General features: G+C 38.0%; 4 protein-coding genes across 5 annotated transcripts; 2 read left to right on the plus strand and 2 right to left on the minus strand.

The window, feature by feature from the left end:
* The first annotated feature begins 289 nt into the window (after window positions 1-289).
* On the plus strand, window positions 290-38,977 carry KRAS (KRAS proto-oncogene, GTPase). Its single transcript, XM_060166718.1, has 5 exons — window positions 290-418; window positions 4,257-4,378; window positions 21,590-21,768; window positions 22,724-22,883; window positions 34,498-38,977. The coding sequence occupies exons 2-5, from the start codon at window positions 4,268-4,270 to the stop codon at window positions 34,612-34,614; spliced, it is 567 nt and encodes a 188-aa protein (XP_060022701.1). The 5' UTR covers window positions 290-418; window positions 4,257-4,267; the 3' UTR covers window positions 34,615-38,977.
* A 418-nt stretch (window positions 38,978-39,395) lies between these two features.
* On the minus strand, window positions 39,396-44,675 carry ETFRF1 (electron transfer flavoprotein regulatory factor 1). Of its 2 annotated transcripts, none has more exons than XM_060165293.1 (3): window positions 44,612-44,675; window positions 40,350-40,437; window positions 39,396-40,271 (listed from the first exon to the last, which is right to left on the minus strand). In XM_060165293.1, exons 2-3 carry the CDS (start codon window positions 40,392-40,394, stop codon window positions 40,050-40,052), a joined length of 267 nt encoding a protein of 88 aa, XP_060021276.1. In that variant the 5' UTR covers window positions 40,395-40,437; window positions 44,612-44,675; the 3' UTR covers window positions 39,396-40,049. The 2 variants fall into 2 exon arrangements, with proteins under 2 accessions (XP_060021276.1, XP_060021275.1); XM_060165292.1 differs by lacking the exon at window positions 44,612-44,675 and adding an exon at window positions 44,310-44,463.
* Window positions 44,676-44,832: 157 nt separating this feature from the next.
* On the plus strand, window positions 44,833-117,962 carry DNAI7 (dynein axonemal intermediate chain 7). Its single transcript, XM_060166721.1, has 16 exons — window positions 44,833-44,894; window positions 47,830-47,850; window positions 61,191-61,275; window positions 63,755-63,846; window positions 65,196-65,297; window positions 66,143-66,280; window positions 71,078-71,224; window positions 74,402-74,505; window positions 76,185-76,494; window positions 104,022-104,097; window positions 106,692-106,852; window positions 109,344-109,500; window positions 112,300-112,514; window positions 113,929-114,096; window positions 116,061-116,174; window positions 117,202-117,962. Exons 1-16 carry the CDS (start codon window positions 44,892-44,894, stop codon window positions 117,478-117,480), a joined length of 2,172 nt encoding a protein of 723 aa, XP_060022704.1. The 5' UTR covers window positions 44,833-44,891; the 3' UTR covers window positions 117,481-117,962.
* Window positions 117,748-209,051, minus strand: IRAG2 (inositol 1,4,5-triphosphate receptor associated 2). Its single transcript, XM_060166719.1, has 39 exons — window positions 208,478-209,051; window positions 207,448-207,561; window positions 200,059-200,239; window positions 196,968-197,047; window positions 196,799-196,877; window positions 195,170-195,328; window positions 191,701-191,818; window positions 189,629-189,679; window positions 187,417-187,494; window positions 185,169-185,225; window positions 183,830-183,889; window positions 183,660-183,724; window positions 182,376-182,475; window positions 180,299-180,433; window positions 179,436-179,546; window positions 178,257-178,420; window positions 166,602-166,716; window positions 166,016-166,178; window positions 158,740-158,801; window positions 157,572-157,652; window positions 156,909-157,005; window positions 154,234-154,381; window positions 153,384-153,465; window positions 143,587-143,633; window positions 143,418-143,482; window positions 143,154-143,261; window positions 140,909-140,979; window positions 137,653-137,710; window positions 136,444-136,498; window positions 136,331-136,358; window positions 135,926-136,066; window positions 131,166-131,300; window positions 124,600-124,747; window positions 123,648-123,691; window positions 121,896-121,958; window positions 121,729-121,778; window positions 121,331-121,432; window positions 119,096-119,203; window positions 117,748-118,216 (listed from the first exon to the last, which is right to left on the minus strand). The coding sequence occupies exons 1-39, from the start codon at window positions 209,049-209,051 to the stop codon at window positions 117,973-117,975; spliced, it is 4,341 nt and encodes a 1,446-aa protein (XP_060022702.1). The 3' UTR covers window positions 117,748-117,972.
* Between the last annotated feature and the right edge of the window lie 55,760 nt (window positions 209,052-264,811).

Consider the following 264,811-nt stretch of genomic DNA (forward strand, 5'->3'; position numbering starts at 1 on the left):
CCCTCCTCCGCCGACCTGGTCCGCCCCCTCCACGGCCGGGCCCGGCCCCCTCCCTCTCCCCGGCAGCGCTCGCAGGCTCGCTCTTCCCTCTTCCCACACCGCCCTCAGCCGCTCCCTCCCCGCACTCTCGTCTGGAGAGGAATCGAGCACCGAGCGCATCGATAGCACTGCCCTCTGCGGCCGCCCGGCCCCGAACTCATCGGTGCTCTCGGAGCTCGATTTCCCTAGGCGGCGGCCGCGGCGGCGGAGGCACAGCGGCGGCGGTGGTGGCGGCGGCGGCGGCGGCGGCAGCGGTGGCGGCGGCGGCTCGGCCAGTACTCCCGGCCCCCGCCATTTCGGACGGGGAGAGAGCGCGGCGCAGGCACTGAAGGCGGCGGCGGGGGCCAGAGGCTCGGCGGCTCCCAGGTGCAGGAGAGAGGTACGGAGCGGACCACCCCTCCTGGCCCCTACCGGGGTCCCGACCCTCCTCTCCGGCGCCGGGTGGGGCCGGCGACGAGTGAATGAATTGGGGGTCCCCGGAGGAGCGGGGAGGGGGCGCGGGCGCGGGGCCCGGGCGGGCGGACGGGGTGGGGGGGGTCTGCCGGGGTAGACGCGGGGACGCGGCGACGCGGGGAATGAGGAATGGGCGGTGCGGGGCTGAGGAGGGTGAGGCTGGAGGCGGCCGCCGCTGGTGCTGCTTCCTGGACGGGGAACCCCTTCCTTCCTCCTCGCCGAGAGCCGCGGCTGGAGGCGGCCGGGGTGAAACTCGCGGGCCGGGCGGGCCGCCCCTCGGGGCGGTCGGGTGCGGTGGAGGTTACTCCCGCTGCGCTCCAGCCTCCCCTCCCCCTCGCCGTCCTTCCCTCTCCCTCTCGCTCCCTTCGCTCCCGCACCTCTTCCTCCCTTCCCAGCACCCGGCTGCCTCGGTTACTGCCTTCTGTGCTGCGTCTCGCATCTCTAGGACGAGGGTATAAACTTCTCCCTCGAGCGCGGACTGGACGGCTTGTGGTCCTTTTTTCAGTGTGTAGGGGGATATATGAGTAATAGGGGAGGTCGCGTTTTGGAAGCGCAGAGGAAAGTGCTTAGAGACCACTGTTTGAGGTTATTGTGTTTGGAAAAAAATGCATCTGCAGCCGAGTTCCTGACTGCTCCCCTCCCCCATGTATGGGCTGTGACATTGCTGTGGCCACAAAGGAGGAGGTGGAGGTAGAGATGGTGGTGGAAGAACAGGTGGCCAACACCCTACAACATAAAGCCTGTACTTAGTGAAAAAGAAAAAGTTAATCCCAGAAGGTCTGTTTTGCTTTGTCAAGTTAAAACACACGCAGCAAACCCGCAGAGCAGAAGCAGGGCTTTTTCCTTTCTAGTTGAGTGTAGACAGCAATAGCTAGAATTGTATTTGAAGTTTAATTTGCCTGTTGTTGTCCTTTCAACCATCTCTTCTGTATTACCCTTATGCGTACATATTTGACCCCCATCCCAGGAGTTATTACCGTACTCCTAAACGGCTGTCACACAATTTTTTTTTTTAACTGACCTACCAGAGGAGTTAATTGTAGCAATCTGCCAGCCAACTGCCTGAAATACTCTTAGGCATGTGCATGTTGTAGTTGAAGTCCTCAAGTAGCCTTCTTAAATCTTGATATCCACCAAAATAAGGGGTTAAGAACAGAAAGGTATTTTCTAATTTTTTACACAATATACATGTTACATTTGTAATGGAAAAAATCATTCAAAAAGAAATCACAAAGGGAAAAAAGTCTGTTCATAATCATCTCAGAATCAACCTTGTGAGTGATGTCATTCTTAGGTGACTAAGGTCCAAAATGCTGACTCGGGCGTGTAATAGACTAGAGATGACAAATATGGTTGATAACAATACTGTTTACTTTAGACTGTATCCATCCACAGGCATTCTTGGTTTTAAGAGATAGTAGATGAAATGATAATTCATTTTGTTTTATGACAAAGTGAAAATTCTTTTCCTGAACAGACTGTCCTGTTCCCAGTTACACCGCTTGCTAGCTTTTGTAGCTTTGGGTGAGGGGGCTCCTTCTGGCCTATTGATCTTCTTTGGGAACCCAGTTCTCTCTAGTGGGTTTAAATGTTACTTGATTTTTGAAATCCAAGTCAAAGATTTTTTTCAGAAATAACCATTGTAAAGAAGTAGACCAGAAGGTGTGTGTCTTTCAGAATTCACACATGTATGTACAACTAAGCTCTAATCCAGTATTTGTCCACAGTCTCTCTTAGACTAGCAAACTTACTGGTCATAAGGATCTGGACCCCTTTACACTCTTAAAAGTTATTGAAGATCCCAATTTGGAGTGTGTCAATATTTAGCACAATAGAAATTAAAATTGAGAATTAAAAAAATATTAATTCATTGAAAAAAGAAATAATAAGCCTATTACTTGGTAACGGAAGTAGAATTTTTAATGAAAAGTAACTTTTCCAAAACAAACACAAAAATTGTGAGAAGAGTGGCATTGTTTTGCACTTTTGCAAATCTCTAATTATATGGTTTAGTAGACAGCTGGATCCTCACATCTGCTTCTGTATTCAATCTATTATCACACATCTGGAAAATTCTGTACACTTGTGAGCGAATAAGAGTGGAAAGGGTAAATCACATCATAGCATTATCGTGAAACCAGTTTTTGACCTCTTGGGCCCTCTCCCAAAGTCTTAGGAACCCTAATGGGTTCCTGGAACACATTTTGAGAGCTACTGTTCTGGGCTATCCAAATTTTATTGGAGGGGTGGGCTGGGCAGGGAACTAGAGGATACATTTTGGTGAGATTATCCTCACCTATCCCATTTGCTGTGGTCAATATTAGGAATGAAAAGGGGGAGCAAACAGGATGTGATACATGTTTGTGGTGGCCCTAGACAAGGCTAGGTGCCGCAGAGCAGGCCAGGGAGGAACTGTGATACGACAGTTGTCTGGCCTGTCTGCTCTCTGTGAGTAGGTTCAGGAATAGCGTGAAGAGGTAGTTAGTATGTTATCACTTGGAAAAACATATTACTTTTTGGGGGGTAGGGTGGTGAGGTGCCTATTGGGATAATTCTTGGTCTTCGGTAAATAGGATGCTGCATGTATATAGTGTTTATATACAATATCTGTACATTCATTAATTTTGAGCTACTTACCCTGTAATAAATTATTGTTCATTCACTGCCATTCTTTCTTCAGTTCACTACTTATTTGTAGTAATATCATGTAGTTATTGAGGGAAAGGAGATTAAAGTAAATAAATTCATTTTCCTTTCAGAAAGTTTGAAACAGCTGACTAAAAAATTATTTTCTGTCTTGGCTTCGTTAACCTTACAAGTTGTCGATATTTATTGCTACTGTTGGGAGATGATGTATGAGAAGCAGAGAATAAAAGTCATGTGGATTACTGAGAAATACATCTTTTAAAAATTCTCTCATTAAAAGTGTGCTTGTCTTTAAATATTATATAATTATATTTTTCTTGTGCAAAGTGCTATTTTTCAGCACTGATATAGCATTATAGATTGTGATTGATGATCACATCATCTGTACTGAATAGTTAGTTAAAAATTCTCGAAGTTCTCTTAGGTTTTTACACCGTTATTTTCCCCAGCAGATAATGTACAGATTAAAATGTTACCAGGTATCGTCCTTATCTGCTTTGGCATCTCAGTTTTTATTTTCCCAATGTACTGTCCAGCTTTATTTGACAGTCCTCCCCCCACCCCCATCTGATTCTTGCTAACTGTCCAGGAGAACTACTATGATGATGCTTTTTAAAAGTTTTCTGTAGCTGTTGGCCCCAACAGAGGCACTCTGGCATATCCACTGTAACTCTTAGGGGCCCGAGTCGATGAGGAATACTGTGGCGATAGCTGTCAGCAAGTTTTGTGGGGGTGTGTCCTCAGGGTATAGAGCAGTGTGCTTGACACTTGTACTGAATGAAGTCATGGCCTGCTCCTTCGAGAGCCATTACCTGCTGCCGAAGAGCAGACGGGCTCTTGAGATGGAGCCACCTGAATCCAAGGTAAAAGAACTATGTACTCCGAATGAGTTTTTCTCAAATGCTCATGGAGGAGTTTGTCAACGAAGTACAATTCATTACCAATACACATCTGTAGTCATCCGGAGTTTTGTCATTGAATTTTGTGAGGTATTTTGAAATAATGTTCCATGTAAAGGTGAACTTGTGTTAAGAGGTATTGATAAGAGTGTTTGGGTTATATTAACCTCACGTGTGGCACACGTTCTAATTGAGTCACATTTCCATTTTTGTCATAAGGCCTGCTGAAAATGACTGAATATAAACTTGTGGTAGTTGGAGCTGGTGGCGTAGGCAAGAGTGCCTTGACGATACAGCTAATTCAGAATCACTTTGTGGATGAATATGATCCTACGATAGAGGTAAATCTTGTTTTCATATGCATATTGATTTGTGCAGGCCCATCCTTTGGGTACAAAAAAAGGTTTTTCTGATCATTTTCTGTGACTACTCATCACAAGGTAGTTATACTGATAATACTTTTATTAAGTTATCTAAAATGTACTTGGATTTCAAGGCATTACTCTGATATATGAGACACCAGCCTGTTTTCTCTCAGGACAATAATACTATCTGTGACGTTCACTCCGTGTTAGTGTATGTGCATTTGGATTGGAAGTGTTTTTCAGAGTTTTCTCACAGGGTGAAAATGTGAATTTACATCTTATCTGTAAGATGAGACATATCTAACAGTCTTTTTTTTTTTTTTAATGTGCCTATTTTTATGGGGTTTTGGTATTTTTTTTTGGTATTTTGATGTCACATATAGAGTTGATTTATACTGGTGAAGTGTAATCATTTGATGATTGAATTAAAAACACTGAATTAGTAGTATTTTCATGTTTTCTCTTCACATTGAAGTAGTGGAGAACCTACAACTACCTGATGCATTTTAGAAAGCTCATTCTTTGCGTTTATGTATATGTATATCAGGTGATATGTAAGAGTACCATCACCAGTCTTTACCTTTGCTTTACAGCCCTTTTTCAATTTATTCAAGACAATGTTAGAATTGTTTTTTATTACAAATTGATTAATGAATAATTTTCAGACTTTTTCAGTTTCATAAAAATATACCAAAGGAATGGCCAACAGCAAAATGATAGAATAAAGGCCTAGCAGAGACCTTGAGAGGTCACGTAGTATGTTTCCCACTGCCTTCTGGCAGCACTATACTCAGTTGATCTCAAGCAGATAAGGATTTATTTAATCCCAAAGACCTGCAGGAGGGAATGGCACACAACTGTCCTTGTTAACTAATTTCCAGAATGTAATTATTAGCATATTTCATGCATAATCTGAATCTTCCTGTGAAGTTTAACATAATATCAGCTCATCTTTGAAATAGATTTATGTTATTAGATTATTTCTTAGACTTCTTTACCCCAGGGTAAGCGATCCTCCTAATCCCTTAGCTTTTTTCTAGATCTGATATACCAGTTTTTTTAATCAGCTCTGAAAAATTTCCCATAACTTTCTCTGAGTCCCAAGCTGTAGGGTCTAGAATAGGTCAAAAATGCCCTGTTAAGGTATTGTGCTGTGTAATGTCTTAAAAAAACACCTTGACTGCACTTAGGTAGGTTCTGAGAGCATTGTTGGCCTTGGGAAGATGTTTATGTAGTGTAGAACTTTGAGGATTGACAAGGAAATGTTCATAAGGAAATGTCAGATATTTCTGGTACTGGAGGGAAAAAAATGAAGAAATAACCCTTATTTACAAAGATCTGATTTAAACATAGAAGCAGCTTTCATTTGGCTTCCAAGTTTAATAATTTGCATTAGTAAAAGGGAAGAATCTAACTGAAGTGGACCACCTATGTAATAGTCTCTCTGTATTTCCTCTTGGCAAGTCAATTCAATGCTAATGGTTTTGTTTATTTTTTACTTTGAGGAGGATTAAATAGTTCACCTATTTCTGAAGCCAAGGTTACTCGTCATACTCCACCATTTAAATTGGAAGTAAAAGGACATTTTAACAGAATTTAAGTTAAGCATGGCAGTTTTCCTGGGATTCTGGAATATGATTTTGATTTTAGCAGAAGTGCCCTCCATCTTTTCTGAAAATCTGAAGAATTCCATTACACACTGTTTCCTATCAGAGGTCAAGAATGATGTATAAGAATGTGATTAAAAAAAAAAGGTTAGGAAATCTTTTGGTCAAAATTGTTAAAGTGCAATATAAATTTTAAAGAAATAAAACTAAAAGTCAATCCTTTATTTTGGGGGAAGGTTAAAAAAAAGTTTATAAACTCAGACCCATTAACTCTGATTATGATTTCTGCCAAACCAGAAACTTGACCCAGGGAAGCATTGATTACCTGTGAACTTTGAAACTGACATTCCGTCACTAGTGTAGCCACCTGGGAAATGGTTATCAGAGATTGTCTCTTATCTCCCAAGTTACAGTGAGTCTCTGAGGGAACTGACACATTGAATTCTTGGTGTAGTTCAACTAGAAGAAAAGCAAGAGAATTTAGTAGTTTATTTTCATAAGTGGTTAAACAAAAATACTGACATGGCATTTTTGTAAAAAGTTGAAGGGTAGTGGGTATCACTACTGCTGTTAAGTTTCTGGTAGGTGAACAGTGTAGGTCAGAGAAAATAAGAGAGGTCATAGACTTTGCACATTTGGAGTTCTCATCAGTTTTTCTGCATTAAACAAATGGACAGAAGTTTAGGAAAAAATTTTAATTAACTAATACCATATTTTCTAGTGGTTTAGAATTTTCAGAGATTTATATTGGGTCGACCAAAAAGTTCGTTCGATTTTTTCATGTTATGGAAAAACCCGAGTGAACTTTTTGGCCAACCCAAAACTGTGAGCCAGGTAAGGAAGGTGGTCATTGTTTCTTTCATTTTATCAATAAAAATGGTCTCTGAGAGGTTGTAACTTGCATAAGGATACTTAAGCTAGCAAGTGGTGGAATTTTAAGTTTTCTGAGACCAAGTTAAGTGGAATTTCCACTGCACCCTTGTATAGCTTTATAAAAATGAAAAATTAGCCTTCAAGCTAAAAATATTTAGTGTTGGAGGCTGATTCAGATTATTAATATATCAAAATTTGAACTTAGCCTACTATCTAATGGCATCTTAATAGCAGAGATATGATATAGAATTAGGTATGACACGTAGATGGAGCATGTTTATATTTGCACATGATGATCACCTTTACTTCTGTTCTGAAAAGATTTTACCTTTATCTTTTTTGAAGCCCACTGAAGAGTTCCAAGAGAGAACGAAATACCTTGTTAGTGGTGCAGGATTATTAAAAACTCAGTCCCCAAACACAGTACCAGGCTAGAAATAGTATATGTTTTTATAGTTTGGAGATCATGTTATTATAAAAACATGTTCTCTGAAATGTGTTTTCTAAGGTAAAATTTGGTGGAAGCAGAAAAATGGAAGTAGAGATCAGAACTGTCAGTTGGTCAGTTAGCAAATATCTAACAAGTATCTACTGGATACAATATAAAAATAGACATAGAAAGAAGTATTTTTTCCCAGTCTCCAATTCATTGACATCTGTATGCTTCTGTTAATGTGACATTTCTAATTCAGTCCAAGTATTATGCCTTTCTTTGATGAAACAGTTTTCTAGTCAGTAAGAAAGAATGGAGTCATAATTGGATTGATTTGTTCCATCTTTAGTGCTCTGAGCCGCGGAGTGTTTATTCACCAAGATGTATCAGTTTCTCTTTTAAAAATTTTTTCCTTGTTAATTATGGAATTGCTGATTAAGGTATTTAAATTATAGAGAGAAAATTTGTAATACGAAACCAGTATTGAAGAGTGGTGTAAGAAAAGCTCTGTTTAATATTGTAAGCTGTTATTTTTCTGTTTCTTTGGTTTTGTTTTTTAACATATGTATCAGTAGTTATTAACAAGGAATAGGTGGTGACTTTGCCCCTCGGGACATTTGGCTAAATCTGGAGATGTTTTTGGATGTCACAGCTTGAAGAGGGGGCTGCTACTGGCCTCTGTAGTGGGCAGAGGCTGGGGTATGTTACTCCTCCTGCAGTGCACAGGAGGGCCCCCCAGAAAATAATCACGTGGTCCAGAATGTCAGCAGTGCTGAGGTTGAGACCCCAATACTATGCGTTACATATAGCTTTAAACGTCCTATAAATTGTGAGGCTCAAGTCCCTGAATATCGTTTATGTTAGATTTTTAAACATAATATAGATCTAAACCTTACATTTTCTAAACTAACAATGTGTTATATTAGCTTACACTAGTGTTCTGTTAAAACATTCTGTTTTTAAAACAAGGTACAACACAGCAATTTTGTACATCCATTTCTCTTCAAGACTGTGGCCACTCTTCTCCCCCCTTTCAAGTGAGTGCCCTCTACTGGTCAGCTTATTCGCTTTTATAATAAAAAATGAAATCCTAAGTTTGGATATTTTTTCTTTTTAAACTGTGGGTATAATCAATTTATAACTGTATAAATTTTATTTAAAAGACTTATTTTATATAACTAATGTTTTAACAATCTAAAGTGTCAAAAAAAAATCTAACAGTTTTACTTTGCCAATGTTATTAAGATTACTGTGTGGACCAGTTAGACCTAACTAATTAAATATATGGGTGAATATTTTTGACTAAGAAAGGAAATGTGGCCATGTAGGAGAAAATAGGGTGGTGCCCTTGTTAGCACTGCTTGAGGTCACTTTGTCTGAGGGAATGAGAAGGGGCACTGTGGCTCTGTGAATTTCTTTTCAGGTACGCAGGAGGTACCTTACAGAGTTCAGAACTTAGTGATGTTTTACATGGGGTGTTAGGAAGGGCCTATTCGAAAGTGGCAAATTGTGAAAGTTCACATTTTGTAAATTTTTATAGGACTGTAGAATAGTTGAGAACGCCTGATTTTTAGAATAAACTAACACAAAATTCAGGCACTGTATTTAGATCAATTTAAGAATAAGTACTTAATAATAACTATTTATTGAGCCCTGAATGTTGAAAATTATTGGACACATTTTATTCTAACTTGGGTTTTTATAAATACAAAGCTTTAAAAACATGCAAATGAAAGTTGGCAATGGAAATAAATTAAAGGAAAAGAAAACTTTATCCTTTATCGTTTGGCGTCTCTTAAGAGTCTGGTTTAAGCAATGCAACTAATTTCTTAGTTCCATAAATGTTATTAGTGCCTACTCTGTACCATGCAGCCTTCCTACGGTCTAGAGATACACTGAGGAGCAAAAGGAACTGCATCACTGCCTTCATGGAGGTTATTAGTCTTAGATGTATATGGAGAGCAGTGTTTCTAGACAGTGATCCTAATTATATATAACTTAATTTAGAGGCTTTATGCTTTAGGAGGGCGATAGATTTCTTATATCTCTTAACTATATTGTCTCATAGTGCCTAGGTTTTTGGAACAGTTATATTATTGTGATCTTAATGTAATAAAATTAGAAATGGGTAGTAAAAACAAAATATTTGAGAGGATTAAGTAGGGCTATATTGCTTACCTTAGGTAATTTTTGAACTTTCTATTTTGAAAATTTCAAGCCTATGGAAAAGTAGTGAAAAATAGTACAGTGAATACCTCTTAACCTTTAAACTAGACATAGTTACTTTATGTGTGTGTGCCTGTGTATGTACACACACATACTTGAATACATATTATTTATTTTTGCTGCACTTTTTTAGAATAAGTTGCGCATGTTAGGACCCTTTACCTCTAAACACAGGGGTCTGGCCAAATACAGCCTGTGTCTGTTTCTGTTAAGTTTTATTGGGGCACAGCTGTGCTTGAGTGTTTACATGTTGTCTATGGCTGCTTTTGCACTACAGTGGCAGAGCTGAGTGGCTGCAACAGAGACCAAGTACTGTCTGTTTTTTACGGAACAAGTTTGCTGACCCTCTTCTAACAATAAGAATAATTCATTGTATAACTACAACGCAGTAACAAAATTTAGGAAATTCAACATTGATACAATGTTTTATCTAACATATAGTCCATGTTCAAATTTTATCAGTTCCCAGAATGTGCTCTCAGCAATTCTTTTTTTTTTTTTTTTCCTGATCCCAGGATCAAAAATCATGTGTCATGTCTCAAAATCTAGAACAGTTTCTCAGCTTTTCTTAGTCATTCGTGACAGTGGCACTTTTTGAAGAATTCAGGCCAGTTGTTTTGTAGAATGTCCTCTCCTTTAGTTTTGTCTGATTGTTTCCTCCTGGTCAGATTTGGATTAAACATTTTTGGTAGAAATACTATGTAAGTGATGTTATACCCTCCTTGGTGTATCACATCAGGAGGCACAAGATGCTGGCTTGTCCCATTATTGATGATGTTATGTTAACATTGGTTATTTGGTTAAGGTCATATCTATCAATTGTCTCTCTGTAAAGGTATCTTTAGTTCTTTTGTAATTAATGTGTACTCTGTGGGGAGATACTTTGAGACTATAAATATCCTGTTCTCCAACATATTTGCACCCAGTGGGATGTAGTAGCCACTGATAATTCTAACCAGAGCAAACTACCACCATAGTGACTGCAAAGTGGTAGGTAATCTAACTCTGTCATTATTTCTACATTTATTATTTGACATCTACCATAAGTAAGGTTTCTCTCTTTTCTCTTCCCTCTCCTTATTTATTTGGTTTGTCTTATTTGTATCCGTACAGACTCATGGATTCTTTTTTCATCTGATGTGTTAAAGTCTATTCTTGTCATTATTGATTTTGGTGCTCAAATATATTTTTGATTTGGCCAGTGGAATCCCTTTCAAGCTGGCCTCTGTATCTTTTGACACATCCCCATCAGTTTTTGAGCTCTTTCTTACTTTCTGGCACAGTGTATTCCAGGTTCCCTTTGTTCTTTCCCTGTCCCTACCCTGGATTCAGCCATTTGTCCAGAGAGCCCTAATTCCTTTTACTAGGGAATGATATTTAGAAATTAAGTCCTGGATGTTAGGTGGTGTCACTACTGGAGTGTCACTGCTTCTAGACCCTTTTCAACAGACAGAGCTAAGCAGTAGATTTTATTTAAAAATCATGAGTTCATTCTTCCTCCATGTCTTCTTTCTCCCATGATGAGTACACTGGTTCTACCTTGTGTAAGTTTTAATGTTAAACATTAGACAGCTATTGAAATAAAAATGATAATGTCAATCAACACAGATTGAATAATTTAACATTAGGTTAGCTTTTTTATTTGTGGAATTGGGATTAAATATTTTTCTCCATTGAGAGAAAAGTAGGAATCCTTTTCATTTTCAAAGTATTCTCTTTTTTTTTGCGGTACGCGGGCCTCTCACTGTTGTCGCCTCTCCCGTTGCGGAGCACAGGCTCTGGGACGCGCAGGCTCAGCGGCTGTGGCTCACGGGCCCAGCTGCTCCGCGGCATGTGGGATCTTCCCAGACCGGGGCACGAACCCGTGTACCCTGCATTGGCAGGCGGACTCTCAACCACTGCGCCACCAGGGAAGCCCTCAAAGTATTCTTAAACCATTTGGGAAAAGATTGAGCTGTTTAGCTACATAAAGACGAAAACACCTTTAACAAAAATCCAAGACAAATGGAAACCTGGGAAAACTACTTGCATCATCTGTCAATCAAGAAGCTCTCCTGTATTTGAATTAGAAAAAAGCAAACATCCAAATAGGAAAAAAAAGGCATATAAATAGCCAACCTATCCACACTCATACAAAAAGTGCTGTCGAAACATACTAAAAGATACTTCATTAATGTAGAAATGCAAGTTCAAACAATAAATAACATCTTTTATTTTCACGTTGACTAAGATTAAAATGATAACAGGCTTGGAAAGGCATGGAAAATGTGTACTCTTTATGCTGTAGTGAGAGTATACCTTCTTATAAACTTTCTGGAGGCCATCAGTTTGGCAGTATTTATCAAAATGGAAACTACATGTTCTTTGACCAATTGATTCCACTTACAGAAATTTATCTGAAAGATTCAGTTGGATAAGTGTTTAAGATGTATACCCAGGAGTGTTATTGCAGTGTTGTTTATAATTTTTAAAAGTGGAAATAATCTACACATCTACCAGTAGGGAATAGGTGAGGTAAGTTATGGTATCTTTGTACAAATTATATTATACAGTTTTCAGAAAGGATTAGGTAGATCTATATGTACTGACATTGAAAAACTGTCCATTATGTAAGAGAAGCTGTATCGTAGCACTTTGTGTAGAGTATGAGTCTTTTTATTTAAAAACAATGTGAATATGTACTAAAATATGGTAGGACGTATGCCAAACTCTGTAGTGTTTTTTTGTTTGTTTGTTTTTCGGTACACGGGCCTCTCACTGTTGTGGCCTCTCCCGTTGCGGAGCACAGGCTCTGGACGCGCAGGCTCAGCGGCCATGACTCACGGGCCCAGCCGCTCTGCGGCATGTGGGATCTTCCCGGACTGGGGCACGAACCCGCGTCCCCTGCATCGGCAGGCGGACTCTCAACCACTGCACCACCAGAGAAGCCCTGTAGTGTTTTTGTTTTTTAAAAAATGAGCATATACTGTTTGAGAGGGAAAAATAAATCCTAATTTTTGAGGGAGAGAAGTCACTAGAGTATTAGATACCATCAGATTACTTCATATTTACTTTCTTCCCCCCTTTTTAAAACCTCAACAAATTGGATAATACAGATGTATAACAGATAAAGAGGTACAGTTAAAGGAATTGGTATTAGGCCAATTAAATAACAGCTGAGAGATACAATAATTCAAAATATGAAAATTATATTGACATCTGTAATTATTAAGATTGGATCCATGATTGATCCAGCCTCACATTCTGACCTTGGCATCAAGTGATAATTTATGGGAGAATGCCACATGACTTCAACAGGTTACAGATGTAGGCTTATAATATCCTTATTTTCAAAATCTGTTATGCAAATTTTCTTTGAGTTTATTCAGATTTTATCTCTTGGACATAGTACACATTTTATTCTCTCCAGTCCTAAGCTAAGATTCAACATTCTTATAATTTCAAATGTCCATTATTTAGTAAAGAAGTCTTTGTTTTCTTTATCCTTACTTCTAATGAATGTCTTAACCAAAAATTCCGTCATGAGACAGAAGGTGTCAAGCTCTTTTAACACCCTTACTCCCTAATCAGTACAGAAATCCTTCATAAACCTCAGAGTTTTACTCTTTTTCCCTGGAGCTTGTCCAGCTCCATTATATTTATTTTGAAATACAGTGAGTGGTTTTGGAAAAAGTAGTCCAAATGTAGATGTCCAGTGATTCTTATAAGGGCAAGATACTGCTGTTGCTATACAGTTCCTAGTAGCCAGTGGCCTGCCCCCTACCCTTTGGGCCTGTAATAGCATGTACAATGTAAAATATGAAATAACACAGTTAACTTTTTAGAGCACTTTTTCCTGGTCTTTAATCCTAACCTGTATACAGAGTCCTCTTCATTATTATTTACCCACTTTTACAGCAAAAGAAACAATAGCTTAGAGTAGACTAGAGGTTAAGTAGTTTGCCCATTCTCACACCGCAAGTAAGTGGGGTTCTGCAGGTGACATAGATTGAAGATTCAGGAGTGTATCTTTAGCCTAGATTTCAGCCCTGAGCATCAGCCCTATATATCAAAGCTGCCTGCAGGTCATAGCACCAGAGCAACCCGCGAACATATGGAATTCAACATGCCCCAAATTGAACTCATTTTCCTGTCCCCTTCCCATTATGTTCCCATCTCTAAACAATAAGCTCTGCCATTTTAAAAAAATTGAGATATAATTCACATAACATAAAATTCATCCTCTAAAGTGTACAGTTAGGTGGGTTTTAGTATATTCACAAAGTTATGCAACCATCACCCCATCTAATTCTGTCACATTTTTATCACCCCATACCAATTAGCAGTCACTCCCCAATCCCTTCTGCCAGCCCCTGGCAACCATTAATCTACTTTCTGTCTCTGTGGATTTGCCTGTTCTGAATATTTCATGTAATTGAAATCATACAATATGTGGCCTTTTGTGTCTGGCTTCTTTCATGTAGGATAATATTTTCAAGGTTCATCTATGTTGTCACATGTTTAAATACTTCATTCCTTTTTATGGCTGAATAATACTCTCTTGTATGGATATTTGTTTATGTATTCATCAGTTGATGGGCATTTGGATTGTTTCCTCTTTTTGGCCATTTTGAATGATGCTGCTGTAAACATTGCTGTAAGTGATGTATGAGGGTTGTTCTGTCAGTTTTACCCGTTAAGTATTTCTCAAAACTGTTTAATCTTCTCCATCTTACTGCTTTTGCTGCCTTAGTTCAGGTTCTGTCATTTCTTTTATTTTTTTTATTTTTGGCTGCGTGGGATCTTCCTTGCTGCGCATGGGCTTTCTCTACTTTCGGCGAGCGGGCGCTGCTCTTTGTTGCAGTGCGCGGACTTCTCATTGTGGTGGCTTCTCTTGTTGCGGAGCACGGGCTCTAGGTGCGTGGGCTTCAGTAGTTGTGGCTCGTGGGCTTTAGAGCGCAGGCTCAGTAGTTGTGGCGCACAGGCTTAGTGGCTCCGAGGCATGTGGGATCTTCCCGGACCAGGGCTCGAACCCATGTCCCCTGCATTGGCAGGCAGGTTCTTAACCACTGTTGCCACCAGGGCCAGGTTCTGTAATTTCTTGTAAAAGTTTCCTAAACTCATCTCCCAGCCTCCAGTCTGGTCTCATTTGTCATAATAATGCTAACAGTGGACATTGTTGATCTGATCGTCCCTCCTACTTAAAAATCTTTTAGTGATTTAGTATAAGATGAAGTTCAGAACTTCTTAAGATGGCATATTAGACCCTCCATAAGCTGGCCTCTGCTTGATGGTGCAGTTTCAGTTCTACTTACCTATAATCCCTCTAAGCTAAAATTGTGTTGAACTTCTTGGTTCCATGTATTCAACATGCTGTTTCCTGGTTTTGTGCATTCTCTTTGCTCCTTCCTGCCTGGAGTGGCCCTCCTGTCTTTCTTAATTCATACAAGCAAAGTTGATGTCTTCTCCTGTTTGTCACCATTGTACTTTGTTCTCCATAAGGTGTTGCATTTATTTCATTGTGTTTAAATTACTTGTTTACATTCATATCTCTTCCACCAGACCTAGCTCTTTGAGGTTAGAAACTATAATGCCTGGCACAGTATATGACATCCAGAAGATTTTTACTAAGTGTTCCTGTGATGCAAGGGAGAATAGAGTAGGTAGGTGGGAATGAACTAACAAATAAGCCGGTGCTTATATATCCCCAATTCCTTGTTTCTTCCCTATTATAATTCTAACATACTGGGCTATTGTACATGTTTTTAGCTGTCTTTGAGAACTAGCTGTGTACAACAACTTTTGATGGTTTGTAACCAATAGTGTAACACATCATTCTGTGATAGATTCAAATAATCTTTTAGAAGAGTAACAAAATATTTGAGCATTAAGAGGGTAAAAGTAAGTTTTTTCCTATAGGTGTTATTTAGCAGTACATGAAAAATACTTACAATAACACATTAAGAAAATCTTACAAACATTTCAAAAGTAAATCCTCAAATAATACTTCAGCTGACATTTCCAGCAGTCCTGTTCATATTTACAAGAGCATCTGATGGAATCAGCAGCATGAAGATGGATATTAAATGGGATAAGGCTTGTAATATGCTTATCACAATATAAATTGGCATATAAATAAGGGCTCAGTAAATGTTGGCTGTCATAATTACTATTAATAGTAATATGGTTACTTTTAGTAAAAGGTCCTAATTTCTTTAGTTTTTTGTTTGTTTGTTTGTTTTACTATACTATGTCTTCCCATGACAGGATTAACTTTAACTGCCTGAGTTGGAAAACTAAATTGAATATGTTGACATATGAACATACTGAGTAACTTGGTTACTGTTAATTATAATAGAAAAATGACAAAATGATGTCCTGGTCAGTGAGTGTATCTCATTCTCGAAAGATATAGTCTTAACTTTCGAAGTCCTCCATTGGGTCTGCAGATGAGTTTCTGTACATAAAACAACACTTGAAGGCATGTTAATAAATTGGAAAACACTTAAAAAATTAAGCCAGTACAAAAAAGACAAAAATTCCAAATGGGCAAAGGACACAGGTAATGGGAATAAATATGAAAAAGAAAAACTATGTAACATTACTAGTCCTCAAAGAAATAGATATTAAAACAATAGGATTTTTGGTCTAACAAGCTGACAAAAATAAAAATATGAAACCTATTGTTGAGTGAGTGGTGATGGAATGGGTACACCCTTAATGCCGTATGGAAAAGTAATACCATAAGCGTCATGTGCGCCCCAAACCAGGTTTTCCCTATCTTAACATTCTGCCACATTTGCTTTAGATCCTTTTTTCTTTTTCAAGATATAAAACTTAATACAGTTAAAGGCCTCCGTGTTTTCTGTAAGCTTATTCTCTTCCTTCCCCAAAATGTTTAAAAATCTCTATATATTTTGTTTATATTTTGACATTAATAGTAATTAAAATTTTTAATATTATATAAAACTTGCTTGGATACATTTATTAAAATACTTTTAATGTATAATTTAAAATTTACAGCTTCATTGTTTTAATATAATTTATAATATCTTATACTTGTGTTTATTTTTACAGTGTCTGCATATATTTACATTGAATGGGTTTATTCATTTCTTCAACAGACAGTACTGATTACCTGCTGTGTTTAAGACTGACACACAGGGTGCATAGTGGTGAGCAAAACAGATGTGAGCCCTACCATCATGGAGTTTAAAGCCAAGTAGGGGGTATAGACTTGAACAATTACACATAAATACATAGTTACAAATTATAATAGGATCACCAGCTGCTATGTGGAGAAGAGACTAGGAAGCAGTTGCAGGAGATTGCATGAGACAGTCACATTGGACTAGGGTGATGGTGGTGAGTGCTTGGATTTGGAGTATGTTTTGAAAATAGATAAACGGCATAAGATTGTGGGTATTAAGCGCCTATGTAATTTTTTTTTATGGTATGATGATTTAGGATGCCATGTTAAGTATATCTCCATTTTAGCTGTCGTTTTAAAAAAATAAACCATAGTTTCTTAGCATCTCTTACCAGAAGTGGCATCACTGTGTCAAAGGCTATGAACATTGGTATGGCTCTTGATAAGTAATGTACTTGCTTTCCAAAAGGATTGTACCTGTTACTGTATCACCAGAAATGCTTGACTTCTATGTTTAACTTTTGCCAGCATAGTGTACTTCATTTAGAAAAGTTTTTTTTTTGCGGTACGCAGGCCTCTCACTGCTGTGGCCTCTCCCGTTGCGGAGCACAGGCTCCGGACGCGCAGGCTCAGCGGCCGTGGCTCCGCGGCATGTGGGATCTTCCCGGACAGGGGCACGAACCCGTGTTCCCTGCATCGGCAGGCGGACTCTCAACCACTGCGCCACCAGGGAAGCCCTAGAAAAGTTTTGGGTTTTTTTTTTCCTACTACTTCAGTAAATTAAAATAGTACTTTAGTTGGGAGTAAGGGGAAATCTATGGAATAACTTTCCTTCATTTAATATTTTATTATGTTGAGTTAGTTTTTAAGTGGCTTTCTTTTATCCTAGTGTCCAAAGGATGTTAGTAACCTATGTATCTGATCTAAAAGTGTATTCTGTTTGAAAGGCTGGAAATAATACTAATTAAAAATGTAAAGTCTTGGTTCTTTTCTTGCTGTCTTTAACTAGTTTCATTGTGGAATTTATGTGGTTTTAAACTGGTTAGGCTTTGATAACCTGTACTTTCTCAGTGATGATTTTTTTTAAAATATAAAAGGAATAATATATGTTGAGAGTACTTTAGATTTGTGGTAAGGTATTAGCTTAGAGCAGGGGTTGGCAAAATGTAAAGGGTCAATTGGGTCTTTGTCACATAATCTTTGTTGTTGTTGTTTTTTAAACAACCATTTAAAAACTGTTCTTGGCTCATAGACCATACAAAAACAGGTGGGCAGGATTTGGCCTGTGGGCCACAGTTTGCTGTACCCTTATTTAGGCTCTCGTGTTGGGAAAGATTCTGCATTGATGCATACATTTTTTTCTACTTCCATATACTTTTTTTCTTCTGGCTAAACAAAATCTTTAGTACTTACATATCATTTTTGTTGTGCTTGCTGTCTGCTTTGTCTTAAAACCTGTCATTTCTTTTCAGATCAGATCTCACCATTTAACACTTTTGTTCTTAAGTTTTTATCAAGTTGCACTGCCTTTTTATATAGCTCAGTGACTAATTATGCTTCTAAGGATGACTGTAGTTAAAATTGGGGGCTTCCCTGGTGGCGCAATGGCTAAGAAGCTGCCTGCCAATGCGGGGGACATGGGTTCGAGCCCTGGTCCGGGAAGATCCCACATGCCATGGAGCAACTAAGCCCGTGCGCCACAACTACTGAGCCTGCGCTCTAGAGCCCGTGAGCCACAGCTACTGAAGCCCGTGCGCCTAGAGCCCGTGCTCCACAACAAGAGAAGCCACTGCAATGAGAAGTGCGTGGACCACAACGAAGAGCAGCCCCTGCTCGCCATAACTAGAGAAAGCCTGTGCACAGCAACAGAGACCCAGTACAGCCAAAAATAAATAAATAAAATAAGTAAATTTATTAAAAAAAAAAAAGAAATGCAAATAAATAAATAAATAAAATTAACTTGGGAAATACTGAATTTTTAACCTAAACTTGTTATTTGTAATCAGCATATTCTTCCTCATTGTTTATAGGCACGTTGTAGATTACGTTTTTTCAATAACAGAATGTGACTCAGAATTTTGCTTTCAATATCTTTGGGGTTTAGAAGGGAAAAGTTAATAGGAGTGAATAGGGACTTCTTTCCCAGTTTTCAGTCCCTTTGATGGAGTGTTCATCATGGGAACATGCTATGAAATGCATGCAGAAACTACTAATATTTCACAGTGTATACTTTTGAAACCCAAAGTGTTTGAAAATTTTTTAAATGGGAGTTCACTGAGGTATACATCTTAGAGGCGATACCTGTGGGCACATGTGCGTAATCCTCCAGCCACACCTTAGGTATAGATTTGTGTGGCTCCAGAAGCTAGTCTTTAATTTCATTGTTGATAGAAAATTTTAAAGATTAAAGAAACCATTAACCATAAGGTTAACTTCAGCTAGTACTGGTAAGTGAAGAATGCGAGGTGACAGCAGTAGGTGAGGAAAAGTCTTCCGTCTGTTTCACATGTGCCGTAGCCACACCTGGGTAATGAATGGACTGACTCCAAGAAACTGTGCTTTGCTCTCAATTCCTGCTCTTTCATTCTACTCCAAAAACAATGGTTTTCAATTTATAATATACAGGAGTTCTTTCAAGGATCAATAGTTAATTAAAGGAATAGGCTAAAATAAAATGTCAACCAAATGTTCAAATCTTTAGTCAAGAGCTTCTTGTTTAGAAAATTAAATATCTATCCTTTTTTTTCTGACTGTTGAGATAATTGGTTTTTATTATAGAAAATTTGGAAAATACAGTTTACTTTAAACGATAAGCATGAGATCATTCTAATATGGTAATCTTTCACACTTTTTAAAATTAAAAAGCAAAGAAAGAAATACATTTAAAATAATATCTATTACCACAAAAAACGGTAAGCAAGAGCTCAATTATTTCTTAGATTAATTATCTCCATCAGAGACATACCCTTCGTTAACATTTTGATGTACATACCACCACAAGTTTTCTAATATATGTACATACAAGATACATTTATACAGATGTGCAGAGATATTTTATTGGGATCATGCTACATGTGTATCTTTGTATTCTCCTTATGCTGTGAACAGTTTTCAAACACTTTTCCAAAAACATGATTTTCCATGACCATTTTTTTAATGATAGATTGGTCTGTGAAGTAATTCATGAACTAAGGGTGGAACAATAAGAAACAGTGTCCTTGGGCTTATACTTTATACCCATTATTAGCCCTGCCTCTGACTCCATGACTTCACCTTGCACCAGCCCTTTTCCTTATTTTTTGAAGCCTATTTTGGCAGACAGTATGTGAAATCTTTTAGGCGTGAGTATTAATCAAAAGTCAGAGGAAAATAAGATTTTCATTTCAAGATTCAGTTATGTCACCTACCTTCTTTCCTTTACACCATCTTGGAGTTGCATGGTCTCTAAGATATCCATCTCTTTCTCTCTCCTTCAACCACTCCCTCTCTTTTTACTAGAGGTCTCACAGAATTTGCAGACAGAACAATCATTCTCTTTAGCATTATCATAGTATCTATCTGGCTGTTAAATATTGTTCCTAGGACTGCAGAAATGGATTAAATAAGGGCACTAAAATTCTCCGTATTGACCATTCTCTTATGTATTCCTTTGACTATAAATAAAATAGATGCATGACACTTTTGTAAGTTGCTTGATTTTTCTTGCCACCTAAATCATCCAGAATAATAGGAGTTGGTAGAGCTATCCCATTTTGTAAAAATTATTTTCCTTTACAGAGAATTTGGGTCTTTTTGTTATTAATCTATGCACTTGCATTGTTGAATCTCTGTGTAACACCTTTTTAAAAAAAAAAAAACCTTTTTTTAAACTGTGGTAAGATACACATAAAATTTATCATTGCCTTTTTTTTTTTTTGCGGTACGCGGGCCTCTCACTGTTGTGGCCTCTCCCGTTGCGGAGCACAGGCTCTGGACGCGCAGGCTCAGTGGCCATGGCTCACGGGCCCAGCCGCTCCGCGGCATGTGGGATCTTCCCGGACTGGGGCACGAACCTGTGTCCCCTGCATCGGCAGGCGGACTCCCAACCACTGCGCCACCAGGGAAGCCCTATCATTGCCATTTTTAAGTGTACAGTTTAGTGGCATTAAGTAAGTTCACGATATTGGACAACCATTAGCTCTGTCTGTTTCCAGAACTTTTTCATCATCCCAAACTGAAACTCTGTGTCCATTAAACAACAATTCTCCAACTCCCCTCTCCTCAGCCCCAGGTAACCGCTATTTTATTTTTTGTCTCGGTGACTTTACCTATTCTAGGTATCTCAGTATAAGTGGAATCACAGAATGTTTGTCTTGTTGTGTCAGACTTATTTCACTTAGCATAATGTTTTCAAGGTTCATCCATGTTGTGGACTGTATCATTTCATTCCTTTTTATGGCTGAACAATATTCTACTGCGTGTGTGCGTGCCCCCCCATTTTGTTTATCCATTCATCTGTTTAATGAACACTTGGGTTGCTTCTGCGTTTTAGCTATTATAAATAATGGTTCTCTGACCATTGGCATACAAGTGTCTGAGTTTCTGCTTTCGGTTTATATACCTAGGAATGGAATTGCTGGATCCAGTTTCCTCTGCACCCTCACTGGCACTCGTTATTTTCCTTTTTTTAAAAACAATAGTCAACCTAATGGGTGTGAAGTTGTAGCTCATTGTGGTTTTGATTTGCAATTCCTGAATGATGTTGAGCATCTTTTCATGTGCTTATTGGCCATTTGTGTATTTTCTTTGGAGACCTGTCTATTCTTGTACTTTGTCCAATTTTGAATTGGGTTGTTTTTTGGTTCTTAAGTCGTGTCTAACACCTTTTTAGAAGTAAAAGGTGCACCGTAATAACCCAGACTGTGTTTCTCCCTTCTCAGGATTCCTACAGAAAACAAGTAGTAATTGATGGAGAAACCTGTCTCTTGGATATTCTCGACACAGCAGGTCAAGAGGAGTACAGTGCAATGAGGGACCAGTACATGAGGACTGGGGAGGGCTTTCTTTGTGTATTTGCCATAAATAATACTAAATCATTTGAAGATATTCACCATTATAGGTGGGTTTAAGTTGAATAAAATAAGTTGACATTGAGGAGTAATTGTATCTTCCATTTATTGAGTCTGCTAACTGCCATGCACAAATTTGCACAAATTAAATTTTAAAATAATTTTTGTTAGGTAGGTAATATCCCTGATTTACAAGTGAAATTCTTAAGGATTAGAGCAGTTGAGCAACTTGTTCCAGATCACCTAGTAGTAGTGCTAGAATTGGAAGGTAGGCCTGGTTGAGAAGGCTTTAAGCTAGATCCATCATGAAAATGAAAACCATGAACAAAAATGTGAAAAGGCAATTGAGATGGCACCACGCAAATAGCCTTAAAAATAACTCTGTGTAGTGTAGAATTTCTTGGAATCAGATAAATGTTGGCCTTAGATAATTAAGGAAAAAACACAACTCTGAAGTTACAAGATTGAAGTATTAGAGCAATACAGTTTTTAAAGAATCTCGACAAATTTGCATAAAAGCGACTATTATTAAAATGTTCCTATAGAAATCAAAATCTTTCCACTTGGTGCTCTCTTTTTTAAGAATGAAGGTAAAGCATTATGTTAATGTTGTAACTCATATTTTTATAAAAACATTATATGTGTACATTTAACAACGTATATAGTATATGTTTCTAAGATTATAATTTTAAAAATTAGTCCTCGCACTTTTTTGGCCTAGAATTTTTCAATATTTCTGTTTTATTGTAACCTACGTGCATATGAACCTACTAGATTGTAGTTTTACTATATTTCTAGGTATTTGATCTTTTAAGAGACATAGAAGTTCTCTGTTTAGGATAGAGAAAAATAACTAGGAGGAGGAGAAAGGAAAATTTGGTGTAATGGGAACTAGGAATTACATTAAAAGTCTTTTAACCATATTTTATGAGACAAAGTTATAAATAGTTTTTGAAAGATTTTTGTTACTAATTCCTCTGATGTAACTTTTTTTTTCCTCCCCAGAGAACAAATAAAAAGAGTTAAAGACTCTGAAGATGTACCTATGGTTCTAGTAGGAAATAAATGTGATTTGCCTTCTAGAACAGTAGACACAAAACAGGCTCAGGACTTAGCAAGAAGTTATGGAATTCCTTTTATTGAAACATCTGCAAAGACAAGACAGGTAAGTAAAATTGTAATAAATACAAATCTATTCTCTCAAACTATATCAAGTGATTTTAATCATTAATCACTATTTACTAATATATATTCTAATAATGTCATTTTGGGAGCAGGAGGGCATGAATATTAATAAATGTACATACCTGATAGCATAACTTTTATATCAGTTGATGTAATTTATCAGTTTTCTTCCATTATAGTAAAATAGGAAATATAACAATATTTACTTGGTAAATGTTCTCTTAAGGATATGAGAGGGCAACACTTCTTATTCCAGTGTCCTGTTATCTTTGGCTTTGGCTTTTTTCTACGTTGAACAGTTCAGCACATGTTATAGTCAGGATTCGAGAAACGTGGGAATTTTATTTTTTACTGTTTTATTTATAAAGTCAAAGAACAGGGAAACAAATTTTGAGTTTCCTATTTTTGAAGTGCTTTTAAGAGTATTATGTCATATGTTTCTAGATTAAATTTTGTTGTATTTGAAGAATTTTACTTAGAATTTTTTTTTAAAGGATATATTTTTCAGGAAAGCTTTTATTAAAGCAAGAGAATATTTAAAAAGTAAATAGAAATTCTCAGTTATTCATTTACTGTGTTCTGAGAAAAAAATAACACCAGATTGATCCTGAATTTCGTTTCAGAAACTATTTTAAAAGTAACTTTTTCTCTAGGTAAAATAAAATAATTGATATTATTTAGCCTTATTTCTATGAAATAAGAGTTTAACATATAGAAAAAATGAATTCCTAGAAAGGAAAATATAAGGTTATGATGGAATATTAATATGTTCCATACAAGATGAACATTTGTTTGGGGCCTTGTCTGGTTATTTGTACCTATGAGCCCAGAAAACCAATTTCATGGAATTTAACTTTATAATGCTAGAAGTTAAGAAGAGTGATGAACAACTTATTACATGGTTAAACCTGTAAAAACACCTTCTAGACCTTTCACTGAATTTTGTAAAGGGGTAAAAATTTAAAAGTAAACCATCATTCAGCTAGTATATATGTCTATTTCCCTAGTGGAAGATCATACTTACCACTTTCTGGTTGTACAAATTTGGTACACAGTGAAAAAAACAATGAATTCTGTTTTAAGTCTTTGTTTTGGGATTAAAAGCTGAATTAGAATAGTTTTTGACCATAATACAGATGATCTTATTCTAAAACCTGATTTATAAGTTAAAGAAATACTTGGTGTATACATTACTTCACTTTACTTTGGAGGAATTAAGATTTCATTCATATCATTCCCAGGTCCCAAAGACTGGGAAGAGGTTTGGTTTTTGTCGTCTTTGTTGGTCTTCTCTGACCGTACTCCTTGATTTCCCTTGGGAGGTACTCAGAAAACATGATTATAATATTATAACTTTTTTTTCCCATTTTTGTATGAAACATTTTCAGATATAAAATTGAAGGAATTTTATGGAAAACATTTGCAAACCTACTACCTAGATTATACTGTTAACAGTTTATTAACTTGTATTAGTTGTAACTTTTAAAGTATACATTTTAGACTAGTGGACACATTAGTTTACACTGTACAAAGAAAAGAAAAACTCTAAGACTTTGCCTGATGTTGTAAAGGGTTGCAAATAAAGCAGTGCTTCTCATACTTTAATATGCACAAGAATCAACTGGGCTTCTTACTCAAATCCAGATTCTAATTCTGAATTAGAATTAGGGTCTAGGTTGGAACCTGTGATTCTGCATTTTTACAAGCTCTCGGGTGATGCTGACTTTGGTACATGGACCACATTTGGAGTAGAAAGGTAATAAAGGACAGTAAGAGGAAGTCTTGTTATTTCTGCAGTGTTGCCCTCCACTCTCATTTGATAAGAGCCTAAAATAATAGCTCTGTCTTCTTTCCTTGTTGTATGGTTACTATCTCAGAAGTACTGTTGATTCTTAAGTGTTTGACATTAATGCTTTAATATACCACAGCATTCATAACTAATCTAGAAAACTACCTAGTTTCCTTTTAAATAGATTTTTAGGTTTTATACTGGTTTGGGGGGGCGGTTGGGGGGTGTTGGATAGGGAAGGGGATGTAGTGTGTGTGATACCAAATGGATTAACCTAAATTTGCTTTGTAGACATTTTTATGGATCATCCAGAAAAAATATACAGTGATATAATATAAAGGAATACTTGTACTTTATTTCTTAACCTTCTAGCACTCAGCTTTTCTTATATTTATGTCCTGTTTTATTGATATCGTTATGTAATTTATGTTGCTAAACTATAACTTAGACATTTAGTTTCCTAGATACTTGATTTCTCTTTATTACATGGACTTGTTGATTTGCCTTTCAAAAGTTTATTCATCTTTCTCTGTTGAAATTAATTTGACATTTGCATGCTTTTAGAAGACTTTAAAGAATTATTCCAAGTAACTGAGAAAATGAAATATGTAAATTTTCATAACTTTTAATTTACCTCCAGTTATTGTGAAAATTTGAAGCCCTATTTTCTGCAGAGGGTTTTGTTACTCATCTGCTATTACTTATTTATTATTTGAACAAAATGAATATGCATATCCTTGTTGTATTTTATCAGCAGCTACTCGCTTCATGCCCTAAGTTTTGGTCTTGAGCACGAACCTAAAACACAAACAACAAAAATTATATTCAGACATTCATTTAGAACTTTCATAGATATAAGTCAGGGGCTGGCAAACTTTTTCTGCAAAGGGCCAGATGATAAATATTTTAGGCTTTGTGGGCCACAGGTGGTATCAGTTGCATTTTTTTTTTCTTACAACCCTTTAAAAAAGGGAAAATCACTCAGCTTGTGGGCAGTACAAAAATATAGGCTGTGGCTGCATTGGGTTTGTGGGTTGTAGTGTGCTGACCAACTTGTAGTGTGCTGACCATTGATTCTCTGGGGAAACTGTATTCTTTGGCTAGACATAAGAAGTTAGGTCAGACTTTCAACTTAAATTTTACAAGCTAACATTAGGAATTTTAAAGTAAAATTTATTCTGTGAAAGAGAAAGAGGAATTTTACTCTAGTCTTTTTACAGGTAAGGGTTGTAGGCTATATATTTTACCAACTTAATTACTTTCTTATTTTAAAAAGCCCATTTTATGGCTAGAATACAGTGAATTTTATATATATATATATATATATATATATTTTTTTTTTTTTTTTTTTTTTTTTGCGGTATGCGGGCCTCTTACTGTCGTGGCCTCTCCCGTTGCGGACGTGCAGGCTCAGCGGCCATGGCTCACGGGCCCAGCCGCTCCGCGGCATGTGGGATCTTCCTGGACCGGGGCACGAACCCACGTCCCCTGCATCGGCAGGCGGACTCCCAACCACTACGCCACCTGGGAAGCCCTGAATTATATTTTTAACTATCATTTTAGTCCACATCTGAAAGGCCAAAGTAGTTTTTATTTTCTGCAAGTATGCTGTATGTGGTCCCTGTGTTCCTAGTGTATAAAGGCTGCTACCTAGGTCACATCTATCTGGGCAGTTAGTAATTGACATATTTTTCTGGCCTCTTTGGGCAGTATATGGCTGTGTTTGCAAAGGCTGTTGAAACCAAAACATTGACACCGTGGTAATCAGCTGTGTGTTTTCCAGTCTGCTAAAATCAAAAGTGGGGATCATTCAGTAAAACAGATGACAAAAGCAGAATTCTCTGAGTATCTGCTACTCCTGATTCAGCTTTTTTGCTTTCTGGAGGTCTCAATTTGAGCATAATGTGAAAATTTGTTTTATGAACTTAAAAATGTTGAGTATTTAATTTTCCGGGTTTTGTTGTTAATTTCTAGATACTTAAATTTAGTTGTTAGAAGACCTCCATTAAAGAAAGCTTATCATCAACTTATTTTAACAAAGCAAACCAAACAAAAAAACTTTGTGCCTTATTTCTCTGTTTAATAATAGTTGGGTTTCTGTACATAAGATCAGTAATTTGAACTTTGCTTTTTATGAGTTAAAACTAGACAAAGCAAGTACTGAGCACCTGCTGTGCACCAATGCATAGTATAGCCTCCCAAGTAGTAGTATTGATGCATTTCAGTAGTTCCTGAGGTGGGCTGTTGTTTGGCAAGGTTTCTTTCCAATTCAGTGATGCAAAGTTGCTTTTTAGAATACATCTTGTTCGTCCCGTTCCTCTCCCCCAAGAAGGGCTAGTATTTAGTATTCTTGCATCTGCCTATAGTTAGGGTATTTGAGGTGTTATTTATTTCATTGAAAGAGCTTTTGCACATAATAAACTATTCAACTAGAAGAAGTACTTGTTTAAAATTAAATCGCGTAGTGAAAGCATTATAGGCACCGGGATACAGAATGATGCTGTTAACAGTTCTTTCTCCTGTATTGAAGTGCTCTATTTCCATAGTCTCACAGTACATTTTCAGATAATGGCTGAGCTCCTGATTTAAAAAAAGTTACAAATGTATCTTTACAAACTTACTTTAAAATTTACATATATAAACACATGCACTGTTGTTTTTACATGTACTTTTGTTTCAGTTGTTCTTAAAGTTTAATAAGTGACATCTGAAAATGAGTATATGTGGCAACAAGCTGTATGCCCAAGAATAAATCATTGCATGCCAGTTAAGACCTTAGCAGCTAGCCACAGTAGGTATTAAACATCTGTTTCGGCTGTACTTAATCTTTTAAAATTACCTACAAATTTTGGAATATGAAACCAGTGTTCTGTGCCAGTGGTTTAAGGTATATACAAGGATCAATAATGTTCTCTTCATGTCCGTATGACTTTAAAGCATATTATCAAGAAATAAGTAATTAAGTCTGAGAAAATATGGTAAATAACTGATTCTTTAAAATCTAATTTAAATTTCCTATTAGTAAAAATGAGAAATGAAAAAAGTCACTCTGGAATAACTATCTTTCAGTGTTGTTAATTATCTTAGCCTCCGAGGTCCTGATACTGAATTCTTGGTGGTGGGTAGTAATCTCTTCTTTTTAATTACTGGCTTCCAATTCTCTCTCTGCATTGCTGGAAACAAAAATCACATATTCTGATATTGGTGATGGGGATGTGCACACTTAAAAAGTAGACACGTTCAAACTAATTTTAGAAATAAGTTACAATCAAAATTTGCTTCTGCTAAATTAGTAGAGGACAAAACCCTGTTTTTTCCTCCATCATAGTATATTTCAGTACTTCTACATTGACCTTACAACCTTTTTTTAAACAGGAATAAAGTTTTTATTCTTAAAAAATATGAGCTTTACCTGGTTTGTTTTATTTATATATACATGTTTTAAATTTCTTGCATTGATTTTCAAATTGAAAGAGAATCATTTGTGAAAATACCTTAAATGCCAGCTCATACTTTATATTTTACATGCTTTACTAGAGTTATTTTAGTGCCTTAAATTATTTATCTAATTTAATAATAATTTCTAATATGTAATTTTTAAGGACTTATGAGTAAAAGCAAACCATCTCCTCTTAAGAATTACTGATAAATATAAAATATTAAAAATTTTATATATGGGTACAAAGTGGCTATCTCATTTAAAGTACCAACATTTAATGATTTTAAAAAATAGTTGGAATTTTTATTTTGTAGTTGGTTTAGCTAGCTAGTCGATTAAATTGATTTCATTAAAAATATAAGATATTCAGATTTTCTTGGGCTATAATGACTTTTGTATTAGTTGAGTAGAAATACATCACAAGTTGGTATAAGTAACTTGAGATGTACATTTTAATATATAATCAACATATTATTTAAATCCCTACTGCTTAACTGAAACTTAATTTTTTATGAATTTTAAATTAAAGTTTTACTTTAAAGGTAAATTACTGAGTTCAACTGAAGCAGTTCTTAACATATTCTTGAGATTTATAAAAATTAATATACCCTCAAGAATTGAAGTGCCTTTTTTTTCTTAACTATTATAAGCAATGGATGTGTACATGCTAAAATTAAGCCTTAGCTGTTGGTTTACTTAATACTTAAATGGCTGATTCTCTGTGCCTGATTAAATTTAAAACTACATATCATACTTTTGATACCTATTAACTTTGTAGGAACTGAGTCCATTTTGTCACATTTGGTTCATAGAAAGACTGATGTTAACAGTCTTTTTTTTTTTTTTTTTTTGCGGTACGCGGACCTCTCACTGTTGTGGCCTCTCCCGTTGCGGAGCACAGGCTCCGGACGCGCAGGCTCAGCGGCCATGGCTCACGGGCCCAGCCGCTCCGCGGCATGTGGGATCCTCCCGGACCGGGGCACGAACCCGTGTTCCCTGCATCGGCAGGCGGACTCTCAACCACTGCGCCACCAGGGAAGCCCAACAGTCTTTTTTTTAAACAAAGTTTAAACGTCCATTTTGTACCATTTTTCTCCTCGCTTCCCACTCAGAGCTGGAGTACAGAAATCACTTGTTTTCCCTAAGTCAAAGAAATAATTTCAGTCTAACTTCAGTTTAGGCTTTGATTAATTCCATGACTAGCAAACTAAAATGACTGCATTATTAATACTAATAATACATGTACTTAGGTTTTTCATAATCTCTAACTCCTAATTTAAATTAAAAAAAATTCTAATCCCATTACAAAACAAAACTGACTTCAAAGAACAAACCAGGATTTAAGCCCATATTTTAAAATTGAATCCTCCATTTTATTCAAACAATCTGATGTCTGTTTAAAACAAAACATTCTCAAGTAAAGCTCATAATTCCAAATTTCTTGCACATGGCTGTCCCAATAAATTACTATTACCAATGAAACAGACTTTAAAGAAGTTGTGTTTTACAATGCAGAGAGTGGAGGATGCTTTTTATACATTGGTGAGAGAGATCCGACAATACAGATTGAAAAAAATCAGCAAAGAAGAAAAGACTCCTGGCTGTGTGAAAATTAAAAAATGCATTGTAATGTAATCTGGTAAGTTCAGCATATTAATTTCTGCAGAAAGCAGATGTCTTTCACAGGTAACAAAGTAGCAACCGCTTTAGAACTACCTAGGTGTGGGATTCTAATTTGAAGTATTAAAAAATAAGAAACTTGTAGTTTGTTTCCACAATTAATACATTTATTTATTTATATTTCTCATTTTATTTTTTTAATTACATTTATTTTTCATCTAAAGGGTATTCATTATAATTGAGATGGTTTTGATGCCTATAGACTACTCTGCATTTGTCCTAGAGTCTAGAGAGAAAAAATATGAGGAACTATATAAAGGAGGAGTAAATTGAATGGCCCAGAAGGTGGGAAAGGGTCACTCTTACAGTGCGTGTTTTCTTTTGGACATTCCACAAGCAAATACTTGTTCTGTCTGTGCTCTCTTAACTTAGCGGCATCAACATCACTTTTTTACCCAGCTGAGAAACCTGGAGTGTTGGGATGACTCCTAAATCCCTCTTTTTCACACCCATTTGGAGGCAACCACAAATTCCTATTATGGTACATTCTAACTTTTATCACATCATTAGTTCAGGCCCCTATCATTTCTTGCTGGGACTATTGTAACCTCTTACGTGGTTTACCTGTTGCTGCCTTCATTCACAGCGTAAAGAGAGAGAGATTTAAAAGAAATGTCATTTTCTTAGCTTTAAATCTAGTTACTGACTTCCTGTTACCTACAGAATAAAATCTCAAGTTTCGTAGCATATATAAGGCTCTTAACACCTTCCTTCCCCCCTAGCCTTTGGCTTTATCTCTTAAAAACTTCTCGTCTGAAATTTTTTTGTCCGTATGTAAATCAACACCATGTTATTTCTTACCTTCCCTTGTGTCTTGGCTGTTGCTCTTGTTGGGAATGCCAGTGTTCTTATCCCCTAGTCTTACTAGTTAACACACTTTCATGACTGTCTCATCTCTTGTTCTCTAAGAATCTTTCTTTAAAAACTATTAGACTGGGCATAATGCACTTCTTGTGTATTCCCAGTTTACTGCTCTTAACTGTTACACACTTAACCATGTTAAATTGAAATAACCGCTTCTTTGTTTGTCCTGTATGGTGAGAATCTTAGAGAGCCAGAATCGTGTATTTTTAATCTTTGCATGTCCATGACCTAACGAGGTTCCTGGCACACAGTAGCTGCCCAGTTGGATTTACTGAGTGGAATTTCTCAACTTCCTTTCTAAACCAACCAATATTAAATTTGGTCTTGTTTAGAAAATATTTCACTCAATAGGTACCAGAAAGTTCATGCCAGAGCTTAAGATTTTGATGCATATTATTTGTAACATATAATGTTCTGTGAGAACATGAAATAAAATTGTAGGATATCATTTTTGGGGCTGATTAAACTAAAGGGTTGATATTGTTTACTATATGAGTTGAAGGTATGAAATAATGTATCTCCCCAAAATATAAAATATACTTCTGAATAGTAGACTAAGTTCCAAAAGATATTATGTGGTATACTAATGAACTAAACTCAGAAGAAGAAACAAAGCAAAATTAATGATTGGCATTAATTTTTATTGAGATTTATAAACTCCTTTTTTTTTTTTTTTTTTTTTTGCGGTACACGGGCCTCTCACTGTTGTGGCCTCTCCCGTTGCGGAGCACAGGCTCCGGACGCGCAGGCTCAGTGGCCATGGCTCACGGGCCCAGCCGCTCCGCGGCATGTGGGATCCTCCTAGACCAGGGCACAAACCCATGTCCCCTGCATCGGCAGGCGGACTCTCAACCACTGCGCCACCGGGGAAGCCCAAGATTTATAAACTCTTAATATTTTTTGAGTATCATTGTATAAAGCAGTATTTAATTTAGAAGTTGTGATAAAACTTAACATTGCAATGCAATTTTAAAAGTAAAACTTCTAAAATAACAGTAGCCATGACCAGAGTTAAGTGATAGTTTTCTTTTCTCCCATTGTCTTACTATTAGATGATTTTTACAGTAGAACTATTTAGAATAAAATAAGTTTTATGCTTTAATTTTTATTTAAAACAAAGGTGAAAGCATATACTTTCTAAAATTTCATATTGTGCAAACTATATTTCAGTGCCTGTGTAGTCTGAATGTGAAATTGTTGGGCATGATGAATTAAATCCTTATTTTTTCAGTGATCATGAATAGCATTTATATAAGAAAAAAGTGTACTTGGTAATATTTAAAATTTTAAATATTTTTACAAAATTAATTTGACAATGATAAATATATGCAAATTAATTTTTCTTAGTCCTAAAATGATGGGTTTAAACAAAATAATTACTGGTACCCTATTTTGTCTTTTAAATGTGTATATAAGAATGTAAAAGGTGTTCACTGCCCTGTTTTGATCAGTTTTAACATTTTACTAATCATTGAAATTATTAATAAGATTATATATAAAGGAGAGTTCAGTGCAGTATGAACTAAAAGTATTTGTCAGAATCTTAGAAGAAGGTAATCTTATCAGATTCTGCCTTCATTGTCTCCTAAATACTTATATATTGTTTTCACCTTAGGATGTGTCTTCTCTATATCCATCTCATGTATTTTCATTTTATCTGCTTCAGCATTTTTGTATCATTGACATTTTTCTTCATTATAAAAACAGTGGAAATGGAGTAGACTACATAAGGATGTGTGATCAAAGGGAATTTGTGAAGGGTAGGGGAGTTGGAGTATATCCTCCCTTAAGATTCCATCCCATTCTAAGAGTTTATGGTTAGAAATTAGTCAAGGTTGGTATTATTTATAATAATAAAATAATTATTCTTTATTGTATCATCGGAAGTGTTTTGCTCTTTATGTGTTTAGAAGGTTAGCATGAAGGCTTATATATATTAAGCCTTGATTGTATTGCTGATAAACTGTCTTATCACTTTTTCTCTATCCTCTGTGTGAAACAGAAGTGTATGTCATCATACACATATAATCAGTAATGATATCAGAAAGTGGGGAACATCAGTGAGTGCAGTTTGGGGGCTTTACTGGGGTCTTTTCTTCACTAGTATTCAAATCAGTAATGCTGGTTTTTATCCCACTACTGTTGTTTAAATGTGAGCAAGCCTCTCATTCCCACTCTGTGTTTAATTCTTTAAAAATATTGGTAATACTTTTCTAAACTTTAGCTCTGTTGCGAAAGTTAGTTAAATGTAACTAGACTGAAAATGCCCGAATTAATTTAGTTATTATTTTGAAATAGTAATTGTAGAAGATCTTAGTAATGCATAAAGGAGAAATCATATCGCTGTTAAATTTTCAATTATTTTTAAGATAATATAACTTAATGAATGTGTTTATATTAATATTCAGCAGAGGTGGTTAAATTGAGTAAAAAGCCAGTTTTCATTGTTAAAGTGGCTTGATTTATACTTTATTTGTTGTGTATTTGTTCCTAAGACTCCCTCTAGTGTCTAGGTTTGAAAACATCAGGCTTTTGTTGACAGTTACTAATCAGTTAAACAGATATTAAAATACATAGAGGATCATATTTTTTCTTTAATTCTCTATTTTGCTTTTATATTTAATTTGCTTTTTAATAGGGGTAGGACAAGAATTGACTTATGTATAGATCTTGTATAATTCAGGATTGCAGGGTTAAAATCTACTGTCCTGCCACCAGTTTCAAAGTGCCATTTTTCATGTTCTGTATGAATGATTAGGTTGAAAATTATTCTGACTTGAAATCACTTTCAACCATTACCGATTTGGATACCTTGCTTTTGATCACAGCTAGATGTAGGCCAAAATGATCAAATGGAAATTTCTCTGAAGATACACAGCATTTGACTTTATATGTCAAATATTAATCTGACTTTATATTAAGTATTTTGAATACTTAATATACTAAACATAAACTAAAAAAATAATGATTTTAAAAAAATCTCCAAATCATCAGACTCTACCACCATTTAAATGATTTAGCTCATTTCTCCACAAATAGAGGCATTACATTTTTCAAAGTATTGTGTCTTGTGTTGTGGTCACATTCTTTACTTGTTTTTAAAATTTTTTTTTTGGCCGCTCCGCGCGGCATGTGGAATCTTAGTTCCCCTACCAGGGATTGAACCCGCGTCCCCTGCAGTGGAAGCACAGTCTTAACCACTGGACCACCAGGGAAGTCCCCTGTTGTGGTCACTTTAAATTTCCTTCTCATATCATAAATATACGAACTGAAACTAATGCCTTTAGAAAACTGAAAGTATAATCTAATACTGTATACTTCATGGTAGTTCCTTAAATCTAATGGATTTAAATAAGTATTGAACCAGAGGTCAAATGCAGCGAATATTTATGAAATTAGTATTTACTTGCATGGCTTGTATCAAATATCTAGAAACTCAGGGATAATTAAGTATAAATACTTATTCACATATATACACAAATACATTTGGATTTCAGTGACTGAGGTGTGCCAATATGGAAAAATTAGTAGCAAATTAAGTTCTGGGGGAAAGTAATGTGTTAACTAAGCATACGTAAGTTTCTGTGCCATTGATTTTCATTGCCTTTTGTGAAAATCAGTGTTCCTATAATGTTAACAAAATATCGTTGAAGACATTTAAGAATCCTAGAAGTCTGATATATATTCAGTTGTCTAAAGAGAAATGTTACGTATCCTTATTCCTTCTCAATATTAATGTTTCCATTAGTAATATATCTTTTCTGTTATCTGTATACCTCAAACCATCATACATATTCACGTTTTAATACTTATGTGTTTCAGGGCGTTGACGATGCCTTCTATACATTAGTTCGAGAAATTCGAAAACATAAAGAAAAGATGAGCAAAGAAGGTAAAAAGAAGAAAAAGAAGTCAAAGACAAAGTGTATAATTATGTAAATACAATTTGTACTTTTTTCTTAAGGCGTACTTAAGTAAAAGTGGTAATTTTTGTACATTACACTAAATTATTAGCATTTGTTTTAGCATTACCTAATTGTCTTTCTGCTCCATCCATACTGTTAGCTTTTATCTTGAATGCTTATTTTAAAATGACAGTGGAAACTTTTTTCCTCTAAGTGCCAGTATTCCCTGAGTTTTGGTTTTTGAACTAGCAATGCCTGTGAAAAAGAAACTGAACACCTGAGATTTCTGTCCTGGGGTTTTTGTTGCATGCAGTTGATTACTTCCTATTTTTCTTACCAATTGTGAACTTGAGTGTGAAACAAATTAATGAGCCTTTCAAATCATCCCTATTCTGTGTTTTATCAATCATATACATGGATTAATTACTAATTATAACTTCAGTTGAGATTTCACGATTGGTTTTACTGAAGCATTGAGGGAACACAAATTTATGAGCTTCCTGTAGATTCATCTTGTAGGTTTCATGTCCTGTAGTTTCAGTTACCCTTAATGAATGTAAAGGTACACTGTTCACAAAAGTTTTCTCCTTCTTTCCACTGCTATTTGTCAACGGTCACGTTCCCCCAAATATTATATTTTTTCTATAAAAAGGGAAAAAATTGAAAAAAATACAAGGCAATGGAATATTAAAAGGCCATTTACTTTCTACATTAGGTGAATTCCTATAATACTCTGAATAGCTTTTCCTGTTAAGGCAAACCCAGAATGTAATGAGGATTGTAACAACCATTTTGGGGCTATATTTACATGCTACTAAACTTTTGTAATAATTGAAAAAAATTTAACATGTATTGAATTACAAAAATTCTCATAGGAATTAAATATAGTCTCCCCGTGTCAGACTGCTCTTTCTTAGCATAAATCTTTTCTTGAACTTCAGTCTTTGAAAGTAGTTTTAATTCTACTGGTAATGATGTTAAAAATTATTTGGTCCAGTTAGCTTAGTAGGTGTTACGGAGACCAAGGTGGAAAGGCCAGGCCTTGTGTGAGCTTTGAGCTTCACTGAGAGTTTCACAGTATGGACTGCATCCCTATGGTCTTCCAATGTTGTCATGCCTGGGCTGGTCAAAAATGGGGACTGGGAGAGAGTTTGGATAGCTCAGCAGGGTACATTCTCACTATGTGGTAGTCCTACTCAGGAACGTCACTTTTGTTAAAACGAAACGAAACTTTAAAAAAACATTATTTTTAAATGAGGTTTTAGGGTGGGGTGGCAAGATTTTAATTTTTTTAAAACAAAATGAAAAAGTTTCAAAATCTTGAGTATTGGCTAGTTCTCTTAACACTGGCTAAAGTAACACTTTACAAGTCTGGTCCATAATTAAGAATATCTAATGCTTATAAAATAGATAAATTAACGTTAAAATGATTCGTTCAATGCATTTAAAACGTTAACTTATTTTAAAATATTTGAACTGAGATGGTGTGTTGAGGTGAAAATATCACTGGACAAGGAGGAAGGTGACTTAGTTTCTAGTTATGTGTCTTTCATAACTCCAATTTTAGGCAAATCACTTACTATCCATTTCTTCATGTTAAAAGAAGTCATCTCAAAGGCTGTATCTAGCATTATAACTATGTGATTTACATTCAGTTTACATAAGGATATACCTATTTGTCAGTCTCAGCACAATCTGTAACTTTTTACCTGTGTTATCATCTTCAGTGCCAGTCTTAGGCAAAATTGTGCAAGAGGTGAAGTTTATTTCTGAATATCCATTCTCCGCTTTCAGGACTTCTCCCATATTAGTGTCATCTTGCCTGCCTACCCTTCTACATGCCCCCTGACTTGATGTTTTTTCTTTTAATACTTCTCATTCCCCTAACCTCAAAAATTTATTGCTGCTTTGGATATCTCCATGAAGGCTTCCCATCAAGTCACATCAAAATGCCCTACATCTTACTTCCTCAGGCTCAGCATAATCCGACAGACGCTATAATGGAATTTGACCTAAGGGTTAATTTTCAGGTGGTGGCTGTAGCAATTTAATCTTGATCCTTTGAACATCATCTCTTTCCTGCCTGGTCCATCAGGGACAAAGTAGGAATTTTCATACCTGCTATGAGGAGTCAGATCCCTATCCAGTGGAATGAGAATTTAACAAAGGTAGTGCTGAAAGAATTCCTTATGTAATCTACAACGAGGACTAGCCCTGCTAATGATACATTCCATTGTTTTAAAAGCTAAAATTTTGCAATGAAAGATACTTTAAAATTTATTCATAAATCTTACTCTTCAGCAGAATTCATTTATTCAACAAATATCTGAGTGCCTTCTAGATGCCAGGCACTACACAAGGCACTGGGGATATTAGAGTATCCTCAGACAAGGGACATAATCCCTGTCCTTAGGTAGTGCTTATATTCTAGAGCAGTCCATATTTTAGTGAGGCATCTGGCACATGACCCAGATATAATGCATATTGTAGTTTTGCAAAGAAGTGATTTGGTCTCTAAGCTTAGTTTCTTCCAGTTCTGAAATAATTGTTTTGCTCTGATTCCAATGTAACTGTTTAATCAAGCTACTTTTTAAAATTAAATTAGTTTACTTCATTGTTTTAAAGGAGTAAAATTTGAATATTATTTTTTATTTGACATAGTGATGTGATTCTGTTGGGACAATTATAGTACCGATTAAATTGTATGTCAGATAATGTTAAAATTCCCTTGTGTGTAGTATGGTCTCTTTGTATAAGTAATTAAAATAGACTTTAAAAATTAAACATTGAATTCTAAAATAGTTGTTTATCTGGGTAAAAATAAACAGATGCCAGACCTAATTCACAGAAAAGGAGACTTCTATGTAAAAATCAATATGATTTCTGAGATGCTATACTAAACTACAGGTTTATGGAACATTATCTAGTTAGGGTGTTTACACTTATATAGTACCTCCTCTTGTTTCCACACAAGAGAAAGAAATGGCCATACTTCAGGAATTGCAGTGTATAACTGAGGGGATTTTTAGGACTCTTGAATTTTTGATGTAGCTGGGCAATTTTTTTATGGCAGTGGTAATTATCCTTTATTATGTGAATTTTGAATGGTTTAATAAAATGTTTGTTTTTGTAGAGATTTTAAAAGGGGAGAGATAATCCTAGAAATAACAAATGTTATCTAATTATTATAGCCTTAAAGATAAAAATCCTTGTTGAAGTTGAAAAAAATTGCTAAATTACATAGGTTTAGACATTAACATGTTTATGGAAGAATGTAGCAGAAGCATGTAGTAAAATTCGAGTGAATATCTCCAATTAGGAATTCTAGGTTCCATTTTAACTGAGTCACACTGCATAGGAATTAGAACCTAACTTTTATAGGTTATCAGAATCTTAGCCACCATTGCACAATTTTGTCCTAAAATATGTAGAAACTTTGTGAGGCATGTTAAGTTGCAGTTTGCACAAGTTCATCTCATTTGTATTCCAGTGATTTTTTTTTCTTCTATCCATTTTTTCTAAACAATATATACACATTTAGGTTTTTTTGTAGGCAGTAAGAATTATCTGCCATTTCCATTTGCCAAAAAGTAATAATTTCTTGATGATTATGTATTAATGATTTTTAACAACCCATTAGTTATTTTAAAGCTGAACTTATATTTAATAACTTTGGTGTTGATATTGGGTAGCATGAAATCTGCATTGAGAAATTGAACAGCATAAACTGAACAGCTGTAAATTCCTTCAGAAAATGAAATTTCTTTCTTTCTAAAGATATATTCACATCAGTTCTTTAAAAAGAGTTGTAACTAGTAACACTTGTTTTAGTTTAATAGTTTTAAGTGCCTGTTTGGGATGATAATAGGCAATTTTTAGATGAATTTAGGAAAAACAAAGTTATTACCTACAGAAGTGTCAATTACAGAAGGTCCCCTTCCCTATAGAGAGCTAAATGGGTTATGTAATGTTTTATCCAAAAATTTCCAATTCCACTGTCTTGTGTTTTCCTGTTGAAAATACTTTTGCATTTTTCCTTTGAGTGCCAATTTCTTACTAGTACTATTTCTTAATGTAACATGTTTACCTGGAATGTATTTTAACTATTTTTGTATAGTGTAAACTGAAACATGCACATTTTGTACATTGTGCTTTTTTTTTTGTGGGACATATGCAGTGTGATCCAGTTGTTTTCCATCGTTTGGTTGCGCTGACCTAGGAATGTTGGTCATATCAAACATTAAATTTAAAAATGACCACTCTTTTAATTAAAATTAACTTTTAAATGTTTATAGGAGTATGTGCTGTGAAGTGATCTGAAATTTGTAATATTTTTGTCATGAACTGTACTGCTCCTAATTATTGTAATGTAATAAAAATAGTTATGGTGACTATCATAGTTTGTACTCTTTTTAAAATTTTTTAATTATTTATTTATTTATTTTTTGGCCGTGCCGTACAGCTTTTGGATCTTAGTTCCCCGACCAGGGATCAAACCTGGGCCCACAGCAGTGAAAGTGCCAAGTCCTAACCACTGGACCACCAGGGAATTCCCAGTAGTGTGTACTTCTTGATGGAAATTTGAAACATTAGCCCCATAATTGATATGGGGTAGTTTATAAGCCACAGACGCTATAGTATATTAGTAAATCTTTTTTTGCAGCTTGTAAGTTGGATATATTCTTTATGAAAGGTGCTGTGAACATTATGTAAAGGTTTAAGTGTTTGCTTGAAACCACGTTAGGTTTAGGTCCTGTGCCACGTTAACTCGTTTAGAAGTGGATGCGAAACAAATCTGCCTTTATGACAAAAGAATAGAATAACATTACTTATTACTTTTTATTGAAGAAGGTAATTGATACACAACGGGTGATTTAAGGCCCAAAGGCAGCCAGTGGCAAAAATTAATAATGGAAATAATTAGGTATATATATGTGATGCCAGTTGCTGGTAGGCTGTTTCTAGTTCAGAAGTAATCTTACTCTATACTTATTACTTCTACTAACTGCACTTAAATCATTCTTTTGCAGTGAACCTTGACTCTGTGCTGTTAATGTACCAAATGGGGTCAAAAATAAGGAACTCCTTCAAAAGTTAAGGGCAATAAACTTGCAAGAAATTATTTTGCTTACTTAAATGTGCATTAAACGGCATTCTTTTTTCAGTAAAATGCAGAGATGGGCTAAGAATTGGCAAAAATTAAGTACATTATATTTTCATTCAAAATTGGGTGCTCATCAATTTTTAATTGGTAGTTGGCAGCATCATATAGTTAAATTGCTATTTTAGTATAAAAATTGAGCATAAAGGTTGCTGATAAAGCTCTCAGTTTGAACAGAAGTGGAAACCTATTTTAGTTCAGTAAAGTATTTTTAACAAAATGTATTACCTTGACATTTTAGAATTATTTTTGTAATAGCTGGTATACATAAACAGCTGGCACTGATTTTCAAATTATAGTAATAGTGATCAGTTAGTTTTGTTGGTATCTGAGTAATAGCGTTGTTTCATAGCTCTATATTTCTTAAGGAAGTATAATGCTTCTAGTTCTTTCATTACAAATTGGCCTTGTTCAATAAGTTCTTTGATCTTCTCTGGGTCCTTCACATCTTTGTTTTTAAGGAAAACACTCTTCAGACGCCTTTTAAAATAGTCTGCTCCTTTTGGATAGTCTCGTCCAAGATACAGCAGCTTAAAAAAGAAAGATTATATATTTCTAAACAATCTATGTCATATAACATTTATAAAATTGGCAACATAATTACTTACATTTTTATAAAGATTCAGTACTTCTCCTCTTAAAGAACTGGCCATTTGCACGTATCATGGAAAGTATTCACTTTTACATTTAATGTACCTAAAGAAAAAGAAAAATTTTTACAAATAACTGCATTGTAGTCTTAAAAAAGAATCAAAGAAAAAGGATTTTACACATTGGTAAAATGGTACCCTTTCTTTTCATTCAATAAATATTTATTAAGCACTTTTATGTTCCATGCACTGAGATGTAGCTATGAATGCGTCAGATGAGATACCTGTTCTCACAGAACTAACATCTCCAGAGGGGTATACTACAAACAATATTATGAATTGTGATAAGTTCTATGAAGGAAACAGGACAACTACAGAAAATGGATTGGCAAAGCTGGATATGTAGGTGTATACAAGGTGTATACCTCCTTGTATACCAGAGTGGAATGAATTAGATAGAACTAGATTTGAATCCCAGCTGCATAGTGTTGTACAGGTTACTTAACCTTTCTGAGCCTCAGTTTTCTTGTCAGGAGGAGAATTGCCTTTACCCTGCTTTCAAGGCAAGGCTAAAACAGGACACTGGGAAGAGGCCTGATCAAATCAAGAGTGCCCTCCTAAGAAAGGCTAAAGAGGCAAAACTGGGTGTGAGGGTCAAGCAGGTTCACAACTAACAGGAGACGGGCAGTAAGATCGGTGGTGAAGAGGCCAAGTGAACAACCCATAAGGGGCTACACGAGGAGCCGGCGACATCCAGTGGGACAGATAAGCTTCTTTATGTGTACTTGGTTCGTGCTGCTAGGGAGAGGCAGCTCTGTAAAGGCACCATGACAGCCTCACCAGAAAATAATTCCCAATACTTGGGACGGCCAATCAGTGGTCAGGATAGGTGATTCAACTGTAACCAGGACAACAGTTGCAAAAACCAGGGTATACCTCTCTGAGGAGGGAGCCCTGGGGGTGAGCATTTTTTAAATTGTTTTACAAACATACTTGAAAGGGTCCTGCTGCCAGTACAGCAACTAAGTGAAGACCTTTTCTTGCTGAAGTTTATAAATCTGCTTCTCTGGCTCCTCTTTCTTAGGGAAAAAAAAATCACATAGGAGCCAACATTATTTCCATGTTAATACCTGTATACTTCTGTTTACTAACAATTTATGAGTTAGCTCACATTACAAGCATACAACGTAGCAGAGCAATTTTTCTGAGTTCATTAATATTAGCTTTCTTGTTTTCCTCCAAATTGCTATTTTTCTGCTTTTGTCTGTTATCACTTCTGAGCTTTCCTCCAGAAAAGGTAGTCCTTTTCAATCTGCTCCTACAAATGAAAGGACAAAAAAAACTTCAGAAGATCTGCATACATGGTTGCAGCTTAGGGACTTTGGGCTTTACTTAGGGTGATCTGAGTGGGCCCTTTATCAGGGAACCTCTGATGTTAGTATCTTAGATGGTTCTCCTCGGCTGGTCAGATTCCCCAGAGAAAAGTCTTCCAATCTTCTGAGCATTTGCTAATGTAACATTAAGAAGCAGAAGAGGAACCAGGGCCTTGCGTTCAGCATCATGTATACCCAAACACACCTAATCTGCTTCCAGTGTGGTTTTGGTGTACTTAGTATGCCTGAGGACACCCCACTCCAGAGACTAGTATTATTTTGTCCAGAAATAAAACCTCCAGTCTTCTGTGGGAGTGAGGGGTGCAGACACTTAGGGGTGGTTTTCAAAAAGCTTTCACTTCATCCTCTCTGATTTACTTCGTTCTTCATTTCCAATTACAGTGGCCCTGTTCCAGTGCCTTTTGAGCAATATGCAGTATAAACTGGGCTTTTCTAGTGTGCTAGGTCACATTCATCTGTTTTGCAGCTTCTAAAGTTTTACTGTTGTCATCTCCTCTTCTATTTTTCTTTTATTTTTAAATTGGTTTACTGAGGATTTAATGGTTTTGGAAGGGAGTGAAATTAGATGAGTGTATTTAACCGGGTACATCAACACTGAATTTCATTTTTAAAACTTTTTTTCTTCTTTTGCTGAGAGCCATTTTTCATGTGTTTTAATCTTACTGAAGAATGATGACTCTTAAGAACCTTGTGCTTTTAAAATAATTGTAAATTAAATCTATATTAGATGTAATTTAAAATTGCAAATTATAAGCTGTTTAATTCCTGGCAAAGAGCATAGCTCTATTTAATTCACAATTTGTAATTTGTAAAACTGTTTAGAAATGTGGCTTAAATCATCCTCTTTAGCTGTTGCCCTCTTTACAAATTATATATAATAAAGGACCTGCCCAGCAAAAAAGTAGCTGCTCTGACTAAGGTAAGCTTGTCCCATTCTTTGATATGTTACTTTATGAGCTAAGGAAGTTTGTTATTGCATGCTGACCTTCAGGCATTTCAGTTTATTTTAGCCTTTGGGAGAAATAGGTTTCCTTGGGTTCAGTATTGGTGAACAATTTAAATGCAGCAGGGACCTGGGGCTGTTCCTTAACCCTGCATGAAGTCATGGAGGTTACTGTTCTTTGTAGAGAGCCAAACGAGTTAGCGACTGAGAGAAGTCCCCCATCATCCTGAGAATCTGGATGGGGATAGCTCTCTCCCAATGACTTCGGGGCCAAGGAGGTAAGACGTAACTAACTCCAGTTCTGGGTTAAGTCATTTAACTAGGGGTTATGGTGTCTAGAGCTGTTGTTAGTCACTGTTCTCCATGAAGTTCTGACTTGACTCAAACAGATGAAGCACATTTCCCCAAAGTAGTTAAGCCTAAAAAGCTTCACACAAAAATGTATCCCAATACACTTGCAGCACCAAAGGATACATAATCCAAGAGGTAGGTGGCAAGAGAGCTTGCCCCCAAAAGCTTGTATACTGCTTGGTCTAGGCCTACCTAGAAGCCAGATTATAAAAGTGAGTTGAAAGGAGATGGCTGTGTATGTTCATACGGGGGAGGTACTACACCTGTCTGAAGGTAACAGAGAACGGGAACTGGGCCTTCTTCCGCAGCTTGTAAGAGAAGTAGCAGAGAAGAACTAAACAAGCTCACTGGTATAATCTCACAGCACAGTGGCTCCCCTAGAACACAGTCCAGCCTGTTTTAACACATCCACAGCAAATCCTTCTCCCTAGGAGGGAAGCTGGTGGAATGAGAACTTGAGCAAGTCTCTCCTCTAGAAGCCCACCATTTTACAGTTGTTTGTGATTTCCATCGCACCTCCTTACCCGCATCAGAGTCGACTGAGCTTTTGTATCATAAATATTAGTACCTTGGTTGAAAAACTAAAACAAAAGCTTAGTTCCACACCACACAGCTTCAGAACTCTATATGAAGTCGACGTTAAGACGTTTTAATCTTGCTACCAGGGATGTGGAGGCGAGGTGTCATAGCTATGACACAGTCTGGATTTCTGTGGGGAGAATAACACTTTAACCCACAAAGACCCGCTCAGTCAGTAATACTGATTTACTAATAATACCTTTAGTCAATGAAAGTGCAAGGGACAGCGCATTATAAAATGAGAATTCAGAGATGAGAAATGGTGGCAATAATTTGAAAGCATTTCATGTCTTGTCAGGCTAAAACAGGGTTTAGATGTAAAATCAGAGAATTCAGACAGGCTTTGGAAGGACCTTAATTTCTCAATCTCTTAATTTCTTCTAGTTTTCCTGTTGGTCTAAATTGCCAGAGTTGCATGCGGGGAGACTGACATTCGACGGGTTGTGCTACCGGTTGGTACAGTTAATCTGTGACCTTGACCCTGGGCACATAATATAGCGAGTCTTGCTGGGACTCAGAGACCGCCACCTGTAAGGAATACTTTACCCAGGAACTACTTCAAATCATTTCCAGTTCTTGTTTAGAGCGCCTCTAAGGAAAAACGGCATATACCTTGCGTGCCCAGGAAGTAAACAGAACCAGGTGCAGGGAGAAGAATCCGAAGGTTATTAATTTCGAAATAAACAACCCTCCGGGAGCCAATTTATTTACCTCTTTTTCTAAACTGCCAATCGAGCCCCGCCCCACGCTGGTCTAAGCGGTGGCGGCCCAGGCAGCCGAGCCGGTGTCAGTCACTCGACCCAGTCGCGTAGCCGGCGGCCCCCTTCCTTCTCGAAACCGCACAGAAAGATTCGTCCCAGCTACTCTAGGGAAATAGGGAGAGGGACTGTCAACGTCGGAAGACGCGCAGAAACCCTTTCCCACACCCGCTGGTCCTCGCCCAGGGCATACTTCACCGCCTCCAAACCTCAGGATTCGGAAAACAGAATAAAACGCTCGGGCCCGGCACTCACGCACTTTCCGGCACGCGGCAGCCGTAAAAGCCTCCTCACGCTCCCACTGCTGCGGCAGTCGACCGAGGCGGGGCGGCGGAGGTGGGTGGGGCAACCTGTCAGGGAAGGGGGCGGGGCGCCGTCCGGAAGAACCTCAGTGCGACTGCGCGGGAGAGCTCGGATCTCCGCTCCCGCCTTGGCGCCAGTGGGAGGGGCTTGTCGTCCTGACAACCCGCGAGCGTTTGTCCTCACAACCCTGAGCTCCGACTTGGCCGACTACGGAGGTAGTGTCTGTCTCAGCATGGTGAGCAGGGAAAGTGGGGGAGCTGGGTGAAGGGGCGAGCATTGATTCTCCTGCACCGTGTTAAATGATGTAACAAGAGCCTGTCATATTTTATCAGAGGGGAGCGAGTCGGTTTAGGAAAGAGCCCATATCCTTGGGGTGGGGGTGGGGGGGGAATGACCTTCCCCAGATCTGTGGCCTTCTGTCCAGGCTCCGGCGGACAGGTGGGAGTAAAAACCAGTTTCTGCAAACGGGGAATGATCAGTGCGGTCAGATGATGTCTTAAAATCTCGACCTCTTGCTAAATTTAAATATCGGTCTCAATTTAGTAACTTCCAATAGTGATAGACATTCCCATGAAATTGCTATTTTATTGCAGCTTGGCGGAAGTGTTTTTTTGCCTCCTTATCAATTAATGAAAAGCTTTATCAATTTACTCTGCTTTCACAAGTTATTTTGTGTGGTCTTTTGTGGAAATTTGGATTGTTTCGTAATTCAGGGTATGCAACCTGTCCTGTGTTTATTAAGTATGATAAAGCTTCTTGTTTTGTTTTTCTGCACTCCTCAGCTGTCATGCCTTCTCCAAGAACACAGGCCAACATGTAGCTGTAAGATGTTCTCATTTCCCATTTTCTTAAATGTGATTTCCGTCTTCTTCTATGATTAAAACCAGAGGAAGTGGAAAATGTAATTAATTATTTAATTCGTTGATTAAGGGAAAATATGGAGCATGTTCTTTGTGCTTGGCACTAGGCTGAAGCCAAGGACACAAAGGTGAAAATTACCATCTCTCCCTGGTATGGAAGACAGACTTAGCAAATTAATTACAATACAGTTTTATAACTGTAATAATTGAAGTGACTACAATGGAGTAACGCAAAGTTGGAAATGTTGAAATTGGGGCAGGAGAGGGGACGGGAACAGGAAGGGAAGAGCAGTGCTTTTCAAGCTGTGTTTTAAAGTATGATTATGAATTTACCAGAAGTGATGAGAAGAAATAGGGCATGGAGAGCATTCATGTCAGGGAGAATAGAAAGTAAATGGATTTTAAGTGGACTGAAAACTGCTGATAACTTAAGGGAACAATAAGCACCTATTTATTATCTTCCAATCGGTACATAAGTTTCTTGTTCTTAGATCCCTCTAGGAATCTTTCTCAAAATGTGGTTTCTGGAAAATGTGCCTCTAATAAACCTGGAATACCAGTTAAAATGCAAATTCCAGGAACAGACTGGACTCCAGATCTACATTATTAGTTTCCTAAGGCTGCCAAATAACAACATACCACAAGCTAACTGGCTTAAACAATAGACTTAACGTTTCACAGTTCTAGAGGCTGGAAGTCCAAGTTCAAGGTGTTGTCAGGGTTATGCTCCCCCTGCAGGTGCCAGCTTCTGGTACTTCCTGGCTTGGGGCAGCATTACCTCATTCTTCACTGGCGTTCTCCCTGTGTGTGTGTCTGTGTCCAAATTTCCCCTTTTTTAACAAGGATGCCAGTCATGTTGGATCAGAGATCCACCCTATTCCAGTATGACCTCATCTTAATTTAACTACATCAGCAAGGACCCTCTTTCCAAATAAGGTAAAATTCAGAGATACTGGGAGATAGGACTTTAATGTATGAATTTTGAGGGGGCACAATTCAACCAATAACATGAACTGAATTACAATGGGGAGAGAGAAGTGAGTGTGTACACTTTTAGCCCAGGAATATGCATTTTAACAAGCATCCTAGGTGATTCTTATGCCCTCGTAACTTTGAGAACTTCTCTACTACATGATGCTCCTATGATTTGCAGGATGGGTGAGGATATGTACGTAAACTCAACCTGCATCACATTAAAAGCACTGGTGAGAGATGACAATTCCCCCACCTTTAAAATGTGGCTACTTGGGAACAGGGCCAATGCTGTTTAGCTGTTCTGCTGTACAGTAGTTATTTCAAGATGGAAGCATGTTAACTATTAATTGATAACAAATATGATAAAAAATAAAACACATTTATAAAAGTTATGAGAGCCAGGTCTCCATTATTATTCATATCATCTCCAGCATCTCAGAGTGCTTTGAGTGTAAATCATTAATAAATACCTGCTGAGCAAATTAGTGAAATATATGCACTTTTCAAGAAGATATAAGCTACTGCTTTGTGTCAGTTTTAACATTTATATTTTATACAGTGATAACCTTATGGCTTGAACCACTAACTTCTCCTGTACAAGTCGTCAAATGTGGAAAGTGTGTGATCTTATAGTCACGTGGTCCCCTACAAATTCCTTACCAGAAATCTAATGAACACGTGGGCCAAATCAGGAGATTACAAGTACTGTTACTAAAAAGTACTTGTAAATATTGATTGAAATACTGTACTTTCCAAAATCCAAAAAAGCATAGATCTGCTTTAGGACACATTGCTGAATAGAATCATTTTGTCATAGTTTTGCCTGTTTTAAATGACGGGTTCTCTTTCTATAAAATCAGCAATCTAACTTTACAGAAAGATTGTTTCTTTATAACATGAGATCATTCCCACACTTTCAAGCTTGACATTAGTACCAACACTAATGTCAGTGATTTCTTCTTCTTTAGAATCCTTTAAACTAGTGCCTTCTCGACTGGTGCTCTGTTTTGTGATCGGGCATTTCATTAAACATGGATCATTGATCGTCGTAAGAATGAGTGTAAAATCTACTTACAAAAGATGCTTCAGTGGGTGAACTATCTTAGTCTTTCCTAGACTTGCTTGTAGTTTTGTCTGAATTCTTTTCTAAAAAAACTTTTTCATTTTGAGATGATTTTAGATTTACAGAAAAGTTGCATAGAGGGTACAGAGAGTTCCCTTATACTCTTTACCCAGCTTCTCCTAATTTTAATATGCTAGGTAATCAGGATAGTTTTGTTTAAATGTCTGAATTATTTTTAAATTTATCAATTCTTTTGTTTTTCCAACTTTTAGGGTCCCAAAGCAAAAAAAAAGGTAGGTGGAAATTATTTCTCAAAATAGTTTTAAAGCACTGACATTGTACAAACAATTTTTAAACGTTTTCCAGTAGTTTTTATAGTTTATAGAGTTTACTAAGTTTAGTCTTTAGACATTAATGCTATTTAAATCATGGAATAATCCCTTACAATAACAGGACGTATTTCAAATTTGACATAAAAAGATAGTTCTAATTTCACAAAGAGTTTTTAAAATACCTTTTAATTTTTACTTGTGTCTAGATTTGAGGTGTTTTTATTACTTGCACTCTAGAAAATTTTTGATTAGGAACACTTTTCTTCATTTCAGATAAACACATAAAAATTTCGTTCTAAAACCTTCTGTGACTTAAAAGCGAACCCTAGGATAATATGTCTTTAAATGGGTTTCATGGTAACACGTACTGAATTTTTCTGTGCTTTGTAAAAATTTGAGTTCATTAAGGGGTGTCTCAAATAACTTTTTCTCTCTTCTTAGTAGATTTATACCTGAAAGCAGAGATTATTATCTCTTGACTGGCAAACATAGACATAGTTCATTTGCTCTAAAAGGTCTTTTTTAATCAGTTGCCAAAGTAGTTTCATGCAAAAATGTGATTTCCACCTATTCTTGAAAAATTGGAAACCTGATAACATTGGACCTACAGTCCTATAAGGGAACAGTTGGCTAGACTAAGTAGCAGCTACCCCTTTGAGAAATGCATAAATTCTTCGGTTTGCTGTCGTCCAGACTATGACCAAATCCCTTACATTATTTACCTACCTGGTCCAATAGGGATTTAGGTTTGGAATGCCAGCATTAAGGCATATCTGATAAGTCACTACTCCGTTAATTTCCCCGCCATTTTCTGTTATGGAATCAATTATACTCTCTGTGTTCTCATAGCACATGAATTTGTCCATACTGCAATTATAATGCCTATCATTTATTGTAATGATTTATCATTATGTGCTGTTCACGGTCAAGAGCATGTCATATTAATTTTTGTGTCCATTAGCATTTAGTCTGGCACGTAGTAGAAATTCAATCAATATTTGTTGAATGAATATATGAAACCCCATTTACCCTACCACTACTTTAAAAGACTTGGGCCCTTGATTATTTAAGAAGAAATGCTTGGACTTCCCTGGTGGCGCAGTGGTTGAGAGTCCGCCTGCCGATGCAAGGGTCGCAGGTTCGTGCCCCAGTCCGGGAAGATCCCACATGCCGCAGAGCGGCTGGGCCCGTGAGCCATGGCCGCTGAGCCTGCGCGTCCGGAAAAAAAAAGAAGAAATGCTTATATAAATGTTCATTCAATATTTATACAATTCAACATTTCTTCAAAAATGCTATTGAGTGCCATCTATGTTTGCTTTTCTCAGTCACTTGAACCCACTACCAACCTGATACTGTTTTAGGGACTGTGGATATAAATAACTGAACAAAATTTATGAAGACTCTGGGCACATTCTTATGGGGGAAGTATTCTGGAGGACTACAATCATATATATGTTTGTCTACAATAGTTTATTAGTTTGTGTGGGCATTCATTTTCAGCTTTAGATTGTGAAATCTTAGAGGCATTGTTTTAAATCTGAAAACTCATTGTTCTAATGACTTTGGTACTTAACCATGGATGTATGGGTGCTAAATAAATACATTTGGATTATTTTCTTCATATTGTTGTTTCCCTTAAAGAATGGTGAGATTCATCCTGTGAAATTTGAAACCAAACATAAGGAAAAAATTACTCACTTTTTAGTTATTTCCATTCTTAAAGATTATGGTTTGGGGATGAGGTGAGCCTGTAAAGGGAATTACAGTATGGTTAAAAAATCATGGAAAGGTGTATTTTATTTCTGATTTCTTAAAGTTTTATTTTAAGGGAAAAAAGTAATAAACACATATGGTACAAAATTAAAGTAGCATGAAAATGTAAAAGTTCCTCCTAGCCAAGACTAAAAGAACCACTGCAAATCTTTCCTTTCATTTTGTAATCATTAAAAAGTACACACACACACACACACACACGCACACATTTTCTCCCCACATAATGGGAGCATTCTGCACCTTCTAGTTTTCACTTGATGATGTTGCATTTTATTAATTCTAGTATACTCATATTTTAACATGACTGAAATTGAGATATGTTTTATGGTTGATAATAACTTACAATCATTGTAGTCCTGAATTGACATCTATTTCCTCCAGAGATGTTTGCTTCTGTCGGTCACTTGGGCTTACTACCAACCTAATACTACTTTAAATTCTCTTCCTGAGAGTTTTTGGACCACACTAATAGTATGAGTCAGACTGCAAATCCACATTAACTGACTTGTGGTTTAAATTTTCAGGGATTTTTTTTTCTTCGTTCTATTCATTTTTCAGGATTGAGCTATGCAAGTTTCCTTGTTGTATCTTTCTGTATTGTAGGTTCATTTGTGTTTACCTATTATTCAGCTATATACAGGCATTTCCTTTTACATTCACATCTTGGGCAGTTCCTTTTTTGGTACAATATCAGTAATTTAAATGTGAATCTTACATCTGATGGCATTATAGATTCTATGGAGTAAATATGTCTTGGGGACCTTTTTTTGTTTCAGCACATTGAGATTATATCACTTCTTTTCATATCTGTATCACATTCCATTGAAAGTATATCTATGATTTTTATATTGTCCCTATTTTTCACTACTACAAACAAGGTAGAAATGAAGATCCTTGTATATAAGGCCTTGCAAACATATGGAAAAATAGTTGTTTCATTGATGTAGCAGTATTCTAGGCAATAAGAGTCCAGCAGCAAGACAGAGTCCCTGTCCTCATGAAACTTACATTCTTTTTGTCCCAGCTTTATTAAGATATAATTGACGTATAACATTGTATTATAAGTTTCAAAGTATACAATGTGATGATTTGACATATGTATGTTTTATGAAATGATTACCAAAATAAGGTTGGTTAATATATCCATCACCTCACGTAATTACCATTTTGTGTGTGTACCCGTGTGTGTTGAGGACATTTAAGATCAACTGTCTTAGCTACTTTCAAATATACAATACAGTATTGTTAACTGTAGTCACCATGCTGTACGTTAGATCCTCAGAACTTATTTATTTTAATAACTGGAAGTTTGTACCTTTTGACCAACACCTCTCCATTTCCCCCATTCCCAGCCCCTGGCAATTACCAATTTACTCTCTGTTTCTATGAGTTTGGCTTTTTTAGACTCCATGTATAAGTGAGATCATGCAGTATTTTTCATTCTCTGACTTATTTAACTTAGCATAACGCCCTCCAGGTTCATCTGTGTTGTTGCAAATAAGATCCTCTTCTTTTTTTTGTGACTGAATAATATTCTATTATATATATAATATAATATAATATAATATAATATTTATAATATTGTATTAATATGTAATATATTCAATATATTATAATATATTATAATATATATTATTCCAATTTGTCCAATAATATTATATATATATATATATCACATTTTCTTTATTCATTCATCTGTGGATAGACACCACTTAGGTTGTTTTCATGTGTTGGCTATTGTGAATAATGTTGCAGTGCACACGAGGGTGCAGATATCTCTTCAAAAGAGTGATTTCATTTCATGAAGCTTACATTCTTTCTGGGGAGGGGAGGTGAAGAAAAAATATAATTTCAGATTGCTTTGAATGTACAGAAAACCAAGAAAGGGGTCAGTGGGAAATGTGGGGTAGGGTATAATGTTATAATGGTGATTAAAGAGCTAAAGTTTGAGAAGAGAAAGGATGAAATGAGCATTCTAGGCAGAAGAAACAGTTATTGCAAAGACCCATAGTTGGGAATGACCTTGGTGGTTAGAATAGAGTGAGCAAAGTTGAAATGAAAGATAAAATGTGAGGTGGAGGGATGGTGAGGGTTGAGGGGTGGGCAGAAGGGTTGGGGGAGATAAGTAGGAGCCAATTCTTAGCCAACTGGGCCACGGTGAAACGTCTGGGTTTTATTCTGAGTGTGGGAGAGTTGTAAGCAGAGGAGTGACATGATCTGATTTATATCTTTAAACGGTCAGTGGAGAATTCGCTGTAGGGAAGCAAGAATAGAAGTAGGAGGACCAGTTAGGAAACTGTTGCATCAGTGTAGGTCACCAAGGTGAACCTACTTCTAAAAGTAAAACATACTCTTTCCTGGAAAAAATTTACTGTCTTGAAGCCCCGCACTTTTGCTATTACATCTTCCCCTTTTGCAAGTACGCTTCTGCTTTACAAAACAAAGGTCTATCCATTCTAAATCTTACTGTACTTCATTGCCCTAGAACCTGGGCTATGAAACTAAAGGACCTTTCAAAACACTCATGTTGGCAAGGCTTTCTTTAATCAAGGCACTAATGACTTCTTGTTTTTGTCTGTCTTACAAGTAAGTGGTGAAATGTGGCATTTGAAATATTGAGATATTCTGAATTCCTATATTTTGTAGTGTGGAGTGGTGGGACTGGTAATAATCTTTATTTAGTGACACTGCTTGTAAGATTGTCAAATGATGATGCAAAAAAAATGCTCTCACAGTGTAATTTATTGATAAAACATTCAGACTTCAAAAATAATAACATTAATTTTTTTAATGAAGAAAGATTAAGGGTATCAGTAAAAATGTAAATGAGCTTAATATTTTTGCATAGACCTTAAAGTTGCCTTTGAAACTTCATTTAATTTAAATTAGTATTATTCATTGCAAAAACTAGGAAATTGTACAAGACTATAGAAAAGGTTATAACACCTGGTACCCTATTAAAACACCCATCGCTGCATTTACATCAGTATGTTTTCTTCAGGAAACCACTGTACTTCGTAGAATGCATGAAATAGCAGAAGACATTGATTAGATTGTAGGGAAAAATGCCTTACAGACTGATTAATGCATAGATGAACTTGGAATACTTTGAACTGATTTTATTTGAATAGATTGAGACTGGTGCCCAAGTACCTCCAGGCATGGAACTGTAAAGAATGGGCAAAAAGGGGGCCCTATAGCTCATATCTATACTTATATCCTATTTTAATTTAGGAATACCATATTCACAAAGAAGCTTTGGTTGCCTAAAATTTGAGTCCTGGTTTCTATGGAACATTCAGTGTTTACCCTAAAATATAAATGGTGTTAAGTTCAGGACATTAAATAATTGCATCTTTTAAAACAATGTGTGAGGAAATGGAACCAGCTTATACCTGGCTTATAATAAAAAAAGAGATAGCTTATCATGAGGATGCATATTAACACATTTATTAGTATAGAAACATGAAGTCAAACTGTTTGTGATAGGAAATAAGTATGATATGTCCAGTTGGTTTAACTTTGAAGGCTGGGCTTTGCTAATTAGGTAAATTGACTTTTTTTTAATACTTCAAATGAGCAAAATCTATAGCTTTAAAGTTTTGATCAATTTAAAATCAAAGCAAGTGGTAAAATAAAATAATTTTTTCAAAATATTATTTTGATTTTCCCATTTCCAGTAATATTGGGCGTAAGATTTTTTGGATCAAACTTTCTGCTGAGGGCTTCCCTGGTGGCACAGCGGTTGAGAGTCTGCCTGCCGATGCAGGGGACACGGGTTCGTGCCCCGGTCTGGGAGGATCCCACATGCCGCGGAGCGGCTGGGCCCGTGAGCCATGGCCGCTGAGCCTGCGCGTCCGGAGCCTGTGCTCTGCAACGGGAGAGGCCACAACAGTGAGAGGCCCGCGTACCGTAAAAAAGGAAAAAAAAAAAACTTTCTGCTGAAAACAATAAATAATGCTGACTAAAATATATATGTAAAGATCAAAACTTCCATCTTAAAGGAACTTAAGAGCTGATAAGGTAATAAGAAATTATCAGGAGAAAACCTAAATTAAGGAAGGAACCAAAGAAGTAATGGACGCACTAAAACTCTTTTTCATGAGGGCATTTGCAGTACAGGGCAAAACTTGAACTTGTGGTTTTAACAGCAACAGTGGGAGCCAAAAACAGTGGAGTGATGTCTTCAGTGTGCTGAGAGTAAATAACTGCCAACTTAGAATTCTGTATCAGCTCAAATAGTTTTCAAAAATAAAGGTGAAAGAAAAATATTTTCTCAGGTAAAAACTGTGTTTTTCATCTGCTGCAAAACAGATTATATGCATAAGGTATAAAACAGTAATCCACATAATAACATGTGGATTTAAAAAATAGATACATGAAAACAACACATAATATTCATCAGTTGATAAGTAGATAACAAGATGTGGTATATCCATACAATGAAATATTTTTCAGCCATAAAATGGAAGTATTGATACATGCTATAGCATGGAAGAACCTTGAAAACATTGTTCTGAATGAATAAAGCGAATCACAAAAGATCACACATTGTATGATTCCAGTTATATGAAATGTCCAGAATAGGCAAATCTATAGATAAAGTAGATTAGTGGTTTCACAGAGCTGGGAGGTTGTGAGGAAATGGAAGGGGGTGCTGCTAATGGGTATGGGATATCTTTTGGGGGGTGATGGAAATGTTCTGAAATTGATTATGGTGGTAGTTACACAACTCTGAATACACTAAAAGCCATTGAATTCTACACTGTAAATGGGTGAACTATATAGTATATAAGTTTTATCTCAGTAAAACTGTTTTAAAAAGATATATGACAGCAATAATGTATAATTTGGGTAGGGCAAGGATTAATTGAGTTAAGATGTTCTAAAGTCCCTGTACTGTTTGGTAGTATGGTAAATGTATTTATATATTAGGTACATAGGTTGACTTTCTAGGATAGCCACTAAAATGATATAAATAGAGTATATAACTTCCAAACCAGTAGAGGGAAAATAGTGCACTAACAAAAAAATAATCAATTGATGATACCAAGAAATATGAAAAGAAGGCAAGACAAACCCAAAATCAAAAGAGAAAGATTGTCAGATTGGATAAAAAATAAAATCTAACAATAATCTTTTTACAAATACCATCTAAAGAATAAAAATACAGAAGAGTTAAAGTAAGATGATGGAAAAAGGCATGCTATGCAAATAATAGAAAGATGAAAGTTGGTATAATTAATATTAGACATGGTAGACTTTAAGACAAAAAGCACTTCTAGAAACAAAGAGGGTCATTTTGTGATGATAAAGTTTTGATTAACCAAGAAAATATAATTTTAAATCTGTATATACCTAATTATAATGCCTTGAAATATACATTGCACAGATTCAGAGAACTGTCAGGAGAAATAGACAAGTTCACAATCATACTGGAAGATTTCTTCTTTCAGTACCTGATAGAAAAGCATTAAAAAAAATAAAACAGTAAGGACGTAAAGATTGGAACAACATGAACAAATCATTAGATTTGTTAGAATAAGAATTAGACATATTTAGAACATTGCACTCAACAACTAGAGAATTTTAAGCACATATATTTTTTATTCCAAAACTGACAATGTACTGAGACATAAAACTATTCTCAAAGTTCAAAGAATTGAAACAATTCAGAGCATGTATTATAACCTCAATGAAATTAAGCTTAAAATTCAAAGAAATAAATTATGAACAGGAAGATACAATATGCTGGGAATTAAAAAAAAAATTCTCAAGTGGGTCAAGATGGAAGTAAAAAGATAATTTTAACTCAGTAATAAGAAAAATACTTCAAAATTTGTGAGTGTGTCTAAAGAAGTACTTAGAGGGAAATATGTAGCCCTAAATACTTTAGAAGATGAAAAATTAATGAAACTAAGCATCATTTTCAAGAAGTAAGAAAAAGAAACTCAAAGTAAGGAGGAGGAAGGAAATAATAAAGACAAATATAAAAATTAATAAAATAGAAAACATACAATAGAGAGGATTTATAACCTCATATCTTTCAAGTCTTCACTCAAATGTTACCTTCTCCATGAGGCCCACCCTAAACACTGTATTTAAAATTGTAATTCATCCCTTCCCCAATGACCCCTGCAGTCTGGAGTCCCTTTGATTTCTCCCATAGCACTTTTCATCTTCTAAAATATTTTATAAATTATTTTACAATTTTGTTTATTGTACCACAGAGATATATTGTACAGCACAGGGAATATAGCCAGTATTTTATAATAACTATAAATGGAGTATAATCATTAAAAATTGTGAATCACTATGTTGTATACCTGAAGCATAATACTGTAAATCAACTAGTCCTCAATTTTAAACATTATTTTTAAATTGTTTGTTTATTGTTTTTGTCTTTCTCTTCCCATTTGAATATAAGTTCATTAAGACAAGGATTTCTGTTTACTGATATATCTCAAATACCTATCATATATTAGACTCTCAGTATTTCTTAAAATAGTTGAATGAACAAATAGGCCACAATTTATTTCTCTGAAAATACTGATAAAATTGACAATTTTCTGGTAAATTTTATCAAAAAGAACAAATAGCATAAATAATCAATACAGGCATTCCTTATTTTATTGTGCCTTGCTTTATTGCACTTCACAGATATGGCATTGTTTACAAATTAAAGGTTTGTGTTGAGCAAGTCTATCTGTGCCATTTTTCCAATAGCATTTGCTCACTTTGTGTCTCTGTGTCACATTTTGGTAATTCTTGCAATATTTCAAACCCTATGACTTGCTAAAGGCTCAGATGATATTTAGCAATTTTTAGCAATAAAGTATTTTTAAATTAAGGTGTGTATATTTTTTTAGACACAGTGCTATTGTACACTTAATAGACTACAGTATAGTGTAAACATAACTTTTATATGCACTGGGAAACCAAAAAATTTATGACTTGCAATATTCCACCACTTTACTGTGGTGGTCTGGAATCAAACCCACAGTATCTCCAAGGTATGCCTGTATTAGGCATGAAAAGAGAGACATGACTTTAACAATAAATGACATAATTTGTACAGCTTTATATGCCAATAAATTAGAAAATTTAGATGAATTAGACAAATAGAAAAAAAAACCTTCTCACACTGTTTCTTGAAGAAGTAGAAAACCTGAATAGTCCTATAATCATTTAAGAAATTATATCAGTGGTTAAAATTTTTCCCAGAAAGAAAATTCTAGGTCTGTAAGTCTTTGTTAGCTAGTTCTTCATTCAAAGATAAATTATTTCACTTTTATACAAATCCTTCTAGAGCATGAAAAAAGAGGAAACATTTCTAATTAATTTTGAGTTACCTGGGTAGCCTGAGAATAGCATGAGAAAGGAAAATTGAAGCCCATTCATGAACATAAATACAAAATGTCTAAACAAAATGTTAGCAAGCTCACTTGGAAGTATATAGAATAATAATAAATTATGACCCAATTCAGCTTATTCCAGGGAGGCAGAATTGGTTTAATGTAAGAAATTAAATGAATACAATTAGATGGAGTTAAAAATTCAGTTACTATGTCTTACCATTTAATAGCTTAAAGGGCACCTCTTTAGCGTGATAGAAGTATCTATATTTTAAATAAACAAAAAACTGCCAGAGAAGGAAACTACTGAAATTAACAAATATTGACTAGGATAATGATTATGAGAGTGTAAATTGGAATAATTACTTTAGAAAACTCAGCTTCAACAACATTGAAAATGCACATACCCACCAGTTTTACTTCTAGGTATACATTGTAGAGAAATTCTTGTATGGACACCAGGATACATACACTCAAAGGTTTATAGCAGCATTATTCATGATAGTAAACTAGAAACCATCCAATGTCAATCAGTAGAAGAATGGATAAATAAATTAATGAGTTACTATTTAGCAGTGAAAATATACAGGTACTGCTATATCCCCCCCTTGGGTGAATCTTACAAACCATAATTTGTATCTAAAGAAGTAAATCACACAAAAGGACAAGTAGGATTGTATTATCCTACTTATAGGAAATATCTAGAGTAGTCAAACTCATAAAGACAAAAAGTAGGATGGTGATTGATAGGGGCTGGGTTGGGGGCAGAAGGGGAATTAATGTGTAATGTGTAATGGATACAGAGTTTCGGTTTGGGATGATGAAAAAGTTCTGGAGATGGGTGGAGGTTATGGTTGTACAACAATGTGAATGTACTTAATGCCACTGACCTGCACACTAAAAAACGCTTAAAATGGTAAATTTTCTGTTATGTATATTTTATGACAATAAGTAAATAAGTAAATTACAATTGTATCCATAAAGTATAATTGGATTTATGAAGAAATTCAAAGGTAAGAAAACTATTGTTTAAGAATATATACATATGTAATAAAACTTTAAAGAAAAACAAGAAGGACATTACAAATATCAGTGATTATCTCTAGGAGTAATTTTTTTGGTAAGTCAATATAATTTTTGGCATATGTTGTGGAAAGAATTCAAATAACTACACGATACAGCTGTAACAAACCTATTCCCATCGGCTTTGTAATATAAACCAAATTTTTCATTTCTTATAGCTATAAAAATTAAAATAGAATCTGTCTGAATCCTTGTTTCATTCAGCAATAGCTAACATTTATCCTTGGATTATGAACTGACCAGGAAAACGAAAAAACCCAACAATCTCATCAAAAGGCGCATATCTAGTAAAATTTTACTTTTTATGTTTTAATATTTACCTATCAAAATTTGTAATATAAAATGTTGCTTTGTTCAATTGTCTACTGAAAATAATTATAAAATTAACTCAATCCAGAGCAAAATTTGTACTGCTTAGAAACTTAGAGTCAAGGAAATTAAAAATTTCATACATATTTTTATAACATAAATATGATAGGAAGATCAACAAAAGTTGTTCAAGTGTATTACACTAGGATAAGATTCTGTGGGGGAAGTGGAATGGAAATATGAATTCAAAGAGAAAAGGATTAAAATTTTTATTAAAGAAAAGCTTGTTCATATTTTTTATTTGATATTGGCCGTCAAATCACTATAGTATGTATCGATAGATCCATTGGATATATTTTAAATAGTGATGGATATATTTAAAGGAGTGATGTAAAAGTTTACTTTTATATGTGATATACTAGAAAGTACAACATTTGAAGTTATTTAAACTTGTGGTAAAAAGTTTTCAATGTCAACGTAAAAATGTGTGAAGGGGGTACATAGCTTTTCAAAATCCTTTTAGGGACTATATGAACAAATAGTTTTTAAAGTTACTAATCAACTACGTCTGAGGAGGAGAAACCAGAAAAGAAGTCTAAGAAGGAGGGAAGAAGCAAAATCAGATAGTACCAACCTGAAGGCCTAATGAAGAAAATATTTCAAGATGGAAGAAGAAAACTTTGTCAAATGATGATAACAGATGAGTAAAATGAGGGCTGAAAATTGGCCATTGTCATCGGAAACATGGCCATCTTAAGGTTCCATGACACGAGAGGTTTCAATGGAACAATAAAAATGAAAGCCTGATTAGAATGGGGCATGCAGAAAATGGGGACGTGAAAGCAGTGGGCAACTCCTTTTAGGCAGTCTAATATAAAGGGTAACAGCATTGGAGCAAAAGAGGAAGAGGGATGTGAAATCCAGGGAGGGAGAGAGCTATGAATAACAAGAGGTGTTAATTACAGGACCCAAGTCTTATATAGGCAATAAGGGATAGGATCTAGTGTAAAAGTGGTGGATTCAGACTTAAATAGCAGAAGGTACATCCAGTTCATCCAGTGTAACAGGAAGGGAGACAAAGGTAGAGGTAAATTAAAAGATCTGGTGTGTAAAGTAGCGTATTCTTAAAAGTTTCTAGTGATGTAAAGTCAACAGCTGAGAGTAAGAAAGAGGAGAGGATTTTGGAAGAGTGAAGAGAATGAAATAGCAATAGGAATGCTGTATGGTGCTTAGAGCCTGTTTAAAATGTGTGCTCACAACTTTGAGCTCATGTAGTTTTCTCTGGCAAGGTCCAGCTGCTCCTATTGCTAGCTCAGAATAAGTGGAGAGTTGGGTTTAACTAGAACTAGGAATTTGCCCGCTGAGCTTCTCAGAGGGAGAGGAAAATAGAGGAGGCAGAGATATATAAGTTATTGATTATGTGATGAACTGTGAAATCTAACCAGGGTAAGGAAGAAGTGACAGTATGTGGGGGTTGATGAACGGTGAAAAAGTGATAGGGCTAATGTATTGGAGACTCCAGTGGAGCATCCTGCAGTAGGTGAGCCAAAAAGAGCAGGTGGTCATCCAAGAGTCTATGTATCCCTAGGATTAACCACTCAATTGATTCCTAAAGTTAGATGGTGCACTTCTCTTTCCATACTCTCCCTTAGGGAAAATGGAAGGGAGGCGGTCATCACCAAGATAGTTCTCAAATCTGTATTCTGTGGCCCTGATCTCTTGGCTACATCTCAGTTCTTCAGTTTCAAAGCCTGCAAGCATTGCCTGGATTCTCCACCAGCACTTCATACTAATTAAATTTCTCTAAACAGTTTCTCTTTCAAGTTTGCATCTTCTGGACTAATATTCTTCTTTTTTGATTCTTCTCTGACTGCTTCCTCTCCATGACTCCAATTTTAATCATTATCAAATAAGTTAACTTATAAAATATTTATTGGATCCATCCCCCATCTGCATTTCCATTGTCATGACTTTATTAATTATTGTTAATAGTAGCCAAAATGTATAATCTTTACAATCATTTTTCCCCCTAACACCAGGTTTGTTTTCCAGATAATAGCCACAGACCTGGAAAACTTTTAGGGGGTTTCCAATTCTTTTAGCACAATGTCCAATCTCTACAGCATAGGCTCCAACCTTCTTTTCCATTCTCACGTCCATCATTACCTCTTCTTGGGGTTTTCCTAGGGCCTATCCAGTGCTCTCCCAACTCCATATCTTATGCCTGCCTTTCCCCCTTGGAGTATCTTCCTCTCATATCTGAATGTTAAAATCTTTTGGGCACAAACTTTAATACTCGATACCCTATAAAAATTTTACTTGATCCCAGCTGTTGAAAACAATTTGGCCTTACTCCAAACTTGCAAAATAACTCTATATCTGTTAGTCATAAAAAATCTTTAATTTTTATAGACATGTAGCAGTGTTAAAGATATTTTTACATGTTTTATTTTAATCCTTACAAAAATGAAATGAGGTTTTATTTAGCACCACTTTAAAGATGTGAAAACTGAAAATGAGAGAATTAACTTGTATATACTTGTCACTGTCACTCTTGCCTTTGAATAATTTATATGTTAATTTTCCTACTTGTTTCCATACTTTGTCCTCAAGGCACTGAGTCAAGGCTTTTCACTTAATAGGCAGTCTTATTTGAATGAGTAGAAGACTGGATTCATGAAAGTAAAAGTGTTTTTCATAATTGCTGGTTGAGGGATATGTGTTTTTAAGTAATTTGAGTACATGTGAATAACCTTTTTAAAAATTGTGGCCTTTATTAAGTCTGGCAGTAAGAAAAAGAGAATCACCAAAGCCGACCAGTTGAAGCAGCTACAAGAGGAGGAGGAGAGACGACAAAAGGAGGAAGGTATAAAACACACAGTGGTAACTATTGTCACATGCAGGTAATACTAACAGTAGGTTTGTATTTCTGTCATCCAGTCAGTACTTTTTAAAAACAATTTTCAAAATTTTTAATTTTTTGAATTTAATGTTTTATAATAGCTATTTACTATTTAAAGGGTACCCAGAAATTTCTGTTAGTACACACCAATCATTTTCAGATATATCTTGAAGGAGAGTTGCCAGTTAAAATACAGGATGCCCAGTTAAATTTGAATTTCAGACAAACAGTGGATAATTTGGGATAATTTGCCTCATGCAATGTTTAGAATATACTTGAACCAAAAAAAAGAGTCCATTGTTTATCTGAAATTCAAATTCATCTGAGCATCCTATATTTTTATTTACTAAATATGGCAACCCTATCTTAATTAAATTAAGTATAAGATGTTTATACTTATTGATTAAATTGGCATTGGTACTGATTGTGCAGTAAGAATTCTGAAACTCAAATTAAATAGCAAAAAATTAATGAAAATTTGGTCATTTAAAATAATAAAAAGTCACTTTAAAAATCTGAATAGTTTATAAAAATAGAACTACCATATGACCCAGCAATCCCACTACTGGGCATATACCCTGAGAAAACCATAATTCAAAAAGAGTCATGTACCACAATGTTCATTGCAGCAGTATTTACAGTAGCCAGGACATGGAAGCAACCTAAGTGTTCATCGATAGATGAACGGATAAAGATGTGGCACATATATACAATGGAATGTTACTCAGCCATAAAAAGAAACGAAATTGAGCTGTTTGTTGTAAGGTGGATGGACCTAGAGTCTGTCATACAGAGTGAAGTAAGTCAGAAGGAGAAAACAAATACCATATGCTAACACATGTATATGGAATCTAAAAAAAAAAAATGGTTCTGATGAACCAAGGGGCAGGACAGGAATAAAGACACAGACGTAGAGAATGGACTTGAGGACATGGGGAGGGGGAATGGTAAGCTGGGACGAAGTGAGAGAGTAATATTGACATATATACACTACCAAATGTAAAATAGATAGCTAGTGGGAAGCAGCTGCATAGCAGAGAGATCAGCTCAGTGCTTTGTCATGACCTAGAGGCGTGGAATAGGGAGGGTGGGAGGGAGATGCAGGAGGGAGGGGATATGGGGATATATGTGTATGTATAAGTGATTCACTTTGTTATAAAGCAGAAACTAACAACACTGTAAAGCAATTATATTCCAATAAAGATGTTAAAAAAAAATCTGAATATTTCAGATGGTTGTAGCTTTTAGCATGAAGAACATCTGTTGATTCAGATTCAGGTTTTAAATGTCTGTTCTTAGTTTCCATGTTGATTTTTTAATGTATAATCATATAAATCTTTTTTAGGTGACTCATGATAATAATACAGTATCAGGATCTACATCTTGGGGAATGTTTTATTATATTGGGTTAAACTCATATTCTTCAACATGTATTTCATATTTTGTTTTTTAATAGTGAAAGCAAGGGAAGATTAAGATAGTTATTTCTGGGCTTCCCTGGTGGCGCAGTGGTTGAGAGTCCGCCTGCCGATGCAGGGGACACGGGTTCGTGCCCTGGTCCAGGAAGATCCCACATGCCGCGAAGTGGCTGGGCCCGTGAGCCATGGCCGTTGAGCCTGCGCGTCCGGAGCTTCTGCTCCACAACGGGAGAGGCCACAACAGTGAGAGGCCCACATACCGCAAAAAAAAATAAAAATAAAAATAAAGATAGTTACTTCCGATAATGTAGATGTCACAGATTATGGAAATCTTCTGAAGATTTTACCTCTTAATTACCCATGATAGATTTGTCATTTTTCATTGATTAAAATCATTATTGGATTGCTATAAACTTTTTGGAGAAGAGAAATATCATCGTGAGCCAGAAATTTTGAGTCATGTTACTTTTTTTTTTAAATTTATTTTTATTTATTTATTTTTGGCTGAGTTAGGTCTTCGTTGCTGTGCACAGGCTTTCTCTAGTTGCGGAGAGCGGGGCCTGCTCTTTGTGGCAGTGCGCAGGCTTTTCATTGCAGTGGCTTCTCTTGTTGCGGAGCACAGGCTTCAGTAGTTGTGGCATGCGGGCTCAGCAGTTGTGGCATGCAGGCTCAGTAGTTGTGCCTTGCGGGCTCTAGAGCGCAGGCTCAGTAGTTGTGGTGCATGGGCTTAGTTACTCCGGGGCATGTGGAATCTTCCTGGACCAGGGCTTGAACCCGTGTCACCTGTATTGGCAGGCGGATTCTTAACCACTGCGCCACCAGGGAAGTCCGAGAGTCATGTTACTTTTTTGAAAGAAATCTAGCAGTTTTATTTCTACCACACAGTAAAGGTTGTGACTTCTATCAAATATTCCACCATTACTACATCTTAAATATTTGAAATAATTTTAAGTGCTTAAAAACAGACTAAAAAAAAAAACAAAGAATAAAACAGACTAAAAATTTCTTTTGTTGTTGTTCTTTAGAGGAAGCCCGTGTGAAATACGAAAAAGAAGAAATGGAAAGACTTGAAATACAACGAGCTGAGAAAGAAAAATTGCGAAAACTTGAAGCAAAAGTAAATAAACATTAATGCTGTTATTACTGAAGACAAACTATGTGGCTATCAGATCTGTTTGGCCATTTAACGTCATTCTGGTACCTACTGGTACCCATAGGTACCAGTAATATTTAGGCCTATCTGAACTGGTTTAATTCATTTTATCCTACCATAAAGTTATGGTGGGTAAATTATTACCCACATTTCACAGATCAGGAAATTGGTGAATAGAGAGATTAAGCAGCTAATAAATTTCAGAGCCAGGACTTAGACAGAAGTAGTCTTGCTTCAGAGCCCATGCTTGTAACCATTAAGTTATTATTCTCAATCTGTTGTATAGATAATTAAATAGGGACCAAAAAATGTTCAAATTCTACCTCTCCTTTTAAAATTTCACTTCTCTTTTTCACCAGAATTTTTCGTTATTGAATCAGTAGTTCTGTGATATTTTAATCTCAGGACAAAACCTCATTACTATTAAAAAGTGAAGATCCTCAAGGAGTTTTTGTTTATGTTTATCAATATTTACTATATTAGAAATTAAAACAGAAACTTAAAAACATCTATTATATTAATAGTGATTAAACATTGTTAAACATAAACATGAATAAAAAATACATTAACATATTTTAAAAACAATTACAGTATATATATATATTTATTGAAGTATAATTGACATTTAAAATTATATTGGTTTTAGGTGTACAAAATAATGATTCGATAGTTATATATATTGTGAAATGATCCCACAATAAATCTAGTTAACATCCATCACCACACTTATATATATATATTTTTTAATTAGGGAAATAAGTGGCGTTGTTTATATTTTTTAAATCTCTTTAATCTCTGACTTAACAGAAGACAACTGGATCTCATACCTACTTCATCATTCCATCTGTTACAATGTGTTGTTTTGACTGACGTATGTGAAGAAACACTATTAACACTATTAAGAATTCTCAGTAGAGACATTTTTGTTTTCCCTTCATTAAGCTAAACGTGAGCCAATCAAGCTCTTATCATCTCCCTTTGCAAAGCAGGTTTTCCCCTATTTATCCACATTACCTTTTTGAGGCTCCCAGCCATAAAAGCGTCCCTGATCCAACTTGCTACCTTCCTTGTACCCTAAGCTTTGCCTCCTGATTTCCCTTTAAACCAGTGCTAAGCCACCAGGGGTTAACAAACAGACACTCTCTGGGAGGCCACTGACTTTGAGACTTGCCCACTTTTCTGAATTGTTTTATGGCCTCCAAGATTCTCCTTTGCCTTCTTTTGAGCTAGGCAATGGATTTCTTATGAAATCCATTATGAAACACAAAGCTGAAATTAAAGAAGATATCAATGTATCTATCCCTATGAAACAGGATCTAGAAAGAAGAAATGGAGAGCTTGAAGAACTTTATTTATTAGAGGCATGTTTTCCTGAAGCGGAGAAATTGAAACGAGACAGTAGATTGCTTTCTCAGGTAAGACTGATTTTATTTATTTAGCTAATACTTTTGTACCACAAGAGGGAGTTATAATCCAATATCTGTTTAAATAACAAGAAACTTTAAATTTGTCTATAAAAAAATCTCTAATCTGACAAATCTCTCTCATATTGCTTGTAGCAAAGTAAATTCATATAGCTCTGTAGAAATCTATTTGTCAGTAATAAGATCCTTGAAATTTTTATATCCTTTTACTCTGATTTAATTTGGGGGAATATATACTGAGGAAATTATCCTAAATTAAAATATTAAAAGTTTGAGCCTAAGGCAATCTAGTGTTGCTCAAAACAGTGTAACTTTGGAAACAATGTAGATGATTATCAGGATAAAAAGGAAAAACTGTAGTAATATGGCAAAAGATTATAGTATAATTTAAAGCAAAAATATTGTAAGTACAATATGATTACAAATGTAGAATTTGCATAGACTACAAAATGAATGGAAGGACTAATACTAAAATGACAGTGGCAGTTAAGAATTAGTAGTCATTTGAGAAGTAGAAATTAGCTCAAGTGTTGGTTTTTGTACCTACAGGAGCTATATGATTAGAGAGGAAAGCAAAACTAAATCAACTCATAAATACTTTTTTAAAAATAAAAATATGACAATAAATAGAATTTCTATTTATTTGAAATATTGAGGCTTTCAAATTATTTTGATGAAGAGGAATTTGGTTATTTTAGAGATATCTCAAGTAACTAAAGTCATAATATGGTTTTTGCCTAATATGGAAAACAAGGTTATAAGCTTCAGAAAAGAAGTAATTTAATCTTTGGTTGAATTTTCATCAGTGTGAACCTTCAAACATTTTTATTCCACAGTGGAAACACTACATTCAATGTGATGGGAGTCCTGATCCTTCAATATCCCAAGAAATTAATACTTTTATTAGCTTGTGGAAAGAGGAAACCAATGAGACTTTTGAGGCAGTGACTGCGAAGAGTAAACTAGTGCTAAATGTAAGTATTTAAGTATTATTCTGTAATTTTAAATTATGTAAATTACAATTGTCTGATATTGACTAAAACTAGAAATAAATTAAATAAAGTATTTTTCAGTTAATAACACTACTAATTCCTTGGCTGTGGAGAAACATATTTGCTCATCTTTTTGTTTTCTTTTTTATTTTTGCCACTCCTAAAAACCTCTTGCCACCTTAGGTAAGATCAGCCTAACATAAATTTGAAATAGTAACTGTATGTATATCTAATACAAGAAAATATCAAGTTGCATCCATTTATGTAGATAACTCAAGTGCAAAAATGTATGATTTTATCCTCAGCCAGAATTGTGCACTATTCAGTGATTCACTACACGTATTTTTTTTAATGTTAACTATGAGCCAGGCATCTCTTTTAAGCACTGGAAGTACAAAGATGAATAAGAATATCCTACCTTCTGTTTCTGCAAATAGAATGGATAGGCTAACCTGAGGAGCTACCACATTACAAATGCACTTAAAAATGCTAGGGAAAAGAATTTAACGACATTTAAATCCATTGCCTAGCTCAAAAGAAGGCAAAGGAGAATCTTGGAGGCCATAAAACAATTCAGAAAAGTGGGCAAGTCTCAAAGTCAGTGGCCTCCCAGAGAGTGTCTGTTTGTTAACCCCTGGTGGCTTAGCACTGGTTTAAAGGGAAATCAGGAGGCAAAGCCTAGGGTACAAGGAAGGTAGCAAGTTGGATCAGAGACGCTTTTATGGCTGGGAGCCTCAAAAAGGTAATGTGGATAAATAGGGGAAAACCTGCTTTGCAAAGGGAGATGATAAGAGCTTGATTGGCTCACGTTTAGCTTAATGAAGGGAAAACAAAAATGTCTCTACTGAGAATTCTTAATAGTGAGTGAGTCAGGAGTTAGATTGAAGAATTTATCAGAATACAGCACAGAGAGATAAAGAGATGAAAAATATCAAAGAGTAGTTAACAGACATGTATGATGGAGCAAAAAGGACTAAATGTATATTGACAAGGAGTACCAGAAGGAGACAGAGAGATATAGAAGACGGAGGGAGAGACAATATTCAAAGAGATAGTGGCTGACGATTTTCCAGAATCCTCAGAAACCCAACAAATCCCAAGTTAGGATACAAAGAAAGGAATCCACACTTAGACACACCTACATAATATTAGAAACTAGAAGGAATTCACTCCTCTTGGTCCTTTTATCCTCTAATGCTTTTTGTTTCCATTTCTGCCATGTTGTGCTTCTTGTCACTGTGGTTTACTTCTTCTCCATGTTGCTATAAAATGGAATAACTCCAGACTGTTAAGGTCATAACTTGCTCGTCTAATTTAATCTGGAAAACAAGCTTATGAGATTCATTTTACATATGAAGAAACGGGTTGTGACTTGCTTACGGTCCCCTATGAGACCTTAGATGGGTATTACTCTGACTTTCCAAAGACTCCAAAGAGCCTCCCATGAAGTATTTGGATGCTAATGGATTCATCATACAGTATTCTTGCCATTGCATATTCTCTCTCCCAGGGAGGCTGCCATAGCGTGATGCTGGTCCAGGAATCTGCTGCACTTTGAATAGCAGGAAGGCAGCAGGAAGTAGTACTAAAGTTCACCAGTGGTGAGCTGGATGTGACACCTTCCTGTTATGAATGTGGGATACAGAAGCAGAAGTAATGAATAGTAGGGAAGATGAGAAAAGGATAAGTGAAACAAAACAGGAGATAGATGAGTAGAGTAATCAATAATAATAGGAAACTAAAGCAGGAGGCCACAAGACGAACAGAAAGAATTGGATAGCAGTGATTGCATGGTAAACACCAAGTTCCAAATTATCAAATTTATTTATTTGACAAACTCTTATATAATATTTACTATGCCAGGCTTTCTCAGCCTGGTTCAGTTTATTCATGTTGTTGCTGAATTCCCCCAATAACCCTGTGAGGTATGCACCGTTATCCCCATTTTACAACCAAAGAAGGCGAGGCACCAGAGATGTTAAATAACTTGCCCCAAATCACACCACTGGTAAGAGGTGGCAAGGATGGAAGCCCAGCTTTCTGGCTTGAGCCCATACTACTCAGCTATCTCTCTTAATTTAGAAATTTTCTGTATGTTATCTATGTCAGTGTTCAAAATTAAATTTTGCTATTAGTTGTTCCTTGATCATGCTGTACATTAATTTCTCCCAACACTGTAAATATCTCTCCACTTTCTTCCTGTTTGTGTGATTTCTGAGAAGTTGGATATAATTCTTAACTTTGTTCCTCTAAAGGTAAGGTGTTTTTTTCCCTTTAGCTGCTGTCAGTTTTTCTTTATCTTTGATTTTCTGTATTTTGAAAATGGTATGCTTAAATAGGGTTTTTTTTGGCATTTATCTTGCTTGGTGTTCTCTGAGCTTCCTGGATCTGTGGTTTGGTGTCTGACATTAGTTTGGGGGGAATTCTCAGTCATTATTATTTCAAATATTTCTTCTGTTCCTTTCTCTTTCTTTTCCTTCTGGTATTTCCATTATGTGTGTGCTTCCTTTTTTTTGTAGTTGTCCCAAGGTCCTTGGATATTCTGTTCTGTTTTTTTAAGTCCTTGTTCTCTTTGCTTTTTGGTCTTTTGAGGATTCTATTGATAAATCCTCTTGCTCAGAGATTCCTTTCTCAGCTGTGTCCAGTTAAGGAGTAAGTCTTTCAAAGGCATTCTTCATTTCTGTTGCAGTGTTTACAATCTCTAGCATTTCTTTTTGGTTCTTTCTTAGGATTTCCATCTCTCTGCTTTACATCACCCATCTATTCTTGCATGCTGAATACTTTATCCATTAGAGCCCTTAGCATATTAAAAACAGGTGTTTTAAATTCCTGGTTTGATCATTATAATATCCTGCCATGTCTGGTTCTGATGTTTACTCTGTCTCTTCAAATTGTGGTTTTTACCTTTTGGTATGCCTTGTAATTTTTTCTTGATAGCCAGACATGATGTACTGGGTAAAAAGAACTGCTGTAAATAAGCCTTTAGTAATGTGGTGGTGAGGCAGGTTGGGAGAGGGGAAGAGTTCTGTAGTCCTGTGATTAGGTCTGTCTTTAAGTAAGCCTATGCCTCTGGATGGTGAACTTCACAAGCATTTTTAATTTTTCTTATCCCGTCTTAGGTGAGAGGGAATGGCTAGAGCCAGCTGGAGTTGGGTATTTCCTTTCCCCCGGGTGAGTTAGGCTCTGATAAAATTCCAGCAGGTTAGGCTCTAGTTAATTAATTTCCCCTGAGATCAAGCGTTGTGAAGAACAGAGTGCTCTGTCCTATTTCAAAATGCTTCCTTTCCCCCTCCTCCTGCCAGAAGCGGGAGGGAATTTCTTTCCCCCATATTTATTGTGGGGACCTGGTTGAGCTCCTGCAGGTAAGTCTCATAATACTATGGGCTCTCACCCTCCCATGACTTCATCCTCCGGGAGGATTTTTTTTTTAACTTATTTTTATTTATTTTTGGCTGTGTTGGGTCTTTGTTGCTGTGCATAGGCTTTCTCTAGTTGCACCAAGCGGGGCCTACTCTTCGTTGTGGTGCGCGGGCTTCTCATAGCGGTGGCTTCTCTTGTTGCAGAGCTCTAGGCACACGGGCTTCAGCAGTTGTGGCATGCAGGCTCAGTAGTTGTGGCACACAGGCTCAGTAGTTGTGGCACATGGACTTAGTTGCTCTGTGGCATGTGGGATCTTCCCGGACCAGGGCTTGAACCCGTGTCCTGTGCATTGGCAGGCGGATTCTTAACCACTGCACCACCAGGGAAGCCCCCCACCCTGGGAGTTTTTAACTCTCAGAATTGTCCACCCTGAGTTCCCAGCAATTCATTGTTTACAGTTTGGGTTTACAGACCTAGCACTGGTTCCTGCAGTGGTTTCTGCTCCTGACACTCAGCTCTGATAAACTGACTCCCTGTGTTCACCTGTAGGGATCTCCAATCTTGGGGACAGGGATTTGCTCTGTGTCCTCCCCTCTTTTATGGATCAAAGAATAGTGGTTGGTTTTTCAGTCTGTTCAGCTTTTCACTTGTTAGGATTGAGTGGCGTCTTCCAAGCTCCTTACTGGTGGAACCAGGTTGCCTTAGTTTCCTCGTCTATAATATAGGCACAATAAACAGTACCTACCTTATAGAGTTATGATGAGGATGAAATGGATTAAAACATTTAAAGCATTTAGAACAGTTCCTGGCAAATAGTAAGCATTCAGTAAATGTTAGTAATTCTCCTCCTCTTCCTCTTTCTCCTCACTCTCCTCCTCCTCATCATATTGTCATTGTTTCTATTGTTCCACAGTCTTAAGTAGTGACAAGCTGTGCCTCCTCTATCAGCTTGCTAATGACAGCTCTGTTACACATAGTAGAGAATTCTTTTTGTTTTTTTTTTTTTTTGCGGTACGCGGGCCTCTCACTGTTGTGGCCTCTCCCGTTGCGGAGCACAGGCTCCAGACGCAGAGGCTCAGCGGCCATGGCTCACAGGCCCAGCCGCTCCGTGGCATGTGGGATCTTCCCGGACCAGGGCACGAACCCATGTCCGCTGCATCGGCAGGGGGACTCTCAACCACTGCGCCACCAGGGAAGCCCTAGAATTCTTATAGTGGAGTTTTGGGAGGAAATATTTTATTTTTCCAGGATCTTAAATAATAGAATAAATACAGGAAAGTATTTTTATATGTTTTACTGGTGATGTGTTCCTCAATTCAAAAGTGATAAAACGTCCCCCATTTCACTTTTTCTTTGTGTGTCAGATTACTTTCATCGTAAATTTTTACTTTATATTTTTACTTATACTTTTACTTATAGTTAATTGAGAAATTGAAGTTAATTTTATTGGAAACTCCATCATATGATTTGCAAGAGAAAAATATAATACAGTACCAAGGATCAATTCTAGAACTGCAAGAGGTCCTTCATCGTAAGTTTAACATAGCCACAGAAATACTTCTCAGAGTAAGTGTGATATTTTGCTTTATATGTTATTATTGACCTTTGGAAGAGTTAAGATTTTATATTATATAATTTTTAAAGTCCAGTGTCCTTTATTTTTTTGAAGATTTAAAAGGTTATGGAAAAGTCAGTAGAACAATTTAAGGCACATGTATTTATCCAGATTTAACAACTGTGAATATTTTATTTTTAAAGAAATGAAACATTATCAGTGTAGCTAAAGTCTAGATTTTTTTCTTATACTTGCGAAAGTTTACCAGGACCATTATGAAAATAAATTCACAAAACCTTGTATGTTAGCTGTACACTCTAGATAAATCAGTTGACACAAGATTACAATTACTGGTAGTCACTCTATTTTTCCCAAATATCTTAGCACTAATGATAATATTCAAATAATCATAGAGCCATTGTTATACCTAAGAAAATTAATAATAATTCCATAATGTATTCCAATATCCAGTCCACATTTAAATTTTCCCTAATATTCCATGAATATCTTCTATAGCTGTTTCTGTTTTGTTTTGTTTTTTAAATCAGAAAACAGTGTAAGGTCACACCTTGCTTTTGGCTATTTTCTCTCTTGGTTTCTTTTGGTCTAGAACACAATCACCTTTATAGGCTTGGCAGAATATGTTCTAATTATAAAAAGAACTGTAAAGAAGGCTTATTGTTAAGTTTATTCTTGGCAGTAATAGTCATATTATAATTTTGCAGCTATTTTATCTATATTGTAAGAAAAAGCCAGTAAGGAAATGTATTATAATTATTAGTAATCAAGATTTTTATTCTAAGAGAAAAAAGATATATAGAAGAAAAGAAGATTAGAAAAAAATACCGTAATGTTAAATTTGTAATGGAAGTATCAGTATGAAACAGATTTCTTTTTATTCCATAAAAAGGAACCAGGTCTAATTGTGGTAAATGTCTGATTCGAGTTTGGGCAGGGAAAGTGAAAGATAAGGTTGTTATTGAAAGATGAGTTTGAGTTATCTTGTGCTAGAAAACAAGTAAATACTCAAAGACTAATGGAGTAGTAGCCAAAGAGACAGAACTAGCTTAAAGAAGCTCCCAGTGATCAACTTGGGGATAATTTGAATATCAGAAATAATAATGACTATAATTGATTATAGCAGGCATCCCCAACCCCTGGGTCGAGGACTGGTACTGGTCCGTGGCCTGTTAGGAACAGGGCCACACAGCAGGAGGTAAGTGGTGCGTGAGCGAGCGAAGCTTCATCTGCCGCTCCCCATCGCTTCCCATCACTCACATTACCGCCTGAACCATTCCCCCTCACCACCCCAGTCCATGGAGAAATTGTCTTCCACGAAACCGGTCCCTGGTGCCAACAAGGTTGGGGACCTCTGGATTATAGAACCTTGAATAAAATAAAAATTCATGAGTCTATAGTGATATTCCAAAATGGAAAGGGGAAAGTGGAGTGGCGGGTAGAGAGAACAGTTCTTTACAGAAGAATACCACCTGATGAATGTGGAAGGAATGATCAGTAAGATAATAACCATTTTTCAATCCCCAATGTAATAATTGATAAGGATCATCAGTGGCTACCTCAATAAGTAGGCGAAAAGTTTAGGAACACATTATTCTCATAGTGCCAAAGTATTAGACCACAGATTACTTACTGACTAGGATAAATGTACTTTGCAAGGGGAGGTGGGGGTAGTCACCACATTAACTAAGTGATCAAGTCCACATTGCTAACAGTATACATCATATGCCTCCTGATAGCATGCAATGTGAGGCACACAACATTACCTGTTGTGCCTTCTTGCCGAAAATTGTTCATCTAATCTGATTAAACCTACCTAGACCTAACTTCCGGTGTACAAAAAATAAAGGGAATAGAGGAGCAAGTTAAACCATGAGGAAACAGCTAGATAAATTCACAGTGCGGAACAGTTCTTCAAGGCAATTATCCTGGGCACTTCAAAAAGTTAATGTCACAGAAAAAAAAAAGTGTGGGCGAACAATCACTTTTATTTCTTTTTTTTCTTTTCTTTTTTTTCTTTGTTGGCCACACTGGCACAGCTTGCAGGATCTTAGTTCCCCAACCAGGGATCAGACCTGTGCCTCGTGAAATGGAAGTAGAGTCCTAACCCCTGGACCACCAGGGAATTCCCAGAACAATCACTTAAAAAAAAAAAAAGCAATAAATTCAACTCCCAGTACATTTAAATTTTTACATTATAGGAACCAAATACATATTGATTTATTTAAGCCCTTTGATAGAGCTAATATCTTAAGCAGTAGGCATCAAGCTATGTTAGTCTTTATAAAAGAATTCTTAAGAACATCCTTAAATTGTGTGTTTAATGTTGATTATCGAGTATTGGACTAGTAAAACACAAAACTCATCTGGATATTTTGTTTTCTAAACTTGGTATGTTCAGAAATAGGCTAACTTTTGCAGTAGCATAATCTACATTTTAATAAGGTAAGGATAAAGAAGCATGTATATAGTTAAAATGAAAAGTCACAAATAATGTTAAAATTGAAAAGGGTAACCTAAGAGTAATCCACAAGTGCTACCTGGGAATACAGGAGCAACTTCAATCCTTAGACACCGTAAGAGAAACTGAGTAGTAAATGGGGAGCACATTTAATTGAGTAAATATGTTTTTGTTGTTTAGAGAATTTTTAAAAACAATTCTTTGTTATTTTGATTGAACCTTATTTTTACCCAAATTTCTCTTTTCTTTTTATTTTTTTCAAGGTTTCTTTTTAAATTATTATTTACTTTTTGGCTGCGTTGGGTCTTTGTTGCTGTGCGTGGACTTTCTCTAGTTGCGGCGAGTGGGGGCTACTCTTTGTTGCAGTGCGCCAGGCTTCTCATTGCGGTGGCTTCTCTTGTTGAGGAGCACCGGCTCTAGGCGCGCGGGCTTCAGTAGGTGTGGCTCGCGAGCTGTAGAATGCAGGCTCAGCAGTTGTGGCGCACAGACTTAGTTGCTCTTCGGCATGTGGGATCTTCCCAGAACAGGGATCAAACCTGTGTCCCCTGCATTGGCAGGCGGATTCTTAACCACTGCACCACCAGGGAAGTCCCCAAATTACTCTTTTAATATTGAAGGGAATCCAACACCTAAGTGATGAAGGAACTTATCTAAATTGCGTAATTTATGAGGCCTCTAATCTTAATAATGTTTTCTTTTTTTCTTACAGCAAGCTAGTACTTTAGCAGATCTGGACAGTGGAAACATGGAAAAAGTCATTCGAGATGAAAATGTTACTGTATATGTATGGGCAAACCTCAAGAAGAATCCAAGGTATTCCCATGGGTGATACTATAGGTCTGAAGACATTATATAGTCACATGACCAAGCAGATGCCTGTTGCATTACAGCATGGCATACTTATAAAAACCCATGTTAGAAAGTCAGCCACCTGGGGTTTGACTCAGAGACCTGCCATTTATCTTAGGCAAGTTACTTAGCCTTGTTATGCCTCAGTATATCAACAGTAAAATGATTATATCACTTAACTTAATAGGATTGGGCTGAGGATTAAATGTTAACACATGTAAAGGTCATACATAGTGTGGTGTCTAGCACAAATATACACTGACTAAATATCAGGGTCTTCCTCTTCTTTTCACCCACTTAACCTCCCTCCCCACCAAAAAGTAGAAGTGGTAGGTGCTCTCTACATGGCAATCTGAAACTTTTAAAAGATTTATCTTTTGTGAACTGTTAATGCTTTCAAAAAAGAATACTTTTCATATTTATTATTTTTTAGATAATTTAAGTGATGTTTCCCTGATTGTTTTCAACAAAGTAATATCATTCTGAGGAATGATAGAGATAATGATAAATTCACGATCACTTGGTTGCTGCTTTATCTCAAACATTTCAAAATAATTGAGTTAGTATGGCAGCAAGTTTTAGGAAAAATGATCTGAATAAAAGTTAGGAGGCCTAGGTTCTGGTCCCAACTCTGAAAAGACTAGTCCTATGACAGTGGAAAGTATTGGATTTTATTTCTGATATTTAGTAAAAGTAAGGAAAAAAGTATTTTCCAAGTTACATTTGCTACAAAATACTCTGTGGTTTAAATCAGAGTCAATATATTAATATAACCATTTTCAGTATAAAATATGTTATATCCAGAAGGATGAAGGAAATTATATAATTTTAAAAGAAGAAAAGTAAAATGAATATCCCTGTATTAACTACCCAGGCTTAAGAAGAGAATTAGATGGTATCTTTTACTAAGATAAGGAATAGTGGAAGCAGAACAAGTTTTGTTTTACTTTGATGGTGATGTTGAGAGAGCAGGGGGTGGTCAGTATGATGAGCTCAGTGTCGGACTTGTTGAGTTTGAAGTACCTATGACACATCGAAGTGCAACTGTCTGAAAGCATTGAGAGAAATCTGAGTTGGAGACATATTTTGCAGAGTCATACAGATTGATAGTTCTTAACTTTTGGGGAGTCATAGACTCTTATGAACTTTATTACATATGCTCACACATATGTAAGGGCATTTTTGGACCTTTTAAAGTTCATTCAGGGATGCTTCTTCCCCTAGGAAACATAGAACTCATGTTAAACACTCCTGATAATATAAATAATAATTGAAGTCATAGAAATAATAATATCCAGAGAGAGTATGTAGAGGGAGAAGAAAGAAGGGCTCGGGATGGAGAGTCAAGTAACATCAACGTTTAAGGGATGCTTAGGAAGGAGACCATACAGAGGAAACAGAGAAGGAGCTGTCAGAGATGGAAGAAAAGAGTATAGGAGGAGAAGAGTATAGAGTCATGGATCCCAAGAGAGAGTTTTGAGAAGGTAACATGAGCAACTGGATCCAAATGCTTCAAAGAAAGCAAGTATGGGTCAGGACTCAAAACTGTGGTGAAATTAAAGTGGAGAGAAATACTGCTTAGGTATAAGCTTACAACAGACATAGAATTTTCTAAAGCCTCATCCTTTTTGTTAAATTAACAGGTACAGAAGTATCAGATTCTCTGAGACACAAACTGGATTTGAAATTCCAAGGATATTAGCAACATCTGACATTGCTCTGCGACTCTTACATACTCGCTATGATCATGTCACGCCATTAGGCCCTGTTCCAACAGCATCACAAGAACACACTTCCACGGTAACTTACTTTGGCAAAGACGAAGTTAAGAGTGTAGAAGCAGCAGTCAGCAAAGATCTCAAAGAAGAGTATAAAGAACAAGAAAATGAGTCTAACTCAGTTCATGAGGAAGAAACAAAAGTTGACGAACAAGGTGGTATTGAAGGACAAACGGTAGGACACTTATTTTTTTTAAATAAGAATTTAATTGCATTTTTTTAATTTTAATTTTTTTGGCTGTGCCGTGCAGCATGTGGGATCTTAGTTCCCCAACCAGAGATCGAACCTGTGCCCCCTGCAGTGGAAGCGTGGAGTCCCAACCGCCAGGGAATTCCCTAAGACACTTTAAATGTACATTTTTTCTTCATGTAACAGGTGTTATAGATTCCCTTCATGCATTCTCAAGATTTTTTCCTAAACAACTAGAAACTGAAAGCTACTTTCTTGCCAATGGCTCAGTTTTGTGTGTGTGTGTGTTTTTCTTGCCTTCTATTCATAGTCACTATTCATAGTTGAGCCTGTTGCTTCCACATCCTAAAGTTGAGGACAGGAATTGCTAATTTTTATTTTAGGTTCACTCCCGAAAAGCTTTGAAGCAATTTAATTTTTGCGTATTTATTATATTTCAAACTCACTTAGGGAACTTGTGATAAATACTTTCACAAACTGAAGGATTATCTTACATTACTCTTACTTCCTCAGCTTTTGGTTTTGTAAGAAAGAATTATATGAAGTAAAAACTGATATTTTTTAAACTGTTATACTCTCTTAAAATTTGACATCTTTTAAAAAAAATTGGACATCTTTAGATATAATATGTTAGTTAAGCAATTTAATAATCATATTCTATTAGTTGGTTTCTGTTCTTTTTTTCTTTCTATTTCAAGGATTTTCAAGCTACTTACTTATTAAGGTAGAATAAATTGTCCCTTTAGAATTTAGTAATACTTTCTCAGAACTGAGCAGCTTTTTGTTTGGCCATGGACAATCTGCATTTTAGGAAGGACCAGGTTTTCCTGCAAGTACTTAAGATATGAAGTGTACTGGTTTATTGGTTTGTTTTCTTTAAACACAGGTGAGGGTTAAGAATTAAATTGAATACAAATTTGAAATCAGAATAAGGATTATTAGATATTCTTAGAACATATTTAATTGAAAAATTTCATTTGATTCCACCAGAATCAAAACTTACAATGATTCTACAGCAATATAAAAAATGGATAAGACATGATGGTCAGTACAAAGAACAGTATTTAGAGTATGATTACAATGATGAAAAAATTAAAAAGGCATAAGGAGAGGGGAACCCAGAAACCTGTATATAGCTGATATTTCACAGAGGTGGGAAATAAGTGATTGGTTCTTCTTTAAAAATTTGTCACTTTTAAAGGAATGTTTTTTGAGCAATCTGGTAGCTTTTATAATGAAAAAATTCATTTTCCCTCTCAGGTAACATGGTAGCATTACTAGAGTTCAACAATATTTCCAGTTTTCTTCCCTTTCCTGGACAGGAAGGGAAGAATTACACTGCTCGCTCCCTTGAAATTAGGGGTGACCATGTGACTTGCTTTAGCTAGTAAGATGTGAGTGGAAGTGACACACTGATTTCTAAGAGGGGGGAAACAAAGAATGAGTAAATGGGTGCTGGATGTTACATTATTTAAATGTTCAGTAGAAAATAAAATGAAGACTCATAAACTTACAATAAAATTTGGCGGGATTTGTGACTGAAAACTCATGAAAACAAAGAACAAATTAAAAACTATCAAAATTGTCGTATGAAAAGAGTATCTAAAAATGTTTGGTCTTGATCTGATAAAAATATTGAATAACTTCTGCTCCTCAAGTTCCTTGATCATATTTTATGAAAAATCCATCAACAGTTTACCTAAGAATTTGACATTACTAACTTAAAAGTTATGAAACAATAATTAGAAAACATATAATTTGAAATATTACTTGAATTTAGATGCCTAAAGCAATTCTTCCTTATACATTTATGTCTCAGTTAAAGCAGCCTTATGCAGTAATGACTCATTATAGTTCTGTGTATAAAACTACCAAAAATAGTTTTATATTAAATATATCATCATATGAATTCACTATAATACCAAACAGTGCAGTTATATATTTTTCTCCAGGTCTGTCATCTATTAGAGTAAGAAGTCATTTCCTTTACTCTCAGCTGGTGAGCTCAAAGTTACCAAGCTAAGCTTTCCTCAGTTAAATGACCCTTTCCAACGTGTTTAACTATATCTATTTTTTTTCTATTATTCTTTAATGTTTTATTGAACCATTTCAATTTATAATGATGACTACAGGTATACCAATGCTAATGTTGATAATGCCACAAAAGTACGTCAAGGAAAAGCATTCTACTGGATGGTAATGCATATTTTATGGAATACTGAAGCTTTTCTCAAATAAGTAGCCTAAAGATCAGACAATTAGTAATATAGCAGAAATAGTTTTACCCTATGAAACTTCACCACAGCCTGGGAAGCTTGACTGAGAATTGTGTGAATGGTACATGGAGGAACCTGGCTGGCAGAAGTTTGTTATCAGGGGATTGAAAAAGAGAAAATTGCCTAGCAGATGAGACTAAACTTAATTTAGTTAGCACCCCTGTTTCCAGGAGCCAGTCCTCTCATCACACCAAACAGGTATGTGTGTAGTTGCTTATGCTTATGGATGTGTGCTCTCCCATCCTTCCAAAACCTCCACGGCATTCTGAAAAGTTAACATGAGTAATGCTGAAGTAAGGATGATTTCCACAGAAGCAGAAGAATCCCATAGTAGTGCCTAAGTGTACCGAGGCAGGTGGGAAAAGCCATCCCCTGTGCTGAAAGAGGATTGTTGGGGCAGGGGGGAGACAGTGGCAGTAAACGGCAGAGAGTGAAGAATCAATCTCCCACCTCAGAACCACTTGCCCTGCTAAGCTGGGGAGGAAAGGAAAGAGAGCTGATAGAAACAATTGTCAGCTGGGCCTCCACTTGTCACTAATTTTGAACAGAGCACATTTGTAGAGCACATTTTGTAAATGTGAGTAGGCTTCAGGGAGCAAAAATCAGTGGAGGGACTTCCCTGGCATCCCAGTGGTTAGGGCTCTGCACTCCTACTGCAGGGGCCACGGGTTCCATCCCTGGTCAGAGAACTAAGATCCCACAAGTGGAGTAGCAAAAAAAAAAAAAAAAAAATCATTGGATTTATAAAGAGAGTCAGCAGCTCAAAAGAAGGGGATAAAGATAATTTGGTGGAATTTATGGGGGAAAAAAGTAAAACAGATGGGGAAAGAAGTAGGAGATCAGTATCTATGTAAAAGAAGTTCCAGAACACAAAGGAAAGGATAAGTTTAATATAATGATTGGCACTGTGACCGCTAGCTAAGATAGGAAATAAATTTCCATTCATACTTCCCTCTACAGACTAAAAAAAAGTAACAGATTTTATTTTTTTTAATATAAAAAAAAACTAATCAAAGACTCATAAAATAATAAAAGTATTTGAAGAGAATGTAGGGAAGTTATTTTATCATATGTACTAAGAAGGTCCTTCTTACTTATTAGTGCATCAAAACCATACAAGAAAAGGAGGTTATGAATTCAAACATTTGTATAGCAAAATAAACCTCACTGTAAACAAACTTGAAAGACAATGGACTGGGAAAAATATTTAAACATATAAAACAAATGGTTAGTATCCTAATATAAAGAACTCATAGCTGTGGAATTGTCTCCGGGTGCAGCTGACGGAAGCCCCGTCTCCTCAGGACCCGCTGGGGCTTTGGCTTCTGGAACACGTGGGACTGAGTCCATGCTGATGGCTGGGCTTCAGGACAACTTGGGGTCGAGTCCACACTAACGGAAGCCAGGTCTCCTCAGGACCCGCTGGTGCTTCAGCTTTGGGACATCATGGGGTCCATTTCTCTCTAACAGGAGCCTGGTCTCCTCAGGACCTGCCGGGACATGATGTCACTAAGGGAAAAGGCTGCACCGCACAGCATGGGGGACCCTAGTTCCCTGACCAGGGATTGAACCCACACACCCTGCAGTGGAAGCGTGAATTCCAAACCACTGGACTGCCAGGGAGGTCCCGGTCCTTTATTATAAAAAGGTTGCCCTCGAGAAGCAAGAAGAACTACAGTCCTTCAGCCTGTGGAACAAAAACCACATTCACAGAAAGATAGACAAGATGAAAAGGCAGAGGGCTATGTACCAGATGAAGGAACAAGGTAAAACCCCAGAAAAACAACTAAATGAAGTGGAGATAGGCAACCTTCCAGAAAAAGAATTCAGAATGATGATAGTGAAGATGATCCAGGACCTCGGAAAAAGCATGGAGGCAAAGATCAAGAAGATGCAAGAAATGTTTAACAAAGACCTAGAAGAATTAAAGAACAAACAAACAGATGAACAATACAATAACTGAAATGAAAACTACACTAGAAGGAATCAATAGCAGAATAACTGAGGCAGAAAAACAGATAAGTAACCTGGAAGACAGAATGATGGAATTCACTGCTGCGGAACAGAATAAAGAAAAAAGAATGAAAAGAAATGAAGACAGCATAAGAGACCTCTGGGACAACATTAAACGCAACAACATTCGCATTATAGGGGTCCCAGAAGGAGAAGAGAGAGAGAAAGGACCTGAGAAAATATTTGAAGAGATTATAGTCGAAAACTTCCCTAACATGGGAAAGGAAATAGCCACCCAAGTCCAGGAAGTGCAGAGAGTCCCATACAGGATAAACCCAAGGAGAAACACACTGAGACACATAGTAATCAGATTGGCAAAAATTAAAGACAAAGAAAAATTATTGAAAGCAGCAAGGGAAAAACGACAAATAACATACAAGGGAACTCACATAAGGTTAACAGCTGATTTCTCAGCAGAAACTCTACAAGCCAGAAGGGAGTGGCACAGTATACTTAAAGTGATGAAAGGGAAGGACCTACAACCAAGATTACTCTACCCAGCAAGGATCTCATTCAGATTTGATGGAGAAATCAAAAGCTTTACAGACAAGCAAAAGCTAAGAGAATTCAGGACCACCAAACCAGCTCTACAACAAATGTTAAAGGAACTTCTCTAAGTGGGAAACACAAGAGAAGAAAAGGACCTACAAAAACAAACCCAAAACAATTAAGAAGATGGTCATAGGGACATACATATTGATAATTACCTTAAACGTGAATGGATTAAATGCTCCAACCAAAAGACACAGGCTCGCTGAATGGATACAAAAATAAGACCCATATATATGTGGTCTACAAGAGACCCACTTCAGACCTAGGGACACATACAGGCTGAAAGTGAGGGGATGGAAAAAGATATTCCATGAAAATGGAAATCAAAAGAAAGCTGGAGTAGCAATACTCACATCAGATAAAATAGACTTCAAAATAAAGAATGCTACAAGAGACAAGGAAGGACACTACATAATGATCAAGGGATCAATCCAAGAAGAAGATATAACAATTATAAATATATATGCACCCAACATAGGAACACCTCAGTACATAAGGCAACTGCTAACAGCTCTAAAAGGGGAAATCAACAGTAACACAATAATAGTGGGGGACTTTAACACCTCACTTACACCAATGGAAAGATCATCCAAAATGAAAATAAATAAGGAAACAGAGGCTTTAAATGACACAATAGACCAGATAGATTTAATTGATATTTATAGGACATTCCATCCAAAAACAGCAGATTACACTTTCTTCTCAAGTGCGCACGGAATGTTCTCCAGGATAGATCACATCTTGGGTCACAAATCAAGCCTAGTAAATTTAAGAAAATTGAAATCATATCAGGCATCTTTTCTGACCACAACACTATGAGATTAGAAATGAATTACAGGGAAAAAAACGTAAATAATACAAACACATGAAGGCTAAACAATACGTTACTAAATAACCAAGAGATCACTGAAGAAATCAAAGAGGAAATCAGAAAATACGTAGATATCAATGACAATGAAAACACGACAATCCAAAACCTATGCTTTGCAGCAAAAGCAGTTCTAAGAGGGAAGTTTATAGCTATACAATCCTACCTCAAGAAACAAAAAAAATATCTCTAATAAACAATCTAACCTTATACCTAAAGGAACTAGAGAAAGAAGAACAAACAAAACCCAAAGTTAGCAGAAGGAAAGAAATCATAAAGATCAGAGCAGAAATAAATGAAATAGAAACAAAGAAAACAATAGCAAAGATCAATAGAATTAAAAGCTGGTTCTTTGAGAAGATAAACAAAATTCATAAACCATTAGCCAGACTCATCAAGAAGAAGAGGGAGAGGACTCAAATCAATAAAATTAGAAATGAAAAAGGAGAAGTTACAACAGACACTGCAGAAATACAAAGCATCCAAGAAATGACTACAAGCAACTTTATGCCAATAAAATGGACAACCTGGAAGAAATAGACAAATTCTTAGAAAGGTATAACCTTCCGAGACTGAACCAGGAAGAAATAGAAAATATGAACAGACCAATCACAAGTAATGAAATTGAAACTGTGATTAAAAATCTTCCAACAAACAAAAGTCCAGGACCAGATGGCTTCACAGGTGAATTCTATCTAAAAACATTTAGAGAAGAGCTAACACCCATCCTTCTCAAACTCTTCCAAAAAATTGCAGAGGAAGGAACACTCCCAAACTCATTCTATGAGGCCACCATCACCCTGATACCAAAACCAGACAAAGATACTACAAAAAAAGAAAATTACAGACCAATATCACTGATGAATATAGATGCAAAACTCCTCAACAAAATACTATCAAACAGAATCCAACAACGCATTAAAAGGATCATACACCATAATCAAGTGGGATTTATCCCAGGAATGCAAGGATTCTTCAATATATGCAAATCAATCAATGTGACACACCATATTGACAAATTGAAGAAAAACCATATGATCATCTCAATAGATGCAGAAAAAGCTTTTGACAAAATTCAACACCGATTTATGATAAAAAACCTCCAGAAAGTGGGCATAGAGGGAACCTACCTCAACATAATAAAGGCCATATACGGCAAACCGACAGTAAACATCATTCTCAATGGTGAAAAACTGAAAGCATTTCCTCTAAGATTAGGAACAAGACAAGAATGTCCACTCTCACCACTATTATTCAACATAGTTTTGGAAGTCCTAGCCATGGCAGTCAGAGGAGGAAAAGAAAAAAAAAGGAATACAAATTGGAAAAGAAGAAGTAAAACATGTCATCACAGCAGATGACATGATACTATACATAGAGAATCCTAAAGATGCCACCAGAAAACTACGAGAGCTAATTGATGAATTTGGTAAAGTTGCAGGATACAAAATTAATGCCCAGAAATCTCTTGCATTCCTATACACGAATGATGAAAAATCTGAAAGAGAAATTAAGGAAACACTCCCATTTACCACTGCAACAAAAAGAAAATACCTAGGAATCAACCTACCTAGGGAGACAAAAGACCTGTATGCAGAAAACTATAAGATACTGATGAAAGAAATTAAAGATGATACCAACAGATGGAGAGATATACCATGTTCTTGGATTGGAAGAATCAATATTGTGAAAATGACTATACTACCCCAAAGCAATCTACGGATTCAATGCAATCCTTATCAAATTACCAATGGCATTTTTTACAGAACTAGAACAAAAAATCTTAAAATTTGTATGGAGACACAAAAGACCCCAAATAGCCAAAGCAGTCTTGAGGGAAAAAAACAGAGCTGGAGGAATCAGGCTCCCTGACTTCGGACTATACTACAAAGCTGCAGTAATCAAGACAATATGGTACTGGCTCAAAAACAGAACTATAGATCAATGGAACAGGATAGAAAGCCCAGAGATAAAGAAGATGTGTTACGTATATACAATGGAATATTACTCAGCCATAAATAGGAACGAAATTGGGTCATTTGTTGAGACATGGATGGATCTAAAGACTGTCATACAGAGTGAAGTAAGTCAGAAAGAAAAACAAATATTGTATATTAACACATATATGTGGAACCTAGAAAAATGGTACAGATGAACTGGTTTGCAGGGCAGAAATTGAGACACAGATGTAGAGAGCAAACGTATGGACACCAAGGGGGGAAAACGGGTGTGATGGTGGTGGTGTGATGAATTGGGCGATTGGGATTGACATGTGTACACATCAGTGTATGTGTATACACTGATGTGTATAAAATTGATGACTAATAAGAACCTGCTGTATAAAAAAAAAAAAAGAACTCATACAAATTGGTAAGACAATTTCCTAATATAAAATTAGGCAAAGGACTTTAGTAGACAGATGAGAAGAGAAATGCAACTAGTCAATAAAAATATGAAAAAATAACCAAATAAATAATCAAATTCGAACCGACATTGTATCACTTCTTATCAGATTGAGCATGAGAGGTTGAAGGCATTTTCACATACTGTTGTTAAAAAATTTGTAGTCTTAAGGGAAATTTGGTACTATGTAAATGTACCTATTAGTGATTTTAATTTTAGTGATTTATTATTACGAAATAATAGAACAAGTAAATAAAAATGAATGCTACAATGTTCATTGAAGTTTTTTTGTATTAGCGAATATAGTCCACAGATTAATTATAAAATATCCAGTCAAGTAGTAGCCTTTCAAAATGATGATATAGACTTTATATCCTTTTTTTAATTAAAAAAACTTTTATTGGGATATACTTGACATACGGCATTATATTAGTTTCAGGTGTACAACACAATGATTTGATATTTCTATATACTGTGAAATAATCTCCGTAATAAGTTGAGTTAACATTCATCATCACATATAGCTGCAATTCTTTTTTTGTGATGAGAACTTTTAAGATCTCTCTTACCAACTTTCAAATATAAAATACAGTATTATTGACTATAGTCACCATGTTGTACATTTCAACCCAAGAATTTATTTATTTATAACCGGAGGTTTGTACCTTCTGGCCACCTTCACCCATTTTGTCCACCTCCACCCCTGAGACTGGCAGCCACCAATCTGTTCCCTGTATCTGAGTTCACTTGTTTTTTTTTTAGATTCCACAAAAAAGTGAGATCATACGGTATTTGTCTTTCTCTGTCTGACATTTCACGTAGCATAATGCCCTCAGGGTCCACCATGTTGTCTCAAATGGCAAGATTTCCGTATTTTTTATGGCTGAATATTATTCCATTATCTCTATATATCACATTTTCTTTATCCATTCATCCATTGATGAACTCTTACATTGCTTCCATGTCTTGGCTATTGTGAATAGCGCTGCAGTGAACATGGAGGTACATACATCTTTTCGAGTTAGTATTTTTGTTTCCTTCAGATAAATACCCAAAAGTGGAATTGCTGGATCATATGGTAGTTTTATTTTTAATTTTTTTGAAGAAACTCCATAATGTTTTCCATAGTTGCTGCACCATTTTACATTCCCACCAACAGTGCACAAGGATTCCCTTTTCTCCACATTCTCACCAGCACTTATTTCTTGTCTTTTTGATAATAGCTATTCTAACAGGTGATATTTCATTGTGGTTTTGATTTGCATTTCCCTGATGACTAGTGATGTTGAGCACCTTTTCATGTGCCTTTTGGCCATCTGTATGTCTTCCTTTGAAAAATGTCTATTCATATCCTCTGCCCATTTTTTATTTGGAATGTTGGGCATTTTGCTTTTTGTTTGTTTGTTTGTCTGGCTGCATTGGGTCTTCATTGCTGTGCGCGGGCTTTCTCTAGTTGCAGCGAGTGGGGGCCACTCCTCATTGTGGTGCACGGGATTCTCAGTGTGGTGGCTTCTCTTGTTGCAGAGCACAGGCCCCAGGCATACGGGCTGAGTAGTTGTGGCTTACAGGCTTCAGAGCTCAGGCTCACTAGTTGTGGAGCACGGGCTTATTTGCTCCATGGCATGTGGGACCCTCCTGGACCAGGGATCAAACCTGTGTCCCCTGCATTGGCAGGCAGATTCTTAACCACTGCACCACTAGGGAAGCCCCATTTTTGCTATTGAGTTGTATGAGTTCTTTATGCATTTTGAATATTAACTTATCAGATATTTGATTTGCAAATATTTTCTCACATTTAGTAGGTTGCCTTTTCATTTTGTCAGTTGTTTCTTCTGCTGTGTAGAAGCTTTCTAGTTCGATGTTGTCCCACTGGTTTATTTTTGCTTTTGTTATATTTGCTTTTGGTGTCAAATCCAAAAAATCATCGCCAAGACTGATGTCAAGGAATTTACCCCACCTATGTCTTCTTTTAGGAGTTTTGTGGTTTCAGATCTATGTTCAAATGTTTAATCCATTTTGAGGTAATTTTCGTTTATAGTATAAATAGTGGTCTCAACCACATTCATTACACCCACCACACAACTTGCAATAGATTTGGCAATAGCAATCCCTTTATGAGCAGGAACTGTAATTATGCTTCCACCATAAAACAAAAGCATCTCTAGCCCACTTTCTACCACAAGGAACACCAATTTCTCTTATCCCTGTGCTAGTAATTATTGAAACTGTTGGCTTATTTGTCCAACCAATGGCCCTAGCTGTATGACTAATGACTAATATCACAGCTGGCCATCTATTAATTTATTTAATTGAAGGGGCAACGCTGGCCCTAATAAGCATTATCCCTACCACAGCCTTCATTACATTTGTTATTCTCATTCTACTCACGATCCTTGAATTTGCAGCAGCCCTTATTCAAGCTTACATATGCACCCTGCTAGTAAGCCTCTGCTTACACAATGACACATAATGACCCACCAAACCCATGCATTCCATATAGTAAATCCCAGCCCCTGACCTCTTACAGGAGCCCTCTCAGCCCCTCACAGAGCATCTGGTCTAGTCATATGATTCCATTTAAACTCAACATTTTTATTACCCTTGGGCTTATTAACCAACATCCTAACAATGTATCAATGATGACATCATCCAAAAAAGTTTCATTACTTGTATTTATCACATTCTAACTTCCCCAACTAAACACACAGAAAAATCAAGTCCTTACAAATGTGGATTTGACACTATAGGATCAGCATGCCTACGCTTTTTCATAAAATTTTTCACAGTGTCCATTATGGTTCTCCTCTTTGACCTAGAAATGATCCTTCTGCCCCTACCTTCAGCGTCCCAAACAAACAATCTAATAACAATACTCATTATAGCGCTACTCCTAATTTCACTGCTAGCAATACGTTTAGCCTACAAGTGGACTCAAAAGGGGTTAGAGTGGACCAAATATGATAGTTTAAATTAAAGCAAAGTATTTTGGCTCATTAAATTATGATTAAATTCATAATTATCAAGTTCCTTTTGTCTACGTAAATATTATTCTAGCATTTACAGTTTCCCTTAGGGAGTATTAATATACCAATTCCACTTAATATCCTCCCTACTATTTCTGGAAGGAATAATATCATTATTCATTATGGCAACCCTAGTAATCCTAGACATCCATTTCCCTCTAGCTGGCATAAGACCCATCATCTTACCAGTTTTCACAGCCTGCAAAGCCGCACTAGGATTATCCCTGCTAGTAATAGTATCAAACAGCTATGATATTGATTATGTACAAGATCTCAACCTTCTCCAATTTTAAAAATTATTATGCCACCTATTATATTAATACCACTAATATGATTATTAAAAATATATAATTTGAATTAATACCACCACTTTCAGTTTACTAGTTTTATTAGCTTATTCCTTCTTAACCAATTTAATGACAACAGCCTTAACTTTTCATTAATCTTCTCTGATTCTCTATCAGCACTTTTACTTTGACATGACTCATCACTAATACTCATAGCCAGCCAATTCCTCCTATCTAAAGAATCACTAGCTCAAATCACTGCCCCTATATATCACTATACTATTTATGCTACAGATATTCCTAATTATAACTTTCACTGCCACAGGATTGATTTGATTCTATTCTTATTTGAAAAAACACTAGTCCCAGCATTAATTACTATCTCTCGCTGAGGAAACCAAACAGAACTACTCACTGCAGGAATTTACTTTTTATTTTACGCACTAGTATGATCTCTTCCACTTCTAGTTGCTCTAGTATATATCCAAAATATTATAGGTTCATTAAACTTTGTAATAATCCAGTACTGAGCCCAAACAATATCTAACTCTTGATTCAATATTTTCCTCTGATTAGCATGCATGATAGCTTTTATAGTAAAAAATGCCCCTCTACAGATTACACCTCTGATGGCCAAAGGGGCATGTAGAATTCCCACTTCCAGATCTGTAGTTCTTGCAGCTGTACTACTCAAACTTGGTGGCTATGGTATACTACAAATCACAATAATCCTAAACCCCTTAAACTACATAGTGGATCCATCCCTTATATTATCCTTATGAGGAATAATTATAACCAGCTTAATCTGTTTGCACCAAACAGACTTAAAATCACTCATCAGATACTCCTCCGTTAACCACGTGGCACTTGTCGTTGTAGCTATCCTCATCCAAACACCTTGAAGTTTTGTAGAGGCTACCACCCTAATAATTGCCCATGGCCTCACACCATTTTTACTGTCTGACATCTTTTCATGTGCTTGTGGACCATGTGTATGTCTCATCTGGAGAAGGGTCTATTCAAGTCCTTTGTCCATTTAAAAAATTGGCTTCTTTGTCTTTTTGTTGATGAGTTGTAAAAGTTCTTGATATATTCTGGATAACAGACTTCTACCAGATCTATTAAAATGTGCAAATATTTTCTTCCATTCTGTGGGCTTTCTTCCACTTTCTGGATAGTGTCTTTTGATGCACAAAAGTTTTTAATTTTGAGGAAATCCAATTTATCTATTTTTTTCTTTCATTGCCTGTGCCTTGGTGTCAGATCTAAGAAACCATTGCTAAATCCAAGGTCATGAAGATTTATCCCCATGTTTTCTTCTAGAGTTTATACGGTCATTCCTCGGTATCCATGAAGGAATGGTTCCAGGACTGCCCTGTGGATACCAAAATTCACAGATGGTCAAGTCCCTTATATAAAATAGCATAATATTTGCATATATCCTACACACATATTCCCATATACTTTAAATCATCTCAAGATTACTTATAATACCTAATACAATGTAAATGTTATATAAATAGTTGTAAATATGTTGTAAATGCTACGTAAATAGTTACCAGCAAGGCAAATTCAAGTTTTTCATTTTGTAACCTTCTAGAATTATTTTTTGGAATATTTTTGCTCCACACTTGGTTGAATTTGTGGATGCAGAACCCACATATATGGAGGGCTGACTAAGCCTTTTGTCTATTTTGAGTTAATTTTTGTATGTGGTATGAGGTAAGAGTCCAGTTTCATCCCTCGGTACATAGATAGCCAGTTGCCTAGCACCATCTGTTGACAAGATCATTCTTTCCCCAATTTAATGTTTTCCGCCCTTGTCAAAAGTCAATTGACTATAGATAGATGTGTTTATTTCTCAGTTTTCCATTCAATTCCACTGATCTATATGTATATGTCTATGCCAGTATCACAATGTTTTATTTACTGTTGCTGTGTACTAACATGTGAAATTGGGAAGCGTGAGCCTCCAACTTTGATTTTTGAGATTGTTTTGGCTCTTTGGGGTCCCTTGAAATTTCATATGAATGTTAGGATAAGCTTGTGTATTTCTTCCCAAAAGCCTTCAGGAATTTTCATAGGAATCACATTGAATCTGTAGACCGCATTATGTACTATTACCACCTTAACAATATTAAGTCTTTCCATCACCATGGGATGTCTTCACATTATTTAGGTTTTCTTTCATTTCTTTCAGCTATGTTTTATGATTTTCAGTGTACAGTCTTGCACCTTGATTAAATCTATTCCTAAGTATTTTATTGGTGTCGACATTATTTAAAATGTAACTGTCTTCTTAAATTCCCTTTGAGAATATTCATTGCTAGTACATACAAATAAACAGATTTTTGTGTATTGATATTTTGTCCTCTAACTTTGCTGATATTAGTTGACTAGCTCAAATAATTTTTCTGTTGATTCTTTGGAAACATATATGTAAGATGCTGTCATCTGTGTCTGTGAATAGATATGGTTTTACTTTCTCCTTTCATATGTGGATGCCTTTTATGTTTTTCCTCATTGCTCTGGGTAGAATTTCCAGTACTATATTGTAACAATGGTGAAAGCCAACAACGTGGCCTTGTTCCTGAATTCAGGGATAAACCTTTCAGTCCTCAACATTGAGCATGATATTCCTGTGTGTTTTGTCTAATGCTTTGTCTCATATCGAACGAATGTCCTTTTCCTCCTACTTTTGTGTTTATATGATGAAATTGCACTTGCATTTGTTTAAAGCTTTTTCTGCATCAAATTACATGATCATGCAATAATTGTCATGTATTACACTACATGGTTTTAATTTAATAATCTATAACATTGCTTGGTTCAGTATATTAACAACCTGGAATTTCTGGTGTAGAGACACTTGCTTTTGGTGCATAATCTTTTCAGTATGCTGTTGGTTTCATATTTCTATTATTTTGTGAAGGATTCTTACATCTATATTTAGAAGGAGTGTTGATCTGTAGTTTTCTTTTTATAATGTCTTCGTATGATTTGATTAGATTGGGGTTGGTGTTAGTGGTTCAGAGCAGAGGTCCCCAACCCGCGGGCCACGGACTGCTACTGGTCTGCTGCCTGTTAGGAACCGGCTGCACAGCAGGAGGTGAGCGGCGGGTAAGCAAGCCAGGCTTCATCTGCCTCTTGCCATTGCTCCCCAGTGCTTGCATTACCGCCTGAACCATCCCCCCCGCCCCCCTCCCCCTTCCCGTCCGTGGAAAAATTGTCTTCCACGAAACCGGTCCCTGGTGCCAGAAAGGTTGGGAACAGCTGGTTTAGCGGACTAAGGCTACGGCTGGGGCTGGTATGGGAGCTGACCTGGGGCTGGGTTAAGGTTAGAGTTTATGGTTATAGTATATGGTTTATAATTTATGGTTTATATTTTAGTTATGGTTATAGTTAATGGTTATGGTTGATGGCTTATGGATGTGGTTTCTGGTTATGTATATTGTTTCTGGTTATAAATTATGGTTTGTGGTTCTGATTTCAGTTTCTGGTTATAATTTATGGATTATGGTTCTGGTTTCAGTTTCTGGTTATGGTTAGGTTTATGGTTATGGTTTATGACTATAGCTATATGGTTATATGATTTTATGGCTTTTTGGTTAAGGTTAAGTTAGGGTTTATAGTACAGGTAAGGTTATAGGTATGAGCCAGGGGTTAGGTTTGGGGTTTGGGTTTGGGTGAAGGGCCTGGGTTACGAGTTAGGGTTAGGGTTTTTCTTTGTAAATCTACCTAAAGCTTTGTCAATTTTGTTTATCTTTGCAAAAAAAAAAAAAAGCTCTTAGCTTTATTGATCTTTTTATGGTCTTTTTAGTCTCTATTTCATTTATTTCTGCTCTGATCTTTGTTATTTCCTTCCTTCTACTAATTTTGGGCTTCCTTTGTTCTTTTCTTTTAATTTTTTTTGCGGTACGCAGGCCTCTCACTGCTGTGGCCTCTCCCGTCGCGGAGCACAGGCTCCAGACGCGCAGGTTCAGCAGCCATGGCTCACGGAACCAGCCGCTCCGCGGCATGTGGGATCCTCCCGGACCGGGGCACGGACCCGCATCACCCGCATCGGCAGGCGGACTCTCAACCACTGCGCCACCAGGGAAGCCCTCATTTGTTCTTTTTCTAGTTTCTTGAGGTGTAAAGTTAGGTAGTTTATAGATCTTTTTTGTTTCTTGATGTAGGCATTTATCGCTGTGAAATTCTGTCTTACAGCCTCTTTTGCCTTATCCCATAAGTTTTGGTATATTTTATTTCCATTTTCATTTGTCTCGAGATATTTTTTTGATTTCTTCTTTGACCTATTGGTTGTCCAGTAGCATGTTGTTTAAGCCCCACGTGTTTGTGAATTTTCTAGTGTTTTTCTTGTAACTGTATTCTAGTTTCATACCATTGTTGGTATGAATCATATCAAGCATCTGAAAAGATGCTTGATATGATTCCAGTTTAATTAAATTTATTAAGATTTGTTCTGTGGCCTAACATATGATCTAGCCTGGAGAATGTTCCATGTGCACTTGAGAAAGAAGGGTATTCTGTTGCTTTTGGATGAAATATTCTGTACATGTCTGTTAAGTCTATCTTGTCTAATGTGTTGTTTAAGGCCAATGTTTTCTTATTGGTTTCTGTCTGGATGATCTATCCATTGATGAAATTAGGGTGTTAAAGTCTCCTACTACTATTGTATTGCTTTCTGTTTCTCCCTTTATGTCTGTTTGCTATATATATTAGGTGCTCCTATGTTGGGTGTGTGAATATTTACAAATGTTATATTCTTTTATTAGATTAACTCCTTTATCATTATGTAATGACCTTCTTTGTCTTTTATTACACCCTTTTTCTTAAAGTCTATTTTTGGTGATAAAAGTATAGCTGCCCCAGCTTTCTTTTGGTTTCTATTTGCATAGAATATCCCTTTTTATCCTTTCACTTGCAGTCTGTGTGTGTCTTTATATTTAAAGTGAGTCTCTTACAGGCAGCACATTGCTGGGTCTTGTGTTTTTATCCATTCAGCCAGTCTGTGTCTTTTGATTGGAGAATTTACCCCATGTACATTTAAGGTATTTATTGATAGGTATATACCTACTGCCATTGTGGTCATTGTTTTCTGGATGTTTTGTAATTCCTCTGTTCCTTTCTTCTTTTCTTGTTCTCTTTCTTTGCAATTTGATGATTTTCTTTACTGGTATGCTTAGATTCTTTTTGTCTTTTGTGTATTTACAATAGGTTTTTGCTTTGTGGTTACCACGAGACTTACATAAAACAACTTATATTTATAAAAATCTATTTTAAATTGATAGCAATTTAAGTTTGAATGTATTCTAAAGCTCTACACTTTTACCCCCCACCACGTTTTATGTTTTTGATGTCATAATTTACATATTTTTATCTTGTGTTATTCTCAACAAAATATTGTAGTTATATTTATTTTTACTACTTTGTCTTTTAACATTCATACTAGCTTTATAAGTGATTAACCCACCATTTTTACAACATTATTCTGAATTTTACATATATTTTTCTTTATACTTTCATATGTTTTCCTGTTACTAATTAGCACCCTTTCATTTCAGTTTAAAGAAGTCCCTTTAACATTTCTTGTAAGGCTGGTCTAGTGATGATGAGCTCCTTTAGCTTTTGCTTGTCTGGAAAACTCTTTTTCTGTTCTTCAATTCTGTATGAAAACACTGACGGGTAGAGTATTCTTGCTTCGGTTTTTGTGTTTGTTTTTTTTTCTTTTAGCTCATTGAATACATTATGCCACTCCCTTCTGGCCTGCAAATTTTCTGCTGAAAAATATACTGGTAATCTTATGGGGGTTCCCTTATATGTAACAAGTTGCTTTTCTCCTGGTGTTTTTTAAGATTCTTCCTTGTCTTTAACTTTTGACACTTTAATTATAAAATGTCTTCGTGTGGGCTTCTTTGAATTTATCTTTTTTGGTACTCTCTGAGCTTCCTGGATCTGAATGTCTGTTTCCTTCCCCAGGTTGGGAAGTTTTCATCCATTATTTCTTCAAATAAGTTTTCTGCCCCCTTGTCTCTCTCCTCTCCTTCTGGGACCCCCATAATGCACGTGTTGGTCTGCTTGATGTTGTTCCATAAGTCTCTTAAGCTATCTTTCATTTTTCTTTTTGCTAGGGTGAGTTCTACTGCCTTGTCTGTGAGTTCTCAGATCGTTTTGTCTAGCTTTATCTAATCTGCTATTGAATTTCTCTATTGTATTTTCAGTTCAGTTATTGTATTCTTTGGCTCTGTGACTTCTATTTGGTACTTTCTTATATTTTATCTTTGTTGAAATTCTCAGTATGTTCCTTTATTCTTCTCCTAGGCTCAGTTAGCATCTCTACGACCATTGTTCTGAGATCTTGATCAGGTAAATCACTCATCTGTTTCACTAAGGTCTTTTTCTGAGGTTTTATCTTGTTCTTTTGTTTGGAATATATTCGTCTGTTTCTTCTCTTTTCTTGACTCTCTGTATTGGTTAGATAAAACAGCCACCTCTCCCAGTATTGAAGGAGTAGTCTAGTGTAGGAGATGAAATATATCCTTCAACACTACCTTGGTTGTCTCTCAATTCTTTGTGATTGTCCAAGCACCTACTTTATTTTTAGTGGCTCCCAATAGTTGAGGCTGTGCCAAGACCTGTCAGTGTCCCAAAAGGACGGAGCTCAGTCAACACCTAGGTCCAGGCTGATTGGAAGCCAGACCTTCAAGCAACAAATTTTAAAGTGTACAAGTATGCATCTTTCAGGGGAGGACTGGGAGATAGTCTTCTGGGATCTTCTGCTCCCTCTGAGCTGAGCCTTGAGGTGATAGCCAGTTAAGAACTGTTTCTTTCTTTGCTACCATCCTGTTGAACTCATGAATACAAGCTCTGCTGGCCACCAGAACCAGGCAATCAAGGGCCAGGCCCTGGGCAGCCGCCAGCAAAACCAGGGTACCAAATGTAGAAACCAGGGCACCAGACACATGTAGAAGCTTCCCCTGGGAAACACTGGTGCTCAAGAGAGATAGTGCCTTCCTTCTGAGGTCTCTAGGGAGGATTACAGTGGGCCCTTAGATGTGTGTTCAGTTAGAAGCCTACCCCTCAAGCCACAGCTATGAAGATAAACTAATAGGCCTCTTTCACAGAAAGACTGAGCTCCTGGGTGTGTCGCCTCTCTGCTGTGCCCTGGGGGTGGTAGCCAGTTAAGAGGTCTTTCTTCATTTGTTTCAGTCCCTGGGACCTGTGAATGTGAGCCCCACCGGCCACCAGAGACAGGTGAGTAAGAGGTGTCCGCTGGGTGATACAAGCTCCTTTTTGGGAGATCCTGGTGATCTGGACCAAAATAGAAGGAGAGCACAAAGATATGGTACCTGCTGGCCTCTTGTTTTTGGAGAGTAATTCAGTAGGCCCCCTAGCTGTGTGTTCAATAGTAGATGCCTACCCCTCAGGCCTACGCTTTAAGATAATCAAATAAGCCTCTTTCACAGAAAGTCGGGTTGCTTTTCAGTTGGCCACCTGGGCCCTGGGGCAGGTGAGTCTGCACACAGGGGCCTTTTAAAAACTTCTTCTCAGTTTGCATAGCCTTCTGGGTCTGGTGGAAGCAAGCCCTCTTGACTTTCAGAGCTAGATGTTTTGGGGGCTAGTTTCTCAGGTGCAAGTCTTAGAAGTTGAGGCCTGACGTGCAGTTCAGACTCTTTGTTCCTTGGGGAGAAGCTCATGTTTGTAAGTTCCCTCCTGATTGTGATTTGCTGTACAGGGGTGGGTTTATGGCGAGATTGTGTCCCAGCCTCTCCTACCTGCTTCTGTGTGGGCTTTTTCCCATTCACCCGATGTGTAGGAGTCACTCAGCTAGTTTCCGGGGTTTTTTCAGAGAAAATTGTTCCGTATGCAGCTGTAGATTGAGTGTGTTTGTGGAGGAGGTGGCTTCGGGATACTCCTACATCGCCATCTTGGACTAGAACGTATATACTTTTATATGGGAAAATACCTAAGATGCATTGTTAAGATATTTTTTTCAAGATACAAAACTATATTTGCAATAGGGTTCTGTTTTTGTAAGGGAAAAAAAATACTTATTTGTGAAATCGTAGAAAACAATCTGGCAGCCTGCTTATCCAAACAGTGGCTATCTTGGAGCGGCGGGGAGGGAGTGTGAGAAGGATGGGATGATGATATACTATCAGTGATATTTTATTCTCTTTACAGTTCTATATTGTTTGAATTTTCAATAAATATTCTGTCCTTGTGAAATTCCCTTCCTCCCGTCATCCTCATCCACTTTACCTAACATCTACTTGTCTTTTAAGACTTAACCTTTGTTGACAAAAATTAAGTTAACAATCAAGTTAAGAAGAAAAAATAGAATCTTATTTGAGCCAAACTGAGAATTATAACCTGGGAGACAGACTCTCAGAAGGTCTGAGAACTGTTCCACTTGTTAGAAGTCGAAGGCACAGTCATATACATTTTCAAGACAAAGGATTGTACATCAAAATCACACACTGACATTTTACATAAAGTTCACCAAAGATACATAATCCAGGTAAGCATGTACAAAGTGAGCAGTAAATCACCGTGACCCCTTACAGAGTTGTGAAAGAATGCTAATCTAAGAAGTTACTTTGCTGACATCAGAAGAAAGGATAAAAACATTGATCTTTGTGGCAGGCGTTCCCACCTTTGAGGATGTCTGGCTAATGTATAACTCAGATGCACATTGTACATTAGGGAGGGCCCAATACAGGCAGGGAATATGTTATGCTTAAATTTTCTTGTCCTGCTTTAAAATATAAATTTTATTTTATCACTTTCAATTTTACCTCCACAAAGTTCTCCCCTTATTTTCAGGCTAAATTAGATGTATCTTTACTATGCTTTTATCATTCTGTTTAATTATTAAAATTCTTAATTTAAACACTGAATTATGATCTCGAGGACGAGGATAAGGATATTCATATTTAGGATATGAATCATATTTAGGAGGATAAGGATAGATTTCATATTTACAGTAAGCACAGGGCCTGGTACGCGATAGAGTTTCGATAAATGTTTATTGAATGAATGAAGGAATAAGCGAATGAATGGACGGTTAAGTGATTAAAAGTAGGCCCTAACTTGAGTCTGATTTGTTGTGAACAACCTGTGTAAGAACAATCACTCGTATCAAAGAATTCAACCAGTCCCCACATTAAAATTATCCTGTGTTTTTGAGACACTTAAGACTCTCAGTTCCAGTTGAGTGTGCTGGGAACCATTTCTGTCACTTTAGGGAATCTACAAGCTTGTCACTAGGGATTCTTGGGACCCTCTCCTCAGCAGTTGTGCCCTGGGGTGATCTGGCCTAGTACGGATGGTGATAGGAAGGCTTCACTTCCAACCCCACAGCGGCCTCAGGAGAAGTGTGCTTCTTGCAGTCCGGTTGGAACTCAGAATGTGAAGCAATATTTATGGGCAGTGGTGAGATTTGTATTCCTTTATAATCACGGCAAAATAGAAACTATCATAACCTTAAATGTCACTCATAACACTGTTTTCTTGGTATGGTAAAATATGGTATACATTTTTTAAACTGGCATATAAATTGATGAAATTTAACTTGTATGTGTATGTGTACATGTGTTTGTGTGAGTGTATGTAAATTAGGGACTACCTGTAGGATCAGTAGGCAAATTTACTGTGTTTTGGCTTTAGAGGAAGAGATTTCTCTATTTTAAAAATTTTTTCTTTAGGATAAGCTGCTTATTTTTATAATTTTAGGTTGGCATATTGTAATATAATATTACATTTCTTGTATCTTTTTAATACATTTGGAGGCTGATTGCAAGGCAAATATTAGTATAATAATGCAGGAGTCTATGGCCCAAAATACTTTAATTATGCTTGATATGTGATGTGATTACAAATACCAAGTATTTAGTACTTTGTTAGTTTAAAAATTAAATCTCTTAGGTTTAGAAGATGGTCCAAATTGTCTTTCTTTTTCATGGATCTATTAAGAATTTTGCCACTAGAGGGCTCTTAATACCATATTTTAGTTCATTTAAATGTGTAATAATAATATTTACAATAATGTTAGTATTGGCTAATACTGTCTTTCCAATTAATATATCTTAGAAAATTTTTCGAAAAGTCTAATTTCAGTGTAGCAAAATATGAGAAATGTTGCTTTTTAAAAATAATAATTATCTTCAGAAATAGTTTGGGGATCTAAGGGGCATGCATGATATAATGGACCTTTGAACTTTTTAAAGTTCAAGTTAAAACTAGTCTTTGTCGGGCTTCCCTGGTGGCGCAGTGGTTAAGAATCCACCTGCCAATGCAGGGGACGTGGGTTCAAGGCCTGGTCCGGGAAGATCCTACATGCTGCGGAGTAACTAAGCCCATGCGCCACAACTACTGAGCCTGCACTCTAGAGCCCATGCACTCTAGAGCTACAACTACTGAGCCCGCGTGCCTAGAGCCCGTGCTCCGCAACAAGAGAAGCCATTGCAACGAGGAGCCTGCGCACCACAAGGAAAGTAGCCCCAACTCGCTGCAACTAGAGAAAGCCCCGCACAGCAACACAGACCCAGTGCGGCCAAAAATAAATAAGCAGATACCAGATTTAACATAAATATGAGTGTATATGTATTATATATTTAATATAAATATGAGTATATATAATATATAAAACACATATGAAATATAAAATTTACTAAGTGCCTTTTATGAGGAATTTGACATGATTGTGGATAAGTGTAACAGTTACCGTACGTTTTGATGTGTGCAATGAGAGATATTAGGCATGGGAGTTAAGAGATCAAAATGAATTTTAAAAAAAAAAAAAAAAACAGAATGAACAGACCGGAAGTCTTCTCTGATGAGGTAACCTTTGAGCTAAATCTTTTGATAGGCATGGAGGAGTTGAGATGGGAAGGAAAGGAAATTGTTCTGCTCAGAGGGAAAAGTGTGGAGGCATGAAATAAATAGCCTTAGAGATTCAGGGACTTCTTGGCATCATCATGGATAAATTAAAAATCTATGAGGATAACCGACATGCAAAACCTAGCGTTAGCATTCATCACCCTTTAACTTCCTACAGACTTACTTCAGCCTGTTTCCCCGGTCATAGCCTGGACCTTGTTCTTATTTCTTTACTCATTCAGCAAATATTTATTGAATGCCTACCTCTATATGCCAGGCACTGTTCTGGCCCTCAGAGGGCAGTGGTAAAGGACAAATGAGATTCCTGCTCTCGCAATTTACTTGCAAGTCAGGAGAAACCAACAATAAATAAGAGAAAACTGGAAAATAGCAGATACTAATAAATGGCGTGCACAGAATTAATCAGGGTGGTAACTAGATTGGGTGTTTAGGGAGGGCTTGTATGATGAGTTATTATTTAAGCTGAAACCCAAATGACCAGAAGGAATCAGCTATGTAATTATTAGGGTAGAAATATTCTGATCTGAGGGTAAAATTACTGCAAAGGTCATAAGACAGGAGTGAAGCCCAGGAAGAAGGCCAGTGGACTGATGTACAGTGGGCAAAGAGGAGAGTGACATGTGATGACGTCAGAGAGAAAAGCAGAAGTGAGGTGAAGCAGGGCTTTGTTGGCCAGAAGAAGTTAAGATTTTATTGTAAATGCAGTAGGAAGGCATTAGAGGGCTCTAAGTATGAGAATGGCATGATTTATCACCTTGAAAGGTTATTCTGGCCATTACGTAGATAAAAAAATTGTGAGGGGCCAGAGTAGTAGCATGGTATTGAGTTCAGTAGTACTAGAAAGGCATGAGAAGTCATGGTGGCTTGGACAAAGGTGGTAGTAAGAGACATGGAAAGCTGGATATGTTTGGGAGGTAAAATAAACAAATCCTGCTGAGTTTTGATTTGGGGAATTAAGAAGATGGTAGCGCAATTTACTGAGATGGACAAGTATGGGCTGAATTGGTTGAGAGTGACAGAAACCAGAGGATTGGTGGGGACATGGTAAGTGTGGAACACACAAATGGAAATGTCAAGTAGGCAAACGTGAATCCGGAGTTCTGAGGAAAATCAGATCCAGCCACCGTGTGTGTGTGGACTGTGTCTTTCCAGGGCTGAGCAGCACAGTGTATGTGGTCTGAAGATCATCACTAGCATGGATTTGGGAACCACCGGCCTATAGATGGTATCAAAGCCACAGGAATGAATGAGGCTTCGACCCATTCAGGGTAATCATTCTTATCTTTTGTACAAAATGAAGCATACAACGCTGAATTTTCAAAAGTCATCTTCAATTCCTTATCAAGAGCCAATCCCAACACTTTATTCTGAAGCTGTAGCTAAATTATCTTTTGATGATGAAAACATTGGATTTCAGATCAATGAACTTCCTTTGTGTAGATATTCTCTTGACGGACAGTAAAATTCAAGACATTCTATCAAATGTGTACAGTATTCAGTACTGACATTTTGCAGATGTCCAATATCAAGATCACCTATTTCATTGATAATTTTTAAAATTTATTTATTTATGGCTGTGTTGGGTCTTCGTTTCTGCGCGAGGGCTTTCTCTACTTGTGGCAAGCGGGGGCCACTCTTCATCGCAGTGCATGGGCCTCTCACTATCGCGGCCTCTCCCGTTGCGGAGCACAGGCTCCAGACGCGCAGGCTCAGTAATTGTGGCTCACGGGCCCAGTTGCTCCGCGGCTTGTGGGATCTTCCCAGACCAGGGCGCGAACCCGTGTCCCCTGCATTGGCAGGCAGACTCCCAACCACTGCGCCACCAGGGAAGCCCCATTGATAATTATTGATATCAAGTCTCCCATGTTCTCTTCTAATATTTTCATGATTTTTGTGGCTTTTGATTGGTTTAGTTATGCCTTCACATTTAAATCTTTTATCCATCTGGAATTTATTTTAGTGTAAAATGGGGAGAATCTAAATTTATTTTATTTCAAATCTTAGCCAGCTGTCTCAAAACACTTACCATATAAACCTAGGCTTTTTCTATTGATCTGAAATGCCATATGCTAAATTCCCAAGTGGATCCTGAGATCTGTTTCTGGAATTTCTAGTCTGTTTCCATGATCTTATTCATGACCCAGGTTATGTTTTTATATCAAATTCAAATTACACATATATTAAAAGAATTTCCACACTACAATAACTGCACATTAATCAAGTTACAATGAAAAATTGCTTGTGTTCTGTGAAGTTCTTCCCTGTTATAAGCCAATTCCTATACCTGTTGAACCAAGGTGTCATTGAAAAGTTATACTTTAACTACCTTCTCTGCTTCATACTCTGTCAACATTTCCAGGCAAACAGTTTTAAGAAATGTTATTTTTTAGATAGATTTATTATAAATCTATAAATTTAGTGCAATTCAAATACAAATTCCAGTTGGTAACTGTTGAGACTTGAGAAAACACTATTAAAGTTTAGCTAGAAGAAAAAAATACATGGAAAAATTTCTAAAACAATTATGATGAAGGAGGACTTTTCATTAGCAGATATAAACATGATATCAATATGAAGAAAGAAGTATTTTTTTTCGGTTACATTGCCAACAAACACAAGGAGTTTTAGAATGTATAAAACTATGAAGGCTTATAGTATCAGTAAATGTGGTTTGGAGTTTAATTATTGTGCAGGAGTATGTTCTAGCTGCAATGACAGGAAAACATTCTAGAATAGTTATTAAGATTAAGGAACTTGCATCAGAATGTAAATTGACCCATTGCTTCCTTCCTCCAGAAGTCTAACTTCAAAAAGAGTCAATTGAACTAAAGAGTAACATAGAATTATAAAAATTATGAATTATATAAAGGCAATGTGTTGACTTAAATACAAGATTATTCTCTTATGTGGTAATACGGACACTGATAAATTCTTGTTGTTGCATACTGAAGTACTGTGGTTATTAAGGGGAACGTTCTGTTGAGAAAGTCTAAATTCTTGGACTCCCTGCAAGGTAGAAAACCAGTTTGATCTACATGCTGAAGAATTCTCAACTCTTTGAAGATGTGAATTGGAAAGGCTGACTCACTTGTTGGTTTGATATCTTTGATATTATTGTTGGAGAAAATCCTTCCTGTAAGAAAGAAATGCAACTGGCTTTTTAATGGTAGATAATATCAAAGGCTGCCTAGATGTTCCATGGGCACCTCAAATGGAACATATCCACAATCAAATTCACTACTTTTTTTCCCCAAACCTATTCTTCCTTTTCTTTTCTTGGTAATTGTTACCACCATCCATCTTATTACCTACGCCAAGCATCTGTAAATCAGTCTTTGCCTGTCCGTTGCCTTACTTCTATATCCGGTTGCCATCCAAGTTATGTTGATTTACTTCCTTATCGTCTCTCACACATGCTCCTTCTAATGGTCCGATTGCTTCTATCTTGAGTTAGGCCCTGATCCTCTTACCTTGGACTTCCTACTCTTTACAAAGCAATACATTCATCAGGTGGGCACCAGAATACTCTTTCCAAATGCAGATTTCTTCCTGTTACTTTCCTAGTAAAAATCTTTTCGGGGCCCTCTTTTACCCACAGAGGAAGTTCTGGTCTTTAGAGTGGCATCCAAAGCTCTCCACAGGCTGGCCTGCCTCTCTCCAGCTTCAAATCTTTACACCCTCCCAGCCTGTCTCATTCCAACCATGCCTGACTACTCAGGGGTGCTTGTAACCCTGTTTTGCTTCATACCTTTCTGCCTTCACTCATACTTAAAATTCCCTCCCACCATTTTGGGGAAGACCTAATTATCTTTCAAGATTTAGTTCAAACTTTACCACCTTTGGGTAGCGTTTCCTTTTCTCACCACCCACAGACTATTTTTCCCACAGAATTAACTCTTCTTCCTTTCTGTTCTATTGTGGACCCCTTACTGCACTACAGCACCCACAAATGGTATTACGCCTGTTTGTTTACCTGCTTTCCTAATAGACTGGCAGCTCCTTAAGTCAGGGACCTTGTCTTTTCTTTCCTTTTGCTTCTAGCATCTACGGATGCCTGTACAATTTAGGCACTCAATAAAAATTCTTTGAATGAATGAGTTAATAAGTGAGAAGTGTCAGAGGCCTGATGGAAAGAGCTGGCAGAGAATGCATAGTGTTAAAACTGGTCAAGAGGAAGATACAGGGCAATATCGTGATGAGAGTAGGGAAAAGATAATTTACTAAGGGGGACTTGGCTTTGTATGGTGGATGAGGGTGAGAGGCATGGCGGGATGAACTGGCATTAAGCTTCTGACTAGAATTCCGATATAAGGTTCTTTTATTGCTGTAGAAAAGTACAGGTGGTATTTGAGATCAAATGGAGTTTGCTGGATGTGATCCAGTTTGCAAATATTAGCACATACATACCAAATTTTCATAATACTGCATTTATCTAGTACTTTACAGCGTACAAAATTCTTTACTTTTATTATTTTGTTTGACCCTTAGACCAGTCATCTCCCTAAGCTTCAGTTCCCTTCTTTGTAAAATGAAAATAATAGCTATCTCTTAGGATTGTTTGCAAGAGGTATAATATGTCTGGCACACAGTTACATACCAAATGGGTTGTTAGATCAGGCATTTGAGGTCCATATTGGTTAAATGACTTGCTCAAGGTCACAAAGGTAAGTTAGTGGCAGATTTAAATATAAATTCCTATGTCCTCTTTTTGTAGTATTCTTTTTACTACACCAGGATGTAATGATATCTTCTACATTACTTGGTACATAGCATCTTTAATTCCCCTCAGAGGCTTACCCAAAAGCAGGCTTTGGAATTAGTCTATCAGAGAGTTTATTGCCAAAATCAAGCAAAATCTAAAACTTGGCTAAAACCAAAATGCAAATACAAAATTTTTATAGCTTGCATTGCTTCCTAGTCTCTCTATTTTACACTTAGGGGTTTTCAGCAAAGAATCTGAGCAGGCTAGCTCCTGCCCTTGTGAGGTTCTGTGGAGATGGGCTCTCATTTAAATTAATTTTTTAAATATTGTTTTTGAATCCAGTTTTAGGCCAGAGCAAGTGTCCATCTGAGGCCCTGGAATTAAGGTAGCAGAAATCTAGTGGGAACTGGAACAGGAAGAGAGTGAATCTGGGCTGCAGCAGACACTGACGATCACACGCATCTGTCCTTGTGTTCTCTGTAGAGTTCTGTCCAGGAAGAATCTGAAGCCACAAAATATGAACTGGAGATGAAATTATTAAGTGAAACAGTTTCAGCAGGTATTCCTCTAAATTACATTTTTAGAATTTAATTTTATTGGGATTTTTCTGCTTACAAAAGAAATGCAGGGACATTGTAAAAAAAAAAAAAACTAGGATGTTGCAGAAGTATAAAGTGAAAATTCTTCCTCATCCCTCTTCTGATATAACCAATGTTAACAACTTTTTAAAATTTGTGCAATCTCTCTCTCTGTCTCTGTTTCTCTCTCTTTTGGTTTTAAATAAAACCATGGGATCATATCATACAGATGTTTTTGTTGAAAATTACTTTTTTTCACCTAACAGTATTTGTCATTGTACATACATACATAGAACACAATATATATTCTGCTTAAATGAATAATATTCAACAAGATTCTAAGTCAGAGCACATTGGTAACCTTACTTTTTAAAGTATCTGTATAATGTCATCCAATAATGGGACATTATTTAAATCCTTATTAGTAGACAATAAGGTTATTTCTAATTTTTTTTATTATTGCAAGCAGTGTTGCATTGAACATTCTCAAGCACAGGTACATGATCAGAAATTTTTCAACACTTCTGTATTCAGTCTTATCCTGGCAAGTAGAAACTGGATATAGTTTTAATATGTCAAAATGATAGTGATGTCTAATTTGAAAATCTTTTGGTTTGAGATTTATATACGTGTTTTCCACTAACTTTATCATTATGCTTCTTTCCCAATAACTTCTAAGGAATATACTTTTTATATATTTCTTAGCATTTTTTTTTATAGCAGGCTTCTTGTCTACTTCACTTTTTCCAATACACTTTTGTGTCAGCAGTCAACTAGGTTTATATCTTTATAATTTTTCTATAATCCTTATGAGATAATTTTCCTGTTAGAAATATGATAATATATTCAATTCATGAAACTGTGTCAATAATACCAAGGTTTCTACATGGTGATCCCCAAATAATATATATCATAAATAGTCTAAATTGGGACACAGTATTCTTTCTGACTTTCTTTTCAGGTAAATGGACTATTAGCTAGAAACATTTGAAAATTACTTAAGGTATACATTTTATTGAATGTATACAAGGAAAAGGGGGCAATTGCTTAACTGGAATTTTCTCTGGATATTTCCACTTATTTTCGGTGCCTAACGTCTGTGGGTTAAATTCAGTGCCATCTCAGTGTGCTTCCTTTAATGGGAGAGGAAAATTGTAATGATAAATAATAAGACTAACAGTTCCTGAATTTTTACTATGGGCTTGGCACCAGTTCTAAACTCCTTTCTTGTATTAAATCACAGCTCCCCCAAACTGTAGAAGATAGATACTACTATTATATGCATTTGTTGAGGAAGGAACTGAGACTAGAGATGTTAATTAGCATATCTTGTATAAGGTCACACAGCTAGTCAAGGATGGAACCTGTAAGGGTCTGATTTCCTCTTCTTATCTATTACACTCTATTGAAAGAATTTTGGTGAAAGGTGGGAATGATGGTATGTGACATCAGATATCCCCTGATTGTGCACTGAGATTTATGGGATCATAGAATTTCCCTGTAAAATGTCTGAACACAAAGATTATCCAGTCCAGTTTCTTCACTTTCAAACCTCCATCCCTGTTTTTCTATAAGCTGGGCCTATTTTTGTTGAAAAAAAAAATTAGCTTTCATTTCATATATGGGCCAAAATTTATTTTTTTAACATTTTACTTCTTTCAGATTTTTAGCTCCATAATGTCCAATTTAAAAAAATTAATTTGTCAGTTATTAAATTTTGTGTTAAACCACTTTTGATCTTTTATAATGAAGGTTAGCAGGATATGCCACCCCAAAATCTGTCACTTTGGCATAAGAATTATTTTGAGCTGAAAACAATTAAAAAGATGCAAGAAAAGGTCCTTACCCTCCTCCTATTTGCCTAAAAGCAGGGCATAAACTTTCAAAAGTGTTTTTCCTCCCCTCTCTACTAGGAGGGACAAAGGTTAAAGGTTAATTCCCAGAGACAAGTTTAGACCCTATCAGCCTGGAGAGGGTGCCAGAGGAATTTACATAACAGGCCTTATCTCTGCCCTTGGAAGCCTAAAACTGCTTTCCTTTGTCCTGTTATTTCTCCACAAATTTATTATTCTTTGTAGAAGATGCTGTATAAGCCAGAGTTCTAAACCACCTCTTTGAGTTACTAATTTTTCTCAGGGTATCTCCCATGTATATATGAGGTGTACATGTTAATAAACTCCTGCTCATTTTTCTCTTGTTAATCTGTCTTTTATTATAGGAGTCTCGGCCAAGAACTCAGAAGGGTAGTGGGAAAATTATTTTTCCTCCCATACAATAAACCATACTTTTAAAATTTTTATGTTAATAGTAACACATCCTTATTGTATACAAATTCCTAAAACGTTAGTATGTTAAATATAAATGGGGCCCTCCCCTGCACCCTAACATTATGCATGCCTATTCCCACTTTCAAGCTTAGCTTTGTGAATAGTTTTGAATCAACCACATTTTGAAAATGTTTAGCAGCTAAAGAAAAACTTCATTTACCAGTATTAGAACATTTTCATTTTCCCGCTAAGAAAATACAGAAATGTTATGATCTGTTTAGAAACTGAACTAATCTGATGAATTTCAGCGCAGTTGTTGCTGTTAGAGAATGCCTCTGAAAAGCCATATTTCTTTGAAGAAAATGAGGTTGATTTATGCCAATTCACAGCTCTGGGTGGAGTGCACCACTTGGATATTTTGGAGCTTCCTCCACAGTGTAAACCGAGGAAGGGCTGGATGATTGTGGAAGTAGGTTAATTCTTGAATCAAAATTTATGAATAAAATAATTTCTCATGCTTTTACTTCATCTCAAACGATCTAAACATCTAATGAATTTAACCCTATTAAGCAAGCACAAAGGAAACAATGTAATTTTAAACTGTCTTGAATGTATACATTTGAATCAGATACTAAAGGAAAGGAATCTGAAATAATATGGATTTTAAAACTAGAATTCATACATGTTAACTTAATTGTAAACCTATAGCACTATGATTATAGTGTGCCAATTTGGCCTTAATAATGACAGTCTATTTCAGAGGCTGGCAAGCTTTTTCTGTAAAGGACCAGGTGGTAAATATTTTCAGCTTTGTGGGCCATACCAGCTCTGTCACAACTCCTCAACTCTGCCACTGTAACATTAAAACAGTCACATGTAAATGAACGGGCATCGCTGTGTCCCAGTTAAACTTTATTTACAAAAACTGGTGGTGGGCTGGATTTCTCGGGGACCACAGTTGGTGGACTCTGGTCTAAATCAGTGGTTCCCAGCATGTGGTCCCTTGACCAGAAGCAGCAGAATCACTTGGCATCATCTGGGAATTTGCTAGAACTGCAAATTCATGGGCCCCACCTCAGTCCTACTGAATCAAAAACTCTGGAGGCGAGACTCAGCAGTCTGTGTTTTAGCAAAACACATCCCAAACTTTGAGAACCACTCGTCCGGATCTTTGATATACAAAGTGTGGTCTGTGAACCTGAAGCATCAGCATCACCTGGGAACTTGTTAGAAATGCATAATTTGGTGTTTCACCTCAGATCTACTTCATCTGCATTTTAACAGGACCCTAAGGTGATTCATATGCACATTAAAGTTTGAGAAGCACTGATCCAGGCAATGCCAATGCTGCTGATGTACAGATAGCCCACAGGAGTAGTAAGGATACTGATGGTAGCAGTTGTTCATCATTTTTCAAGGAGTTTCTCACTTCTGTTTCAATAAGCAGTAACACTTGCACTAGCACTGGCTTGGTTTAACTTTTGGTGGCCTACATCCCAGATACACCCAGTTATGTTGTCATGGCCCCTTCCTCCTTCTTTTCTTTCTCTCCTGCCCTTCTTTTCTTTCTCCCTGCTCCCTCCCAACCCCCTCCCATCCCCATCTCTCTGCTCTAACACATCATGTCCATAGATGGTCAGGCACTTCTCACCCACAATCCTATCCATTAAGGATCTTCATGCATTCTTGAATTAGGGACGTATTTCTCAATTTTTATTTTTTTTCCATTATCACCCCTCTAAGGAGTCTATGTAGACATTTTTTTCCCAACTGCCCCCCAGCCCAAAATATTAATACCACAGATATACTGTGTATCTGCTTATATGCTATATGTGTATCTGTATTTTATACCTAAAAGAGTACAATTGTTTCATGACCCCCCTAAGCTCATTTTTACCCTCTTAGGGATGATATTGCTGTTCCTTTCCCCTTCTCCCCACAAACGAGAATGCAGTTATTAGGGTGAACGTGGGGAGATAATCTGGTCTGTAGCCACTTTGAAGAATCTACTTGAATCAACTTTCCCTACCTCAGGGATAATTGAAGGACAGGGAGGAGGCCAAGAAAGACACCCTTTGGTGGAGGTAGGCCTTCAAAACTCTTTATCCATAGGAAGGTCCCACCCTGAACTGGGAATTTCAAGGATTCATCCAAAGAATTGTTGTTCTTGAATTTTGGCAGGATATCCTGATACCACCACTCCAGGCTCCCAGTTTGAGCCCAAAGTATCCTCCTTCACACCTGTTTTTCTCTCCTGCAACAAAGAGACCTTCCTCCTTTTTTCCAAGTCCCTTTTTAATAATCTCACACGTGCCCTAGAAATTTTCCCCATCCAATTTTTTCCTCTATTTTGTAACTTTTTTTTTTTTTTTTTTTTTTGCGGTATGCGGGCCTCTCACTGTTGTGGCCTCTCCCGTTGCGGAGCACAGGCTCTGGACGCGCAGGCTCAGCAGCCATGGCTCACGGGCCCAGCCGCTCCGCGGCATGTGGGATCTTCCCAGACCGGGGCACGAACCCGTGTCCCCTGCATCGGCAGGCGGAGTCTCAACCACTGCGCCACCAGGGAAGCCCTGTAGATCTATTTTTGACTTCGGGCATTTCTTGAAGTCATTTTGTAATCTTTGGCACATTAATTGATTTCTGTAAGTGCCAGTTATCCTCTCTGTTAAATATATGCCTTGTACAGTTACTTGGAGGGATAAAATGAATAGTTAAGTCCCAGCCAGCATAGAACCTGGCCCATAGGAGGGTTCTGAATTACATTCAAGTGTCGTGATTTTTTTTTCCTCAAATCATTATCTTTAATTTTATTGTGACATTTTGTTAGTCAATCTATAGTTAAATGTGACCAAACTGCAGTGCTTATTTAAAATAACTGTATAGCTTATTCAGCAATATTTACATCTTTAACTGTTACCAGTCAGCTTCTAACTTGGTATTATTTTGGTCATTTTTAAAAGATACTCAAAGAAGGATTACAGAAATATACATATCCTCCAGAAACGGCAGAAGACTTTGAAACAGAAAACACTTTCCCACCCATAGAGGTCATGCTTGAGGTTCATGAGAACGTAATCTTTTTTGAGAATCCCATGGTTGCAAGGTGGGATGCTGAAGGTACAGCAATGTCTTAACCAGCTTTGATAATTATGTAATGAAAAGAGATACAATAATATAAATTCTTATATCAAATTAGGAAATGCAGCGTGTAAACTGAGTTTCTAATCTTACATATTTCTCTGCCAATTCTAGGGTCTTTGTTTTGTTTGCTCTTGATGGAAAAGAATAGGGATTGGAGTTTTTTATAACTATTAGTTGCTGAAGTGTTTATATCTGCCATATTCTCTGAGAAATGTCTTTATGTTTATACAATTACGTTTTAAAAAAGAAGGAAATGAACAAAAATATCAAGATAGCATAGCAAATCAAAAACAAACAAATGAAAAGCCTACTCTCTCTTGAGATGGCCAAATAATTCACACTGGAGTGATTAAAATTTGATTATTTTAATGCTAATGATTTATAAGTTGCAAAGCTTATTACAGCCAGGTACTGAGGATGTGGAGTGGGCAAATGGGAAACCTGAGAAAGAGGAAAACTAGCCACTGTATGCCTCTTTATAACTTCTGACGAATCATGGGAAGTTATTGCTTATTCAAAATGTTAAATAAATATCAGTGAAATCAGAAGTACTAACAGAAATACAAGCTAATAATTCACCAGTCATTAGCAGATACCTTATTTGGGGTTGGCAGGCTAAACTTTGAAAGGCCTCGGTCTTGTGAATTAATGTATGCACATTCTGGGGCTCTTAGATGAAAGCCGAATAGCTTTGTTTTTAGTGTAGGTGAATTATTCTACATCCATCTATTTACTTGTGAAAGGGTTTACATACTAGATGATAGGTTTAGAACAGATAAGATCACTAAAGCACAGAGCTATTAACTTTATTTAGTTAATGGGGGCAGAGAATTTAGAGAATATTTTGTACTTTAAACTTTTTCATGGTTGCTACACTACTCCATATTTTTGCTTGTATAGACACAGCCACAAGACATTATTTATTCTAGAAATAATTTATATATTAAAAACAGTATATTTTTATCAATACATTAAACCATAAAGTATATCAAAATGAACATTAGGTAATTTTTTCCTTTTATGTTGCTTTTAGAGGTTTCACTTTTCCTTTCCTTTAATGGTAATGTTCCTAAGTATTTATCACATTAAAATTTATTCATACTCAATTAGTATTAGACAAGGTAAATTATCCCACATGATTCAGGGAAATACAATATGTAAAAATTGACTCTAACTACAGTAATTATACGACAGTAATCTACAACTCCAGTAATTTTTAAACCATGGGGAAACTTTTTTTGCCAGGGCATACTAGAAAGTTGAAGAATTTATTTATAGGCAATACTTAATTTTTACGTTTAAAAATTAAAATAATTTTGTTAATGTAAAAACAAAAAGAGGAATTATAAAGAACTTAGTTTTCCAATATAATCGTATTTATTATATTGAATTTGAGACTCAAAAATAGTCAGTGAAACCCTCCATGTGAGAAGAGGAGAAAGCCAAGTGGGAATGAAGAGGGTGTTCTAGAAAGATAATGATTCATTCATTTGTTCCATAAATATGCTGAACAATAAGAAAGATAGAGATAAATGAGACATAGTTCCTTCTTCCAGGAGTTTTCAAAGTTGTAGGAGAGGCAGAGAGGGAAGATAATCATAATACAATGTAGTAAGGTGCTATATAATAAGAAGTGCTAAGGAGCAGAACAGTGGCTGGGTCCCATCTGGAGAGTTACGGAAGGCTTCTCCTAGGGTGGAATATTGAACAGGTCCTTAAGAGACTAAGAGAACTTTCACATGTAAGTCTCATGTGGACATATGTCTTCATTCCTCTTGGGTATATCCCTAGAAGTGGAATTGCTGGGTTGAATGGTAAATTGATGCTTACCTATTTAAGAAACTCGCCAAATTGTTTTTCAAAGTAGCTGTACCAGCAAGATACGAGGTTTCCCATTTCTCCACATCCTTGCCAACATTTGTTATTATCTGTTTTTTTGATTATAGCCACTCTAGTGGGTGTGAAATGGTAGTTTGTGGTTTTAATTTGTATTTCCCCAATGACCGGTAATGTTGAGCATCTTTTTTAATGTATTTACTATACTTTTGTATGTCTTCTTTGATGAAATGTTTATGCAAATCTTTTGCCCATTTTTAAGTTGGGTTGTGTTTTATTATTGAGTTGTAAGAGACACAGAATACCACCTATTATATGATTGTATTTAATGAAAAGTCCAGAAAAGGCAAATCTTTAGAGACAGGAAGTATATTAGTAGTTGCTTGGGGCTGGTGATGGGGATGGGAATTAACTATAAACGGACATAAGAGATCTTATTTGGAGGATAATAATGTTCTAAAACTGAATAAAACTGGGTGGTGATGATGGTCGTACAGCTCGATAAATTTACTAAAAATAATCGCATACTCAAGACAGGTGAATTTTAAAGTTGTTTAAAAAGAAAGATGAAGAGAGTTTGTCTAAGATAAAGGAAGAGTCCTCTAGGAAGAAAGAACGGCATGTGCAGAGGCTCAGAGGTATATGATGTTGTTGCAGAAGAAGAAAAGGTGTGGCTGGAAAGAGGTCTGAGAAGTGGCAAAGGAGGAAGCCGGAAATCAGAATTAGAGCTTCATTCTAAAGGTCTCACAGCTGTGCTGAGGAGTTTGGACTTGATCCTGTAGACAGGAAGAAACTCCCAGCAAAGCTGGCTTTTTGTGGAGATTCTATTCTAAATGTGAAAAATCAATTTATACATATTGCAGTTATGGGAGTGGTTTCATTCTTATTTTTGCAGAGGAAAAAAATGGAACTCATGTCACATTCTTCCTAATTATAAAGGTAAACACTGGAAAACTGATGGCATCAGCAATGTATCTTACAAATCGGAAGACAGACTTATAACATTCAGCCTGGACACTTTTGGCCCTGTTACCTTGATTCAAGATGCTCATGTTAATATGCCATACCAGTCATGGGAGCTAAGACCACTTGATGTGAATAAAGTACTTCTGACTGTGACTACAGTATTTACTGAGATTCAAATACAAATTAAGGTAAACTGCTGTTATAGCAAGTCATGTCAAAGAGCTAAATCTGTTTCATGACTGTAAGTGTGTCAAAGCAATCAGTCACTGCTGATTTACATATTGAAATGTGTCTTTTATAAATCTATTTACGATATACCTTGAACTGTAATTTCTAAATGAAATATAAATTAAATAGATAGGAAATAGCATGTAATAAGTAAAGTACAAATTTGTACCCTAAAGTTACTAGGAATAGAACAATTGGTGAAGATATAAGCCTGGTTGCAGTATGACTTTCAGAGTTTTTGATCCACTCTGAAGAGGCTTCCTGATCTTATCACCTAGCCATTTGAAATCCCTTTTGAGTGCCTCCATTGCTCGTCACTCAGAAATTACACAGTCTGAAATTTAGAGACAAAAAAAGTAGATTTAGTGGTTGCCTGAGGCTGAGGGTGGGAATGAGGATTAACTGTAAATGGACATAAGGGATTTTATTGGAGGGATGAAAATGCTGTAAAACTGATGTATGGTGAGAGTTGCACCACTCAGTAAAGTTACCCAAAAAAAATCACTGGACTGTGCACTTGGGTGAATTTTATGATATGTAAGATACACCTCATGAAAGTTGTTTTAAAAAGAGAGAGAGAGAAAAAAAGAGAGATAACCTGAAATTCCTTATGACTGTGGCAGGAAGGCTAGAATATCATCAAATTTGGCTTTTAAAGTCAGATGAGAGATGTGAACTCTGTACACCTTCAAATTGCCACTTTGCAGACATTTTTTAAAATAAATAAATTTATTTATTTATTTACTGTGGCCATGCTGGGTCTTCATTGAGGCAGTTTCAGTAGTTTGGTGCACAGGCTCTCTAGTTGCAGCACGTGGGCTCTAGAGCATGAGGGCTCAGTAGTTGCAGCATGTGGGATCTTAGTTCCCTGACCAGGGATTGAACCCGGGACCCCTGCACTGGGAGCATGAAGTCTTAACCACTGGACCACCAGGGAAGTCCCACCACTTTGCAAACTTTAAAACTGGGTAATAATTTTCCATTATTATGTTAAAATTTTATTATATATGTATAAAAAATTATGATCCTTAAAAGTTGCAACATGATTGCTGTCAAATAGCTATTATATATCAATATGAACACATGTAGTATTCTTAGATCATAATTTATAAAGTAGGAGACCTGGGAGATCCTTCAGTTCAGTCCCTGGATTGCTCAGATGAGCCCAAGAAGAGTTGATAAACTGCTCAAGGTAACGTGGAGACTTTGCAGTGGAGCTTTTGGGTCAGACCTAAAACATATCTGTCCTGCATTCTTTTTAATATAGGATTTTGTTTTAATAGTGTAAAGAACCTAACAGCTGGACCTAGAATGATAATGAGGTAATAGTTTCTTTAACTTGTATAAGCGCTTCTTTTTTCTTATTGAAACTAGGAAAACCTCTGCATGTTAGCGTCAATCAAACTAAATAACAAAAAGCATTCCTCTGTTTTGGAAGAAAAGTGGATGACTCCTGTTTCTTTCATTATTGCTTTGAAAGAAGCTGGACTGAATATCTTCCCTACTGGACACTCTCACTTTTATGTTGTTATAAACTATAAGGTAAGAATGTATCTTTCCAAATTTAATGTGCTGGACATTTAGAATGTTAGCAAGTATTAAATTTTATATAAATCTTAAGGTACACCAATGGTTTTCTATATTCACTTATATAAGATTATAGTTAGAAAGGAAGGAATAAATAGCATGACCAGAAATCCAGGGTTCTCTCAAATTTAATAATCTATTGTATGATGATCTTCTTAATGACACATGGAGCGTAACCACAGCTGGTCAGTTTAGTGCAAAGGTAGAGTCTGAGCAACTTCGCATTTCCTATGCTTTCTTTCTCCTTCCAGACTGGATACATGTAAGATTTCTTAAAAGAGTAAATGACTCAGCAGTTTCCCAAATATGATAAGTCAGGCAAAATTAGACATACAAGGACCACCAAACCCACTTCCTTCTATTTCTCGACAGAGCCTCCCTGTCTACGTACAGCTTCATATGACGCATAAGTTTAGTTAAATGAGATCCTTCCATGTTAAACTGCGAGCTCCTTGAGGAGGGTGGCCGTTTCTTAATCAGCTTTGATTCTTCTAGCACCAAGCCTATTCCTAGAATACAATAGATGTTTAGCAAATATTTATGATGCATGAATGAAGACAGAGTGGCTTCTAATCATGAAAGGTGTTTTGGGCAGAAGAGTTCTATACTCAAGAACAAGTTTATAATATACCAGAAAATGGCAATATAGGTAGACAGAACACTTGAAAATAATCCTGTCAATAAGAGTGCATACATATATGCGTAGGAAAAAAAACCAACCTTAGTTTTAGTAACTCAAATTGCCAGTTACTCTACAAATGCTGAATGTCATATACTAGTCATCTTTTCAGAATATTATACTCAAGACTTTTTTTTTTCTGAACACCTATATTCTAGACATTGTTTTAGATGCTTAGGAAACAGTGAATAAAACACAGGTCCCTGCCCTTGTGGAGCTTACATTCTAGTTGAGGGAGGCAAAAATAAACAACAGACATAATAAACAAAATTATCTTATATGTCAAAAGGTGCTAAGTGGTATGGAAAAGGAAAGTTACAATACCAAATAGGGTGTAGGGGGAGAGGGGTTCAATAAGGAGACAAGATTTGAGCAACGCTTCAAGGTGGGGAATTTAGCCAAGTTGATATCTCTGGAAGGATATCAGCTTCCAGGTGGAGAGAAGACCTGGGGAAAGAGCCCAGAGGGTGTGGCCTGATGTGTTTGAGGATGGGAGGGACAGCAAGGAGGCCGGGGTGCCGAGAGAGCAAAGGGAGAAGAACAGGGGATAAGGTCAGAGAGATAGTGGGGTGTATGGGGGATGTCAGACCACAGAGGCCCTTGTAGAGCATTGTTAGGACTTTGGATTCTACTCTGAAAAGGGAAGCCATTGCCCCGTTTTGAGAAAGAAGTCATGTAATCTTACATTTTATTTTATTTTTTTAATATTTGAATTTTAATTTATTTTTTAATAGTTTTTAAAAAATTTTATTGGATTATAGTTGATTTACAATGTTGTGTTTCTGCTCTACAGCAAAGTGAGTCAGTTATACATATATACATATATTCACTCTTTTTTAGATTCTTTTTCCATATAGGCCATTACAGAGTATTGAGTAGAGTTCCCTGTGCTATACAGTAGGTCCTTATTAGTTATCTATTTTATATATAGTAGTATGTATATGTCAATCCCAATCTCCCAGTTTATCCCCCCCCCACTTTTCCTCCCTTGTTAACCATAATTTTGTTTTCTACATCTGTGATTCTATTTCTGTTTGGTAAGTAAGTTCATTTGTACCATTTTTTTAGATTCCACTTATAAGTGATATCATATGATATTTGTCTTCTCTGTCTGATTAACTTCAGCTGACTTACATTTAGATGGATCTGTGTTGAGACCAGACCAGACTGTAGGGGGCCAAGGATGGAAGGGAGACTAGAGAGGCTCTGCGATCAACTCTATTTGTTTGTATATTGACAGCTTCCTTTGGTAGAAGTGAAAGCTTATCGACAAATGGCCCTGTTAAGTTCTGCTTTTGCATTTGGTTGGAGCAAGTGGAATACAGTATGCAATTCTGACAAAGTTGTATTTCAGGTATAGTATGCAAAAACCCCATTAAACTATTTTGTGCTCCAAAAGAAGATACTCAAAAGCTAAATGAATGTAGACCATGGTTTCTCCTTTTAAAAAGGTGAAAAAGATGATTAACATTCAAAATGGAGTTTTACAACTTCATTTTCTTTAATTTTGTCAAAAATATAAAACCAGGGCTTCCCTGGTGGCGCAGTGGTTGAGAGTCCTCCTGCCGATGCAAGAGACAGGGGTTCGTGCTCCGCTGTGGAGCGGCTAGGCCCGTGAGCCATGGCCGCTGAGCCTGCGCGTCCGGAGCCTGTGCTCCGCAACGGGAGAGGCCACAACAGTGAGAGGCCCGTGTACCGCCCAAAAAAAATAAATAAATAAAACCAAACGATGTAAAGGTTATACTTTCGTTGTCCATTATGGTATCAAATGCTCTTGATTTCAGGCTTAGAGACCTTATCTCTCTTTACATCAACTGAAGAACAAATGTCAGCCTTTCACGTGAATATATCATCTATGAGTCACAGACTTTCTCCTCTGAGAGGGTTAGGCCTCCAGTTTAACTTTCTGGCACATTTCCTACTGCCTGATAAAGAATGTATCATCTTATCATAGTCTACACGATGACTGATGAATATTTTCGCATAAATGAGCCACCATATTTATTTATCTTGTTTATTGTGTGTTTCTCCTATTACAATATAAGCTCCTTGAAGACAAGGTTTTTATTGTTGCAGTTGTTACTTATTAATACGTTTAGTTATTTTTTCTTTGTTGTTGTTTTATCCCCAGCACCTAGAAGAGTACCTGACACTTGAAGCCATTCAATAAATATTGTTAAGGAATTAATACATTTTGATAAGTTCCATAAACACCAAGATATAAACAGTTTCATGCTTTTAAAAAAATGAGACATTAAGACTGTTTCTTTTTATCTTAGCAATTCAGGGAACTCAACTGAGCCCTTCAAATAAAATACTCTACTGTCAAAATACCCAATAAAAGAGGAACTAGTAACATATTTTTCTTTCTTTTTCTTTAGGTGAGGGAACACCTTCCTAAAGAAGAACCCATTCAGAATCCTAATTGGACCCTTTTAATGTTTAGTGGTGGCAGGGCACAAAGTCTCAAAATCAATGAATCCAGTGATGCATTCTCTGAAGCCCTTAAAGAAGAAACTGAGTTTCATTCTACTTTATATCACATGGTTAAGGATTTTGCTTCTAAAGAAGCAATGAAGAAAGTTAGGTGTTCCAGCTGCCAGTTTGTTGACTCTGTATGCCACATGCTACTCTCAACTAGATTACTCAGCTATTCTTAATCCCCACTGATAAATTTTATTCAGTATGAAGAATGAAGCAACTTGGAGAAAAATCCGGTATTTCTACAATAAAGTGTAATGAGTGGATATATGCCAAATAGGCTGTTAGAATGATCTAATCAGCATTTTACACTCAAATTTTACTTTCTAAGAATTAGGGTTTTTTTCCTTATGCATATGTGACCTACTGAGACTTCCAACATTCACTGTATGAAAATTTGAATGGTTCTTTATTTCAATAAATTTTAACAAACAATAATATCTCCTCCTCAAAAAGCTCATTAAAAAAATCATGTAGGTGGGCTTCCTCCCCACTGTATTTTAGTTAGGAAGGTAATCACAAAAAGAGGGAATATAAAATATCTTACAGTCATTCTGAGAACCTCTGGCTCCATGCTATAATTTCCCAGCTAAAAGCTACTAATTTACAAAGTTCAGATACTGAAACTTTAAAAATCAAGATTAGCATCAGCACATTAGGATGTGCCACAGTCACACTGGCGGTGGCCCATTGTGTTGGAGTCTGGTAAATGGCCACACGATATGTTCTAGAGACATCCAGGAGTCCCCGTCCTGTGTGGGAGCAGCATCCACAGACTTCTGGAAAAATCGGCCTGTGAAGAAGCTCATCAATGCCGCGAATAGTACAATGAACGCGACAGAAAGCCAGAGTGCCTTACTGGCCTCTCTGATGGAAGTCTTGAGATTTGTTGCCCAGGTAGCTATTGTGTTATAACTACAAGGAAAACACAAAGTCAGCATGTGGTAATCACAATAATCTGTTATTAGAAACACTCCTTTTGTCAACAATAATCAGGTCATGCGTCTGCCCTGCATAATTCCACCAACACCCCCTCATAATAAGCTACATAGTATGATCTAGCCTCTTGGCTTTGGCCACAATCTGCTCCCCACACCCCTTATAATTTCTAGAATTAAAGAAATGATGTGCTAAGGTAAGAATCTGAAAATTATGTGATTTAGGCATTACTTAACTCCTAACAAGTACATTTGAGTATTAAGTTCATTTTTTCAATCAGGTAAGGCAATTTATATTCCTGGGGTAGAAGAAATAATGTTATTCATTGGGTAGAGCAAGATATATGTACTTATAAACATGTCACTTATTTCTCACCATACCCTGGACTTTTGCCGTACTGAAACCCTAAAATTCCTTTTAGAAACACCCACCAAAAAAGATTACAGCATCATATAAGTCTTTGAAAATAGTTAACTATGTGTTTTACATGTGCTAATTCATTTACTCATGACAGCAAAGACATAGGTACTATTATCATCTCTATTTTACAGGTGAAGAAATCAGTGCTCAAAAATGGATGAACTTGCCCAGGTCACACAGAGTCAGAGAGCTAATTCAAGCCTGGGCCATCTGGTTCCAAGGCCAAGTTCTTAACACTGTGAACTCACCTGCCTCTTGTAGTTCATAGGTTCAGGGATAATTGTTAAACACCATATGGAGTTTGTTATTCATCTTAAATTTAACATTTTGAAAGGTCTTTTAGTAAAGTAATTTGATTAAGATTAATTCTGCTAACCCTGCCTTACCTTTCCCCATTCCACCAAAATGGTATCATTTAGCAAGTAGACAACTTACATTGAAAAGACATCCCATTTTGATGGATTATTTTTCTTTTCAGAAAGACTTGGCTTTCTTGTCCTTTCTACTGTTTCTTCTTCAGGTGGTTCTGAGTCATCTTTAGTTCTGTAAATAAATATTGTTTTTAAATATTAAACTATGGATAATGTACTATTATCATTTATAAGATACTGCTAAATTTTCCTGTATTACTAAGGAAGCTTGCAGATATTCGTTTTGCTTTAGAAAGATTTGATAAATAGTAATTCTAAAAGTCAAATCACCAACTTTATATTTTTAACCATTTATAGGAATTCAATTTTCTTTTCTTTCTTTCTTTTTTTTTTTTTTTTTTTTTTTGCGTTACGCGGGCCTCTCACTGTTGTGGCCTCTCCCGTTGCGGAGCACAGGCTGCGGACGTGCAGGCTCAGCAGCCATGGCTCATGGGCCCAGCCGCTCCGCGGCATGTGGGATCTTCCCGGACTGGGGCACAAACCCGTGTCCCCTGCATCGGCAGGCGGACTCTCAACCACTGCGCCACCAGGGAAGCCCAGGAATTTAATTTTTTAAAGTAACTTTCTGTATTTAGAAAAATAGCAAATGTTTGTTGTAGAAAATTGGGATGCTAGCCAAAGAACAAATAAAAAGGGGAGATTTACGAAGAACATGTGTAAGTTAGTCAATTCTCACCACTCATAATTAACCACTGTTGTTACTGTGATTTTCCTTCTCAGCATGTGCGTGTGTGTCTGTGTGTGTATTAGTAACTACACTTTAAAAAGCAAATGTGGATGCTATATTTCTCCGTGTATTTTTCATTCAACGTATCATAAAATTTTTCTCATTAACAATTGATTTTACTCTTTTTTCTGTAGGTTTTTTTGAGCAGTGCTAAAGTGGAATAACGTCAAAGCGTCATTTCTTCTTTCTCTAAAAAATCTTAATACTTTTAAACATGTTTATGAAGATATGTTTGGTATAAAACTACCTAAAATAAACTATTAGTGGTCAGTGAGCTGGGAAGTAGCAAATGGGTTGACTGTATTTAGATAAAATCATATTATCTAAAGAGGGGTCCTTTACCTGAACAAAACTTGTTTCATGTTCATGTTCCATGTTTCATGTTCACTGATGAGTCCCTAGTTGGATTTGAATATTGAAATCCCAAACTTACAATCCCCTCACAACTGCCAAAGGGAATTGTGTCTCAAAGTTTTTGTTTTTGTTTTTCAGTCAAACACCTATAGGGAACGCATGTGATAGATTTTAGTTTGGTTTTTAAAGGCAACAAAGCCCAAAAGCCAGAATTCTTGTAGGATTTTCAAGGTTTCAGTCTTCGTTTGCGAAAACTTTGCAGTAGAAATCATACCACACTGACAAAAATTTAAAAATAGATTATAATCTTTTCAAGGAAACTCTTGATTTTTTTTTAACCCAGATTAGAAAATATCCATTATGTTAACTCTAAATCTAAAAAGAGTTCAGTACATGCAATTAGACTCCCAGGATTATTTAAGGAAAAAGTAAAGGCTTTGAGGGTAGGAACTATGTCTTTTTCATCTTTATACCTCTTAAGCTTGAGCGTAGTGTGTCTCACATAACAGGCACGCAATGAACGTGTTATAAAATCAACATCAAATCATTTCATTAAGATCTCTACAGACGAGGAAACTGAGACCAAATAATGTTAAGCAGTTTGTCCAATGTCACCCAAGGATTTAGGGGCAGCATTTCTTCTTCTCCCTCCCACTTGCCCTCTACCTTTCATTATAGGAGTATATTTTATTTGTTTAACTTGCTAGAGATAGAGATAGCAATGTAGAGTTTTATGTTTCCCCTAGTCTTCATTTACTTAAAGGGAAGACATGTATATATAATGCGCATATATTACATATTACATTATATGTTGTAAATAATTCATCTAAGTAGATGAAAATTTTATTTCTGTGGCTCTTTTTTGACCTTTCCCCCTGATGACAAGAAACCTATACAGGAAAAAACTTCTCTTCACATATCTGGCAAATTCCAGGCTCTTTTCTAACTTAAGACCTCAAACCTTGAAGTACTGAGTGCTATGAGAGTGAATGTATTAGCAAGTAACATTTATATAGTACTTTAACAGTTCACAAAAGTCTTAAACAATGAATGATCTTTTTGATGATGCAGCATTGACCTCATCTCCACAGAATAAAACTGATCCCCACTATTTATGCCCGGCACATCAGGTTAATAAACACATCAAGCTTCACCTACTTCAGTTCACATTTTTCTTCTTCAGCATCTGCCCAGGAATAGGTGCTAATAAATCGATGTAATGAGGGACGGTGTTCACTCTGCTTTGACCCCAAAATACGCCTAAATAAAGATGATTATAGCCACTTGTCAAATCAAATACTTCTGTAGCCATTACCAATTTATTTCCCACTACCTAAATCAATACAAAAATGATACATTCTTATTTTTTCCTTGGCATATTCATATAATGCTTATTTCATAAGAAATAATTTCATGAACATATGCCAGTTTTTATAATTATTCTGCATATACTCCATGCAAATCAAATGTTACTATATCACTTATTTCAAACATTTACTTTAGCCCAGTTATAAAACAGTAAGGTTCCCAAAGAGCAACCAGAAAATTACACTTACCAACTGCTTGACCTCCTACTGAATCGGTCATTATTTTCCATCCCAGCCACCTTTAAAGTTCAGATGTTAAGGAAATAATAAAATATGAATTTAGTGTAGTAAATTTATATTTCTGTCATATGGAAATAAATTTGCTTTTGACTAAGAACACTTAGGGATTTGCTTACCATTCCTGCATTTCCAATATTTCTGGGCAAAGAGGCAATGGTCACTCTTCGAAGAGAAGATGGCTACCCAAAGGGGGAAAATGTACACTTAGAAAATTCTCAATGTTTTATCCTTGTATGAAACACTGATGGGTATTCTTGAATGTACACATCCATGTACTTGATCACTGATGAGTTAAACAGGAGACATATTTTCTAGGATTTTGTTATGGCCAAATTGCCTTCCAGAAATATTCTGCCAATTTATATTCTACCTTCTCCAACAATGGATAATTTTTGCCAATCAAGTAAGGAACATAAGGCTTTCTGTTTAGGTTTCCAGTAACACTGAACAGTGTCTTTCTATGCCAAATAACCCTGTATGTATCTGCTCTGAGAACCACCTGTTTATGATATTTGCCTATATTAATTTTGTTAATGATATTTCTTGGCAGAATTTTTTTATTGTTAATGTAGCCAAATCTTTTCATCTCTTTCTCTCTCTCTCTCTCTCTTTTTTTTTTTTTTTTGTTATCTTTGGTTTTGTTTTGTTTTGTTTTTAGCCACATCATGTGGCATGCAGGATCTTAGTTCTCTGACCAGGGATCGAACCCGTGCCGCCTGCAATGGAAGCGTGGAATCTTAAACACTGGACCGCCAGGGAAGTCCCTCATCTCTTCCCCTCTTTTGCTATCATTTCTTTTATGCTTGGAAAGGTTTTCCCCAACTCGAGATAAATATGCACCTATTTTAGGGATTTTTTTTCATGGTTTCATTTTTTCCATTTAATACATTTAAAGATGAGTATGACATTATAATGAATGGATGTGTTTATACCTCAGCCTTGAGATTTGTACAGGAGAATGTTATATTTTGTGGCTCTTCACATTTAAATAAGTAGAACTTCAGGAAATAAACTGAAGAAGTTTTATGTGAATACTTTTCTTAAGCCACCATTTCTAATTTATTTTTATAGGTTAGTTGAACATCAAAAATATCAAATTGTGGTCCAAAATCCTGGGTTCTAATCATGATTCTGTCACTACAGGATCATAACTAATCACTTAACTTCTGTGAAAGTTAATTTCCTCATCTGTGAAAAAGACTTGGATGGAATGATTTTAAAGTCCCTTGCTCAAAAATTCAGTGAAATCTTGATTTTCAAACTGACAGAAACTGCTGGTTGACTTTCAATATCCCGTTTTCCCCTTCTACTTAGTAACAAACCCCACTAATTTTTAGTTAAGCATACAGCCTCCAGAATAAAAGCTGTTTTCATCTTATTTCCAACAAAGAATGAAAAGGGAAATGTTATCTGGGACTTCTAGGAAGTGTCTTCAGAGGTAGAGAGAACACCTGTTCTCGCTTCTTCCTTTTTCTTGGAGCAGGACTCAACATAATGACCAGGACTTGGTACCCAGAAATGACAAAGCTATCTTAGACTATGAGATGGAAGCAAAGTGCTGAGGTCGATGACTCGGCGAGAGAGACGGGGACTGGGATTTTGTGAAGCTGTTGGACTGCTTATTCCCAACTTTGGTTTCACATGAGAGAGAAACTATCGTTATACTGGCTTTCCTCTTGCTGCCAGGCAAACTTAATTGATGTACAAATATTGCAAGAAGTACAAAAGCGTACATATATAAACACACATGTATATATACATAACACATATATATGAATTAAAATCACTGTTTTATGATTTAAAGCCATGTTGCTTCAAGTAATATTTTAAAACCATCTCAGCTATAACATTTGATAGACATTTGTTACCTTAGAGTTTAGAGAAGCTGAACGTTTTTTAATTTGGCAGTCACCTGAAAGGGAAAACACATTTGTGTATTTTTGGAATTACATGTGCAATTTAACGCAACGGTCTTAATTCTTTACACAGAAAAGCAATGGTTGGAAAATATTTAAGACCCTAGAGACTACTGAGCAATATAAATATCTGGTTATCATTTATTTGGTGATTCACAACGTTAGTAATCTGAACCAATGGAATACAGTCCTCTGTGTCACTGCCAATGTCCACCATGCCTGCCTAGCAGAGGGGGGCACTAAATGAATGTCTGCTGAATCAATGAGTCCAAAATTACAGATCAGAAGATCATCACATGTTCTTACTTTTCAAGAAGAGGGAACAGAATCATTAAAATGAAAATTCTGCCTATAGACATTCATACTGTCTATTTAAAATAAAACTATAAGGTTCATATAAGCCTTCTGTTAAGATATTCTCCATGGTCTCAGATGTCTCCCTATTTTCCAATCTATTGATCAGCTTACCCTGTCACAGTCCTTCCTTGTTTGAGGGATACAAAACCATTGTTGATAAGAGTGGTTCATTTATGCTACTGTGCCTTGCTTTATGTGTGGAGAAAAAGCCAATTCTAACATATCCTAAGTAAGACAACACTGGGGTCAACTCAATGAGTTGGATTAGTTATATTCGCTCATGTCATCATTTTAATGAAATCTTGGTGTCTACCATAAAATCCATCTTGTCTCCTAATTTGCTTTCTAACTGACATCTTACTCTGGGCTATATAAATAACAGGAATGAGTTATTTCTTATATTCTATATATCATATCCTTCTAATATAATCTTAACATAAGGGTCTTATACTAAAGACATTATATAATAAGAATTAGTAAGAGAGAGAATGAAAAAGAAGAAAGTTAGAACGACATAACTGATACAATTATCTTAAACTTTTATTACCTTCATCTTCAAGAGGGTTAAAAGTCCTTTCATTTTGCAAAAGAACCTGTTTTAGTTCTTCTAATTCAGCATGTTCTTTGGCATACATTCTCTTCAGATTTTCTACATGCTGAATCATCACTTCGACGGCTTTACTAACCCGGCTTTCCTAGCAGGAAAAAAAAAAAGAACAAATTTAGGGCTTCCCCGCTGGCGCAGCGGTTGAGAGTCCGCCTGCCGATGCAGGGGACACGGGTTCGTGCCCCGGTCCGGGAAGATCCCACATGCCGCGGAGCGGCTGGGCCCGTGAGCCATGGCCGCTGAGCCTGCGCGTCCGGAACCTGTGCTCCGCAACGGGAGAGGCCATGACAGTGAGAGGACCGCGTACCGAAAAAAAAAAAAAAAAAAAAGAGCAAATTTACATTGAAAATACTATTCTTGATACCCAGTTAAAAGACAGTGAATGAGACACAAGCACTTATCTTCACTCCATCCTTAAATCCTACAAAAATGACAAGGGATTTTTTTTAGCCACGAATAGACAAGGGTAAATAGAACGGAAGAGGATATAACAAATTTTTGAACACCTGCCAAGTAGAAGGGCCGGTGGTAAATGACTAAGACCTGAAAAGCTGAACCCTAAAAAAAGCAGTAAGAAAAGCCTAGAAGCCACGTGGGTTATACCACAGAAAGCTGCAAATGCTCAGGAATTAGTGGTGCCTTTGGAATTAAGCTTGGAGATAGAACAGAAGAAATGGTTGAAAATCTGTAAAAAGTGACTAGATCCACAGATCCCCTCCCTTACTCAGGTCAGCTGAGCCCCTCTACCAATTTGGTGAAAGACTACAAAAGCTGGCTGTCTAGAGAGAGTTAACCAGAGTGTCTGTGGATTGAGCAGTAACAAATAGTTGATGGTGAGTGGATCATACAGAAAAGAATAGATTTAAGCAAAAGTCTATATATATATTGAATCTAGAGATATGGAGCCTTATTCTTCCAACTATCAAACACTTGTAGCCAAGCTTATACTCTCAAGACTGGCAGTTGGAAGACTTTTCTCTGAGGAATCTAACATTGCAAGATGACAGTCTTAAAACTACCAATGTTAAGAGTATCCCAGTGACACAACCTAGCTTGTGTGAAGCTCAGAGCCAACAAGAAACGTCCCCACCCAACATATACAGAGCTCCCAGTCAGCTGTATAGTGGGTCATCACTAGTCAGAGGAAAGCCTCTAGCCTGAGAAAAGGAAATCAAAACAAAAAGAAAAAAACTAAAATTTCAATGAAACTATCAATATCTTCAGAAAAGTAAGAATAAGTATTGCATCTATGAAATAAGAACAAGATATTAAAAAGCAACATTCTGAGAATTTTAAAAGTCTGGAAATTAAAAATGATTAAAAAATATGTAACTTAAGAGTTTCAAGATAAGGTTAAGGAAATTTCTCTGAAACTAGAGCAAAATGACAAAAATGTAGAAAACAGAGAAGAAAGGACCAGTTCAGGAGAAAGGAATTCAAGAAGTATAGAAAATGTAGAAAAATTCCATCAAATGTAGAAAAGGAAACAGTTCAAGAAAATCTCTGAACTCAAGAAATAACTTCCCAGCTTAGGACCTAAAACAGTGGTTGAAAATAAACCCATGCCAAGGAAGGACAGTAGGGGTAAGAGGATATCCTAAAAGCTTCTGGAAAGTAAAAAGGGGTTATAAACAAAAGTTCAGGGGTCAGAATGGCATCAAAGTTTGATAGCAACTCCAGAAGCTAAGAAGAAGATGAAAAATTATGAAGGAAATGATTTCTAATCTAGAATCCTTCACCCAGCTACCGTAAAGACATAAAGAATAAAGCCAGTTTCAGTTATATAACATTTTAATAAGTTTACCTCCCAAGCATTCTTTCCCTCAGAAAAACGCGTGAGATGTTCCACCAAAATAAAAAAGTAAGCCAGCAAAGAAGGAGGTATGGGATTCAGGAAATGGGATTCAACTCAAGACAGAAGTGAAAGAAATCTTCATTTAAGAATTCCTAAGACTTTTGTGTTGAGCCTGAAGAACAGTCAGTTGAGACTGACAGGTCAAAAATCTCTGGAAGCAACATCTCAATGAAGAAATGGACAGAATACCTGATGAGTTTGAATGTATTGTGAGATCTAGACTCCCTGGGAGAGGCTGAGAATAAATTAGAGATAAGTAAATAGAAAACTAAGCATAACAATCATGGCAAAGGAAAATGATTAACTCCACGAAGAACATGAACATTGTGCAAAGGAGGAAAAGACATCATAACAGACTACTGTCTCTGCTATGAATAGAATTTACACGGGCGTAATAATGTTTACAGATAATATAGATCTAATATTATTCATCCACTTTTTTAATTAAAACTTTTCATTACGATAATTTCAACAGACACAAAAAGTAGACAATAAGCCCACACATATCTATTAACCAGTTTCAAGAACCACTAACATTTTGCTATATGAGTTTCATCTCAAGTTTTGAATGCTGTTTCTTTTTAAGTACAGGTGATGGACATCATGTGGTTTTACTCATAAACATTTCAGTAAGTATCTAAAAAATATATATATATAGGAGTGTATTGTCTTAAATAACCACAATGCCATGATCACGTCTAACAACATTAACAGAAACATCTTATTATCTAATCCATATTCAAATTTCCCCAATTGCCTCAAAAACATCTATTTACAGTTTTGTTTGAATTGGAACCTGGAAAAATACATTCATTGTATTTTTTCTTTTTTTTATATTGATGTGTAATTCACAATATAAAATTTACTATTTTAAAGTGAACAATTCAGTGACATTTAGTACATTCACAATGTTGTGCAACCACCACTTCTATCTAGTTCCAAAACATTTTTATCACCCCAAAGTAAACCCCCACACCCACTAAGCAATTACTCCCCACTCACCCCTCCCCACCAAAACCTAGCCAATACCAATCTTCTACCTTTCTCTAAAGATTTACCCATTCTAGATACTATATATAAATAGAATTATACAATATGTGACCTTTGTGTCTAGCACCTATAGTTTGCATAAATTCTTCCAGATTCATCTACACTGTAGCATGTATTAACACTTCATTCCTTTTAATAGTTAAATAATATATTAATAATATGATAATAATATTGTCATTTCCCCACATCCTTGTCAACACTAGTTATTTTCCTTCTTCCTGCCTTTCTTTTTCTATTATTATAGCTATCCTAGTGGGTGTGAAGAGGTATATCATTATGGTTTTGATTTTCATTTCCCTAATAATTAAGCATCTTTTCATGTGCTTATTGGCCATTTGTATATCTTCTTTAGGGAAATGCCTATTCAAGTCGTATTTGCATTTTTTTAATTGGGTTGTTTCTCTTTCTGTCAAGCTGCAAGCGTTCTTTATATATTCTGGATACTAGGCCCTTATCAGATATATGATCTTCAAATATTTTCTTCCATTCTGTAGATTATCTTTTCACTTTCTTGATAATGTCCTTTGATACACAAAAGTTTTTAATTTTGAGGAAGTCCAATTTATCTATTCTTTTGCCATTGCTTTTGGTGTCGTATACTCCCTCATTTAACAAAAACTTTTTGAGTACTTGCTATGCACATTTTAGGCATTGAGGAGACAAGCAGTGAGCCATACAGACATATATTCCTGCCTTCATGGAGCTTATATTCTAGTGGGAGGAGGTAGACAACAAATAAGACGTCAGTAAAACATAATAGTATGCTAAAATGTGATCAGCATTATGAAAAAAGACAGGGAAAGGGAGGATGAGAAGCTCTGGGGCGGAAGGGGTTGAAATTTTACAAGGGAGCTCAGGTGGTCAGCTGGGCTATTCTATGAAGGTGACAGTTGAACAAGACTTGGAGAAGGTGAGGGCTAAGACATGTGGACACCTAGAGGAAAAATATTCTAGGCATAGGGAACAGCTAGGACTGGGGGCCTGAGTTGGCAGCATGATGGACAGAAACGAGTCCCGTGTGGCTGGCGTGCAATAACCCAGGAAGACAGTCACAGAAAATAAAGCCCAAGGGGTAAGAAGGCAGGGGAATCATGTAGATCTTTCTAAGCCATCATAAGGACTTTGGCTTTTATTCTGAAAAAAATGAGGAGCCACTTGAGGGCTGTGAACCAATAAGTAACATGAAAAAAAGAAGAGTAGCATGACCTGGCTTAAGTTTTAAAAGGATTATTCTGGCTGTTTTATTGAGAAGCGACTATGGGGGTGGGGTGGGGATTGGATTTAGATGGAGACAAGAAGACCATGTAGGAAGATATTGTAGTAATCTGGGAAAAAAAATAGAATGGTGGCTTAGATTAAGGTGGTAGCTGTGGAGAGGGAAATGAGTGGTTGAATTCCAGACATGTTCTGATGGTAAAGTAAATAGGATTGACCATAGGATTAGATGTGGAGTGTGAGAGAAATGTGTTGAGAATTACCCCCAAGGTTTTCCAGCCCCAGCAACTGGAAGGACAGAGTTGCCCTTTACTGAGGTAAGGAGACTATGTGTGGAACAGTTTTTGGAGGGACTGTCAGAAGTTTATTTTTGGATGTGTTAAGCTTAAATTGTTTATCAAACTTCCAAGCTCCATCAACAGTAGCAGGTTCTAGTCTGAAACTCATGGCAGAGGTTTGGGATAAGTGTGTGAATTAGGGAGTCATTAGTTGACTATATAGGATAGTATGGGGATTGAGTGACGATGGAAATCAGACGTGCACAGGTGAAGCCCTGGGGCCCATCAAGATTAAGAGGGCTGGGAGAAAGGGTGGGACCCATAAAGGAGTCTGGAAGGGATTGCTCCATGATGTAGAGAGAAGGACCAGGGGACTGTGGTACCTGGAAACCAAGGAGGAGAGTGTTTCCAGGAGGAGGAAGAGCTCAGCCGTGTTGAATGTAGCAGACAGGTTAAGGAAAATTAGTAGGTTAAGGCTGACTAGAATATGTTTCAGAGAGACTGGGAGGAGAGAAATTGGAAACAGCACAATTCTGTTGAGGAGATTTGCTAAAAATGGGAACAGAGAAACAGGGTGGTGGAGAAAGAGTGAAAGATTGTTTTGTTTGTGTTTGTTTAGTGTTATTTTTCCTGTCTTAAAAACAACGTATTTGTGTGTTGATGGGAATGATTCAGTAGCGTGGGGAAAAACTGGAGATGGAAGAATGCAGGGAGAATTGGGGCCCAAGATTCTGAGTAATTTAGAAGGGATGAGATCTTATACACACGTGGGATGGTTAGCCATGGATAGGATGAGAGACAACTCATCTTTCGTACCAGGAAGGAAGGCAATGTCAAGGGTTTAGGTGCTTGTAGGTTCAGAGCTTTTGGCAGGTCCCTTCTGATTGCCTCAACTTTCTTACTGAGTTAAGAAGCAAAGTCATTATTTGACAGAGAGAGAGGGGAGGACATGATGGTGATTTGAGGAGAGAGGAGAAAGGAGAAAGTGTGAAAGATGGGAAGCCCCAAGGACCGCTTGAGGTTTGTGATGAATTTCAAAAGAACTCAGTCAGCACAGAGGTGTGAGGTTTTCCAGCTATGCAGGTATAATCAGGTGGAGAAATGGATTTAAAACAAGTTGTAGATTTTCCTAATGATTAAAAGAAAACAGGAGAAGGAAAAGTGTTGAGGGTTCATGCAAGGGAGCTAATGTTGTGTTTGACCATGGAATTTAAGCTTGGTTAGGAAAGAAGAGAGATCAACAATAAGGTGAAAGAGAGTGAAAAGGTGTGAGGGGGAATGATTGATAAATAAATTTTCATCTTTGTAGTAGGAAACCAATAAATATCTAAAACTGAATCACTTGGTGACAGTATAAGCATATTATTTGGAGATATGAATATTAATAAAAAACAAACCAAAAGAGTTGAAAGTTGTTGCTCTGGAACATGGGAAATGGGACAAGAAGGCTTTGAGAACTACTTGACTTTTTTTTTTTTTTTTTTTTTTTTTGCGGTACGCGGGCCTCTCTCTGTTGTGGCCTCTCCCGTTGCAGAGCACAGGCTCCGGACGCGCAGGCTCAGCGGCCATAGCTCACAGGCCCAGCCGCTTCGCGGCATGTGGGATCCTCCCGGACCGGGGCACAAACCCGCGTCCCCTGCATCGGCAGGCGGGCTCTCAACCACTGCGCCACCAGGGAAGCCCTACTTGACTTTTTTTTAAAAAGCTATGCACATATGTAACTTTAATAAAAATAAAACAAAGAATATTACTACCTGGCGAGGGGTTAAAAAGAAACTAGAATATTAGAAGTGTATAACAAATGTTCAGACTAAAACTATCATCACAGTGAAATGTCTCCTTCTTAGGAAAATATATTTTAACAAGTTTGTTTACGTAGAGATTCAAAAATTTAAAGTCTCCCCAGATTTTCCCACAAAGAAAATTTTGAAAATCTACTTCTCTATGAATAAGTGTGCAAAGATGCATAAACAAGGATATTTATTGTAGCATTTTTTAAAACAGGAAAATATCAAGAGCATTCTGAAATGATCAAATATAGTTTTTTCCTAGAAATGTAATCCACTTTTAGTAATTTCATTGTAACCGGAGAAAGGGAGACAAATTACCTGATTAATGGCTCCCAACATCTCAGCCCTACTGGCCACTCGAGCTGTGCACTGACTGAGGAATGTTACACTTTTCTCCAGCTTCTTAATGATTTCCTGGGCTTGGCTGTCATCTTCACAAAGAGGTGTTAAAGACTGCACAGAAAGTAAAGTATTAAAAAGTATCCAACCCAAGTATTCAGCAAGTGATTCTAACACTGACTATATTGTAAATGCAGATGAATCTATTATCTTTGTGGAAGGTGAAAAGCAGCAGCAAAGACCAATAATGAATGATACTGAAATATTAATACCTTTGTTGGTTATGAGGTAGACCTATGCAGGTATTCACAAAGCCTTTTATACTATTTTTGATCCCTTCCTTCTTTACTTCCCAAATTTGCTACTCCTTCATGTGTGTTTATATCTTTCTTCTACAATTAATAGGATGGGATGTAATTAATTGGCAATGGTAAAGAAATTATGCCTATAAATGAATTGAATGCACTATATGAAGAGCATAGTTTGAACTTTTAAGAAAAGTAATAAAAATATACTCGAATTAGATATGACTCTGATTACTATATTTGCTCTTCCATTGATGACAAGGTGAGATTGGGCTGGTTAGGCCGTTACGCCTTCATTGCCTTATGAATATTTATCTCAAACCTCTGCCCTTGAACCAAGATGATGGCTTTCCTGATGGAAGGCCATCTGTTTCACTGGAGTGGAGAAAGAATTAAGAGAACAGCATATTTGGAAGCCAACAAGCCATTGCTCATTCGCTGTGTGATCATGAGCAAATTTCTAATACTTGCGCATGTCTAAAATACCATAAATTTTATATAGCATCAGAAAGAAAAAGTGCTGCCAATAAAACCATAAGGCATCATTGACTGTAAATTGCATCTTAATTCTACAAATGTTATAATATCAAGCTTTCTGATTTGCTTTTTCTTCATCTGTCAGATGGAGACAACTGCATCTTCTTTCCAGGAATATTGTGACATGAGAGGTAATAGATGCCAATTGTTTGTCACACAGTAGATGCTCAATGAAATAGCAGCCACTTTTGAAACAGGCAGATATGTATGAGTTGCAACTGGAAAGTTGCTAACCAACTGGAATGACCATTGTCAGACATACAGTTTCTTACTGCAGTTTAAATAACCACCATTAGTTAGAAAGAGAACAGCATATATTAGTTGTTAGTCAAACAGAATATGGCTTACCAAAACTTAATCATGAAGAAATAGAAAATTTGAGTAGACCAATAATTAGTAAGGAGATTGAAGCAGTTATAAAAAGAAAAATCTCCCAAAGAGGAAAAGTCCAGTTCCAGATGGCTTCACTAGAGAATTCTATCAAACAGCTAAAGAAGAGTTAATACCAATCCTCCTGAAACTCTTGCAAAAAATTGAAGAGGAGGGAACACTTCCAAGTTCATTCTCTGAGGCCAGAATTACCCTGATACCAAAGCCAGACAACAACATTTCAGGAAAGCTATAGACCAATGTTCATTATGAATAGTGATGTAAAAATCCTCAACAAAATACTAGCAAATTGAATTCAATAGCACATTAAAAGGATTATACACCATGACCAAGTGAGATTTATTCCTGGAATGCAAGGATGGTTCAACATATGAAAATCAATCAGTGCAATACACCACATTAACAGAATGAAGGATAAATATCCCATGATCATCTAAACTGATAAGAAAAGCATTTGACAAGATTCAACACCTTTCATGATAAAAATATCCAAAAAAACAGAAATACAAGGAAACTACCTCAACATAATAAAGGCCATATATGAACACCCACAGCTAAAATCATACTCAATGGTGAAAGACTGAAAGCTTTTCCTCTAAGGTCAGAAACAAGGCAAGGATGCCTACTCTCACCACTTCTATGCAACTTAGTACTGCAAGTCCTATCCAGAGCAGTTAGGCAAGTAAAAAAATATATTCAAAAAATCCATATTGGAAAGAATGAAGTAAAATTATCTTTTTTCACAAATGACATGATCTTACATAAAGAGACCCCTAAAGATTCCACAAAAAGACTGTTAGAACTAATAAACAAATTCAGCAAAGTTGTAGGATACAAAATCAACACACAAAAATCAATTGCATTTCTATGCACTACCAATGAACCATCTAAGAAGGAAATTAAGAAAATAATTCCACTTACAATAGCATCCAAAAAAATAAAATAGTTGAGAATAAACCTAACCAAGGAGATGAAAGACTTGTACACTGAAAACTACAAAACATTGCTGAAAAAAATGAAAGAAGACACAAAGGGGAAGGCATCCTGTGTTCATGGACTGGAAGACTTAATTTTGTTAAGATGTCCATACTATTCAAATCAATCTACAGAGTCAATGTAATCTCTATCAAAATCCCAAAGGCATTTTTTTCAGAAATTGAAAAATTCATATAGAATCTCAAAGAACCCCAAAGAGCCAAACAATTTTGAAAAAGAAGTACAAAGCTAAAGGTATCCCATGTCTTGGCTTCAAAACACATTACAAAGATACAGTAACCAAAACAGTATGGTTCTGGCATAAAGACGGACCAGTAGAACTGAACAGCATGCCCAGAAATAAACCTATACATATATGGTCAAATGATCTTTGACAAGGGTGCCAAGACTACAAAATGGGGAAAGGATAGTCTCTTTAACAAATGATGTTGGAAAACTGCAAAAGAGTAAAGTTGGGCTCTTATTTTACACCATATACAAAAATCAACTCAAAATGGATTAAAGACCTAAATGTAGGACCCCAAACTATATAACTCTAGAAGAAAACACAGGGGAAAATCTTCATGACATTGTATTTGGCAATGATTTCTTGAATATGACACCAAAAGCATAGGTTACAAAAGCAAAAATAGAAAAACAGCACTGCATCAAACTTACAGACTTTTGTGCATCAAAGGACATAATCAACAGAATGAAAAGGCAAATTATGGAATGGGAGAAAATATTTGCAAATCATATATCCTATTTTAAAATTGGCAAAGGACTTAGACTATTTTCCAAAGATGATATACAAACGGCCAATAAGCATATGAAAAGATGCTCAACAATACTAATCATCAGAGAAATGCAAATCAAAACCACAGTGAGATACCACATTGCACCTATTAAATGGCTACTATCAGAAAACAGAAAATAGGGACTTCCCTGGTGGCGCAGTGGTTAAGAATCTGCCTGCCAATGCAGGGGACACGGGTTCGAGCCCTGGTCTGGGAAGATCCCACATGCCACGGAGCAACTAAGTCCGTGTGCCACAACGACTGAGCCTGTGCTCTACAGCCCACGAGCCAAAACTACTGAGCCCACGTGCTGCAACTACTGAAGCCTGCATGCCTAGAGCCCATGCTCCGCAACAAAGAAAAGCCACCACAATGAGAAGCTGGTGCACCGCAACAAAGAGTAGTCCCCGCTCACTGCAACTAGAGAAAGCCCGCATGCAGCAACGAATACCGAATGCAGCCAAAAATTAATTAATTAATTAAAAAAAAAAAGAAAACAGAAAATAACATGTTGGCCAGGATGTAGAGAAATTGGAACCTTGGTGCACTGTTAGTAGGATTTTAAAATGGTAACACCACTGTGCAAAACAGTACGGTGGTTCCTCAGAAACTTAAAATAGAACTCTATATGATCCGGCAATCCAACATCTGGCCATATTTCTAAAAGAACTGAAAGCAGGGTCTTGAAGAGATATTTGCACACCCATGTTCATAGCAACAATATTCAATGTTCACAATAGCCAAGAGGTGGAAGTAACTCAAATGTCCATCAATAAATGAATGGAGAAACAAAATGTGGTATATACGTACAATGGAATATTTCATTCAGCCTTAAAGGAAGGAAAGCCTGCCACATGCTACAACATGGATGAATTTGAAGACATTCTGCTAAGTGAAATAAGCCAGTTACAAAAAGACAAATACTATATGATTCCACTTACATGAGCTATCTAAAGTAGTCAAATTCATAGAAACAGAAAGCAGAATGGTGATTACCAGGGGCTGACAGAAGGGCAAAAGGGGAATAGTTTAATGGCTATAGAGTTTCAGTAAGCAAGATGAAAAAGTTCTGAAGATCTATCTCACAACAATGTGAATATACTCAACACTACTGATGTACACTTAAAATGGTTAATATGGTAAATTTTACATTATGTGCTTTTTTAACCACAGTAAAAAGCAGAATATGGTTTCTATATTTTTATTTTCTTTTTCCAAAATTAGCCCCCTTAATTTTCCAACCCATCCGTATATTTATGGTGACTGCACAAAATAGAAGAATAATAGTTGTTACACTTCTGTGTACCTTACAGAAGGTTTGCCCATTATCTGACAAGACTGAAATGCCACCGTTCTCTTTTTTCAGTTAATTAAATGGAAATCGTCTTTTGATTCTCTTCTTTGGAGCTTAACATTGATATTATCTCCTGTTGCTCAGTTTTCTGCATAATTACTCTTCTGCCTGAAATCTATTTGAAGATACAGAGAGATGGCAGAAGATTCACATAACTACTTTAAACGACATTTATTTGTTTTGTTACTTATACCATTCTATTGGTGAGCCTTTTATCTTAGCCTGACCCTGATTTCTTACCTCTTATTAATTCACATTTGAGTCAGGCAGGGCTTGGTACCTACTGTTGGTTTTAGTCATACAAGTAAACTCTTACGTAATTTTGGAAACCTTATTAATAATACAACCGAACGTGTAGCCCCCAAATGTTATGAGTCTCACCTCTAACAGTTTTAAACAGTTAGCAATTTCTTTCTTCAAATTTTCTTCTGCCAAGTCACGGGATCTTTCTTCAAGCTTCACTCTTTTCTCCAAGGTGAACCAGTCGCATTTAAATCCCAAAGATAACCTGAGAAATTCGGCCTGTTGTCAAAATAATGTGAGGGTGAGGACAGAACATTGGATGTAGTCAAATTTCCAGTTTAATACCAAATTACACTGAGGCATTTCTTTCTCCTCCCAGTGACATAATGGCACGCATAGGCTTTCCCTGCACTTTGTCATGGCCAAGCCAGACAGACACCAAACGTACGATAGCTTGTGCAAAAGCTCGCAGGGACTGCAGGCGAGTGAGTCTGAAACACGTATTTTTTTTACTAAAGGAAAAAACATTTGCTTGAAACTTACCTCCACCTCCTTCTCATTAGCAGAAGTGCTGTAAGATAAGAGAAAGAACTTACTCAAACATAGTTCAACAGAAAAGCAAAAAATGTGAGCGTGCTATATGAGGAGGAGCTTACTTGTCACTTTGTCTAAAGTTAACTGACTTCACAGGAAGAGAGGAAACAGCAGTGCCTATTAAAAGACAATAAGATAAAAAAAAAAAAGACAATAAGATAGTATTTGGTTAAACAGGCTTGACAGCTACAGGCACATTCAATCCAATGTTGTTAGGGCCTCCCTCCACTAAACAAAGGCGTTCATTGAAATATGTCCGAGAAGACTGCCAGCTAATAATGCATTTGCTTAAATATAAGATAACGTTATGTTACGCTTTGGGGATCACGATCATGTTGAAATTATGGGCTCACACTTCAGCGCGTGAATAGTCTTTGAAAACCTGAAGATGTCTCAGAGTCAAGGAACAGCCCAATTTGTTCTTTCTGCATTTGAATGTTTATTTGATTTGATTCCATGGTTAAATGCATAGCTTCATCTGGTACCCTGGTTTTCCTGCGGACCAAGGATTTAAAACCAGCAACTTTTATGACATCTTTTATCAGGCACTTTTCTAAGTGCTTTATACATAATTTCTTCAATCCTCAACAGCCAGACTTCTCTGGTGGGTACCGTTCTTATCTACAGTTTATAGGCTAGGAAACTGAATTGCAGCTTACCTAGCTCACACAGGTATTGGGGAGAACTAAATAAAACTATGCATATAGAGAATTTAGCTAGTACTTAGTACAGTCTAATTTCATAAAGGGTACTTTCTTTTTTTTTTTACTCATCATTTCCACTTTGCAGATGAAGAAATTAAGACTCAAGTTTAAATAGCTTGCCAAAGTCACAGCAAGTAAGAGAGTGACCAAGCATACAGTGAGTGACTCCAAAGGCAGAACTCTATTCACTATTCCATCCTAACAGAAGGGAGATGGGGAGAGAAGCATATTAGCACTCATTCTTCAAATACTGGCTTATTTGCTTTTAGACAGAACAATAAAAAAATCTCAGAGTAGAGCTTAGAATTTGCTACCAACATTGGCATGGTTCTTAGTTCACAATAGGGCACTAGTTATTACAAGACCTCTGGGCTTAACAGGCAATGCAACATAAATACGGCCTTTTGAAAACGCTACAAATTGAATCAAAATCAGTTCTATTTGGCTGATTTTATCTAGACATGCAGAGTTGTAGATGCCATATCTTTACTCAGAAAGATTTCATCCATAAAACATACCAGCAGGGAACAAAAGTTCACATGGGGGTTGGAAGAGAACATTCCTTACCTCCTGCCACACATTCTTTTCTGTGCTCATTTATTGTTTCTGGTTCCCCTTTGGCTTCCTAAAATCATAAAGAGATTTTATTGCTAAACACAGAGTGGAAATCCTTCATAGCTAATCATTTCTCGACTTCCTGTCCTCTCCTGCCTACCCTGTTCAAAAAACACTCTATAGTATGCAAAGAACTGTGCTAGGCATTCAGAAGGAAAGAGGACTGACTCCAAGGGGGTTTCTAATCTAGCTGAGGCATAAAAAACAGAAGTACATGAAAAGCTGCAATCATGATACAAGTTACTTCAGAGCAAACTAGGATTACTTGCCAAGTAAATGAGAGAGAGATAAATATGTGCTTTGCAAAAGGAAGAGAGCAACACCATGGGTTAAGAAGCATGGAAAGTCTCTGCAGACAAGGAACAAGCTGGAGCTTGAGGGAGAGATAGGACTGAATGGATGAAGAGGGGGCGCGGTGACCTAGGACTATCACACGCAGCTTTCCAGATGGATTGTTGGAGAAATTATGGCAAAATAGCAGCTAAGATTGTGCTATGTTTGGCTTTTACTCCATCTGAATATATTTTAAGGTCACTGACCAACTGTCCTACAAAGGTATCCATACGAGAATCACCATAATAGGAGAGTTGCTCTATACTGCCTGGGGAAATCTAAAGGAGAAGCTATAGGTATACAATTATTTTAGGATAATTATTATTCAACATTCTCAGAAATTTTCCATAAAAAATGAGGCCAAGACAAATTTCCTTGGTAGGGCCCTTGACACCATGTCATGTAAGTTCTGGACAACTGTAACAAATGAAATAATACAGGTAAAACACTGGATCATCCTTATCAATATTTACATACTCCAGTTTTTTTAATCCCCCCTCAACCCTGTGACATCTTCTAGTTCCTCATCTCCCATTTGTGATCAGTGAACTACTCTGCCCCTGCACCTAACGCTCCAAGGAAACTGCCCTCCCCAGTTATCAGTGAACTCCCGACTGCCATATCCAATGGATAATTTTCAGCCTTTATCTATTTTTTTTTTTTTTTTTTTTTTTTTGTGCGGTACGCGGGCCTCTCCCGTTGCGGAGCACAGGCTCCGGACACACAGGCTCAGCGGCCATGGCTCACGGGCTCAGCCGCTCCGCGGCACGTGGGATCCTTCTGGACCGGGGCACGAACCCGTGTCCCCTGCATCGGCAGGCGCACTCTCAACCACTGCGCCACCAGGGAAGCCCTAGCCTTTATCTTATGTGACCTCACTGTAGCATCCAAATCGATCTATAATCCCCTCCTTCTTGAAGTTTTTTCATCCCTTGGTTCCCCTTTCCTGACGTCCCCCCATCACTACAAAGCTCCTTCTTGGTCTCCTCCACCATTGCCTTCTCTTATTAGGCAATGGAATCATCAAGAGTCCATTATCCTCTGTGCTCTCTCTCTGCCTGCCCTCCTTCCTTGGGGAATCTCATCCACCTGCTTGGTTCTTTGCTGGTAATTCACAAATATGTGTCTGCTTCTGAAAGTCCCACGGGTGAGCTTATGAATATGGGTATAGAGTTATCTATAAAATCTCCTTACAGGGTATTAATGATGTCTCCTATCAACCTGAAACTTGACTTACCTCAAATTAAATTAAATTAAATTTACCCCACAAATTCTTCTCACTCCCTCCTACTCTCATGTTATTCTATTCGTTCTGTAGGTTAGGCCAGAAACCTGGGTGTTGACCTTTTCCCAGACCCCTGATTATCAGTTACCATGTACTGTGAATGCTATACCCCAAGTATCTCTCAAATGAGTCTCATTTTTTCCATCATCACTAAATTCATACTATCTTCATTTCTTGCCTGAATTACTACTATAGCATTCTAACCAATTTTCCACCTCCATTACTACATTTTCTAATCCATTATTTTTTAAAGTTTTCTTTCTTTTTTTTTTTTTGAGATGAGCTAGGAAAGACTAGAGGACTTGAATTTTCCTCTGTCCATTTTTTATAAGGGGCAACCACTTTCGGCATGTGGGCTAGCCAACACTACACTTTATATATACTTTACACTACAAAGAATTATCCCAAATCACATATCCAATTACTCCACTCCCTTCAGATAAGAATTGTATAAAATTTTTATCTACCTTATTACCTTCAATGTATACATGCCACAACCTTCTCTTAACCTGAGTTAGTTGCATGAGTCTCTGTTTCTTGTAATCAAATAGGCCTAACTAAAAGAATGTTTATACACTGAGGGGAAAACAATAATAATACACACACACAGACACACACCTCCGCACACAGAATACAGAGAGGGACTGATGTATAAATGAGACCCTTAAAGGAACGTAGAATTGCCCATAGTCTGTAAGTTACCCTTCAAATAATTATAAATTCATACCAGTGGCGATATGCCTTCCCTTTAAGGAAAGGAATTTAATTATTTTTCTATAAATATTTAAATATTCATCCTTATAATGTTTTATAGCAGTTTGCCATGTACCTGTATAACATTCGATACCACTCACTAGGAACCTCCTCCATGACACCTCTTCTGTCCTCTCACCCCAACCATTTCTCTTTCATATCGCTGACTAGTCTAATTACTGAGTAATTGTATGTTTCTTCCATTAATTATAACACATCTTTAAGATAGATATCACTGTTTTGTTTAGCCTTATTTATTAATGCCTTCATTTATTTAAGAGTACTCTACAGATAGATATTTAGCTTGTTTCCAGCAGATCTTTGATGAATAAATGAGTGAATGAATGAATGAAAGAAAAATCAGTGTGGAGTCAGGAGGTCCTACCTGAGTCTACTGAGTGACCCTGGATGGTTTGGACTCAACTTCTTCATCTATACAATATTAGTATAACTAATTCTATTAACCTCATAATATTTTGAAAGGATAAGATGCAATCGTGCTTTTAAGAGTATTTTGCAAACTTAAAGGGACAGTTCTAAATATCATTGCAACATACCATTACTTTTACTGTTAACATGCATATGTTTCCTTACCTGATTTTTTTTTTTTTTTTTTTTTTTTTTTTTTTTTTTTTTTGCGGTACGCGGGCCTCTCAGTGTTGTGGCCTCTCCCACCATGAAGCACAGGCTCCAGACGCGCAGGCTTAGCGGCCATGGCTCAAGGGCCCAGCCGCTCTGCGGCACGTGGGATCTTCCCGGACCAGGGCACGAACCCGTGTCCCCTGCATTGGCAGGCGGACTCCCAACCACTGCGCCACCAGGGAAGCCCCTCCTTACCTGATTTGACATGATTTTTTCTTCATTCACAGAGCCTTGGAGTGCAATATTTTCAGGAGCTGGACTTCCACCTATAAGAAGGAGGAAACACATCAACAGTGTTGGGGGGAAGGGGAGCAGTAACAAGTAAAAGAGGAAGGAATAGTGAGGGTGGCAATGCGGGCGGAATAGTAAGTGGCAAAGTGCTTAACATGTGAGACAAATTTTGTACTAAAAAACTTTAAATGTGTCCATTCATTCAGATTCAGGACTAGGTCAGCTAAAGTTCCCAAGGAAGCTAACCACATAAGATTTCTTAACAGAAATGAATACCTGTATAAATGGCCTTCAAACAGTAGGGTTTTTAAAATAAAAAGCAGCTACTGCTGCTTTTTAAAATCAAACACATTACTAGTATAATTGCAGAAACTGAATGAAAGGAGGAACAATCAGTAACTTAGTAGCTTTTTTTTTTTTATAGATTGACAAACAGATTTTTAACAATTATATATGCAAGGCTGAAAACGAAGTGTATCCTTCCAAAACACAGTATCTTTCTAAATAAAGTGTAATCAAACTAAGAAGAAACGATGCACTTTTGATTTATGCCACTCCTTTTTGTAATTTCCCTTTGTTTATTTGTACTGTAATGCACTTGATGATGACTTTCCTCTTCACATGATCCATTGTCCTGACTTCAGTTCAGTGCAGGCACAAAGGTCAGTGGCTATAGTCAGATTTCGTTTCTTTCTTTTTAAGAAAACAGAATGGTTAAAGGATGTATTAGATATTTTTAATTTACATGGAAATAAGAGCAAAATGGTAACCCCTTTCTTCAGGGATATAAAATTTTCTCCCTATGGAAATTTTATTTTAGTTCTTTAAAAAAAAATTAAAACAGGTAGTAGATTCACATGGCCCATAGATGAAAAAGCGTAAAATTGTTTTCCAGTGAAAATTTTCCCTCCCGTCACGCCTGCCAGAAACCTACTTTACCTCCTCATAGACAATGTTACAAATTTTTGTCTAGCCTTGCAGAGATATTTTATATATACACAAAAACTTTTTTCTATTTTTTTTCCACAAATTTTTACATGCAATACATAATGTTTTGTACTTTGGCGTTTTTCCACACAAAAAATAGTTCTTTGATATCCTTCCAAGAAAAAAGTTTCCTTATATATGTTTTACAGATGTATACTAGTATTCCATTACATGGATATGCGAAAATATGTTAATTAGTCTTCTACTGATCCTTAACTTGTTTCCAATATTTTGTTGTTACAAACAATGTTGCAGTAAATAAACTTCCATATACATCATATAGTATGTATGTACTTAGATCTACAGGATAAAGTCCCAGAAACCAAATTGTTTTATCATGGAATATGTACATTTAAATTTTGGGTAGATATTGTCAAATTCCTCTCCATACTAATTACAATAATTTACATTCCCTGCAGCAGTGTATGAGAATTCTTTTCCCCCCAACAACCTTACCAACAGTGTGCAGTCAAATTTTTTATCTTTGTCTACATGACAGGTAAAAACTAGCACCCTGGTGCAGTTTTAATTAAAATTTTTCTTATTTGGCGTTAGGTAGAATATAAAGATATTCTTCAGTCAACTGAAGGAATGGATTCCATTTCTACAATTTTACAGCTCCTTTAACTTAGCACCTGTATCTCAAATTTAATTGTCCCAATTTAAACATTAGATGAGTTTTCCTTGATCGGTGTTTTTGGTTGGCATGAGAGCCTATGTTTCCCATGAGTGTCAACCGTAGTGATGTCTCACTGGGAACGGTTCAGAATAAGCACTTTATTTTCAGACTCACATGGCAGAAAAGGATCTAACATGTTATCTAGTTAATATCTGCCTCCTGAGTGGACCATCACTAATCGGTCCATCCTTTTAACCCAGTAGATTCTAATTAGGATTCTGAGAATTCCTAAGTAGGTGATTTCACATTTGCATCACAGTTGAGACTCAGGTGTGTCCAATCAATTTTGGCCATAAGGAAATATTTAAATCCCATTAAAATATACTGTAATTTTTATTTTAAATACAGAATTGGAAAAAAGTTGCTAACATTGTCATACAGGAAGGCCATGGTCACCTCTGGACTTCTTTTCTCCAGACTTTGTCTTCAAACTTCTTTTATAAAATAGTATTACTGAGCCACTGAGGATGGTTACTCCACTAGCTTCCAAGTTTGCTTAGTGTTTTAGAATGGAAACTCGTCTTGAACCCTTCAACAGCTTACCTTTGATCTTCTTCACAGCAGAAGTTGATCTTTTATCCTCCTCTTTCTCACAGAGTGGTTTACAATCAATGACACCAGAAGCCATATGCAAAATTTCTGATCCAGAATCTATCAACAGGAGGAAACTAACAGCATGAATACTATGCAGAAGGATTATTTGCTTATGTCCTTTTCATTTGCACACACCTTAGCAGGTCACAGAACATCCAAGCTTATAGTTATAATACTAACACTCTATTTTTATATCTTTTCTAATCTACTCACCACTTGAAGTTACAGTACTCTCTGTGGATGAAGTGTGTCCAGGAGATGGTAGGGTGGAATATTCCCTGTCAAAAAAGTAGAAGTATTTTAGAGTGTCTGGTCCAAAGAATTCTCTTAGAAACTAACTGAATATGCATCAAAAGTCATACACAGAGACAAACAAGCAAACCTGGACTGTGGCAGGCTCTCGGAATATAAGCGTTCAACACCATTCTCCTTAAGATAAAAAAAAAGAGAGAGAGAAACAAGTTTAACAATTTGACATTTTCCATTCCAGAGAAGTGGTGTTAAGCAAACATTTTCATACAGTTTTAAATGAACCCATATTTGCTTTGCTCTTCTGCAGAGGATATGGGAATGGGATGGTACAGGGCAGACTGATATACATACTTCCTCAAAGCTGTACTTGCAAAAAAAAATCCAATTTTAAGTATACTTACGAGTCCAATATTTAAAGAAAATTTAAATTCTTGGGCAAAACAAATTCTAAGCTTAAAGGGCAGATAGAGTTTATATCATGAACTCAAGTTTTCTTTAAACAGAACATTCTAGGTGGGCATAAAACAACATTTCTATTTATGGAAATATTACTCAACTTAAAAATTTTGGCTTGTTGATTTAAAAATGGTTCTCAATTTTCTAGCTAGACACATAAAACATTTTAAAGTTAATCCAATTCTCAAAGATCTGAGGGATTACATCTACGTCAGCACCTCTTCCTTGGGGCTCAAAAAGAACTTGACAAAACTGTGGTCCCAGCCTTCCAGGGCAAGCATGTGAAAGTCTCATTTGAGCTTCTTAACGTTTATCAAGAGTTCCTAATTTGGGGGGAACTTCAGGAGATTAGGTTCACTTATTCTCTTTCAAAAAATACAGTGGGAACACATGTTCCTCTTTAATAAAAAGTTTTTCTATTCAATAATAAGTATATTTTCATTATCATTTGGTTTATTTAGGAAAAAGTATAAAAATTTAATAAATTAAAACTGAAATCACTTGGACATATCCAAAATATGCACAGACAATGCAAAACTGAAGACATTTAAATATTCCATAATCAAACACACAGCTTCTGGTTAACTGGCACAACCAACAACAGGTTTCAATGGAGGGACGCCGTATATCATAAACCGAATTTAGACTCTCTCCAAGATAATACTGACTATAGTCACAGAAAGATAAAGGTTTAGCAAGAGTTTGCTGAATGTATAGTTATCCAATACAAAAAACAATAGCTTACATCTGTTCAGCACATTAAAATTTACAAAAGCCCTTTTATGTATCATCTCATTTAATTCTCCCAACAACCTTACGCAGTGGGTTTTACGGAAAAAGAAAAAAAAGATTTACTTATTTCAGGTAAGGAAAGTAAAACCAATGAATAAAGTAATTTCTCAGGAGTATTCAGAATGGTGGTGTCAGCCTCTAAACAGTCTAAACAATCAGACTAAATACAGTCTGATTGTAAACAGAACTGTCTTCATTGTAAACAGAACTGTCTCTGAAATACCCTAAGGCTATTGGAGAGGCAGACTTCACAGTGATTGTCTTAGACTGGTAGATGATTTGAATATAAACTTTTAAAATGTTCCCCTCAAATGTTTAGAAAACTCCACAAACTTGCACGGCAAGAATTTACACCTAATCCTCCTACATATAAATGTTGGGCAATCTTCTCTTTTATTTCATTTTTGTCCCTGCTTTAAATGTCTTTGTGTCAGATTATATGTAACTGAAGCCTCCTGTGACATCACTTTAATTTAAGTCAACAACTTTCATCAAAGGCCCAGTTTGGGCCAGAAACAGTGAAAGGCTGTTTCTGGCACAAAACAGAAAGGTTGGAGAGACCAAAAACACAGTCCTTGTCCCAGAGGAGCTCACAGGCCAGTCAGAAAGACAAATACGTAAAACAAATACTTCGCAAATTATAAGCAGCATTCCACAGAGGAAAGTAACATGCACAGAACAGAGTAGGGTAATATTTGCATTCAATTTTGAAGAGAAATTATACCTTATACTTCACAGGTAGTTAAATGATATTGGCTCTATCCTTAAGATATTTAAATAGATTGTACTAGTCATTAGTATATGCTTATTTAACTATCTGCCAATATATATGTAAGAAATGAAGCTATAAAAATATGAAAAAATTAAACATTAAATATGAAAAAATTAAACATTCTCTATCCTTAAGATATTTAAATAGATTGTACTAGTCATTAGTATATGCTTATTTAACTATCTGCCAATATATATGTAAGAAATGAAGCTATAAAAATATGAAAAAATTAAACATTAAATATGAAAAAATTAAACATTCTCTATCCTTAAGATATTTAAATAGATTGTACTAGTCATTAGTATATGCTTATTTAACTATCTGCCAATATATAAGAAATGAAGCTATAAAAATATGAAGAAATTAAACATTCTTCAGTCACATTAAGTATCCTCCATAAAAGTCAACAAGGATTGACTCCTTAATAATAAAAAAAATCAGGCCCATTTTACTCTCCATAACATACAAATCTGTTATTATGTGTGGCTTGAAAAAACACTTATTACCGTGCTACAATTAATAATACATATTATATATAATAACTATATTGCACTAACTAAAAAGCTAATTTTGTCAGAAAAATATTTCTTCTTATACCAATCAGAGTCATGAATACCTGTATTTGAATTTAAGAGGTATGAAAGAGAATGCAGTTATTTTCTATTCAATTAAACTGATTTCCAGTATTAGGGGAAAGGGAACACATTATTTCTGTAAACTTTGTTTTTTAAAAAAAAGTTTATTATTTAAAGTCAAAATAATAATAAATGTAGCAAAAATACAGTTTGCTTTCATTATACTAGAAATAAATCTCATTTGCCATATGGTCTGTGTAAAGCCCTTCTTTTGTCCTATTTTTTATATGTGAAACCTTTTGGTAAACGTAAAATATTTATTGATTAAATAAGTAACAATTCTGTGATTTTCGAGAAATGGCATATATTTTGTAGCTGTACGTTACTACATTGTTCTGTTGCAAGGATATTGGATATTATTGGATATTACTCCCAATTCATTAATCTTTATAAATCTCACTAATCAGAAAACAACATAATATACAACATATCTCAATCTTAATTTTTCATACATTTGGTCTAACATTTTTTTCCTCCTTACAAGAAGCAGCAGATAAAAGAAGGAGATTTTTTTCCTTCCAAATTTAGGGTTATAGTTAATGAAAGTTGAAGATATAGCCCCTCAGGGTGTCTGTACCTGTGAAGGGGGGGTGAAAAATAACTCAGCAAAAACTTTCTACAATTGTGCTCTTTTCTTCCAGTTTCAAAAGGCACCCCTATTTAAACCCACAGGAGAACCTAACACACACAACAACTGTAGGATCTGGGCAGATGATAAAAAAGATAATTTACTGGATATATTTTAAAACCAAGGAAAATCAAGAAACTGACTAAAAGCAAGAAAAAGAAATTTCAGAAGAGAGACTTACCTACATGTAGAAGATTGGCTCAAGTCAATGAGTCTAACATATGCCGACAGCATAGAGCAGGAAGCATGTTCTTCCTGTTCGAGCCATTCAAATATCAACCTGCATAACATTTACATGAAAATCCGTGGTCCAGCCCATTTGCTTTTGAGAGTAAAAGTCTAACGTAGGGTGGGGTAGTTAAGGTACTCATGGAACAAAGCAAGACATTCTCCCACGGGCTAGATCAGCAAATGCAGGATGCATACACACATATTCTCTCTCTCTCTCTCTCTCTCTCACACACACACACACACACACACACACACACACACACACACAGCAGTATTATTTTAATATTTAGATAGAAAATATGAAGAACAATAAGAAATAACTTCTAAGGTATTAGTAAGGGCAATTAACAGGCCTAGATAATCTCCCAGGGTTACTCTTCTAGATGACGTGCTATTTCATCCTTAGATTTTTATGATCAGAAACCCTTCCACTAATAAACATTCATGTTACCGATGTAATTTTTACTTTTAGATCCATTTTAGACAATTGACGTTGCTCAAATAAACTAATATGATTTTCTGAGAAAAGAAGAAAAACCGAACAAAAGGAGTCTATATAGACTTATTTTATTCTAACTTAAAAAAAACAAAAATGCCCTTGACTTGAAGTTGGTTTCAATATTCTAAAAAGAAAAGAAGGTAAAATTAAACATCAAAAGATTACAACTGTTATAACCTAAATAAAACGAAATTCCTTCACGAGTTTTTTGGGGTTTTTTTGCAATTTCTAACTAAAAGGACACCACACCTTCAGGTCCGCAGGACACTCCCACCACTTTGAGGTTCATTTGTAATACAGTTATAAGCCAACTTCTACATGTCCCAGTTTTGCAACTGGCAATGTTATTTATTCTCCAAGTTTATTAAAGCTGCACCCACGCACAGCTTGAGAGAACAGGACATACAATGGCCAGAAAATCTGAGATACTTTAAAACTGATTCTGTCCTTTGCCTCATAAATCACCTTCTCCTAGTGATAGTATATCTTAGGCAAAAACATGTAATGACATGAAGGAGACCTCAAAGGGATGGCAAAGCACTTAATATTTAGTGTATGTGATTTTTTTAAACAGCCAAAGAGAAAACAGAAATTCATCTTCCTGTCCTCTGACCTGTATCCTCTGAGCTTCACACTGCTGATAATTCTGATTCTGGGTGATAGTTACAGTTGCTATTTTCTGAGTGTTTACTATGAACCAGGTACTTTATATATGTTATAAAGTGTCTTGTTGGGGTCAAATCTGAGGTTGGAGTAGGTAGAGGGGAGAATCAGTTTCATCGTCATGTAATTTTCATGAAGCTTCTTAATTCTTGGAGTGTTTGGGGACAAACACAGGTACCTAATCACAAGTCCAGTTTTGCAAAGTCCCAGAAATCCTTTGGTTGCTCTTCAGACTCAATGGTGGGAGCAGTGAATAAGGAAAGATTATAAGGAGAGACAACTAAGCCCCAGAGAGAAATTGCCAAGAGTGAGGAAGAACTGAGAAAGTTGGGCCAAATGAACAGCTGGGTCTAGCTATAGAAGGGAGCAGCAATCCCTGATTCAGTGGGAGACTGTGCTACTAGCCAGCCCTGCTGGATTATCTACTTTCCTTGAAAAGTAGAGGATAATTTTAACTGCATCACAAGGAGTCCACCCAACACCACAGTAGTACCCAGCTCTGAAGGTGCTGAAACAAGAAGTGAGAGTCATCTCCCAACCGACCAGGAAGAGGAGATCACCAAAGGTCCAGACACAGCGTTCCAAGGAGGTCGACCGTGGAGCAGGCAGGGACTATGGACAGTGTGGGCAACAAACAGAAAGGACTGCAGAGATGTGAAACCAACTACCTTCTCCAGCGATCTCTCAGGAGGTGAAGTGTCCTTCCCTGGGACCCACAAGTTGATGAGATCAGAAGGACATTGGGATATACCGGTAGGCACCAGTATAGAGGCTCTTGGAAATGCTGAGAAGGGACCCCATGAATCAAAAAGGCCTTCCTATGCATCAGCAAGTGGGGAGACAGAGCACTGAGATTTGTCTCTCCTCTAAATTTGACCTACTTGGTTTGTTTCCCTGGACTGGTTAGGCCAGAATTCAGCTGCTGCAGAGATATATAGGTATATGTATATGCATAATATACGTATATGTGTATGTGTGTATTTGAATCCTGAAAAGGACTCTGCAAAGTAATATCTCTGTTTCACAAGGGAACACACACAAACTGAAAGGGGTTAGGCCACTTGTCCGAGTTCATACAGCTAATAAGTAACAGAGTCAGCTTAAACCCACAACTGCTTAATTCCAAAGCCTACACTATGTGGCTAAAAATTCTAGGTCATGACTGGGAAATATTTCAAATAAATACAAAAGTAGACAGGATAGAATAATTACCCTTTGTGTACCCATTCTGCAGATTCAACAATTAACAACCTATGGCCCATCTCCTTTCATCTATACCGTCACCCACTAAACCTACCTTAGCATTGTTTTGAAGCATATCCCAGATACCATAGACATTTCTTTCATAAATATTTTAGTCTGAGTCTCTAAAAGATGAGGACTGGAAATAATTTATTTCCTTTCTTCCTCTTTATGCTAAAATATCCCAAATAAATAGATTTCACTGGGTCATTAAAGTAGCTCTGTTCTCCCCAGGAATGTCCCAAACTGGACCCCAAATTATTTTACTAAGACACGTTCTTTTTGAGGTATTAGTCTTGCTAGAGTCCTTTGGTCACCCAAAGATCCCCTTATGAATACTGATGTTCACTCTTATCTCCTATTGTGCTTTCTGAAAAAGATGCTAGAATATAGCTTCCTCTATGAAAATGGGAGAGGAATTAAAAAAATAAATCTAAGGTTCTCAGGAACACCAGTCAGAAAGCAAGAGGGCGAGACTGTCAATTCAACAAGTCCACTGGGTGCTCACTCAATGTTTTAAATAGAGCCTGTAGGGAGTACAAAAATAAATAAGTCAATAGGCATTCAACAAAAATTAATAGAGCAGCTACTGCATACCAAATCTATTCAGGTTGCTAGGTGCACATTGGTTAATGGCCAAAGGCACTCTACACCAAGTTTATAATCTGATACAGGAACATGTTAAGAAAACAAAGAACTACAATGTAACCAAAATATAGACGAGAGGAGCACAGAGTTACTGAGGTCTAAAAGAAAAGAGTGAACTTATTTTTTTCCTGAGTGCTACGGTTGAGAAATGAGGAAAATGAGGCCTGAATGACAAGACTTTTCCATAGTAGCAGAGAGGTCAAACCAGGGAATACCCTCACTTCTTGACTTCTAATCCATTACGATTTCCATCTCAAGAAGGACTAGAGATGCTTGATGGTAAACATTTCTCACTACCACAAAAGGTTTTATGGAACACTTGGTTTTTGGAATGGGCCTTGATAGTCAAATAGAATTTGACAAGTGGAGAAGTGGAAGTGTTCTGGGCAGAGAAAACAGCATAAACAGCTTTGTGTCACATATTCCAACGATACAGACCACCTGGTTCGGCTGACATTTAGGGACAATTATAAGGCATGGATGGGGAAAGGATGGAAAGGTAGGTTGCAACCAGATTAGAGAAGAGCTTGAATACCAGGGCAAGTTGTTTGTTTTGAAGGCCCTCAAGAGTGATGAAATTCCAAGAGTTTGAAGCCAAAGAGTTAGGAAAACACAACGATTTATGGGTCGCTGGGACAAACACGGGTTATATGCTTTGTAATTTTAATTTCATGTTTCATCCTAATTCTTATGAATGAGAATGCATAGATAAGCATTATCTAAGGAGAGAGTTCTATTTGTTTAAGAGATGGGTGGGGGGCATGAAGGGGTAGAAGGTGGGGATTTACTCAAGGGACAGGCATGAGGGAGTCAACAGGCTGCCCGGATTCCTCAGTGGAGCAGAGGAAAAGGGAAACAGTGGACATTGGTGGGAACAGCCATAGAGTACAGCTGACAGATTAGTTCCTGGGGCCTATGGACGAAATGGCACGGAGGCAGCAGGAAAACCTTCAGGGAATCTATACATTTCCGCAGGAGCATTTAACAGGAGTTTGTCTTGTGATCTCTGTTCACTCCTACTTCATGGGTGTCGAGACAAAATAATTCGGTCACATATCCTAATGAGAGTGGATTAGGAGCTCCTTTTAGATACAAAAGGGAGCAAATTTATTTCTTAGCCAAAAAACTACTTTCAAGGTAACTAGGAGTCGTTATTATGATTGAAACGTCTAAATTCAGTGTTCTCAGAGGAGTTGTAAGAAGGGATTAATCTTTGAAGCTATACAAACTTGAATTTGAATCCCAGGTTTGCTACTTACTAGTTGAGTGATCCTGGTTAAGTTATTTAACCTCTCTGAACTTCAGTTGCCTCATCTGTAGAAGCAGAGAATACTTACCATTCAAAGTTGTAAAGAGAATTAATAACATGGCACGTGGAAATGTTTTCCTACAAAGCACCTGGTACACAACTGATGTTGGTTCCTTCCCCTTTCTTGGTGAAATCAGTACCAGATAAAAGGGAAATTACTAACAACCAAACATCCTGTAAGCTTCCAAGTTCAACTTCCTTTATTAAAACTTTACAAGAACTGCTAAGGAATAGCAAAATAGATTCATTTCCTTTTTCTTTCCTTTTCTCAGCTATTCAATAGGATGGGGTACTAAGGAATGGAAAAATGTGAGATACATACACTTAAAAGAATAAGAACAACTCATATAAATCATTTTTTTTAAAAACTCATTTTTTAAAATGGACAAAAGATCTGGGTAGACATATCTCTAAAGAAGATATACACATGGCCAATGAGTGCATGAAAAATGCTCAACATCATTTGTCTTTAAGGAAATGCATATCAAAACCACAAGATACCACTTTACATCCACTAAGATGCCTATAATCAAAAAGATAGACAAAAAATAATAGATACATGTATATATATAACTGAATCACTTTGCTGTACACCTGAAACTAACACAACATTGTTAATCAACTATGCTCCAATATAAAGTAGAAATTAAAAAATCAAATTTAATTTAATTAAGAAAAAGATAGACAAGTGTTGACAAGGATGTAGAGAAAATGAAATCCTCATACATTACTGGTGGGAATGTAAAATGGTGTAGCTGCTTTGAAAATCTGTTTTGCAGTTCCTCAAAGTGGTAAACATACAGTGACCATACGATGCAATAATTCTACTCCTAAATACATACCCCAAAGAACTGAAGACATATGTTTACACAAAATGTTTTACGCTAATGTTCTTAGGGGCATTATTCATGGTAGCCAAAAAGTAGAAACAACCCAAGTGCTTATCGGTGGTGAATGGATAAACAAAAGGTGGTGTATTCATACACTGGAGTATGATCCAGTCATAAAGAGGAATGAGGCACTGATAACAGGCTACAACACGGATGAACCTTGAAAACATTACATTAAGAAAAGGAGCCAGTCACAAGAGGTCCGTATTGTCTTATTCCATTTATATGAGACATCCAGGATAGGCCGGTCTATAGAGGCAGAAGGCAGATTAGTGGCTGCCCAGGGTGGAGTGGGGTGGCGGATAGGGGTAGCCTGCTAGTAGGTGTGCAGTTTCTTTCTAAGGGGATCAAAGTGTCCTAAAGTTGATTGTGGTGACCCCTTGCGGAGCACAGGCTCTGGACGCGCAGGCTCAGCGGCCATGGCTCACGGGCCCAGCCGCTCCGCGGCATGTGGGATCCTCCCGGACCGGGGCACGAACCCGTGTCCCCTGCATCGGCAGGCGGACTCTCAACCACTGCGCCACCAGGGAAGCCCAATAAACCTTTTTTAAAAAAAGGAAGAGTGATGGATTTCCAGATTCTGGAACAGAATGGTCTGCTCCATTTGACTGAGGAGATCACGTTCCCTCAGGCTCAGACTGCTGACCAAGGAAAGTGCTCCAGGCACATCTCCACGACCTGGGGTGTTTGCCTAAGTGCCCTCAGCTACTCAGTATTCTCTTCTTGGCTAGAGGAGTACTATTAGCACCTAACTGCAGCCATGGGTACTCCTTGGGCTTTGCCTTACTCTGTACAGCAAAGTACCAGCACCTCAAAGATTATCTAGCCTTTACCTCGAGAGAGTCAATGAGACCTGAGACTCCTGATAGCCAGTAGTGAATTTAAGTCCCAAACCAGCCTGCCTTTCAAACAAAAAGTTCAGCACACTTCATCAAAATCTCCATTTGGTTATATATCCTTGAGTTCATACTATAGAAGGGGTAGAAATCCCCCCAGATGCCATCAAAGGTTGACATTTCTCATGCATCTGAATTCTGTGGTATAAGACTTGTACTTGCCATAAGAGTCTCTATAATACTTAAACAAAACAAAACAACACCATAGAAGAGGGTCAGGATATGGTAGAGCTAAAAATGAAGTTGAAATATAGTCCAATACTCACTTCCATACTTAGGTCATTATTCATCCTGATGCAACCTGAAAGATCTGTTCCTGGGTGGGGACCACCTGTAGGGCCTGGACACCTAATAATAGACAGTAAAGTTCCTTAATACAGGTGGAAAAACTGCAAATTTCAGCAGATACCAATCTACCACATAGTTCCCCTTCCCTGCCCCAATTTTACCGAATTTCTAATTAAGTTCATGTCTTAACGGAGACATGATGAAAGAGAGCTCTAAGCTCCATCAGCGAGAGAGGTTATAACCATAGAGAATCTAGTCCCAAATGAAAATGAAGTATTTGCAATTCAGAGTCTTGCTTCCTGACCCTCGATACAGAAAGGAAATTTCATTGGGGTGAACAGTGCTCACAAACTCCACTGACATTTCTGAACTTTTCCTAAGGAAGAAATGTCTGTGTACTTAGAAAGGTGAGTGAGCTCAGATGAGCTTTGGGAGAGGGTATGTGCGAGCACAGGGATAGAGTCCCAAAGACTTGTTCACCTGGAGTGTGAAGGAATAGAAAGATGATCGAAACCTAGCTGAATGAGTTAACCTAGCAGTACATAGTATATTCCTAAAAACTGGGAAACATTTTAAGTAGCTTAATTTGTCTTTTACACTTTAAGAATGGATATCATGAAATTCAAAAGAGCTATAGAGAAAACTATAAAGGTATCTTTGTTTTAAAATTGTCAATTTTCAGAAAGTTAGAGAAGTTACACAATAAAAATTCCACAATAAAGATGTCGTGATGTCAAGATATGAAACTTTTACTGATTAAAAGTTTAGGCAATAGGAATAGGCCACCCACGAAAAGTAGGCCAAGTGTATTTTGCCCTTTGAACTTACTTGTGCCTTCCAGTCACATCCAAAGCACCTTCCTCTACTTCTCCATATTTGGGCCTTTCACGTGAAGCATGGATTCGGTTGGCTACACATGAGAAAGGTGTCAATTCTAGTCTTGGAATTGCTGTAAGACTATCCAGATACAAGGCATCTGCAGTAGAACAGAAAAGAATAAATATAGAAATTAATGGTTCAAATTATATATATATACTATTTCTTTTCCTCTTGGGAGATTAGACCATTTCTGAAAAAACAGAAGTCAGTTCAATTCAATTAACATTTTTTTTTGAATTTTTGAATTTTATTTTATTTATTTTTTTTATACAGCAGGTTCTTATTAATCATCCATTTTATACACATCAGCGTATACATGTCAATCTCAATCGCCCAATTCATCACACCACCACCATCCCCCACCACTTTTCCCCCTTGCTGTCCATACGTTTGTTCTCTACATCTGTGTCTCAATTTCTGCCCTGCAAACTGGTTCATCTGTACCATTTTTCTAGGTTCCACATATATGCGTTAACATACGATATTTGTTTTTCTCTTTCTGACTTACTTCACTCTGTATGACAGTCTCTAGATCCATCCACGTCTCAACAAATGACCCAATTTCGTTCCTTTTTATGGCTGAGTAATATTCCATTGTATATATGTACCATATCTTCTTTATCTATTCAATTAACATTTTAACATTACAACCCCCCACCCCCTAAATTTTGATGCCTAGTTATGAGGGGTAGAAATGTCAGTTATTTTTTTAAGCAGGTGGTAGGGGTGAAGGAGGAGAAACAGAAACCCTTACCTAGTAAGCAACTAGAGGGGTCAATAACAATCTGCTACCAGGGGGCAAAATCCAGCCAGCCTCCTGTTTTTGTAAATAAAGTTTTATTGGAACACAGACACACCCATTCATTCAGTATCATCCAAGGTTGCTTGTGGGCTACAACAGCAGCAAAGCTGAATAGTTGCAGCAGAAACCGTACAGCCTGCAAAACCTCAAATATTTACTATCCGGCCCTTTACAGAAACAGTTTATCAACTCCTAAAGAGAAAAACAGTTCGACATTGTAATTGTAAACCACTGAAGAGTGCAGGAAATAGGGTGACAATTTTTCTTTTTTTGAGGAAACTGTCTTGTCATATTTTTCTGAGTATAGGAAGCAGCAGAATTTAATAGAAAAAACATAGGCTTTGAAATTAATCACAATTTTTAGTTCAAATCCTGACCCTGACACATAAACCAGGTGTGTGATCTCGGATAAATAACTAAACCAACTCAGCCTCAGTTTACTTACATATAAAGTGCCACATGGGGACTTCCCTGGTGGTCCAGTGGTTAAGAATCCACCTTCCAATGCAGGGGACTCGGGTTTGATCCCTACTTGGGGAACAAAGATCCCACATGCCTCGGGGCAACTAAGCCCGTGCGCTGCAACTACTGAGCCCACGCGCCACAACTAAAGGGAAGCCCACGTGCCAAAATGAAGTGCCCGTGCGCTGCAACGAAAGATCCTGCTTGCCACGACTAAGACCCAATGCAGCCAAAAATAAATAAAGAAAATTTTTTTTAAGTGCCACATGACCTTAGGCAAATTATTCAGTGTTCCTGCTAACTTATCTTTAAAATGTGAATTACATTAGCATCTACCTCACAGGGATATGGTGAGGATTAAATGAATTAACAGCTACATGAACATACAGGTCTGCAAATTACTCAGTGTTCCTGCTTCCTTATCTTTAAAATGTGAATTACATTAGCATCTACCTCACAGGGATATGGTGAGGGTTAAATGAATTAACAGGTACGTGAACATACAGTTCTGAGAGCAGAGAACTGTTCCTGGCACATAGCGGGCACTCCTTCAGTGCTGCCATAGTATTGTTACCATCACTGAGTTAGTGTGGGTAAAATCGTCTCTATAAAGCACTTATCTACTGTCTGACACAAACTGGCCACTTGTTAGTAGTGGTAGCAGTTTTCTCTCTTCTAGTTGAAATGATCCACAAGTCCTCTACTTGCTTCTTATTCCTTCTTAAATTTATTTTGATAATCATCCCATTTCTTTTGTCATTTCGGAACCAACCATTAACTTTTGCTTTCAACATCCAGGTTGTGATGAGAGATACCACCACTTTCAGCATTTCCTAAGATAAAGTTCATTCTCCTTAGACTGGCATTAATAGTCCATGAGGTGACCTACAACATGCTCCAAACTGAAATTCTACTCCATCCTGACCCAAGCCCTCTTATCTCCACAGTGACTTATCCAGCATGGACTCTTCTCCAAACACTTAAAACTTTTGCATTTTTTCCCCCCTCATGTCATTCTCCCCAGTTGGAATACTTTTTCCAAGCTTTTTGCTTTTCCAAATGCAGCCCGTCTTTCCATGCCTGGTTCAACACTCATTTCTTCTACAGAGCCTTCTCTGAACCCAGGTCTTACTTCCTTAATAGTCTGTGAGCTACCTTAGGACTCACTTTCTAGTAAACATAAAATAGTGCCTTGCACAGAGTAGGTGGTCAAATATAAGTTGACTGACTGAATTCAGGGATAAACGTCTAAGTTTTCAACATTTGCTATATAATTGTGATTAATTATTTTCCCTCTCAAGAAGAACCCCACCCCCAGCTGTGTCTGACAGGGTATAGGACAGGGTCTATCCACGCTTACCCAGCAGAGGTGTGTACCAGCATGTACGTCTGAAGGTCAGGGGTAGCTGATGTATTCTTGCTTCTTGACCACTATATCGTTTATGGCAACACTGCTTCTGAACAGAATATCAAGTACTATTAGCTTTCCAAAGGGCTGTAATATATTTCATAATCTCTCTTCATCTCCAAAATTAGAAAGAATATCACTGTTCTCCCGCAAAAGAGTTTGAGAAGAAAATAAATGACATCAAGTAACAAAGTTTTCATGCTTTGGATCAAAAGGGACGTAGCTTATCAGTAAAAATGTAATTCTTGTTAAAAATCACTCTTCAATAATTTAACAGAAAGATAACATCAATTCCCAATAATCAACACTTTCATATAAACAAAGGCTTTGAGGAAAGAAATATGAGTGAGGGGCAAGTTTAGTTATATAATTCTTCTTCATGATACCATAATCAAAAAGTTTTAAATAGTACCATTTCCTAGGGCCTATCAAAATTGTGTGTGTGCACATGATAAAGAAAAAAATAGGTATCTTGCTTTGTCTGATACCCTCTCAAGAAAATCAGTATAGCTTAGAATTCTAACTTTCTAATACACATTGGACTTAACTTTCTATTTTGGCATAATAGGAGATTCACAATTGGCAGTTAAATAGTTTCAAAAAGCTTAAACTCACCAACTGTTCCTGGAGAGGTTGATGAATTCTATCCGTGCAGGACAAGGGATCGTAGTGAGGAAATTCCTCATCTAAACAGCTCTGTCATAAGAAAAATGGTGGAGTGCATTCAAAGACAGAATGATGGGAGAGTGACAGATACAAAATACATTAGATTTAAGATGTGATGCTACCTGAGAAGGAGAAAATGGACTAGTTCTTTATCTTGTATTTTGCATTAAGGGAACAAGTTTGTAATGGTAAACCTCTCACTGCATTTTCCCCATTACTTGTTCTAGGAATGAAATCCAAAGATCAGGAACAGGAAACTGAATGGCTTTGTCACTGAAATCTTCAAGCAGAGACCAAAGAAGCTTGTTGGAGACATAACTCAGAGAGTGGAAATGCTGTCTGTGAAATTTCTACAGCAATAAAATTGCGACTTTTGTCCAAGGGGTAGATACGTCTATCAGTTACATTGTAATAGAAAATTGGTGTTCTTGAGATGATTATGGAGATTTTTCCAGTTCAACTTATTGTAAGGGGATTTTTAGGCACTCTGCCTAGCTTAATCTCCTACATGAATTTTTTTTTTCTCCTTAAACAGATGTGCCTGTATTATGCCCTAGAAACAGATACATGCAAATATCACCCTTCTCTCTTTCCTCCTCCAGCCCCTTCCCTCCAGTGCCAACCTTGCTGTTCCTTATGTTCTTTATTTATGAACAGAAAGGAGAAATTCACCAAGTGTCAGAAGAGAAAGAAATACATTTAACTGTACCATGGATATCTTGAGATATCCAGACAGAGAGGAGTTGAAAGTTTAATTCAACTAGGAGAGAAAATAGACAGCAACCATCAAAGCCCACTCAAGAGTCTCAGAGAGGAGGTGCCTAAGACTAGCAAACTGGCCCTTTGCTAACAGATACAGTTCTGAAATGCTTCCTCTCTGAAAGATGTTATTAGGAGCCACGCACTCATGTGCATTCTCCCCTCCTGTTTTGCTAAATGCTTTCAGTGCATAAGAAAACAAAGTCTACCAGAGCATCTTTTCTAACTTGATTATTTAATTTTATGGCTAAAATTATTATATATTATAACTTAGCTTCAAAATCTTAACACCAACTGGACAACTTGCCCACAGTAAACACATATCATAGAGGTTTGGGTGTTTTTGTTTGCTTTTTACCTGAAACAGCAAGCCGTGGAGTTGTCCTTTAATTAACTTCTTTCTTAGTGACTCAATTGTTGCTATAAAGAGAATTTATAACCAGATTAATATGACAATTCGTAACCCCCTTTTCCCTTAGTTCATTTTGTAAACTTTTTTTCCTAAAGATTTTTTGATGTGGAAAGATTTTTTGATGTGGACCATTTTTAAAGTCTTTATTGAATTTGTTACAATATTGCTTCTGTTTTGGTTTTTTGGCCCCGAGGCATGTGGGATCTTAGCTCCCCGACCAGGGATCGAACCCGAACCCCCTGCACTGGCAGATGAAGTCTTAACCACTGGACCGCCAGGGAAGTCCCATTTCATAAACTTTTAACAGCTTTCAATTTGAGGCCTGAGGAAAGGAAAGAGAAAACAACGGCTTCTGAGAATGACGTTCTCAACTCATGACTCGTGAAACTGGGAAAGCAGAAATAAAACAGGTAGGAGCAACTAAACCATTATTGCCCTTGAGTATTTAAAATTAACCTTGATAGATGCAAGTGAATTATCTTCTAGAAGTGAGTCACAGAATTATTCATGCTAAAAAGGGAATACACCTCAGAGGTCACTCGGTCCAACCTCCTACCCATGGGGAAATTGTCTCTTCAATAAGCCTCTGCTTGAGCTACAAGCAATGGAAGCCCTGGAAATGGAGCCATAGAATCTCAGATTCCTACAAGTAGGTCTGGGATCATGAAGACACTGATATCCTGAAGATTTAAGTGGCTAAATGGTTATTCGTGGAGCCGAGATCAGGCTCATAGGACAACGCTCCGTTCACTATACTCTTTTGTGAAATTAAAAATATGTGTCTCTCTACTTAACTGAAATCTGCTTCCCAGTAACTTCCAAATTGTCCTCTCTGGAATAATGAAAGTGATAAAAATACCTATTTAACTTCTTAAGTTAAATAGCAACATATTACTTATTTGACAATCTATACCCTTTGAAAGATAGCCAAGAACCAGAAAATAGGCTGAAATCTTGGGAACAACCAAAATAGATGTTGATATCCATGCCCTTTATCCATGTGGCAGATCCTCACAGTTCACTCAGACAGTGGGCTCTGAATTTATACATAATTCTCACAAGCTTGACTGTTTTCTCAGCCCACAGATGATTAAAAACAAAAATTAAATGAGGGTACGAAGCTCTGTTAGATGGAGGTGTATTAATAGCTGCCACTTAAAAAAAAACCCACTAACAGCCAGGAAAATTAACAGCAGATACTCTGGTGTCCAAAACACATAGAAATCTGGTGCTTCTTATTTTAAAGACCAACAGTTTTATATCTCAGTAGCCTGAAGAAATTCTGCGCCATGAAAATAATGCTAATACATGTGGAAATTACAGAATCTAATTATAAATATTTTTCAGGGATAAAGAGCTTGAAAAGCTTCAATTATGTGGAAAATTCCCCATGTAAAATTTATTTTGTAAGAATATTTTTTTGTAAAAATAACATTTCCCAATTAAGCTTGACAGTGTTTATGAGGCCCACAAGGAGGAAAATATATTTTTAAACTATTTCCAACATATGTAAGTTAAGAAAAATTAAACTCTTAATACTTAGAACTCTAGTAAAGATTCAGTTTTTAAAAATTCTCTGTGTTAACTGTATTAAGAAGTAAGGCTCTGTCCTCCTCCTGACCTATATCTGAGCAACAGCAATCAAAGTTTTCAGAAGTGGCCAACATTATGCTTCTGAAGTTGTGTATCTCAAAACACTGTCTTTGAATTTCCAAATTAAGCTTGTGTTCAGAAGAAATAATGAGTTAGTATAAGACTGTCTAAATTGCCCATCTGCTTTCCCACCAGGCAATCTTGATTTTTAGAAATAGTCCATCTCAAAACAAGTTCCAAGTTGTAAACCTCATTTCAACAGATGTTTTGTGCAATGGGTAGCAATTATTTTCATATGTTTCATAAGGCGAAACAAGCTGGCTTATGACGTTAATTTGCATGTACCTTTGCATTCTTCTTTATGTGTTTGGAGTTGGACCTGCCATGTCTCTAGGGCATTTAGGTTTCACATGGAAGCAACTAAAACAATGGCCACTGTTTCCCCTGCTGTTGCCATCTGTGACGTAGGATGAGAACAGTTGTCTTGGATACATTTTCTTTGAAGGAAGCTGAGATAAAACAACTTTCTAAATGACTATGCACTAAAGCTTTCAGGCAAAGGCCCTGCGATTAATTGGCTGCTGAAAATCAAAACCATGATAATGAGCTGTAATAATGTTAGGTATCAATAAGCGTTGACGTTTATGGATTATGGACTTCATAACACTGTAATATAATGTGTTACTCAATGTTCTATAGCATTGTGCATTACAAATATTAAAGTTCATTGAAATCCATAGACTAGAAGAAAATAATTCACAACACACGTATCTGTCAAAGTTCTTGTATCTAAAATATATAAAGAAAAGAAATCCTACAACTCAGTAACAAAAGGACAAGTGACCTAATTTGAAAAAGGGCAAAAGACTTAGATACTTCACAAAGAAGATATACAATGGCTAATCAGCCCAACAAATTAAAATCACAGTGAGATACTCCGTCATGTAGAGAAAATGAAAAAGACTGACATCACCAAATGCTGGGGTTGTGGATACCTGAAACTCCCACACATTGCTGCTAGGAGTGTGAAATGCTACAAACTCTATGGAAAACTGCTTGCAGTTTCTTAAAAAGTTAGAATTACAGCTCTACTATGATCTAATATCTCTGCTCCTAGATATTTATCCTAGGTTAAACAAAAACACAGGTCCACACACAGACCTATACACAGATGTTCATAGCAGCTTTCTCCCTAACAACCCAAAACTGTAAATATTAGGTTGGCCAAAAAAGTTCGTTCGGGTTTTTCCATAAGATTATGGAAAATCATCTTGGCCAACCCAATAATTTAGATGTCCAATAATAGGAGAAAAGATAATCAAATTGTGGAATGTTCTTACAAAGAAATATGACTCAACCATGAAAAGGGCATCCCATTGATAAATACAACATAGATAAGTACTACGCTCAAGGAAACACGCACAGACACACACAAAAGTATATACTGTATAACTCAATTCTAGAACAGCCTAAACTAACCCACCAGTGATAGAAATCAGATCAGTGGTTGCTCCTTGTGGTGGTGAAGGTAGAAGTGGGGAGGAACTGGGAAGTAGCGCCAGGGAACTTTCTGGGGTTATAGCAGTTCTGTGTTTCGATGTGCATTTGTCAAACTGGTTCGACAGTACACTTAAGATCTGAACGTTGTATGATATGTTAATTACTCATCAATAACAAAGAATTAAAAAACTACAACAAGAGGGCTTCCCTGGTGGCGCAGTGGTTGAGAGTCCGCCTGCCGATGCAGGGGACATGGGTTCGTGCCCTGGTCCAGGAAGATCCCACATGCCGCGGAGCGGCTGGGCCCGTGAGCCACGGCCGCTGAGCCTGCGCGTCCGGAGCCTGTGCTCCGCAACGGGAGAGGCCACAGCAGTGAGAGGCCCGCGGATCGAAAAACAAACAAAGAAACAAAAAACTACAACAAGAACGAAAACAATGGGGCTTATAAAATAAATAGGGTTAGGAAGAGGCCACTAAAAATGTATATGCAACATTGTAACCAGAGCGCTAACAAGCACAATTAGTAGCAGTACTTAAAAAGATAACACGGATCACTGAGACATGCAACTTAAGATGGCTAAAGGCTGACTCCCAGGATCCTAGAAATGCACAAAAACAATGGAGTGGAAATGCTGGTGGCACTTTAAATGGCACAGTGCTGGTGGGGTGCTGAGAAAATGCAGATGAAAGTGGAACTCTGAGGCAGTGGGGCTGCTACAGCAACGCGGGCAGGAATACAACCTGCCGCAAAACGGAGCTCTGCGGGGCTGGGATGGCACGTCGCTGGGAGGGAGGCCCAGGTGCAGACCCTTGTTTTTAATTTTCTTAAAATAAAGGTGAAAGTCTCCTGCTGCCTCTTAGCAGCCAAGCTGAGGGCTTTTTCCTCTCCTGCTGAAGGTTATAGTTGTATTCCTACCAATCCAGGTCCTAGACCCAGGAAAATTGTGAATGAAATGCCCATATTATCCTTACACGTCTTCATCCATTTGTCAATCATGAAAGAGACAATTTACGTGATAGAAACATACTCTAGCAGAATAGACTGTACCCAGTATGGCCAAGCATTAGCCACTGTTTGCATTTGTTACGTTATTTGTAAATTAACAACTCTGGCATTTTCTGGAAGAAGATACTGAGGCTCAGAGAGGGAAAGAGATTTGCCCAACTTTATCAAAGTCTTTTGTAGACTTAGAATCTAGGTTTGTTTAACCTCAAATCCCATGCTCTTTATCTTTGTGCAATACTTTCTCCTAGATTATTTCATCCATACCTGCATCTTTCATTTGGGAAAATGTAGGCCCCCATCCCATCAGAGCTGTCCAGCAAGCTGTATTTGACTTTGGTTCTCTCCTTGGTGCTCACCCCAACACCTGTGTTTAAGTGTCTCCATCACCTGAATCCCCCTTCCTGTCTCATTTCCCTCTTGTGTACTGACTGCTCAGGACATGTGGCTCTCATCTTGCATTCATCCTCAAAACCGTAGGCTGTTATCTGCCCCACACATCATGCCCTCCACGCTAAGAATAGCAAGCTAGAAGAGAGTTTCCAGTGAGTTCATCTAGGTGAAAGCCTTCTCTTAACTATAAAGTTCATATCAGATACTATGTTCAAATAAGGAATTATAATATACAGGAGCTTCTCAGGCTCTCTCTCCAAAGAAATATTTATGGTTTCTAAAGGAAATACAGTTTCACTCATTGTCTGTTGAATAAGCAAGTCAATGAAGATTTTACGTAGATAAGGGCAAAAAAGGATGAATACTAAAGGGGTGATAGCTTGGATTAGATCATTTAGTCTATGTTTCCTGCACATTGGATTCACCCTAATATGTTGCATGCATGCCCTAGATCTAAGAAGCTTTATTCCTTTTTAAAGCAAACATTCATTTACATATGCACTGTTGCCTTTGTTAAGATACTTAGATACATATGAAGAAGCAGAAGAAAGAAAATATATGTTACCGTTCAAGAAATTTAGTAGTTCTAATGGTGCATTTCAGGGGGGCAAGCAGGCACACTAATTACCTCATAAATCCGTTCAGTCCTGATGGCAACTGAAAACTGGAACAATATTATTTATTCAACATTAAAATCAGGTATCTCATCAGATGTCATAAGTGACTTCCTACTTCCAGTCTGTGAACATTGTCATTGACCTAAACATTTGGACACAACAACTGCATCCTCACACAATTTGCTAATGACCCTGTCTTAGATGCAGCAGAAAGCAATTGCCGTAACACTTAGTGAATTTATGAAGCTAACCGGAAAGCTTCACACGAACTAAGTGGATTTAAACAGTTTTGTTGTCTGACTCAGAATTCAAACAGTATGTGATGGCAGTGGTCATGGTGGAATGTGTGAGGATGTGTTTGTGTTGTAACTGTCCTACCTTGTTGACGTTTGTTCACAGTCTATCTGGAACATCTGCTCTATAGACTTTTTGAAAATATGTGCTACCCTCTTCTTATAAAGGTTGATTTTTAAGGGCATTATTGGAAAGATCTTCGTAAGCAAAGGGTCTTAAGAGCAAAATGTTGATAGGTATGCCTTCTTTGGGCAGCAAAAGATACTAACAAGTAAAGGAGCTAATAAAGCCTGTGAGACTGTGAGCAATTCAAGACAGAAAGGAAGCGTCCACCCTACTTTATCCAGCCAGAAAAAAATACATGCATTCAACATAGGGCAGCTTTCATATTCTATTTTAAATGATATTTGGACCAACTATCCCCTGAGGATAGACTGGGAAGACACTAGCAAGTTCATAACATTGAGAATGTATATTTTGGAATAAGTTACAAAGGCTGACTTTTCCAAGAAGGTACTACAAGCCATAGTAGGTTGGAGGAGGGGATAAATCCTTTGTTTTATAAAACTATGGGGTACAATATTGATTTAAGCAAAGGATAAAAATAACTGGATCAAACGATTGGACCTCTAAGCACAGTGTCTAAAGCAAACACACCATAAACCAAATTTGGAATGCCTTAACGAAGGCATGTTCATGGCTCAAAATTAACAACTCCAATCACAAGGGGACATTCTCCAATGCCCTCTGAGCAATACAAAAAAATAACATAAAGATTATGTAATTTAAAGCATGCTTTACATTGTCTGACAGAGTTAAGCAGAGTAAAATGACACTTACTGTTATTGAAAATGATCAAGTTCTACAAGGCTTAGAAATAAAAATAATAATGAAGTGTTGAATAACCACTGCTATCTTAGAACTAGCCAATTCCTTTAAACTCTTAAAGAGCTTTCTCAGATAACAGTAGAAAGGATATAATAAATCCAAAACAAACACAAGTCTGAAATTTTCCATCACTAGCTTACCTTAAGTTTCTATTTAGTTATTACCCAAACCAATAACTTTCTATAAAAAGAACCTTTATACTGCTAGAACGAGAAGCTGGCTGGACAAAGGCAGTTGTCTGATAAATGGTCACATACATAAGCTTCATTTTTACTGAACCATGTTTCTAGAATAAAATAAGCTTAAAAATAATCTGACCTCTGTAATTTGACAATTGTCTTCTCACCCCAGTCCTCAGTAAACGCTTATCTACTTTTAGGTAAAATGGCAAATGTTCTAGTTTTTAAAGTAAAATATATAGGTGAAGAACACAAAATTTTAAAAGAATTTTCACACATATATAATACTTTGATACACATTGAATTCATAAGTATTTTGCTCAACTCTAAAATTACTGCTTAAAAGAAAATAGAGAGGCAGGGCCTCTTCTACCATATGATGGGTACAAACCAGCTAATAAAGTCAGAGTAGAATATGTCAACAATTTGCAAGTTCAACTATCTCATGCATACAAGATTTTTTTCCATGTTTACTTTTACAGATATTGAGAGGTTTTGTTTAATTTTTAAAGAAATAACAGTCATGGAAAAATCCAGCTTGTAGTAGACAACCAAAAGGGAAAGTTAATGGTTAAATCCATCCACCTAGCCACTAGGCAGATCTCTCTGGAAGCCCATAACACTGCTTCTGGAGCCATTTCATCATCATGAATTCAGTAATAAGATAGCAGCTGGAATCTAGAAAAATGGCTGTAGTCCTTCTGCCCCACCTCAGAGTGGACCGAATTCAGACATAACAAATACTTGCTACTCACTTTTCGGTTTTCTTGTCTTCTGCTCAAGTGTCTGGCAAGTGTTCACTAACTCAGTATTTATAGTCTGGAGATTTCGTTGATCCGAAATTGCTTCCTCTAATTTACGCAGCAAAGGCTTAGCTTTTTCCCTGGCAGAGTGGGCTGCCTGATCTCCATCCTCCACCTGGATACCGACAGTTAATGCTGGATTTTAGCAGGGTGGCCGGGAAAGAAAGCAATTGAGCACTCACTCTTATGCACACGAAACTGAAAATGTGCTTTTCTTCTCAGGGAAGTGATAAGCCTCCACTGAACTTCTGCAATTCTGTGTTTGCATGGGCTTCGTATGCCTGAGCTATTTCTACAGCGGCAAAAGTCTTGGTATGTCAAGTCGCCTCTTTCTGCAAAGTTGCCTCTTTCATCAGCAGGCTGTTGACACCGCCTCTTACAACTCCCCCTTTACTTCCTCCGCTCACTGCTAGTCGAGAGGGACTGAACTTTGCAGTTCCTCTTTGTTTTTTTGGTTCCTCCTCCATTTTTACTTCAGGGTTTTAAGGACATCTGAGGAGACTTCCTGTGCATATAATGTAGTCAAAGGCCACCTTACCTGCTCCGCTGCCCCCTCCAACCATTGGCTGGCTTCTTGGACCTTCTTCCTGAGGATGGCTTCCTGGTTGACAGCATCCTCTTGCAGTTGTGTGATGGCTTCTAGTTGTTTCTGCCTAGTTAAAAAAAAGTCCAAACCACAAGCTGTCAGTGACATTTCAACTAAGAGTCACCCCCTGGGAAGTTATGACAAATTCAAACTTAATATACTTCCTCAGAGATGAGAGGAAAAAGTGAAAGTATTTACAATATAGATAAATGCTTCACAAATATAGAATTTTAATTAAAGCAATCGTATTGATCACTTAGTCTGATAACCTCACTTTACAGATAAGAACATTTAGTTTCCTATTCTACACTGGAATATTCAGTTCCCCACAAGTTACATTAATAGTGCTTAGCTACGTTGGCACTACAATAAGGTCACTGTGACAGGTACCATATTTACATAGCACAGCTAGCTTTTTCAAAAAAAAAAAAAAGAAAGGAAAGGAAAGGCGAAGAAGGGAAAAGAAAAAAGAGAGAAAAAAAGAAATAAGTGCTTTGTTTCATGACCTTAGCCTTTCTCCTTAAGAATTGTCAGTCATGGTATAACTATGTGCTATGAGCACAGGAAGGGCTGCTCCCAAGAACAGACAAAAGTTAGCTGTTAGTATTTCCACTGCAGTCCTCTCTTTTCTAAAGCCTTTCCCCTCCCTTTCTTCCTCACCCCAAATCTCTTAGTGTTGTTATGTTACTTCTCTTTTGGATCCAACCCTAATCCCCCAAATATATGAAAATGCATCTGTTAGCTGATGAGATTATTTAAACCATGTTATATATCAATATATCAATGGCTATCTGGAAACAACGTGACCTGAATAAGGATCTTAGCTCAAATGAATGAGAACCTTTGGGAGTTTCAAAGCAGTGAGGAAGACATTGTCAGGTTTAGGCCTTGTGCATACCTCTCAAATGTTAATACATAGTCAGAATCCCATTGCACATTGACATAAATCCAGCCCTGATTACAAGAAGGACCATGTGAGAGACAAAGATGGTTTCAGAGAATGCTTCACCACTAAGGTAAGCCAACAAACAAAACCCTAACCAAAAATAAAAACAACCTAACAACCTAAACACACATTCTACTGAGCATTGTCCAACAGCATGTAGTCAGGTTTTTCTTTTTTTTTTTAAATTGTGGTTAAGAACATTTAACATGAGGTCTACCCTCTTAGCACTTGAAAGTGCACCATACAGTACTGTTAACTATAGGTTCAATGTTGTACAGCAGATCTCTAGAACTTATTCATCTTGTGTAACTGAAACTTTATACCCGTTGAATTACAACCATCCATTTGCCCTTCCCAAGCCCCTGGAAACCACCATTCTACTCCCTGCTTCTATAAGTTTGACTACTTTGAATACCTCATGTAATCGGAATCATGCAGTATTTGTCCTTCTCTGACTGGTTTATTTCACTTATCATAACATCCTCAAGATTCATCCACGTTATCACATGTGGCAAAATTTCCTTCTTTTTTGAAAAGCTTTCAAAAACATTTTTTTTAAAAAAAGCTGAGTAATATTTCATTGTATGTATATACCATATTTTCTTTATTTATTCACCCTTAATGAACATTTAGATTGTTTCCACATCTCGGCTATTATGACTAATGCTGCAATGAACCTGAGTGTGCAAATATCTTTTCGAGATTTTACTTTGAATTCTTTTGGATATATACCCAGCAGTGGGATTGCTGGATCATATGGTAGTTCTATTTTTAATTTTTTGAGAACCTCCAAACTGTTTTCCATAGCAGTTGCACCATTTTACATTCCTACCAACAGTATACAAGGGTTTCAATTTTTCTACACCCTTGCCAACACTTGGTATCTTTTGGGGTTTTTTTTTTTTATAATAGCCTTCTTAACAGGTGTGATTCATTCATCATTGTGAATGACTCATTGTGGTTTTTAATTGCATTTCCCTGATGACTAGTGATGTGGAACATCTTTTCACGTACTTGTTGGCCAATTTTATATCTTCTTTGGAAAAATGTCTATTCAATTCTTTTGCCCATTTTTAAATTGGGTTTTTTTATTGAGTTGTAGAAGTTCCTTCTATATTTTGAATATTAACCTCTTTTCAGATATGTGGTTTGCAAATATTTTCCCCCATTCAATAGGTTATCTTTTCACTCTGTTACATCTTTTGCTGTGTGCTTTTTAGTCTGATGTAGAACTACGTGCATATTTTTTCTTCTGTTACTTGTGCCTTTGGTTTCATATCCAAGAAAGTATTGCCAAGACCAATGTCATGAAGCTTTTCCCCTAAGTTTTCTTCTAGGAGTTTTACAGTTTTAAACCTTATGTTTTAGTCTTCAATCCATTTTGAGTTGATTTTTGTATATGGTGTAAGATAGGGTTCATCTTTATTCTTTTGCATGTGGATATCCATTTTTCCCAGTATCATTTGTTGAAAAGACTATCCACTCTCCATTGGGTATTCTTGGCATCCTACTTGAAGATCAGTTGACCATACATGTGAGGGTTTATTTCTGGACACTCTATTCTATTCCATTGGTCTGTAGCTTTGTAATATATTTTGAAATCAAAACGTGTGATACCTTCAGCTTTGTTCTTCTTTCTCAAGATTGTTTTGGTCTTTTGTAGTTCCACATGAATATTAGGATTGTTCTTTTCTATTACTGTAAAAAAGTGTCATTTGAATTTTGGTAGAGATTGCATTGAATCTGTAGATTGTTTCGGGTAGTACAGACATTTTAACAACATTAAATCTTCCAATCCATAAGCACAAGATGTCTTTCCATTAGTTTGCATCTTCTTTAATTTATTTCAGTGTTGTTTTATAGTTTTAAGTATGCAAGTCATTATCTCCTTAAAGTTTATTCTTATTTATTCTTTGGATACTATTTTAAATAGGATTGTTTTCTCAGTTTCCTTTTCAGAAAGTTTATTATTAGTGTATAGAAATGCAACTGATTTTTGTATGTCGATTTTGTATGTTGCCACTTTGCCGAATTTGTTTATTAGTTCTAACTGCTTTTTGTGGAGTCCTTCTATATACGGATCACGTCATCTCCAAACAGAGATGATTTTACTACTTCCTTTTCAATGTGGATGCCTTTTATTTCTTTTTCTTGCCTAATTGCTCAGGTTAGTACTTTCAGTACTACGTTGCATGGAAGTGGTGAGAGCGAACATGCTTGAGCTGTTTCTGATCTTAGAGCAAAAGCTTTCAGTCTTTCATCATTGAGTATGATGTTAGCTGTGGGCTTTTCACATACGACCTTTATTATGTTGAGGTAGTTTCCTTCTATTTCTAGTTTTTTGAATATTTTTATCATGAAAGGTGTTGAATCTTATCAAAAGTTTTTCTGCATCAATTTAGATGATAATGTGCTATTTATCCATCATTTTGTTAATGTGGTGTATCATATTAATTGATTTTCATATGTTGAACCATCTTGCATCCCAGGGATAAATCTCACTTGGTCACGGAGTATCAACTTTTTAATGGGCTGTTTAAAATGGTTTACTAGTATTTTGCTGAGGATTTTGTATCTATATTCATCAAGGATGAATAGTTTTCTTGTAATGTCTTTGGTTTTGGTGTCAGAATAATGCTGCCCTCATAAAATGAACCAGGAAATGATCCCTCATCTTCAATTTTTTGAAACTGTTTCAGAAGGACTGACATTAATTTTCTTTTAATGTTTGGTGATTCACCAGTAAAGTCATCTGGTCCTGGCTTTTTACTGGTTGGGAGTTTTTTGAATACTGCTTCAACCTCTTTACTAGTTATGAGTCTGTTCGGATTTTATGTTTCTTCCTGGTTCAGTCTTGATAGGTTGTACGTTTCTAGGAATTTATCCATTTCTTCAAAGTTTTCCAATTTATTGCTGTATAATTGTTCACAGCAGTCTCTTATGTCCCATTTCCCCCCTGGTGGCATCAATTTTAATGTCTCTTCCTTCATTTCTCATTTGAGTTTTCTCTTTTCCTTAGCCTAGCAAAAGATTTTCAATTATGTTTATCTTTTCAAAAACAAACAAATCAAGTTTCATTGATATTTTTAAAATGTTTTTATATTATCTATTTTGTTTATTTCTGCTCTAATCTTTATTATTTCCTTCCTTGTGCTTACTTTGGACTTAGTTTTTTCTTTTCTTTTTATAGTTCCTTGAGGTGTAAAGTTAGGTTGTTTGAGATCTTTCTTCTTCTTCTTTTCTTTTTTTTGGCTGTGCTGTGCAGCTTGCAAGATCTCAGTTACCCAGAGGGCCTCTCACTGTTGTGGCCTCTCCCATTGCAGAGCACAGGCTCCAGATGCCCAGGCCCAGCAGCCATGGCTCACGGGCCTAGCCGCTCCACGGCATGTGGGATCCTCCCGGACCGGGGCACTAACCCATGTCACCTGCATTGGCAGGCGGACTCTCAACCACTGCGCCACCAGGGAAGCCCCAATATATTCTGTAGCTATTTGGTGGAATCCTTTATATATGTCTGTTAGGTCCATTGTATCTATAGTATTGTTCAAGTGTGCTGTTTCCTTATTGATCTTCTGTCTCAATGTTCTTTCCATTATTGAAAGCGGGGTATTGAAGTCTCCTACAATGACATTGTATTGCTATCTATTTCTCCCTTTAATTTGGCCAATGTTTGCTTTATATATTTAGGTGCTCTGATATTGGGTGCAATTATATTTATAATTGTATCTTCCTGGTGAATTGACTCATCGTTTTATAATATTCTTTGTCTCTTGTGACAGATTTTGACTTACAGTCTAGTTTTTTGGACATAAGTATATTCATCCCTGTTCTCTTTTGATTAGCATTTGCACATAATCCCTTTTACCACACCTTCACTTTCAGCCAATATGTGTTCTTAAATCTAAACTGAGTCTCTTAGAACAGTAGGGAGATGCCTTAAAAAACTAAAATAGAGCTACCATTTCAACCAACAATCCCACTCCCGGGCATATATCTGGAGATAACCATAATTCAAAAAGATACAGCCCCCCCAGTGTTCATTGCAACACTATTTACAATAGCCAAGACATGGAAGCAACCTAAATGTCCATCAACAGATGAATGGATAAAGAAGATGTGGTATACATATACAATGGAATATTACTCAGCCATTAAAATGAATGAAATAATGCCATTTGCAGCAACATGGATGGACCTAGAGATTATCATACTAAGGGAAGTAAGTCAGACAGAGAAAGACAAATATCATATGATATCACTTATATGTGGAATCTTTAAAAATGTCACAAATGAACTTATTTACAAAACAGCAACAGACTCAAAGACTTCGAAAACAAACTTATGGTTATCAAAGGCAAAAGGTGGCGGGAAGGCATAAATTAGGAGTTTGGAATTAACATATATATACTACTATATACAAAATAGATAATCAACAAAGACCTACTGTATAGCACAGGGAACTCAACTCAATATTCTGTAATAACCTAAATGGGAAAAGAATCTGAAAAAGAATGGATATATGTATATGTTTATACATATATCACTGAATCACTTTGCTGTACACACGAAACTAACACAACATTTTAAATCAACCATACTCCAATATAAAATAAAATTTTTTTTTTTAAATGAGACTCATAGACAGAATACAGTTGGGTCTTGTTTTTTAATCCATTCAATCTGCTCTATGTCTTTTATTTTGGGAGTTTGATCTATCTACATTTAAAGTAATTATTGATAGGGAGGGACTTACCATTGCCATTTGGTTAATTGTTTTCTGTCTTGTAGTTCTTTTGTTCCTCTTTTCCTGTCTTCCTTTGTGTTTCATTGATTTTTTTAATATTGATATGTTTTGATTCCTTTCTTTTTCTTTTGTGTATCTTTTATAGGTATTTTCTTTATGGTTACCATGGGACATACATAAAACATCTTACAGTTATAGTAACCTATTTTAAGCTGATAACAACTTAACTTCAATCACATACCATAAACCTACACTTTTACCTCTCTGCCCCCCATTTTATGTTTGATGTCACAATTTATATCTTTTTATATAGTATACCATTAACAAATTTTTATACTTTTGTTTATAATACTTTTTTAAAACTTTTATCCTAGAATTAAGAGTGATTTACTGTGTTTGCCTATATATCTACCTTTACCAGTGAAACTTATACTTTAATATGCTCTCATATTGCTGTTTAAGGTCCTTTTGTTTCAACTTGAAGAACTCTTTTTACCATTTCTTGTAAGGCAGACCTAGTGGTAATGAACTCCCTCAGCTTTTGTTTGTAGGCAAAGTCTTTATATCACCTTCATTTTTGAGGGACAGTTAGTTTTGCTGGGTATGGTGCTCTTGGTTGATAGTTCTTTACTTTCAGCACTTCAAATATATCATCCCACTCCCTTCTGGCCTGCAAGGTTTCCACTGAGAAATCCACTGATAGTCATGAGATCTCCCCTGTACCTGACAAAACCCTTCGCTGGCTGCTTTCAAAATTCTCTCTTTGACTTTTGACAATTTGATTATAATGTGTCTCAGTGTGGATTTCTTTGGGTTCATCTTATTTGAGATCTGTTAGGCCTCCTGGGTCTGGTGTCCTTCCCCAGATTTTGGAAGTTTTCAGCCATTATTTCTTTGAATAACCTTTCTGTCCCTTTCTTTCTCTCTTCTCCTTCTGGGACTCCCATAATACATGTATTGGTCTACTTCATAATATCCCTTAAGTACCTTAAGTTTTCTTCACTCTTTTTCATTCTCTCTCTCAATCTCTTTTTTTTTTTTACTCCTCTGACTGGATAATTTTCAATGACCTCTCTTCAAGTTCACTGATCTTTTCTTCTGCATCTGCTATTGAACTCTTCTGGTAAAATTTTCAGGATTCTTCTGCTCCAAGATTTCTGTTTGGTACTTTTTGTCTCTTTGTTGACAGTCTCACTTTGTTCATGCATTGTTCTCCCAATCTCATTGAACAACTTTATGACAGCTATTTTGAATTCTCTGTGGGGTAAATCATTTATCTCTGTCTTATTAGGTACAGTTTTTGGAGATTTATTTTGTTCCTTTGTTTGAGACATATTTTCCTGTGTCTTCATTTTTCTTGACTCTTTGTATTGGTATCTTCACATCAGAAAAAAGATCCACCTCTCCCAGTATTAGCAGACTGGACTTATACAGGAAAAATTCCTTACCAGTCACTTTGAGCAGAGATTCTAGGAGCCTCTCAAATCTTTACGTTGGTTCAACCCACCATTTCTGTTCTTAGTGGAACCTAGGCATCCAGGGTATAAGGGTCCCATCATCACTCTAAGATGGGTGTGACAGAAGCCAGTCTCTTAGGAACCCCCCAGAATAGCTGGAATATTGGATGTGTGATCCAACTCTTTCCTTCCCTAGGGAGAAGGTGTGATCCGGAATTTTTTATCCACTTACTCTGCTCTGAGCTGGGGGGAGGGACTATGATGAGTGCTTGTGTCCCAATTCAAACCATTGTCTTTGTTCTCAGTGTCCCCCAGATGTCTACAGTACACCCAGTTCTGTCTTCATTCTGAGACAGGTAAGACAGAAGCTGGTATTTTGGGCAGTCCTCCGCAAAGTTGGAATGTTGGGCACAATAGTCCAACTCTTTCCCTATTCAGGAAAAAGCTAGGAGCTGGGGGGTTCCTTCTGATCATATAACACTGTGCCAGGAGCAGGAATTATGGTGCAAGGGTATCTAGAATTTTCCTACCATCTTTGATGTGGTTGGTTACCCATCATGGTTACCTAAGGTGAAGGAGCCTCTTAAGTATTAGTTTCTGGGTTTCTCACAAAAGGAATTTGCTCATGTATTACTGTTGAGTCAGTGTACCCATTGGGAGAAGGAGGGTCCAGTGCTTCATATTCCACCTTCTTGCTGACATCACCTCCTCTGTTTTTTAAGACATCAATTTTATCTACTTTTATCTTTTCCGGGAATTGTCTAAGCTATCAGGAGTGTCCATTATCTTTCAAGGGGAAGCCAAAGGACTGTAAGGCCCAACAGAAACCCGTATTTAATGATACTAAAGCTTTTAATCACTTATATGTATTTGTACCTATAAGACAATAACATTTATTTACGTTATGAAGCACAGCAGCCTTAGAAAAAGCTTTAAAAAATTAGATAGTACCATTCATTAAAGATATTCAACAAATGTTGAAACTTCAAAGATTTTTCTTCTATAGAGATTTTCATTATCATGTTGAGAGGCATAGTAGCTTTAGCTTTGGGTGTGCGTGTGTGTTTAAATTCAACAACTCTCCTTGCTAACATGTCCTAATGCTAAATCTTGATTTTTTTACTCCTGCCACATCTGAGTCTCCCCCAGACTTTGCCATCTAGCACCCCATTTACCTAGTTTTCAGACCAAAACCACCTAAGTCAAGGATGATTCTCTTTCTTGCATTCCCACATCTAATTCACTAGTAAGTCAGATCTGATCCATCCTCAAAATATAGTTTGAATCCAACCATTTCATATCACCTTCATAACTATCACCCTGGCTCACATTATACTCCTCACCTGGACTATTACAATAGCACTTATCTCAGGGGCTTTCTTGACCATGACTCAGTAATTTTTTTATATTTTAACTAAGCGCACACGCACACACACACACACACACACACACACACACCTAGCTGAAACAAAAATTTTATGATATATTACTTACACTTACTATATACAATGTATTCTGATATTTTTATATTTATTTTTTTAAGTGGGTCATAATCCAGTAAATTGATTTCAGGATCTCTAATTGGTGATCTGTTATTGAAAAATACCTCTTCTCACTCGTCTCACTGCTTTCACTCTTGCCCTCTATAGACAATTCTCTACATGGCAGCCAGAATGATTTTTCAAAACACAAGTTATATTACTTCCCTGCTTGTAATCCTCCAATTGCTTCCCATCTACTCAGAATAAAACCTAAATTCCTAAACATGAACTGCAAGGCTGTGGACCTGACCCCTGCCTATCTTTCTGACCTCATCTCCTACCACTGCCCAGCACTCATCCCATCCCTGTCATGCCGGCCTCCTGCTGCTCCACAAACATACCAAGCTCGTTACAACCCCAGGGCCTGTGTACTAGCTATTTCCTCTGCCTAGAACACTCCCCAGATCATCACATAGCTCACTCTCTCACTTCATTTATCTACTCAATTTATCATCCCTCAGACAGGCCCTTCCTAACCATTCTTTCTAAAATTAGGTCCTGGTCATTCTTGGTCTTCTTATCCTGCTTTAATTTTCTTCATATCACTTACTACTCCCTGGGATTATATTATATAATTATATGTTCATTCATTATCTGTGTCCCTTGATAGATGTTAGTTTCATGGAGGTAGAGGTTTCTGTCCTATTTTCTATAATTCCCTAGCATTTAGAGGGAAAACAAGTCTGGCAAAGAGGCGGCACTTGGATGTACAAAAGCATGTACAAATGATGACATGTTTTTCTCACCAAGCCCTCCAAAAGCCTTTTTTTTTTTTTTCTTTCACTGCCTCTCGTTGCCTCACTCAATTCTTTCCATTCCTCAGCACTGGAGTCTGTTTCTCTTGCACCAAAACGGAAGCTTTCTCCTCAGCAAACAGCTAACTCCTGAAAGTTTAATTTTAATAAATATTTCCTACTTCATCTAAACATAGAATTCCCTCTCACCACCACAAAATACTTCACTCATGTTCTTATTCACAGTTAATACCTATAGCCAAATCATTTTGTGTGTAGCCTCTATATGGCTTTGTGTCCTTAAATTATGTTTAGAAGGCAGGGGCTAAGCCATCCTTCCACTGATGAGTATTATTTTGCCCAATGCTAAGTTCCTAGAATATTATTAATAAATATTACATTCGATTTTAACAAGTAGAAGGTGGGGGATTAATAGTTGAAAGAATAGAGGTTTTGAAGTAGACCATATCTAGGCCTGATCCCAGCTCTCACTTAACCCCACCAGGGTAACCTCTCTGGAGACAAACGTGTGTCAAATTCTTAGCACTACATGCAACACAATGAGCTCTCAATAAATCGTACCTATTATTATTTAACTGGGCAGTTTGTGTGTCTAATAGGATAGTACAGAAGATTCACTTACTCCTAGATGACTCTAGTGCAGGCCTCTCTCCAAATAGTTCTTTGTTGCTAAACAGAAGAATTTCAATGCTCCCTTTTGTGGAGATGGTATCTGTGTAAGGAAGCTGCGTATCTACTTAACCCATTCCTCCTTTACCACTATGGGGAAGTCTGGGCTCCCGGTTTCTTTTTTTTTTTTTTTTTTGCGGTACGCGGGCCTCTCACTGCTGTGGCCTCTCCCATTGTGGAGCACAGGCTCCAGACGCGCAGGCTCAGCGGCCATGGTTCACGGGCCCAGCCACTCTGAGGCATGTGGGATCTTCCCGGGCCGGGGCACGAACCCGTGTCCCCTGCATCGGCAGGCGGACTCTCAACCACTGCGCCACCAGGGAAGCCCTCCCGGTTTCTTAGGGAAAGCAGAAGATCATCTTCTTGAGAGTTCCTTCTGGTATTAAACTCTCTCTGATACCTAGTTTCCTTATTTGGGGGGAATAAAATAGTTTCTTCTTGCTATTTTCTTTCAGCAATCTTGATCTCTAAGTACATTTTTTTCTTTTACTTTATTTAAATGAAAAATACACCCATATTCATTCATTCAGTCAGTCAAAAAGCATTTCTTAAGGGAATGCTAAGTAAGGCATTAGCAGCTATATAAATAGTGGTTAACAAAAGATCTAACCCCTGTCCTTGTTTAGTATGTGGTTCACACAGTGTACAAATTTCGAGAGTTTTCCCCAGAAAACATAATAAGTAAGGGGAATTCCCTGGCAGTCCAGTGGTTAGGACTCTGTGCTTTCACTGAGGGCAAGGGTTCAATCCCTGGTCAGGGAACTAAGATCCCACAAGCCGTGCAGTGCAGCCATAAATACATACACACATACATACATACACACATACACACATACATAAAACACAGGTACTTTAAAAAAAGAATTAAGGTGAGAGGAAGGATAAGATTTTAAGTCACTTTATATTTAGAGTCTTCTATTCCCTATGAAATTTGAAATTTAATTGACTAGGGCCCAATGTAATGCATTGTACCCTGAAATTGAAATTTAATTGACTAGGGCCCAATGTAATGCATTGTACCCTGAGATGGAACATAAAGCCCAATGGGATAGGAGTCAACAGTCCCAGCATCAAGTCCTTCCATTAACAGAGCTATTCATAGATTTTCCGTTAATAACTCTCAGGTCTTGATCAATTCACTTTACATCCCTTTGCCCCAGTCCTCTGTAAAATTATGAGGTTTTACTAAATAATCTCTACGGTCCCTTCTGGTTAAAAGAATTCTATAGTCTGATTCCAAACTCCTTCTCTAGGGAATAATAACTCAATATATGGATTTCCATAGATTTCAAGTTTGCGACTTGCAATTTTGAATATATAAGTCAATTTCGTACTCTTTCACAATCCAAAATTGTCAGATAAAATGTCTTCCCTGAAAAAGTGTCATCTGAAATCAAGGTATACAACTTGAAAAAAGTAAACTGAATGTCACGGCACAATTACAAACATGTTACGTATATAAAGCATGGGTTTCTTATATATAAGGGATCATCACCTGGGAAGAAATTCTTTTCTGAAATAAAAATATTCCAGCCTGAATCTCTTCAGAATCTCTATCAATTCGGCAAACTCTTTATCAAGGGATTCTTTGTGGTTTCTCAAGCTGTTCAGCATTAATATACAAAGGTTTAGCTTCTCTTCCTTGATATATTTGAATTCCTATAAGAAGAGCCACAAAACAAACTCCACTGTTCCAATGTTAAATATAAAGAAATAAGAGGCAATATAACATGCTGTGGCCATTCCCACCTCAATAGCATTCACGGTTACTGGACTCTAAAATTCTAATTGAACAGATAGCAATTCTCAGTTGCCTACAGATTGATTATCCTGTGGGGTGATCATCTCAATTTAACAAGTACATATTAGGTACCCATAGTGTGCCTAAAATTGAGCTTTGCTTTCTTTTTCTTAAGATACGTGACCATTTCATCAATAATCACAATTGCTTTAGAATATAATGGGACTAGGAAATGCAATAAAATCAGTATTTGTTGATTACCATATTCAAACACATATTAAAAACCTTTTTAAAAAGGTAAGTTTGGCAAGGGCTGAAATTAATATTCCAGAGTTTTCAGAGTTTACTTCATGCTTTAGCTTAACTCAGGGGGCTGAGAGATGTTAGGAAGTCGTCTGGCAGTCAAGAAGCAGAGATAATAAGTGATGGATAAATTAAAGAGATTTCTTTTTATATGCTTCCTTTCTAACAAAACTGGGACTAGCTACCTCAGAAGTTTCCGTTTTTGATACTCTGCTAATTTCTGGTATAATAAAACTGTCAGAGTCTCAGGAATAAGATTCTTTTGCACAATTATCATTCTATCAAAGTTAGAGAATTTTGATAGGAAAAATTCAAGCTTACACCAGCCAGTCCTCGCAAGGATTCAAATAAAATACACTTTTAATTAAATCAGCTTATTTACTCTTTGTCTCTCCAAGGCATATCCCATATCCTCACACCGTCTCTTTCATTTGTCACCCTCACACTCACACACACTTATCTTACCCATCACACTCTGTCACCCATATATGCACACTCCACACACATCGCCAGAATGAGATGGCAGACACTACAGTAAAGTCTTAGAAATGATACTGTGTATAATAAGCGTTACCTGGGCTAAGAAAGTAGAAGAAAAACCAGGAAAATCACAAACTATAGAACACTTACAGTAAGCTTGTTCTCCCACTTTTCTTTCACAGTAATTTCTGGATTAGTTGCCCTAGTTACGCACTGTAGGGAACTATCAATGAGTGTTTCAACTTCAGGAACATCTTCATGCTGAAAAAGAGTTCCACATCTTCAACCAGGAATTCAGTGAAAGCCATATGCAATTATATAAGAAGAAGTAATTTAGACAAGGTTTTGTACAGGTAATTTAGGAAGCCACCAGAGAGTTTCTTGTCATCTAAGGCCACCCAGTGGCTTTCCTTTATCCCAGGATGTTGCCATGTGTAGACGCTAACTCTCATCAGGTGCCCCATACATGCTGAATATATTGGATAGAACTGTTTTCCAGAATAAAACCTACCCATTTTCATTCTCCTCTCAAATAGAAGGAAACAAGCATTTTCATGGATTTTTTTCATTCATCAAACTAAATACTACCTAGAATATGCTAGCTACTGTGAAAGGGACTGGAAATACCAACATGAAAATGTTGTTCTCTGTCTTTTCTGACCATCTAGAGTTTCCAGTCAAAAATCTAAATGGAGAAAGAGGTACTAGCCATTAGCCAGAAGGAAACTGTTCAACAGATACTGCATCTTCAGCCCTTTGATACCAAAGATTAACCTGTAGGAAAAACAAGCTTAAGCAATCCATATCTAATGGTCAACTCGTTAGTCCTGATTGACCCAGAACTAGAAGATCCACATCAGGAAGGTTTGAGAAAAATCTTCTCATTTCATAGTAAGATAAATTTGGGTCCCAACACACAGATATGCTTGTGCTCAGCAAACAGACTGTAGGTCAGTTATCTGCAGACGTTCCTGGCCAGTGAAACAGCACAATATGCAGATGTTATACAATACCAGCTTCTGAAGCATAGCTGTGAACTCCACTCCCTTTTGTTCAAGCTCTCTCAGTAACAGCAGCATTTCTTGGTCCATCATTGTGTCCAGAGATGACAAGCTGATTAAATTGCACTGCCACTTGGTTTCATTGTTCTGAAACAATTACCAAAATGTCCACAACTCTGTCATCTTAATAAAGAACATTATTTTTATTCTATGAAAATGATGCCCATGGGTCGATGTAATTATCCCCATCAAATAGTTCTAAATAGTTTCATGAAATCCTCCTAATATCCCCCCAAAATTGTTTTCATTTTCTCTCTGAGATGGCTTTAACTTAATATTTACTCATTCTTAAGGAAAATTCATGTATCCAATAGATAACATTTACATGTAGGTGATATTTTATGGCTTTAATTTTATGAAAAGAGGGGAAGGGAAAGAAATTCACAGAAAAAAAAACTGCTGGGGGGCATGCAATAAATCCCATTGAAAACAGACTGGTTTCTTTTGTCTGTCCTCCACTCATAGAAGATACTCTCAGATGATATTTCACAAAGCAAATTTCTTATACGTCTCTCAAAGTCTCTATGTCCTGTCATATTTTAGATATATGACAACAAAGTTAACCTTCTTCTTGCTATCTGTTGGAAGAAGGTCATAGGGCTCTTATTCCAGATTCCAATTAGAAGGCAAAGACTTCCTAATCCATTAGTGGGATAAACTTCAGAGCCAAAACATTGCCAGCTGTTTAACCCCTGTTCAGAACTCCAAAGCTTTACAGGATGGCATCTTGGCACCATTATTATCTCGGAGGACGGGGGATAAAAACACATTGCCGTGGCAGATTTGCCATCACTTCATTCAGTCTGGCAGTTTGGCTTGGTATCAAAAACACAGTAAAAATGATGAGTATTTGAAACAGAATGTCAGGAAAGCACAGCCCTCAGCAGAATGTTCGAGGCTGCCTGAGACGGCCTTAGGTGAAGGCAGCATATGTTGCCCTGCATCCTTGGCAGGAGAAATTCAAACAGCATTTGCCCCAAGGACATTCTCTCCTTTCAAGGTCATATCACAGCTGTCAACAGGAGGACATTCTGGGCATATCCATCATCTACCCAACATGGAAAGACCATCAAAGTAGCGAAACAAAGCAATTTGCTAATAAAACATTTCCTAACATAACAAGCACAAAACTGGAAAGTACAAAGGAGTAAAAATATAGTAGGGAGGTGGGTCCCAACATTTCATCCACAAGAAAGCTTTCGACTGTTTCCTCCCCTAGTGTAAAGAAATGGGTCTACGAACAAACTGGAGATTTTTTTTTTCTTTTTTTTTTTTTGCGTTAGGCGGGCCTCTCACCGCTGTGGCCTCTCTTGTTGCGGAGCACAGGCTCCAGACGCACAGGCTCAGCGGCCATGGCTCACGGGCCCAGCCGCTCCGCGGCATGTGGGATCTTCCCGGACCGGGGCACGAACCCGTGTCCCCTGCATCGGCAGGTGGACTCCCAACTACTGCGCCACCAGGGTAGTTCCAAACTGGAGATTTTAAACCAATAATTCATTTTGCCATTTTAAAATTAACCCAAAACATATAAAAATGCTAATTTATGTTCAGAACATAATAATCAGTGTCATTAATTTGTGTTGGTACAATTACATCTTAAAGCAAAGAAATTTCATCTTGTTTCTGAGCATCTTTATTTTTGGTAGATACATTTACTTTGGGGGTTTGGAGAAATACTAAAAATAGTTCATGGATCTCTACCGCTATCTTTCAGACCCCAGGCTGGGGATCACTGCAGGTAGTTTGTCCTGAAAAATATAAAGAATATAAAGATTTCTAAAGTCCAGATTCACTGAACACACATTTCCACAACCCCATGCTGGAGTCTCACTATAGTTTTCAGCCATAACTTGAAAAAGATCTGTTCTTCCAGGCTAAGAGACTTTAGACTTAGGTTCTATAAACTATCAACAGATTCCCTCAAAATGTCATGAGTGCTTTGCAGCAAGCTACAGAACTTCACTTAATAGCAAGCTATCCCATGTGGTGATTATTTTTTAAAGCCTTCCATTTGATGATAATCACCTACCTCTGCAGACTGAGCAAGAAAGAGTTCACAATGTAGAGATTTTTCTCCTTCAGAGTTGACAGTCTTATGCTCTCCACTGACATTCAACTGGATTCCATTCCTTGGGGAAAGAAAAGAAAAAACATAGTCGTCTGGTTAGGTACGCCTCCAATATTATGTTTTAAGTCACCACAATAAGGTTTATTTATCACCAAACAATCAGTGAGCACCCATGTGTGCCAAGGATTGTATAAGGTACCTAAGAATACAGAGGGGAATAAGAGGTAGTCCCTGGGACTTCCCTGGTGGCACAGTGGTTAAGAATCCGCCTGCCAATGCAGGGGACATGGGTTAGAGCCCTGGTCTGGGAAGATCCCACATGCGCAGAGCAACTAAGTCCGTGTACCACAACTACTGAGCCTGCGTTATAGAGCCTGCGAGCCACAATTACTGAGCCCACGTGTCACAACTACTGAAGCCTGCGCACCTAGAGCCCGTGCTCCGCAACAAGAGAAGCCACCGCGGTGAGAAGCCCATGCACGGCAACAAAGAGTAGCCCCTGCTCACTGCAGCTAGAGAAAGCCTGCGTGCAGCAATGAAGACCCAACACAGCCATAAATAAATGAATGAATGAATGAATACATAAATAAATAGAAAGAGGTAGTCCCTGCCCTCCAGGAGCTGCACACACTAGTGACTCCAGGTGGTTGCAAACAGGTAAGCTATATTTTCTTTTTCTTAAGAATTGGAGCCAATAGTTAAAATTGTTAAAATTTTCACTAAAAATCTAGATTTCTGGCTTTTCTTTAAAAAATGGGAACATGTGGCCACACTGGGTCCATATATTCTTGATGTAACAATTATCTGGAGCTAAACAGAGTAACCCCCCATCTTTACCTGGATAATGCACTTCCCTAATGTAAGTATGTGCACTTACCCCACTGACTGCACTCATTTTTGTTACCTATGGACTCCTGGACTAGCACGTGACACAAAATCAGAAACAAACGATTATAATATAAGGTAGTGGGTGCTAGGAAAGAAGTAAGAATAACGTGCCATGCATGAACTTAGAAGGATTACTTAATCTAAAGGTATCAGAAAAGCAAGGAAGGGTAAGGCAGGGTAATGGAAAACTTGTGAAGGAATTCGTCCTCTTAGGAGAAAAGCAGAGAAAATATCACTTACAAAGGTACAGAAGAAAAGAACGTGGCACATTCAAAGAACTGCACATAGCTCGGTAGGTGAAGAATGTAGGGCGGGGGCACATGACAGAAGGCTCGTGAAGGGGTGCTCTGTACTTACACGATGAGTTCCTGTTGCAAGTGCTGTAACTCATGAGCCAGTTTGTTTTTCTCCCCTCGTAAGTTCTGGAAATCACATACAACATTAGGCCGCACGTGTTACTCTAGTGGGACATTCACATTTACGTTTAATAACCCCACCTTGCAAGTTGTGAGATAATTATGGTATACCTCTATAACGTTTTCATATTCTATGATGGTTGACTTAAGTTCTTCTATACTTAAATCCTTCTGAAAAGTAGGAGAGAGAATTAATAGCAAATAAATGTATGAGTCCACTAAATTGTATTTACTAGACTATCAATCTGAAGAATTGTAAATGCCCAAAGATGATGAGACCTTCTACTAATCTCATTATTGGAAAACTGAACTAGTCTGTGTTTGTGATTAAAACTAAGCAGAAAAGAATGGGACAGCAAGGCAGCTGTATCTGACTGGTGTTAATTACGTTCTGTCTTTGCCTGTCCAGTGGAATCATACCCTGCAAGGTAATTCTTAAGTCCAAGTCAGAATTATATTACTATGGTACATTTAAGAAAAAAAGCAGTTTTTTACCTGCAGAATGACTAATGAATTATTAAGGCATCCAATTTTATCCAGTTCAAACCATATCTCTGTTAAAACCATAGTTTCGTACTGCAAGACCAGAGGGTACAGTCAGTGTCTGACCTATAGTTCTATCCCACGACTAGCATGGTGCCTGGAGCATGAGAAGTGCATTATGAGTGCTGGGCAGGAGTGCGAAATGGTGGAAAGACCAGAGTTACAGAGGAAGTGAGCAACCACCACTACCCCCCGGCACTACATGGGGAGTGAGAACACCCACGATGAGGTGATACAGTTGGTACAATATTCAGTATCTTGGTCAATGTCCACAAGCCGTGAATGGCTCCTTTGAAACCTCATAAACTGCAGGGGAAGGAAAAGAAGTGAAATACTGCTCTTTTTTCATTCTCCTGTCTTGGAATGTGGAAGTTTATTAACTTAGTGTGTATCCTTCCTGGGTCTTTTAAAGCCACCATAACCAGCAACTTGGTAACCGGCAAACTTTGTTACCAGATAGGCTATAATCACAGGACACAAAGATAAATAGAATAATATCTATCTATCAAATCAATCAATCAAACTAGGTAGAAAATAACTGAGGATATATTCTTCTTTTTCCCTAAAATGACTGACTGCACACTCATTTGTGTTGTTATGAATTAAAATTGCATCACCACTACCTAGCCAATGACTGGCAAATTGGCACACTAGTATTTGTTGAATAAAGGGATGAACATCACCAGAATTTATAGAGGATACGTTAAAACATCCCAGATGGAGAAGTCAGTATTCTTCACTCAGAAGAATATTTTTGTTCTTACAAATAAAGAAATGTCTTGTGACAGAATATTAGAATCAGATATGTTAACAGGGGTGAAGTTACACAAATGACCATCTCCTTTCTTTATGACTTGGAGAGAGCTAGTGAGTCCCACAGGCCCTCATGTGAAGAGACAGGACCAACCTTCTGCAAACTTGCATCTTTATTAAGCAAAGTGTTCTCATATGTGTGTAACTGCATCTGAAAAGAAACACATTTAGGAAAGGCCATTGGGACATTGCTTTGGTAAAGGACAGTGCCACAAAATCATGCAACAGGGAGACATGTTTCTTTGGCACCTTTAATGTGCATGTGTTTTTCACTTTATAAAGAACATTCACATTAGCCGCACAACAACCCTTGAGGTCAGGGTCATTGCCCTTGCTCTACCAGGAAGGAAATTGAACCTCAGAACTACCCAGAAACTTGCCCAGAGTCACACCCAGTAAGTGACAGAATGGAGACTAGAATCTGAGTCACCAACTCCAGCCAAGGGCTCTTCCCACTATTTCACACTTCATATAATAAGAGGACATAGAGAGTCTTCATTTTTTTGATGAAATTAAAAATCTAGATAGGACACGAACAGAGTCCATATGGACATATAGAAAGCTCTTCCTCTTTTAAAAACATAGTTTAAAAATGTTCAAGATTTCTTTTAGCAAAGTGAATATTAAGGATATATCAGTTTATTCAAACCAAAAGCAAGCTTGTTGGTGTAGGCTTCTAAATAGAATGTAATTGATTAAAATGTATATTGATTGAATGGAAAACCTGGAAAAATAATCAGCATAGTCAGAAGTAGAATCATCTTCATCATAATCATATATATTTGATATCCCTTTATAGTTCTAAAGGTATTTCACATAATCATCTCATTTGAGTTTCCAGCAAGCTTGTGGATGAGGTAGAAACTATCGTACCCATTTAATAGATGAGAAAATTGAGATTTAGAGAAGTTAACTACTTGCTTGTGGTTACAAAGCTTTTAAGTCGAGAAGACAGGATTTGAATCCGTGTCTTCTGGTTCTTTTCACTAGTTTATGACAGTTGTGTTTTCCAAAACAGTCATTCCTAGAATAAAATCAATTTTAATATCTAAATTATAACTGCTATAATATATGTATATGGGGGTGTCTGCTAAGAAAATTGAGAATTTCTCATATAGATATGAAATTTAAGGACATCATCATTTCAAACACACACTACAACAAAAAATATTGTTCAAATAAACCATTAGAGATGAGAATAAGCATGACACAAATTCTTGAATTTAATGACAATTGTCTTCTGTTTCCTGATAATAATGTATTGCAGATAAAACAAAAATACACAAAATATAGACTTTCTAGATGTAATATAGATAAAAATCATTTTTGTAAGATATCATTCCTTAAGGCAATAGAATTGAATTAGAAAATCAAGATAGATTTTTTCCCCCATCTCTCCTCATTTTCTGCATTAAGAAGGTACAATAGCTGAAATCTTCCCTAACTCAGGGATTTGCAAAATCAGATACTGTTAAATTAGAAATTGTCACTATAATAACAAGTATAAATAATAATAAGGGGTGGCAAGGATGTGGAGAAATTTGAACCCTCATACACAGCTGGTGGAAATGTAAAATAGCGCAGTCATTTTGGGAAAAGTCTGGCAGTTCCTCAAAACGTTAAACATAGAGTTATCATATGATACAGTAATTCCACTCCTAGGTATATACTCAAGAGAAATTAAAATATATGTCCACACAAAAACTTGTGCATAACTATTCATAGCAGCATTACTCATAATAGTAAAAAAGTAGGAACAGCCCAAATGTCCAGCAACTGAAGAATGGATAAACAAAATGTGCTATTTCCATACAGTGGAATATTATTCAGCCATAAAAGGAAATGAAGTCATGATATATGCTCCTCCATGAGTGAACTTTGAAAACATTATGTTCAGTGAAAGAAGCCAATCACAAAAGACCATCTAATGTATACGACTCCATTTATATGAAATGTCCAGAATCGGTAAATCCATGGAGATAGAAAGCAGACTAGTGGTTGTCTGGGGTTGGGGAGGAATGGCAAGTGACGGCTAAAGGGATTTCTTTTTGGATGATAAAAGTATTTTAAAATTGGTTTTGGTGATGGTTGCATAATTCTGAATATACTAAAAACCACTGACTCATATACTTTAAGTGGGTGAATTTAATGGCATGTGTATTATATATCAGTAAAGCTGCTACATTGAGAAACTGCGTTTTATATAACTCAGATATCTAGAGCAGTACAAATTTCAAAATTGATAACGAAAGGTTATTGTGTCAATGAGTCATAGACACCTTCAAAAAGTAATATTAGTTTGATGAAAGAAAATATTTTACCAGTATTTGAGAAGTGCTTACTTGATGGTGTTTCTCAGTTTTAGACAATTCCTCAATCTTCTTTTCCAATTTATATATATCCATAATGTTCTTAGCATTCTAATGTAAAATAAGATAGTATTCTTAGATTCAGACCAAAAAAATAAAAGGAAATCACAAAATGTTTTTTAGGAAGTAGTATTTTCATCATTGACACTGTAATCCATTTTAAATTAAGGGACAAAACTTTAGACTTTGTCCAAAAATAACACAATCCTTTTAACGTGATCATCCAGGAATACTCCCAGCAATCCCTTCTTATTTTCCATTTCACCTCGAGCACTCACTCCCTAGTCACACCTTCAAAGTTGTCATTACCAGCAACTGGGATCCCTCCATTATCTTAATTGCAACATCTCACTCTTCAACCACCATTTCTTGTCTTTCCAGGTTACTTCTTTGTGCATTAGCAAACCTTCAATCCCCACTGGAGCCTACAATCCATTGATCCTACTACGTTCTCATTATCCTTCCACCTTCCCGTGAGCTCCATTCCCTCTCGACTCAGCTTAAATTCTTCCATGGTCAATCGTTACAATCTCTCTCTTCCACACCCCTCCAATTCCCTTGGCTCTCCCCTACTTCTTAGTATTTTCTTTTTTCTTTTTTTTTTTGCAGTACGCAGGCCTCTCACTGTTGTGGCCTCTCCCGTTGAGGAGCACAGGCTCCAGACACGCAGGGTCAGCGGCCATGGCTCACGGGCCCAGCCGCTCCGCGGCATGTGGGATCCTCCCGGACCGGGGCACGAACCCGTGTTCCCTGCATCGGCAGGCAGACTCTCAACCACTGCGCCACCAGGGAAGCCCGAACCTCCTAGTTTTTAACCTCTAGTTTTTAACCAAATAATTCACTTCACCGTTCTACTTTTCCTAACCACCCTAGTTTAAATTGCACTCCCCACAACTCTGTTTTCTGCTCTTCTTTTCTCTGTGGCACTAATCACCACCTAACATGCTAGTGTCACATGGGCTATTTTGTTTAAGTCTGTATCCTTAACACCTAGAATAGAGTCTATCTCCCGATGAATGTGTGTATAATAAACAAACGAATAAATGTAAGTGAATAATCACCCGAACCATCGTGCCATTACTCTTCACATTGCATCTGATTTTTACTTCCTAAAGGATTCTTAGCGACATCTATAAGCCTTTCCTAATGTAAATCAATAATTGTAATGCTATCTCATGATGAAGGGTTCTAAGTCTCCTTCCTTCTATCTCAATTCTAAATTGGTATAGTACAATTCTTTGATGCTAGTCAATCATCTGAAATATGAGGACAAAAATATCTTACATTGGGAGCTTCACTGTAAAGCATTAGTTTCATGGAAACCTGGTCTTGTAGCTGTAACATGTCTGAATCTAACACAGGGTTTCTTTCCAATCTTTAGTTGTTCCTTTCCTATCTACTATGATTTTTTTTAATGTCCACTTGGGCCATAAATTGGAAAACTCATCAGACTGTTCACCGCAGCTTAATAAATACATCTAATAAACTTATATAAAACCCAAACAAAAAACCGTACATAATGATTAACTTTCAAAAGGTACCTATAGAGAATTTTCCTCCAAAATAGTAACTTTCTGGTAGCTTTGCTACCTGTTCTTTCAATGTTTTAATTCTGTTGCTTAAAAATATATATTGCATAGAATTTTTCTTTTTTTAGCAATTTTACTAGTATTTCCTAATATATATGAGGTATATTATGGTTAACCAAATGGCTTCACATGCATTATCTTAATCTTTAAAATAACTGTAGGGAATAGGTATTATTGATCCCTCAAAAGATAAATGGCTTTTCCAAGGTTAGACTGTCAGTGAATTTAAGATCTGGGTCTTAGACTCAAAGACCTTTTCCATCTAGTTTCATGGAATAATAATAGAAAATCATTAGATAATGTCTATACTTTCCTTCTTGATTTGTATAGTTTTTGGATGAGTTAATTTCATTTCATCTTAACTCTGAATTTCTTACATCCCATTTCTACCATGGATGATTACAAAGGTATAACATACTTCTGTCCAGACAGGAAAACCCTGTCTACTCTTCCTCACTTATCATTTGACAAAGCAACCTGGTATTTGGTCCACAGGAGCCTGAAATTCACATGATTTATATTTAACCCAGGGTCAGCACCCATGATTGCATGATTTCCATATGCTTATCTGTGCCCTTTTCACAATTTCAACATACCTCTTCTTGGAGAGTCCGAATCTTAAGAATCAGAGCCCGGTTTTCTGCCTCCTGATTTATTAAGAGAAAAATAATTTAAAAGTATTTGAGAAGTTTATGAAAATACCAAATATTTGCTTCCAGGGCTATCAACATTTTTTCTTTTTATCAACATTAAATATGGCATTGACATACCACAAATAATCCTAGCCTAAGATATTCTCAATACGGGGTTAAGCCTTTGGCTTCAGTTTCTTGGGATCAGTGAAAAGTCAGTCTTCTTGACTCAATCTAACTATGACAGGAAAGGAAAGATGAAAAACAAAAGAAAACAGCGTGGTATTTTTCCCTGCTACTTTACCGCCATCTGCTTATGACAGATAGTGTGAACTCATCTATTTAAACAGCACCTTGAAATCAAAGAGTACTAGCTTTCTATTTGAAGCTGTGGATATTCTCAGATTCAACATTACCAGAACATAGGAACATCAAAAATCATTTTATAATTAGGAGCCCTAAATTCAGAACCATCAGAAGAAAACATATTCCAGGACAGGATATACACCAAAATGTTAACAGTAAATCTTGTGGATAGGGTAGGGTAAAGATTTTGTGGGATTTTGTTTTTTCTTTGCTAATATATATTTTCTTATTTTTACAGAGCGAACAGGTACTACCTTTATAACATAAAAATAAAAGGGAGGCCATCTCAGGCTAGGATGTCATTGGTATAAGAACGAAGGAACATACACACCACATAGCTGGAATCAGAAGACCTGAGTTCAGTTCTCACTCTACCATTTATTAGACAATGGACTTTGAATAATCAAAACATTTCTAAACTTTAGCTATAACTCTATTAATTTTTTAAAATGAAGAATAGCAAAAAAAAAAAAGAATATCAGCTTCTGTTTCTACCTCACAGAATCTCTGTGAGGACCAATGAGAGGAAATATTAAAAATTCTTTTGAAATTGTAAAACATTGAATGGTAAAAGTGCAAAGGATTAGGACTGTCTATCTAGGACTCTGCACTTTAGTAGCAGCTAACATCTAGCCCCAGGAGGAAAGAGGACATTACTGCTTTACATGTACTAATTCATTTAATCCTCCCAGCCTTAAAGGAGGCAGTATTGCCATGTCCACTTTGCACAGGGGAACTCTGAGGCTTAAAGACGTTACGTGGTTTGCCTAAAGTTAGATAGCCCTCAGAGTCGGGACTTGGATGCCCACTCCACTGCCTGACACCCAAGGGTGGGCTCTTGATCATTGCTCTACATGGCTTCCAGTAGAAGCTCCTCAGTGGTCCCAGAATGAGTCTTTGCTGTAATGCATTCACAGAGACTTGCAGTCACCTGACACTCAATGAGTCCAGTCCCCAGATTTGACTGTTGAGGCAAAAGCTAAGCTAAGTTGTGTTGGTTGTAGGAAATCATGAGTGAAAGACACAGGCCTGGAATCCAAGTCTTCTGATGACTTAGACCTAAAAATAAATTAGTCTGAATGACTTTCAGTTGACCCCCCACCATGGTTAGCAATGCGCAAATACTGATGGAAGGATTTTGAAGATTATTACTAAAGCTCTAGATAATAGTTTAACATTCCCAATAAAAAGAATTACTTCTCTGGTAGTTGAATTAAAGCTTAGTCTAAATAATGTTTTGCTCTAAAAATTACAAGCCTGTGCTTCTTTAGCATAAGGACTGATTAATGGAACTAATTACTAATCTGTACGTGCTGAGAAAATGGATTTAAAAAAAAAACTGAGAAAAAGGTGAAAGTTTGACAGAGAAAATTTTTTGGAAAATGTAAGTGGTTTCTAGTGTCAGATATTTATGAATTCGCCCATTAACTTCAGAAGGCATTCTAGATCTTCACAAATCATCGCAAATATGACTAATTTGTAAAGAATTTTAATCCTGGTTGAAAAGGAAAACACAGTTTTTTATCCTACCTGCCTTTATTTTTCTAAGGTGTTACCAATTCATTCATCAGTCTACTGATTTCTGATTTTTGTTGCCAAATAAACCCTCTTGGATTTTAGTTATATAAACTATTAATATAGGTCCATTTCAAAGTACTTGGATGACTTACTAATTGTTTGTTCTGGGCTACAATCATGGTCTTCTGCTCTTCTGAAGCGTTCATACTAATTTTCAGTTCCTCCAGTTCTTCTCTTAACAGATTTGTTCTTATAATAGCCTGGTGGGCACTGTGGGGTGGGGAGAGAAGGCAATGAGCAAAACCTCAAATATAACCGTCAAAGATACTAAGTAAAGCCACAGACTATTTTTAAACCCAAGTTGAAAACCACTGAAAACTCAAACCAGATGCCAACAACAGTAAAAAAAAAAAAAACTTACACAAGATCTTCCACAGTCCTTGGAAAAGGAAGGGATTTGGGTGGAGCATGATGGGGGGAAAAGGATAGAAGGAAACAAACATATTCCTGAAGATAGAGATTTGGAGGCTCCCTTTGAAATCCATCACTGGCTGAATCACACGGTTCTTTCCTTCTACTAATAAGATGTAATAGTAGTTAATGCAATCCCACAAGCAGTTATTGAATAATATCATGATCAGGGGCTGTACCTTGCAAGAGGACCCATGATGTTGGACAAAAGAGACATGGTGTAACCTTAGAGAGGTTACATACTAGTGAAGGAGATGACAACTAAACAAACAAGTAGTTACAGATAGTCTTTATCTCATATATTTTATTTAAAAGGTTTACTGCAACATTGTTTACAATAACAAAGCATCGGAAAGAAACTAAATGTCCAACAAAGGAAAACCTATTAAATGTATTATGGTCATCTGTATCATGGAATTACCTATTTGTACTCCCAAAAGATTATAAACTGTTTTCTGAGCAGGGTCTTGAAGAAGGTATAATTTTTTCCTTACTAAGAAATTACATTGATCATTCAATCAATATTTATTGAGCTCCGACTCCATGCCATTCATTCTAATAGGCATTGAATAAGGTAAAGATGAACCCAATCCTAAGAACTCTGCCCTCCTGGAACTTAGAGTCTAGTAAGGTAAACAGACAATCATAATTGCTATTACAGTATAATAAGAAGCAAGGCTGGAGTGAACCCAAGTTCTGTAGATACTATAAAAGGAAGACAGCTCAGAAAATGAGAAGGAGGAAGGGGAGGAGGACAGAGGGGGACAGAGGGACAGAACAGAAGCTCATTGAGGGACTGCAAGCAGTCCGATATTGCTGGAGCATAGAGGGGGAAACGGGAGGTAGAGACAAGGCATCAGAGGCCCCATCGTGAAGGGGTTTGCAAACCAGATGAAGGACTTCGGATTTTACCCTGAGTGCGAAAGGAATGCATTGAAGTGGTTACAGCAGGGGCATGATGTGGTCAGACTGGCAGTTAGGAGGAACCTGCCTGCTGGGGCGGCACAAGCTTTGGAAAAGGCGGGGAACCTAACCAGGAGGCTGCTGCAGTGACCCAGGTGAAAGGTGAGGCTGACCTGAACTGAGTGGCAGCTATGGGAATGGAAGGAAGTAACTCTATCTGCGAGAGATGAAGTGGGTAAATTAACAGGACTTGCTATTTGATGTAGAAGTGAAGTCTGGGGAAGTAAAAGGAGACAGATTTCTGGTTTGCAGGCAACTGGAAGGAAGGGACTGCTCTTCTATGGCAGACATTCTACTAAGCGCTGGGGCAACCAGGATAAATAAGACACGGTTCCTCCCATTAACGAGGACACATTAACACAGAAGGCAAACTATACCATGATGGGACAACAGCCAATATCAAAAATAGGCTGGGAGCGCCGACAGGAAACAGGCTCTTCCTGAAGGATTGTGTGTGGGGGTGGGAACTGGGGGTGGGGGAGAAAAGAGGAGGCTTAATTCTGTAGACACTGGCATTTCCGCTGTCCATCCAGATTCTCTAGCCTTTCTGTCCATCCTGCAAGTTACCCAATTCCCTTCAAGACATGTCTTCACTGCTTAACTTAACCAGAGTCGGCTTCTAGTGCTTGCAACCAAAAGCCCTGTCTGACACATTCACCCAAAGCATACTTTGTTTGCTTTTTTAAAGAAACTTTGAATTATTATATTTCAAATAAATAATAAATAAGCCAATTATGGAATGGAGAGAGCTTGAGGTTAGCATATATATATATATATATTTTTTTTTTTTTTTTGCGGTACGCGGGCCTCTCACTGCTGTGGCCTCTCCCGTTGCAGAGCACAGGCTCCGGACGCGCAGGCTCAGCGGCCATGGCTCACGGGCCCAGCTGCTCCGCGGCATGTGGGATCTTCCCGGACCGAGGCACGAACCCCTGTCCCCTGCATCGGCAGGCGGACTCTCAACCACTGCGCCACCAGGGAAGCCAAAGGTTAGCATATATTTTTTTAATTTTATAGATTGGTTTGGAGGCTGGTCAAAAATTATGAGGGTAAGAGTTCATGGTCAGAATGCTTTACTGTCTCTTCAAGTTAACTTAGAACTTTTCTGTTCAGAATTTTAGACCTACAACATCTGTACACACATACTCTGTGAGAAGCATGTTGCTTGTTTCCTGATGCTCAAGCATCTCCCAGCAACCTATTGTACCAGCATCTGACACTTTATCCGGTATGTCTCCAAGGTCCGTTATCCCCTCCTATCTTAAGCTAAGATCATGAAATTCTTATCATCCTTCTAGGCTCCAGGTACCCTGAGGGTACATTTTAAACATGACTCATCAATGTATCTCTCATAATACTTAGCACGGGACTTTGCACAGAGTAAGAGTTCTACCGAACCACAGGCTGTTGGGATGGATTCACGCCTGATCCTTAGGCATACTGGTCTTACACAGAGATCAAATGACATAGACAACATCATCGCTAGAAAAGAACTAACAAACCTTACCGGTGGGAAAGTAAAATAGTGCAGCTGCTTTGGAAAACAGTTCGGCAGCTCCTCACAACGCTAAGTATAGGTTACTACCCAGCAATTCCACTCCTAGGTATACACCCAAGAGAACTGAAGACGTATGTCCACATAAAAACTTGTACACAAATGTTCATAGCAGTACTATTCATAAGAGTCAAAAAGTGGAAATAAACCAAGGGTCCAAACTGAGGTATAGCCATACAATGGAATATTATTCAGCCATAAAAAGGAATGAAGCAGTGATATATGCTACGACATGGATAAGCTTTGGAAATGTGATGCTCAGTGAAAGAAGAGAGACACAAAGGTCACATACTGTATGATTCCATTTATAGGAAAATGCCCAGAACAGGCAAATCCAGAGAGATAGAAAGTAGATTAGTGGTTGCCAGATGCTGAGACGAGGGGGAAATGAAGAGTGACTGCTAATCAGTATGGGGTTTCTTTTTGGAGTGATGAAAATATTCTGGAATTAAATCATGGTGATGGCTGTACAACCTTGTGAACATACTAAAAACCACTGAATTAATTGTATACCTTAAAAGGGTGAATTTTCTGCTATGTGAATTATATCTCAATAAGAAACAGATTTATTTTTTTAAAAAAGGAAAAAGAACTGAAAGCTCCCAGCACACAGTAACCCCATCACGGCTCACCTTTTTATCTGAAGGCGCAATTCAGTACAGTCCTCTGATAACTGGCTGTTAGCGTCTTCTAAGCTTTCTAATGCCAATTTGAGCTTATTATTCTCCTCCTCCAATTTCTGCTTGTTGAAATGCAGGTCTGCTACACAGGTAATCAAATCAGGCACCTCTCTGCAGGTGAAAGAATGAATGAGAATAATCTTCAACATCTCTAATCCCCTCCTATCAAAGTAAGGCGAACGGTTAAGCCCAAACAGGCTTAAATATTCCTGTGAGATTTTCTACTTTGTCTTCATTCATCCTCATAAGTGTAGTTTATTTACACAGTATTTATTCGAGTACCTATTACAATAGCATCAAAGATTTTTCCAAAATTCCCAGCTATTTAGCACCTGCCACTAGTGAAGTCGACTTCTACAGCTTTTATTTCCTCCTTTCCACTTTGCTCCCAACACCTGCCGCTGTCTACACTGAAGAGTTCCTATTTCTGCCTGGGTTATGGAAAGTCCTGAAATAAACTGACACTGTACTCTTTCAGTCAGGAATCTTGGCAGGTTTGAATAGGCCTTTAACTAGGAAACAATTCCTAGAGTCTTATAATTGTAGCCTGAAGCTCACAATTTAGGACTCATCTTTCCTATAATTTTCTACAGCTTGTTAATGTTTGTGAGTGTCACTCTGGCCCCTGACATGTGATCATAAACCCTGTGAGAGTCAGGACTGTGTGTTTCATGGAGTCCCAGGCCTTGTCTTCCTCTTTGCCATATTTTCTTAGAGTTTAGCACAGATTGGCTACATGGGTCCTACTCCACCATTTTCGCATGGATAAACCTGAAGTGGCAAAGATAAAATAAGCAAGGACAGGTCCAGTGGTTAAGACTCTGTGCATCCCATGCAGCGGGCGTGGGTTCGATCCCTGGTCTGGGAACTAAGATCCCACATGCCATGTGGTGTGTGGCAAAAAAATAATATTAAGGAAGGATAGAGTCACCTCCCCTTAATATCTAAAACTCACATTTAGCAGAAAACAGCTTTTCTCATTCATATCTAAAAGTATCTATTAAAGAAGTGCTTTAAAAGTAATCCCCCAGGGCTTCCCTGGTGGCGCAGTGGTTGAGAGTCCGCCTGCCGATGCAGGGGACACGGGTTCGTGCCCCGGTCCGGGAAGATCCCATATGCTGTGGAGCGGCTGGGCCTGTCAGCCATGGCCGCTGAGCCTGCGTGTCCGGAGCCTGTGCTCCGCAACGGGAGAGGCCACAGCAGTGAGAGGCCCGCGTAACGCAAAAAAAATAAAAAATAAAAAAGTAATCCCCCAAAGAGCTTAAGGTCAATGTCATAATTGTACTTCAAATGGAATTTGTTTTCCATGGAAAACACATGAAGTCAAAGAAGGAGAAGTGTTTCATGAGTGAGAAAATGTTAATTCATGTCATACTAATCTTCCATAATTTGTGTTCCTAGTGAAACTACTTCTAATGCAATTGGGATAGAATAGGTAAAAGTTAAAAGTAAATTATGTTAGCCCTACCACACACAAAAAGAAGAGCTAAGTGACTTTACTGTAAATAAAATACATAAATCTACGAAATAAATAAGAAAACTTGAGGCACTTAAGAAAGCACTGGAAGTAAGAATGCTTACAAGACTCCTTTAAACACGTCTCCACCCAAAGCCTCAAAGCTCCGTGATACAGACTCTGTTATATCTGTGGTCATCTTAACTGAAACACATATAAGAGAGGTTTATGAAAAATCCATTTCTCCAAACCACAAGAAAGTGGCAGAACAATCCCAAAGACACACATTCATACTTGCTACCCCTGATTTTCTGCTGTCCTCTTCCAAAGCAGAATTACCCGTTCTGCTGCTTGATCCATTATTCACTCCTTCCCTGTAACCAAAAAACAAAACCAATGAGCTAGGATTCTTTGTCAAACCAAAGCTTAGCTAATTTTTCAGTTGTGTTCTGTACTTTCTTATTCAGGCCTTTCTTTCTGAATTTTAAAACCATCTATTCATTCAGCAACTACTTGGAACCCAACACCGTGCTTAAATACGGTCATAGAAAAGAAATATAAGGCGTACCTCCACCTTCCGTAAACTTTTAATCTAACGTGAAAAGAGAATGTGCGTACAGAAGTAGGTAGGTGTCGAGTACAGCAGCTGTGCTTAGGGGATGGGAGGTCTCAGTGGGTCAGGAAGTTGATGTAGTTTAAAGGGATAAGTGGACACTTGTAGAGGTAGCAAGATCTTGGGCCTTAAAGAATTGGGAAGGAAAAGACACGAACAACTGGGGATACACTGATGGTGTTCTTTCCCATGAAAAATCAAGTTGAACCTAGACTAACTGTACCTTGGAACATTTCACACCTGAAATTTGGGGAACCCTCTTCACAGGCCTCTATCCAGGACACCAATGCTAGCTCTAACCCCCAAAATAAACATATTAAAATTTCAACCATTTCTTTTCCAAAAGTCTTTATACTATGATTTTAGTTTTATCACTTAATCTTTCTAAATGCCAAACCCTTAGATGACCTCTCTAGAGCAGCTACAAAAGCCACTAAATTTGTACTTCCATCCCGTTGCATTTCAATGTGAGATGTCTGTCAGAAGATGACTGAGCAGAGTAACTCAGACATCACTCTTACTATTCCTAGATCTACATCCATCACCATTTCTGAGTTTCTGTTCTGATATTTTGTATTTATATCTCCCATGTTTTTTCTTTTCCTTTATATTTGTTATAAAAATAAGTTTTCTCTTTAGCCCTCACTCCACTTTATAAATGAATTATTGATATTTTTATTACACAATCAAACCTAAATATTTTAGTAAGAATAGAAAATTCATAAGAAAAGAGGACACAAACTTAAGGTCATCGTGCAGAGGTAATCATTTTGGAGTATATTCCTCCCAACTTTTCTGTGCATATTTTTATTTCTTGACAAATAAGGGATCGTACTACCTATACAGATCTATGGCCGATAGTTTGAAATTAATACATATGAATATTTCTCTTGTCAAATATTTATCTAATTATAATTTTGAGTGACTAATTAGGATTCTAGTGTATGGAAGTACTGTAAGTCATTTGTCCAAATATCTGCTTTTAAATATTTACATTGCTTATATTTAACACTATCATAAACAACATTCTGCATATATAGAGTATATGATTGGTTATTTTTCCTGAAGTTACATTATTTGACCACATTACATATTTTTAAGGGTTTGATACACATTCCTAAATTGCCCGTGAAAAACTGTGCCAACTTACACTATTACCAACAAAGTAGGAGAGGGCCTATTTCTCCACCTGCCCTGATGACATGGGATAGAGTCATTCTTCTAAATCTTTGTTAACCTGATGGGCAAAAATGATATGTTCTCTTTATTTGCATTTCTTTGATTACTAGTAACATTAGATATTTTTATATATATTTATCTTGCCTTCACAATTAACTCGTGTATAACAAACAACATCTCCGTCAGAGCCCTGATCTGGGAAGATCCCACGTGCCGCAGAGCAACTAAGCCCGTGCACCACAGCTACTGAGCCTGCGCTCTAGAGCCCATGAGCCACAACTACTGAAGCCCGTGCGCCTAGAGCCCATGCGCCACAACAAGAGAAGCCACCTCAGCGAGAAGCCCACGCACCGCAACGAAGAGTAGCCCCTGCTCGCCGCAACTAGAAAGAGCCCGTGTGCAGCAACGAAAAACCCAACACAGACAAAAAAACAAAAACAAACAAAAAAAAACACCACACACTGCTACCGCAGAAAACTAACCAGGAGAATGTGGGAGGCGCCAAAAAGAGGAAGGAAGAGACTCTATGTCCTGCCAACCTCCCAGAAACCCGCACGCTGGAACCCATCTTGGCAGAGGGATGCGCACGCCACCAGGGAGGATCCTGAGTCAGAATGATGGGTCAGAGACAACACGGAAACTAACCCCATTACCACAAAACCCGAGACTGCGAGCCACGTGGCAGGGCAGTCCTCCTGGGTTCCCTTACCCTGCTGCTCTCCACCTGGGCACCGCTTCCCAATTAAGTCTCTTGCTTTGTCAGCACACGTGTCTCCTTGGACAATTCATTTCTGAGTGTTAGACAAGAGTCCACTCTCAGGCCCCGGAACGGGTCCCCCTTCCTGCAACATATACATCCTAACCCCGCATGAAATCTAGCAAGTTTTGCCACCGTTTGGGCTTAAAGCGTTCTTTAAGAAAACCCTTAGTACATATCAGCTGGTAGCTGGAGATTGGTGGCTGAGTAAAAGCCAAAGGATTAGGCTTCCTGTGAAAGAAGATGATGCTTCTCCAGTATCCGCCCAGGGCACCTGATCTCATGGGTACCATTCTCCTTCTCCTTTCTCAGCTTCACCATCCTTTCCTTTTCCTTTTAGCCTCCCTATATTCTAGGCTTCTAAATTACACTCACTGACTACATCTCCCCACTGACCTTAAAAGGGAGTTCATGATGAAGTTAGATTCATTTGGTGACTTGGTGGTCAGTACCAATAACTTGCTTGACTCCTATGCCAGAAGAATGTAATAATATGTGCTGCCCCTAATCACAATAAATGAATGTTATCATAATTAACATAATAGGTTCTCAAAATGTGCCCGTCACCCCCCCACCAACTCCCCCCATCAGTATCAGTGTCACCTGGAAACATGCTAGAAATGCAAATTATCAGGCTTAACCCCAGACCTACTCAATCATGGTGGAGATACCCAACAATCAGGCAGAATACCATTTAGGTGATTCCAGTGCACACTCAAATGTGAAAAGCACCAGATTACAGTGTTTCCATCAGCACAGAAAACAATGATTAGCATTCATTGTAAGCAATTGTTAAAACAGAACCTGAAAACACATCCTGCTGGGACGATGATTACCATTTGTTTCTGCAGTGAGCTATCCATTCTCTCATGATGGCCTGGAAGGTTTCCAGATTCACATGCATGTCTCTCTTCTCAGGATCGAGCCTGTTCCACAGCTCCTCAAGGCTACCATCTTCAGAACCTTGACTAGTTGTTTGTCTCAGGTAATCTATTACTTTGGTAACTCTGACTGAGCCTTAGGAAGAAGAAAGCCAAGTTAGTTTTAAAAGGTGGGGAAAGATTATTTTTTAAAACTGAGGCACTTAACTCTTTTAGGTCCCTTGGGAACCTAAACGTGCCTTATAACCCTCGCAGTACTGCTGAGTTGGTATCACAGAGTAAAAAGAGCACTGGCCTTGGGTTGGAGTCTAACAGACTAGGGTCAAATCTTGGCTCTGAACTGTATCAGCTGTGTGGCTCTGGGAAAATTACTCAATCTCTCTGAGTCTCAGTGTACTTGTCTGTGAGATGATGCCTACTACACAGAGTTGTTGTGAGATCTAAATAAGAACGATATATGTATTCAATAGTCACTTGTGGGAAGTGATCAAAATGCCACTTTATTTTTGTCTCCCATTCTTTTCTTAAAAAAACATTCGGATGAAATTTCAGCCTCCAGTAAGTGGTCTGACTTTTATTTGGGGGGAGGGGTAGAAAAGTCATTCTCAGACACAGTCAGTCCTACTATCACATTCAGAAATTAAAGTCAAACAGACTATGTTAGTTATTAACACACCAATCTTCCTTAAGCATAAGACACGTCTTTTAACTAAGTCCTGACTTAGGCTAGCTGCTTGAAGGGGAGAAGGAAAAGGAAGTAGAAGGTTGATAGGGTAGATGCAGAAGTGAAGATTCTTCCCCCAGGAGGTAAGCAGAGACCCTGATATATATATAGAATAAGTCCAGTACATAATTAGAAGGAGGGGAGAGTTGTAAAGGAGACTGAACAACTTTAAAGAGAGTATTAATTTAATGAATAATGCCATTTGGCTGTGACAGGAAGAAATGGAAGTAAAATTATTAATAATTATTTAGAGAGATGATTTTTATTCCTGTTTGCAGTAGAGTTGGAGAGTCAAAAAGAATACCTATATCTCATTTTCCACCACGAAAACTCTGGAACCTGTATCATATACCTCAGGACTCGAAAGGTCTTCTGTGATGGTTCTGCAATGTGTCAACTTAACGGGGCCATGGAGTGCCCAGATATTTGATCAAACATTATTCTGGTTGCGTCTGTCAGGGTGTTTTTGAATGAGAGTAACATTTAAACTGGTAAACTAAGTAACACAGACTGCCCTCCCTAATGTGTGTGGGCCTGGTTAGAACAAAAAGTCAGACCCTTCCCCAAGTGAGAGAGAGTTCTTCCTGCATGACTGCCTTTGAACCCGGACTTGTCTTTTTTCCTGACTTTGGACTCAAACAAAAACATCAGCTCCTTCTCAGTTTTCAGCCTGTCGACCTTTGGACGGGTTCCCTCCTGGTTCTCAGGTCTTTGGACGCTGACTGGGACTAAACCATCATCAGCTCTCCAGGATTTCAGCTTGCTCACTCACCCTGCAGATCTTAGAACTTGTCTGCTTCCATAATCATGTGAGTCAATTCTTTACAATAAATCTCTTTATGTACCTTACACACGCACGCACACGCACACACACGCACACACATACACACACACCCATTGGTTCTGTTTCTAACACATCTCCCATCTCCCTTCAGTGGAGCTTCCTTATTTTCTTCAGGGAAACAGTTCCTTAAATTCTGTCCAAACAGAGAGGCTTTGGGGCAATAAATAAGTCCCATTCATCCTACCGATATAATTAAGAGTATAGGCAAATGTTTTGCTATGAGAATGTTCATTATGGTGCTGTTTATAATAGAGAAAAAAATATCCACTTGAGACATATTGTTTAAATATATTATGTTACATCCCCCAAAAGTACAGTATATAAAGCAAATTTGTTGACCCAGACAAGTACTCAAAATTATTAAGTGAGCAAAAGCAGATTATAAAGCAAGTCTGGGAACATTCCCGTACATACTTAGGGAACTTGTTGTATATAGCTTAAGGAGAAAGAATGACCAAAAACAAGCCTTAAACCATTGTGGTGGTGAGGTGGACAGACTCCAGGGTGCCCCTTTATGATCCCTGCTTTCTAATGTTTACACCCCTGTGTAGTCTCCTCCCTTGAGTGTGGGCATGACCTGGGACTTGCCTCTAACCAGTAGAATATGGCAAAGGAGACAGGATTACATGTATCTAATTGCATGATTAAGTTACATAAGATCACAGTGCCTATCTTGCTGGAGTCATTCCCTTGCTGGCTTTGAAGAGGCAAACTGCCATATTATGGACTACCTATGTTTAGAGGTCCAACTAGTAAGAAACTGTCCAGCTGACAGCAGCAAACCTCTGAAGCCCTCAGTACTACAACTGCAAGAAACTAAATCCTGCCACCTAAAGCAGGTCGTTCCCCAGTGGAGCCACAGATGAGACAGCTGCCCTGGCCAACATCTTGACTGCAGCCTGTGAGTGAGTTCCTTAACAGAGGACCCATGTAAACCATGTGTGAATTCCCGATTCACAGAAATTGTGAGGTAGTAAATGTGTGTGTGGTTTCAAGCCACCAAGTGTGTCATAATTCAGCAACAGGAAACAACATAAGTAGTTTGGGTACTGCTCATCTGAAACCATTGTGTGTGTATTGTAGAAGAAAGCAAAGGCACATTTATACTGGTGTCATTGAGAACCAAGATTTTCTGTGGTTGAAAAAGGGCATACAGAATATGAGATGAGTAAAAACGCTGTAGTCCTGAATTTGCTTTAGAAGGAAGACTGTGAACTCATGATGCAATATATCTTCAAAATTTTTAAGTACTTCTTAGGTCTGCCCACTGAAAACGCCTAGAAACAACCACCATCCCCTGCCCCCAGATTGTGGTCTCTATATATTATTTCCCATTAAAAGGAACCATGGATCCTTGAAGAAATAACTGATTCCAAGGTTGGGGCAGGAAATGTATGAGATAAGTCTAAAGACTTTTTTTTTTTTTTTGCGGTACGTGGGCCTCTCACTGTTGTGGCCTCTCCCGTTGCGGAGCACAGGCTCCGGACGCGCAGGGTCAGCGGCCATGGCTCACGGGCCCAGCCGCTCCACGGCATGTGGGATCTTCCCAGACCGGGGCACGAACCCGTGTCCCCTGCATCGGCAGGCGGACTCTCAACCACTGCGCCACCAGGGAAGCCCTAAAGACTTTTATAATACTAGGGAAAACAAGGAGGCTACTAAAAAGGATGGGGATGTCTCAAAAGTATTAGTACCTGGGACACCTGGTTGCTCCAGGAAGTAATGAGATGCTCAAAGAAAGATGGGGACAATGCAAACAGACATAGGAGCCAGCTTAAAGAATATCTTGCCAGCCAACTCTGGGACAATTTGAGCATCAAAATAAATAATGATAGTAACAGATTATATATATTGAATTAAGAAGAATCCAGAAATTCATAGTGATATTAATTCATTTAGTTAGAGAAATGGTAAAACCCTGATGATAGATTGACAAGTAAAAAATATAGAAAGAATATTGGAAATTGAACATTTTCTATTTGGCAACCACCATGGTAAGAATTGATTTAGGCAAGAAATATCAAATGATGCTATGTTTCTGATCACCAATTCCAATGTGTAGGGTTCTTCCCCCTCCCCCCTACCCTACCCCACAACATACACACATACAAGCAATTCTCAAGACACTGGGTGTTCTACAGTTCAACCCAATTCTGACACTACCTATGTGGTGATAGTGTCAGAGCCACAGGTTAATGGCGCAGTCTTACAAAACTGACCCCACCCCCTGTAGACACCAATTCAAGGCCGGGTTGTCACCTGTACTTCTGATGGACCAGCTATAGATTGGAGGTTCCCATGACTCCTCTTTGTGTTCCATTAATTTGCTAGAGCAACTCACAGAACTCAAAGAAATTTTTTACTTACTATATCACCAGTTTATTATACAAGGATATAACTCAGGAACAGCCAGATGGAAGAGACGTACAGGGCAAGGTATGGGGAAAGGGCATGGAGCTTCCGCACTCTGCCCGGCATGCCACACTTTCCAAATCTCCACGTGGAAGCGTTCCAAACCTCTCCTTTTGGGTTTTTATGGTGGCTTCGTTACATAGGCATGATTGATTAGATCATTGGCCATTGGTGATGAAACTCAATCTCCATCCCCTCTCCCCTCCCTGGAGGTCTGGGGAGTGGGACTGAAAGTTCCAACCACCTAATCACATGACTGGCTCCACTGGCAACTAGCCCTCGTCCTAAGGTGGGGTCCAAAAGTCATTTCATTAACATAAAAAAGGCACCTTTATTGCTCTCATCACTTAGGAAATTCTAATGGTTTTAGGAGCTCTGTACCACAAATGGGACAAAGGCCAAATATATACTACTTATAATAAATCATAATATCACAGATGCTAAAACTAGTGAGTGAAAGTTTGATGACGAACAGAATGTTTACATAGATTCAAAGTATCTTCCCATATTTATTAATTACTGATGAAATAAAAATTCATATTCTAAGGCAAGTCAAGGAAAATGTAAACATAAAATATTTTCTCTGCTCTTTGGCCTCCTCTCTCCCCTCTACTGTGCACTGTGTATCTACATTATGCATCCCAAACATCCCTATCAGAACAAATACCTGCTCAACCAAAAAGAGCAACATTCTCTGAGCATCAGTAAGACAAATCCTTAGGACATAACCTTCCTTCTTAATCGTGTAAGGAGCCACGATGACCCACGAACCACTACTCGCTTTGCATGCTTAGACCTGGATTGTGTAGACTGTCAGTAATATGTCGTTGAACGTACAGCCCTCTGTCTCAAAATGTGCTTTGACCTTTAACAGGCAGAACAGTTCTCAGAGCTTTCGGAAAGGCTGTTCCTGAGTTATAATCCTCAACTTGCCTCGAATAAAATTTTCCCTTTCTTTCTTAGATCGACTGAGTGATTTTTTACAGCCATTATAAAGGAAAAATAGTAACTTTACAATAGGGGTATTTGGCAAACTCCACACTAATCAAGTGATCAAAGTTAAAAATCCTGAAATATTGTACGGAGAAGAACATAACATCACTTCCGTAGTGTGCCTGCAAAAATGTAGAACCTGAATAATCAAGAGGAAATATCATGGACTTCCCTGGTGGCGCAGTGGTTGAGAGTCCGCCTGCCGATGCAGGGGACGCGGGTTCGTGCCCCGGTCCGGGAAGATCCCACATGCCGCGGAGCAGCTGGGCCCGTGAGCCACGGCCGCTGAGCCTGCGCGTCCGGAGCCTGTGCTCCGCAACGGGAGAGGCCGCAGCAGTGAGAGACCCGCGTACTGCAAAAAAACCCCAAAAAACAAAAACAAAAAAAAAAAGAGGAAATATCAGATGTTCTACAAAGTAACTGGCATATACTCTTCAAAAATTTCAAGGTCATAAAAGACAAGGAATCGAGGAGCTCCTCCAGATTTAAGGAGACTAAAGAGATGTGACAACTGAATTCGATCCTGGACATGGAAACAAAAAATCTATAAAGAATATTATTGGGGAAATTGACAAAATTTGAATATAGACTTTTAAATTAGATAATAATATTGTATCAAGGTTAAATATCCTAATTTTGACAATCATTCTGTTGTCATGCATGCAAATGTCCTTTGTAGGAAATACACACTGATGTACTTAGGGGTAAAAAGGCACAGTATCTGCAATTTACTCTCAATCAGAAGCACAATCAAGCTTTTATCCTGCCCTTCCTTTGGGAAACAAGACTCAGCCACGGCCAAATAGTTGCTAGGCAGGGTAGAGTTTCCTTTTATAGATATTCCAGCTGATAAAATAGGAAGGAATAATAGACTATCACCTTTCACAACACCTAATGAAAGAATAAATCTAGGCCTTCATCCTCAAATAGTTTTGTCTTCCGATAAAAATATATACACCGTCTATGCGGAATCTTGCCAAAAGGAGATACAAAACTTTTATCTGATCAAACCTCTAAATGTAGGGGACAAAGAAACAGGTTGTGTTTCTAAGACCACACAATCACCAAAATTCAGACTGGGGGAAACTATGAGATAAAAGAACCAGTTTCATTAACAAATAACTTAAAATACAAAAAAGAGAGAATAGGAAGGGAACATAGAGATAAGCTAGACGGCCAATAACAATGAACAAACTTTTCTTGGATATTGATTGGAACAATTAAACTGTTTAAGAAAAAATAAATTTCTCACACAAATGAGAAAACAAATGCTGATAAGATTTTTTTTTTTTTTTTACGTGGGCCTCTTACTGTTGTGGCCTCTCCCGTTGCGGAGCACAGGCTCCGGACGTGCAGGCTCAGCGGCCATGGCTCACGGGCCCAGCCGCTCCGCGGCATGTGGGATCTTCCCGGACCGGGGCACGAACCCGCGTCCCCTGCATCGGCAGGCAGACTCTCAACCACTGCGCCACCAGGGAAGCCCCTGATAAGATATTTGATATTAAGAAAGTATGTCACCTTTTTAGTCATAAAAATGACATTGTATAGTTGTGTCTGAAATCAGGCTTTATCTTTTGAACGTATTTCAAAATATCTTTTGAAATATTTACAGGTGAAATAATATGATGTCATGGATTTGTCTCCAACTAATCCAGAGTGGAGGAGAGGAAAGTGGGTGGGGCTAGAAATGAGACATCATTATTTACGACACTATTTACATTATAAGGGTTATACCTCTTTACTCCTGTATATGTTTGTAATGATCTATAATAAAAAAGTTTTCATCCAAATAAAACAAAACCATATTGACCAAGGAATTTGTGGAAGGTTATACAACAAATCATTAACAATGCTTACTCAGGGAAACAGGATTACTGATGAGTTTTTTTCCCTTCTTTTCTATAAATTATTAATTTTATTACAGTGATCACAAGCCATTTACATGCTAAAAATTACTTGCGGAAATTTTAAAAAGAACACATCTCTAAGAAAAACAGAACTGAAAATCTAAAATTAACTCAAAAATTTGAGCTAAATTTGTGCAGCAGTTTTATACGTATGAAGTATATATTTCTTGTGAGGCAACAACTATGAGAGGTAAGTAGTTCCAGTCAATGATTGCAGCTGGTGAATCAGTTGATAAGCTCAATAAAATCATTCAAGACACTGGTAAAATATGCAAAACAGGTACAAAGAAATTAACCAACATCTAGACGGCCACCCTTCCTCCCAAATTAGGTTGTACCCACCACGTGTGTAGACACAGATGCACAGAGCACCACACATAAGCCATTTCCCTTTCTCTTGCAATAGAAAGTACAATGACGTGATGAGTACCACCGAACATTGGAGCAGATAATTTTCGACTGACCTCTGCATTTGGTGTCACATGCATTAAAAATACTTGTAAGCAACTCCTCTTCACAGGTCCTGTTATTGCTATAGGTTACATCTTCCTTGCCATCATCAGTTCCTTGTTTCCACCCTAGTAGAAGAAAAAGTTTGCATATCCAGATGCTTTTCTGTGCTAATATGCTTAACTGCTAAATTTTTTTGTTTTAATTTTAACAAGAAAACATATTTAAATAAAGAGTAGTCCACAATACTGGTTACTGAACTTGAATAGATCAAGCAGAAAAAGTGGTCTTGAAGGGTCTCTGATTATTCATTTTCCTTTCCTTATAAGTTTTATAAAGGTAGAATAAAAGAAGAGATGACGAAGAGGGAAATGAGCTTTACTGCCCTGTAATGTTAGAAGCACTCTGTGAAAAAGCAAATAGTGTAGCACAAATAGAAATATTTTAAGAAAAAATAGAGGGAACGTAAAGATTAGCTCTACAGAAAATGTGCCATTTTACATTGTTTTGTTTTTCAGGGCCTATCACAGATGGGACTCTGTAAGCAATCCTCTAAATAGAATTCCAAAATTTCATTGAAATTGGCCTCCAAAATTTACATTCTCCCCTGGTCTACTTTATTGGCTCTACATTTTCTTACATGTTTTACTCTCACAAACACAAAAAATGCTAAAATGGTAGTTTTCAGCAAGGCATGTTGGAACTATATGAACTTTAGCTCCCCTGTATCTATGGCTTCCCATCATGCCATTCTAATTTGCCCAGGAGAAAGTTTGTTTTCAGGTCAGCAGAGGAATGCCAATGATTATGATTGTAAATACAATCTAGAATTTCTATCAGGTTTATAATTGAAAGCATAGAAAATACTTATATTTCACATCTAAGAGTTTTTTAAGAGAGGAAAACACAATTTTAAGGGAAAGATGGACGCCTCCCTCCAAGTTTCGATAATGTACACTGGTATTTCATTTTAGTTCAGGTATTCTCATAGGGATATGCTCAAGGCTTTATCAGAAGAACAAATATTAGAAGATGAATATTTACCCTCTTCATTCAGAGATAATTTTTTCACCACTGAATCCTGAGGAGTAAAAAATTCAGAGCTCTGATTAGAGGTGGAATCAAAGTCAAGGGTTAAGGCACTGAAATTATTTTCACTACAACAGTTTTTCAAATCCTTGTTAGAGAAGAGTTCCCTTTTTCTGGTCTGTGGTATCAAAGATGTGTAATTCTGGGAGCTCTGTGATCTAGGCCTTGAGATGTCTTCCGAGCTTGTGAGGATAAGAGAATATGTGGCATACTCAGGAGGGCTGAGATGAGAGATGGATGGGGTTCTTGGAGATGCTCGTTGAGGATGTGAAGTAAAGGCACCAACTTTCTCAGGGCTTGAGGAGCGAGGGTCGGGCAGAGGAATGGCAGCAGTCATCATTTTCTTCAGTACCTCTTCAAAGTCTTTCTTGGGGTTAGTCTGTGGACTGTCAAACCTGCTAGATTGGTATCTGATAATCTGTCGGATGGGACTTGTACTCTCTTCTCTCTTTTGGATGGCTTGGATTTTTCTACAGATGCTTTGCACCGGGTTATGCCGCTTCTCAGCTGCTTTCTTGACAGAGGCCATTGTTGACTTTCCTCCAATGAGACAGAGGAAGTGGCTAAAGTACCGGCAAAAGTAGACATGTTTTTCAAAGTTAGCATTGGCCTAACAACAGTGTAGCAATAGCTAGTTATTCCCAAACCGACTTTGGCGGGATCAAGATGTCTTTAAACAACTATCTTTAAACAATTGCTTTTTTATATTTAAGTATAGTTGATTTACAATGGTGTGTTAGTTTCAGGTGTACGGCAGAGTGATTCAGTGATACATTATATTCTGTTTCAGATTCTCTTCCATTATAGGTTATTACAAAATATTGAATATAGTTCCCTGTGCTATACAGTAAGTCCTTGTTGTTTAAACAAATGCATTAAACAAATTTCCGCATGTCTAACTTTGGCCCTCAAATTTCTAGAAAATAATAACCGCTAACATATATAAAGTATTTCCCATGAGCCAGGCGTGGTACTAAGTTCCTTATATGTATCAACTCATTCATCCTCAGAACAACTCTATGAGGCAAGCATTACTATTAGCTCCATTTTCAGGCACAGAGAGAATAGGGACATGCCCAGAGTCACCTTAGGTGAATGCCAGAGTCCGGATTTGAACCCAGTCAGTCCTGCTCCAGAGGACCCCTAACCTCATTGCTTTTCACGTATATGTCAAATACGATGATGGTGATGATATGAAAGCTCCCATTTGAGTACCTGTTCTGATTCTCAGCTATTGAGAAGTTAATAAATATCCCCTTTATTGAGCATTCTACATGTATTATGTCTAAACTTCACACAAACCCCGTCAGATATATAGAAATATCCCCTTTTCACAGATAATAAAACTAAGTCTCAAAAAGGTCAAGTAATTTTCTATTGGTCACATCTCTAAGATTTGTGCCAAAGATGGTCTGACTGCAGCATCATTTTATTTAATGGCAGCATATATGACCTTTAAAAAAAAAAGCATGATCTCACTTCTTATAAGACAGTAATTAAAGAACTTGGAAACAAATCCAAAATTTTGCCTAAACTGGTAAAATTTAATCTATGCAAAGAGTTACAATAACTTGAATAGTTATAAACAAACAGTTGAATAATTACAAAGAGTTTGAAAGTTACGATTTTTAGAACCTTAACGAAAATTTCTGTTCAGGGCTCTTTTTAAAAAGTCCCCTAAAAGAAAATAAACAAAGGGGCATTTAGAAAGACTGGGAAGAAGAAGATGCTCAAAATCTTCTCAATCTGGCTCATTCTACCTCAAGACGTTGGCCACCAGCTACAAGCTAATGAAGTTTCCATCAACAGAATCCTTCGCTATTTAAGGTAAGGGTCATCTTCGAACCTTTATGTTGTCACTTGACAACACCCTCCTCTCTGTCTATCCAAGGCTTATCTTTCAATGCCAAGCCTGAAACACATTGCCCTATTAAAATCCTGGAATCAGCGTATACTCAATGAACTCAAGCTTTCTGTTCTCTCCTAGAATGTATAACTGTACTGTATATTCTGTCATTTAATTAGATTTTATCTTCTATTCTTGGACTACTTCAAATGTGTATGTACATTGTCTCCTCAATAACACTTTTACTTTCTGGTATTCAAAAGCCATGATGTGATTCTCTTTTAGATACTCAATACATTATTGTTGGCATCACTGATAACAGTTCTATATAATACAAATAATTACAAGGCTTGTGGACTCGTTCCCCAGCTGCAGTGAGTGTTGGCTCTCAACGACTTGTAGCTACTACTCTTTCTGGAGAATTTCCCCTATCCAAATGGGAACTTCTCATTGCTCAGGTGGGAGGTTGGCAGTGAAGTAGTGGTAATGACAGAAGAGAATTCACCTGAGAATACAGTGCATTCCAAATCTACGGCTGGCTGGGGTGGGGACACGGCAGGAGCCATCTGACTTCTCCGTATCAAGTAAAGACTGGCTAAGTATCTGTCAGTGTTCTCAATGTGATGTGACTGTTTTTCCCTTCTAGAGCCAGTGAACTGAGGGACAGGTTGAGCTTGGGGCTAACAGAAGCCCTAGAACTTGAACCTCAGGCTCCTAGATCTGTCTGCCTAAGAACATCTGTGAACCTCCATGTGGGATGCTATTTGAGCCCCATTGAAGAGCCTCCCTCTGTGGGCATTTGTGACTGATCCAGATGAATGTTCCGAGTATATTAGACACTACATTTCTATCTGCTTTTCCGAGGCATTTTTCTCCTCCTACCATCTGTTTTCTAAACGTCCATGACTCACCTAAGGGAGCCCTGCTCCACGGTCTCCTGTCCGTCCTGTCCAAACATTTTCTTTTAGTTTTAGATCCTGGTAGAAAAGATTTACTGCAATCTGCCAAAATGCTTAAAAATACAAGCCTAACTTGCTTTGTGCAATAACTGTCATTGAAAGAGTACTAAGTGAAAATTAAAAACTGAAGGTTAATTGTACTAGTAGAATCGGTTGCTTGGAGTCTCTCTTTTACAAGGAATTTCCTCCTTATTTATCTGTTTTAGGTGATTGAATATTTACTATGTAAAGATGGTACACTTGTAGAAATCCCAATGGCTTCTTTTGTTTTTAAATTCTCTGAACCTCAGTTGTACTCCATACCATTCATTCCTTTAGACATTCAAGCCATGTCTATTAAGTACCTAAGATGTGCTAAACCCAGTGCAGATATGGGTGGCGCAATGACGAGCAAAACAGAATATCTGCTCTCCTAAAATTTTTGGTCTGTGAGAGCTACAGATAAAAACAAGTAAGATACTGGGCTTCCCTGGTGGCGCAGTGGTTGGGAGTCCGCCTGCCGATGCAGGGGAACGCGGGTTCGTGCCCCGGTCCGGGGAGATCCCACATGCCGCGGAGCAGTTAAGCACGTAAGCCATGGCCGCTGAGCCTGCGCGTCCGGAGCCTGTGCTCCGCAGCGGGGGAGGCCACAGCAGTGAGAGGTCTCCATACCGCAAAAAAAAAAAAAAAAAAGTCAGATACTAAAATTGCCAGATTAAATCCAGGATGTTGAATAAAGTTTGAATTTCAGATAAACAATGGCTAATTTTTTTAGTATAAGTATGTCGCAGGCATCAAAAAGTTGCACAGGAAAAAATCTATACTGAAAAATTATTTGTTGGTTATCTACCACTCAAATTTCTCTGGGCATCTTGCATTTCTAACTAGCTAAATCTAACACCCTAAAGCCTAGAGATAATAAATAATTACACACTAGGAAAGAAAAGTGCTACGGGCTATGAGAGCATATAATAGGGGTTATCCTAGTTTGGGAGTAAGGACGGGGAAAGATTGGGGGCATCTATTATGTGTCATGCGCTGTGCATGTTATACAGATTGTTTGCTAAATCCAAGGTTATAAACAGAAAATTAAGTGGAATCATAAATCTGCTGTAGGAATGTCTATTTGGATTCACATTAGATAAATGTAATATAAAATAATATTAGAGGTTATCCAAACAAGTTACTTCACTAATTTTATTTATTTCTCCTCTTGTTTTACCTATATCCCATTGTTCTCATTTCTAGAATGAGTCCCGTTATTATTATTGCCTGAATTGCCTTGTTGTATGTAGTAAAGCTCTTGAATCAACACGTTTCAACCATCTCCCTGATCCAGAACTATAAAGCAGCAACTAAAAACCTCTAATGCATGGCAACATCTATAAAACAAGTGTGATGTATTTCTTATCTGAAGTAAGATTATTTTCGCCAGTGATGTAACTACAGAGTTCAACATTAATCTCTAAGACATTTGCACTCTTTGAGACTTACAGAAAATTTTCTACATTTGTTCTGAGTTCCTAAAGAAGTCTTCAATAGATTAGAATAAACTCACCATGTATGTATAACATAGACACTATCTCATATGCCTTAGGAATTTACAAAAAATATTAGAGCATAATTTGTGTTTTCAATATCCATATTCTTCAGTCACTAAGAAAACAGTTGGATTTCTTTGCAAAGAAAGACAAGATTTATACAGAGATACAAAAATAACGTCCTTGAAGAAGATTTTTAGAAAGATTTCTGAATCAAACTCTGACTCAAAAAAGATTATGTTGACAATGTAATTATCTTTTCTTTAACAACCATTTAAAGTTCTTCTCCCTTTACTAATAGTTATTGCTTGAATCTTGAACTTTCAAACTTAAGATCAAGTAGGCTTATTTTAACAATCACTTGTTAATTAATTATGAAATCCAGGCAAATCTTTCATGACTCACCTAAGTGAATTCCACTTGGTGGTTTAATTAAGGCAAAGCCCTTAATTAATGTATGTAAAAAATGTAAATACATATGTATATGTAGGTAGATAAACAAGGGGTTCCTTTTGCCAAAAGAGTCCTTCACTAACAATTAGATGCCGGTAAACTTTTTTTTTTTTTAACATCTTTACTGGAGTATAATTGCTTTACAATGGTGTGTTAGTTTCTGCTTTATAACAAAGTGAATCAGCTATATGTATACACATATCCCCATATCTCCTCCCTCTTGTGTCTTCCTCCCACCCTCCCTATCCCACCCCTCTAGGTGGTCACAAAGCACCGAGCTGATCTCCCTGTGCTATGTGGCTGCTTCCCACTAGCTATCTATTTTACATTTGGTGGTGCATATATGTCCATGCCACTCTCTCAATTCATCCTGGCTTACCCTTCTCCCTCCTCATGTCCTCAAGTCCATTCTCTATGTCTGCGTCTTTATTCCTGTCCTGCCCCTAGGTTCTTCATAACCTTTTTTTTTTTAGATTCCATATATATGTGTTAGCATATGGTATTTGTTTTTCTCTATCTGACTTACTTCACTCTGTATGACAGACTCTAGGTCCATCCACCTCACTACAAATAACTCAATTTCGTTTCTTTTTATGGCTGAGTAATATTCCATTGTATATATGTGCCACATCTTCTTTATCCATTCATCTGTTGATGGACACTTAGGTTGCTTCCCTGTCCTGTCCCGGCTATTGTAAATAGAGCTGCAATGAATATTGTGGTACATGACTCTTTTTGAATTAGGGTTTTCTCAGGGTATATGCCCAGTAGTGGGATTGCTTGGTCATATGGTAGTTCTATTTTTAGTTTTTTAAGGAACCTCCATACTGTTCTCCATAGTTAGATGCCAGTAAACTCTTTATTGACACATAAGAAGAAACATCTGTTCACTGAGATGTTCCCAGGAAACTCATCTTTAGGGAGACCAGTGGGAGAGCAGAGCATGGATTTCTACTTAACCAGTAAACTTTATATTTGCCAAATCACACTGTTTTTAGTCTCTTTGTGACTAGTATATAATGTGATAAAATAGTAACACTTTTTCCCACCCTCTCTAGATAGATGGTAGCAGCTGTTAATCAAAATGATTTGCAAACCACAAGTCCCAGATTTAGTAAATGCTCAGTGAGTCTGCCATCTACAAACCTTTTTCATTTCTAATAATTGCAAGCTGGTGAGACTGGAAGCATCTCCTCCCACCACTCTCTTAACCTTGTTATATTAAGCTCCTTGGCTGGGTCATACCAAGCTTATAAACATCTCATATTGGAACCATTCCTGAAATAGTACAGTCACAGATTATGCTTCTGAAAACTGTGTTCTTCTGTTTCAGTCCTTATTATAAGAAGTCTGGTTTTCTTCTCAGAGACCAGGAAAAAACCTATGATATATCTCTAACGCCAAGAACTCGGGTGTTCCCACATTCTGACAGTCTACAAAACCACATGACCACCTTCTACTAACACACATTCCAAATGACCAAGGCTAGAGACAACAACTCAGTGCTTTACTCTCTGAAAACAATTCTGGGATTTGTTTCCAAAAAAACGTTTTTGGGGAAGCTAGCTCTATCGCTTTCAGCTACTCATCTTTTCTCCCAATGTTTTCAGTGTTTTGGGTTTTTTTCCTACAGTTGTTTCAAATTTTCAGTGAGCTCTGTTGAACCTCCGTGTATCAAGTTTGGAGGTTTGTCTCATTCACAACAAACACATTGAACTGGAGACAACAAAGTAGCTACATCTGGGGTTGCTTTTCCCTGTTTAGGGGAGGATTTTCTTGACTTTCGATGACTAAGAGCCACCATCAGCCAAAGTTTCATTATTTGCTCCGGGAAAACTCACCACCTTATTTTCACTTGCCTTCACCAGCATCCAAGAACCGTCTTCTGAGAACTGGAAATGGAGAGAGAGGCCTGCAGATCAGATGATGTGGGTGGAGCTAACGTCTGCCAGGTGGTACGGAGCGAGGTGAGGCACAAAGGCTGGAGAAGAGGGAAGCCACTCACCAGCTACACCTGTCTCTCGGGTTCGGCGAGGCTCACGGGCGTATGTTGCGGCCTCTCCCGTTGCGGAGCACAGGCTCCGGACGCGCAGGCTCAGCGGCCATGGCTCACGGGCCCAGCCGCTCCGCGGCACGTGGGATCCTCCCGGACCGGGGCATGAACCTGCGTCCCCCTGCATCGGCAGGCAGACTCTCAACCACTGTGCCACCAGGGAAGCCCGAAAAGTCACTTTTTAAATTAAATTTCATATGTTTCTATTGGGCCAAATGCCGTATGGTTTCTCGAAGATTAACGCTATTAATTATTGCGTCTTTTATGGGACCCTATCTGGTTTGGAAGACATAGCATATAAATTATGGAAACTGCAGTAAATGAGCAAAGAAGTAGATGAGTGGTACGTTAAGCGCCAAGGGACGTCAGGATAGGGTGAGTTCAATGTGGGTTGAGAAGCCATTATAAAGTATTGTAGGTGGGACATAAGCTGGGCTTTAAATAATACATTATTTTGCATAACAGGGGCTTGGACACACCTGTGAGGTGGGGCGAGACTGAGTAAAGCCTAGTGGTGAGATTAAGCTTGTTGTTTTGGCAGCACCGGGTAAACAGCCTGATGGAACCGTGAAATAGGTGGGAGGGGGTGGAATAGTGCAAAAAATGTAAGTTTAAGTAGGGAGGACACAGGCAGATTCAGAAATAAACGAAACCTCATATAATGCCATTTCCCATCCAAGGAAATGATATTCAGCTGTGACAAGCATCTTAAAAACAGAACAAAACAAACCCACCACAAAACAAACAAACAGAAAAGCAAACCAGAATCAGGGTTCCAAATGTACAACCCGAAGCATCATAACTGGAACATTTTGTTCTCAAACTGGTAGGTTTACTTACTACCTGTGGTGCTTCCCCAGCCCGACCTCTGCAGTCCCTAATCACACGCTTCACAGACCTTAGCATGGGTGATTTCCTACTTCTCCCCTCTTTTCTCTCTTCCCCCACTCTCCATAGGGTGCTCTGAAAATCTATTTTTGGAATATCAAGATTTTTATATATGCTCCTATGCCTGTGGGTCGTCATCATTTCTGCCACCAGGCAAGAGGGAGAGGAAGTGTAGTACTTAAGAACTGGGGCTCTAGTTTCAAATAACCTGGGCCAAATCCTAGCCCTTCTGCCCACTAGTGAAAACATTGAATACCCAAAGTGGTCTCTGATAGTACATTATAAAGAAAAATTCTATATTTTTTTGAATTTTATTTTATTTATTTTTTATACAGCAGGTTCTTATTAGTTATCTGTTTTACACATATTCGTGTATATATGTCAATCCCAATCTCCCAATTCATCCCACCATACCCCCTCCACTGTCCCCCCTTGGTGTCCATACATTGTGACAAAGTATTGATATTTAATTCTCTGTGCCTCAGTTTCTTCGTCTGCAAAATTGCATCAATATTATGAATGACCTCCTGAGTTTACTGCAAGGATTAAATGAGATAACATATGTATGATACACTTTCTGAAACTCAGTGTATTTATTCGGATATTAAATGTCCTCTTAAAGCACAAAATAGTGCCAGAAATAACTAATTAGCCCACTCCTCTCATTAGACTTGCCCTGTTTAATTTCCCATGAAATGAACTCTCTTATAACATCCACGCTTGTTATCTTCTTATCAATCCACAGATACTAAAACTAGCAACACCCAGAGAGATTTTCCTCCTAGTCATAAAGGAAGCCAGTGGCAGAGCCAGAAATAATATTCAAATTCTGAATCCACTAGACTGTATCACCTGTCTGGCAAACTCTACTCTTTCTTCCTCCTCCAAATGAGTGTTTCATACCTGATGTTTCTCAGAGCAGTGAAACGAGTAACCTGAATTTATTCAGGAATAATCTGAATAAATTCCAATGGCTCTGCAATGAATTGAATAAACATGTTATTTCATCACTTATTATTTATCACTTATTTATTTCATCACTTTTTATTGTTTGCCTTGGGCTGATTCTAACAGAATACAGTCGCCTCTGGGTATCCATGGGGGATTGGTTCTAGGACCCGCTTGGATACCCAAATCTGTGGAAGCTCAAGTTCCTTATGTAAAGTGACATAGTATTTGCATATAACTAAACAGCTTCTCCAGCCCCGAAAACATGCTTTGTTAACAGGGGAGGGAGTACAAAGGGATAAAATGCAGACTTTACCCCAAAAGAGCCAAGATGGGGCTTTGGCTTTTGGATATACTGCACGTAGGATGGATAACATGTTTCCTTGCCAAGTCATTTCCCTTTAAGGTAGGTTGACCAGACAGGGCCCCTAGTATTGCCAGACCTGAAAACAACTCTCTGTCTTGCTATAATTAGAGAACCTTTAAGAAATGCCATCCCCAACTCTTCAAAATTACATTTCAAGGAAATTAAATCTTGCTGTGTAAATAGGTAAAAAAAAAAAAAAAAATCTATTTAAATAACATATATCCCCTTCTCTCTAATGCAGTCTTTTTAAAAATTTTTTAACGAATTTTTTTTTTTTTTTTTTTTGGCGTGCTGCTCAGCACATGGGATCTTAGTTCCCTGACCAAGGATTAAACCCATGCCCCCTGCAATGAAAGCATGGAGTCTTAACCACTGGACCTCCAGGGAAGTCCCTCTAATGCAATCTTTAATGTTGTTAGACATTAGCCAGTAGCTGGATCTCTGGAATTAATCTCTGGTTGATCTAAGGGACTCATTTTATCTAACCAAAACTGGGTTGGAGGGGAAGAGAAGCACTATTGGAAGAAGAGAAGGAAGGAAAGAGAATTTCAGGAAAGATTTACGCTCCTGAAATAAAGCAAGACCTACTCGTCCTTATTCAGTTTCCCAGCAGACTGACCTCTATGGACAGCATCAGTCTGGCTCCCCTGCCCTCTGATTTCCCGTTGAACTTGGCCAGTACAAGGCACCAGCAGAAAATAGATGGGCATGAGCAGAAAGAGCTCGGGACATTTTTCTCCTGGATCCCACCCTGCCAGGTCTGTCTGACAGTGGTCCATGCTTTTCCACAGCTCCTGTCAGGCAGCCCTCTCCTAAAGTGACAGCCCTCACTTGGTTCTGAACATCTTCCCTCCCTTGGCCCTTGCTGGGATGCTGATGGCTCCCTAGAGCCACGACCCAGCACCACGTGGCACTCCCCACTCCTTATTATTTCCCTTAACCTTGCCCACACGATCATGATCAAAATTCTTTTCATCCTCCCCTTTAAAAAACTGTGCCGTCTGTTTCCTAAGGGACCCTGACTGATATACACTCAGAGATTCTTTTTGTTGTCATGTTAATTTCCATAGCCCAATATGGCTGTCATCCACATTACACAAAGGGCATAATACCTCCCTTAAAATATTTTGTTTTTATTTTTAAACTCTGGTAGCCTTTCCTTCTGGTTAAGTACATGCAGCTAATTCAAAGAAAGAGATATGACTTAAAAAACAAAACACTCCACAAACTTTCTGTTGAAAATTGGGATAGCTGTTGCTACACTGGTTTCCATAGCAATTGTATCAGTTTATCATCTCACCAACAATCTGCGAGCCTGTTTGATTCCCCACACCCTCATCAAAGCAATGTGTTGATCTTTGCCAACCTGAGAAGTGAAACATGGCATCTCCTCATTTCAATTTGCATTTCTCTCCTTATGAATATGGCTTCATGTGTTTAAAGCTATTTGTGTTTCCATTTCTAGGTTCTATTTCTTCGTATTCTTTGGTCATTTTTCAATACGGGCTTGATTTTACCAATTTACAAAAGCTCTTTACGTATGAAGAAATTTAGTTCTTTGTATTTTATGTGTTAGGAATGCATTTGTACAATTCGTCATTTCTACTTTTATGGTATTTTTGCCACGCATATTTTAAAAAAATAAACTCAGATTTCTATCTTTTCTGTGTGGCTTCTGAGTTTTATTTTTTTTGTTTGTTTTTGTTTTTTTGCGGTACGCGGGCCTCTCACCGTTGTGGCCTCTCCCGTTGCGGAGCACAGGCTCCGGACACGCAGGCTCAGCGGCCATGGCTCACGGGCCCAGCCGCTCCGCGGCATGTGGGATCCTCCCGGACCGGGGCACGAACCCGTGTCCCCTGCATCGGCAGGCGGACTCCCAACCACTGCGCCACCAGGGAAGCCCCCTTCTGAGTTTTTGTTAGACTTAGAAAGTCCTTCCTGACTCCAAAATCATAAATCATTCTCCCATGTTCTTTTCTAGTACTTTCATGAGTCAATACATTTAGAATTTATCTTGGTATATAGGGAAATAGGACTCCACCTTCATTATTTTTCACATGACTACCAGGTTTTTCTAGGAGGTTATACTAGAGATATACTTGCACATATTTACAAAGATAAATGTTAAAATATATTTATTATAGTTTTGTTTGAAATGACAACATATTGAAAACAACCTTTGCATCCTTCAATAAGGACTGGTTATATAAATTAGAGTTTATTCACACCTTACAATAAAATACAACTGTTTAAAAGAAAGAGGTTCTCTAAGGACTGATAATGGAATCCCAAAATTATGTGCTCAAGTTATAAATCAACCCTAATGTGAAGAACAGTGTTTATTCAATTTCTGATTTTAAAATATACATACAGTACAAACCAAAGCAAAACATAGGTATACATAGTTACAGAAAAAACTAGAGAAAAATGATAATCTGGGGGGTAAGAAACGGGTAGAGAAGAGATTTAGTTATTTCTTTATATTTTTTGTACTGTATTCATGTACAAGATCATCAGTTTAAATAAATGAATAAAAAAGAGAAAAAATAATAGATTTTGAAAACTCAAGTCATTCTATTTTGGTGGCTGATTCATTACCATGTTATGTAGATTTGTAAGATAATGTCATTTACATCATTGAAACCTGCCCCTTAGTTTAGCGCTTTTTAATACATAGGGGTAAAAAATGTGGATCAGCAGTTCCCTCTGCTGGTCATCAGTTGAAATGCAATGACCTAGAAATCAATAAACCTATCTTATGCTTTATTTTGTGATAATTATCATGTACTCAGTATATCATGAGGGATAATACTTTATACCATAATTTTAAAAAAATCACAGTGGGCGTTTCCTAAAGTTAAAAAAAATCACACATTTTTGTAGCAGTTCACAATTCTAGAGTTTTAACTGTTGTCTGAGTACAGAACGCTACCTTTGATGATGTGGGAATATTGAGAATAAAATAACTTTTTTTTTTTTTTTTTTGCGGTACGCGGGCCTCTCACTGTTGTGGCCTCTCCCGTTGCAGAGCACAGGCTCCGGACGCGCAGGCTCAGCGGCCATGGCCCACGGGCCCAGCCACTCCACAGCATGTGGGATCCTCCCGGACCGGGGCACGAACCCGTGTCCCCTGCATCGGCAGGCGGACTCCCAACCACTGTGCCATCAGGGAAGCCCCAAAATAACTCTTTTTTAACAATAGTTATCAACAATTTGTATAAAAGTAAGCAACATTGTGTATGTCTTGTCAGGCTGTATATTTTCATCATGTTCATCCCTGTTATAATTCATTCATTCTACAGATATCAAGTACTTGGTATGTGTCAGGCACATCCTAATGCTGGGATACACTGTGAATAGGCAAACTTCCTGCTCTCATAGAGCTTACTTCCTACCAAAGGAGACAAAATTAACATAATTGACGAAAAATACATAGCATGCTAGTCTGATAAATGCTGAAGAAAGACAAATAAATATAATGTGAAGAATGAGTTTGGAGGGAAGGCTGCAATCGTAGATAGGGTAGCCAAAGGAGGGCTTACCTAGGGCTGAATTTGAATAAAGACCTGGAGCAAGTGAAGAGGCTAGCCAGGAGATACCCGAGAAAATGCATCCAGGCAGAAAAGCAAGTGCAAAGGTCCTGAGGTGCAAGTTTGCCCGGCAGGTTTGAGAAACAGCAAGGAGGCCTGTGTGACTGGAGTGAAAAGGATAGAGGAGAGTAATAGGAAATGAGGTCAGAGCATTAATGGGGAAAACTAATCATGTAAGATCTTTGGGTTATAGAAGAACATTGGCTTTTACTCTAAGCAAGGTAGGAAGCCGTTGAAGGATTTTAAGGAGAGCAGGTATGTGCTCTGAATAAATGAATAAACTGAAAGGAGTCAAGGGTAGAAACAGTGAGATTAGTTAGATGTTTATAACAAGAATCCAGGAGGAGAAATAATGACAAGAAGTCATAGAGAGATGGACAGATGATGACGATAGATAGATAGATAGATGAATAGATAGACAGATAGGTAGATAGATAGAGAGGTAGATAGGTTGATAGATGCTGTTAGATGAGACAGGATATGCTGGCATGAGACTAACAGAAGACTCAAGAATGACTTCAAGATTTTGACCTGAGGGCTTCCCTGGTGGCACAGTGGTTGAGAGTCTGTCTGCCGATGCAGGGGACATGGGTTCGTGCCCCGGTCCCGGAAGATCCCACATGCCGCTGAGCGGCTGGGCCCGTGAGCCATGGCCGCTGAACCTGCGCATCCGGAGCCTGTGCTGCGCAACGGGAGAGGCCACAACAGTGAGAGGTCCGCATACCACAAAAAAAAAAAAAAAAAAAAAAAAGATTTTGACCTGAGCAACTGGAGGAATGCAGCTGCGATTAATTGAGACGTCGTAGAGGGAGGGATGAGTATCAGGAGCTCAGTTTCAGAAGGTTGAGTCTAAGATCCTATTAAATATTAAATATTCGGGGCTTCCCTGGTGGCGCAGTGGTTGAGAGTCCGCCTGCCAATGCAGGGGACACGGGTTCGTGCCCCGGTCCGGGAGGATCCCACATGCCGCGGAGCGGCTGCGCCCGTGAGCCATGGCCTCTGAGCCTGCGCGTCCGGAGCCTGTGCTCCGCAACGGGAGAGGCCACAACAGTGAGAGGCCCGAGTACCGCAAAACTAAATAAATAAATAAATATTAAATACTCAAGTGGAGGTTGTCAAATAGGCAGTTGAGTACATGGTCTGGATTCAGGGGAGAGGTTTGGGTTGGAGATAGTATAAAACAGGGAGTCCTGGGACTTCCCTGGTGGCGCAGTGGTTGAGAATCTGCCTGCCAATACAGGGGACACGGGTTCGAGCCCTGGTCTGGGAAGATCCCACATGCCGTGGAGCAACTAAGCCCGTGAGCCACAACTACTGACCCTTCGCGTCTGGAGCTTGTGCCCCGCAACAAGAGAGGCCGCGACAGTGAGAGGCCCGAGCACCGCGATGAAGAGTGGCCCCCGCTTGCCGCAACTAGAGAAAAGCTCTCGCACAGAAACGAAGACCCAAGCAGCCAAAAATAAATTAATTAATTAAATTTAAAAAACAAAACAAAACAGGGAGTCCTCAGCATAAAGGTGGCATATAAGTCTGTGGGACCTACTGAGCTCACCCAGGAAGTGAAGGCAGATGGGAAAGAGAAGTCCAAGGCCTGAGACCTATGACACGTCAACATTGATCAGTATGGGTAATGAGATGAGGAGGAACCAGCAAAAGAGACTGAAAAAGAGCAGCAGAAAGGTAGAAGGGGGACTTCCCTTGTGGTCCAGTGGTTAAGAGTCCGCTTTCCAATGTAGGGGACTCGGGTTCGGTCCCTCGTCAGGGGACTAAGATCCCACATACTCAGGGGGAGCTGAGCCCGTGCGCTACAACTACTGAGGCCACGCGCTCTAGAGCCCATGCACCACAACTAGAGAGAGGTCCACACACCGCGAGGAGCCCACATGCCGCAACTAAGACCTGATGCAGCCAAATAAATAAATAAACAAATATTTTTTTTAAAAAAAGGAAAGTAGAAGGAGGAAAATCCAGTAAATGTGATGTCCTCAAAGCCAGGTGGGGAAAGTTTCAAGCAAGACAAAGTGATCAACTGCTTATCAGTCAAGTAAAATGAGGACCAGGACATGATGTGGGATTAGCCATAAAGGAGCAGGTAAGTGGTAATCTTGAAAAGAGCAATTTCATTTTGCGAACAAAAGAATGTTGCTCACCATCTAGTTCTACAAGAATGAAGTCACTAGCCACTGCAGTCACTGACCTTTAACACACCCTGAAAGGAGTTCAGGGCAGAGATCAGGAATGAGGCACTCTGTGCTCTGGGAAAAACTGGCAGAACAGGCCTTCAGATAGTTATTTTCAGGAGAAAATTTTATGAACCCAGTGTCTTGCATCTTCTCATACCTAGAAAAGCACTAAAATCATTAACAGAGACACCTGCTCCTCGTGACCAGCAGCGACCTTCTACTGAGATCTGTGCTTGGTTGCACGTAACCCCTTCACCAAAATCACATACATACTGACCTCCCCCCGCACCCCTTTGGAGCAGTTCCTCAAGCTACCTGAGAGACTCCCGGGCTATAGTCCTCAGCAAGACCCAAATAAAACTTAACAGCCCTCACGTTGTGCTTTTTTTTTTTTTTAAGTTCACAATTATAATGTGTTTAAAAGTGAACAGGAGAGAAATTAGAGACTGAGTGTGGATCCTCCTTCTTAAGAGTTCACTGTGATTGGGGACCTCTCTGGTGGCGCAGTGGTTAAGAATCCGCCTGCCACTGCAAGGGACATGGGTTCGATCCCTGGCTCGGGAAGATCCCACGTGCTGTGGAGTAACTAAGCGCCCTGCGCCACAGCTACTGAGCCTGCGCTCTAGAGCACGGGAGCCACAACTACTGAAGCCTGAGCACCTAGGGTCCGTGCTCCGTAACAAGGAAAGCCACCGCAATGAGAAGTCAGCGCACCGCAATGGAGAGCAGCCCCCACTCACTGCAACTAGAGAAAGCCAGCGTGCGGCAACGAAGACCCAACGCAGCCATAAATAAATTAATTTTTAAGAAAAAGAGTTCACTGTGATTGCTGTATGATATTGTGCTTATAGTTCACAAAATTATATAGTGCACTTAAAAGTTTGTTAAGAGGTAGATCTTGTGTTAAGTATTCTGACCATTAAAAAAAAGAGCAAAGAGACATAAGGAAACTTTTGGAGGTGATGGATATAATTATTGCCTTGGTAATGGTGATGGTGTCACAGGTGTAGGCGTATGTCCAAACTCATCAAACTGTATGCATTAAGTATGTGCTGGGGTTTTGTGTGTTAATTCTACCTCAATGAAGCTGTTTAAAAAGAAAAAGTGTTTGCTATGAAAGGAAAGGTAGAAATAGACAATAGCAGAGAAGGAAATGGAGTCAAGGGAGTTTAGTGCTTTGGGTTTCTTTTAGTTGGAAGAAATAAGAGTATGCTTGCGTGTTTATGGGAATAATCTGCTGCAGAGGGAAAAATTGAGATTGCAGGAGAGAGAGTTGGGAATGGTGGAAATTGTGGGTGACCATGTATCAGAGAAGGAGGCCTAGTAGCCGGTAAGGGCTAGCCACAGAGACAGCCTATCCCCAGGACTGGGAAGGTACTGAGTTTGGGCCCAGATGCAGGTAGGTGGGTACAGGGGAGGGGTGGTGAATGTTTTCTTCTGATTGTTTCGATTATCTCAGCAAAGGGAAATAGTGTTGGAAGTTTGAGGAGAGAGGGAAACGTGTAACAGAACCTAGGAGAAAGCATGAGAGAGACTGGATTAGGGAAGCACAGTATGATTGCTGGACGGTATGAGAGTCAGCACGAAGGTTCATTGTCCCAAATCTCACGTGAGACCAGCTAGCACAGTTGCATGATTTTTAGCTGCGTGGGTATAAGCACAGAGTCAATGGAAAATTGGAGTTAACTAGGGTTGTGATTTATCCAAGCAAGTTTGATATGAGACATGAGGAGTCAGTGGTTCTGAGAGTGTGTGCAAAGCAGTGACTCTGCTGATGGACACGGGATTTAGCCTGGGCAGAGAGGAAACATAGGATGTCAGTGAGGGGATACAGGACGATGCAACAGTAACAGAATCAGTGGAGGGGAGATGCTGGTGGAGTGAAAGAACGGTGAAGGTGGGGTAGAAGATGGCAGTCAGAGTGGAATCCAGAATTTGGGATTCAACAGGGCTCTGGCTATTGTTAAAAACAAGGTCGGGCTTCCCTGGTGGCGCAGTGGTTGGGCGTCTGCCTGCCGATGCAGGGGACACGGGTTCGTGCCCTGGTCCGGGAAGATCCCACATGCCGCTCCGCGGCTGGGCCCGTGGGCCATGGTCGCTGGGCTTGCACGTCCAGAACCTGTGCTCTGCAACAGGAGAGGCCACAACAGTGAGAGGCCCACGTACCGCAAAAAAAAAAAAAAAAACAAACAAGGTCAAGGGTATGACTGTGGCAATGAGTGGCAGTGGTAGGGTGTTCCAATAACTATGTAAACCCAAAGTTTAGGTTCTTTCTCCAAGAGGAGGCTGTGTATGGCTCTAGTGACTGAGCCATTTATATTTTATATATCAGCCTGGGGTATACTTTCAAAAACAAGCCCTCAAGTGGTTCATGTTTCCATATTATATACTAGAACACCAAATAGAACACATACCCATATTTTTAAAATGGAAGAGAATTTCATTCCTCCCAAATGTGCAATCCTAAATACTTGAACCAGAGCTCTGATTAGTTTGCAAGACAAACATGTTTTTATTTTTCCCGCCTGGCAGGTAAGAATCAGTGTTAGTATTGTGTTACGTAAGTATTCCACCCACCTTCTTGTTTTTTATGATACGCAAAATGCAATCACTTATTCACCATGACTTTTCCCCCATAAAACTACTCACAAAGTAACTAGCACACGGAGTTGAATAATGAATCACTCTCCGTAAACCCTGCGCATTCTCCACATACCCAAATCAACAGATTCCGCTTTGTTGTGTTATGGGAGAGAGGAAGTTTCTCAGACAAGAACTTCTAGTCCTGAAAATCGGCAGCCAGGTGTGAAACTGGGACAAGGGTAGAATGATCCTGACTCCCGTGATATAAGTCAGCACTGCGTAGGTCATAAGAGGGAGTCATCAATACTTACACCTTCTCTAAAATTCTTTCCAATAATTTGTTTTGTCTACCATTATCTTGCTGGGACAACTCAACTGGGCTTCATTTCCTGACCTTCAATATAGCATTTTTGTCAACAACAACCAACGTGTGCTGGGGATTTATTTTTTCCGCCAGTCACGTGACAGTGCTCATAGCACAGATGCTGGGGATTTCTTGGTGGCCTCTGCATGGACAGGACCGGCGTGAATGAATCTGGGGCTCTGCTGAGACCCCAGAGTGCCTGCTCCCTTCACGCTATTTTAAGTGCCACATATGTTGCACAGAGGTCACTGTGAAAAGGAAGAGAAAGAAAGCAAAATAGCCTATGACCTCCATTATTTGTAAAAAATCACAATAATATGTTTTGTTTTATCCTGGAGGAAGGCTGCGTGGGTCAATCTGTTGATGAGTTTATTTCTTCTGAGTGAGTCATTTGGGATGGGAATGTTAATTTATTTGAGCAAACAGACATTATCACAGGGATAATGTCTGTGTATTTAACATTTATTAAAATAAATGTTAATTTATTTGAGCAAACAGACATCTTCACAGGGATAAAACGGAGCTAGATAACGACTCGGGTGCTTTTACTGCCGGGGACCTGGTTCGATACCTGGTCAGGGAACTAAAATCCCACAAGCAGCAAGGCGCAGCCGGAAAAAAAAAAAAAGATATTATCACAAAACGGCACTGATGGCCATATCTACCTTATCTACTACTTAGGCTTTCTGTGTCTCTTGAAAAATGCTCCCAAAACAGGCAGATTTCCTCCTAGTCTGCTAGTTGCTCTTAGTGGGAGAAAGGGGGTGGGGGTATGATTTTATTCATGTAGAGTATGCTTAGTAAAGTCAAAGTTAGCCTTTAGGGAGCCTTTCCAACTTCTTGTTTCTGCTTATGCCTCCTCCGCCCCTGCCTATAATGGCAATGACCCCTGCCTATTCTGACCAAACTTGCTTCACTCTCCCCACTAGAATTAACCATAAGAGGAGCAGGACAGCAGAGCAGTTAAGAGCATGGACCCAAGATCTAGACTGCCGAGGTTTCCTCTAAACTCTGCCTCTTGGACTTAACCTCTCTGTGGCAGTGTCTTTGTCTGTAAAATGGTGATAATAACAGGATCAAAGTGAGGATTAAATGAACTACTATATGTAGAGTACACAGAACACTGACTGCCTAGCACAATGCAGGCACTCCGAGCGTTAGCTATATAATTGCCAAAAATATATCGGACACCCCAAGTAGTGTCTTTCCGCTTCTTTAGGTCTTACGCATCTGTCTTTATTAATTATGTATTCCTGGGAAGCAAATCACCCCGAGAGTTAGAGGCCCAGATCAATAAACATGTATTACCTCACAGTTTCTGCGGGTGAGGAATCTGGAACTGTGTAGCTTGGTGGTTCTACTTCCAAGATCACTCCCGTGATTACTGGCGGGCCTCCATCCCTCACCACATGGGTCTCTCAGCACGGCTGCCTCACAACTTGGCGGTTGGCTTCTCCCAGGGTGAGCAATCCAAGAGAAAGTGGGAGAGAAAATGAAGAATTTACACAAACACACACACAGACCAAGAATAGCAAAGTCTCTTTAAACCTAATTTTGGAAGTGATATCCCATCATTTCTGCCATATTCTATTCATTATAATCAAGTCAGTAAATCCAGCCCACACTTAGATTCAGGGATAACACAAAGGCAGGGCTCACTGGGGGGAGCCTATCATACCTTTGATTGTGAGTTGAGTTAGAGGGGGTCCCTAAATTATTTTGCCTATACATAGATCGAGAGAGAGTATTCTTTTCCCCAGTGAGAACCAGCTTCTAACATCCACACTCTTACTAAACAGACACTAGTTGTGGCAATAAAAACTCATATTTAACATCCAATATACTAATTTGCCAAGGTTGATGGCGGAGCTCGGATAGCAGAGAGCTGGCTTTTTCTGTGCTGAGCTAGATAACGACCCTGGAACACATGCTGGAGAGCAGGGCAGCTGGTCACCCCTGGAAATGCAGCTTCAACTAATTGGCACATACGTAATATTCTGCCAACTACATTGAAGTTTTTAAAAGTAAATTACACACTTTATAACACCTTCCTCGAAGATATTCTGTATGTCCAACCAAAGTCCTATGTCCATGAATACCTCTTATTTTAGAAAATATGGCTATCAATAAAAGCATAAATAAAGGAAATAAGAACAAGAAAATGGTAGAACTTACATACTTTTCTAACGTACACGAGTCTCAAAATGGAAAATCCAGACAAGTGGAATGTCTGTGTTGAATCCCGCTGCACAGCAGCTCAAAGCTGAGAAAGTGTTTTGTTGACTTAATAAAGCTCTTTGGCAGCTCAAAAGGCTGTGGTGGCATTTCTGCAGCACACAGTTCTGAGGAGTTGATCTTCTGTTAACTCTCAAATACAACTAAAAAGGCAGGGGGACACCCAAAGCTGATAAAACGAGAACAGTACAAAAATAATCTTTAAATTTTTAAAGCAAATAAAAGCAAATTATATATACTATGATCTCAAATATATAAAGAGAAAAGGAAAAAGCCTGAAAAGTAAACCCAAATTATTAACAATGGAAGTTCTGAGTAGTCAAATTTTACTTTTCTTTAACTTCCAATATTTCCAAAATAAAGCCACGTGCTTGTGTGTGTATGTGTGTGCGCACACGCACATACACACACACAGACATGCATGTTTTAAATAGAGCTTTTCCATATTGGACTTGCAATGTCAATGGACGGTCGAAATCCATTATAGAAAACTAAGAAATTGAAATTCAGCTATCCTTCAATAATCTATTACATCCAAGCCTAGAAACTTCCTTCACAGCATTTTATATGCAGCCTGTTCTCTTCCAGAACAGTCACTCTAGCAATTTAATCTCTCTCAGAATCCATAGTGCTGGGCTTCCCTGGTGGCGCAGTGGTTAAGAGTCCACCGGCCAATGCAGGGGACACGGGTTCGAGCCCTGGTCTGGGAAGATCCCACATGCCACAGATCAGCCAGGCGCATGCACCACAACTACTGAGCCTGTGCTCTAGAGCCCGCGAGCCACAACTACTGAGCCCGCATGCCACAACTACTAAAGCCCACGTGCCTAGAGCCTGTTCTCCCCAACAAGAGAAGCCACCACCATGAGAAGCTGGTGCACTGCAATGGAGAGTAGACCCCGCTTACTGCAACTAGAGAAAGCCCCTGCGCAGCAACGAAGACCCAACGCAGCCAAAAATAAATAAATAAATAAATTTATTAAAAAAAAAAAAAGAAAGAATCCACAGTGCAACTGAGATCCCTGAGAATCTATATCTCTTCCAGGTTTGGGAGTGATTTCTAAGTCTCCTGTGGACCCATAATATCTGAAGTGCTGTCTATTTTTAAGAATATTTTCCCAAGTGGTAAAAATTAATTAAATATGACCACAAGTATGTCATTCCAGCTTTATATTTCCTAAACTTGAGGAAACTGCTACGGCAAGCCACTTCCAGCTTGAGAGCAGATCCTGCCTGTTATACATTAGCCCACAAAGCTGTGACTATGAAGACACCAACTGACCAATCTGCATACCACTCATTATCTGGAACCACACCGGAGGTTTTGGAAAAAATTGAACTCCTATGATTATATATGCTGCCCATATGTGGTTATTTAAATTTAAATTAATTAAAATAAGACTTTTTAAAGTTCCATTCCTCAGTCACATGCGCCACATTTCAAGGGCTCCATAGCCACATGGCTGGTGGCGACTCTATTGAACAGAGCAGAATATAGAACATTTTCGCCATCACAGTAAGCTCCATCTGACAGCGCTGCATTTGATTATTGAAAAGTTACCTGTGGATGGACCTAGAGGTGAACATAGTACGTGAAGCAAGCCAAATAGAGAAAGGCAAATATCATATGATAACACTTATATGTGGAATCGAAAAAAAAGATACAAATGAATTTATACACAAAACAGAAATAGATCCACAGACAGAAGAAATAAACTTATGGTTACCAAAGTAGAAGTGGGGGGAGGGATAAATTGGGAGTTTGGGATTAACATATTCACACTATTATATATAAAATAGATAAGTAAAAACGACCTACTGTATAGCACAGGGAATTATACTCAATACTCTGTAATAACCTTTAAGGGAAAAGAAGCTGAAAAAATGGATATATATATATATAAAACTGAATCACTTTGCTGTACACCTGAAACTAACACAACATTGTAAATCAACTATACTTCAATAAAAAAAAAATTAAACAGAAAAAAAAAGAAAGAAAATTTGCCTGATATCAGAAAATTCTGGTTACTTACTTTGTGACACAGATGTGTACATAATACAAAATTTTTTCTTATCTCCTGGAACTGAGAGTACAAAAATGAATAGAACTTAAGTAAAATCAAGATATTAGAGAAAAAAATGAACAGAACCTTAGGACTGCCTTCCAGGAGATTACCATCTAGACCTGTGATGGTGAATTGCTGTAATCTATTTCTTTGCTCTTCACTGACTTTCCAAATTTCCCATAAACCCTCTCAGTGGGAGTTGTGACACTAGTGAAAAACACTAATGATATGGGACATCTGATGTTGCAGACATATTCCTGCCATTTTTGAAAAAAAGTATTACTCTCTTACACAGGATTTTGTTCTTACAGAAAGACTTAATATAAAGGCCACCTCTTTCATGCAGAGTTCCCTGATTCCACTTCTTTCTGTAACTCCCTTCCTTCCTTGGCAGCAGAGCATGGTGGTTAAAAGTCCTGATTGGAGGAGATTGCCCAGTTTCAAATCCCAGCTATGCTACTTACTAGCTGTGTGACCTCGGGCAAGTTGCTTAACCTCTCTGTGCTTCAGCCGCACCATCAGGAAAACAGCAATGATAATACTACCAATATGAAGAGGCTTTGTAAACATTCCACAACTTCATACATATAAAGTGCTTAAAGTGGTACCTGCCACAAAGACAATACTCAGTGAATGTCAGCCAGAATTAAGTTATTCAAATATTTTTTCAACAAGTAAAATATTGTCTGTCTACTGTGAACTGTCCTATACTAAAAGAACTACTAGCTCTATTTTCTAACCTTCCAGAACACTTTGTTTCTTTATTAGGTAGGTTATAAAATCTATCATCTATTAGAGAGGTCTCTGCAGTATCTGTCTCCACTACCTGATAAACTCTTGGAAGGCAATTAGTCTCTTCCATCCTCGTGGTGCTAGTGCAATACATTCATTAGCCGTTAAATCAAGTGTCACACAATCTCTATCACACTCCTTCTTGAATAATAACAAGGATCTGCAAAGGCCCCAAGTCAAAATGGTCTTTCTATTTGAGAAATACGTCAATTTAAACTTTCGTTTAAATAATTATGCAAAATAACTTTGCCATCTTGTTTCTGCATTCCCTCTTTCGCTGACTACAAATACTTCTGTCTCTCCTATAATTTCTGGAATCAGCTTTATTCTCATGTTGTCTCCCTCATTAATGAATGAAATAAATTTTTGACACATGTTCATTCTATATTCGTATGGAGTCGTGTTACTAGCTTTTGCAGTTTATTCTTTGGAAGTTTGGGAGGTCTTACTGAGATGTCCAAGTGGACTCATCTGCCAGGGTCAATTAACCTGCCTTAGAGGTACACCTCATGGGCTGCTTAAGCCCAGTCATGGGTCAATAGAATTTTCCCTCTGCTGACTCTCTCCCTCAGTCTCCTTTTCTTTTAATTCTGTGTATTTGTTTTTATTTCTTTTCTTGGCCAAATCTACTAATCTATCCACATTCTGTTTAACTTGTGATTTGGGCCATTTGTCTTTTCATTACTAGGTCCAGAAACCAGTGGATAAAAAAAGAGTGGTATGGGGCTTCCCTGGCGGCGCAGTGGTTGAGAGTCCACCTGCCGATGCAGGGGACACGGGTTCGTGCCCCCGTCCGGGAAGATCCCACATGCGGTGGAGCGGCTGGGCCCTTGAGCCATGGCCGCTGAGCCTTCGCGTCCGGAGCCTGTGCTCCGCAACGGGAGAGGCTGCAACAGTGAGAGGCCCGCGTACCGCAAAAAAAAAAAAAAAAAAAAAAGTGGTAAATGTTTAACAACTGGTTCTTTGAAGTGGCACAGGGGCTTATTTTCAGCATCTACTGACTTCTGTGGTATAAGTACTTCCAATATAGCCAATGATGAGCTACCAACATGGAGTCCCTGGCTGCAAAGCTAGGAATGGCTCTTGTGAGCCAGTGGAGCTGCCGCAACACACAGCTGGTCCTGGACCACTAGCTGGGTCTTTGTTTTATAATTGAGAGAGCACCCTGTATATTCCTGAGTCCTTAGGAAATAGCGGTTGGACCACATTTTTTCTACAGTATGGTCCAGGAAGTCGTGGGTAATGGACTTTTAGACGTCACTTCCATGTGACGCACATGGTGGAAATCTCCTCATTGGTGGCAGCAATAATTGCAATAACTGAGGACCTGATTCCATCATCTGCCCCCTTGGTGATCTCTCTGAGAATGATGAGGATCAATCTTCCACTGTAGTCATTTTTTGTTTCTGTATTTGTCTATTCGTGAGCACAAGTCAATTCAGAAAATATTTTGTGCCCACTGGGAAGGAGAATAGCTCTTTGAGATATGACCAGAGAGTTTTTGTGTTTCTATATTGACTTTTGACCTGTGACTGAGAACAGAAGTTGTAAATTCTCTGAGGTCTGTGTGTCTATCACTGAGAACAGGAGGTGAAATATTAATAAATTAGATTGTAAATCATTAATACATTAAATTATAATGTCTCTAAAAAGAGTATGGACCAATTCCTTGAAAGATTCAATCTGCCAAAACTCACACTAGAAAAAATAACAATATGAACAGGTCTATATCTATTAAAGAAACAGAATAAATAATAAATAACCTTCCAAAATAGAAAGTAACATGCCCAGATGGATTCCTTGGTTAATTCTACCAAACATTTAAGGAAAAAAATTATTCCAACTCTCTACAAGCTCTTTCAGAGGATACAAACAGACAGAATACTTCCTAACTCATTCTATGAGGCCAGTATTACCCTAATACCAAAACCAGACAAAGACATTACAAGAAAAGAAAATTTCAGGCCAATATCTCTCATGAAATAGATGCAAAAACCCTCAACAAAATGTTAGCAAATCACATCCAAGAAAGTATAAAAAGAATTATATACCACAGCCAAGTGGTATTTGTTCCAGATATGCCAGACTGGTGCAACATTTGAAAATCAATTAATGTGATCCATTACATCAACAAACTAAAAAAGAAAAACCACACGATCATATCAATAGATGCAGAAAACGTATTTGACGAAATTCAATACCCGTTCATGATAAAAACTCTCAGTAAACTAGGAAGAGAGGTGAACTTTCTCAACTTGATAGACTATCCACAAAATATCTCAAGATAACATTGTACTTAATGGTGAGAAACGTGAAGCTGATGAAATAAAATTTGTGTTTTAAGGCAGAACAAGAAAAAAATTAAACATAAAATTCTCTCTCTGTGTTTGTTTGGGCCTCTTCCCTCCCGAATGTGCAGGGTGCAACTGCATTACACATTAACCAGAGCTCCTCAAAGTTGGGAGGGACCGCTCAACCATAAAGATCAATTTTTTTTCTTTCTTTCTTCTTACCCTAGCTAAGTAACTTCTTAAAAGAATAGTGTTCTTTCCCAGCTCTGTAGGAGGTCATGGTGACTTGCTGCTTGTTTTGTACGTGCTTATCTGGACTATGTATCCTTGGTAAACTACCAGTATGTCATTTTGATGTTTGATCCTTTGTCTCAAAAATGTATATGATTAATGCCTTTGACTTCTAACAAGCAGAACAGTTCTCAGAGCTTTGAGAATCTGCTTCCTGTGTTATAATCCTCAGTTTGGCTCGAATAAAATGCCCTTTTTTTCTTCTTAACTTGATGGCTAATTTAATTTTCGTTGACAAAGATTTCCCACCAAGATCAGATACAAAGCAAGGATCCCCTCTCACCACTCCTTTTCAACATTTTATTGGAAGCCCTTGACAATGCAATGAGTCAAGAAAAGGAAATAGAAGGCATACAGATAGGGAAGGAAGACAGGAAACTGTCTTCATTTGCAGATGACATGATCATCTATGTACAAAATCTGAAAGAATCTACGAAAAAAAAAAAAAATTCCTGGAACTAATAAGTCATTCTAGCAAGGTTTCAGGACATAAGGTTAACATAAAAAAGTCAATTGTGTTCTTATATACAAACAATAAACTAATGGAATTTGAAATTTAAAATATAATACTATTTATATTAGCACCCCCCAAAATGAAGTACTTTGGTATAAATCTAACAAGATATATACAAAATCTATATAAGAAAGACATAAAACTCTGATGAATACAATCAAACTAAATAAATGGGGAGGACTTCCCTGGTGGTGCAGTGGTTAAGAATCCACCTGCAAATGCAGGGGACACGGGTTCGAGCCCTGGTCCGGGAAGATCCCACATGCCACAGAGCAATTAAGCCCATGTGCCACAACTACTGAGCTTGCGCTCTAGAGCCCATGAGCCACAACTACTGAGCCCACATGCCACAACTACTGAAGCCCGCGTGCTTAGAGCCCGCGCTCTGCAACAAGAGAAGCCATCGCAGTGAGAAGCCCGCGCACCGCAACCTTTTTATTTATTTATTTATAAATAAATTTATTTATTTATAAATTTATTTATTATAAATTTATTTATTTATAAATAAATAAATTTAATGAAAAATATAATAATAAAATAAATGGAGAGATATTCTATGTTCGTGGATCAAAAGATTCAACACTGTCAAGATATCAGTACTTCCCAACTTGATCTATAGATTCAATGCAATCCTAATCAAAATTGCAGCAAGTTATTTTAGGGGTATTGACAATCTGATTATAAAGATTATATGGAGAGGCAAAAGACCCAGAATAGCCAACTCAATATTGAAGAAGAATAAAGTTGGAGGACTAATACTACCAGGCTTGAAGACTTACTGTAAAGCTACAAGAGTCTAGAGAGTATGATATTGGTAAAAGAGTAGACCAGTGGAGCAGAATAGAGAACCCAGAAATAGACCCCCATAAATATAGTCAGCTGATCTTTGATAAAGGAGCAAAGGCAATATAATGGAGCAAAGATAGTCTCTTCAACAAATGATGCTGGAACAACTGGACATACACATTCAAAAAAAAAAAAATGAATCTAGACACAGATCTTATGCCTCTGACAAAAATTACTCAAAATGGATCATAGACTTGAATGTAAAACACAAAACTACAAAAGCTCCTAGAAGATAATGTAGGAGAAAACTTAGATGATCGTTTTTTTTGTTGTTGTTGTTCTTTTTATTCGGTACGCGGGCCTCTCACTGTTGTGGCCTCTCCCGTTGCGGAACACAGGCTCCGGACGCGCAGGCTCAGCGCCCATGGCTCACGGGCCCAGCCGCTCCGCGGCACGTGGGAGCTTCCCGGACCGGGGCACGAACCCATGTCCCCTGCATCGGCAGGCGGACTCTCAACCACTGCGCCACCAGGGAAGCCTAGTAACAGACTTTTTAATGACAGTGATGACAAAATGGAGCTGGGCTGTCTGGGGCTTTGAAATCAATCTCAAAGTTAGTGTCTCTGGGAACTGTTAGAAATTCTGTCTCTTCTTCGAGTTCAGAAAAACACACAAACACAAAACAAACAAAAAGCCCACTGCCCATGGATAAAGATATGGAATACATCAAGTTTAAAGAATGCAACTTCTTTTAGTATCTTTTAACTGTGACTTTCTTGAAGTGTAGCGCCACTGACAGCATCACAATCTTGGCTGACGATGACCCTCTTCATTTGGGAAACAGCATTTTTGGTGTCCAGGAGGGAAGTTTGTGGAATGTTTGCATATTGCAATGAGGGACCTCTGTGGGACACTCCTCTCAACATCAGAGGGAAATAGGAGAACAGACAGAGCCATAGAGAGATTGTTCTCATATTCTTCTGTAGATGTTAATTCCCACAATTCCTCTTTCGCTTTACTTCTAGCTTCCCTTCAAGCTCTTTGCCTTTATATCACCTTCTCTCTTCCTTTGTTGCTTACATAGGAAAGTCATTGGATCTAGAAGTCATTGCCAGGCATGGTTCAGAATTTACTCATTAATTCATTTAGGTCTATCACCCCATCAGTCTCTATCCCTTTACCATGATTATTTATCCCCATAAAATTTTCTACTTGCCACCTGATTTTTAAAAAATAACACCTTTATTGAGATATAATTCACTTCATACAATTGACCTGTTTAAAGAGTATAATTCTATTTTATTGTATTCACAGAGTTGTGCAACCATCACCACAATTGCATTTTAGAACATTTTAATCATCCCCCCAAAAAACCCTGTACACATTAGCAGCGACTCTCTACTCCCCCCCTCCCTAGATTGGCAACAACAATCTATTTTCTGTCCCTATGGATCTTCCTATTCTGGGTATTTCAGATAAATGGAATTATGATTTGTGATCATTTGTGACTGGCTTTGTTCACTTTGTGTAATGTTTGCAAGGTTAATTCATTTTATAGCATGTATCAGTAGTTCATTTCTTTTTATTACCAAATAATATTCTTTTGTGTGAATATACCGCATTTTATTTATCCATTCATCAGTTGATGGACATTTTGCTACCTGATTCATGTCCATTTTCTGTTTCCCACTCTAAAATATAAGCTCCATGGGCTTCCCTGGTGGCGCAGTGGTTGAGACTCCGCCTGCCGATGCAAGGGACGCGGGTTCGTGCCCCGGTCTGGGAAGATCCCACATGCCGCGGAGCGGCTGGGCGCGTGAGCCATGGCCACTGAGCCTGCGCGTCCGGAGCCTGTGCTCCGCAACGGGAGAGGCCACAACAGTGAGAGGCCCACGTACCGCAAAAAATAAAATATAAGCTCCATGTGTATCACTTTTTTTTTTTTTTTTTTTTTTTTTTACCACTCTACCCCCTAGAATCTTGCCCAGTACCTGGCACTTTATAAGAGCAGGGAATTCCCTGGCGGTTCAGTGGTTAAGGTTCCGCCCTTTCATCACCTAGGGTTCGGGTTCAATCCCTGGTCCGGGAACTAAGATCCCACAAACCCCGCAGAGACACCAAAAAAAAAAAAAAAACTCAATAAATTTATCAAATGAAAGACTCTATCATTCATTCACCTAACCAAATTTAGTTAAGCATCCACACACACATTTGTGTTGATGGGGGCATGCAGGAAAGTTACTCTGGGGAGTGGAAAGTGAGGTGGGCAGGCAGCCAGCTAAGGAGGGAATGACAATCATGATCTGTGACCTGTTTTTCTCCTTTTCTTTGACATCCCCACATCAATGATATACGCACACCCAGGCACTAATTCAGGGGTTACGCGTTTGAAAAGCTGGCATCCTCCACCCCCAGGAGTGAGCGGTGGGTAAGGGTCTGGACCGGACGCCGGGTCAGAATTTTCGTGCGCAAGAGGCTCTCCCCACTGGGGCCCGTCTGGGGGAAACACAGCCTCAAGACTCTTCCTGCTGATGCAATCTGCAGGAGGGCCAGCGATCGCCGCTGCCAGGGCCAGTCTGCGAGGCGCCCGCCACGTGTGCCCGCCGCCACTCCAGCCACTTCCCCAGACTCGCGCCGCCCGGAACGCCTGGGACGCAGCGCCTTTGCCTCCGCTTTCCTCGAGCTGCTCTCACGGCCGACCGAGCAATGAAGGTAACTGCTTATGATTCTGAGTGTACTTTTACAAAAATGTGTGTGTGGATTGAGCCTGCGATTCCTCAAAAGCACAGTTGGCAGAAAGGGGACGGAGGAAGGACCACACGGTTTCTTGCCACGCAAACGTTTGCAATTTTTCCCTTATCAGTCATCGTCGGACAGGACCTTACATTCTTCTTCTCTTCAGACTTCTGCTTAACCCCCGCTCACAGGATGTACCGCCCGCCTCAAGCTCTTTCACAGCTGCATTCGTGAACCGAGATAAAAGGCTGCTCGCAGCTCCTTCCCCTGCCTGTTTTGAAGCGCGGAAAGGAAGAGGAAGCTCTTCTCAATTTTCTAAGATGCACAGGAGGTGGGGAATTTCGGAGGAGAGGTCTGGGGGATGTCACTGGCTGTAAACGGGTTTTCTGCTCGGTGTTACGTTATAAAAGAGGGAGGTGCAGAACTAGGTAAGGGGGGCTGTCTCACCGCTATTAAAACAGAAGGCTTGTCTTACTTTGTTTCTTGTGAATAGTCAAGCTTCTAAGAGTTACAAATCAAAGAAGCCTAAGGGCATCCTTTTATTCAAGAACACCCTAGGGTCTTTTATTCTTATGCTAATCAAGGATAATTAGCCCAGCTGCCTATTCCTTGGGAAGGTTTATGTGTAGAAATGAACAGATTTAAGGGTTCTGTTTTCCCGGTCCTAGGCGCTGGAAAACTGCAATGATATGAAAAACTGAAGGGCAGCTTTTTTAAAGGAAAGTGAAGGATGGGCAAGTAGTCCTGCCTTCTAAATCTTGGAAGTAGGAGATTCCTATATGCAGTCTGAACTTTGAGGAGAAAAAAAAGCTGAGTTTCAGAGTTTCCAAGGAGGGAGATAAGTATGGTTTTCAACTGGGCTTATCCACAACCCATTCCAGTCTACAGTTTCACTTACGAGAAATAATATGTCAATGGTGCCTTTTCACCAAACAAAAATTTCCACTATGATTAGGCAGAAAACGAGTGGAAACGTAGTTCTGTATTAAGAAGAGATATGCAAATACGCCGCGGTGAAAAATTCAGCAGCCTTCCTCTTCTAGAGTTAAGACATTATTTCTGACTTGCTCATGCCTGTCTACTTTCAGCTGAAAAATACACTTTGATTGAGTATTGAATTAGTGAGTAAAAGGAGAAAATTATGAGAATAAACAGTCTTGCTTTTCCAACTTTCCCCTGTACCATGTGGAACTGTGGTTGATTATCTGTATGTAGTTGATTATCTGTAAGTTCATGGGTGCTTTAACATGAGTCCGAAACCCCCTTCCCTTTTACGACGTATTTTTTATAACACAGGAACTGAAGATATCTTCAAGTAGTCTCATTTCTGTTTTCTGATATGTTACTAAGATTAAGAAAGAAACGCTTATGTATTTTAGGCATGATCTAAGGAGCATTTAAGGTTCCTTTAAGTGTGTTTTTATTATTTCAAAAAACCTTTCTACTAATCTTTTACCTAAGTATTGCTCATACTTAGGTCATCATTTAAAAAAAAAAAGTTATTTGCACAAGACACCATGATAGGCTCTGTCCTCAGCAAATTTTCCAGACATGGTCTTGCCTGGGAGCTATTATTTTAAGATGGACACTTACAGAATGGGCAACCGAGTGAGTAAAATAGCGTATACATTGAATAGGATGTGTATAAAAATGGTAATTACATACTATAACTTACTGAATTAAGTTGGAGATTTACAAGAGACACATATCTGAAAAGACAGAGATAAGAAGTCATTGGCAGGGGTGCATGGTTAAATGAAGGGAGAGGGCTGTTTGTGTGTGTGTGTGTGCACGCAGGGGGCCCAACAGGACGTGGGGCAGGGAGAGGGGATTCACATTCCAGACACAGGATGTGGCCCCTCAGGCCAGGCTCAGAGATGCATAGCTAGTTAAGCAGGCCTAACAAAAGGGCATTGGTAGAACCTGCAATGGTGAGAAAGAAAAAAAAGAAAAAGGGAGAACAAAAAATGAGAGTTTAATTTTGGCCAATATTTCATTTAGTGAGCTTCCATAATAAATAACTTCATTTAATTTTAGAACTACAGAGAGAAAGGAAGATGAGTTAAGAAAATTTTCCATTTGTATGCAAGAATTGATCTTGCCTGTTAGCTCATTGAAACTGAGAAGGTCTAATCATTTGAAATGGGCTTAAAATCTTGTGAAAAAAAGTTAAGAACAGTCCTCTGATTATTACAGAGGTTTATGCTAAGAATTAAAATCAAGTTATGGTTTCCTTCAGTAGTTGTGTATCTCCCAATTATTTTCATAATTTTAGATGTTATCCCTTACATCAGGTCAGGACTTTTAGTTCTGTAGAGGAGGAAAAATAATTTTCCTTCTACCCTTCTAGATTCTTGACTAAGATATCCCTGTAATAAAACACAGATTAACAGGAAAACAACCCCAGAAGTTTAATAACATGTATACCTCCTGTATACATGAAAGATACCCAGGAAAACTGAGTCACTCCCTGCAATGGCCCAAGCTATCACCTTAAATATCATCTTCAGCTAAAGACAAAAGAAAGATGCTGGAGCAGTGGAGCAAACCAGTTATGGGAGGTTATCAGACAATGCACAGAAAACTACAGATTTAAGTCGGTACCTTCTCGGTACAGACACCCTTACAAATGGGGATTTCCCTTGTAAATGCAACTTCTACTCTGTTTTCAAATATTCTTTTGTGTCTGCAGCCTTTCAGAGATAATCAGTTCAAAATAATCCTTCTGCCAAAGAGGCATATTTTAGGGGTGATCTATTCTGCTCCCCTTCAGTTCATTATTTCTAATATTAAGAGATAGACCAGGGAAGGGTTGACCTAAAACAAATAGACTGCGGCAAATATTTCTCCAGCAAAGATGGGTTTGTTCGGGATCAGCAGAGAATTGTAATTCGGGGTTCGCGACCAAGGCCAGCCACCAGCAAGTCTCTGCACAGCAAGGAAAGAAGTCTTTATAGAGGGGAGGACATTGGAACGGCTCTAGTAAACAGAGTCCATGGCTTTTCACTGACGGAGTTGCTGCTGGAGTCTTTCTTCTTCTCCTTGGGCTCTGCTGTCATTGCGGGCCCGGAGAATTCCCTGTTCTGGGCTCCTGACTCTATTAAATTGAAGTTTCTGTAATTTTTTAAAGAAGTGCACAGCTGGATAGTATAACCTGAGAGGTCTAGGCTTATGAGTAAACTTTTTCTGTGCATAAATGAAGAGTTGTTTCTAAACTGTGGGCACTGTGAGAGTTTGGGTTAGTTATATCTTTGGGGATTTCAGGTTGTTTGCTTCTCTGAATGGCCTCTCCTCAATGGGTGTAGAAAGATGAAAATGAAGAGTTTTCTCTGTCTTATTTTAGGCTTGGCAACTGTAATTCCTCTAACTAACAGATGCCACACTACGGAAACCCAGTGGAATGTTCAGCCTTATTATGCCCGAGGGGATTTAGTTACCCCATTAGAGTGAGAATCTGGTACCTCCCATGATAGACATCATTATCCCAGGCAGCCTCCACTTCCTATATGGTACATCATTCTTTCTGAGCACAGGAGGATACCATGGCTGGTCTGCTCACTTTACAGTTGTAAATGTGGGCAGCCTTTATGTTGTAACTTTATCCCCTTAACAGCTGTCCAAATGCTCTAAACACTTAAAGTGACATATGGTAAACATTCCTACTGATGGGCTTTACTGAGTCTCTGTAGCCCATTTGGTAATACATGTCAGTGGCCATTCAACTAAGGCTACTGAAATTGGAATCCATGTACGTCAAACTTGGGTGCAACTCAAATGTTTAAAATGTTTCCAAATGAAGCATTTGGGATGCTCTGATTCCTAAACATAACTTTGTAAATATTTGCACACATTTTTATCAGAAGATCTAGTCTATGATTCGCAATGTCAGTTGTAAATATGAAGCCACCGCAGAATCAGTCTTTTCCATCACACAAGGGTTCATGATGTGTCAGTTGCGCCTGTGCTTCTAATCAGTCTTCTCAAATCTACAAGATGAATGATAGTACCCTAGAAATTGAGTCTTACATCCTTAAAATAACTTAGAAACTGGATCACCTTATTAATACAGTATAGCATATAAATATTTTCCTATTGTCATATAGGCCATGCCCCTTTTGTGGGAAAAGCCACTTTGCAAAATATTTCTCTCATGTTCAGTGATTAATGGGAGAAAGAAAATCTTAAAAAAAGATATGATCATGCTCCAGAAATTTAGGGAAAAGATCAAGAAGAGAAGAAAAAGGAAGACAAGTGGAAAAAAAAAAAATAGAGGGAATTACATTACAACAAGCAATAATCAGGAAAAGTCATACTGAAAAATATGTGATTCTTTGTGATTGAAAAATTCACCTAGTTCCATTAATAGTCTTATATTTCATCTAAAAAGAACCAATTCATTAGTTTTTTTAAATTTTGATATGTAGATCTGAATATTTGATCAATTGCATGTACAGTCTATCCCCTAGTCTGAGAAATGTTTTTGCTATTTTGACTGGAGATGGTTAAGAATCCTAGGACATAATTAGAGTTCAAATTCTACTTGACTCCTTATAAATCTAGACAGAAGGGGCACCTGTTGGGATGTTCTAAACCAAACAAGCTACAAATGTCTCTTACGTGACCAGCAAAGATCTCAATGGATTTCCGGCATAAGGCCAAGGGTGGATTTGCACACGGTGATCACTCAGCAGTTGTTAACATTCCATCTCTATTAAAGGACAATTTTGCCTGGTACATTTCATTTCATTTTACCTGATTCAGATTCAAAGTTATATTGTTTTGATTTTAGTACTAGATATTAGTGCAGGAATCTGAAATCACAGTAAATGTTTCTTTGAACTTTGAAGATAAAAGGTAGAGTTAAAATGGAGCTGTAAGGTCACTTGGGGAAGCATAATAATGCATTGCTCAGGGATTCCATGGTTTTCAGGGTTTCTTTCCCATTGCTGGTGTACTGGTGTTTGTACTTGCAAGGTTAGTGTTGGTGTTCATAGTAGAAACACATCCAGGTTTTGGGAAGGACTTCTTTGCTTAACAAAAGCGAGATGCTTTACATTTTTAAATGCTATATAAGTTACGTAACATTGAATTGTAACCTCAAAACAGTCATATGGGGCTTCCCTGGTGGCGCAGTGGTTGAGAGTCTGCCTGCCGATGCAGGGGGCGCGGGTTCATGCCCCGGTCCGTGGAGGATCCCACGTGCTGCGGAGCGGCTGGGCCCGTGAGCCATGGCCGCTGAGCCTGCGCGTCGGGAGCCTGTGCTCCGCAGCCGGAGAGGCCACAACAGTGAGAGGCCCGCGTACCGCAAAAAAAAACAAACAAAAAACAGTCATATGAGGAAAGCATGGCGACTATTATTAACTCCCATTTTACAGGCAAGGAAAATGAAGATCAGAAAACTCACTTAAATTGTTTAAGATCACAAACTGCCCAACATTACGAGAAACTAGATATATTTGATTCCTAGTCCAGTGTTCTGTCTCCCTCACCGGTGGTTCTAGCTCTTTTTGGGTCTGATGTCACTTTGCAAATCTTAGAAGAATGGATAATCACCTCAGCAAAATGCACAAATACATATAGGCACAAAATTTTATATCTAAATTATTTATTGTTAAAACCAAGGCAATGCAGTCCATACAGCATGAAAGACTAGTGGAAAATACTGAAATGATCTAGTTATTTAGAACAGTGGAGTGCTACTGGCTCTTGCACCTGAAATCAGCTGAGATATGTAAATATATAAGCAAGAGAGCCACACTGCTCTTTGAATATTGAAAATACCTGCCTTTAGTCCAAAAGGCAAGCAATTATTTTCTTTGCCTTTTAGCAACACATGAGTTATCAGTTTCTTCTTTTTATCTCTTAAAGTACATAGTGTAGTGGAGGGAGAAAAAATTTTCCTCTTTCCTTTTAGGTTCATTTCCTGGCATCATGCAAATTAGGCTGACAAAAGACAGATTAGCAAGTGAAAACCAGAGTTTATTAGCTCTTGCAGCTTGCATACATACAGGAGAAACTCAGTGATGAGTAACTCAAGGGGTGGTTAGAACTTGGGTTTATATAGCATCTTAACAAAGAGAAACAAATTTGTAAAGGCAAACGTTTTAAGTTTCCAAGGGCAGCAAACTGTGGGAAGGTAAGTATATGGGGGATACTAGTGGGGGAATATTTGTGCAGGTCCATCTCAGTACTGACTTTCTGTCTTCTTCAGGAGAGGAGATTTTTGGCAGTCCTCTTTTCTCAGAAGTTTCTGCTTTTAGTCAGAGAAGGGAGGTTCCAGGAAGCCTTCCTGTTGCATCTGTTCATCTCATTTTGAAGTGCATGCATGGCTGTTTTTATTAAACAGGGTTAGTACACAATTTCTTAGCAGAGTTTAGTAGTTTGGGGTGCCTACCCTTCCCATTTCATTGGTAACTTCCCTACCCAAATAGGTCTACATGGCTATGTTGCTACCAGATGACCACTGCCTCAGCTGCAGCTAATTACAGCAAGGGTGGAGATCTGGCCCAAGTCCAACCATCTTTCACTTCTTTCTTATTCTCTTATCCCCTACATTCAGATACCATATCCTGCGGATTCTGTTTTATCTGTTTCTGTATGTTCTCTCTTTCCCATTGCTGGTGTACTGATTTATGCTCTCATTACTTCCTGCTTGCATTATTTCAAAAGTCTCTCAACTGGTCTCAAGATTATTTTTTCTTAATTTTCCTAAAGCATTATTTTGATTATGTCATTCACCCACTCAAAATACCTCTATGACTTCACCATTGTCTACTGAACTGAACTTAGTGCATGAGGCCTTTTCCTAATCTATCCTCTCTTCTATGTGGATGTGCTCCTCCAATCATTATGGAGGATTTGCTATTCCTCAAAATGAGCTTTTGCATTTCCATATATTCATTTCTAACTGCTTCTTCCTCATACCGCCTCCCCATTTGTGCCCTCCATCATGCCACTCACCATGTGGCTCAGCCCCCAGGCACTTTTTGAGAAAGTGACTTGTTTTACAGTAGAGTGAGTATGGGTGGAAGATGGTAAGGTAAGAGTAGGGTTACCTTTTGAAGTCAGGAAATAAGATATTGATCGTATCTTGCAATTTCTGCACTCACATTTCCTCTCTTCTGTGAACCTTGTACCATCATTGGGGCTCTTACAGATATTGGTTGAGGTAAATCAATGACCACTTTCTAGACTTCCTAGATCCAGATTAATTGATTCTGTTTTATACTTCTTTGTTTTCAAAGAGCAGATACATTTTTTTCCACATCTGGATTTATTTGAAGTCAAAGTTTTAATTGACTCCCAAAAGATAGAGGGTTATAAAACCAGACAACAGTTAGTAATTACATGTTTTAATGCTTATTGCCAAATTCAATTTATACAGCTAGTTTTTCCTGACGATTTTTTAGGGGTGGTGAAACTGTACATAGATTGTAAGCATTCATTGCACACATTTCTGGGAAAGTTCATTCAAAAAGATGCTACATAACAATATGAACTGGACCCATGAAAATCATAAGGATCAAACTCAACAATGCCAGTCCACTAAATCGCTACCGTCTTCAGATTTACGCAGTATGTAAAGAGAAAGCGTCCCTGCCACATTCCAAGGAACTGACTTAGAATATAGAACAAAGTCATGTGTCTAGGAATGTTAACAAATTCCAATACTGTTTAACATGGGGATTTTGTTGTTGTTTGCAAACAAAGCAGTTTTTAAGCAAACTAATTAGTGCGTACACAGACAAATCCAACAAAAGAGGCACTTAGAAGCAGTGCTCATTGAATATTGGAATTTTGAAAGAAAAAATCTATTAGGTCATTTTAGGCGTTTACTTCTGCTAAAGAAGGATTGTTCTTTTGAGTTTATTTTTCTAGCTTTCAATTCTATTCCACTTAAAAACCTAAAGAACCAAGACTTCTCAAATCTTCTGTGGACAATTTTGCCATTTACTATATTCACTATTTAAAAGTTTCCTGATAATTATTTTCCTTTCCTTTTAGTTCTGTATTCTATTTGCTCTAATTAGTAATGTCAGTAGTTCAGTGAATATGTAGATAGAGAATGTCAATAAGTCTTGTGCTCCTTTAATTATTTCATGCATGCCTCTTACATTAACACTGTGTCTGCTGGTCTACCGGCACCTTTCCTCCTCTTGACCAATGTTCTTAGAACATTTATTCACAGTAGTCCATCAGTCTACCATTTGATGTTAAAAGACAACTTTTTTTTTTTTTTTTTTTTGGCTGCGTTGGGTCTTTGTTGCTGTGCGCGGACTTTCTCTAGCCGTGGTGAGGGGGGGCTACTCTTTGTTGCAGTGCGCGGGCTTCTTATTGCGGTGGCTTGTCTTGTTGCGGAGCATGGGCTCCAGGCACGTGGGCTTCAGTAGTTGCGGTGCGTGGGCTCAGTACTTGTGGCTCGAGGGCTCTAGAGTGCAGGCTCAGTAGTTGTGGCCACAGGGTTAGTTGCTCTGCGGCATGTGGGATCTTCCCAGACCAAGGCTTGAACCCGTGTCCCCTGTATAGGCAGGCGGATTCTTAATCACTGTGCCAGGGAAGCCCGGATCTCATTCTCTTTTACACCTGATGAATATGTGGGTGACTTCCAATCTTTTCTTATTACAAACAATGCTGCAGTCAATACTCTCATTTGTATGTCACTTCACACCTGTACACGTAAATACAAGGCACTTTTTTTTTTTTTTTTTTTTTTTTTTTTGCGGTACGCGGGTCTCTCACTGCCGTGGCCTCTCCCGTTGCGGAACACAGGCTCCGGACTCGCAGGCTCAGCGGCCATGGCTCACGGGCCCAGCCGCTCCGCGGCATGTGGGATCTTCCCAGACCGGGGCACGAACCCGTGTCCCCTGCATCGGCAGGCGGACTCTCAACCACTGCGCCACCAGGGAAGCCCACAAGGCACTTTTAATTAAACTAAATATTAACAATGATGTTGAGCTATTAAATCTATCTCAGACTATGTAGTTAAGATAATGTGGTTGCAAATGACCCCTCATTCCCAGCATCATAATGTTGTCTTTTGGGGCTTTCCTGGTGGCACAGTGGTTAAGAATCCGCCTGCCAATGTAGGAGACACAGGTTCAAGCCCTGGTCCAGGAAGATCCCACGTGTCACAGAGCAACTAAGCCCCTGCACCACAACTACTGAGCCCGTGCTCTAGAGCCCGTGAGCCATAACTGCTGAGCCCATATGCCACAACTACTGAAGCCCATGCACGTGGAACCCGTGCTCGGCAACAAGAGAAGCCACCACAATGAGAAGCCCGCGCACTGCAATGAAGACCCAATGCAGTCAAAAAAAAAAAGAATGAGGTTAAAGAAAAAAAACAACTAATGGAGGAAAGAATGAGTGAGCTCTCTATACACAGATTAAAGGAAAATCTCTATGAGCCTTTTCACTGTATACGTTTGTACATTTGCTTTCTGACCATGTGAGTTTATTGCATTCAAAATTGAAATTAAAACAAAACAATGGAAATCCCTTGTAGTGGAATTAATTTGACTCTAGAGCTATTATCAAGGAAATCTGAAATGCTGGGTAATTCAGCACAATCAGTTAAGACCAAGGATATATTTTTTGCAAAATCTCCAAACTATTATATTTAATTATAACTAACTAAAAATTATCCTTTGCTGTACACCTGAAACTAACAACATTGTAAATCAACTATACTCCAATGTAAAATTAAATTTTTTTTAAATTATCTATTGAGAAATCAGGTAAACATAATATGTACAACAAACTTTACAGTAACTATTATATTAAGAATACACAGAAGAGAAGATGGCCTTCTATGAGCCAGGAAGTGGGCCCTCACCATACACCAAATCTGCCTTGGTCTTGAACTTCCCAGCCTCCAGGTCTATAAGAAATAAACTTCTGTTGTTTACAAGCCAAAAAAAAAATAAGTATACAAACTCTTCTTGAAACCTAACATTTATAATAATGACTAGCAAACAATGATTGACTTGAGTTTCATTTAATTAAACACGTAGCTCTTACTAAGACTACCAGGCTTTATACCAGGTAATAGGCGAATGGAAATAATTCAAGCATTATTCATACTCTTGAGAAATTGCTCTATTCAGAAAGAGATATATAAAAAGTAACACAATAAAGTATAATGCGGGTTACAGCAGAAGTCTGCACAAAGTACCTTGGTACATGAAAAAGATTAGTCAGAGAAATCAGGGAAGGCTTGAAATCAGTGGAGGTGATGTTTGAGCAGAAGCATGAGAGAAGGTCAGGTGAACAAGGAAGTAAGAGTGTTTTAGGCACATACGTGGTCCACTTTCACCCACCCCCAGACTTCTGGACCTACATTCAATCACTCATTCCTTTACCGTAAAAGATCATGGGAAGGGCTTCCCTGGTGGCGCAGTGGTTGAGAGTCAGCCTGCCGATGCAGGGGACACGGGTTCGTGCCCCGGTTCAGGAAGATCCCACATGCCGTGGAGCAGCTGGGCCCGTGAGCCATGGCCGCTGAGCCTGTGCGTCCGGAGCCTGGCTCCGCAACGGGAGAGGCCACGGCAGTGAGAGGCCCGCGTACCGCAAAAAAAAAATAAAAATAAAAAAAAGACCATGAGGAAAAGCGTGCCTGGCCTCCCTTCCAGACCACTGGTAAATACAGAGGCCTGAGTTCCCAACATCCTTGAGGAATGAACTATTAGAACTCACACCACTGGCAACCTTGCAGTCAGTTAAATTCACCAAATCATATTTTGCTCACAAAATGAGCAAATGGGGATCCCTGGTCAGGGAATTAGATTGTGCACGGCATGCGTGCACAATCTAATTCCCTGACCAGGGATTGAACCCGGGCACCCTGCACTGGGAGTGCGGAGTCTTACCCACTGGACCACCAGGGAAGTCTCCAGCTGGCTTCTTATCACCCTGCCAGCCTCAGACTGAATGTCGCTACCTCAGAGATAACCTCACAACCCCCCAGTGATTCCCAGTCCTTTAGAGCACTAATTACAATTTACAGTTATTTACTGGTGTGATTATCTGTACGGTTTGGGGATTGATATCTGACTCTCCCACTAGATCATACATTTCTTGAGGGCAAGGAGCATATCCAGTTTTTTTCCACTGTGTAAATGCATGTAATCCAATACCTGGCTTAGCATAAGTGGTTGGTGAGTGTGGTAAGCTGAGTAATGAACCCCCAGTTACGTCTATGGCTCAATCCTCTGAAGCTTTTATGGTAAAGGAGATTTTGCAGGTATGACTAAGTTATAGCTCTTGAGATGGGGAGATTATCCTTGATTTTCTGGTTGGGGCCAGTGTAATCACAGGGGTCTACAAAAGGGAGGCAGGAGGGTCACAGGAAGAGAAGGAGATGTGACAATGGAAGCAGAGGTTGGGGGGAAAGAGAGAGGGAGTAAGATTTGAAGATGCTACGCTGCTTGCTTTGAAAATGGAGAAGGGACCATAAGCCAGGGAACGCAGGTGGCTTCTACAAGCTGGAAAAGGCAAGGAAACAGATTCTCACCCTACAGCCTCCAGAAGGAATGTAGCTCTGCTGACACCTTGGGACTTCTGACCTCCAAAACTGCAAGATAATGCCACAAAATGTATGGCGATTGATTACAGCAGCCATAGAAAATGAATATAGATTTTGGCACCTAGAAATGGGGTGCTACTGTAACAAATACCCGAAAATGCGGAAGTGGCTTTGAATTGGGCATTGGGCAGAGGATGGAAGAAATTTGAGGAGTACAAAAGGAAAAGCCTACATTGTCTTGAACCGATTGTTAGAAATATGGATGTTAAAAGCACCGCTGATGAGGGCTCTGAAAGTACTGGAGGATATATTTATGGAAACCAGAGGAAAGGGGATCCTTATTATATAGTAGAAGAAAGCTTAGTGGGTTTGTGTATTACAGTTATGTGAAAAGCAGAATTTGTAAGTGATGAACTGAGATATTTAGCTGAGATTTCCAAGCAAAGTGTTGAAGTTGCAGCCTGGTTTCTTCTTTCTGATTATAGTAAAATGCAAAAGGAAAGAGATATGTTGAGAGGAGAACTGTTAAGCCCGAAGGAACCAGGTCTTGATGGGTTGGGAAATTCTCAGACTCTTCGGATTATGAAAGACGCTCACGTGAGGAGATTCACCATGAGGAAAGCACGCTCTGACTGAGGCTGAGTTAGGAGACTGTGGTGACATGCAAAGAAGAGGTGATGGTGCTTGGACTAGTGGGGTGGTGGTGGTGTGGAAAAGGTAGAGGAATGAGTTGGTTTTATTGGGACTTTGTTTAGGGTCTTTGGGGTCTATAAAAGGAAACACATGTTGCACTCTTACAGAGCTCCCTTTCCTGGCCACCTGAGCTCTCTGGCTGTCTAAACCCTCTCTGGAATGTTTTGTCTCAGTGTCCCTTGGGACCAGATCATCCTTTTTCTCCAGAAATGCACTCTGGATTTCTCCCTGGACTAAAGGTCCAGTGAGGAGTGGTCTCTAGCTTCCTGCTCTTCCTCCACCACTCCATCAATGAGTCTTCCAGATGCCCTTTAGGCAACTCACTGGATCCACTTGGTCCAAGAGACAGTCACCATCACATCCATCTCACCCTGGGCACAGACCAGAGGGCGGGGCCATCTTGTCCTTCAGTCCTTGGGTAGCAGACAAGTTAATACAGTGTTAACAGGATTAAAGAGAAAAGGAGAGATAATAGTAATGTGATGGAGCCACCAAAGGACCCAAAGCCTGTAAGGAAGATAGAAATCTCTTGATTAAGAGATCCAAAAACTAGAAGAACCAGAGCAGCTGGTGCCCAAAGGTAAACAAAACTGAGATGTGGTGATATAACTAATAGCAAAGAAGGAAGAACATCCACACCCTTCTTCTCATTTCCCTCAAGATGATGACTTCAGATTACTATGATGCACTCACTGAACAAATATTTGAAGAGTACTTACTGTGTAAGCATCCGGCACTGCTCGAGGTCTTGAGGCTATGAGAATGAATACCAGGCAGAGTCAACACTCCCATGGCACTCATAGGGAAAGGCCACGTAACATGACGGTTGTGGGCAAAATCTGGGACCAGACTGCTGGTGTGTTTTCTTATCTATAAAATGGTGGTAATAATAGTACCTACCCCACAGGATGCTGTGAGGATTGAATAAAATAACAAATGTAGAGCCCTTCTATCAGTGGTTTGAAATAAGTACTACGTAAATATTAACTAAAGTTATTCTAATTTACTCTCATATGCTAACAAATAAAGTACATCAATTAGTGATGCAGTAGCAAGGAAATAAAATGAAGTGATGTTATAGTGATAGAGCTGAGGGGAAGCCAATAATACTAATTTATACTGGCTGGTCAGGGAAAGCCTCACAGAGAAGGTGAATTTTGTGCTAAGACCTGAGTACCATGAAAAACCATGGGGTGATCTGGAGGTAGTGAGCAGCAGAGTTAGCTTACTAAACTTCCTGGAGTTTAGTGAGAGAGGAGAAAATTTCAAGATAGGGCCACATCATGAATACTCCTTTAAGCCATGGTAAGGAGTATGGATTTTATTCAAAGTGCAGTGGATCATTTGAGCAACAGATGGAATTACATTTTAAAAAGTCACTGGTGAGTCAGATAGTATATTATGGTTACATTTTTTTCCTTACACAACCTTTTGTTTTTCCTGTAGTTAATTATTGCATTCTTTTCTTCCATTTGCTCACTTTACTACCTATTTATTACGAATTATTCCCAACTCTCAAGTAGCCTCTATAATTTTGCATAGATCAAGTGTATCCATTTATCTGTCAGTCCTTTTTTATTTTTCCTGGACTATTTTTTTTCTGCCACCCTTCTTGTTCTTGTTCCAATCTGTCCTGGTTTCTCTCCAGGACAGCTGCACAGCTGTCTTTCTAAGACTTCTCCTTGGCATCCTGTATCCTCTGTGTTAGGCCCCCAGATTTCTGAATCTCATGGCTTCCTCTTTCTTAATTTACTTCCTCATTTGTGTGGAGCATATCCTTCAGTAGTTTCCAATTAAAGAGTATATAAGAGGTAAATGTTTTGATTCCTTGCATGCCTGAAAATGCTTTTGTTTTATCACACTAGGTTGATACTTGATTATGAACAACTTTCTGAGTTAGAAACGATTTTGCATCCAAATTTTAAAGATATTACTATATTATTTTCTAGTTTCCTGTGTCATTAATGAGAAGTCAAAGGGCGCTCTTATTTCAGATCCTTTTTACATGCAACCTATCTTTGTTCTTTCCAGAAGTATTCAGGATCTCTTTTTATTGCTTGTGTTTGGAAACTTTACGATGACATGAGTCCTTTCATCCTAGGAAATTTTCTGGTCATATATCTTTTGATAATTTCTTCCCCTCCTCTTTCTTCTTTTCTTTTTCTTAATCTCCTATTTGTTTATTGCTAGACTGCCTTGACTGATCCTCTAAAAAAATTTCTCCCCAAATGTCCAATTTGGGAAGGGGGGAGATTTCATCAATGTTATCTTCCAAACTCTTCCTTGAATTAAAAACTTTTGGTCTTCATATTTCTAAGACCATTAAAATTCCCTAATTATTTAAATAATAACATCATGTTCTTGTTTCATGGATGAAATATCTTTTTTATATTTCTGAGGAAATTAATTATAATTAAAACATTTTCTTCCTACTCTCTGTATTGTTCCTCCTCTATACCTCTTATTTGTTTCTGTTTTTTGGGAAGAGGGGGTTACCTTTCACGTAGGAGGCTTTCTTCAAATATCTGGTGACCTGTGCCAACCCATTTATATTTAAGAATGAGGCAGCAAGAAGCCTCTGGGAAACTCTGTACACATGCTTGGTGCCTTCTCTGGTCCATTTCACAGTTTTATGACCACGGGGAAGTGACTAGGCCATTTCATTGGAGGATTCCCAACCATCCTTAATTCTAGGTCTTTTCTCAGGGCGTTATATAGTTTTTTCAGGAAGAATCATCCAATCTGCATAGGACCTTCTGCCTATGTTTTGTGGACCACTGTAGGGAACTAGTGGTTTCATCATTTAGTGTGTGGATTTTCATTATTTTCCCTGGAAAGTGTTTAGATTCCCTTAAGCCTGGATCTCTTGTGGCTCATTCCTCCAGTGACTAAATCTCTCATTTCCTGCTGGAATTAGGAAGACATAGTTACCTGGCTGGGCTAGGTGGGTGTGGAGCCCCAGAGGTAGGTGTATATGAACCTTATATGGGTAAGACAGGATGTTAAATGGGACCATGGTCTCCACTGAGGCTCTAGTAGAGTCGACCCTCCATATCCACGACTCTACTACGTGGTTTTATATAAGGGACTTGGGCATCCTCGGATTTTGGTATCTGAGGGGGTGTCCTGGAACCAATCCCCAGCAGATCCTGTAGGGAACACAGAGAGACAAGTACCTATACATTCCAAGCAGACGTTTTTGATGTATCCAAAGAACTTCCTAAAGGACAGCAAAATTAGTTCTATAAACTTCTAACTCATTACTTATCTCCAATTTGTATTTAACAGAAGGCTGGAGATTGAGCAGGCAGGGAAGAAAAGCATTATTTGGAAAAAAATTGTTGGCCAAGCAAGGTGTGCTTGGCATTTCCCCTCCTTTACCCTGGAGGAGGGAAGGAGGGATACTCCCATCTCTCCTACAAGATCCTCACCAAAAACTATGTGAGGAGATCAGTGGGTCCCTTTGCTGAAAGGGTCTGGAGTGGAGCCTGGAGATTTCTTGAGCGCACTTTATTTGTGTCCCCCGGCATTTTGGGGGCGGGGTATATACCAGTGTCTGACTCTCCCCTGGGTCAGTCGGGGCTGGCTGGTGCTGCCTGTGATGAAAGAGTCAAGAGAGAGGTCTTCAGAGGATGCAGTTTACAATTCCAGAGTTTTGTGGGGCAAAGATGCCATGAGCTATGAGGATTCTTAGGAAAGGAGCCATATCAGAATCAGCCAGAAAGGATCCTGTCCAAGAAGGATGCTTTCTGGGGCAAGGAGAGGCCAACTGTCAGAGGCTGCTTAGGGGGTATAATGCCAGCGCCAGAGCTGAAGGGGCCCCATTGGAAGTGAGGCAGGGTGTGCACTACTGCAGAGGGGAACTGCAGGGCAGAGGTCTCCTTTGGTGGGGCAGTAAGAGAAGACAGGTGTGTGAAGCATCCACAGATGCCCTATGATGCTATAAAAAGCCAGCATTTGACCATTTGCCATGGGACGGTGTGGGAGGGCAACGCCAGAATATAACGGTCCTAGACAAGTCAGTTCCCGTTTCCTCTTGTTGCTGGTGCACATGACCCTGGGGGATCAAGAAATTGCAGCTGGGGAGTAGAGAGAAGATGGAACAAGGAGAGTGGTGAAAAAATAGGAGGCCACATTCCATGCTGGGTTTGGGGTGCGGGGTTGATCAGGGAGAAACAGCCGTCAACGTGACATGGAAGTTTCATTTCAGTTCATACTGGGTCTTTTAAATACTTGAAAACGAGATTGGACTCATACTTAAAAGTAACTGGGGACACAACAGGATCGGCCTGGTCGTCTCTACATGGGAGCTAGGTTTTAAAAAGTGGGGTTGAGGGTGGTGGTGAGAGAAAAATAAAACTCTTACTGATTGTACTCATCCCAAGCTAATGCCATTCAGTAATGGTTATGCAGATTTTTATCAAAACTCCCTACTTCCGCTTTAAAATCCCTGGTGCCTCTCTTCTGAGTCTTTCTGAGCTTCTGTGAAGGAAATCAGATTTTCTTCAGTGTCTCCTTTGCAATGTGGTTTCAGTTCCTTCTAGGCTACGGAGTTGGTGATTTCTCACTTTCCGCTTTCTGCCTTCCAGAATGGCTGACGTCACTCGGTACTATTGTCTCCTATTCTCTTTCTCCTGTGGATTACACTTTAAAAAATACTGTTGTTTCAGTGAGTTTCTGGAATGATTGTGGAGAAATGGGCTTGTATTACACCACGTTTAACTGGAATCTCAGACAAATATTTTAAGGATAAATAATAATATTCTCAGTTTTCCCAGTACTGTTACGTAGAGCTTGTCTGTATAAATCACCTTGAGTTCTCCTTTTTTTCCCCCATAATTGGATTTTTGGTCATTTCATCATCACCAAAGAGCTGAAATTTTTCTTTTGTTTGTTTCTTTTTTTTTTTTTTTTTTGGCCACACCACGCAACTTGTGGGATTTCAGTTCCCCGACCAGGGATTGAACCCGGGCCCTTGGAAGTGAGAGCACAGAGTCCTGACCACTGGACAACCAGGGAATTCGTGAAATGTTTTTCAATTTAATTTTTTATTTTTACACAATCTTTAAAGGTACTTTCCATTTAAAGTTATTACAAAGTACTGGTTCTATTCCCCGTGTTGCACAACACATCCTTGAGCCTGTCTTACACCCAATAGTTTGTACCTCCCCCTTTCCACCCCTGTATTGCCCACCCACCCACTGGTAACCATTAGTTTGTTCTCTTATCTGTGAGTCTGCTTTTTAAATTTTATATTCACTAGTTTGTTATATTTTTTAGATTCCACATATAAGCGATATCATATAGTATTTAGCTTTCTTGTAGAGATGAAATTTAACTCAAACCAAATAACTATTGTTTTATGCAAAATTTTTAATAAGGGGATGAAGACTGTAACTCAGAGTTGAAGTGGGGTTTAAAGGTTGTATGTGTTTTTTAATTATTCTGTCCCACATTTTACAGACAAGTGAAAAATTTATATATATGTATGAATTTTTATAATTTCTCCACAATTTTTTTTTTAGAGGACTTCCAAACCTACTGTATTAGGCAGGGCTCTCCAGAGAAATAGAACCAATAGGACATATATGGAGAGAGAGATTTAGGCTAAGGAATTGGCTCATGCGATTTTGCGAGCTTGCAAGTTCAACATCTATAGGGCAAGTTGACAGGTTGGAAATTCTGGTAAGAGTTGATGCTGTAGTCCCAAGTCTAAAATTTGCAGGACAGACCAGGTAGGCTACAAACTCAAGGAGCGTTTCTGTGTTGCAGTCTTGAGGCCAAATTCCTTCTTCTGGAAAACATAGTCTTTTTTTTTTTTTTTTTTCCTCTTAAGGCCTTCAACTGATTCGTTGTGGCTCACCCACACTACGGAGGGTGACCTGCTTTACTCAAAGTCTGCTGATTTGAATGTTAATCACATCTAAAAACTACCTTCACAGTAACATCTAGACTTATATTGGACCAAACAAATGGGCACCATAGCCTAGCCAAGTTGACGCATAAAATTAGCCACCATCACACTTACTGTAGAGATGACAGAATATGCAAAACACAACCTGTATGTCCTTTATCTAGATTCATCAGTGGTTAAGCTTTTCATGTGCTTTAACTTTCTCTCAAGTGATGAATCATGTGAAAATAAATTCCAGCTGTGATGATACTTCTCACCCAAAATACTTCATGTCCCAGGAATAGGGACATTCTCCAAATAGCACACTTAAGAAAATTAAAATTACTGCAGTGAGATCATTTCCAGTCCATATGCTGCTTGTTCCAGTTGGCCTCAGAATATTTTTCATAGTTTTGTGCTTATTGGTTTTGTTGTTTACACATTGCATTTGTCTCTTTCCAGCCTAGAACTATCCCTTTTTCGCTGCTGTTCTTTTTCATGACGCTGTCTGTTTTGAAAATTTCAGCCAGTTGTCTTGTAGGATGTCCCCACATTCTGGATGTTTTTCTTTAGGGTCCAGGTTAAACCTCTCGGTAAGAATACCACTGAGGTGAGATTGTGTCATCATTGCCTCCCATCAGGAGACACATAATGTTTGCTTGTACCTCCATGAACATGTTAAGTTTGATCACTTGGTGAAGGTGATGGCCAGGACTTCTCTCCTTGTAAAGGGATATTTCCCCCTTTTTATTTTTTAAAATTTTTTAATTTTTAAAACTTATTATTTTTGGCTGCATCACGTGGCTTGCAGGATCTTAGTTCCCCAAGCAGGGACTGAACTGAGGCCACGGCAGTGAAAGCACCAAGTCCTAACCACTGGACCACCAGGGAATTCCCTCCCCCTTTTTAATTAGTATGTAATCTGTGGCATGATACTTTGAGACTGTGGCTATCTCATTCTCCAGCCACCTTTCATCTGATGATTTTAGCATCCCTTGACTGATCTAATTATATTATTCGCAGCATTGGTCCATTGGCATTCTCATGTAAAGAAGAGGTTTCCCTTTCTCTCTCTCCTCTCTCGTAATTTGTTATTTTATTATAAGTTATTAAAAATTATAATATTTTTCAATAAATGCTCAGTCTAGAAAAGGGAGGAAATGAGAGAGTAAGTTACAAACATACCTGATTGAAAATACCTAGTATTCTAATCATGCCATCATTTAGACCAAAAAGCTACCTGTGCAAAATCAACTTGTATTTTTTTGTTCATTTTGTAATAAAATCTAACAGCGAATTAAACAAATTGATCAAGAGCCCCAGTAATTGCAGAGATGGATATAGACTACACAGACTGCTTTCTACTTTCACATCTGTTAAGTGCTCTGTGTGGTCTGAAGACTTGGGTTCTAGTACCAGCACTGCCTCCTTTTATTTTATTTTATTATTATTTTTTTTTTCTTTTGGCCGTGCCACGCGGCATGTGGGATCTTAGTTCCAACCCGTGTCCCCTGCATTGGAAGCGTGGAGTCTTAACCATGGATGGCCAGCCAAAAAGTTGCCTCTTTTTAGATGTGACTTTGGTCAAGGCAATCTACCTTTCTGATATGCAGTTTGGTTATCTCCAAAGTGAACATGAGAACTTCACTTGGATACTTCATGGCCTTTGCCCTCAATGACAACCTCTCCACAGTTGATCAGGTCTACTCCTGTGCATAAAAGGACTAATGAAGTCGATCTGAGATTGCTAGTCTTGGAAATGTCTACTGGCAAGGCTGGCCCTTGGTGTCTGGGAACTTGAATTTCCAGAGGGTTCCCACAGTTCCCTGATAAGAGTGGCTTACTGTACCTAAACTATTTGTACAATGTGCTTTCTGCCATACATCTGTTTCCTTCTGGGAGTCTGAAATTTGTTATGTGCTGGTAGAGGGTGCCTACATGGCCAGCCCCCGCTAAAAACCTCGGGCACTCAGTCTCTACTGCGCTTCCCTGGTAGATGACATTTCACACATGTTGTTGCAACGTGTTGCTGAAGGAACAAAGCGCTTCCTGTGTGACTCTGCTGGGAGAGGACCCTTGAAAGCTTGCACCTGGTTTCCTCTGGGCTTTGTCCCATGTGCCTTTTCCCTTTGCTCATCTGCCTTTGGTCCTTTTTCATCCTGTAATAAATCACAGCTGTGAGCACTGAGTCCTGCACATCATCCTAGCAAATCATCACACTTTTTCCAATTTTCTCATCTGCAAAATGGAATTTATAATGATAATAATACCTACCTTATAGTGTTGTTGTATGAAACATGTGTGGGATTAAGGGCCTGATATAAATGTGTCTGATGGACGGTGGTTATTATGATGCAGTATGTTCATTGTTTATATGAGGAACACCTTGTGTTTTGAGTGCATTCTCATGTCTTTTTGTCAAAGTAACACTGACACATCGCTCACATAAATTAACTCTCACATCTTTGACTCATTTGGTGAGAACAACAGGTTCACACACCAGCTTATAAGGACACCTGCATCTTTCACTAAAATGTGTGTGGGGGTGTGTGTATGGGTGTGTGTTTCATCACTTAACAAATATGAAATAACTTGGGAGTTTTTTATGGTCTGAATGTGTCCCCCCAGCATTCACATGTTGAATCCTAACCCCCAAAGGTGATAATAGTAGTAGGTGGGTCCTTTGGAAGGGGACTAAGCTCTCGCGACTAGGATTAGTACTTTATAAAAGAAGCTCAAGAGAGATCCCTTGCCCCTCTACCACCCGGGACACAACAAAAAGTCTGCATCCCCAAAGAAGGCCCTCACCGGTCATGTTGGTACCATGATCCTGGGCTTCCTGCCTCAAGAACTGTGAAAAATAAATGTTTGTTGTTTATTAGCTGCCCACTATTTATGCACCCCTATGTTCACTGCAGCACTATTTATAATACCAAGAAATGGAAGCAACCCAAGTGTCCATCAACAGATGAATTGATAAAGAAATTGTAATACACACACACACACACACACACACACACACACACACACAGGAATATTATTCAGCCACAAGAAAGAAAGAAAGCTTTCCATTTGCAACAACATGGATGGAACTTGAGGGCATTATTCTATCTGAAACTAAGTCAGACAGAGAAAGAAAAATACTGTATAATCTCACTCATATGTGGAATCTAAAAACAAGCAAACAAACAAATAAACAAACAAGCAAAGCCAAGCTCATAGATACAGAAACAGATTGGCGGTTGCCAGAGGTGGGGTTGGGGGCTGGGCAAAATGGGTGAAGGGGGTCAAAAGGTACAAAGTTCCAGTTATAAAATAAGTAAGTAAGTCCTGGGGATGTAATGTGCAGCATGATAACTGTAGTTAACAATGCTGTATTGCCTATTTGCAAGTTGCTAAGAGAGCAGAACTTAAAAATTCTCATCACAAGAAAAGAAATTTCTGTTAACTATGTATGGTGACAGATGTTAACTAGACTTATTGTGGTGACCATTTCACAGTACACACAAATATAGAATTATGTTGTACACTTGAAACTAATATAATGTTATATGTCAACTATACCTCAATTTAAAAAAAAATGTAAGTTTTTTTACATGCTCACACTTTTAAAAACATCTTTTTCTATGGCAGAAGGTAGAGTGTATGAGAAATGCAATTCTTTACTGCTGAGCCCAATTTTACACAGTAGATGGCTGCATTATTGTAAAGTCATAATATCTATTTATATTTTATAAACTAATCATACTCAAATGCACAGAGTAAATTGCTTTTTAAAATCTGTACTCAGCCATAAAAAAGAACGAAACAATGCCATTTGCAGCAACATGGATGCAACTAGAGATTATCATACTAAGTGAAGTAAGTCAGAAAGAGAAAGACAAATACCATATGATATCACTTATATGTGGAATCTAAAATATGACACAGATGAACCTATCTACAGAAACAGACTCACAGACACAGAGAAGTGTCATAACTGCTCTAGTAAACGTAAGGTTAAACTAGCATCTCCAACCTGCAGAATTCACACCCCTGGGGATACAGGAAGACTTTCCAAAACAGTACACAGGACAGACAAGTGTTAGGAAGCCAAGCATCTTCCAGGTTCTCAACCTTTATTTAACTTTTTCCCAAGCTCTGCCGGGAGGAAAACATCCATGGAGCAAGCATCTTGCCAGTTCTCTTTTCCCATCTCCCTTTTCTCAACAGCCTTCTCCCACGCTACAGGAGAAAAGCTTTTCTTTCATTCACTCCAAATTGCCCAGCAAACCACCAGAGCACAAAGAAATGGACGGTTCAGATGATGTGTCAATAAAACCTTTTAAAATTAAGTCCTGATAAACCCACTGTTGGCCTTCACTTCTTCGTCTTATTGCTGTTTCTCGTCTGGGGTGGAGAATGGCATTAGAAACAGGAAGTTTTGCCGTGTGTTGTGATAGTCTGAATTTGGACTATGTTTAAGATCGAGGCAGCAGGAGCAACTACAACTTTCGTTGAAAAGCCTTGCCTCTTCTATCCATTGACTCTGATTGATGAATCGTCCCGCCTGGCGAGGAACATTGAAGAAGGCGGCCGTTATTCATCCAGGTGACAGACACACGGCACTGTTCCTTCTGTGCCTTATCTTTCCACATTAAAATGAGAGTATTTGAGGTTTATAGAAAGCGTGCTGGAAACGACAGATAGACAAGGTGTGCCCTTGGCCTTTTCACCTCGAGAAATCTTGATGGCCTCTCATCCCGTTTGTTTGCATTTCTCTTGCATACTTGGAATGATCTCAAAGAGCAGGTGGTGATAAGTGTCCTGTTTACCGTTCTGATAGGGAACAGCCAAAGGGACATATCTGAGAGAAGTTAGTTAGTATTTTATATTTTCTTGAATATATATTACACTCACATGAAAGGCATTTTCATTAACTTTTTCCAAAAGTTCACTGTATTCCAAAATACCTAACTTTCCTTTGCTGTATATCTTTTGCTCATGTCAATCATCAACCACTCCTCATTTTTCCTACTTATCATGTACTTATTAAAATTAGTTTATCTTAATGGGAGTATGTTGTGGATTCTACTGTAAATAGTATACTTAACAAATATGTATAAAACTTAATACATCTACCTTGGTCGTGGCCCAAGGCCTTTTCTTTCTGCTGTTAATTTCCTCAAAGTAGATTAACTACTACTCTTAAAAGCGGAGCAGCTGCTTTCGGTGGAAAACAAAATGTTCTCTAAAGCAATCCAGGATCTAATACTCTGGATTTAAAAAAACAAGCGTCATTTAGTTAGGATTAATTTCTCCCTCTCAGAAGTTGATATGTGGTTCTATGTCTGTAAAATGCAATATTATAAGCATAATTGTTTCCAAACATGAAATGTCTTATCTTTCTACCTAGAATCTTCAGGTGTCTGTTTCTCTGTCCTTCTGTCACTCCTTTTTAGGGTACGTCAAGATGACCCTAGTGTAGAGACTTGCCATGCTAAGGATTTCTTCTGTGTATGAAGGAAAATGAGAAGTACCAGTGAGGGCGAGAGGAAGGGCAGGAAGGGAGAGAAAGCAAGAGCTTCAGAATTTGCAGAATCCACCGAGCTCAGCAGTCTGCACTTTGTCTGCGAGCCCAGTGGTTTCAAGGTGGTTGTGTACCCCCAGGATGTGCAACAGAGACCACTGGGGTGTCAGAAGCATTGATTATATTTATGTTTTTTCTAACATGTAGGAAAAAATGAAATTGTACGTATATTTAACTCACATGGATTGACATGGGCACCGTCTACTCAGTCCATCGGAGGGTCACAGTCACTGACTTTGAGCACTGAGTGTCCTGAGTCAGTGCAGGGGAAGGGTCTCCTGTGCAACCTTGAGCATCCTCTTTCAGCAGAGGGGGTTGTGACTGTGACAATTTATGTGAGCCTGGTTAAGGGGCTTTGTAGATTATGTCAGCCAGTGTTAATTGATAATCCTTGAAAAAGGGACAACTACCTTTAACAGATTTCTGCAAACAGAATAAAACAAACACAAACAAAATTCAAAGCATATATCATCAAAGAGTCTACAAATAATAAATTCTAGAGAGAATGTGGAGAAAAGGGAACCCTCCAACACTGTTGGTGGGAATGTAAATTGGTACAGCCACTATGGAGAACAGTCTGGAGCTGCCTTAAAAAACTGAGAATAGGGGCTTCCCTGGTGGCGCAGTGGTTGAGAGCCCGCCTGCCAATGCAGGGGACACGGGTTCATGCCCTGGTCCGGAAAGATCCCACATGCCGCGGAGCAGCTGGGCCTGCGCTCCTCAACGGGAGAGGCCACAACAGTGAGAGGCCCGCGTACCGCAAAAGAAAAAAAAGCAAAAAAAAAACCAAAACAAACTGAGGATAGAGTTACCATGTGATCCAGCAATCTCACTCCTGGGCATATATCCAGAAGAAATGAAAAATCTAATTTGAAAAGATACATGCACCCCAATGTTCATAGTAGCACTATTTACAATAGCTAGGACACAGAAACAACCCAAGTGCCCATCAACAGAAGATGTGGAGAAACACACACACACACACACACACACACACACACACACACACACACACACAATGGAATATTACTCAGCCATAAAAAAGAATGAAATATTTCCATTTGCATCAACACGGATGGACCTAGAGATTAGTAACTCAGACAAAGACAAATATTATATGATATCTCTTGTATATGGAATCTAAAAAATAACACAAATCAACTTATTTACAAAACAGAAAAAGACTCACAGACATAGAAATCAAACTTACAGTTACCAAAGGGGAAAAGGGAAGGGGAGGGATAAATTAGGAGTATGGGATTAACAGATACACACCACTACCTATAAAATAGATAAACAATAAGGATTTACTATATAGCACAGGAGCTATATTGACTATCTTATAATAACCTATAATGGAAAAGAATCTGAAGCTGTATACCTGAAACTAAACAATATTTTAAATCAACTGTAGTTAAATTAAAAAACATAAAGTATTAGTGATATAAAAATAAGGAAATAACAAAAACAAAACAGCTAATATTTTTCCAATTCTATTTATTTGTTTATTTATTTATTTACAGCTGCATTGGGTCTTCATTGCTGCATGCAGGCTTTCTCTAGCTGCTGCGAGTGGGGGCTACTCTTCCTTGTGGTGTGCGGGCTTCTCTTTGTTGCAGAGGATGGGCTCTAGGCGCATGGGCTTCAGTAGTTGTGGCTCTTGGGTGCTAGAGTGCGGGCTCAGTAGTTGTGGCTCATGGGCTCTAGGCAGCAGACTCAGTAGTTGCAGCGCATGGGCTTAGTTGCTCCACGGCGTGTGGGATGTTCCCGGACCAGGGCTCGAACCTGTGTCCGCTGCATTGGCAGGCGGATTCTTAACCACTGCACCACCAAAGAAGTCCCTATTTTTCCAATTCTTATTACAGCTTCTCCATTATCCATATCCCGAGATAGAAATACCAATGATTTAATCAGAACTGACAAGCAGTGGGGCACAAAATTGTGGTATCATCATGAAGACTATTTAAAAGGGAATTCTATCTACTGTCATTAATGATTACTTAGCCCTTCTGTATATTTGGCCTGTAGCCAAGGATGGTAGACGAAAACCACCATAATTAGGAAGATATTTAAAAATGCTAATTATTTCATGTTTATCTCATGTTTATCTCATCTTTTTTTATTCCTATTTTTGTGTATGACTTATGTATTAGGTTACTTTCATAAACGACTATATATGTTAGGCTTGCAAGCTGTTTTGGTTAACATTGCTATATAATCAACTAACCCAAAACTCTGTGGCTTAAAACAATGTTTTACTGTCTCTCATGGTCCATAGATTATCTGGGCTCAGCAGAGTAGGATTTTTCTTTTTTTTAACTTTTTATTTTATATTGGAGTATAGTTGATTAACAATGTTGTGTGGGACCACCCTGGCGGTCCAGTGGTTAAGATTTCATGCTTCCAATGCAGGGGGCATGGGTTAGATCCCTGGTCAGGGAACTAAGATCCCACATTCCGCATGGCATGGCCAGAAAACAAAAAAGAAAACAATGTTGTGATAGTTTCAGGTGTATAGCAAAGTGATTCAGTTATACATACACATGTATCTATTCTTTTTCAAATTCCATTCCCATTTTGGTTGCTACATAACAGTGAGCAGAGTTCCCTGTGCTATACAGTAGGTCCTTGTTGGTTAGCCATCTTAAATATGTACATGTCAATCCCAAACTCCCTATCCCTCCCCCCGCTTCCCCTCTAGTAACTATAAGTTCATTCTCTTAGTAGGTGAGTCTTAGCAGAGTACTTTTAACGTAGGCTTTCTCATGTGATTTCAGTCAGTCATCTGAACGCTCAACAGGGCTGGACGCTCAAGATGACCACTCACACGGCTGGCAGCTGGTGCTGAATGTTGGCTGGGAGCTCATCTAGGACTGCTGACTAGTGAGCCCGTACATGGCCTCTCCCTCATTTGCACTTCTTACAGCATGGCGGCTGGGTTCCAAGTGAGGGAGCCCCAAGCACCTTCCAAGAGGAAGGATGCAGAAGCTGCCAGGCCATTTAAAGTGGACGCCTAGAATTGGAGCAGCATCGCTTCTACATTTCTGCTCTATGCTATTGGTCAGAACAGTCACAGGGCCCACGTGGATTCAGAAGGGTAGGGGAAAACTCCACCTCATGATGGAGTTGCACAGAAGAGCAG

This window comes from Lagenorhynchus albirostris, chromosome 11, assembly GCF_949774975.1.
Source record: "Lagenorhynchus albirostris chromosome 11, mLagAlb1.1, whole genome shotgun sequence".
Lineage (NCBI taxonomy): Eukaryota > Metazoa > Chordata > Mammalia > Artiodactyla > Delphinidae > Lagenorhynchus > Lagenorhynchus albirostris.

What these genes read in the sequence shown, in the direction of transcription:
- ETFRF1 (XM_060165293.1), bottom strand. Translation starts at nt 40,394, where the DNA reads ATGGCCAGTTCTTTAAGAGGAGAAGTACTGAATCTTTATAAAAAT. An exon ending in TACTGAATCTTTATAAAAAT is followed by an intron (nt 40,272 to 40,349) that starts GTAAGTAATTAT and finishes TTCTTTTTTAAG; the next exon opens with CTGCTGTATCTTGGACGAGA.
- KRAS (XM_060166718.1), top strand. Translation starts at nt 4,268, where the DNA reads ATGACTGAATATAAACTTGTGGTAGTTGGAGCTGGTGGCGTAGGCAAG. An exon ending in AATATGATCCTACGATAGAG is followed by an intron (nt 4,379 to 21,589) that starts GTAAATCTTGTT and finishes CTCCCTTCTCAG; the next exon opens with GATTCCTACAGAAAACAAGT. An exon ending in GAAGATATTCACCATTATAG is followed by an intron (nt 21,769 to 22,723) that starts GTGGGTTTAAGT and finishes TTTCCTCCCCAG; the next exon opens with AGAACAAATAAAAAGAGTTA.
- DNAI7 (XM_060166721.1), top strand. An exon ending in GAGACGACAAAAGGAGGAAG is followed by an intron (nt 61,276 to 63,754) that starts GTATAAAACACA and finishes GTTGTTCTTTAG; the next exon opens with AGGAAGCCCGTGTGAAATAC. An exon ending in CTGACAAAGTTGTATTTCAG is followed by an intron (nt 116,175 to 117,201) that starts GTATAGTATGCA and finishes CTTTTTCTTTAG; the next exon opens with GTGAGGGAACACCTTCCTAA.
- IRAG2 (XM_060166719.1), bottom strand. Translation starts at nt 209,051, where the DNA reads ATGGCCTCTGTCAAGAAAGCAGCTGAGAAGCGGCATAACCCGGTGCAA. An exon ending in GACGTGTTTAAAGGAGTCTT is followed by an intron (nt 195,329 to 196,798) that starts GTAAGCATTCTT and finishes TTTCACCTGCAG; the next exon opens with AGAGGTGCCTGATTTGATTA. An exon ending in AAACTGAGAAACACCATCAA is followed by an intron (nt 185,226 to 187,416) that starts GTAAGCACTTCT and finishes GTTTCTTTTCAG; the next exon opens with ATGCAGTTACACACATATGA.